The 288,358-nt window shown below is 42.6% G+C and overlaps 1 protein-coding gene across 1 annotated transcript; it reads left to right on the forward strand.

The window, feature by feature from the left end:
- Positions 1-12,699: 12,699 nt before the first annotated feature.
- Positions 12,700-150,579, forward strand: LOC310682045 (uncharacterized protein; the record flags this gene model as incomplete). Its single annotated transcript, XM_083450290.1, has 18 exons — positions 12,700-12,786; positions 14,254-14,320; positions 14,641-14,817; positions 24,444-24,530; positions 28,395-28,478; positions 30,793-30,959; positions 42,275-42,395; positions 63,986-64,152; positions 64,283-64,346; positions 70,434-70,522; positions 74,409-74,530; positions 105,417-105,635; positions 107,042-107,294; positions 111,821-111,984; positions 114,987-115,146; positions 141,204-141,410; positions 147,161-147,297; positions 148,747-150,579. 18 exons carry the CDS (start codon positions 12,700-12,702, stop codon positions 148,748-148,750), a joined length of 2,376 nt encoding a protein of 791 aa, XP_083306416.1. The 3' UTR covers positions 148,751-150,579.
- Between the last annotated feature and the right edge of the window lie 137,779 nt (positions 150,580-288,358).

Raw genomic sequence — 288,358 nt, forward strand, 5'->3', positions numbered from 1 at the left:
TGATGGGAGTTGTAGTTCCAAAACATCTGGAGGGCCGAGTTTGCCTATGCCCTGCTCTACACATAGCAAGTACAGGAGCTACTGGTGTGGACTGCAAACATGGCACAGAAAAGCATTGCCTCTGATTTACTCTCTGAGTTTCTTCACTGAATTGTCTACCTGGGAAAGAAATACAGGAAGCTGCCTTATATTGAGTCAATCGACCTTAGTCTTATCTACACCATGGTGACTTCCAGATGTTGCTGGACTACAACTCCCATCACCCCTGACCAATAGTCCTGCTAGCTGGGGCTGATGGGAACTGGAGTCCAACATTTGAAAGGTGCCATGTTGGCTGCTCCTGGTCTGCAGTAACAGGCAAATGCTCTTGAGGGTTTCAGAGATAAGGCGTTCCCTGCCCTACCTTGAGATTCCAGGGGTTGAAATGTGACCTTTTGCATGCATACCTCTGTCATTATACCTCTCCCCAAACACTATAGTATTAAAAATGCTCCGCAGACAGCATAGTTTAGAGCAGTGATCTCCCGATGTTGGCATTTTCCCAGAAATGTAATTTTCGGCTGGAGGTTTGAGAGGGCAACCATCTTTTGATATATTGCTTTGCTGGAGCAGGTTTTTGTAGCCAACATCCTGAAGAATAGAGTTTCATATACTTGTATACCAATAGGCAAATTGGCCAGTTTAGGTTTCTCACAATTTCTCCTTTTTTCCAGTCTTAAATTCAAGTCTCCGCATTTCCACGAGTCTGCATGAAAAAACAAACTTATCCTGAAAATTCAGAAGCATTTTAGTATAAATTTCCTCTTTTTTGCCTAATTTTTTTTGCCTAATTTACATTTTTGGCCAGAAACAATTTACTTTTGTATGTATGTTTATGCACATTTTACCCGAATTCTTTTTCCTTGCACCCATTACTTGACTAGAGAACTACTTTGCAAAATTCAGAGAAGTGCGAATTCTGAAGGCTGGCTTTTGGTGTGGTTGTATTGTTTCAGAAATGGCAAATTAGGTTGGTCCATCTTTAAATATATCTCCCATCCTTAATCAAGGTTATATATATCAACATTTCCACAAGGCTTATGGGCAAGTGGCATGTATTGCTCTGGATTTCAGTGGGAATTCTGAATTATGACTCAAGTGGGGGGACCCCTGTCTTTTCAGTTGCAGTTTGTCATAACGGGAGAAAGCAACATCTAGCAAATTGCTGCTACCCACAGGAGGCACTTGGCTAATTTCAATTATGCCCCAGATGACTGTAATGTTTTATGTTTCCTTCCAGTGAGAATGGATGGAAATAATTGCAGTATAAGATGTTTCAGTTATATGTATCCAGGCTTTCTCAATTAATTAAACATTATAATGTAAAGTGGACTTTTCCCCCTGCTAACAGTAACTGTGTATGAAATTGCCAGATGCCTTTTATGGTTCTAATTAGTGCCATGCAAAAACTGCCACAGCAGCATGTGGACAGCGCCATTAGGAAACCCAGTTTACTTGTGGGCTCCCGGTGCTGATGGCAAGACCCCAGCCATTTCCCTCCCCTGGCCATTCAGTGCGTGCAGCAGCCAAATGCAAACTAGTCATTGCAATGTGTGTGTATTGATATATACAGTCAATGTCAACTAGGATATAGAGTAAAATAACTGGGAGTAATGAGAATGTATAAACAAATAGTCTATGTTGTTTCATACTGACACATATATGACACTAATCCAGGAGCCAATGCCAGAGGCAAGGGGAGTATGTTATGAACTACTTGAGGTATTCCTTCTGGGACTGCTCATATGGTATGATTTCTGTCTCATTGCTTTCAGACAGACTGATCTATTACCAACAGTAGCTGTGTTTGTGGAGGTAGATGTGGAAAGAGGAGACCAGTGCAGAAGATTAAGCTTCTCCTACCAGGATTTCTCTCCCTCCCCCCTTCAGATTTGTTTAATCGAAGGCCATTATGAAATAGGAGAATAAAGTCTTGGTGTATTGCACAAAATTTGGTAACCCAGAAAGATTGAGAGAGATCTCAATTGCTCTTTTAAAAATATAATGGCCAGCAGCAATGTGATTTTAATGCCCTCATCCTAAACATTCGGTTGTGAATTGTAAAATGCATGATTTCAGACTTCTAGCCATACTTAGAAGTTGAAGCTTAATTAAATTACAATAATTATATTTGATTTCAAATCTGTTTGGACAGGATCTAGTTAATTTTCCATATGGAACTTTGTTTTTTAAACAACAATAAATAATTTAATGCATACAATAATATATGAACACCATGTTACAAGATGTGAAATTCTACTTACGGCATATGTGCATGGGAAAACCATATTGTTGTTTTTTAACAGTTCCTTTTCCTCCTGGAGTTTTATAGTTCTGGATTATATTCATGGTGTGTTCCAGTTTTAGATGTGAGCTTGACTTTATGTTCCAGATATGGAGCAGACTCACTGGTAGCCTTAGGCAAGTCACCATTTCTCAGAGTTGGTTCCTCATCTTTTAAATTGCATTGAGAATGATCTGAAAGGATGAATGAGAAAAAGACTGAAAAACTGTGTGCAGTAATAGTAATAATGATAAAGAAGATATATTTACACTTTTGCTATTAATAGCAATAGAAAACTACTCTTAATTCCTTTGCTAGTTCCATTTGCAATTTCACCAACATACAAATTCTAAGAAGGAAATCCTTGACTAAGACTGCAAGCATATAAATGAATTATCTGAACTTTATATCCCACCCCCCCGAAATCTGAGGGAAACATTTGAACTGTTGAGAGAATGAGAAATGCGGAGAGGGGTAGCCAAGGTATAATTCCAGTGCACTTGTTCATTGTACCCATGGTTTGCACAATGTGCTCATTTTGTCCAATTTTTATTCTAGCACAGCTTTTCCCCATCCTGGGTACACTCCAGATATTCTGAACCACTACTCCCATCATCACTAGCCAGCCTGGCTATGGTCAGGGATGCCGGAGTTGTAGCCCAACAATTTCCAAGAAACCTGGATTGAGGAAGGGTGCTCTAGTACAGAGTTTAGTCATTACTGTTAACCAAATTGGCAGTGGCGAAGATACTGAACGATGTATCAGGAAGTGCCCAATTTAAATCTTCCATCCGCCATGAACTCACAACTTAAGCTCTTTCTGCCTCAGTCCTCCTTCCCCACATCTGCAGCATGGGGGAATAATATCGCCTTACCTAACAGGGCTGTTGTAATATGAATGCATGTGAACACTTGTAAGTGCCATATAGATGTTTGCTATTATTGTGCTGTCCAGCTGTCATACTTGGAGTAGACTTATTGAAATCCATGAAGATAGGAACTATGCCAATTAGTTGCATATACTACTACTACTACTACTACTACTACTAACCAATATAATATAGAGCCCAAAAATCACCATTCTCCTAATGATTTGCAGTGTCATATTGAAGTTAGCACTTCTGAGAAGCTTTGCAATTGCTGTCCATGTGGCACAGCCTCTCTGTTGTTTGATTTTCAAACTGCCACCGATTGATTAGTGTGCATCATGCACCAGTCTTGGGTCTCATCAGGAGTGTAGCAAGGGCACCTTCAGACAGTCTGTTTATTGAACATCCATCCTGATTTATTTGCACACAGGTTATTCAGCACCTGCTGTTCCTTGAGTATCCACCCTGATCTGTTTGTGCAGAGATTATGGCTTCTTGTCAATCATTACCCTACACTTTCTAACACATTCCCCATCACTTTCCTTACTGCAAACAGTCGACATTTTGGGAGGAAATAGTTTTGTTGTGCAAGAACTCTAGAATGCTTTAATCCACTTTAATCATGCAAACCTTAATTTGCCGGAGGAATGTCATGGATCGCTGTCCCAAAGTTGTTTCCCACTCAAAATTGCTGTCTTGGTGTTTTGATAGTCATTCATCCACATGCATGTTATATTCACAGTCATAGCACTGTGTGGGACAGCAGTGCAGGAGGTATGGAGCAGGCATAGGCAAACTCGGGCCTTCCAGAAGTTTTGGGACTACAACTGCCATCATCCCTGACCACTGGTCCTGTTAGTTAGGGATGATGATGATGATGATGATATATTATTTATACCCTGCCCATCTGGCTGGGTTTCCCCAGCCACTCTGGGCGGCTTCCAACAGAATATTAAAATAGAATAGTCTATTAATGGGAGTTGTAAACCCAAAACATCTGGAGGGCTGAGTTTGCCTATGCCTGGTATGGAGAGTAGTGTGGGCATTTGGGGGGTGGGGTGGGGGTGGAATCCAAGAGCCAAAGCAGCAGGGCAACTTTGAGTCTTAACTAAGAATGCACATTGACCAGGCCTAAATTATGGCTACCACTGCATATGCATCTGCTCTGGGAGATTTTTACTCTTCTCTCCACCCTCAAAAGAAAAAAAGAAAAAAAGGGGGGAGCATGCTACTTCTTATGGCAAATCATAAATACTTTTTCTTTGAGTCCCCTAAGTTTTACTATATTTTATTCTGTTTTTTTCCTGAAATGCTATTGGCCTGTGACAACTGGCCAAGTTACAGGGAACCAGGCAGAGGGCCTTCTTGGTAGTGGCGCCCTCCCTGTGGAACACCCTCCCACCAGATGTCAAAGAGAACAACAACTACCAGACTTTTAGAAGACATCTAAAGGTAGCCCTGTTTAGGGAAGCTTTTAATGTTTGATGTATTACAGTATTTTAATATTTTTTTGGAAGCCGCCCAGAGTGGCTGGGGAAGCCCAGCCAGATGGGCGGGGTATAAATAATAAATTATTATTATTATTATTATTATTATTATTATTATTATTATTAGCAAATCCATTCAATGAGGGAATAGCTTTCCAAGGAACACAAGCCCAAAGCACCATTGCATGTGCAGAACTAGTTGTGAAGCACTTTGCCTCTTGGTTTCTGTGTTTCCAGAAAATCCAGTGCACACCATATGCTGAAAATCCACTTTCTAATGGTAATGCAAGTGGATGCCACTTGCTGTGCCTGTCAGTGTTGCCACATATTCCTTGGTATTCCCTATCGTGCCAACTTTCACTCTTGCTTAACTATTCCCCTCCTGATGAGATTGTGCTCCCACCCCAAGAACCAAGAAATGGCACTATCTCAGCTACGGCTTTGTTAGGACTGCTTGGAAGAAAGACACCCCCCCCTCCCTAGTATTGTTGCTGCCTTTGGCGATATCTTTCTGAAGTATTCTCTGCAAACAGAACTGCTTAACTTAAATTAGGACGAGGTCAAATGTGTGCAAGCTGAATGATCATTTATTTATCTAGGCTTTTTTGGTGTATGTTTTCTCTTGCAGGCAGAAGGACTTCTTTGTTTCTGTTTGTGCATCTCTGAGCAGGGGGGAAAGCCATGGATAAGGAGGTAAGTGATTTCATTTCAGGGGGATATTTAAGATAATGTTGCTCCGTAATATTTTTTTGCTTCATAATATTATTCATAAGAGTGACAGGGAGGAAGCAGGCAGGCAGGCAGTTCCCCTTTTTCTGTTACTGACAAGTGAAGGGGATGATTAACGAGAGTTGTAGACAATGTACTAGTAATAGAGAGAGGGGGGCCCATAGAAGTTAAACAAAAGTGCCTTCAAGAATTTAGAGTATTCCCAGGGATCTATAGTAGAACCTCATTGTGCCTGTCTACTGTTTCTATTTTTGATTAGATTTATAAACACAGCACCACATATTTTCATGTGGCTTTGTAGCCCAGGGGCAGAACGAGATTGACTGCACTGAAACTGTGAGGCTTGTGAATTTCGGGCAAGGGACGGAGTGAAATAAGTAGTGTAATTGTTTTTGTGGAGTGACCGTGGGACCTCCTCTGTTCTGAATTACACATGGTTCAACCCTTTGACCTAACCAACCTCGGCAGAGCCTGGTAGATCTCCTAAAGCTGTGCTGAAAGGTCCTATCAGTGACATGTTGGAACATTATCTGTCATGCGAGATGTGTGCCAACAACCATATTAAACTACATTAATTACTACCGAGGCCCACATTTGTGACAGTCTCAACTTCGCTTACCCCCATCGTCATGTTGCTTATTGTTCAAAAAGGACGTACAAATGGGCCGTTTGTTGAATCGGAATACGGCGACAGTGTTTTATTTTAAATTGCACTTTTGGAGAACATTCATATTGGTTGTGCCCTTGTTCTTTTACACCAGTGATGATTTTTGTGATGGGGTGGGGGAGGGGGAAGAAAAATGTCAGTAATAGGTTAAAGAACTCTCAGGATAAGAACAGCAGTAGCATAGAAAGAGTTACATATTCTATTGCTTGCATTTTTTTGTGCATCAGAAGTTTGGTGTTTTTTTAAGTGAGAAAAAGGTATAATAATTTTACAATGAACATGCTAATTCATTATGACTGTTTCTTTAAAAGTTTTTTTATGCCAGTTTCCTTAGAACAAGAACTCAGTTTAATTACTTAGAATATTCATTGTGTCTGATAATTTATATACGTATGTGAATGTGTGTACCCACATCCTAGCAGGGCAATGCATTAAAGATATCCAGCGTAAGTATATAAGGTGAAAACCTTAGCTTGAAATAGGTTTAATTTGGAGAAGTGATTTTATGATGAAGCTTAATTGTTTAACACTACACTGTATACAGGAATGTATAGGTCCGCTAAATCTAGGCATATATGTATTATATTCTGTGCTATGGGACCACAAACATTTTTTCAAAAAGGATTTAGCTGTAGCTCTTTTGTCATATAAACTTTTTAAAAACAAAACTGATGTTGCCTTTTATTTTCCGCTTGAGATGGTGCTAGCAAGTCAGCTGCAAAAAAGAAAACAGCAAAACTACATTTGACCCCACCAAGTGTCATTCTCATTAGCAGTAAACAGTTTGCTCTTCTTAAAGCAGGTAGGTGCAAATTGCAAGCTGTTTCACTCTGGCTGTTATTCCTTAAATAGATGGAGTAATAAGGCGAGGATTGGCAGGTTGGTGGGAGGTTCTGTCCCCACCTGCATACAGGAAAGTCTTAATACTGTTGGACCAGGAAAATGCAGGAATTAAAATACAGCAGTTGATGTACCGATACAATTGAGCTGGTTTAACAGAAGGGATATGCGCGGTGTTGTAAGATATTGTCCATATTTATCTAGGGTGAGTTCTGGAAGCAGAGCTCTGTTTTATGTTTAAAGGCGAATGCTCTCACTGAAGTGAATGAAAACAGAAGCCAACATACCTGTTCCTGTTTACCATCATTACACTCCTTAGAGCATTTCAGGCATTATTAAGTTCCTGGAATCCTACCAGATTGACAATATATTTTCCAGCTACCACAGCTCTTTTGGCTGTATTCAGACAAGATCCCAAAGGCGAGGAAGACTGTGGGGCCGGGGGAGGAGGAGGAGGAGGAGGGAGTCCACGGATGAATCTGCTGAGCTAGTTTGCTGATGCTTCAAACAGTTGTTCATTTTAAGGACACCTCATTTAATTTCATGGAAGAGACACAGCATGCCAGCCTGTGTCTCAATCTAAGGTATGCATTTCCTAAAAGGAACTAAAACTCTGTCATTCCAAAGGCACTCTTCTTTTTGACTCCCAGCCTGCATAGGGACTGCTGTCTGGAAGTGGTAACTTTAACTTTAACTCTAAGCCTGCTGATGAGGTCTGTCTGTATGATCTTTGCCAAGCAGATAAGGGTAGGGAGACAGCTCAGAGCACAGCTTGTTTACAGCGGGACAGGAGAAAACAGCAAGACACAAATGTGGGCTGACGTTTTCATGAAGCACAATGGGTTGATCACAGATTCAATCTGACTGCCCTGAACTGAGCGATGATCCGTACAGTATGCAAAATTCACTTTCTGGCTGGTCTGTGCCCACCAGCTTCGCAGCAGCTTTTGCAGAACCCCTGAGCCATGGCTTTGAGTGGAACCAGAACTGAACACAGCTTTGTTGTACCCAATTCCTTCTGACAACAATCACATTCTTTTAAAAACTTCATAGGTTTTAGTTGTCACTGGTTATAAATGAGGATTGTTGTTGTTGTTGCTGCTGCTGCTGCAGCTGCAATACTGGCTGTGTTCGCACATAGACATTGTTACCGTGTTCCAGAATCAGTTTTACGAAAGCATTCCATTCGTTTCAGTGACACAAGATCCCCAACAGAAATGACATTGGGTTGCTTTGCTGATTAAACTGTGCAGAGATGGCCTCGTCCTTCGAAAGGATTTCTCTCTCCTTTTTAAAAAACAATTTCTAAGTCATCATCACATTCAACTTACGAGTATTTAACACAGTGAGTGGGAAAGATGTCAGAGTGCCCCCTTAAAAATATGCGCTGTTAATTTAAGGAGGGAGAAAATGGAAATCATCATTACATTTAAAAAAGACTTGAAAAGCATCATACAGCTGCATTAGACCTATAAGACCCAGAGAAATGGGTCACTGAGTCAACAACCTCTCTGCAGCAAGCACATGCGTGTGTTTTTGTGTGTGCTTTCTTAAAGGATAATTTTTTAAATTGTTGAATCAAATTGCTGGGAGGGGGCAAGAGTAATATCAAGCCCTCTGCTTCTCCTGCCACCATATTTCTCTTCCTTCTTCCCACCAGATGTAAAATCCACAGTATACTACAAGCAAAGAGCAGAAGAAAACAAAAGTGTTCCACACCAAACAGATAGTTTCAGGTGATTCAGTCAGCAGTGCAAATTTAAAAAAAGGAAAGCGTGGGAAGATTTCACCAAATATTCTTGAAGGTGGGATGAAATTCTGAAATAGAACTCCCTGTGACTTTAATTTAGATTTCTTCAACATGAACACTGCCACCAATTCTCTTGGAATGCCATTAAATCTTCCTAGTAGCTTAGCAGAATTGGCTTAGGTTTGAGATTGACACGAACACCGAGGATCAAACCAACTGTTAACTAAGATTGTTTGTTAAGGGGATATTTTGTACATAAGGAAATGCTGATATGTACATTGGGGGCTTAGATAGATAGACAGACAGATTACTACGGTCAAAGACCAGCTCGCATTGGGATCTTAAGTGTGCTTGATTAGCCCTTCCAAAGACTCAAGAGATACTGTTGCAGACACCAGGTTCCAAGTGGCTTTTGCAACAAGCTGTATCCCAAATTCACTCATCACCTAGTCCAGCCATTGGATACATTCTGCCTCTGCCACACAAGCTCAACTGGCTATATTTCTAGATGCTTAAAACCTGCTTATCTAACCTCCTTCTGGCAAGATCTTTGCACAGAACCTTTGCACACAATCACTGGCTCTTTTCTTTCGAGCTTCACCAGCTAAGTACTGTTTTTTTGTTTTTTATAAAATTATTGTTACAAAATTGTACACACATAGATGATAAAATATGACATGACTAACCAAAAATGGGTCACTAGGGGTGTAGAAAAGTACCAAACATATTATTTCATAGTACATAACGATGAGGTGGTTACAGTAAACCAGTAAAATGAATTCTTCAATAAATCAACTTGGAAAACAGAGTAATAAGAGAGAGCCAATGAGTAGCGCCTGCTTTTCTACACCACATTGCAATATTTGTTGTATTCCTCATCCATGTGTTGTTACATTTGTATATTTAATAAAAACATACCATACAGTGTAAAAAAATTCTCCCCCCCCCTTTCCCTTGCCATCTTCAATTTTTGCGACAGCTTTCCCCTTATGGCCGTTTACCAGAATATATTATACCAGTGATCCATATTCATTAACCACAAGGTTTTTCCAAGCTCTGGCCATTACCTTTCTAGCTGCTGTTGATGAATATGTTATTAATTCCTTACTTCTTAATTGGTCCATGTCTGAAGTATATAAATTAAGGCTAACCCCAGAGTTTTGGGGATTGTCCGAGCTGTAATCTGAGATACCTCTTTAAAAGCTTCCTTCCAAAATTGTTCAACTTGAAGACATTCCCACCACATATGTTGGTATGTGCCTATAATTTGGCATCCTCTCCAACATAACAGAGAGCTATTGGGTTTTCTATAAGATAAGTACCTTGGTGCTAAATACCACTCTGTGCACAATTTTTAGTAAACAATTCCTAGTAGTTGCTGAGATTTATATGGTGCTTTTGTCCATACATTGTTCCATTTATCCTCTTCAATGTTTATATCCCAAATTAATTCCCACCAGCTTTTTATATTACAGTCTGGGGGCTAAAACTTTTGCCTATTCCCCCCATGATCTAGTGCCCCACCAAGCTCATTCTGCCCCCGGCAGCCCCCACCTGCCTCCCTTCTTACTTATATCCAGTTTAAAGGATGGCACTGGCTGCCAGCAAATGGAGCTAAGCTAGTTGGCTCTGCCTTTCATTTGTTGTAGCGCCATCTACTGTTGGTCTTCCAGCCTTCTTCCCTACCAGTCACAATCAGCACCAGCCCCTGTTAATCCTGCTCCTCCAGTGCCTGAGGCCTATTCCATTGTCCCACCAGCAGCTATTAATTCCTTTTAAAACAACAACAACCCAGATACCTTATTTATGTGTCTCCTACATGGCACTGAATTTGTCTCTTCCTGGTTGCTTCACCTCTGGAGAATGTCTCAGCCTTTGAGGAAGCTCAAATGCCAAAGATATTTAAAAGTCTCATGCTGTAAATCTAGGCTAATGTTCAGTGTGATATGTAAGGCATTAAGAATGCAAGTCAAGTATCAGTATTAGTTAATTGTATTTGAATAGGTTCTTTATGACAGATCATAACTGTGAAATGCAATGAAACAGAGTCTATTTGTATAAAAATTAGCAGTATCCTGAACTTTTATTTTTTTAAAGCAGGGATTTAAAGCCATGTAAACAAAATTTGGCAACTGAAGCTGATTTAAGACATTAAATGCCACAAGGTTAATGACACCCCCAAAGCATTTGGAAATATTAATCTTTCTTTTTCTTTCTTTTTTTTTGGAATGACTAAAATAATCAGAGAAGCCAACTATTTTTCTCTGTCTCTTATTTGCTTTATTGAATACTTATTTAGTGTTCATTAAAGAAAATGTATGTCTTAACCTGCCTCTACTATAATTTACTATCACTTGGATTATAGTTTAATTATTTTGACAGAGTATTATTTGTGACTCTGACATACATCATTTTATGCTTTCTCTCTCTACCATTCAGAGAGAAAGACAGAAAATGATAAATGATAATAAATATTTTAATTGTTCCATTCATGCCGGCAATTTTGAGGATGCATAGGATGTCGTTTTGTCACAATCTGACATTGAAAAATAAGCACTGCACTGAAAAGTATAATAGCCCTAGCAGTTTGTGAGTTAAACTTTTCTATTTAGTTACAAACATCATACAATTTATTCTGGAGTGAACTCAGGAGTGCTCTGATGGTGTTTCCTGCTTGGCAGGGGGTTGGACTCGATGACCCTTGTGGTCTCTTCCAACTCTATGATTCTATGATTCTATTCTATGAAATTTGTAATGTGTCTGTGGAGTGGACAGTTTGCAAAGCCTGTCTACATAAAATAGATCATTGGTGGGGAGATGGAGGGGAAGGGTCTGTTGGCAGCTCTTGGGTAAGAAAACCGCCATGGATCGTCTTTCCTGAATGTGCCACCCTCTACTTTACTGCTGTTGATGCTGCCCATTTGTTTTCTCTCTTCCTCTTGTCCCAAGCTGCCCAGAAAATGAGGGCAGGGAACTCTTAGCTGCTGCCTGACAGGGGCAGGAGTCAGGAGCATGTCAACAATAAATCACATGAGTAAGTGAAGTTAACTCTTTATTAGAAGAAACAAGGGCTGCTCAGACCTAATGGGCATAGCAACTCTTCTCGGTTGATCTTGCTTCTATGAGCCAGTTGTGGAGACTAAATGTTCCTCTCTTCTCACAGCAGCCCAAGTCTCCTCCCCCAGGTACTTCCTAAGCAATCTGAGACTGGACCGGTGCACTTGTCTATGTTCCTCCTTCTTCATACCGCTTCTGGTTCTGGGAGACCAGTAGGAAGGGGAGCTTGTCGCAGCAGGAGGGGGAGATGCCCTGGCTTCTTCATTTGCTTGACACATCTTTGCTTTTTGCCCCCCCCCCGCTTCCGCTTCCGCTTCTGATTCTGGACTTCTCTGCCACGGAATCTTCCTGCTCACCAAACCCTGTTATCGCTTAGCTTCCAACACTTCCTTCTCAGTCTTCTCTCTCTTCTGCCTCTGACCACTCATGGTCATCCCACCACCAATCCCTGGGCTCTGAGCCTTCTTCCCTTGGGTGTTCCCCAGCTGTAGCCTCCCACCATCCCGCTGCGTCCAACCAGTCCATGCCATCGCCCCTCCATCTCCTTGCTCCCATCTAGCAGGGAAGCAAGCAACATCAGCAAGGAGCAGGAAGAAGGCCAGAGAGCTCATTGGGCTGACAGTGGACTCTCTGTTGAGACATGGGTTTTGGCAGGTGCTTGAAGCTGCCCACCCCTGATGCTGGCCTTTAGTTTGTTGGATAAATATGAAATTTCCAACTTGCTACCATCTATGATTGCCACCTTTAAGCTAGTAAATTATCCATGCAGCTCAGTGAATCAAGATAAGGAGGACCCGTGGAATCTCTTTGCACCTTCCTTCTTTCCTTATAAGGTACTAGCAGCTTTGTACTCAGTATTGCTCAAGAAGTCTAAGAAACAGAGAATCAGTGCAGTTTTGAAAGGCTCATTCCACCATCGAAATGATTCGAAATGGGGATGATGGGGCTTGTACTGTGGCCAACATATTTTCCAGCTGATGGAGAAGTTTGAGATGACTCCTATGTCTGACAGAATCTCTCAGCTCTCACCTTGGGGAGATGAAGATGGCATAGAAGAGGACTGGGTGAGCAAGAGATTCGAGACACCTCACTCCTGCTTTCAGCTCACCACTAGTTGGAACGCACATTCTCTGCTCACTACACAAATGCCTTAAAATGCAGTGAACGTGTGTCCAAAACACTTCCAGCGCTCTATAGAATTGATGACGATTTTTGCTCTGAGTGTTGACCTGCTACTGCCATTCTGAACACCTATAAAGCCCTTCAGAATGTTCAAACTGAATCACATACATTACCCTAGCAATCTGTGCAAGAACTCTATAAGGTAGGCCAGTAACATCATCCCTATATTTTCAGGTTGAGACATGGTGGCTGTCTGAAAGTTCTCAAGTGAATTCTTTGGTTCAGGACTATTCTTCAGGGTAGCCCACTTTTGGTACTCACATACTTATTATTTAGAAAGTTTTGCACGCATAAGTTTGCCCCAGCTTTTGAAACTTTGTCCTGAAACAATTTAAGTGTGTGTATTTAATGCATGATTTAAGACGAAGCTAGCTTTTGGGCTCCAAGTACTAGTGATGACAGCAGGCCCGTTTGCTTAAACTCAGATTTCCCCCAGTCATATATTAAGCAGAGGTGGAGGTACACTCTTGAGAGCAAAAATGATACAGAGGTGAATGTTCCTGCGCCCTCTGCCCTTGGGATTGCATGTATGTATTGAATAGTCCCTAGACAGATGGGTGACTATAAATGATGAAAGCCAAACAAACTCATCCATCCTCACAGCTTCTCTCTAAGACACTTTCCTTCCAGCTGGGCTCACTTTTGATAGTGGAGAGCAGCAGGGCTGGTGGTTGAGAAAGAGAAATGGCATTATTGGATACACTGTGCAGAAGTCAGCCACGAGCAGAGGGAGGCTTGCCCAGTCTCATCTGCACACTGTTTTATATGCCATTGGAGCTGCTTCTAAGTACAGTTTGAGCATTTGCAATAAATCTGGTCCTCTAGATAAGTCTTGTCCTCTGGTTTTTCATTGTTTGGGGTAAAGTGACCAAAAAACCAGCATGTTGGTTGCTTTTTCTTTTGCTAATTTTTACAAACACTGTGAGGACGCAAGTGATAACCATCTTTGGCACTGGCAACAGGAATCTGAAGAAATAAAAATGCATTTACCATTATAAACAGCACTTGATGCTGTTTCCCCCCCCCATACCCAGTTCAGTTCACCGAATAGTGAATCCAAGGTCAAATTTTCCTTTGATGAAGAGTCTTTGTCTTAATTATAATACAAAATAATACAAAAGGAAGTATTTTAATGTGACCTTCATTTGGCATTTGTCTTAACTTTCCTTCTCCTGTTTTTATTTAATTCTTCCACTCTGTTGTTCAATTAGTGTTTGACCCCTTAGCGGAGATGTAAATTAAATGACATTTCAATGCCATCCCATATTTAAAATACTGTGTTAGTTGTGGATCATAAAGGGTAATCTTCGTTCTTAAGCTAATTTATTCATTTAACAATTTCCCTCCAGAAGTTCCAGCAGAAGGCTCTGAAACAAACTAAGCAGAAGAAATCCAAGTCGGCTGAATTTCTGATGGGTGAGCCTTGCTTGATGAGTTATTGCTCATAATTTGTGTAAGGATTAATTAACTAATTACAGACAAATGGCTGTGGGCAAAATTTTGCTCTTGCTTGTCAGGGTGCAATTTGTAATTATTTTAATCATTTATTCTCCCCCCCCCTCTCCTTTTTATATAAAGAGTTAATTTTAACCTAATTCTGTTTTGGTGCCGTTTGATGCTGATAACTCTCAAGTCTTTCAGTAAAAGGAATTATTAGAAGGAATTTTCTGCTTGTCACTGTTTCGGGCGCTCCTCTGACCTTGCTGCTTCTCCCCCCCCCCTTTGCTTCCCAATAGGAAAAGACGGGAGAGTTGCAGCAGAAGGCATTGCAAATCCAGCTTTTCACATCAGCAGCACAGATCTTTCAGCATATCAGGCTTCAGAGGAGGAAGTTATTAGACGTGACAAGCCGGGTAGCACCCTTGCAGCTCACCAAGAAAAACTCAGGCTGCAAGCCCAAGCTGAACCAAGAGGTGAGCTTTCACTCTTGATCACCATCAGGTTGAGTGACAGTGGTTATGCTCTTGATCTAACCTGTGCCTTCCATGGTGTGTACGAGACATTCCATCCTGATGCGTTCCAATAGAAACCTGGGATGCTCAAACTGGGAGGGCAAAATGATTGCTGAAAACATCTGACATATACACGTTTGAAGATCTTTCTTCCCTCTCCTCCTTTTATATTCACATCCTGTTCATAATTATTAGGGAAATGCATGGTGATCAGTGCCAGAATAAGCTTCATTGAAAAGTGCCCTCTTCTGTCTTGCCTTAATATTTATGTTGCCTTAAAACTAAGACAGCACTGAATTCAAGAATGCTGGCTCCAAGATTAGAGGGAAGGCTTTTTCACTAGGCAACAACCACGTATAATCCTTTCCCAGCTATCACCTGAATGCTGACTGTCAACCAATATTTCCCCCTTAATTTATTCTGTTCTTTTTACCTGTGTGTCTACAAAAGCTTATCACCAGTCATCTACTATAGTAATAGAAAGCCAACCATCTTTTTTTCAATTACAGTCATACCTCGTGTTATGTTTGCTTCATGTTGTGGCTTTTCAGGTTACGAACACGGCAAAGCCGGAAGGGTTTACTTCCGGGTTTGCCGTGCGCGTGCATGCAGAAGCAATCTGCGCACTATGCGCAGAACCACTCTATCATGCTTTGCACATGTGCACTAGTGGCACTCTACTTATGGACTTTTCAGGGTGGGATCACATCCGAAGGTAGAGGTACCACTGTATAGTTTACTAAATTTCAATATTTTTAACATATACAATCAAAACACCGTTTCATCGTTTCTCTTATTTTTATCAACTTCCCACTGCATTTTCCATGGAGTTTTTTGCTTCTCCCCTTCTGCTGCACTCTTATCTATTAAATCATAACCACAGTGTTATAATCCAAGAAAGCCAACAATCTTTTGTTGTTGTGACCACAGTGACTTCTCCTTTAGTATGAGGCCCTTGCATTTAAGTTTCCAAGTTTCATGCTTAGCATTGTCCTACCTCTGTAATTTTGGCTTGCCATACGTCAGGAAAATTCCTGACATGTCCTGGTTCCTGGGTGTAAAAATGGAGTCATGGGGGAATTTTGCTGGAACGGCAATATGTCAGGGAAAACCCAGATGTATGGCAATGCAAGGAAAAAGCAGCAGAAACAGCTCAAAAAGCTTAAAATCACTATTTTGGGGGTAGGTTTCTCCCCCCAAAGCTCAGCATTTTGTGTTTTTTCCTAAAAAAAAACCTCAACAACTTTGCGGGTGTCAGGAATTTTACTTTTTGAAATAAGGCAACCCTACTGTTATTGCCATATTGTTTGCGTGTTCATTTCTTTAGTCTTACCTTCTTCTGTTAAGGAACAGCTTGCATAGGGTTCACAGGTGGTCTCCATCCTGGTACTGATCAAACCCAGACCCACTTAGCGGCAGCACAGTGGCTGGATCACCTGCCCTTAGGCCAAGGGTGGGAAACCTGTGGCCGCCCAGGTGTTGCTGGACTTCATTTCCCATCATCCCTAGTCAGCAGGCCATCTGTCAAAGCTGATGGGAGTCCAACCAGACCCAGAGGGCCACGAGTTTCCCCCATCTCTGCTTCCAGCCATGCTCTGAATTTCAGCATGCCCGATGAGATTTGTGAATTAATATGTCCATTTCATAGGGAGAACCACCTGGAAAAAGTTGCATAATAGCATTGAATTGACAAGTACTATATTCCACCCCACCTCCCGCACGTTTCCTGATTTGACTTGCATTCTAAGAATTAATTTGTTTCGAAATGATGTATTTTTAAAACTAGAAAAATTCCCACAGAGAAGCAGAGCACTAGAAATTGTTAGTTTATCTAGTTCTGCATAGTCCATTAATTTCATCCTCCATTCTTCAACCGTCGGTAACTCTTCTTGCTTCCATTTTTGGGCCAATAATATTCTTGCTGCTGTTATTGCATATAAAAAGAGCTTACATTCCTTGCTATTTATATCACTCCCTACAATGCCTAGTAAAAATGCTTCTGGTTCTTTACAAATGTATATTTCAACATTTTCTTATCTCATTATATATCATCTCCCAGAGGTTTTTCACCTTTTTACATTCCCACCACATATGGTAAAATGTTCCTTCTTTTTCTTTACATTTCCAACATTTATTACTGACTTTATACAGGTACTATATTCCACCCCGCCTGCCGCAGGGTTCCTGATTTGACTTGCATTCTAAGAATTAATTTGTTTTGAAATGATGCATTTTTAAAACTAGAAAAATTCCCATGGGGAAGTAGAGCACTAGAAAATGAAGGTGCTAGACAAGTGAACCCAATGCAATTTTGCTTCCGGGGGGAGCAGTGATTGAGTGAGAGTGGTGGAGGGCACCAAGTGCATTGCTGGCACCAAATATATTGCTCTGCTTTCCTTTGAACCACATCAGGGAGGATGAGAGGGGGGAGGATCTCATTGTCTGGGCAGCCCAGGACCTCCACACACACTGCCCAGGCTCGGGGCCCAGGCAGGTCACTTTGGTGCCGCTAATGCAGCAGTTTGTCTTAAGCCCTGGAGGTGCAATCCATTGTCTCTCAAGACAGACAGATGCCAGCAACAATTCCTGGGGAAGCCTATGTTCAGTTGTAGTCTTAGCCATTTCACCTCTATCATCTTCTCTGCTGAGTGAGAGAAGCCACCCCAGTTTCTGATTTGATCCCGGAATGTCCCACTTTTCCTTAGGACATCCCTATTTTCATTGGAGAAATGTTGGAGGGTATGGAGTTATCCGACCTCTGAACTGTCTGAAGGCAATCCTGTGTAGGGAAGGTTTTTAAAAAATGTTTTTATATATGTTGGAAGCCGCCCAGAGTGGCTGGGGCAACCCAGTAAGATGTGTGGGGTATAAATAGTAAAATTATTATTATGGAATGGGACGTTCCTATTTTCATTGGAGAAATGTTGGAAGGTATGAGATCCAGACACCCCCATCAATATGATACTGTGTTACAGTCAGGCCTCTCCCCACAGTTCCGGCACCTATCAGGTGGGCACCATTGCCATTACAGTGGTGCCTCGGGTTACAGACGCTTCAGGTTACAGACTCCGCTAACTCAGAAATAATGCTTCAGGTTAAGAACTTTGCTTCAGGATGAGAACAGAAATCGTGCTCCGGCAGCACAGCAGCAGCAGGAGGCCCCATTAGCTAAAGTGGTGCTTCAGGTTAAGAACAGTTTCAGGTTAAGTACAGACCTCCGGAACGTATTAAGTACTTAACCCGAGGCACCACTGTATAAGAGAACAATGGAGGTGTTCATGGTGAGTTCCGGCACCACTTTTTCTAGAAAAATAGCACTGGTTACAGGGATTCCTTGCCCTTAAGCATGTCTCAGGTTCTGTCTGGTTCCTTATGGATTGAAATTCCAGTAGTTAAAACGGCTGAATCAAAACCGCATTATTGAATGGTGCTTATTAACAGGCTCAGTTCACACCAGCAAGTGTTTTCTGAGCCATTCAACACACAGCATTTCCCCAGGAAAGCCAGCAGGTCTCACACTGGCACAATGCCCTCTGCTGCCTGCAGTAAAAAAGAATTGCCAACAAAACGACACTGTGCGTGCAGCATCACATGTGCAAACAGGAGCAGATGCAGTCAGTTTTCCAAGGAGAGGAAAGGGAGGGGAGAAGCAGGGATAGGGAAGGAACGTTCAAACCATCCTAGACAGACGGGAATTGAATCTGCTTAATGCTCATGAACATTATCCGGGACCTGTCAGCAGTGACAGTTTTAAAGCAGAGCTAAATGTGGAGATAGGCACATAGCACTGAGACAGTACCACTCCCAGTTGCATCTGGGGAATAACCTGTCTAAAAGCTGCCTCACACCATGAAATATACTCGGAGTTGTGTGTGGATTTCATGCTCTTTATTCAGCTCATAGTAGTGAGGAATGAATGTTCCCCCCAAAATATCTGCTTTATATACATTATTTACACAATGGGCCGCACGTGATTGGCTAATTCCGGAATTCTCCTGTAGGCCAATCAGGTTGTGGATTCACTTCTATCTGGAGCTGGATTGGGTGGCTCCTGCGGATCAATCACACTGCTGCGTTGTTCTAGACCAATAATACTGCTGCGTTCTGAATCCTATTGTTCTAGGACCAATCAGACTGCTGCATTTTGGATCCTATTGTTCTAGGACCAACCAGACTGCTGCCTTTTGTATCCTATTCAGCTCAGTACACAACACACCAGAATGTGCCTGCCTCTGGAAAACCAGCAGGCCAGGTAAAAAGTGAGGTGCAAAGCCTTCTTCTGCCTGATACACAAGCCTTCCAAGCAGAGGAATTATGAGGCATTAGGTGCATTCAACAAAGTGATTTCCCTCCTTGCACAAATTCACTGCTCTATTCCCAGGTTATATGAGGGAAGTCAATTAGCCTTTGCACACCTACAAACACTGGATGTTGGGTGCATAAGCCCTCTCAAGTGTTATGGCCATGCATGGATGTCTAATGGGACAGGCATGCCTAGTGGGCAAGCGGAGCCAATGTGGTGTGGTGCTTATAGCGTTGGGCTGGGAGACCAGAGTTCAAATCTCTACTTGGCCATGAAGGTCACCAGGTGACTTTGGGTCAGTCACTGTCTCTCAGCCTAACCTACCTTGCAGGGATGTTGTGGGGATTAAATAAGGAGGGCCGGAACCATATACATCACCTTGAGCTCCTTGGGGAGAAAGGTGGGATGTAAATACAATAAATAAGCAAATAAATAAATTGGATCAATTGGTATCTGGATTGGAATGTGGTTATTGTTATGCTTCTCCCAACACAATGGAATGGTTTTATTGAGATTCTTCTTCTTCTTCTTCTTCTTCTTCTTCTTCTTCTTCTTCTTTTCTTCTTCTTCCACAAATCAGAACTTAAATCTTATATGCTTAAAACTTGAGGAATTTCCATGCAGGTGCATGGGGGACGCGGGTGGCACTGTGGGTTAAACCACACAGCCTAGGACTTGCCGATCAGAAGGTCGGTGGTTCGAATCCCCGTGACGGGGTGAGCTCCCGTTGCTCAGTCCCTGTTCCTGCCAACCTAGCAGTTCGAAAGCACGTCAAAGTGCAAGTAGATAAATAGGTACCACTCTGGCAGGAAGGTAAACGGTGTTTCCGTGCGCTGCTCTGGTTCGCCAGAAGCAGCTTTGTCATGCTGGCCACATGACCCGGAAGCTGTACGCCAGCTCCCTCGGCCAATAAAGCGAGATGAGCGCCGGAACCCCAGAGTCGGTCACGACTGGACTTAATGGTCAGGGGTCCTTTACTTTACTCTACTATGGAAGGAGGATCTTTGCCAGATCAGTGTGTGAGCTGATTGGACTAACTACAGTAAGGCATCAATCCTAACCCCACTTACCTGGAGTAAGCCCTATTGAATTAGGGCTTGCTGGATTGTCCTGTAAGATGGAAAGCCGTCTTGGAAATATTATTGATGAAAGCAACTCCTGCCTTTCATGGAAATTGTCTTAAGAAGTTTTCACAGTCTTTCTCAACAGCTTGCTCCATGCAAACTGAAAAGCTTAGCTCATTGATCCTTAGACCTTGTCAAGAGTAACACCAGAGAAAACTAGCCCTGTTTCATGTATTCAGCCATCATGTAAGAGGAGATACCATATCCAAGAAGAAGCAGTTTATATAATTTTCCCTAATAAATCACCTCAGAAGACCATTATAAAACTTTTAAGTTTCTTCTCAATCACAAAGGGTTTTTAACAGAACCCAGAACAAAACTGCTTGGGTTTTTTTAGCACATTTTAGGTCAAGGCTCTGGTTTTCTTTCTTCCAAGCCAACGAGAAGTACAGGAAGCACCAAATAGCTCAGGTCTAAATCAAAGAAAATGTTTGCAAGTGTTCCTAAAGCTGCTTCTGTGTAATGTTAATGCTGTATTAGCATTTAGCTTAACTGCCTGATTGTATGTGTTGTGTAAAGAAGCAGAACACAAATTTCTCAGAGGACCTCTTCATTTGCATGTTATATGCTTTCGCATATTTCCAAAAGCAAGTGAGTAATTAGTTCCCAATCTATTCATGAATTCACATAATTAGCAAAATGCTTTTGGTGCTTGCTTAATAGAGATGTTAGTGTATTTAAAAAATTTAAGGAAACAAACAACAAATCAAAATGGCTTCATTTGCTGAGCCATTTCTTGGGTTCCATAGCATTTCCTCAAAGAAAGTAGACCTTTGGCAATCAACATATAATCAATAGTTGTTTGTTTGCTTTTTTAATGTAGGTGTTTCTAGGTCTGGTCTGAAAGCTGTCCTCTCTCAACCCAAATTTATCTTATGGTTACTCAGCAAGAAGGCAAAGGTGCTTTGCACATACTCAGAGGGTTTTTCCCCCCTCCACATGTTGGAGGAGAAAAAGAGGTTCTGGTGCTGAGCAACTGCTCTAATAAAACCATCTGACAAACAGTTTAAAGCTTCCCTAAAATGTGTGGTGCCCAGGAGTCTTCTCAGTCCCTGCCTGAAACACAATCCTAAGTCATATACCTAAGTCATACCTGTGAGGTATGAGTGTCACCAAAAATGGCTTTCTCCATTATCAAGGCTCCAAGTTTCAATTGATATAAGCAAGCACTGCTCGTAGGAACGTCCTAGTTAAATGGTTACTTCCCAAGTCAACACCCTTCTGTTCCCCCTGAACACAGTGTTGCTGGTGTTGATATAACTATCCCAAACATAAACTAAATCAATAAAGAGCCAGTGTGGTGTAGTGGTTAAGAGCGGTAGTCTCGTAATCTGGGGAACCGGGTTCGCATCTCCGCTCCTCCACATGCAGCAGCTGGGTGACCTTGGGCTAGTCACACTTCTCTGAAGTCTCTCAGCCCCACTCACCTCACAGAGTGTTTGTTGTGGGGAAGGAAGGGAAAGGAGAATGTTAACCGCTTTGAGACTCCTGAAGGGGAGTGAAAGGCGGGATATCAAATCCAAACTCTCTTTCTTCTTCTAAACGCTGGGTAATGCATGCTAAAATGTATTCTGCTTTACTTTATTTCATTTATCCTCTTATACCAAAAGTCTCATGGTGACTTACAATAAAACAAACACTACAAATGAAATGCAACAGATGTTTTAAAAATATATATTATGTCAACAGTAGCTAAGACACTCCAATGATCATATAATAATTCTCAATATATTAATCAAATCTATGTCTGGCTAGCTACCAGAATAACCAGAAACTGACATAGGAAGATGCCTTACTCTGAGTGAGACCCATTGGTTCATCTACCTCAGAATTGTCTACACCGACTGACAGTGGCTCTTCAGGGAGGGAGAGACAGGGAGTCTCTCTCAACCCTTCTTTGAGATGTTGGGGATTGAACTTGCGACCCTCTGTATGCCAAGCGGATGTTCTGTCACTGAGCCCATGACTCAGTAGAATAATGCAAGAAGAGTGATGAAGACTTCCTTTGAGTTTCAGTGAGGCAAGACACGAGGTTTTGTCTAATTTTGCATTGCATCTAATATCTTGTGAGAAAGCACATAACTGATGTTGAATATGGATTCTGCTGCCCATTGCACCCCAGTACAACCAGTGAAATGATTTAGAAGCCCTTGAATGTATAAATAGACATCCTGCACATGGATCTGGTGAGATGTGCTCAGGAGCAGTTTTCCAGATGAACATGTGGTGCTGGATAAGGAAGAAGAAGTGCAAAAGAATGGTGCTCACATGGTTCTTGGTGCTGAACAAAGAAACCCAATGCTATTGCCTATATTTCATTTTAATTCAGATTGTTACCTTTTTAAAAAAACCACTATAGGTTGAAAAGCATACTATAGTTCAACATGATTGGCTGAGGATGGATCCTAGGCCTGTTTCTTATGCAGCATTTGCAAGTCCATGTATAGGGATGGAGAACTCATCCATAGATATGCATTCACCATTTTCTCTTTTAACACCCAAGTGAATTATTCTGCCAACCTCTGAAAAAGAGCATGTTCTCACAGTGCTTTGTGCTAGAGGAAAACAATTACACTGAATAAGGTAGACTAGCTCTGTTATTGCGGTACATAAGACTTTGATTACATACTGCCAAGATTCATACCAGCCTAGTAGTTGTTGACAGATAAAGTAACAAAAATGAAACTCATTTATTTTTTCTTTATTGAGACCTCAAGGTAAAGCAAATTTTCAGGTCTTGTACTTACTGCATGGAAAGAACAGAGCCTGACAGTCAAAGTGTGCTGGTCCAGAATTCTAAATTAAACCTAGTTTCATATCAGAGTTTCATTTAGTCTCTGAAAAGGAGCTGCTGCCTGGATTACTTTTTTTTAAAAAAAGATCTAAAACAAATATACTGTGGATTGCTGCAGTATGCCTTGGATATGTTATCCCTGTCACATGTTTGATTCTTGGAATCCCCCACCCCCTTAAAAGTATAATTGCAGTGTAGTGTATTTTGGGGGTGTTTTCTGCAAAGCAATGCATGTATTCGTGACAACAACACACAAAAATGCGGTATTTTATGCTTTGCATAAATATTTATTAGGCAAATTTGCTTTACAAACAATGTGCACATAAGGAAATACGGACACTAAACTCTTCCATGAGAATTTATTTACTTATTTAAAGATTGCAAACTGATGTGGAAATGTGGAGAACTGAATTTAAGATTGGAAAAATTAGAAATGGAGGGCAACCGACACCGGATTTGCCCATCCCTGTTCTACACAAATGGAGGTTCCTGCACGGATGTCAGCACTGAAAGCTGCTAGGAGTTAAGTACAAATATGACCTGTCACAATCCCTTCTTAATGGCCAGTATCCCTGTGTACCAGTGGTGGCCCCTCTCCGTGACTGGATCAGGTGCAGCTCTCCACTTGCGCCGCTAAAAACCCCTCTGGGCACAAGGAGCCCTCTTGCAGGACTAGAGTATGGAAGCCCATAAAGATAATATTGTGTGCCAGCAGCTGTATTTCCTTTTATCAATTTCATTAGCTCCTGCAGCACTTTGTATGGCTAGCTATGGAAATTGAAACTGCTAAATGAGTACTTTTATTTCATCAAAATCATTCTGTGGATGCTGAGCCCAAGTTAATACAATTGCTGTTCAGATTAATGAGGCAGCGTTTGCAGCATCTCCTCTGTAATTAAACACTTCCATGGCTGGCAATAGCATTAAAGATGCACCAGATGTTGAAAGCTCAGTGGTGAAACTTAAAACTGTTAAAATTGAAGGGGGTCACCTGTGAAACACAATCTCCTTAACAGTCACTTTCAGAGCCCATCTCAAGAATAATTTTGGTTTAGGATTAGGTTTTAGGTAGCTTGCTTGTTTCTTTCTTTCTTTTTATCAACCTATCATCTACATTTGAGAATTTTCTCATTAGGTTCTGAGGAAAAGTAACATAAACTGAACTTGTTTCCAAAATTACCTTTTCTGACCTTTCCCTAGATGATAATTATGAAACCAGTCAGCTTAGAAGACTTGTTTTTTAAGAAATCTTATAAAGTAGTAGCAGAAATGTCCCTCTTGTGTGCCGGTGTCAAATTTCAAAATTAACATTTTGGTTCATGTGCTTCTAATAATCACTGACCCTTACTTCATGTACTTTCCACAGGAAATGAATGCGGCAGAAATTACTTTGACCCTCTGATGGATGAGGAAATAAACCCAAGGCAGTGTGGGATGGAGGTCAGCAAAGAAGGTGAGGTGGAATTAAGTATGTAATTTTTGTGTCAGAATATTCTTTCCCATTCATGGAAATGAGGTGACAAAGATCACAAATTCGGTTCCATTTAAATATCCAGCTTACAATTTAAATTATAAGTATTAGCCGCTCTAAATGTGATGGAAAGCCTTGGTAGTCTTTGATGAAGGACAGTGTGTTAGCGGGCAGATACAAGCAACTCAGTGTGGCCTGGCATTTTACTTACAGGTTGTGTTTAAAACTGAGTTTCATGAGTGCAGGTATAGAGTGGGAAAACACCCACCTAAGCATATGAATTAATTAAAAAATGTTTAAAATACCCGGTCAAGACTAGCATAGCAAATTGTATAATTTCTGCAGGCCTGGCTTTGAATAACGCTACTGCAGAACTAAATTATTTTGACTGTGTGGGTTCACAATCAGGATTTTGTTGAGAAAAGACAACAATCAAGTATTTTCCTAGATTTTCAATCTCATGATGGGGGATGTTATATAGAATAAGTGTCTTAATTTTTCTCTTTTGGAAATTTCCTTTTGTAATCCAGGTTTGGTTAGATACATTAAAATAAAAATGTTGCCCTTTAAAAAAAGACAACAGTGTGAATGAGAGACAAATATGATCACACAGGGGAAGTACGTGAAAGACACCTTGAAAACAAGCACAATGTACATCATCTTAAATTAAACTGGCATAAAATACGCCAAATCCAAACTTCATTCAGTAGCAGGGATACTGTCGGCGGAAATGACCTAAACCTGCCAGACAAACTGCCAGAGGGAAAACAAGCCTTTATCACCCTTTTGCCAGTGTAATTTCAGCTAGGTTGCCAGGTCACATGACTCAGCGGAATGGAGTTAGGATCCAGCATATGTCCTGCCCCGGCCAATCACTGACCAATCACTCTCCAAGAATGCCCATTTCCCAGTGTGTGTTCTGCCATTCCTGGCTCAGCTGGCTTTCCCCAGCTCAGCTGGGATAAGGTAGTTACGCTGAGCTGGGGTTGAGGGCTTATACTGGTGTAGCCTAGATGACATTGGAAACTGCTGGTTGAGCCAGAGATCTGCCACATCCTAACTTGCTCATTCTGGAGGATCTAGGGTTGGATTGTACCACTAGATTGAATTGCTACCTATATGAGGAAACTGAAAGAAAATCTCTTCCCATTCCAAACTCAATAACTCACTTCTACGGTCAACCAAACGACACACAATTAAGATGGATAATGCAAAAAGTGGGTGTGAAACATATGGACTTCCATCATTGACTGTCTTGTTGGAGGCCCAACCTTGTTATAGAGGTACTACTTCTTGATTTCTACCAGTTGCTGCCCTTATACAATAGACTTCCCCGTTGCCAGTCTTCAAATCCATCAGTCAAGGATGTGCCTGTTAACTTATATGCAGACAGACAAGCACACAGTATTTCCATTCCTTGGGCATATAATAAAGGGTGATGTGAAACAGAAGGAACAAAATGGCCAGTGTTTTCAAGTTAACATACATAGAGGCTTAGGCTAATTTGTTCTTGTGAACAGGTTCCACATGATCTTTCCTTGCTATTCCAAGACACAATTCAATTATCAATTTAAATCCAGCTGAACCATATCTCTACCAGCTTAGCAGAGAGCAAGAAATGCCACCCTAAAGATGTTCAGAACTTGCCAAGGGCGGGAATATCCCTTGTTGTGGTATAACTCAAGGCCACCACTGTATGTGCCCTTGATATCTGAATGTGACAGATGGATCTTTGAAAGCCATGATCTTCCCTCGCAGTGAAGCAAGCCATATGGTTCAAAGGTCTGCCAGTCTATCTTGCCATAAAATGTGCAAATACACAGAGACTTAATACAATAAACACCCTAAATCTTGCAGGAATGTTATCAAAGACCCATTCAAATATTATCAACTCGGTGTCCGCAGCCTGTTGGAATGGGAGACTGAACAACGTAAGATGAATATTAAACATTCCCTTGGGTTGTTATGTGGAACAGACAAAAGCCCTTAGAAAAGTCCGTCCAATTTGTTCCTTTTGTTTGACTTAATATATTAGGTCTCCCTGTGTCTCGGGGAGCCATATCTAAATGGCTGTCTTTTTGAATTTCTCTTACCATGTCTCTGGCACAACTGTCACTTGAAAGCCATGTGAAAGTCCAATTTACTAAGGGTATGTCAGCCACGGCAGGCAGCCCCAGGTTGGTTAAGATCTACAGAACCACAGCACAAGACTGAGCTTTTCTTTATTCCAGACATAATTACTTTGATCAGCATGAGGCCACAGATTGGAAAAGAGAGCTTTGCATAAGACGTGTCCAGAAGACACAGTTTTATTTTTGAAAAGCCCAATTTATGATACATGTTTCCTCCTTCCATCACCCCGGCTTCTCTTCTCCCTCTCCTCCTCTCTCCTCCCTCCCTGTGGAAGTTTAAACATGTGAAAAGATATGCAAGGGGTAGTTTAGCCTTTTTAACCTTGGTGTTTCTTTTTAAAATGTATCCTTTGCTCATAACCCATTTATATATTGCACTGCTTCTGGGATGTAGCAATCAAAAAGCCAAATGGGAATCCCCCAGGGAGTCAAGTCTATAGCAGATCTTACTCTCAGAAGTGGAGAGGTTAGCCTATTCATCTCCACCCAGTTCTGCCCAAGAAAGGAAACGGCAAGGTGACCAGATGAAGAAGCCCCTCATATCAGGGGAAGCCAATCTGGAGCTGTCCGGATGTTGTTCCACTGGATGGCATTAAACCCTGCTGGCACGGCCAATCATCGAAGATGATGGTTGCCCAGCAACATTGGGAGAGCACCACATTGGCTACCCTTACCTTATACCTAACATTTAGAAAACTCCCACATCTGGCTTGCTTCTGGGTCTGATCAACTAGTAAACCTGACCCTGTCACCTCCACCTTACTCCCAGCTGTGCAGGAGCTTGGTCTAATGACCATGATGATGACAATAATAAGAATTTTATTATTTATACCCATCTGGCTGGGTTGCCTAAGCCACTCTGGATGGCTTCCAACACATATAAAAACATAATAAAAGATTAAACATTAAAAACTTCCTGATACAAGGCTGCCTTCAGATGTCTTCTAAAGGTTGTGTAGCTTTTAATCTCCTTGACATCTGATGGGAGGGCATTCCACAGGGAGGGCACCACTACCAAGAAGGCCCTCTAGTTGGTTCCCTGTAACTTCTTCTTGCAGTAAGGGAACCGCGAGAAGGCCCTCAGAGCTGGATTTCAGTGTCCAGGCTGAACAATGGGGGTGGAGATGCTCCTTCAGGTATACAGGTTGTTTAGGGCTTTAAAGGTCAGCACCAAAACTTGAATTGTACTGGGACCCAGTGTAGATTCTCTAGGACTGGTGTTATATGGTCCCAGCGGCCACTCCAAGTCACCAGTTTAGTTGCCGCATTCTGGATTAGCTGTAGTTTCTGAGTCAACTTCAAAAGTAGCCCCACATAGAGTGCATTGCAGTAGTCCAGGCTGGTCTGAGAGAAAAAAGGTTTTCTGTGACTTTAAATGCTCTGCTTCTTAAGGGATTACTGATTCCTGCCCTACTCCATCTCCCAGCAATAGACTGTTATTGAGAGCTGGCCATTCTGTCTCACTTCCAATATTGTTGTTGCCCTTCCCAGCCATGTGGAAGTTGCTGGTGTCCAGGAGAGTTGTTAAAGGTGTAACTCTAGCTACACTTACAACAAGGGAACAAGCTCCAGTGAACACAGTGAGACTTAAATCTCAGAAACCACGCATAAGCTTGCACTCTAAATGCTTATTACGTGCCATGTTATATACGCACTTAAAGAGTTTTTGAAATTATCCAGACTTATCTGACTTCCATTACTTCTCTTGTTTTAGTGCCTGTGAAGTTGGATGAAAAACTCCTCTATGACAAACTGATGACTCTTCTAGATGAAGAGAATAGAATTCTGGTGTCACATGGTAAACGTCTTTCATTCACATATTTGAACTGTGTTTGCTTTTTGGCTCATTCATGTATAATAAAGGACTAAGAGTTGGTTCACAACTTCCCGACCATCATTTGGTTTCTCTTGCTGATGTAGGAAGAAGTTATGGTCCTATAGATGTTGCAGACCTTTAACTCCCATTAGTCCTGCCATGGTGGCTGGAGCTGAAGGGAACTAAAGTACAAAAAGATCTGGAGGGCCACAGGCTCCCCATCTTTGCTCTGTCCAACTACTCTGCATTTGATACCTGAGAGGTGAAGTGTGAATGGTCCCTGCCAAAAAGAACTGTGTGCTTGAGATGCTCCAAAAATTTGGTCTGTAATGGTCCAACTTCAACAGCAAATAATGCCTTGCTGTTGTAGTCAACAAGAAATGAACATATGTGTGTGAGACCAAGCCCTATGACTAGGTGAATTTTCATGATTTCTACATAGAAATCATTAATGATAGATAGGTCACAAAATAATTGCAAGCAGGCACATGAATCCATATTTACAAGCTATCCAACAAATGCATTAGTCCCCTAAACCATACTGAAAACTAAGACAATGTAATACTGCCTTAAAGCCAAAGGTCAAGCAATTTTTTGTGTGTTTTGCTTTTTTGCCAGCCTCTTAATTTTGCACTCTCAGACAATTCCCTGTTTTAAAAAATCATAAAATTATCTGCCACCACTCAAAATTATCACTTAATACGGAATATTTAATATTTTATTTCTGCCCTCTAGGCATCTGTCCTATATTACCAATATATCCATTTACCAGTCGTGTATAGCACAAAATAATGTTCAAAGTACAAGCCTATACATGTGTAATCAAAAGTAAATTTCACTGAGTTCAGTGGAAATTACTCCCAGGTAAGGGGCTACAGGACAACAGTCTTAAGTGCATAGGCAGTTACAGAGTGTATACATTTGGAGGAAAATTAGTGCAGCAGACAAAACTGGTTTATTCACGAGAAATCAGAACACTTGGAATTCAAAATATATCAGATTAAACATCTACATATCCTTTGGTGGTAGGGTTTCAGCGTAGCTTTGGTACTCAGAAATCGCTGAACAATGTTAACTGGGCAAAAGTTAAAATGTATATAAGATGTAGATATTGGAGTCAGTTCTGTGTCTGAACATATGGAAGGCAAAAAACTTAGATGTGACATTTTCCCACAAAGTGGGGGGGGGGGGAGTAGACAAATCTAAAAACATGGATTTCTCTTCATGTAACCCAGATGAAGCGAGATGTGAACAAACTGGTTGCTGTCATCTTTTAGTGATCCTAATATGGGAAAATGAGCAAAAGAATCCTCTTGATTATTTGTGACTTAAAACTTCTGTAAGTATCAGAACAAAAGTCATGGTATGATTTGCAGAAGGGTATGTAGTGTTGTAATCCAAGCGTCCTGCAAAATGCAAGCATATGCTTGTAACAGTGAGAAGAATCAATATATATTAATGCTGGGATGAAACAAGACTATTTTGTTTCATTTCTACTTTTGCTATTGCCCAAAAGGACTTCAATTTTTGCCTATTGTTTTGGTCCAAGCACAGGACTTTAATGACCTTGCAGACAAAAATTCTGCATCAGCCTGCATTTAAAGGTGAACCAAGTAATATGTACAAAGAAATACCAGGGTAAAGTGTGCATATAAAGTTATCTATTGGTGAAAACAGTGCTTTTTTCTAACAAAATGTTTAGAGGTACTCTCAGTATCCTACTCATATTGAAATATTGCCCCTCAATGAGGCCAAACTTAGATTCACAAAATGTTTATGGGTATGTATACCCCTGCGTCCGTCCCCCCCTGAAAAAAAGCACTGGGTGAAAATAACATACAGAAATGAATTCTGTTAGGGGAAATTGTATACAAAAATGTGTATGTTGATGTGGAATGCGGAGAGTCAAATTTAAGATTGGGAAAAAAGAGAAACAGAGAGAAACTGAAATTGACAGATTCGCTCATCCATCGCTGAAAGGCATGCTGAAACTTCATTGTTCCACTCCACATGTTTATGTGCCCTTTTCTTAAGAGTCTTTGCTGGTTGCTTGGAGGTTTGAGTCAAATGACTGTGCCAGACATGATACTAATGAGTCAACGCGGCAAGGCGTTACCATTCTTTTTGCTGCACCACTGTATACATCCATAACATTCCTACAGCAACATTTTAGAATCAAACTTGTTTTGTCGTGTATTGCAGCTTGTTGGATCTGAACAGTATCTCAGAACTATAAATTGCAAGGGAGAGAATTCCTCCTGGTAAAAAGAATCTACTGCATTCTTTCTTTTTCTAGAAAAACCAGATGAAGACGCTTTAGATTCTGCGTGGCCTTCTGGCTTTACCAAGACAAGTAGACTTTGTGAGGAAGGCGACGAGGAAGAGACTCGCCCTTACATTGAGCAGTTTGAGAAGAGTGTTCAGGATGAGATGATTCTCCTTGACAACTTTCCACGGAAACAGGTGAGCCTCAAGTACCAACACCCCTAAGGGAGAGTACACCCAAAGGGCTCTTAAACATGCTCTGTGGTGATGGGAAAATGACCATCTTTTGGCGGAGAACCAAGGAGGATGGGCTGGATGAGAGCCAATAAACTGAAACAGACAGAAAAGACAGAGGTGCCGTTTGCAGGGGTTCCCCCCCTTGAAAAATCAGGTTGGGATCATGGAATTGCTCTGGACAGGAAAAGCATGGAGGAATGGGGCACCCAGTTATGGTGGTCATGGCTAGGGGAAAGTCTGACAAAGATGAGTCATGTAGCAGAGGGAGAAGGGGAGAGGTGAGGTCATAGCAATGAAGCCAACCCACCACTGTGTCCTCTCTGCTGCCTCACTCTTGGTTACTGGCAGTGGCGTCCCCATTTCGAAGCCAGTTAAGCAACACTGTTCCATTCTTCTCTTGCCCTACCAGCTGCTACTGAGAGGGGCTGCTTTATCAATGAACAAGGGCTCTGTGAGCTATACAATTCTGAGCTCCAAGAGAGGTTTGGTTATTAAGGGTTTAGGTGATTGCAATGTTTAACTGATGCATTTAAAATTTTTACACTGTAATACTGCATGCTTTAAAGATGCTTATATCGTTTTATCGCTTGATGCTTGCCATCCTGCGCTCCTTTAGGAGGAAAGAAGAGAGGAACATTTGTTGTTGTTGTTGTTTAGTCGTTTAGTCGTGTCCAGTGTGGTGTAGTGGTTAAGAGCGGTAGTCACGTAATCTGGGTAACCGGGTTCGCGTCTCCGCTCCTCCACATGCAGCTGCTGGGTGACCTTGGGCCAGTCACAGTCTCTCAGCCCCACTCACCTCACAGAGTGTTTGTTGTGGGGGAGGAAGGGAAAGGAGAATGTTAGCCGCTTTGAGACTCCTGAAAGGGAGTGAAAGGCGGGATATCAAATCCAAACTCTTCTTCTTCTTCTTCTTCCAACTCTTCGTGACCCCATGGGCCAGAGCACATCAGGCACTTTTGACTTCCATGCTGTTCAAACTCATGCTGGTAGCTTCAAGAACACTGTCCAACCATCTCATCCTCTGTCGCCCCCTTCTCCTTGTGCCCTCCATCTTTCCCAACATCAGGGTCTTTTCCAGGGAGTCTTCTCTTCTCATGAGGTGGCCAAAGTATTGGAGCCTCAGCTTCAGGATCTGTCCTTCCAGTGAGCACTCAGGGCTGATTTCCTTCAGAATGGATAGATTTGATCTTCTTGCAGTCCAAGGGACTCTCAAGAGTCTCCCCCAACACCATAATTCAAAAGCATCAATTCTTCGGCAATCAGCCTTCTTTATGATCCAGAGTAACATTTAATAATAAGTAAAATAAAATAAACAAATGTCTATAATTGTGAGTTGCCTGGGGGACCTTGTATAGGCATCACATAAAATCATATAACAACAACAGAACAACAATATAATAATGTTGTGAAGATAAAATTCTGTCCCTTAAATAGATCACTAAAAATCTTTAAACTTTTCAAGAGCATCATCATGCTATGAAAAATAATAATTCTTTTTATGTCATGAGATATACGCGGGTTTGATTTAAATTTTTTTTAAAAAAATGCAGCCGTCAGTAAAAGCTAATTTTTACCACAAAGTCCCATGCCGTAGCCTATCACAATAGGCATTTGAATGTTTATGAAGTCTCATCTGTAACCATTGAATACCTTTCCTTAACTGGCAAGGGAGGGTTTGAATCCACATGTAATAGAACATATAGAATTTAATTAGCTCTTAATAGTCGCAAGTGGAAGAGATAATTATTTAATTGGGTTTTTACCTTTTTATGGTAGTCTTAATTGATTTGTCACTTGCCTTCAGGTACTGACTCAAAGGTATTACGTTACTTAACATGATACCTTGGGGGTTTCTACCTCCTACCCCAATTGTCTGTAATCTTCTCCACTTGGACAAAGCACTACCACTTAAAATAGAAAGATATGCGAAGATAGAACAATCTAAAAATAAGCTAGTGGTAAAATATATAGCGCTCTGGTTTCGACAGTGGGAAACACCAGAGATGCATAATGTTAGCGCCTTTATCTCTCCCTGAACCAAACAATTTTGCCTCTACAGTGGTATTCAAAGATCCTCAAACTCTTTTATATTCAGATAACCAGATAGTCAGGCAGATATATCTTCTGTGTTTTGTTTTGTAGTTTTGAGAAGATCATGTATTCCACCAGCCCTTTGATATAGTTTTCTCTCTGAATTCATTTTCAAAACCCTGCCTTTTTATTCACAAATATCATACAAATAAAACAGACATAAATAAACATCAACAAATATGTATTTATGTGAAAAATAATACTTCTAATTATGCTTTCATGCCATTAATGAGTTTGACATCATGATTTGACAGTGTAGTTATTGAGAAGTTCTGTTCAATTCAATGAGACTTAAGCCCAGGTATGTTTGCAACCTAAGACTACACTCTAATCCTAATTACCTGGGTTTAAGGCCACAGAATTGCCAAATGTCTAAGTAGACATGGTGTGAGGTATCCACCATTTTTCTGTCCATTTTGGTTTAACTCAGAGCTTATCTACACTTCCTCTTATCATAGGATCATAGAATTGTAGAGTTGGAAAGGACCCTAAGAAGTCATCTTGTACAACCCCTTGCAATGCAGGAATCTCAACTAAAATAATAATAATAATAATAATAAACAACTTATTAAATTTGGATACCGCCCTGTACCTGCAGGTCTAAGGGCGGTTCACAGGATAAAATCATGATATAAAAACACAGAATACATAATTAATATCAAAACAAGAACAACCCAATAACACCTCCCAGGACAGATCTCTACTTAAAAACCTCCAATGAAGGAGAGTCCACAGCCTTGTCCTGCTGCTTTCTCCAAGGAAAGATCACTCTTTAGTGTTCAAGCAGGCAAAATGGCAATTCAGGTTTTCTGTGGATTGACCTTTGCTCTGATAAAGAGTGGGCTTTCCCTGGCAAAGGTGTAGGGCAAGCAGAAAACCACTTTTTATTGCGAATTTATTAAAAAAAGAATTGGAATAAAGAGGGGGGACCCATCAGCTCACATTAATAATAATAAAATGGTCATCAGCACATCCATCTTAGTTTCCACTTATGGCTTGACATATTCTTGCCAAATGTCCAAACCAAATTGAGTTTCTAAAAAGTACATTAAAATGTAGTAAGGGTTCTACATTTTAAGGAGGTGGTGGGTGTTTATCCTTCCAGGCTCAGAGTAAATTCTCTTGGTGACCACAAAGGCTCACAAAATCCATTTCTGTTATCCTTCCATTAACCCCCATACTACAGGAATATAATTTCAACATAGACGAAGATCCTCAGACATCAAGGGTTTCACCAATTTAAAATTAATATGGACAACAGCTTCAGACCACAAAGAAAAAAATAAATGCATATGCTCACATCTTATGCCTCAGCAGTCATTTTCAACATCATATCTCTAGCATCTATCTGTATTAGACAATGCCTTCCTATAAAGACACTGCAGAGTTCAATATGCAGTACCCAAAGCATGCTTTTATTAATATTAATGCTGTTAATATTACTATATGGAAGACATGGAGATTTCCTCAGAAAGTTTCCTCCTAAGTGTTGACAAGCAACATAACAATGATGCAGAACATCATATATATAAAACAGTCTGCATGTTGTATTCTAGTGAATATTCTGACTACTTAAATTGCTTTCTCGTGAGGGAAATATTAGTATTTTTAAACTACTTGCATCTTCTTTATCTTGTCCAACCCTGAAACGATCAGTGTTATATTACAATTTACATAACTGAATTTGGGATTAGTTGAAGAGGACTGATAGAAATGTGTACATGCTGATTTTCTTTTTCTGAAGAAGGAAGTGTGTTTTTTTTGTAAATTCTTAAGATCATGCAATAGCTATACTATATGTACCACAAAGATTCCATTGAAATCAATGTAAGGTTGTTCCCAGGGCAAATAGCAGCTGTGGGGGTTTAATCAGGATAACGGTACATATACAGTAAGGGTTAAAACCTTCCCAATGTGCCAGTCTCAGTTCTGGTCTACCCACCCTGCCCTAGACACAGTTACTATTTCAGTTAAAAACTAGACACATTAACTGCACACACACAATTAGCATAATGTCCAATTTGGGTGTGTAAGAAAACTGGCCCAAAGACATGCATATTATAGGTGGAATGGAAGATAGCCTTTTAAAATTATGTCATTGTCTTTATGAAAATGTGCAAAAAATGGTTATACTAAGAAGATATGCTTATTAAAATTCTAAAAGTTCAAATGTTCTTTTGTATAGGGTTTAAAACATAAAGGCATTTTTCAGTACACAGAGGAGTTCAGAAGGAGGCTTCCTAAAATCTTTCAAAGGTATGTATTAGTAACAGAAGTCTTTACCCCTTCCATTGCTTTCTACCTGAGAATCTTACTATATACACCAGTGCTATTAACGTAAAGCCTTTGCTAGCAACTGTCAAGTATAGGAATTGCCCTCTCAGTTCTGGTAGCTCAATGATAAGAATTAACGGAGCATTTGGTAAATTTATAGTCCTTTTATTACCGCATTATGTTGCAAGCACAGACAGGCAACCCTTCACAAGGATATCAGTTGCTTACTCTGACATCTCCCCACTTCCACTCCCCAGCGTGCCAACGGGAAGTCCCCCCCCCCCCCCGGTGTCTCCTTTGTTCTCTGACATGCTTGGACCTCCAAGTTTGGGGGGAGGGAGTCGTTCTCCCCCGCTCTCTATTGATGTATCGCCCAGCTGCTCCCTCCCTTCTGGTTGCTTAGCTACTATCTCATAGCTGGGTGGCTCCTCTCTCAACTGAGCAGCTTCTGTGTCTGCCTGTCTCTCTGCTTCTGGAAATGCTGGAAGCAGGGGCGGGTGGGCGAATATTTGCCCACCCGCCCCTGCTAGGAGCTGATCTCCCTGTGATTGCATTCCCCCAACTTCCAATCCAGCCCAGCCCCTGACATCAACCCTGACTTTAGTATTTAATTTTTGTTAAAAATGGAGTGCAGTTGACCGTGGCTTAAACCATGAGATACTGTAATGCTGGTTCCTATGGCCCCTAGTGCAGGACAGTAAGGCTTGGTGTGGTGGTGCAGAGCTGTGGGGTCCACCTCCCATCTCTGGGTGACACTGCAGCTTGTCTGGATGGGGATGGGACCATGGCGAAGCTGAAGCTGTGTTGGGGTTCCACAGACATATTGGCAGAACCAATCAAACACTCCCTCTGGTCCATCCATGCAGTCTCTGGGCAGCCTTGACTCCAACACAGCCCTGCCCCATCTCCATCCTGATTATCTGCTATGTAACTGGTACCAGGGTTGTGGCTCTACTGGTATAGGGGCGGCTGCTGATACTGAGGAATATAGAAGGTGTGACATGGCTTGCTTCTTTGAAAGATTAGGGTTTTCATTATTAAACATACCACTTGCTTTAGGGGCTTTGTTCTGTATTACAGTGTCAAAAGCCTCATCTTTCCCACCTAAACTAGCATGCTGCAGTATACTCATCTCTCTCCTGTACTTGCGGTGCTTAATGAATTGGAGAGCACAATCCAATTAGGAATGGGACAAGGTTTCTTAGGGTAAGGCATTAGTCTCCAGATGATTCTGTGATTGTGAATTCAGCTAGAACAACATAGCAGCAGCAGCGTCTCATTTAGAGAAATCTAAATGGCTGGGTTCATTTTTTGCATTCCTTACAGGCCTTAGATACTTTTGTGTTCAAAATTAGAAAAAGTCTTCTACTATGTTTCAGAACAGTAGGTCACCTCACCTCCTTTATCTAGCCTACATAATTGCTGTATTGGTTACCTTGGACAAGATAGAGCAACTTAACAAAACAATTAATAGCAATGGTTGCCTTTTTATATAAAATAAGCAGAGTCTAGTACCACAGAGCTGGTTAGCTTTCTTCGCTCTTTACCAGAGAGATGAGTGGAAGACCATCTGGATTCCTGGGCTGTCCCCTCCTTTATTTTTGCCACTCAGTGCTCTAGCATGGTGCTCTTAGCTGTGCAAATAGTACTATAGTGACACCTACTGATGAGAAAGCCAGTTCTGCAACTTAGCTAACCTTCAGCAAACAAAAAGTGGGGAGGCAAATACTTAAATCCAAATCTGCATCATCATAACCCTCACTTAACCTACAGCTGAAAGATAACCCTATAATCTCCTGACCCTGTAATCTCCATTTTCTTTCCAATAATAGAATTGGGAAAATTTGAGAAGATAGCCAAAATGTATTACTACGGCAATTCAAAATGTGTATGAGGTTTCATCGGTAGGAAAAGAGGCTAAATTGATTGCTACTCACCAGAATTCAACTTCTGGCTATGTGAAAGAAAAAGGAGAAAAATGTTGCACCCCTAAAAGAGATCAAACAGTGTAATGAAAACTGTTTACCTTCATAATTGTGTATTAGCTGCTAATAAAGGCAATAGATACAGTAGTTTAAAAGTAATAAAAGCCACAACAAAGTGTATTTAATTTTAAATTGAATTGCAAGCAAATGGGTGTCCTAATGAACCCCTGTGTCAATGTAGCTCTAACCAAATTAAGTGAAATAATTTCCATCATGAGGAAACTAAATAAGTACAAAGTTTCAAACAGACCATTCTTCCTAGGAAAAGAGATTTTCTCTTTTAAATAGTAAAGTTCACAATACAAGTTGACTCAATTCCACTTTTAGGGCAAATTAGGTTAAGCTTTGTCTAACCTTCAGGTCAAGCGAGAAAGGGATGCCGAAAAATCCTGAGGTGTTTATTTAGGACTGTGTTTCCCATACTCCTGATGGCTGAAGCATTTTCTCTCTCCATCCCCTGCAATTAAAATTTGAGGCACACTTTACTATTACATTTGTAAATGCTTACTTTTAGAATATGTACTTGTGATATACCAGGCAGCTTCTTCTGAGGTCATGCTTCATCTAACCTAGAGGTTAGATTACTGCAATATATTAAACGTGGGGCTGCCTCTGAAGACATTTTGGAAACTTCAACTGGTACAGAATTCAGTGGCCAGGTTGCTCATCGGGGTAAGGCAATTTGAGCATAGAATGCCAAACCTGGCCCAACCACACTGGCTGCCAATTAGTTTACAGGCCCAGTTAAAAGTGATGGTTTTGATCTATAAAGCTATAAATGGTTCAGGACCACAATCCCTCAAGGACTGCCTCTCCCCATATGAACTGACCCAGACCCTGCGATAATCATCTGAAGCCCTTCTTCATGTGCTCTATCTGTGAAAGATGGAGGGTGGCAACATGAGAATGGGCCTTTTCTGCCTGGCGCCATCATTATACATTTTTAGCAAAAACTTTCCTCTACAGCCAGGCCACAGACTGATTTTAGGAAACACAGATACTTTGCTTGTCTTGTGGCAGCTTTAGGGAAGCTTTGAATCCCTCCTAAAAGAATAAAGACACAACAGTCTTATTCATAAGTAACAAAAAGTAGTTTTACTTTAGGCTTAAAGTTACAAATATGTAAAAACAGGTTTACCCCATATGGGAGATAACCAGTGCAGTCCAAGTGAAGCAGGAAGCAGGTAGGATGAAAAAGAAGGAAGGTGACTTGGCTTTTACCAGGTCTGGAAAGGTCATGCCCACCTACTAGTCACACGCAAAAGGAAGGATGCTCCAGCCAGGTGTAACAGGAACTGGATGGACCAACATTCCCCATGCATGTTCACTCTAGGCAAACAGGAAATGTTGTACTTGACTGCTCCAGATGATTACATCCCACACCCCTCTTGTTTGATCTTAGTGACTGATATCCAGAGGTAAACAGCTCCAGAACATGGAGGGTTCATTTCAGAATCCTTTCAAATATTCTTAACCTCCTCCTCTAAGCCCCCTCCTCCACCACCACCATACATCAAGTATCTATGACGTGAGAAGAAGTGCTTCATGGTTGAAGCTACTTCTTCTCAATGGAAGTGGATTGTCACACTCTAGTTCAGCTGTGAAGATAGTTGGCCTGTTTCTACGCACATGTGGGTGGTATCTCCATTCATGCTGTGCTGTTGTTCCAGCACCAGTTCACTGGTGGCTTCTCTTTCCAAGTTGTGATGGTGCTGTAGCACCAGTTCACTGGTGGTTTCTCTGTCCATGCTCTGCTGTCGCTCCAGCACCAATTTCCTGCTCTGTCTGGTGTACAAGCCCGTTTTGGCTCCCTGGGTCCTATGAGCGAAACCTCATGGCCATGGGCCAGTAAATATATGCTTAAAGTGCTTGCTGGATTGTGGCCCATTGTGTTTTTGGCATCAGTCTAGACTGACAAAGGGAAGTTGTGTCATTACCACAGTTATCCCATTTTATTCCTTCTCCACTTGTCAAAAGCTAAATATCCATCTGCCCTGAGCAGCGATACTCCCTTCACTGCTGCGTTCTTTGTAACGTATTTAAGCAATGCATTAAAATGCATGTAGGTTTCAAGGGTCAACACTTTCTTTAATTTATGCATTTTATTAAATTTCCTACCCTCACTTTCCCTTTGCCGCTGAAGCATGGAAGAAAGTCGGGTGTTGAAAGCAACACCGTATGAAGGGACTGCAGCCAAGTCTAGTAACCTTGCAGGACTGAATAATGGATCTAATGGAGCAGCAGGTCTTTGCTGGGAGGTGAGTCGTGTGTGTGCTCTTTTTCCTAATGTGAATTGCAAACTGACTAGATCAATTATATTGACTCCCTCCTATGAAATCCCTTCCCTTCCCATTTTTTAAAAATAAACGTATTAGTTTTTCATCAGGCTTAAACGTATGCATCCCAGCAGATGCAACTGTATGCTTAAATGGAATGTCTAAAAGCATTAACGATGAATCATTTGGGCAAGGCTGGAGTTCTTCAAAACACTTCCTCGGCACTGGCCAAGCAAAGTCTTTCTGGGGGAGATGAGGGGAGGCGGCATTGCCACCATGTAAATGAGACAAGCTTGAGATATGATGAATCTCCTATCTCCTTTTCCTACTCAACTGACACTCGCTTTGAGGGAAGGTTGTAAATGCAAGAGAGATTGTGGTATAATTCCTCAGACTGGCGTTTTTGCCCCCCAGTCACTATTCGATTATCTTCCAAATTGCTGTGTTTCAGAGAGATAAAGATTTTTTATGGCTTGCTGACTTGAAACAACTAGGAGAGCCAGAAAGAGAGAAGGCTAACTGGCCATGCATAGTAATTCCATTGGTAAATGACAAAATCTTTGTTTGTATGACATTTCCAAAATTACTACAGAAGATGAATCTGAAATATAAAATGTCACATTTGGCATGCAAAACTATCAAAATATATTTCAGTATAAAATTCATAGAGGCGTTTAATTTAGAATGTGTTTAATAACTCAGACTGCCTGCATCAGTAATCCTGCCTTGAGGTTTTAGAAAGATTGTCTTATTTCTTCATTCACATGATGTTAATTTTTCTCATGTGTGTGTGTATATCTTTATATATATATATATATAGAAAAAATATTAAGGTTAAATCTCCATTGTTAATTACATTTTTTTTCTCATTTAAATGAAAATAATTGTCATTCAGATTAGTTTGTTAAGTACGGTTTGTGTTGAGAAAAACAAAACAAAAAACCCAGAAGAGGTTTAACTGCTTCAAGTGTTTATTTAACTGCTTAATTTAAACTCCACAAGCTTTCTATCTATATGGAAATATGTTGTCTCTTCCAATATAAATCCAAGGTCAGATTAAGAAAAAAAAAAAAAAAGGAGGGAGATTATTGGTCACTATGGGCTTGGATCATGAGGCTTTGAAACACTTTGGCAAGGAAGCATATTAAAATAATATGCTGCGTACTATGAGGCACCTTCTCTCACAATTGGTTGCTTTACCTTGAAATGTGCAAGTAAAGGTAAAGGGACCCTTGACTGTTAGGGCCAGTCACAGACGACTCTGCAGTTGCGGCGCTCATCTCGCTTTATTGGCCGAGGGAGCCGGCGTACAGCTTCCGGGTCATGTGGCCAGCCAGAGCAGCGCACGGAAATGCCGTTTACCTTCCTGCCAGAGCGGTACCTATTTATCTCCCTGCACTTTGAGGTGCTTTCGAACTGCTAGGTTGGCAGGAGCAGGGACCGAGCAACAGGAGTTCACCCCGTCGCAGGGATTCAAACTGCTAACCTTCTGATCAGCAAGTCCTAGGCTCTGTGGTTTAACCCACAGCGCCACCCGCATCCCATTGAAATGTGCAAGGAAACGCTCCAAATCACTACTGTGGTGATTTGTGGAGCAGTCCTAACCCCAGCTGCTACCCAGTGAACTTAATAGTGGAGCGGCTGCCACACTGAGCCTCCTGGTTCATGTGCAGAAGGCAGATTGCTACACCTGCCATTGTAGTTGGTTGCCACCATGTGATGGCATAACATCAGCTCAGGATCCAATGGGTCCTGGATTGGCCCAGGCCCTCCCCTTCCTCCTCTTGAATGTCCGGCATGAAGGCAGGCAGCAGGTTGCAGGTAACCTACTGGAGGCACACCTGCCTGCTGCCTATTCAAAGGGAATGCAGTGTGTGAGAAATTCAATGTGACCACAGGGCTTTCTTGAAACTCCCCCCACTTCTAGCCATCATAGCTGTAGAACAAATTGCGAAAAGCAGCCAGCAGTATGTCCCCGTGTCAGGAAAAATGTGCTATTGCCCATTGCTTGTGGGTAGCGGAGAAATCCAGATGTGATGATATCATTTCACCCTCCCCCAACTGCATGTTATCAGGGAGGGGTGGCACAGTGGTTTACAAACCTGACCCCATAACACAAACCTCGGACCATAATCAACGCACAAATCCTCTGTAAGATTAAGGTGCCTTTTGACCCAACTCTTTAATTTCAGGATCAGTGAAATGATTGTGTAAGAGACAGGTCAACATCGTTTCGTTTTAGGAGATGGAATTTGTAGTTCTACAGAAAAACACCACGGTGTATGAATGGTCCAAAGCGGTGAACTAGGAAATACAACAAATCATCTAGAATTCCTAACCTGTGAAGGCAGAGTTTGCTGACTGTTCAAACGCTCACAAGAAGATGTGGTGGCTTCAAGTGGGGAGGGCTTGAACTTGCACACACAAGTCTTCAACATCCCTACATGCACTGGGCACATGCATTTGAATTTCCCAGAAGATCTGAAGGGCATTCATAAGCATGTGCAGCTCATTGCTCATATAAAACCTGGTAAGGCCATGGCAAGAGCAGGCACGGCCTTGACTGGAACCAGATTGCTTTCGATTATATGCTCTTACTATTGCAAGCCAAGTGTGTTCCTCTTCTAACACCCATCTATTCTTCCATTAGATTGACTGGTCTCAAAAACCTCAGCCCATTCAGATCCAGCTGAAATGCTTACGTGGTGTTAAAGACAAAGTGCCACAAGGCAGCTACGTTCTCAAGGTTTCCCTCCGCGGACAGCTTGGTGGTAAAGTGCTTGACTGGTCTAAAGCAGAGGGTCAGCAGTGGGCTGGAACCACACTGCCCGTCAGACACCATGGGAACTTCTATGATGTGGAGATCTGTTTTGACCAAAGTGTACACACAGTAAGCAAAGTTTCTTCAATATGCTCTCTTTTGCTTTGATGGTTGAGCATTTAGAAAAGAAAACACACACTCAGTGATTTCTCCTTTGGGCTACATATATGTACAGTGGTACCTCAGGTTACATACGCTTCAGGTTACATACGCTTCAGGTTACAGACTCTGCTAACCCAGATATATTACCTTGGGTTAAGAACTTTGCTTCAGGATGAGAACAGAAATTGCACGCTAGCGGTGCAGCGGCAGCAGGAGGCCCCATCAGCTAAAGTGGTGCTTCAGGTTAAGAACAGTTTCAGGTTAAGAACAGACCTCCAGAACGAATTAAGTTCTTAACCCGAGGTACCACTGTATATTGAATACATTCCTTTATGTTCCTGTTAAAGGTACAGTTTAGGTACGTGCAGGCTCATCTTTCCTGCCCCATTCACCCCAATGCAACCTCCTCCACTCGTTTGAAAAATGCCAAATGATATAATGTACTATATCATGCAGCATTGTCAGCCGAGTTTAGATTTCGTCTGCATTTTTCTTATCTATGCAGCTTGTCAGCTATGTAATTCGATTTGGGTAAAGTAGCTTTAGAATAATAAATGAACGAGTGGGTGTATATAAACACATGAATGCTCAAATCCTTGTCTGAGTTTTGAGCTTCATTGACCCCCATTTGCTAAAAAAGCAGCATTTGGATTATTTTGGAATAAGCCCAAGCACACTTGAGGCTCTGTTTTGCGCCTGAAGTGTACATAGATATTCCGATCCCCGTTGCATGCTGCGTGGGGCAGAATTGTTATGTGTCATTTGCTCTGGCGGCATTGAGACAAATGTCTGCAACTGGTTGAATCATTTGATTTGGAAGAAATTTGTCTGATAAGCATGAGCTTCCTCACTGCTCCTGAATGATTTTGATTCCTGCGATCGCTTGTGCGATTGCTGTGGTATTTAAAGCCATATATAGTGCTTTAGTGAATAAATTCATGGCTAGGGAATATGTGACCCTCCAGATTTTGTTGGACTACAACTTCTATCATGCCTGACCATTGTCCCTGATGTTGTAGTCCAACAACATTTGGAAGGTCAGTGGTTCCTCACATCTGGAATAACCTTTGCTTGTTGGTTGATTGGAGAGGAGAACAGCCACTGTGACCTGATGCATGGATACATTTTATGATTTTGTGCCATAAGACCTGTACCCATCCTTTGAAGGATTAATGACATTTACTCACACGTCCTGTCAGATATGAAGGACACATGCATGCATCTTCCATTGCATTTCATTTAAAAATGCATGCAAGCAGTGATCAGGTCCAGATTGGGCCCTGCATATCTTTTGAATGGAAATATGCTGGAAACATGCACACAATGGTGCTACTCATACTTCATAATATTTATATCCAGTGCTATTTTTCTAGAAAAAGAGGTGTCAGAACTCACCACAAACGCCTCCCTTGTTCTCTTATAATGGCAATGGCATCCATATGAGATGTGCCGGAACTGAGTTCCAGTGAGTTCCGGGCTGAAAACAACAACCCTGTTACGTCTACAGTGGTACCTTGGGTTACAGACACTTCAGGTTACAGACGTTTCAGGTTACAGACTCCGCTAACCCATAAATAGTACCTTGGGTTAAGAACTTTGCTTCAGGATGAGAACAGAAATTGCACCTAAAACAGCGACTGTTGCACTCACTTATAGAAAAAAGCTCCTTTGTTTAGGATGGAGTAAAGGTGTCCAGTCAAGGCCCAGCCTGATATATCTATATATAACCCACAACCAGTATGAGGAGCAGACTGTGATGTCAGCTTCACTCAGTAGTATATCTCTGGTGAAACCGCCACTGCTCCTGAGTCCCTCTGCCAGTGACTTCCTCCAGCGACCGTTGCTGGCAGAGGGACTCAGGAGTGGTGGCAGTTTCACCAGTGATATATCCCACTCTGCCATCATACTGCATAGAGGGAGGAAAAAGCTGCATCAACGAGACACCCATACAGCTTGTTCCTCCATCTGCATCTTTAAACTGCTTGACTGAGGACTGTGTGGTTGCTGCTCCCATCAGCTGATGAAATATACTCAGAGTCGTAAAGTGATTTCATGCTCTTTATTCAGCTCATAGTGGTGAGGAGGAATGAATGAAAGTCCCCTCAAAGTATCTGCTTTATATACATTATTTACACAATGGGCTGCACATGATTGGCTAATTCCGGAATTCTACTGTAAGCCAATCAGGTTGTGGATTCACTTATATCTGGAGCATGATTGGGTGGTTCCTGCCAACCAATCATACTGCTGCATTGTTCTAGGACCAGTCAGACTGCTGCATTCTGAATCCTATTGTTCTAGGACCAATCAGACTGCTGCCTTTTGGATCCTATTGTTCTAGGACCAATCAGACTGCTGCAGTTTGGATCCTATTCAACTCAGTACATAACAGCTGAGTTGATTCCCCAGCACTGGGGATGGCTCTGCCGGGGATGGGGAGCCCTCTCTCGCCCCAGCTGAGCCGTACAAACAAGCTGCATTGTCCCAGCCTACTAAGCACTGGGGTGAAACAGCCTCAGCTCCCATGGTGAGAGATGCGGTTATTTCACCCGGTGCCTCACAGGCTGAGGCCAATGAAGCTTGTTTTTTCAACATATCACCAGACCGCAATGTTTGGCTGGTGGTATACCGCGATGTTGAAAGATGATATTTCCCAGCCCTAGTCCAGTCCTAGCATCCAATAAAATGTGGGGAAGTTTCAGGGTGTGTGTTCAGTACAGTGGTACCTTGGGTTACATACGCTTCAGGTTACATACGCTTCAGGTTACAGACTCCGCTAACCCCAAAATAGTACCTCAGGTTAAGAACTTTGCTTCAGGATGAGAACAGAAATCAAATGGCGGCGGCGTGGCGGCAGAGGGAGGCCCAATTAGCTAAAGTGGTGCTTCAAGTTAAGAACAGTTTCAGGTTAAGAACAGACCTCCGGAATGAATTAAGTACTTAACCCAAGGTACCACTGTATAGGATAGACTGAGCAAGTGCAAAAAGAAACTGAGCAGGAAGAGCAAACAGTCCCACATCTATGACCTTTTGAGGTCATTTCCTGAAACCATTTCCTGAAGCCATAGGACATGCTGCTAGGGATATTGGTACCCAAACATTTCCAAAGCAGGATTCTCAGAGTGCTATTGGGACACGGGTGGCACTGTGGGTTAAAGCCTCAGCGCCTAGGACTTGCCGATCGAAAGGTCGGCGGTTCGAATCCCCGCGGCGGGGTGTGCTCCCATCGCTCGGTCCCAGCGCCTGCCAACCTAGCAGTTCGAAAGCACCTTCGGGTGCAAGTAGATAAATAGGGACCACTTACTAGCGGGAAGGTAAACGGCGTTCCGTGTGCTGCGCTGGCTCGCCAGATGCAGCTTGTCACGCTGGCCACGTGACCCGGAGGTGTCTGCGGACAGCGCTGGCTCCCGGCCTCTAGAGTGAGATGAGCGCACAACCCTAGAGTCTGGCAAGACTGGCCCGAATGGGCAGGGGTACCTTTACCTTTACCTTAAGACCTACTGGAATTAATGGGATAGTCTTATGATCATCATTTGCTTTTCTGGCCTCAGTGTAATAACAGTTTTATAGCTTTAGTGCATGTAAATTTTGTTTTCATCATTTCCCTGCGAAAAGTATTGTATTCTTTCTATTTATTTATTTATTTATTTATTTATTTACATTTATAGGCCACAGTGTTTGGTGCAATCTATACTAGGCAGTTTGCGTATCCTGAAAACACAATGCAATTCAAAACAAATCTAGGCAACTTAAATAACAGCAGCACACAATTATTTAAAAAAGAAAGGCCAGTTAAAAATAAATAAAACAGCAGTATAGATCCCAGCTGCTAAAAAAAAAAGAGCTATACATTCTAAAACAGCTCTCTAATTTAAGCTCATCAAATAAAGGTCTAAATTAAGAAAAGCAGCTTAAAATAAATAGGTTTTTAAAAACTGCTTAAAGATTTTGCTGAGTTTTGTTCTTCCTGAGCCTTTTTGCTGTGCTTCAGATGTGTAATCTTCACCTGTGTGATTTCTCTGCTTTTTCAACTTTTGCTGAAATAATTAAATTACGGTAAAAGAGTGGATTACTCTACACACCGTAAGTGTAGGATACCAAAACTATTGTGCATTTTGTAGCTATGATCCCTGTAAAATAGTGGGGTTGGGGCCACTTGGCTTGGTTTTCAGCTGTGAGCAAAATGCACCCTACGAATGTTCAGAAGCAATTTCCTCTCTGAAAGGTTCCAGGGAAGACTAGTTGGCTATCGTAGATATCCCTGGTTTCGTAGATATGCCTGGTAGAGACCCCATTAAGCTAAGATTATTCGATGGGTAATGGAGGCTAGGAGAGCCTATGAGCATGCAATCTGCTTTGGGGAATAAATACTGGGGATAAAGGAATTTGTCAACTGTGATTTTTCTGTTTCTATTTTTTTCAGTCTTAAGTTCAGTTCTCCACATTTCCAGATCAGTTTCATAAATGTGTGTGTGTGTGTCCGTCCTTATAAACGTTCAGCAGCATTTTAGTATGCATTTCTTCTCATCCAGCCATTTTTATTTGCACTTTTGCCTAATATGCACAATTTTGCAATTTCTCCTAACATGATGAACATTTGTATGTTACTTTAGTTAATGTGTGTATTTTATGCATATAGGCGGAGACCATTTTGTGCATGTCCAATTGGTAAAGGTAAAGGTAAAGGGACCCCTGGCCATTAGGTCCAGTCATGGCCGACTCTGGGGTTGCGGCGCTCATCTTGCTTTATTGGCCGAGGGAGCCGGTGTACAGCTTCCGGGTCATGTGGCCAGCATGACTAAGCTGCTTCTGGCGAACCAGAGCAGCGCACGGAAACACCGTTTACCTTCCCGCTGGAGTGGTACCTATTTAACTACTTGCACTTTGACATGCTTTCGAACTGCTAGGTTGGCAGGAGCAGGGACTGAGCAATGGGAGCTCAACCCGTCGCAGGGATTCGAACCGCTGACCTTCTGGTCGGCAAGTCCTAGGCTCTGTGGTTTAACCCACAGTGCCACCTGCGTCCCTTTTATGTCCAATTGGTACAAGACCACTAATGCATGTACTGTTTTGGCTCCGGGAGGTTTTAAAAATGGGGGGAGTAACAGGATGTTGCGGGCTTATGCGCACTCCACCGATATGCTTGGGGGCCAGGAATGCAACCCTGTGCCAACAGGGAGTTCCTCATAGCTTCATGTTTTTGTACACTTTTTTCCCCATTGGAGGAATGCATTGCTAAATTTGAAAAAGTGTGGCTCTCCAAGGACAGCTGCATTTTGGTTCATGTATTGTTTTCAGAAGTACAAATTAGGCAAGTTCACATTAAAATGTGAACTGAACTGAATTTCTCATCCATCTCTAATATTCAGATTTATTTATTTAAAATTTATATACTACCCTTCATCCAAAATCAACGTACACCTCCCCCTCCTGTTACTAAATCACAACAATAAAGGAACTTCAGGGAAAACATTCATGTGACAAAGAATCTCATATACTTTGACTCTTAAATAGCAAATTCTTTGGGACAAGGACGTACCTTTTGCCTGTGTCGTTCTGTAAAGAGCCCTCAAAATTGATGGTGCCGTATAGATAAGAAATAAAAATAAAGCATAAAAGCAATCCTTAGACTAGATAGGAGACATGGGTAGTCTGTACCTAAAGATATATGTGTGTATATTCCAAAATGTATTTGGGACGCCTGTTCTTGGTGGATTAAAGTTGGTTTCCAGTTTAAAATCATATTGCCAAGTTACGATTGACCCTTAGAAATGAAGTTCACATGAGCAAATTGGAGTTTAGTTTTTCCCTTCTTTAAAATGTTGTCCAGCAAGTGCAGAAAGACTGAGATAGGTGAAACGCAGTGCTTGTTCCTTGGGATTTGTTACAGGAGAAAATACCAGACAGCTAATGTGAAGGGTAGAGTTTTGTTTTCATTGGCTATAATGCAGAAACTGGGGTACAAGACAAATAAGGCGAAAAATAAAACATGCATGCCTGATGTTGAAAGACAGCATGCTTGTAACTAATACATTAGAGATATTGTTCCAGAGCGCTACATCCTTCCAAAAATAATAGTTCTCTCATGTCGACAAAGTTAGTGTCGGCATGGGTTACCTGCTGCATACAGAAAGTGCTGGTCATGTAAGCTAGAACTGCCTGGGGGCTAGTCTGACTTGAACGTCCGACCTTTTCCCCAAAATATTTTTTGTTCATTAATCAGTGCTTCTTGCCTAAGCTTGTTAGTTTCCTTTCCTTCTCCCTCTCCCTTTCACCATCCCCTTGGCTTAAATTGTCAGGTTCTCTTAACTCTTGAGTGATAGCAGCGAGGTTTCGTTTGAATGGTTTCCTGTAATCCTCTACAAAGGCATGACGGTTGGCTGTCTTTAAAGTAAAATGTCGGGTGTACATACATGTACAGCAGCACATAGCATAAGTGGTTTGGGAGGAAAACTTGATTTGTAGTTGATCACGAAAGCTTGCAAGAGAGGATCAGTTGGATTGGGAACTTGGGGGGCAACTGTGGTGGTGTAAGCTTCCCAGGAGTGGGGGGATCAGAACTCAGTTTCTTCTCCCATGAGATTAATGCTTTTGAACGCATGTGGATTCCTCCTTGGTCATACAACCTGTGGTTTTATATGGCCACACAAGGGACTCAGCTACAGTCAGTGGCGTAGCGTGGGTTGTCAGCACCCGGGGCAAGGCAAGTAATTTGCGCCCCCTAACCCAGGGCAAGGCAAGTAATTTGTGCCCCCCCCCCTGCTGCACTGTCCCTCCCCCAGATAGTCTCTCGCTCTCTCTCCGCACCGCACCGCACGCCTGGCACCCTCCCCTCCACAGTGGGCGGCAACCCGGAGGCTCGGATCGGATTTGCACAGCCAGCACTGCAGTGAGAGAGAGTGAGTGAGCTAGGCAGGGGCAGAGAGCTGCGAGTGTGAGCGCCCCCCCCAGATGTTGCGCCCGGTGCGGCCTGCCCCCCCTGCAACCCCCACACCACGCCACTGGCTACAGTAGTCAAGAAACAACATTTTGAATGCAACACCAGATGGTGCAAGAGAGCAAAATAAAATTATAAGTGATTTTCCATAGCGTTTTTTCTTCTGTTTTAACGATGTAATTTCTGACTCATTTATAGCATGTTTTTCTCCCTGTGTGTAGCTCCGCCCAAGGTGTACATGCCTGTGATGAATTGTTGTGGCAGTTCACTTCCTGGGAGGGGGTTTATGAAGACCCAATCATGGGGGAAGGGGGAAGCGAGAGACTGTTCTCATATGGTTTTAGATCTCATGCTAATGGAAAAAGATTTTTTAAAAAATCCAATGGAAGAGGGTGTGTCTCCCAATTCCAGTCACCTTACAGCATTATAGCTCTTTCATAGGTGGATGTTCTATGGTTTACCATACCCATTCATCCTTTCTCAAACTTAGCAAAAGTTCCCAGACAGCTATAAACATAGCAACAACTACCCAACAGTAGATACCCATGACAACCACTCCAAAATGTACAGTTGTCTAAAATCAGGCATAGGCAAACTCGGCCCTCCAGATGTTTTGGGACCACAATTCCCATCATCTCTGACCTCTGGTCCTGTTAGCTAGGGATGATGGGAGTTGTAGTCCCAAAACATCTGGAGGGCTGAGTTTGCCTATGCCTGAGTTTAAAATAGCCGAAGTGATTGCCATTCTTTTGGGAGCTTGTTTTAGCTATTCCAGCGTCTATCTTGGAAGTGGTAATGTCACAGAAGAGCCTGCTAATTGGCCATATTCTAGTAAATGGAAATCCAATTCAATGCACTGTTGCATACTGTGAAGTCAGTTAAATTAACAATATATATATCCATATATATATATGTTGTGGGTTTGGTTCATAAGCAGCACAGCTTTACTAATAATGCAGGGCACTGTTATTAGACTTGGTTGGATTGATTATCATAAACTAAACAAGTCTGAAATATATTTATTCATTCTGATTATGGGCCTAACATTTGGTTTAACACCAAGAAGTGATTATTATGCTTGTTAGTTAACTGACGGCTCTTTTTTGGGGTGGGGGGGGGTAGTGTATATTTACTGATTCATAAAGTTCTTAGTCACCTGTCCTAAAAATAGCCTAAGGAGGCATACAACATTTTTTAAATAAAAAAATCCAATATCCAATATATAGCCAATAAAAATGCAAAATAACAATAAAACGCAGTTATGTTATTAGTAATATTGTATTTAGTGTAGTGGATAGGTGGCAAATTCTATAATATACACTGTGGTCCATAATATACATCAAGGTGCCAATTTTTAATAGCTTATTTTTGGGCCAAGAAGAATAGAAGGTGTATCACAGACAATGGCAGCTGTCCATTGCTATCTTCTCTTTGAAAACCTATAACATGTTCACAGCACAGGCCATTTCATATGCCTATAAAGTTCGCAGCCACTGATGGGAAGGGATTTATATATATTTAGATTTTTTAAAAGTATATCACCAGAGTTAATATTAATGTGCCAATATGGCAAGGTAGCAGTGCTCTAAGTGCAGCAGTGCACCATTTTTGCTTTACTTAAGGGAAATCCAGGGCGAATAAAACGGCAACTTTTCAAACATGACATTTAATCCATGCATGTAAATCAAACTGTGGGAGGAATCTATTATTCATTATTAAAAGGGCACCATATTTTTATTATACTGAAAATGAAACCCAAATGCTGTGAAAAATTTAGAGGCTTCTCTTGAAGTTTCAAGACACTTATCATCCAGTCATTGAGCTGGTGCTGGCACTCATTTTAAATTATAGCTACCAAAAGAATAAAGTTTTTGGCCTAGGAAGGAGTTGGAGAGAAGCCTGATCAATTTCACTGCGAAAGGTAAATTTATTTTTTTGAATGTAAGGCTCTTTAAATCCACATCACGGCACAGGTCCTCGGTTATGCTCAGAATTAGATCAGTATGAGAAATATAGTTCAAATCCATGTCATTATTAGTCACACCCACAATTTCCCCCCGAAAGTACTCTGTGAAAGCTACATATATCAGAAACTGATTAACATGACCCAAGGTATTAATTCTTAAAATATGATGAGACCAACATTTCCTGAGCCTCTATTTTCTCTGTGTCAGCATCTAACTAGGAGCTAAGATGCTTTTAATAGCAGCACAATGGAGTCTTATTAGTTAAGCTAGAGGTTTTTTTTAGTATTATTATTCATATTCCAGCACTATACTATAACACAGCTTACACAAAATGGGTGAAGGAAATGTTTAGTGCAACTGAAACGAAGCGTTTGAAATGTAAAGAAAAGATAGGAAGGACTTTTAAAAGTCAGAAATACTTAGTCTGCAATCCTGGACTCACTTACCTTGGAGTAAGCCCCATTAAACTCAGAAGGATTTACCTCTGAGTAGACATGCATAGGATTCAGTTGTAAAGACTGCTTTTCTCCTGAATATAACCATTTGCGGGTGGAGTGATGAGCAGTTTCACATTTTGTTCTGGTGAAGGTCAATATTACTCCTGACAGACTAGAGTTTATTTAGGAAATCTATAAAATTACATGAAGCAAAAATATTTACCTCTACTTCAAGCTTTGGTTTTTTTCAATATTCACAATGTCATGAGTATTAAGTAGAATTCGGTTCTCCCTTTTGCATTTTCTTCAGCGTCGAAAAATGACTCTACTTTTTGGCAAGAAATTCAGGTCTCAAGAAAACATTGCCCCCAGTTACCCTCAGTGATGTCACATGGCCAAAGCAGACATCACATAGTGTTGTGATGTCATTCTTCTCATTATTCATCCCCTCTCTCAGATTCTAATCCTTAGCAGCAGGTACAAAGCATCTGAAGAACATAATAACTTACAATAACTAGCCTCTTTGACCAAATATACCTAAGCCAGAGAACGTATTTATCAATAATAATCTGTTCACTGCATAACCTCTGAATGGGTGGGACCATTCATATCACTAATCCAAGAAATAGCATCCAAAGAAATATAGAAGTAGATGATTAATAGACCTGAGTTCTCAACCTTTGAGAGATCTTCAAACTTTTAACATATTGCATATGTAACTCATGCTCTAGTTAGAAATAAAAACATACTTTGATCTTTGTTCTTTTCCCACTTGTTCCTGTCTCCTCCTTTCCAGTGAGGCCAGGCTAGCACCTAGATATAAAAGTTCAGGAGAAACCGAGGCCAGTGATATGAAGGCCATAATGCAGTCAGGGTTAACAATAGCCATGCCTTGCAATGCTACTCCCTGCTGGTCATAGAAGAGAGACAAAAATATTGGCAGCAGATGTTTTGAGGGCAAGGCAATTGCCACCAGATGTGGAGGCTAAAGCACACAGGATGCAACAATTATTTTCCTTTATCTAAAAAAGGCAAGGGGTTATATTTTTATGGTGCTCTTGCCCATTTCCATTGCACTGCCTGTAAGATTACAACAAATTCTGCTTTAATGACCCAATACTTTGTGAGAATAAAGCATGTTGGGACCTATGAAGCATTTGCCCCCACTGCTGAGAAGAGGGTTGGCTCTTATGCCATGATGGTCTTGAGAATGTTTCTGCACCTGCAGCTGTGTCAGAGTTGAACTAGATGTGACGTGGGAGAGTCTTCTGGAACAAGGGAGGGTTGTAGTGTTGAAGTAAGGGTAGCGAAATTGTAGCTAAGAAGCTCAAATCATATATATGATGGACACTCTTCTTTGGAAATCAAACCAATGTCCAGACTTTAACATTCAAAAACTTTACTTGCAGATGAATTGATGAATTGAAACATAATATTTACAGTCAATATTTATTTGATCAAACTGTGGGAGGCAGTGGAAGACAGGAATGCCTGGCGTGCTCTGGTCCATGGGGTCACAAAGAGTCAGACACGACTAAACGACAACAAACAACAATTTACAGTCATACACTTACCCAAGGGTGGGCTTACAGTCTCTTCTTCTAACCTCAAAACTTCCAAACAACTGTATTTTCCTCCCTTTTCAGAGCCTTCTGTATCTCAATTAGGCCATACCTTGCAGCTCCTATGAGAGATTTCCACTTTCACCTTCTCCTGCAGTTTTGCTCTCTTTCTTCCAAGCAGAGAAGAAGCACTCCAACACTCCATTCCACTTAGCAGTGTTCACAGTGGATTATAAAACAAAGCCATCTTGCTTCACATAAAATGGAGTCTCTCCTTCACTAGATACCTCCCAAGTGACCAACGTTAGCGAGTCAAATGAGAACTACTAGAGAACTCTCTGGGATTCAGTTACCAACCAATCAAATTTCAACACATAGTAATGCGTACAAGCATTTACAATTTCAGTGAATTAAATTACCATACTGAATATGTACCTCAGTCAGCTTTGTGTGTAGAAGGTCTCAGATTTCACCTCTGGTGCTGGAAGAAAGCAGTGGGAAGGCCCCTACCTAAAACCCCAAAAAACTGCCACCAAGCTTTCCTTCCATCTTATATGCATAGATATATTTAGTGAATTGAATTCATGTTTGATTTCACCCATGCTTACTTCTTTTTCCTTTGCCTTTTTATTCCATTTAAGTCTTATTCTTTAGCATTTCCCTCATGCAATAAGGTCTGGACAGAACTTTGTTTGATAATCCCTTAGTGCTATGTTCATGGAAATTATAGCTAGCTCATCTTGTTTGTTTGCGTTCCTTTGCACTTGACTTACAAAGAATATGGTCCCACAAAGATGATTTTTAGAGGCATTAAAATGAAGATTTTATTGACATGGAACAATTGGCCACCAATTCAGTAATATTGAAATTTGATTGTATTGTTATGCTATATAGTTTTGGGACTTGGTAGATGCTGATCTAATTGTATGGCAGATGTTCAAAAAAAATCACATCATTATGTGTGCTGGGGCTTTGTCATTTTGGGACTGTAAAAATAATGGGCTTTGTGCAGTACTCTCTGAAGTTCAGCTCCTTGGGGGGGGGGGGGGAGAAAGAAAACAAAGAAAAAAAGTATAGATTTATCTCTCTTTTAGCCACAAAAAACCCAAGAGCAAGTTGGACTTCTTGGTGGCACACTTTATAGAAAAATCCCCAAACTGAACCTGCTAATTTGAAATATTCAAATAGACCTCATTTTCTCTCTTGAGCATTTCCATGTTGTAATGCGGTGGCATATGGGGAAGTAAAATATATTATGACAACAAAATTAATATAAAGCTGTTGATTTTGGAAATAGTATCAAGAGATGATTCTTAGCTCAATATCTTTTAATTCAATTAAACGCAGCGCTATTCAGTACAACGCAAGGAAGGAATTGCATGTCTTTATTCTCAGTTGCTGGTGCATAATTTGAGGAGACTTTTGAACATGAATAAATGGAGCATAAACTGGGATTTGGGGTTAAAAAAAATACTTCAGGCTAATTTAATCCAGGTTTCTGTAACTACATAGGAGAAGTTAGTAAAACAGACAAGAAAGATGAACTAGGGGAGAGAGGATAGTTCTGAGTGGTGGAGCACGTGCTTAGAATGAGCCCACTACCTCTCCTTATCTCCTTACTCCCAGAAATATAAGGAAATATATTTGCTAACTTTATTTGAGAAGAGGGAATGTGCAATCCACTCCTCCGTTGAAATCAATGAAGAAGCGCATGCCGGGTTTAAATGGAACTTGTTGCACGCATGAGTCTGGGACCCAAGCAGCCAAATGCCTTGATAAGGGGCATATTCTGTCAGTAATTTGATAACTAATGTTTTTAACTTCCCCATGGGTTATTTATTGAAAAATGGTAAATCTGGTTTAAATGAAACTCGATCCTGTCAATGGCTTAGGAGCAGCTGCTACAGGGTTATGGCATTGTTCAGCGGGTGCTTCTGTTTCATCTTAAGCGTTCACAAACCATTCATGTAAAGTAAGCCTATACACAGGAGTGACACTGTGTATACACTTTGAAAAGAAAGGAACCTTGAAATGTTGTTCTCCCCTGTTATCAGTGCTTAGTTGCATTCCCCCCCCCCCAGCTGAAGCAATGCAAGTATAACCATTTGATTATCTGAAAATGCTGTTTCTGCTGCTCTGTCAAATGGCTGGAATCCAAAGATCAAGGAGGGAACTTCAATGTGTAGCAGGTACCTAGGGGTTGGGTAGATTAGCCTCCACCAAGGGTGCAGATCTGAGGGCGGGGGGATGGGAAAAAATTGTGCTTCTCCACTCTGGCTTGAAGTGGCTAGGAGCCTGTCTGCAATCTCCCCGGGCCACTCCTCTGCTGTTCTGGCGCCAACATCTCCTTGCCAAGGGCACAAGGTGTTGGGATACTGCCAGGGAGACAAAGGCCATCTCCATGCCCCACGCTGTCTCCGGACGATCCATCGACCTCTGGTAGAAGCGCAGTATCAATCAATTAGCGACAAAAGCCTCGGAAATAGCATGCCACATTCCAAGACTAGTGCACGCCCTTTCAGCAGAGTTCGCACAGCGAAAGATGCACTCAGGAGAGCATTATTTACAACTTTATTCAGCGTTGATCAGAACAAAGAAAAAACATGACTGCCTGCTTCGATGTCTCAGGCGCAGAGAGAGAAACAGAAACATCCTGTGAACAGGAAATACGCAGGCTGTGACACAACAACCTGCTCCCTTTTTAAGGTGGAACGGAAATATCCTAACACAAGGGAGCCTAGTGACAGAAGGAAGCCAGCAGTACAGTGGTACCTCTGGATACGAACTTAATTTGTTCCGGGGGTCCGTTCTTACCCTGAAACATTCACATCCAGAGGCGCCTGTTCTGCACATGCACGCACAGCAGTAGCCCACTTCTGAGTATGCGCGTGCGGCGGAAACCTTTCTGTTACTTCCGGGTTTGCCGTGTGCGTAGCCCATATCCAGAGGTGTTCGCAACTAGAGGTACCACTGTAATCAAACTAAGCACGTTGGAGTTAACTCTTTATTTGCAACCCTCCCCCCCCGAATCTGCACAGGAGTGTCAAGCCTAAGGAGTACAGCAGCTCACCTCTGGCAGGTCTTGCCCCCAAAGTACAGTTGCTGAGAGTAAAGGTCCCCACCTCCCCACAGAAATCTACGTACCTGCCTCTCCAGGGTTTTCCCCAAGCAGTCTGAGACTGCTCCTGCATGAAGCTCACCTCTTCCACCCTCTGCATGCCTCTTCTGATTCTGGGAGACTAAGGAGGAGAGGAGCTTGTCACAGCAGGACAGGGAGACACATGTGCTTCTTCACCAGCCAGACTCATCTCTGCCTTTTGCCCCCCCTCCTTCTGATTCTGGATTAGCCCTTGCCACAGGCTTCCCACACTCACTAAGCCCTGTTACCTCCTCAGGTTCCAACACATCCTCTTCTCAGTCTTCTCCCTCTGACCACTCATTGTCATCCCACCACCAGAAGGCTCTGAGCCTTCTTCCCCTGGGGGTTCCCCTGCTGGTTCCTCCCACAATTCCTCTGCATCCAACCAGTCCATGATACCTAGGTACACCTCTGTCAATGTGCTGTAGCTTAGTGGTAGCACACCTGTTTTGCATGCAGGGGGCCCTAGATTTAATCCCCCGCATCTTCAATGTTACCATTCTGAAGCCCTGGAGAACTGCTGTCAGTCAATGTAGACATTATTGAGCTAGAACAGGCTACCTCAACCTCGCCCCTCCAGATGTTTTGGCCTAAAACTCCCATGATCCCTAGCTAGCAGGACCAGTGGTCAGGGATGATGGGAATTTTAGTCTCAAAACATCTAGAGGACCGAGGTTGAGGAAGCCTGCGCTAGATGGACCTAGGGTGTAAGACAGCTTCTTTTTTCAATGCCATTAAGCCACACACTTCCATGCCCCTTGCATATGTGGACAGTTTCTTGAAAGGGAAGGCAATAAGCAGCTCCTGCTTTCACCAAGCACTTTGAAGCTGCTGTTTTAGGTTCTTTTGAGTGAAAGAGGCAGGGGGGAGGGAAGAAAAGCAACATACTGTGCCATTTAGAGGTGAAACAAAATGTCTGTTCATCAGTATTGTTATCCAATGATTTCTGATAACTGCCCTGTCAATATTTTTAGACATTTCTGCAATATCCACAATTGAAAACATTCAGAAATAATGAATAATTATACCAAGAACAAACTTAGTTGGTCTCTAAGGACCTTTTTTAATTTTTTAAACATATTTCTTTCAGAAATAAAATAGAATTAAAACGGTCTAATGATGGCCCCTTCCAAAGAACCTGCTGATTGAAAATTCATCCTGATTTGTTTACAGGGAGGCTGGGTGATGCTAGCTGTTTAGTGAGCATCCAACTCAATTCGTCCGTGGGCAGTTAGACAATGTTGTGTCCAGCAAGTGTTATCCTACACTATTCAGTGCAGTTTCCCATCACTTATGGCAAAAATCTGAATCTTTTTGGGGGGGAAGTGGGTTTGTTGCACAAGAGCTCCCAATCAACTCAAATTGCATGGCCTGAATTTACTGGCGTCTGATGGAATCCTACCTGGAAACAGCATCAGTTTGGAAGGTCCTAGAGAATGTTTTCAGGATTTGCTTTAGAAGAGCTTGCTTACATTTACCCTCTCAGATTTATGCCTGATGTTGTTTGCAAAACCTTTCTTAAACTATGCTGGCATTCTTCCAAATAGGCATATCGTTGATCCTTCCTCTTTCCAATAGGAGGTTCCAGCCAGAAAGGATGGGAAGCCTGGAGAGATACTTCTGTTTGAACTCTTTCTCCTTCGTGGGACCAATACTTGCATCGACCGAGTTGTGGGCTGGGGAGCATTTCCTTTGTGTAATAATAATTTGGACACAGTGGATGGGAAGTTTAAATGTCCCTTCCTCAGAGGCCACTACAACTCTAAAATTGATAGGTTCCAAAAAATTGAAAAATGGATTTCTTCTGACTTGGATCACTGGCTGTGTAACCTCTATTTCCAGGTTGGTAGGAAACAGCATTCGTAATCTGCATCCACCCTTACAGCAACTCTATCTACCTATTTGCTATAATATAGCTTTAATGTTATTTTAAGGTTGAAAAGCGACATTCATGTGAAACAGTTTCCTTCTTACAGCAATGATGGAAGGGATATGCTTTAGCAGTGCACCTTGAGGGAAGCCCATCTTCCTCAGCCTTTACACCAGGGGCAGGCAACTTGTTCAGAAACCAAAGCCCTGTTGAAAATATGTTGTGGCTACATTAGGCTGTAATGCAGTATTTAAAACTGTAAGACTTGAAAATTGCTTTCATACTTGAACTTCAAAGTCAGTTTTAAAGGACCCATCGAGGCTTGTGGCTGTGGGGGAATAATTGGATCGTTGGATTCGCAAATTGACGGACAGTTGTGTCTTTAAATTATTGCACTGCACACTGAGAGCATTTAGAACAGGAATTATGTGAATTAAGAAGAAACTAATGACTGGCGGACCCCTGCAGTGGGCGTTTCCACAGAATTGTAGATCAACCTTTTTGATTGAAAGTTTGAGAATATTAGAAGGATAATTTTGCATATGGCTGACCTATTCATATAACAGGGTTTTCTCTTATCAGATAATTAAACTACCGCGGTATTCAGATGAGCAGAACAAATATGAGGCAGCCCTACAGCTTTCTTCAGACCTTGCATATTCAAGCATTGCTGAGAAGGATAGAGTCTTGAAGAAGGAAACAACAGGCGGACTACAAGATAATGGACTAAAAAGTTCATGCCTACCACATTGCCATTCAATATGTTCTTTTGCCTCACTTCAAGGTTAGATACTCTTTGTTTTTTGTTTTTAAATAAACTAATATCCCTCAGGAAACAGGAAACATATCAGGTATCCTTTATTGTGAGGGACACTTCACCTTGGTTTTCATATTTTAAAAATTGTCTTCCACCACCAGTTAATGTTGGGTGTTAGAAAGTTTGACTGACTCCAGCTTTTCACTTATTTAGTGCTCAGAGAGTAAGGAAGCCATGGATAATTGTCTGCACTATAAAGGCAGTTATAATTCAGTCTTTCCTTTTCCATGGATAGCTCCTCAGCCATGCAAAGAAGGGCACCACATCTGTGGTGGTAGAAAGCACCATTTTCAGTTGAGTGACAAGCTCCATCCAAGTGGTAAGATGATCAAGGATGGGAATGGGGAACCTGATGTCCTTTAGATGGTCCAACTACCACCAACCCAGCCAGTGCAGGCAGTGGCTGGTGAAAGCAACATCTGGAGAGCACCAGATTCCCTTTCTTGATTGAGGTCCGCCTTCCCCAACCTGGTTCCTTCCAGGGACTACAACTTCCCTCAGCCTCCACCAGCATAGTCAATGGTCAGGGATGATGGGAGTTGTAGTCCAAAACATCTGGAGGACATCAGGTTGGGGAAATCATTGGACATGGAGGCCATGATGTGTCCATGGATTTGAGAGGGTGGGAGGAATTGCCACCATAAAATACCCAAAGTCAGTTTCAGTAGGCATCAGGGTCTTCCTGCTTTATTATGTCTACATTAGCCCATAAATGCCCTAGTTTTGAAACTCATGTACTTATGCTGTATGATATTTGTTTAAGTGTCAGCTCTCAACCTCCCATCTGTCAGATTCTGAATGCTCATGCTCAGAGTGTACTCCAAGCACACCAGGAACAAGACAGTGCTAGTCGGAAATGAGGTTGTGTGTGTGAGAGAGGGGGTTCTTGCTGTTTTCTACTCTAACCCAGGAGCTGGCTTTCAAAGACCTTTAATCAGTATATTTTCCCAGTTAGATATATAATCCTTCCCTGAAAGTACATGTGCATGTATTGCATATGTCATGCTATGCCGTGTAAATGTGCAGATATAGATGCACAGCACTGTAAGATAATTCTGCGACTGACATCCATGTGCAGTTGTGCATAACAAAAGGTAAGATGTGCTGAACGCTGAAGCCTTACATCCCCCAGCTTGCAACCACTGACACAACAGAAATCCTCCAGAATAATTTTCTTTATCATTTGTATTTATTTATTTACTTGGAGCCTTCTTTAAAGATATTATTAGCTGTTAATATCTCCCTGTGGGTTTGTTTTCTAATATATATCAGTGCCGTGCTACAGTATGCTGTTTCTGCTGGTGATATGTTGCTAAGAGATTTAATAATGGGCAAACAAACACAACATGTGGTAATCCATTTCAAATTAAAAGTTTATTAAACACCAGCTTGATGACTTTCTGGCTATTTACAATTAAAGGAGCAAACCTTAGGGAACTGGGGCCCACGTGACGAAATGTACAGCGTTGCCATTTCCAACAGAACAAATGCATTTATGATCTGCAGCAAGCTGTTGCCCATTGATAGATCTTACAAATACTGTCTTTAATCTACTAGGACACAACATAAAACTTTGCTAATGCTGAGATGCAAGTCAGAAAATGTAAGAAAAGTCTCTTGCAAATGAGGAGGCTGCTTATAGTCTTTAACTAAATTCTCTGAGGTGTTAGAACTGTCCAGTTCTTTTTTTCTAAAAAAGTTTAGGGGTACTCTCATTTTCCTACTCATATTGAAATACTGCTGCTCAATGAGGCCAAACTTAGATTCACAAAATGTTTAGGGGTATGCATGTCCCTGCATCCCCCCAGAAAAAAAGCACTGGAACAGTCTTATAAGAGACTAATCACTATATAATTTGCTTCATAATGTTGGCGGAAAACATATTTTGATACCTACGTAATCTTATTTTTATGCTGCCTTTCCACAGTTCAAACCATGCTCAAGGAGGCTTACAATGTGAAAAAAGTACATAACAAAATAGTCATAAACAATAAATAAAACATCAGAAAGCAATCATGTTTAAAGAGAAGTGAAGCAGATCATTCAGGAAAATGATTTTTTTAAATAAAAAAAAAACCAGGGTAATGTTTAACGTAAGGAGTGGGGTGGTGATTATTCATTTCTTATCAAGACACAACACAATCTGAAGGCAGCCTTTTTGTGAAATTCAACATAGGCCCCAGACTAGATTCTAATAGCAGGTGTCTTAGTTGTGAAAAAGACATTGACAGCTCATTCACACTTGAAAGTTGGCAGTGGGGTGTGTGTGTGTGGAGAGAGATTCTATTGCTGAAAAGTAATGTGGTGTTTTGCAAGGAGGAAGATGTTCGAATAATCCACTTTGCGTGTGATCTCAAGTCTGAGCACCTTTTGATCTCTGATTCAAATTCCGTCAGGTGATGCATTTATCATAACATGAGTAACGCCATTGTCAGATGCATCTCCCTGTTGTTCTTTCCTGTTGAAATCTGAAAGCATGTCTATCCAATTAAACTGCAAGCAAGTAGCAGGGAAAATAGAGAACCAACACAAAAGCAAGGAGGTGATTTAGCAGAAGCTGATTTCTCTCACTAACAGACACAAATCCAGCCTAACAATTTATGCTGGAGAAATATATGTCATTAGGTTGAGTGTGACATGTGTAGAAAATAGGAGCGGACACAGTTTTGGTCAGTTTCTATTTGGTACAGGTTGTCTCTCTCTTTTTTTTCAGTCTGAGGGGTTATGAACACTTACCTTTTGCTCTGTACTTTTTATTTCCTGGTCCCTTTTTCTCTCCCTTGCTACTTTGGAGCAAACAGCAATTTAGGTTTTCTGCAGCGGGTTTTCATGGGGAAAGTGGTGGTGCAACCCCCCCCCAAAGCGTTTGGAACTGGACCTGTAAACCCCAGATGTGTGCCTAGAAATGAGGGATGCAAGGGTGGATGAATTCAGCTCTCCACGTTTCTGCAGCAATTTGCGGATTTTAGTGATTAAAATCCTCAGGAATTTCCCTCCAGCCTTTTAGTGCAAATTTCTCCCAATAAACACATTTTTGCATACAGTTTTGACTAATGTGCACATTTTATGAGCAGTTTCTCCCAATTTAATGAATCGGTTATTTTCACTGATGTCTAATATTTGCATTTTTGTAAATGTTGGAGAACTGCATTGCAAAATTTGGATAAGTCTGAATTACTAGTCATTATGCTGCATATGGCAAGTGTAGAAGGTAAGAGTCGACCAGTTTGTCAATTTCAGTTTCTTCCAGGTTCTCATTTTTCTAACCTGAAACTCAGTGTGCCACATTTCTGCATCAGTTTGCAATATCTGTCAGCATTTTACTGCACATTTCTACTAATATACAAATTTTCAATGCAATTTGTATGCAATTTCACTAATTCATGCAAGAATGGACACATTTTTTTGGGTGGAGAACCACATCACACCATTGGGAGACATGCTAATTTCAAAGGCTATCCGTGTTGTGGGTTCGCATATTGCTTGAGGATGCATGTATTAGGTAGATGTGTCCTTAAACGCAGGTTGAACCTAATTTCCCTCCCATCCCTTGCTTTTTTTTGTTGCAAGGACCTGCTAATGTGGAAGTTCTGTCATTTTAAAATGATAATAGAAACAAAACAATAACGGTAAAAATATTTTTTTATTGTTTATACCCCACCCATCTAGTTTGGTTTCCTCAGCCACTCTGTGTGGCTTCTAGCACATATAAAACATAATAAAACATTAAATGTTAAAAACCTCCCTATACAGGGCTGCCTTTCAATGTCTTCGAAAGGTTATTTAGTTCCTCATTTCCTTGACATCTGATGGGAGGGTGTTCCACAGGGTGGGTGCCACTACTGAGAAGGCCCTCTGGCTGGTTCCCTGTAACCTCACTTCTCCCAGTGAAGGCCCTCGGAGCCATAGCTGTCAACTTTTCCCTTTTCTTGCAAGGAATCCTATTTGGAATAAGGGAATTTCCCTTAAAAAAAAAGGGAAACATTGACAGCTATGCTCGGAGCTGGACTTCAGTGTCCAGGCTGGAATGTGTCTTGGATTTCAGAACTGACAGAAATAGAAGGGTAACATTTGTTATTGTGCAGAAATACCATCATGCATGCTGAAAATGGGAGAAGGAAGTGGAAGGTGTGAGAGGAGTGACTATGGGAAAGGGAAGACAAACACAGCAGAGATAAAACCTTCCATCAAGCTCCGCCCACGAAGATCCATGGAAACTATGGAAGCTAATCACATACACAGAAACACTGGATCTGAACAACCCTTTTGTGGGATAAAGCCCCCATGTGGAAACTTCCTATGACTTGTCATTGTTTTTTGAGCAAACAAACCAGCCAAAGTGTTCCATTTTAAGGGAAGCACATGCTTCCCATTGCAAATTAAAGCAATGCATTCACATCCATGTGTACACACACCTCATTCGCTTTAGCTGGACCACGCCATGGCTCATCTTTCTCCGGTGTCGTCGTTTTTAATATACCCCATTTGGTTTCAGTGAACAACATTCTCATCTACTGGAGGGGTAGTAAAAAGCTTTAAACAGTTGTGCGGGTCTTTTAATGGTAAATTTGTTTTGACAGAGCTGTTTTGCAAGGGCCTGGGCCATCCCGAAGTGATGGTGGCTGACAGTGCTTTGCTGTTCTCGGAGCGAGGAAACATGTGGAAGGAATTGTTCTTTTACATTTCACAGCTTGTTATTTCCTCCGCAGGGCGACCTTTGACCTCTCCGAGAGATTCTGACACCCATAAGGGAAGTATTCCCACTGTTGAAAAGGAAGTGGGAAAGCAGTTTAATGGTGCAGAAGGTTGGGAACGGTGCGTGTCAAAAGAAACTCGGACGAAAAGAAAGGACCAGCTCTTGAAATGTTTCCAGCAGGTCAGAGCTTTTATCGCTCCGGATAATTTGCTAACACTTTGAAAATAGATTTGCTTTGCATATGTCTTTCGATTACGAAAACACACATCTCCACACCCCCAACGATACCGTCTGTCAATTATTTCACTAGGCAGGCGAAGCCACGGACAAGTTTAAATCAAATGTGAAGGATCAAACAGAGCCCTGCAGAAAAGGTACAGAAAAGACGTGCCGCTCTCTAAAACACTGTGTGTGTGTGTGTGTGTGTCTAGGCTCAATGTGTTTGCAATTACAAGGTGTGTGTGGAGTGTACTGACAACATCAGATTAGAGGTGGTGTTTCTACGACATTTTTACACCCCTTTGCATTTTATTTGGCGGTTTATATTTGCTGATCATGATGTCTCCCGCTCTCCCCTTTCTCTCCTCACACCAGTATTATTAGCAGCATCTCTTTGCTAACAGAGGTCTCCTTCCCCAAATGGCTTGCCTTATTCATCATGATCTTAAAATCATTTTGCAGCTCAGGTGAATGGAATAAACTCTCATCTTCCAGCAGCCATGAGAAAATACTTTTTCAAACTATTGTGCTGTTTCTGTGTGTGTGGATCAGAACACAAATTTGCAGGTTACACCACCTAATCCATAAACTGACCCACCCCTTTAGGCCTGTCCTGTACTTATGAGGAGTGGTCTGAGGGCTTCCTTCTGCTAACCTTTTACAGCTGCTTAGAGCAGCTAATTCTTCCTCCGTGGCTTTAAAAAAAAAAAAATGCTCCCAGGAAGTGACACTCCACATTATGATGTATGGTTACTTAAAGGGAGCATTTTTTTAAAAGTTTCTTTTAATTGTGCAACCATGGTGGATTTACTAGCGATTCCAAGTAGCTGTAAAATGTAGAAAGAAAGAAAGAAAGAAAGAAAGAAAGAAAGAAAGAAAGAAAGAAAGGCACAACTCAGACCTCCTTGTAATTTTTTTGGGAAGTAAGTGAGTGAGGGAAATGAGGGTAAAATCCAGTGGCTTTTTGAGGATCCCGCCCAAAAAAACCATTCACCCACAAATGGAACAAGACAGAGCTGGTTTTATGCACATACAGTGGTATCTCGGATTAAGTACTTAATTGTTCCAGAGGTCTGTTCTTAACCTGAAACTGTTCTTAACCCTAAGCACCACTTTAGCTAATGGGGCCTCCTGCCGCCACCGCACAATTTCTGTTCTCATCCTGAAGCAGAGTTCTTAACCCGAGGTACTATTTCTGGGTTAGCGGAGTCTGTAACCTGAAGCGCATGTAACCTGAAGCATATGTAACCCAAGGTACCACTGTACGTGAAATTAGCATGGGACTGAAATAGGTTGACAACTGATCCACTCCGTACTCCACTGAGCCACCAGACATGGCTTGTGGGCTTCGTTCAGGACGTTGGGTCACACTGCTGGTTCTGGGATGGATCTCGTGTTCAATGGGAGCTAAGAGGGGAGTGTGAAACTTGTATCAGCTGGAAAGGCCCTAGGAGAGATGACATTTATGCTCACTAGCTGACTTATGAAGCAATTGCTGTGGCAATGCAGCAGGCTTTTCCTTATTCCACTTCCCATTCTATACAACTTCAAGGGGGCTATGGCTTCCAGCATGCAGCATACTTCTCTGTGTCTGCTGTATATATAGGATGTAAACGTAATTACTTGATAAAACGCCAGAAGCTGCTCCTATCAATAATTCCTTATAGGCAGTGTTTCAAAGGGGTCAGTGACATTTGCTGAAATAAAGGAGTTTGTGTCCTCCATTTCCCCATGCCTAGATAGATTGTGCATGGGTCGGGTCTTGGGTTCGGGCAGATAATATCATTTTATTTATGTCGCGAAAGAAATTGGTGTCTTGTCATTTCAGTTGCTCTAGCCTGTTTTCTAGAAACTGTTCTCTAATAAGAGCCCGGTGTACACATCACATAACAAAATCCCCACCACAGGAAACAACCCCAGCAGCAGCAACAATTATTGTTATTATTTTAAAATGTGTGTGTCACCTTGAGCTCCTAGGCGAATTGCAACATACAAAATAGGAAATACAATAAAAACAATCCATAAACAAAATTACATAAGAACAGCAGTGGTTCGTCTGGTGCCTTCATTATATATTTTTAGATGCCAGGCGAAAAAGTTCTTCAGGTAAGAATGGAGCCACCATAAAGCAGTGCCCCAACTCCCAACTCCCAACTTGGATAGCTGTTCTAGAAGGATACCATGGGTCAGTTGTATCAAAAGACACTGAGATGTCCAGGAGAACCAATAAAATGTCACTCCATTGTCTCCCATCATACCTCAAGATGCAGTCCCTTGGCTGCATTCTGGAATGTATTCAGAGGACTGTACCATGCCCTTTTACCTGATAATCTGAAATCTGCTTTTAATCTAGTAAAATCAGTGGGTTTAAGAAAATGCAGGAGGCCAAAGAATGTAATGATTTTGGAGCTGACTTACTAAAATAATTACAACAAAGTGGCAATGTTGGATCTTTTCCCCCCATTGTTTTTCTAAGAAAGCAGAAATATTTATGTTTGGGTATGGTTTATAATTGTCCCTAGACTTGTCAGTGGGATTTTCATTTTAATTACAATTTCTAGTGCAGCTGTTCTACTCCTTCCATCATCTCATAGTTGATAGGGCATCTAATTAGCACTTTATAGCATTTTGCGGTCAATTATAAAATGTTATAAAAAAGAGAGAATGCAGTTTAGCAGAGATGAAATGTGCAATTCTCGTTTTTGTTTTCATGGGGCTAATTTGCTGAGTAGTAGTGTGTATATGAGAGGGAATTTTTACATAGAATTTTATAAGCTACATTTCCTCTCTAGCAACTATGAAAAACTCCTATGATAAAAAAAAGTAGTCTGGAGCCGTTAGATGTCTTTCTGATTGCTTGCCCTATTAAAATCTTCTTAAAGTAATAGATAGGTTTAATTCCTCAAGCCAAAGAAAAATTATAGCATCTTAAGTATTTTCCACATTTATTATACTGATGTGCCTGTAGAAAGAACAGAAAGAAAAATCCAAGAAAGAAGCAAAATCTCTTGTATTGCAAGTTTTAAATGTACCAAGCTAAGGTTTACTTAATTAGAACCTCCAGGCAATAAAGGAAGCCTTTTTTAAATTCTGTGAATCTTAATATGCTAAATAATGCAAAGCTTCAACTCTTCAAGCATGAGACACACATCTGGCCGCTTAACATTTAAATTACGTTGGGGGGGGGGAGGGGAAGAGAAATCCCTTCCACTTCTGAGGTAATTTTCTTGAAGAAAAGAATGGGAAATGTATTACAACAAAATTTAATTTCATTTCAGATTTTCATTGTGTTTAATTGCACAGCATATTTTTTTTAGAGCATCTCTCTTTTTTATTTATGACACATTTTCTTTTCTCCTCCTGTAATTTTTTTATTGATCTTTAATTTAAGCAGCTCCTCACAGTTTATGGCTGCTGAAGAAGTACATTGTGTTTTACCAGGAAATCTATCTAGAGTTAAAAGTAATGAGCTCAGTGATACAGAAAATAAAGGGAAGAATACAAGCTCAAAAAAACCCTCCACCAACCAAAGCACAACCGCCCACAGGAAAATCATTCAGCAACAGTATATTCAATTTGTTTTCCTCTCCAACGTCTCACTCAGGCATACCAATCCTTTCTTTCCCTTTCCCCCCTTCATCTCCAGGCTCTCTGTATTTTGTTGAAACTCATATGAGAAATTTAGGGTTACTCAATGAATATGGATCAAACCACCCTATCATGCTGGTGCCACAAATACATTTTTAAAAAACATGTATTTGTGGTTGGGAGAGTGATGGAGAAAACACAATGAAAAGTTTGGGATGAACAAATGATTAAAGGGAAGATGTACAACAGCCACTGCAAAACAAATCAGGATGAATTCAGATCAATGCTGGTTGTCATATAATGTCCCTGCAAACAAATGAGAATGAATGTTCAGTAAAGACGATAGTCTAACCTTCACACAAGCATTGTGCAAGCAAATCAGATTATTTATTTATTGCATTTGTACCCCACCTTTTCCTCAAAAGAGCTCAAGGTGGCATACGTGGAGTGGCTGGGGCAACAAATATTATTTTTGTCCTCCTCAGTGAATCCCCACAGCTACCCTGTGAGGTAGGTTAGACTGAGAGACAGTAAGTGGCCAAAGGTCACCCAATAAGCTTCATGTCAAGTGGAGATTTGAACCCTGGTTTCCCAGGTCCTAGTCCAACACTCTAACCAGTACACCACACTGGCTCAATAAATAGGTCATCTGGAACCGTGGTCCCTCCCTCCCTCTCTCTACTCTGTTGCTAGAGAGGCAGAAGCACACAGCAATGGTTACTAACCATGGAAGCTATGGTCTACCTCACTGTCCGAGACATTATGCCATTGGCCTGATCCAGCAGACTCGTCTTAGGTTCTTAAGTTCTCTAAGACCTAGCTTTTTAATTAATATTTTACAGACTGGCCTAATTTTCTTTGAAGAAGGAAGGAAGTGTTATGGTGGCACAACAGCACAGGTGATGGAGAGGTTTCCCTCCTGTCAGCTGCCGCCACCACCAGTGTAGTCCAGCAATGGTTGCTCAGTTTCTAAAACAGGAAAAACAAAGCAGGGGACAGGAAACTCTCAAACAAAAAGGCCCCTTTTCCTGGTTATGACCTGTAGGTTTGCCTTTAAGAACTTGGGAGCCTCCTTTAGAAGTCTTTATTGAGGTAACCTGATGGTGAACAGTAATGGTGGGTGACTACTAGGCCTTTTCTGTTGTGTGGTCTCAGTTATGGAAAACTCTCCTCAAGGAAGCTCACCCACCCAAGATGTTTCACTACCTAAGGCAAACCAGTAACTGGCACCCCCCCCCTTCCAAATCAAGGTGTTAGTGCCTGTTACCCATCCAATGATTCTGTCACTTGAGGCAATAAATCAATAAATATGACACAGTGGAAATATGGCAATAATAGATTAAATGATTAACAATTGGCCATCCTTTCACGATACCCATGATTCTCAGATGTGCACTAAGAGAAGAAGAATAAGAGTTTGGATTTGATATCCCGCCTTTCACTCCCCTTCAGGAGTCTCAAAGCGGCTAACATTCTCCTTTCCCTTCCTCCCCCACAACAAACACTCTGTGAGGTGAGTGGGGCTGAGAGACTTCAGAGAAGTGTGACTAGCCCAAGGTCACCCAGCAGCTGCATGTGGAGGAGCGGAGACGCGAACCCGGTTCCCCAGATTATGAGACTACCACTCTTAACCACTACACCACACTGGCTGCTTATGATCTGCACTGAAAGCATCTGCCTAGTGCTGGATTTACGTATAAGCTAAACAAGGTATAGCTTGGGGCCCCACTCCCTTGGGGCCCCAAAAAAATTTAAAGAAAAAAAAGACTGGATATACATGAATAAAAAAATCATTTTAAGTTTGAGCTTAATAATTATTTCACTATTAATATACTTCTTAATTGTATCTCACTATTAATATACTTCTTAATTGTATTTCAGTTCAACAATTACTTTGATAAAATACATATTTTGTTATGTGCAAATGGCTTTAGATACCTATTAGGTCCATAAATTACCACATAGCATATATTCAACACAAAAAACAGTACAATTTGTTGCTGACAAAGGACAACTGGACATATAGAGGGTCCCATTACCTTCAGTAGCTTAGGGCCTCATCAAATCCGGCCCTGCATCTGCCCTGGGTTCGGTGGGGTAAGGAGAGGGCTAGCCTGCACAGCCTTGCCATTCCCCTCATGTGTATTTTGAATGCATGAGAGGGGAGTTATCTGAGTTCTACTTATTCATCATCAGCAATGTCATGGGCACCAGAAACAAAACAGAAGAGAAACGAAACAGAACAGACACATGAATTTTACTACTGAAATTTGGGTCCCTTGCTAACCCTATGCCTTTGAATAAGTATTTCATGCAACAGTTGGTTAAGTGCTGCATGTTTCTTCCCAAAACAAACAACCAGCAAACAAACAAGCAAGCAAGCACATAATTTTGATGGGTTTAATACCTGAATCTGTTTTCTTGCATTTGTTTCAACTCATGGACACCAGGCGATAGTAGGCCACTGTGCCTGTATTTTTGTTGTTGTTACTAGTTTCAGCTTGTGAACATTATAAGCAAGATATTGAGATTTATACAGGCGGCATACTTGAGGCTGAAGATATAAATATTAAATTATTTAAAATTTGCTAATATGATTATGGAAACAAGTATATTTTCAGTCATTTGAATTACATATTTGTTGTAATGCTTAGGAAATGAGCCATATCCAATCAACTCTGATTCATCTGAAAAGAATTGTGATCTGGTCCCAGTGAAGGAAGCTCATGGTATATATAGCAAGGTAAGGATCTATCTATCTATCATCTATCTATCTATCATCTATCTATCTATCTATCTATCTATCTATCTATCTATCTATCTATCATCTATCTATCTATCTATCTATCTATCATCTATCTATCCATCTCTCTATCTATCTATCATCTATATCTAATCTACAATTGCCTTATAAATTGCAGTTATTTCAAAAGGCATCCTGAACTTGCAGTGGAGGGGTTTTTTTTGTGCATCTGGAGGAAAACTGCTGACATTTTGTGAACTCAGCAATGCCAGTAAAACTTTTTTATGGCTCAGAACACACCTTTTCCCCGCTCTGCCAAAGACTTTGGCTAAATAAATCCCTTAACAGCTCACCAATACCTGCCAATCTTTGAAGTGGTAATTAGCTGGTTATTTTCTTTGCTGAACTTTTATGGTTTATTGGGTATTCTCACTTCTGTTTCTACCTGCTCCCTTCAAAAGGGTGTTTGGGTTTTAGAGTCCATCATATGATGATAGTGAAACTGAGCAATTCTCTTCTGGAAAAGGACCAACCCATCAAAAACCATTTTTAAATTCTTTTACTTTTTGCATCCCCCCCCCCCCCTCTCTGGATGCATCCCCATCTCTGGAATTTCATCACTAAACAAATACTTGTAGGCATGGTTTTCCTTCTCCTCCTCTTTTTTGGCAATCACTCATAGTCAAGTAAGATTGTCTTCCATAAACATGGTCTTAACAATGAGTCTGTACATGACTGTGGAGGCCAATACTGGATCCACATGTCCTTCCACAGTGGGGACATAGGTTTCCGGGTGAGAGTTGATCACAGTGAGGGTTTCCAAAATGTGCCTTCCTCTTAGCTCATTTCTCCTTTTTACCCTGAGTTCATGCTTCTTTCAAGTCTGTAGGCATAGTAAGGTAAAGGTAAAGGGACCCCTGACCATTAGGTCCAGTCGTGGCCGACTCTGGGGTTGCGGCGCTCATCTCGCTTTATTGGCTGAGGGAGCTGGTGTCCAGCTTCCAGGTCATGTGGCCAGCATGACTAAGCCGTTTCTGGCGAACCAGCACAGCGCACGGAAACGCCGTTTACCTTCCCTCCGGAGTGGTACCTATTTATCTACTTGCACTTTGATGTGCTTTTGAACTGCTAGGTTGGCAGTCGCAGGGACCGAGCAACAGGAGCTCACCCCATTGCAGGGATTCGAACAGCCAACCTTCTGATCGGCAAGTCCTAGCTCTGTGGTTTAACCCACAGCATCACGGTACCAAGCACCTAATATTTAATATGCTACCAGATCAAACACAAGGTGCTAGGGATGACCTGTAAAGTCCTATAAAGCTTGGGAAGTTAATATTTGAAGGGCTATCTTCATAAGAACATAAGACTGTCATGCTGGATCAAGTCAACGGCCCATTTCGTCCAAATCTTGAGAAGCCTCCATGCAGAACCTGATAAAAACGCCCCCTTCTTCTCTATTAGGAAAGTTCCATCCAATACAAACCAACCTATTGCTTGTACGAGCAATAAACCCATTATTTATGATAAAGCAGTATTACTTCATAGTTCCAGAGCAATAGTTGTAAGTGGATGTATACCACATTATTTTTCTTCTGTTAGCTGCTCCAGGAATATGATTGAAGGGTGGTATAAACTTGAAATGAATTAATAAGTTGGTCTAAGTTAACTTATTAAATTTGGATTGTTTATATTGGCATTTGTTAGATACCTCCAGCATTTGGAGAGAAAGCTTCATAAATAAGTATGCACATAGCTAAGCAGTTAAGTGGTGTTTATTTCAATGGGGTTTAAGTGCACCTCATTTTCCCTCTGAGTCATGTCCACTGTACTTTTAAAACAAAACCCAGAAAACAAAAGCACCCTTGCTGGAGGAAAATGTAAGAAGTTACATTTGGAGAAGGAGAGATGTTCAGAGCCTTCTAAGGGACTTCCATGCCTCAGCCTAATTACTGCTATTTTTGTTCTTCTGATGTTTTGTTGGCCTAAAGAGCAATACAGTGACATCTTATTTGATGTTGTTCAGAGCATTGCGCTGTGTGTAATTAAGTTATTAACGTATTGTTATTAAAGGGCACAAAGTGCTTATGCCCATGCGATCATTGTGAGAAAGTAAAAGCTTCCTGGAGCCACACCCTCATGCCTTTGACATAAGATCTGGTTCTGAGTCATGTGCATGATCAAACACAACCCAGTGAAGTTCACGTATAATCCGTTTTAATGCCTTTTCGCTTTGCATCTTGAACGCTGTAATTCTGACTCATAAGCTTGCAGAGAGTGTGTCAACGCTTTGCTCAGGCAACTAGTTTTGAAATCTCAGACTGCTTGTAGACCGGCATGTGCAACACCATGCTGCATTCAGATGACTTCGCCAAAACCTCTGATTGCCGCAGGCTCACACGCTCCCTCCCATAGGCGCCAAATCCCTGGGGCCCCGGATGCCTGAGCACCCACCAAATTCTCCATGAAGGGGCTGGGCACCCACAAAATGTCAGTGCTAGGGCCATGCACGCTGCATGGCACCCATGACCCTGGGCACCCACAGTTGCGATACCAAGTTGGCACTCCTCTTCCCTCTTCCCCTCCCCTCTTCCTCTGTCTACAAGGGAAGATACAGGATGAGGTACATCCACTTCTAACCGGAGGCAAACCATAGTTTGCTGTTGCATCTGAACGTAGTAAACTATGGCTCACCAAAACTGTCGGATTATCATGAGAATTCGTTGTTGTTGTTTAGTCATGTCCGACTCTTCATGACCCCATGGACCAGAGCACACCAGGATTAGGATGTGTCATTAACTAGAAGTCCTGTTTCCCTTGTATGTGGATGATATCCCATTCAAGAGGCAAAAAGGGGCAGTAGTAACTTGGTATACCTAAAACAGGAGTGAGGCTACAAAACCAAGAGTACCTGACAGAGGATCCCACTTTCCTATTTACATACCGTCCAGCAGTGGTAGCTTGCATGGGCGTAGCCAGAATTCGGGGGGGGGGGAGGACTTTTTCGGGGGGGGAACTGATGTGATTGGTCAGTTAAGTATTTCTATTGTTCTACTTGATCTAAGGGGGGCAGCTATTCCCATGGTAGGTTGCGGTGGGAGGGGGGAGCAGAGGCCTTGGCTTGCTTCAAGTTGGGAGAATGCTGTGTTTGTTAGGGCAGAGATGGGGTGAGTTGGGATGGGGGCAGCCCCACAGGTGCACCTGCAAGGGTGCCTCTCCCTAACCAAAGCTCCCCTGGCCTCACTTCTGCCTCACCCCATCCACATGGCAGGAAATGCAGCACCGCTGCTGCTGAGAGAACATGGCTGCCTCCACTCCCTGCTCCCAAATGAGCCACCACTGTTGTCTAGAACCAATCCCCAAACATTGCTGGACTACAGCTCCAAGCAACCCTGAGCATTGCCCATGCTGGCTGGGGGATGATGGTCTTGCAGTTCAAGAATATTAAGACATCATTAACCAACTCCAGGGTTGCAGGTGGTTGCGCTGTGGCCTAGATCAATGCCTAATTGTCTCAGTAATTATGTTATATGCCAGTCGTTTCGCAGAGAAAAATCACTGTGCAAAGCCACTTTGTAACCTATCTGCTCTAAAGATAGATTGCCCGGGATGAACATTTAGGGTTTTATTCCCCATTTCTTAAGCCAATCCTTGGACCAAGTGACAAATTGGGTGCCCTTACAAAGACAAAGATGAAAGTGTGTGAGTCAATGCTAACCAAATTCCTTTGCTATTTGTGTGTTAAAACAGTGGTGCTGCACTGCAGAGTTCGCTAGATTATTTCAAATATATAAAGCAGTTCCCAAACAAGGTTCAAACAGGAGTTGTAAAATCTCTAGTGCATTGTTTTGGCCACTTAATCTCCCTTATTTATGACTGTTATTTTTAGACGAGCCAGAATGATCCGAGCAACGTGTGTGGCCAAGGAAGTCCTGGGATCGGACTAGATGAACCAGCTTTCCGTGTAACATCTTATCTGGAGGAGTTAGAGAAACACAGATTCTCCGTATGGTGAGCAAACTGATTTTTCAGTTTGTTTTTGGTTTACTCCTGTAGAACTATGCAAAACATGTTGTCCCCCCCCCTTTAGGTCAGGGTGGGGCGGGGGCAATAGAAGCAAAACTATCTAAGGAAACATGACAGTTGAAATAAGTGGTGATTTAGTACTGGGGCTGTTCATTATTTCTGGAATCAGAAAATACATTTCATTTCTTCTGTTGCTGGAAGTGATGCCGTTTGAATCAGCCGTAAAAATGAGTTCCTGGCCATTTGTGGTTATTAAAGACCCCTGGGCATTTATTTTTAAAAGAGTAGCTGCACAAGTAGCTGCTCTAACCACAAGATTCTTGCCAAATCCTTATTTTATATTCTGCCAGCCTTAGTGTTTTGCCTGGAGTTTTCAGTTAGACAAAACATGCTGCCTGCCCTCTCTTCCTCTCTCGCCCTCTTTCCTCCTGGCATCAGAGTGCCTGTTCCACCTTATGAGAAGCATCTTACAAGAACTCCTAGTCTCTTCAAAGCTAACAATTTGTGCAGAAACATTTCCTAGACACTTTTTTTTCTTAAGAGAGAGAGTGAAAGAGAGGAAAGGACCACTATGAGTAGGTGATGACATGCGTAATAATGCCTGCGTAATAAGGCATGCATATCTATTTCCCCAACCCAAGCCCACGTTGCAAATTTCAAAACAGAAGTGACTGAAGTGGCAAAATGCTGCCTGCCCCTTTTTCTGCCTGATTTATTAGACATGAGGTACATGCTCGCCTTGGCAGTTATGATTTCAAACAAGCCCCACTGGCCCCATGTGGAGCACTTAAGAGCACAATTAAGGCTATTGCTTTCGGAATCTGATTATGAAATGATGAGCGGGCAGGAAGAAGTTTAATAAGGAAGTAGGAGTGGGCGAATCTGTCAATTCCTGTTTCTCGTTTTGTTCCAATCTTAAATTCAGATCTCCACATTTCTACATCATTTGTGATTTTTATCATAAAAAGATTCTGCAGTATTTTAGTGCAAATTTCTCTTGATATACATAATTTCCCTAATATTTATTTATTTAGGCAAATCTGTTTCCCCTGATAGAATGCACTTTTATAGACACGACTTGCCTGGAAAACTGCATTGCAAAATTCGGTGTGAATGTCAAAGGATGGCTTTGTTTCAGTTTGCGCATTGAAAGTGCTAATTATGTACCTTCACCTTTAAATTCGAATTGAATCAAATCTCTGTTCCATCCCTTATGAGAAAGGATTGATCTTTGCAAATAATATTTGTTTGATAAACAAATATTATTATTTCTTATTTATGTGATTCACCCTGCCCTGCCCAGCTCTACCCCTCTCTTACTTGCTCTACCCTAAATCCCACTGCTTGTCTATTGACTATTGGCCCACCTTAGATTCGCCAGCTGCCAGGAAGGTTGCTATCAATGGGAACTTGTAACGGTTCTTGGGATTGCTTGTGTGTAAATTGCCTTTACTCGTGGCTGTCTTGCATGGTTGAACCCTTTCTGACAGAGGAGCCTCTATCTCGTGGCTGCCTCAGTCGCTGGCAGAATCCGTCAGTGGGCGTTTCTTAAACCTTCTCCAACATAAGAACTCCTTTACTCCCAGTCTCCTCCCTCTCTCCCTGCGCGACAACTTTCTGCGCAATGTGGGAGCTGGCAAGGGAGCACTGGTTCCTTCTCCGCTTGTCTCTTGCGCAGAGTCCTGGAGCCACCTCTCCGCTTCCTCTATCTCCTCCCCTTCTCCACTGGTGCTACGCTGATTTTCTTCCCCAGCTTGTGGGCTACCCCTCCTTCTGCTGGAAGCTTCTCTGTCATCATCCTGGAGCCTTCTCAGCTCCTCCTCCCCATCCTCCGATGGCAGTTCCCTAACAGAACTCTACTCAGTGGCCCACCCATAGCCTGCCCCAGCTGAGTGGCTTCTTGAGTTGTCACTCAGAGCTGTTGTTTGTAGAGCAGGGAGTTTCCAGTTCTAGCCCTAGCGGAAAAGCAGGGACCAGTGGCTTTGTGGGGAGGGAATGATAGCTTAGTGACAGAGCAGTGTGCGTGTCACATGTGGAAAGCCCCAGGTTTGGTCCCTGGCATCTCCAGTTACCAAAAGTTTGAGCAGCATGTGATAGCCAAATGATTCTCTGTCAAAGACCTTGGAGAGCTACTGCCATCCAGAGTAGATATTGGTGGGCTATATCAGGGTTCCTCAAACTTGGCTTTCCAGCTTTTTTGGACTACAATTCCCACCATCCCTAGCTTGCAGGACCAGTGGTCAAGGATGATGGGAACTGTAGTGCAATAACATCTCTGCACCCTAGAGGCAGAGGCTTAGCAAATTGATGTGTTGCTCTACAAAAATTCCATGCAATGCTGGGTAGCAATGAGATCAACAAAGGGTATGCTCTAAGCTGTCTGTTGTTTATCTTCTTCATTTCTCTGCTCCCGCACTATCTCCCCAACTTGTCTCTGAAGGGCTGCTCCCTTTCTCTGATCCCAGACCTTCCTCTACCAGTTCTTTAACAATATATTATGTTAGATGATTAGAGACAAAAATAAAAATAAAAATAATGGGGCTCTAGGTCTAGGAGCTTTTTAGGTTTCCATGAACATCAGAGTTTTAGATACTCTGAGATGCAATCTGAGCAATTTCCTTGATCTTTTACTGGAGCTGGTAAATCATTTATTGGGGTAGCCTTTTTACAAAATCCTGCTTTTAAAAAAAACCCCATAAAGTCTATTTATCATAAAATGCTGTACTACCAGCCATCTTCAAAGTGATACATGTACTGCATTAATTATCAGCTAACAATGGCCTTGAAAATGGTTTGGGCTTTTTCAGTATCCTGGCGCCCCATTATCTTTGCCTTGTAAAAAAAATAAAATTGAAAATAACATAAAATTGGAATACAGGAGCCAAGAAGTGTGTATTTTAAGACAGGATTTTCCTGAAACTTTTTTTTTAAGTGATTGCAAAAAAATACTACTCTTATCACTGCCAATATTTGTCTCCATAATGCTATAATTCATAGCATACTTCAATAATATGTGAAGCCCTAAGTGGACAAGCCTTGAAATCTTTATAAAATGAGTCTGCAAACCCCAAAGGACATACAGGGCCCAATCTATTGCTCACTTACTTCAGGGGCACATTGAGCTGGATCTGAAGATGAGCTCAGTGGAGTTCAGGGCCGGTACAACCATGAGGTAGGTGAAGCAACCACCTTGGGTGGCAGGAACCACAGGGGCAGCAGATTCCGGTGTAGATATTTACTCCCCCCTTGTTCCTGGTGTCATTCTTCACACCCCTTTTTGTCCCTAACAGTGAGGAGGGGCACCATTTTGTGGTTTGCCTCAGGTACCAAAATGTCTTGGGCTGCCCCTGGTGGAGTTCTACTTGCAGAGAAGAAGGTCCCTCTGCAGCCCCCTGAAAAAGTGCACCAGATGACTGAGGAACTTTCCAGAACAGTGCAGGAGGTGGCTGTGGACAGTGGCAGAGGAAGGGGGTGCGGGTCGCCCCGGGTGTCATCACTGAGGGGGGGTGACAAAATGACAAAAATATGAGTTAAAAAATAATAATTGGGCTCACGAAACTTTTTAGTTCAGTCAACAAACATAACGAAACGCAGCTGGCATTGGGCGCCACACCACGGGGGCTGGCAGTTACCTCAGGGCCTGCAATGTACCTGAGCCACACGTCTCTCCTGGGAGTGACGTAGTGGCTTGGGCGCCTGCAGGTTCCGCAGTGTGGGACTTGCGTCTGCCCTCCGCCTCTCCAGCTGCCCTACAGCTGAGGAAGAGGCGGCGGAGAGGCTCCATGCAGTGCGCCCCGCCCCTGGCTGCAGGATGCATGGGCCGCACCTGGCACCCAAGTGTCTAGCTATGCCGCTGGCTGTGGAGGAGGCTGCAGGGGAGTGGGGAACTAGTGGAAATTGCCGAACTATCCCTATCCTCCAGTTCCCTCCATGAGCAGAAGCCCTTATGCTCATGTGGGGGACAAGAGTCTTTGGTGCCCAGAAAGCATTTCGTTTGATGACTGCAGAAAACTCTCACCACCTCAGTTTTTTTGCCTAGCAGAAACTCAATTCTTTCCCCATTCTCGGTGATTACAGTATAAAAAGGTAAAAATACAGTTCAGCTATGATTGTCCCCTATATTTTCCCAGATTTTGAATTTTGTTCAGTTGTGTTTCTCTTGTATGCTGCCTGTGGCCAATGGGAATTGTCAGCTTGCAGCTCTGTAGCAGGTTGTGGGGGCAGCAAAACTTACCTGACCTCCCATCACTGGTGCAAGAGGACAGTGAGGTCTGCACAGTGCAAATGCATATATGGCACCTCCTACGGCAAATAGAAGGGGAAGAAATGGAGGCAGTGAGAGATTTTACTTTCTTGGGCTCCATGATCACTGCAGATGGTGACAGCAGTCACGAAATTAAAAGACACCTGCTTCTTGGGAGAAAAGCAATGGCAAACCTAGACAGCATCTTAAAAAGCAGAGACATCACCTTGCCAACAAAGGTCCGTATAGTAAAAGCCATGGTTTTCCCAGTAGTGATGTATAGAAGTGAGAGCTGGACCATAAAGAAGGCTGATTGCCGAAGAATTGATGCTTTTGAATTATGGTGCTGGAGGAGGCTCTTGAGAGTCCCATGGACTGCAAGAAGATCAAACCTATCCATTCTGAAGGAAATCAGCCCTGAGTGCTCACTGGAAGGACAGATCCTGAAGCTGAGGCTCCAATACTTTGGCCATCTCATGAGAAGAGAAGACTCCCTGGAAAAGACCCTGATGCTGGGAAAGATGGAGGGCACAAGGAGAAGGGGACGACAGAGGACGAGATGGTTGGACAGTGTTCTCGAAGCTACAAACATGAGTTTGACCAAACTGCGGGAGGCAGTGGAAGACAGGAGTGCCTGGCGTGCTCTGGTCCATGGGGTCACGAAGAGTTGGACATGACTAAATGACTAAACAACAAGATGGGTGCATTTGCACTGTGCCAACCTTGCTGCAGTCTTACCCCTCTCCCTCTCAATAAGCCACAGTGACGTTAGTGATGGTTAGCTCTGCCGCCTGCTACTGCCACAACCTCCAGAGGGGTGCCAGGTTGGGGAGGCTGGATTAGCCACTGTCAGTGGCGCAGTTCCATTAAACCCTAATGTACTCGGCAGTGTATGAAATCAGTCTTAAAACTGGCACTGAAATCACAGTGCTTAAAAACCATCAGGTTTATTTCCACCTGCTTACCATAGGGGACACATGAATCTGAGAGCTTGAAGGAAAGCAAGAGTTAATTGTAAGCGCTGCAGTGCCGTGGTGACATTGTTTTTAGCAAAAACAATAAACTTTCATTTTTTATAACACACAAGTGATTTGACATTGAAATAAATGCAGATGCTTCTTTGCACAGTGTATTCCCTGTTGTGCTTTCTTAAACACCTTCACATATGGTTTGCCTCATTCTTGTGAAACTGCTTGTTGTTTATGTCATACAAACAGAACAGATTGATTTTACACTGAGTAAGTAGGGAGCAGAATGAATTATCCATTGGAAGCAAATGATTGCCTGTGTGTTCAAAATATTTGAAATTAATCTTGGCTGCTTGAAAAAAAAATTCTTAGGATTCTTCCTGAGATCTATTTTACATTTTATTTAGGCTATGTGATGTTTTGTTTTCTTCTTTAAAAGGGGGAAAGTTTCAGTGTTTCAGCTTCACTTCTGGCCAAATTGTTACCATTTCTACAGATGTCCGAATCGTAGGTAAAACTGCCTGAACAAGAATAAGCAGTCAGATTTAGTTTTGGTCTTGTGTAAATGCCTGTAAAGCATGTCACGCTCTTAAAGAACCCTTTTTCCTGGCTGTACCTTTGACTCCCATACAAAATTCATTCATTTTTTCATTCATTCACTTATAACAAATTCTTCCCTTGCCTTAATTTTGCTCCTCACCTCCGTATGCATGTAAACTTTATAGATGATCTCATACACAGGATAATAAATTAAGGTAGTTTTGTCAGCTTAGGTTTGTAGGATAGTGATAATGGTGATGATCACTTTTCCCCCTGGCATGCATACCTAAATTTTCTTTTCCAGAAACTGCCTACATAGGGCATGTGCCCTGTTCCTTATCTGCTTTATGAAGCTCTCACATGTAAAACACATTTTGATAAAAGAGAATTTTTTTAAAGAGAAAAAAGGGTGGAAAATAGTGTTTCCCATTGAAAAGGGCCTTATACCACAACTCCTTTCTGCCCTTAACATTCCATAAACAAATGGGATTTTTTTTGTTTTTGTTTACACCAGTTAATGAAGATATTCATGTCTATTGGAGTATTAACATACTCCAGACAGAGGTGCCTAAACTAGGTTCATAACATTATGAACCTGGTTTAGTTTATGAGTTGAGTTTCTGCCATATGAACCTGGTTTATGCGCCTCTTTTTAAATAATACGCCTCAATGGACCTGTATATTCTCCTTCCTCTCCTTCTCCTTCTCCTTCTCCTTCTCCTTCTCCTTCAATAAACAAATAAGGGACACCCCCATGTATTCCATTGAAATGAATACTCTGAGTAGAGGTGGTCTTGGTGAGAACACAATCAAACTCAGTCTGAGTTTCTTACCAAGGCAGTTGGGGAGATGAGGAGTGAGATGACAAAAATTTATAGAACTGACTATCTGTAATCCAACATTACACAACAGATAAGGTTTCAGATATCTTGCAACTGGGAGAGATGGAGGGAGAGTGATTCTGCTGTGCAGATGCCATATATATAATTTATATGATGAAAGGACACATTTACCAAAGTGAAAGGAGATCCACAATTTTCAAATGAACAATAAAGCAGTTAAGTGGCATATTTTAGTTGTGGTTCATTTTCATGGCTGAAACTATTGCTTAGGTGCATTTCAAGGAAACAAACAAATGGAACTAAGTGCCATAATTATTGTTCATGCTTCTTGCTTTAATATGTACACAAAGCATACTGGGAAATAACTTGGTACCTAAAACTTTCTGCAATTCATTCTTCCCCTTGGTGGCTATCCCCCATTCAAATTTTAAGAAAGAAATATATACACTGAGTCAACCTCAAACCACAGTTGAAGTATTGGTGAACATTCTCCAGAGCTACCTAGACTCTCATTCCATATCAGCTGTGGACATTCTTAGGGGCCCTGGGTATGGGGAAGGTAATTATTCAGCCATTGCTTTGAGACCCTATGGATTTAAGGGGAGGGTTGTTCCTCAAGTGCATCTATGTGACCATGGAAGAAGGAGCTGGCTTAGAGATGGCAGTATCTGTCCTTAGGATGCCCCAAATGCACAGTCTGTTTTGCCAGTATGACAACAGATCATTTTGTTTACCAAAGCTAGTTCTCTGCAGTTTGTTCATGAATAACTATCCAAATCCAATGGCTTGTATCCCTGAAGGTTGACTTCACTCTCAGATCCACCAGTTAGCCACATCCCTTAGTGGTACACAGCATGACCAATGGCAGATCAAGCCTGTAGGAAGCTGCCATATACCAAGTCAGACCATTGGTCCACCTAGTGCAGTATAGTCTACACGACTGGTGGCAGCTCTCCAGGGTTTCAGGCAGTGTCCTCACAAAGCCCTACCTGAAGATGCTGGGGATTGAACCTGGGACCTTCATGCAAAGCAGATGCTCTACCACTGAGCTATGGCCCTTCGCCAATTTCCTGAAGTCAGTGGATGGGACTGTAACCATCTTTAGGTGCATGGGATGGGATTAGACCTCACAAGTCCCATGCAAGTAAGTGAATCGTTATAATGAATAAATTGCTGCGTATCATCCTCAGCTTTTCATCCCCAAATTGGCAACAACTATCTGTTTCAAAGGCCCGCTGAGAGGATGGTTGACATGAGGGTTGTGATGCATTTCATGTGAAACTAAATAAGTGATGCAAATAAACAATAAGGAACAAGAAAAATCATGTTAAGCCCAACATTTCCCTTTTAAGAGAACTACAAAACAAAAGTGCTGTAAGGAGCTTCTGGCTCTTATTAAGGGGTACAAGATTAAGCTACAGCACTGCAAATATTTGGGGAATATTAATTTGCATGTGAGTCAGAGTTGTAGCTCAGAGTCTATTCATTATGAAGAAATCCCATTTACTGTAATAGGATTATTCCAGAGGATATGCTAGTACCTGTAGAATCATGGAACAACAGAGATGAAAGAGGCTTCAAAGTCATTTATTCCAGCTTGAGGGAGGTTTCTATTAGTACAAACATTCCTATCGGTTCAATATCATCCAGATGTTCTGTAATGTCCCATTTCACCCAGGTTAGTATGAGCTGTAAGAAGAGAGACCACAAGGAGCATGGGGCTGATATCACCGCTTGACAGCAGATCACACAGTTTGTATGCAGATGGCTCCTGGCATCTCTATTCAAAAAGAACACAGGTAGTAGAATTGGCCAGGCTGTCCACATGAGATCTTGGAGACCTGCAGAGAAGACAGCTAGATGAACCAATGGCCTGATTCAGTATAAGAGAATTTCAGATATTCATGAATGCTAGAAGTGCCTCCAGGACAAGTGTCTTAGAATTCACTTCCCACCAACCACCCAGACAATAGCCAATGGTCAGTTCAAGCAAGCAAGCAAACATTCAAATGCTACAATGGAAGGTGAGAAGATCCCCAGAATCATCAAAGAGAACCCCTTCTTCATCTTTAATATGGCAGTGTGTTGGCAAAGAATAGGGACCCATCAAGCTGTGCTCCCCCACCTCCCCTTGTGATGCAGCTGCCAGTTAACCAGAAGGTTGGTGGTTCGAGCCCACCCAGGGACAGCTGTGGACAGGATTCCTACATTGCAGGGTGTTGGACCAGAGGACCCCTGGGGTAGGGATCCAGCTCTACCATTCTATGATTCTACGGGATGTGCTTTTGTACATTATCATTAGTACATCCCATACAACACCATCAGCACTCAGAGCCATCTAAATAATCCTGCAGGATCAAGAAACACCTTAGGGGCTTCTAGCTTATATTGGTTGTACACCATCCCTACAGGATGATGGGCATTTCCTGAGACCAGTTGCTCCGGGCTGTGGGTCCTGTGGGTTGGATATGGAACATCCACCTGATCAGAGTTGTGGACCCCCAGGAGGGGAGGGGCTTCCCTACAACCCTTAATTGTATGTCATGGGTAAAGGGGCAATAATGTATCATGTCCCTCACCCTGGGCAGGGGGATTGGCTCTTGAAGTGCAGGTCAACGGATTTCCTTTACATTAGCTACCCATCCCATATTGTTATTTCCCCCTCTGCAGTTCCTAAATGTGCCCCAAGTTCAACCCATACCTCACTCTTTTCGTCTTTATTCCAGTTCTGGTCCAAAACTGATCTTGGAACACCTGACTACTTTGGGGTTAGCAGGGAGCAGGAAATTTTGTTGTTGTTTTTGGTCTTTGCAGATCATCTTGAAATGGCTCTGGCAGGCAGAAGAGAAACTGGGAAGAGGGGAAGAGGATAGGCAAATGGATTATACGTACAGGATGTGTTTAAAGGCCTGCTTGTTCAATTGTGAATAAAACTATACTTTATCTGTCTCTTGATTTAACAGGAAGCCCTGCAAACTGGGAATTTGCAGCAGTTGTTCACGAATGTTACAGAGGTGTGAATTACATTCTCTAGCTGAGCTTTAAAGAGACGAGGGAGCGCACTGGTGTGATTTAGGCAGGCGGCCGGTCAGGGGGCGGAGGAGGCTCCTAGTGCTCATTCCTAGATCTTGCCCACTTTTGATTTTTAGTTTTCCACTGAGGTATAATGATTGAAAACACTCTGTGCAGTTTGCTTTTGCAGGATTTAGCTTGGCCACGTGAGAGACAAAATCCTCTGGTTCAATCATCCTTGCTTGCAGCATGCCTGAGTGCTGTTTTTTAAAAGTTATTTTTTCTCTGAGAAACAGCCGCTTCCCCCTTTAACTTTCCAATCAAAGTGTAAAAAACTAATGTCTCCCTATCAGATATACTGTACATGGTGGAGTATTTTTTATAGAGCTTTAAATTAGCCTCTGATGTTTATCCTAGGCATTGCTTGCCTGTAAAGCCAGTCCCCTTTGAAATTCCCTTTACATTAAGGAAGTGCAAGCACCTTGAGCAGCTATGTATACCATATGAGATGGAGATGGTTCCCTAATTTTATTTGTTTTGGCCCTCAACTCAAAATGTACTGTCTGAGTGTTCTGTTGTGTTTTGGCACTGTTGTTTTTTTTCCTGATTGAAGTGTCCAGATTCAAAATCTTCTAATTTGAAGAAGCATACTACCAAATGGCTTTAAAAAACCAAAACCTTTTAATACAGACTAAGAAAATAGGATGTTTGTATTGTAGTACAGTGGTACCTCGGGTTACAGATGCTTCAGGTTACAGGTGCTTCAGGTTACAGACTCCGCTAACCCAGGAATAGTACCTCTGGTTGAGAACTTTGCTTCAGGATGACAACAGAAATCGCGTGGCGGCAGCACAGTGGCAGCAGGAGGCCCCATTAGCTAAAGTGGTACCTCAGGTTAAGAACAGTTTCAGGTTAAGAAGGGACCTCCAGAACGAATTAAGTTCTTAACCCGAGGTACCACTGTAATGACACTGGACAGAAACTAAAAGGAACTAGATGATAAAGTTCAAGTGTGGACCCTGAGACATTGACCAAGTCCACACATAATGCTAAGCCATGTTTTATTAAACTATGGTTTATTAAACATTATGTGCTAACCTTGCCAATGCAGCTTGACTATAGCTTGTTTACTGCCCTCAAACGATGATCGGAAGCCATGGTTTGTTCAGAGACGGATTTAGAGCAGCACGACTGGTTCTGCTGACCTGAGCACAAAACCTAGGGGGTGCCGCAGGGCAAAACAACTATGACGTAGTGAATTGAGCAGAACAGAAAGCAAGAGGCTGGATGAGGGTGCCAAACTTTGGCCTCACACAGGGTGCTGCTGAAATTTGAAAGACCAACGTTCATCCCTGGTTTGTTGTTGGCTAGTGAACCTTGACTTGACTTAACTATTGCATGTTGTTATGTGTGAACTCAGTGCCTTTCCTTAACCATAGTTTGTTTCTCTACCCAATCCCAGATGCATTCAGGCTTCCTCTTCCCCTTTCCCACCACACAGTCCACTACTGTTAGGAAGGCTCCTTATGAATATGGTTAAAATAGGCAAAGGTTTCCTGTGTAGGTCTTGACTAATCTGAACAAAACCAAGAAACACAGCTTAAAATCATGGGGACAGGGAGATGAGGAAAGGGAAGGGAATTAGGTAAAGCTGAAAAAGTTTGGCTCCTGCAGCAATTCAGAGGGTTGGAGCATCGGGGGGGGGGGGGAGTAGAGGTGGAGCTGTCCAGTGAATACAAAACCCAAGGGAATGAACAAAGTGGAGACCAAAGGTCACAGCTATAGGGGAAAGACTTTCTGGTGGGCATGATATATAATACAGAAGATGATCTCATTAAGGACAGGGCTGGAAAAAGTGGGCATTACCTGAAAAAGGATTCAGGTGATGAGTTGCACTTGTTCTACCCCGCCCTTCTAGTGCATTCACGTTACTCAGGGTAGCTTACGGTGATTAAAATCTAAGCAATCCCACAAAAGGAATACAGCAGCAGCTTAAAAATAGAAACCGGCTCAGCAGGTAAAAGCATTTTAAAATGTGCTGTCCACTTGATGGAGTTTCAGATGTGAATTGTGGCTCCTTTGCAGATGGATCCTATGATTCAGTGCTCCAGGGGGAAGACACATCCCAGAAATGACTCTGGGAGTTGTAAGGGAGATATTGAATATCGGTTAAAAGTGTTGAATATGGGACTGGAGGACCAGGTTTATACAACAGCCCATCCCCACTGCTACCTATGCAAAGCCTATGCACAACAGCCATTCCATTTCTTGCTTGAGATGCTCATACAGAATCTTTGCCTATGAGGTGCATGGTACCCACATGAGACCTGACATTTCCTCAATTCATCCCACCCGTTTATGGAAGAACATTACTTTCAACTAAGAATGCATATTTATTCTTTTTTTCTTAACCTCTGCTTCAGTGCATTCATGACAAGATCGTATGGGTATGTAGTTGCGTTTTAACAGTTTTTTAATTTCAGTTGTTGCTTGAAGCACTGTGCTGGAAATTAGACACTTTTAGTACTTCAATTATTGTTGATTTATTCCTCGTTCTTGTAGATACAGTGAATGTAGTTACTCAAGGAAGGTTATCTAATTTTGAATGCCAAGCACCAAATCTCAGTGTACATCTTGGCAACAGCAAGAAAGACTTATTGACTTGAAATTTGTCATGCCAGCATGAGTGCCTTGTAGCATTTTCGTTTACTGCTTTGCATTAAATGGGAGAAGACAGGAAAGAAAAAAAGCCATTTCTTTTCCAGTCTGACACTGGACTTATCCGGGGTGCTAAATTATGTCAAGTCTTGGTTCCCAAATGGTGACCTTTGCTGAGCCCTATCTCGCCTGAGGTGAGCAGGATCTCCAGGGATCTTTCTTGAGGTGAATATGATATTTCTCTTTGTCTTTTACTTTACCTCCTTGGGTTAAATGGATTTGAATTTAGCTCAAGTTCAAGCCTCCCTAAAAGGAAAGCAGCTTGTTTTTCACTCTGAATTAGTTCACAGAAGTTTTCATTACACTAAAGGACACCCATCCTTTGGCACATGATTACATACATAACCATCACTGCAGCTTCCTGTCACTCAGCTGTCATAAAGAGCTCTGGGCTTGGGCAGGTCCATGCTACGAACTGTCCAGCTGTGTGATGTAACCTGCCTAAATAGTTTCCCCCAATCCTAGTTTCTGTATGTCCTTTTCTTCCCCATCCTATCTCCAGGTCACAGAGGACTGATATTACACTAAACGGTGATATGTGTGTCAGCATGGATGAATCCCCCAATTTTGGATTCCCTCAGTTTCCTCTATTCCCCCAGTCCTTTCCACATCAGTCTCCCCCCTTTAAGTCCTCATGAAAATTAATCAGCAAATTCTCATGATAAACATAAGCTTGTATGCAATTCCTCCCAACATAGTGTATTTTTTAATGTTCTTTTCACCAATATATGCATTTCTACGCACACTTTGCCCTAGTATATGCATTTTTTTGGTACACACATCTTGGCTGGAGGGCTGCGTTGCAAAATTAAGAGAAGCGCAGCTTTTGAAAGATGGATGTGTTTTTGCCCACACATTGTTTTAGTCCACATTCACACTGCACATTTAAAGCACTATGATACCACTTTAAACAGTCATGGCCTTCCCTCAAAGAATTCTGGGAGCTGCCATTTATTAAGCATGGTGAGAGTTTTTAGGAGACCCCCACATTCCCCTCACAGAGCTACAGTTCCCAGAATTCCCTGAGAAGAGGGATTGACCATTAAACCACTATTGGAATTGCAGCTCTGTAAGGGAATTGTGGCATCTCTTAACAACTCTCAGAACGCTTAACCACTGCAGCTCCCATAATTCTTTGAGGGAAGGCATGACAGTTTAAAGTGGTATCATAGTGCTTTAAATGTACATTCATACCTTGGTTTACAAACGCTGCGGGTTGTGCGTTTTTGGGTTGCAGACTGTGCCGAACCTGGAAGAACCGGAATGGGTTACTTCTGGGTTTTGGCACTCGTGCATGTGCAGAACCACAAAACGACATCACGTGCATGTGCAGAAGCATCGAATTGCATCATGCACATGCACTGCGGGTTACGAATGCTGTGGGTTGAGAACGTGCCTCCCGCACGGATCATGTTCACAACCCAAGGTATGACTGTATCGTGTGAATGCGGCATCAGAAAATGTGAATTAGAAAGGGCTGCCTCTGAATGTGAACTGGAACAATTTCCCCCTCATCCTCATATATGTGGCAGAAAAATATATGTGCACATGTACCAAGCCACCTAAATGAACATCTCTCATTTGAGGGACATTTATTGCGCTCATCATCCTGAACATATTCCAATGTCTGTTTCCTAGCAGCGCATTTGTTTTCAATGACCTACCAAAAAGCATCCTACAGCTTTTCTAAATCACCCCCCAACCTCCAAATCTGGCTTCTTTGTATATGCCACATGTTTTTCATTAGCTTTTTTACTGTTTCCCCCTTCCCTTTCTGTAATAGCTGACACAAATTTTTCAATTGCCTGGGAAACAACAGCAACAACAACAACAACCCTGTAAGCTGTTGCAGGACACTATTAATAGGTTTGCCTCCAACTGAATTATATATGGGTGGCATGGCACATGTTTAGTCTTTCATCCTTATCTGTTTGATCATTACTTCCAATCTGCTGTGTGAGAAATGTGACTGGCATGTTGTCTGGAGTAAATAGATGCTGCAGGTTGAGATCATTTATGCATGGCTTGAATTTTGATGAAATTTTATACTGCCTTCTGGGCTAAATATTTAACCTAAGCAATTGTCCCAATAATTTGGATGAATCAAGCCTTTTGAGATGGAAATTTTACCTTTCATTATCTCCCGTGCTGTTTACTATAAAACCTTCTGTGAGTGATAGGGAGCAAATTAAAAAAAAAACACCACCTAAATTTGTTTTGGGTACTTTCCTCTCTCTTTTAGTTCTATGAGTTATGAAAAATGAAGTCAAGCGGAAGTATGGAATGGAAGGCTGCTCACTGGTTACTGTTGAAACAGAGGTCTCCAGCTGTTTTTGACTGCAACTCCCATCATCCCTAGCTAGCACAACCAGTGGGAATTGTAGTTCAAAACAGCTGAAGACCCAAGTTTTGGAAACCCTGCTCTACATGAAACATTCCCCACAAGGAAAGGCAGGCTAGAACATTTTGTCCTGACGTGCTTGCTTTCTGTTTGCAAGGGTGTTGGTTAGTGGGAGAACATTAGAATGTTATAATCCCCAGCCTGAAGTAGGGTCTCATTTCCACTTCATTCTGCTGCATGTACAGACCCAACCTCAGAGAATGGTGCTCCAGTTCTACACCAAATGAATTTGACCCAGAACACTCTCCCATGGCTATATATTGCAGAGAAAACCAGGAAACAAACAGACTCTTGTGTCCACCATTCCCAAATGCCTTAGTGACGATGCTCTGATAGGTTTCTGGTGGATATTAAATCCCTGAGGAAACATTTTTTGAAAACCACTGTCTTAAATGGGATTTCAATGTCCATTGCAATTCTTATCTGATCCATCCTCATGGTAACCCTGTGAGATAGTTCATTATCTGCCCCATTCTCTTGCCGAAGAAGTCAAGGACAGGCCTGGATCTGAGCCACAGTTTCTCATGCTTTCTCTCAGCAACACTCTGTCAATTATGCTCTCTTTTCCAAGCTGTTCTCTACATTTATGCAAGCTCACAATTGGTTCTGCATGCAAATTGGGATTTACATAAGAAGCAAAGCCCCTTTTACATGTGTCGACACACAAAATATCAGACACAGACGTGCATGCAGGTCATTGATTTTTTCACCTACCATTCACTGCTAGAGATGCTTTTTGGAATTCGTGGGCATAGTTGCTTTGCTATTTAATTAATTGGCAGTGTGTCTGCTTCTTTCCTTTCCTTTCTTTTTTTTTAATAGGAAGTCTTTACGCCAGAAGCAATGTTTGAGATACTGGGAACATAAGCAATTAGCAAATTATGGTATGTTTAAATGAAAATAGTTTCCTGGCCTAGTACAATGAAGAAGGCTTGCAGCCATGTTGTTTCTTCATTAAACAAAATGACAAGGTAGCAATAAGTATCTCCTATAGTATAGACAAAATTAATGACACAGCAATCATATGATAAATCATCGCAGTTGGTGTGTTCTGCAGCAGAAAAACACAGTTTTGTGTCCCCATCACACAACCACATATTGAATTTCACAGCAGGTGTGAAGCAAATCAATGTCGGCATTGACTACAATTAGAGTGACTTTTCTTTTTTAAAGCATTACTAAAAGGAATCCTAAAAGATTCCTTTTATGAGTGTGGGGTTGGGGGGGGGGGAGAAATACATTCACTATAGAATATTTTAAAAAAACTTTTTCATTTCTCACCACTTTATGGAATAGGCAGTGCTCCTTGCTTATTCTGGTATTCTTATTTATTCATTCATTCTGGGGACACTTTTATTAGGAAAAAATGTGGAGTAGTTGCTCCAGGCAGCAGATTCCAAAAGGGACGCAATTTTCCTGCCCCAACCTCTCCCATTTTAAAAATGAGCAGAAGCCTGTGGAAGGTTTTATTTCGGCTTTTCACTTCTGGTATTATTGTTGTTGTTATTGCAGGCAACTCCTTCCTGGCCCCCACGCATCAACAGAACATGCATAAACCTAGCCCACCCCATTACGCCCCCAACCACTTCCATAAACCCCAGCCCCATTCTGCCCCATTTTCCGGTTACTTCAGGGTCTGCGGTGATGAGCGTGTCTGTGGTCGTCAATCGGATGCACGTAAAATGGTCTCTGCTTGTATTAGTAATAGTAAAAAAAAGATAAAGGACCCCTGGACGGTTAAGTCCAGTCAAAGGCGACTATGGGGTTGCGGCGCTCATCTTGCTTTCAGGCTGAGGGAGCCAGCGTTTGTCCACAGACAGTTTTCCGAGTCATGCTTCCAGTGTGACTAAACCGCTACTGGTGCACGGAGGTCCGTGATGAGTGCCAGAGCACATGGAAACGCCGTTTGCCTAGTAGTAGTAGTAAACAAAGTGGTAAACTTACCTAGGGCTCCTCACAGCACCAGGTCAAAGCATTTAAAGCAGGCTTCTTCAAACTCAGCCCTCCATATGTTTTTGGCCTACAACTCCCATGATCCCTAGCTAGCAGGACCAATGGTCAGGGATGATGGGAATTGTAGTCTCAAAACATCTGGAGGGCTGAGGTTCAGGAAGCCTGATTTAAAGCATGAGGACGGGCAAGACAGGTGTAGACCCTGACAGAGTGCTGGTCCACAGCAACTGCACAAGGATGTCAGTTGCTGATAATAGCCCGGAGCAGCTGGCAGGGACTGTTGGCAGTGCACACATGGCCTTTTCGCATCAGCTTACCAGGAAAGGGAAAGGAACATGGCAGGGAGGTCAGTGCTGGGCAGCTGCACTGGCAGACCCAATATTGTGTGCCCTCTGACACATCCATATAGCGCTAACCTTTTTGCTGCCCCTCCCTCTCTGTCCAAGAGCAGCGATTCTGGCGTGGTGCTTAGATTTCCATCCTCCACTATGTGCAAGTTTGGTATTAATCAGTGCTCGTAAGATTAACTTTCCTTTATATTTGTTAACTGTGATTATTCTGAGGGAGACAGCATGCCCAATCGATCATTAGTCATTTTTAGGATACTGTTCTGCCGGACTCTTTCTCCCTGTGTGAATTTTTATGTCCATTAAAACATGTCTATATGTAACTTTATTGTTTCTGACACCTAAATGTGTAGAATTTATTCTTATGAGCTGGAAGCGGTCGTTCAGCTCTGACATTTTAAGTATGACAATAATCCAAGTAATTGTCACTCATTCACTTAACTGGAGACATGTTTACTTCCTGAGAGAACTAATTAGAGTACAGTGTTACTATCTTTTAATTGCAAAAAGTGTTTGCTTTTGTTTTCAGTTTTGCATTATGCCACTGTTCTTCACAGCTCACGAACCTTAAAGAATCTTTTCGTAAATGACACTCTACTGCCACCTTCTTTGTCCCTAGAACTCTTTGATATCTGGTGGAATCTCAGTATTCAAGCATCGTTCATCCAATTAGCTGAGCTTCCTCTGTTTGCCAGCTAGTCTGAGATGTTTGAAAAATTCAGTCTTTCCGAATTCTTATATGAAATGACCTCATCTGCACTGCTTGCATTAAACTGTGGATCAGAACTTCAACATCCACTGGATGTCACACTTCTCCAAATGTTGTGATGCAGTTGTTGTCAGTTTAAATATATCAAAATATGCATTTAAGTAAAAATGATGAGAGAAAAACACACATTTAGATGATATTGTGGGAGAAAACAAATATAAATACATATTTTTGAGGATTTTTTAAAATATAAAATGGCTGAATAATGAAGACCAGAATTTTGAGTAAAAGGATGCAAAAAGTGATATTGACTAGAAATAGGTACACAGTATCCACTCATCCCAGATCTAGTCTCACTGCAACATCACTCTGTGGAAGCAGTATCATAGCTCTCCTAGACAGTATCCAATGTATACTTACTCAGTAAATCCCATTAAACTTTTCTAAGTAAATAGCACAGGCTGCTGAAATTCCTGATGTTTCATACATTGCTCACACCCAATGCAGGATTTGGGGGTTTGTTTTTTTCTGTTGGTCTTAATATGTTTTAGTGATGTGCCACTCAAATTATTATTTTTTTACATCCTGAAACAGAGTCTTTCATAAATCATTCAATGGGACTATGACTATTAGAGTCCAGAACTGTGGAAATAATGACACTTTGTTTATTACCACATTTTTTGGTTCCATCGTTCTTTCAAGGGAACAGTAATGTTTAAGTCCTAAATGACTTAGGCCCCAAATACCTGAAATACCTCCTTACTTTCAGACCCCCTTGCGTATTAAGATAGGCAGAGGGGCTCTGTTGGTAGTTCCTACAGCCACAGAAGCTTGGTGTGTGTGTGTGTGTGTGTGTGTGTGTGTGTGCAATCCAGGGCTAGGTGAAGATGAGGTGGGCCCCTGCCAGGAGCACAGGCAAGGGGGGGGGCACAAAATTGGCTAAGAATATGTCTATAAATAAAAATATCAAGGTGAAGTGCATGAAGAATTGAATGGGTGGAGGGGGGTTGGAGGAGAGGCAGAAAGAGCTAATTTGTTCATGGTTAGGGGGTGCAATCTGGACGGTTCTGCCAGGGGTGCAAGATCACCTAGAGACAGCTACAGCTCTGATGCAATCTGGGAGAGTGGCAGCCTGTAAATTGTGGAACACCCTCCCTACAGAGGTGTGTCTGGCATCTTCATCACACAGTTTTCAGCAAATACAGAAGGCACAGCTCTTTACCCTGGCTTTTGGCACTTTTAAGATTTACACTTTTAGGTCCCACCTTATATCAGTGATTGTATGTTGTTCTAAATTGTTTTAACATTGTGTTTTAATTGTTGCCACCTGCCCTGGGACCTTAGGTTGAAGGTAAATAAGAATCATGGTAATACCCTGGATTTTCCCCAAAACTGCTGTGTGGTCAAGCTAGTGAGAGGCCCAAAGTTATCCAATGAGCTTTGTAGTTGAGGAGGGATTTGAAACCGAGTCTCTACAGATCCAGTTCAATTCTCTGTCCACTGCATGGAACTGGTTGCTGGAAGCTGGTGAATCTGCCCCTTGCAGGAACCTCTTGACAATACATGCTCCTTGAAAGCATTTCATGAGAACGCAAACACACTCCTGAAATGCAAGATTAATATCTCGTAATCAGGCTCGGTTCTCCAACCTCAAGGAAGGTATTTTCCCAAACAAACTATGAGAGCAGCCGGCATTTATTTCACTGAAACTTGTGTGGGTGTACTGCTTGAAGAGATGGGCTGCTGGAGTGATTATTTTTACAGCCCTCTAACTCACTCTACACTTCCTCCCTACTATTAAGAGGTCAGCAATTTGGAGACAATATGAAAAGCACATGGAAAGATTCCAGCAAGCATAAATGGGTTTGTTTCAGTTTCTGTGGAACAAGCCCTTTAAAATAAAAAAAAGAGCACGAGTAACTTGATTAAAGGCAATTGGCACATCAAAGCATGGAAGATACAGTGAATACACTATTAAACATCATGAATTAAGTTTCCTTTGTATCATTATGCATATCTAAGCTGCTTGGCTCTAGCTAATTCAATGAGGAGTCAAATGTCCTGATTTCGTTCCAAAAGCGGCCAACGAACCATCGCTAGGATAGATCCTAATGCACTAACAGGGCAATGCAATCCTATGCATGTTTATTCAGACGTAAAGCCCACAGTGATTAATGGGCTTTACCACCTAGTAAGTTTGTTTAGGACTAGAGTATTACTGATTTTTAATATATAACTTTAAAGAGGAGGAAATAGGAGTGCTGGCTTCCCGTACCTGGCACCCTCCAAGATGTTACTGGATTGTGGCTCCATCTGCCCTCCTGACCATTAGCCATGCGGTCTAGACCTGATGGCAACTGGAGTTGCAGATGGAGGAAGCAGTCAGTTTCTCTAAGTTTCTCATTTTTTCCAGATTTAAGTCCAGTCCTCTACATTTGCAGATCAGTTTGCAGATCATTTTAAAGAAGGTCTCATGAAAATGAATTAGCATTTTACTGTGAATTTCTCCTAAGGCACACGTTTACCCCTAATATAATGCATTTCAGTTTCATGAATATATGCGTATTTATGCATACTTTCCCTTAGTATAAGCCTTATTTGGTGCACATTACTGGCTGGAGAACTGCATTACAAAATATTTTTTTTTTTAAAAAATAATATTTTAAATAAAATTTTCAAATTTTACCAATTCTTTAGAAATACAATCCGAACAAATCTCTCATATCTGTTGACCCTTCCAAGGTGCTCTTTTATCCCCTTATAAAGCTGCTATGTTACTTACATTTTATCCATTACAGTTGTACCTTGGTTCCCAAATGCCTTGGTACTCAAACAACTTGGAACCCAAACATGGCAAACCCAGAAGTAAGTGTTCCGGTTTGCGAACTTTCTTCGGAAGCCAAACGTGCTCTGTTTTGAGTGCCATGCTTCCATTTTGAGTGTTATGCTGTCTGTTTTTGCTATGTGTTTTGCGTTTTTGTTTTTGCAGCTCTTTTCATTTTGTTTTTGTGACTATGTAACCCAGTTCAGTCACTGATTGACTGATTGATTGATTGATTGAGTGAATGCAGTACCTTGTTTACTGCTTTCATTTTATGGATCTCATTAGATAGTAAAATTCATGTTATATTGCTGATTTAGGGGCTGTTTTTAAAAGTCTGGAACAGATTAATCCATTTTGCATTACTTTCTATGGGAAAGCGCGCCTTGGTTTTGGAACGCTTTGGTTTTGAAACGGACTTCCGGAACGGATTAAGTTTGAGAACCAAGGTACCACTGCCTAGACATTAATTCTAAATTATTAAACTATAAATTCTCATTTCTTGCTATACTTCAAACGTTTGCATACGTTTTAACATAACCATGATATTTTTTTTTCAATTATTCCACAAAATATTTCCATTCTTCAAGAATTTTGTTCTCGTTTTGTTCTCTAATTTTCACAGTTAGTCCAGTTATCTCAGCATACACCATCGTGCATTACAAAATTCAAAGAAGTGCCAATTTCAAGCGGGAACTGTGCTTTCGTTTGAGTATTGTTTCAAAAGGCACAAATTTAGGCAGTTTCAGCTTTAAATGCAAACTGAATTGCATCTCTGTCCCCATTTCTAGTTAGGAGTCCAAAGGCAGAGCAGGAGGTTGGGAAAGGCTCTATCGGTGTATCATAATTCATAGGATTCATTCAACAGTTCTTGCCTTATTTTCCTGCAATGATTGTTCCTAGGGCAATCTGAACCTATTCTTTCCAGGTCCCTCCACTTTTCTCCTTTGCGCTGGGAAATTTGGTGTCGCATTTGACCTCCAATAAATGCCACGAGGAACTCTTGACATGTGCAGTGGTACATTTCATGACCGCCACACACAGAAGGATGTATAAATCACCAAGGGAGTGTCCCCCCCCCTCATTCCTCTGTCTTTCTTCTTCCACTTCAAGAATGTGCTGAATCAAAAGCTCTGCAAGGAAAGAAAAAGTGTTCTATAGCTTTGCTGAATGAAAATGGAATGTATATTGACAGCAAAATAAAAATAAAATATGGTGCCCTTCCTTTTTTTAAAAAAAGGAATGCATTTTAGAAAGAAAGAAAAAAGGCTCTGGGAACCAAGTCTGAAGGGCAAGGGCAAAAAGTTTTTGTAAGCTCCTTAGAATCACATTCATAGCTGAGTTTCCCTTTCATTATTTTCTTTTTGAAAGAAATATTTCAAAAAACAAATAAACTCAAAAACCTCCTCTTTTATAGGAAATTATAGCCCAGTTTGCATGATGGTGTCTTAACAAATAGATATAAGAAATATCAACTCCAATATTAATAATATTACTTAATTTGTACTATTTTAGAGTGTCATCTACATGGTCACATGTAGATGATTAATACAAGACTGCTGTATACCATAACCATAAAATATTTCCATGAAATAATGAACAGATTGATATTTCTTGCATTTGCCACTGCTACAATATGATAACATTTCCAGAAGATAGAAGAGAATGTTCCCATAATCTGCCTATGTGCTTCCAGGCCCAATTCAAGGAGGTGATGTTTGAAGTCAAATCCAGTTGAGTTCAAACTAGCACTTAATGTGATTATAGACTAGACTGTAGGGGACTTGCTCTTTGCCACACACCAATCAGAACTCAGCTTCAGAAAACCATGCCAGGTAAAGAGGTGATTGCATCTGATACCAGATGTCCCATCTGGGCAGGAAGATCTGAAGAAATGTTTTCCTAGATTGGTCATTGATGCCAGGGTCATATAAATGCAGTTAGAGGCACTAAAATGGAAATGGGGAATTTTTGAACTACATTTCCCATCATCCCTGACAAGCCAAAGAGGGTGACTGGGATTAGAATTCAGCAACATCTGGAAGGCAAATGATTCTATATATCTTTCGAAGGGAGAATACAACAAGTGGGATCTGCAACAAATATTGCAGTTAGGGGTGGGGGAGAGATTTGATTCGGTTCACATTTAAGGTCAAATTTATGAAAGCCACACTTTCCAGCCCCAAAACACAGCCATCCTTTGAAATTATCTGAATTTTGTGTTTACAAAAATTCACATTCTAGCTAAAATGAACATATTAATGAAAACAGCATACCCAAATGTGTTATGTTGGGAGCAATTGCTTGCAAAAATATGTACCATAGCCCAAACACAAAAATGCATTTATTAGGGGAAATTTGCACTGAAACACTGATGAATTTTCATGGGTGGGTGGGGGGTTTAAGAATAAAATTTGCAAATTGCTGTGGAAATGTGGAGAATCGAATTTAAGACTGAAAAAATGAGAAACTGGCAGAACCAAAATGGGCAGATCCTTTCATCCCTCAGCCACCTGAATTCGCTAATGAAACAAGCAGGAACTGCAATCAAATGTTGCATTCTGGAGTACTGGGGGTCGGGATTCCAGCCACTCCTCTCTCTCCTCTCTGCGCTGCGTTTTCTGTTTTTCCCCAGTCAGCATTACATGGCCATTGTGCATATACAGTGCAGAGTCAGCTGTTTAGGAGGGACCCCCAATAGATTTCCCCAAATCCTTCTTGTTCTTCTGCAAATTGTGGGCTTCCTCCAAGGCCACTGATACCTCCCTCTTGTGTACTGAGGTGGGGCATTCTGGCTACATGATCAAAAAGGACTCATAGTCTGAGAACTGGAAACAGACTATGGAAATGGTGATGCTATTCATTTCTAAACTACCTGGGTAATATTGTACAAAGTTCTGGGCTTTGAGGCTTTCTTTGTAAGGAAGCAACTCCCCAAGAGCAGTCGAGCAAGCTTATGCATTGTCTGAATACTATAAATACAGCCAGTATCTATTGTGTCATATCACAAGCAAACAAAAAGAACACTGCATAAAGGCTTACACAGTTTCCTCCCTCTTCGCCTTTAATGCAGGAGACCTGATTTCTGTAAACAACCCCCTAAAGGTACTCTCTACCAATCACAGCCCACTGCAAAATAGATAAGGTTCTCATTATGTATCCACCATGTCTTGATCGTAATTTCTATCATGGGTGACATTCTGGTCCAGTTCTATCAGGTACATTCTGTGTGAGTCCTTTAGAATACTGTGATAAAACCCTGCTGAATATAGGATCATTTTGCCTTAGGGAAAGAGAGGGAGAGAGAGATTGTGTGTCAAAGTGCGCACAGTTCAAGGTGGATTTCTCATCAGATTTTGCAGTGCTGGGACATGTTAAAAAGAATTTTTTCAAAAAATCAGAGTGGTTCAAAAGGAATTAAATCTAGTTTTCAATGGCTGGATTTTCTTCAGAGCCATCAGCCCAAATTACAGTCTGAAAGAGTTGACTAACTACAATAGCTCGCTATAAAATGGAGAAGAAAAACTTAACGCTGGCATTCCATGATGCATTTTAGTTTACTGAAATTTTTCCAAGCCCATTTATCTTCCTCTTACCAATTGAAATTTCCCTGCTAAAGAGATACATTGAAAAGAGTTTTAAGTATAGCAAAATCTGTCATTATTCAATTGATTCTTAATAACATTTGTATCTCCTCTGATAGAGGCTCCCTCTTTACTTATTTAATGCTTCTTAATAAAATAGCACTATTGTCTCTATTTTGAGAGACACGTCACAAGAAACATGGATAAGATTTGCATTTAAAAGCTACCAAAATTTGGTCAAATAAATTATTCCCCCTGAACATTTGTTTCTCCCACCTACCAACAGCAAAATATTATGTTATATTAACCAGTGTTAAAGTATCTGACTATGGTTACAGTTCAATACAAGTAAAAGATAATGCCATGGACTCTAGGTTCTTCGACATTTCTCCAGTATTTGAACACCAAATCATTTAAATGTACTTGCAAAGGTGCCTGGTTTTGATTTCAAGGCTGCTAATTAGGCAGAACCAAACTCATTGAGTATTCTGTTCCAATATTTAATTGCATTCACTATTTTTTTATTTTTATTTTACAAACTTTACAATCTAAACTTTACGCTTAAAAATGAGAGCTGCTGTAGCACAGTGGCCTGGAAAGTGAGCTAAGAAATGCCAGTTCAAATCTTTCATCAGCCACCAACTCATGGGGTGACTTGAAGCAAGTCAGTTTCTCAGCCTTAGCCCCTCAGTTGCAACAGAGTATTGACAATGGTGACCTATCTGATAAGGTTGTTGTGAGAATTTATCTGAGATAATATTTATCTGTTTGCTTGTTTTATTATCTGTTAAAGGAATATATATGCTGCCTTTCATTTCAAGAAGAAATACCACAAACCGCAAACAGCAAAATAGCAAGTAAAACTGAATTAGGGGCTGCCACACAAACTGCAGCATGATGGCATCCGTACAGTTTTATTATATAGTAAGCTATATTAAAAATGCTGTCGAAATATATGCAGTCTCCAGAGTTGGAAGCAATCTTTCAACAGCCGTCTCTTAAGTTCCAGATAGGATAGCAGAGAGATAATTCTTTAGTAGGTGAGCAGCCTGCTGCATATCCACAATTCAGGAGAACTTATTGAAGAACCTAGGCAGAAACTGCCAAAAAGAACATAGGAAGCAGGGGATAAGATTACGCTACACAAGCAATGTGGCTATATTACAGTAGAAAGGGGAATGTTGACAGTAGCAAGACTTGCTAACTTCAGTGGGTTCTTCTGCCTTTGTTGTCACGTAAATAAAATAAGTATTTTATTTATTTGGTTAACTTTTTAAAAACATTTATTCAAAAGTTACAATGCAGCATTCTCAATGAATATATCCCCAAATATGTATTTTTAAAAATGCTTTCTTTTTTCCATCTCTGGAAGTTAACAAAGGTGACCAGAATTCTGGCTGTCATGGCCTAGCTAGCTATCCCAGTGATGTTTTCTTCACAGAATTGTTCTACTTTTGCTGTAAAGTTCCAACTAATACTGAGGGGATCTTTCATGACAAGCAATTCCAGAGTCTCTTCCCCGGTGCCCTGCAAGCAAAGATGTGCTTTTCCTTCACGTTGCAGCTGGTGTTTGAGTGAATAATCATTTCAGGATTTCAAACAGTATTTAGTCTGGAGGAAGATGGAAATTCCCCGCCCCCCTCTAGATAAAGCAAATGTCCTTGGGGAGATAGTCTGTGTCAAGGTAGGGAAGGTACAACATACCATATTCAAGGGATTCTCAGAGCAGAAGCAAGTCTGCTTATTGTTGTTCTTTCCCCTTCTTTTCTACAGAATGTTTTGCCGTAATTTTTTTTAAAAAATGAAAACGGGGAAATTCTGTAGATGGTTTACCCCCCTAGGATATTTCATTTTGTGTGTGTCTGGTTGCCTTAAATTGGAAATGTGTTTATTGCTTTGTTGCATCTACAAGCCTCTTTCCTAGTACTCGGTACTACTTTAATTCCCTAAATAATATGTTTACCATTAGAGGTGTTTCCTGATCAAGGTAAAACCATCTGGCCACTTAAGTGTGTTGCATCCAACCTTCTTGCATCCAATATCTGGTGGGCTCAGTCTTAAAGAGAATTCAAAGAAACCAAAAAAGGAGAGAATTTTAAATGGATTCTATAGCTGGTGAGTTTTTGTGCTGTGTGCGTGCACACACATACGCACATTGATACATGGTTCACTGCATCCTACAGCATTCAAACATGGGGGTGCAAATGTTTCAGTCTGCCATCTTTATTCAAAACGACACTCAACACCAAAACATCAAAGAAGACAGTCACCTTCACCTCATGCTGAGTCGGGTGGCAATATTTCAAGCGGCGTTCAGGTTGGTGCAGTTGCGACTCATCACACCAAATTGGGCAACAGTGTCTTCAGGACCATCCAAATTGGAGCAGGCTGGCCCCATGATGCCAAATTTAGTGAAGGCCTTCCAAACGGTGTAACAATAGCTTCAGTGGCTTCCAAATCAGAACACATTGGACCTGGCATGCCAAAAGTCATGCCAAAGTCACATTTTGGTCTGCCATCTTTATTCAAAATGGCACCCGTGATTCAAACACTCCCACTGCAGAAACCCTTGTGCTAATTTTGGCAGCAATATCTTGAGAGGCAGCTGAATCTATCAAAAATGGACAAAGCACTTTTTGAAATATATAGTAGAAGATTATACCAGGTTTTCTCCAAAGTTGGTAGGGAAATATATTTTTATTTAGACAGGCCTTCAAATCAGACCATAAGCTGATTTGAAAACGTGTTGCAATTGGTTTCTACTGCCTGTTTTATTGTTTTCAATTATGCTTTACCTGACTTGTTTTTATTGTTTTTTTACTTGTATTTTTATTGCTTTTTGAGGGAACTCCCTGGGAGGGTATGCTGACGGACTCCTGGGTGCTGAAAACTGCCCTTTCCACCTGTACAGGCCTGCCTGCTAAGAAAGAAAATCACTTGTTCTCTTGGAAAGGGAGAGAAAATTGGTTCAGTCTGCATTTTAATGAGAACCTACCTATTTTGCACTTCCACCCAAAAATTCATGAACAATGGCTTTTAATTCAGTCTATGACTGATTTCATCACTGTTCTATGAAAATCAAGAGAGTTGTCAGCCATCACTAGTATCTGATGTATGTTTCATGGACATCAATAAACTTCTAGCTTCTCCAGTCTTTCATTTTAGAAAAGGGGCGTAAAGAAGAGCTAGCATCATATGCCTGCAATTGCACCTTGGAAATGTTTCAGCTACAATAAATAAATAAATAAATCTCCATTTTAGGTCCACAGGTGCAAGCATCCCTCCCCCACCATGTTCTCAGTTGTTCCTGTATAATTCCACTTTAAGATAATTGAGTTGCCCAAGTGTAACTGAGGGCAGAATTTCTCCTTCAGGATCTTTAACAGAGTTGATGAAATATGAGCTAGAAATAACACAGCTTGAGTTTTAGATTCCATGCTGAGTTTACATGCCTAGCATTTAGGGCGGGGTGTGGGGGGGAGATATATACTCATAAATTGAGAAAATGCACTCTGGAACTCATTGGGATTCGGTATATATTGTGCTCCGTGATATCAGTTTTACAGGCAATGTTTCCCCCCCCCCCCCAAAGTCCATTTGCACTTGAAGCATTCTTTGGTGGCTTGACTCTTCTGTTTTTCAGCTCAGCTTGATTTGCATTCTAACAGAGCATCTTTAGGGTCAGATCCTTCAGCATTTTTCAAATCAACAGATGTAAGCCTTTTTAAGAAATTGGGCATAGTCTATGTCATAGCAATCTCTAGGTCACAATCAGCAATCTGCCTTGGGCATCATGCATTCCTGATACCCAGCAGCGGTTCAGGAGTCTAACCACAGTGCTCTGGATCAAATGAAGTTTCCCAACACTTCTCAAAGACAACTCAATACACAATACATTACAGCACAGAGGGACGCGGGTGGTGCTATGGTCTAAACCACTGAGCCTCTTGGGCTTGCCGATGGGAAGGTTGGTGGTTCAAATCAACCTGCAACAGAGTGAGCTCCCGTTGCTCTATCCCAGCTCCTGCCAACCTAGCAGTTCGAAAGCATGTCAAAGTGCAAGTAGATAAATAGGTACCACTGTGGCAGGAAGGTAAACGGCGTTTCCATGAGCTCTGGCTTTCATCACATTGTCCTGTTGCACCAGAAGCGGTTTAGTCATGCTGGCCACATGACCCAGAAAGCTGTCTGCGGACAAGCACCAGCTCCCTCGGCCTGAAAGTGAGATGAGCGTAGCGACCCCATTGTCACCTTTGACTGGACTTACCCATCCAGGCGTCCTTCACCTTTACCTTTTACATGCAACTAAGGCATGCTGTGGCAGATATGACATATCAAGGGATGGACAAAGTACCCACAGCAGCCTAAGCCATACAAAGGCACCCCAGCCACAATGGCCACCTGAACCTATACCTGTTACCACCTTGCTTCATCCAGGTAAACAGCAGTGACCCCATTATCAAGAGGATGAGTCTGGGCTACTTCTATGTGCCCTTAGAAGTCCCCTCTTCCTGCATCTGGTGCTTCCCTTTAACTCCCCCACCTCCTTCCTCTATCATCTGACAGCTGCTGTTCTCTGGCCCATCCAGTGGTAGTGCAGGATCAGTTCCTCTCCTGACCAGCCAGCATGCACTGGTGATGCTATCTTAGGTCAGCCATAGCTAGGCTACTTGATGGGAGTGGTGCTCATTTTCCAAGCTTGCGTTGGCAGTATTCACCCCGTGATACGTGAGAAGCCCTCTGTTACGAACCAAAGTCAGAAGGGACAGAGCACACTATTGTTCTTCTTTTTAGAGGGAAAGATTTGTGCATGTCAAGAAATTGGGTTAAATAAATAGGGATCACTGGTTATTGCGTGTCTTCATAGGATACTTTTAAAAGCAGTAACAACAGCAGCAGCAGCAGCATTCCCCGCATGCTTCAATAGCAAGACCTTTAGGCTTTTTGAATGTTCAAAGTACAGCACCAATATAAAAATAATGCTACAAGTGTGTTGACATCCTGCTTGGCGGCCTGAGCTGCTTAGTCATTTTAATCAATGGAGATATGCACAACAGTTAGAAGTTTCCAAAGGTCAAAGAAGCGACTGTCTTTTCAGCTTTGAATCAGCAAAGATTTTCCAGTTTCTTGCAGACATAATGCCAAGCTTGCATCTGTGCGCCTGCCTTTTTTCTTTGCTTTGAAGAAGCAGAGTAATTAACTAAAGGGCAGATCACACCACATTGAGCAGTAAATGATTGCACAGTGCAACTTCCTTTCTGCTTTCTCTCTCCTATGACAGCCAGTTTCAGAGCAGCTCTCAGGCTGGTTTATATATAAAAATGGGCCAATGAGCATCATAGAACCATTAAACACTTAACTCATTGATTGTGAAACAAAAATCTATACAATAGCGCTGCCACAATTATTCCCTTCTGAAATGGGCCTTATTGCTAATACAGAGAACAAATAAGCTATGTAATTAAAGAGATCCTGAACTCTTCCAAAAGGTTTTTTTGTGTGCTTTTGCATCATTATCAGCATTAATTAATTTGTTTCGGGGTTTTAAAACTGTGGTGGCTTAATTTTTAACCAACGGCAAATTTTGTTGTAAGAGCGCCACTTAAAACCTTTAAAAGATCAAACAACAGCTGACTAGTCAAAGCTTCCCAATGTTATCTCTCGTTTTATGATGGAGAATCTTCTATCGACTGCTTTTTATAAGTGCCCTTTTATAACTGGCTTGCATTTGTGAAATCCTCATTCATTTATTTCATTACTACCATTAATTATAATTTTGAATGTTAGTTTTGGAGACATGAAGCTCTGTATGCATTGATGGGGCCTCCTGCTCCCCTCTTCAATAGCAAGCAGCATGGCTCTTCTCACCTCCCTTCAGCTGCTTCAGACCACGAAAGAACAAACTGTATGGGCAAGGTGGCCGTGAGGTCAACATGATGCAAGTGCACCAACAGGAACACCGGATTGGCTCTGTTCAGCACACTTGCCCCATGCAACCTTGCTGCCACCTCTCCTTCCCCTTCTCGGTCCCAGTCTACAGCAGCATTGCAGCCAGATGGAGGTCAGGTGAGCAGCATAGCCTCATCATACCAGTTCCTTTGCCTCTTGATGGTTTCCTTCTGTCCTTCTGCATACTGCTAAGTGTCACACAATGCATTTTCAGGCTTAGACGGTTTGGTTACATACCCACTCATTCCTCACCCACTGCCATCCTTGGCAGCCACCTTTGTGAGTCACCTAAGAACAGGCAAAGGGAGTCTCAGATGCAGAGTTTACCTTCCATGTAGGCGAGACCCTTGACACCTCTCTTTCTGTAATTAGCAACTGCTTGTTCTGTTCTGTGCCCTAAATACACCTGAATACAATTGAGCAGACTACTTCAAATACAAAGCAGTGTTGGATTGTCAAATAGGTAGAGTTGGCACTGGCCTATGGGCCCCACGCCATTTAGGGGCTCCACAACAACAGATCAAAATAATATTGATTTGATCTTGAAAGAAAATTACAATTAAGCTTTCTTAGTTCAATGTTATCTCACTAGAGTGTGTGCACAAGCCCACCTCACACACTCCCGAGATTTCGACTGCCTACGGGCCCTCCACAGGGTTTAATCCAGCACTGATACAAAGTATATAAGGCATTGACAAACAATGTGCACATTCATATTTATGGTAAGAGTCCATTGTGTTTGACTATGTTCATTGCATTGTCTTTCCTATCTCTGCCATTGCAGCTGCCATCCTGCGGTTGAAACCAGAGTGTCCACAAGCATCACAAAGCACCTCTACTTTGGTGTATATGCCATCATTTCTGAACTTGGAAGGGGACACTGGTATTCCTGGGATCTGTGGTCTATTATGCTGCTAGTAGTTTTGCTCTGGTTTGCCCGACTGTATCTTCATTATTTCAGCCAGTGGGTCTTACTTCACGCTATTTCAGTTCCTGTCACGAAGTAAGTATGGAAATGAAGTTATGCTTTGGAAAACACAGCACTATGCTACATAATGCCACAAAAAGAGAGGCCCAATAATGTTTGCATCACCTTTGGGTCTATAGGCAACAAGCCACACTCTTACTTACTTCCCATTCACTTGGTTAATTGTGAAGATTGGAATGGTGGTGTGGACTATCTGTGAAAGCTGACAGCAGAAGTATCTTACAGGCATCTCATTCAGTCTCTGTCTTCTTCCCACGCTACTGAAAGGAAGACTTGCCAATAGGCAAAGAGCTTAAAACCAAGCCCTTATGGTCTGTTCTGAAATACACATTCAGGCAGCAAATCCTATACTTGATGTTTTGATATCTTTCACAGTTCTGGATTTTTTCTCCCTTTGGTCATGACTTTTGGTAAGTGTCATGACCTTTGGGCCAGACTCTCCTAATTCAGGGGATGAGACCAGGTATTTGAAATGAGAATGGGAATTGCCCTCTGGTCCAGCCCTAGGTGTAAAAGCAAAAGTACTAGTACCTCTGCAGCCTGAGGAAGTCCTCTGACTCCAGCTTAGAAGCGCTAGTGGAACCACAGTCTCCCCCACTATGTCAGAATCAATGACTGCTAAAGTAGCTGGGTCCCTTTAGTTCCTTTCATGGAAGATAAATCTGGCTACTGAGATAAAGCTGCAGCTCCTACTTAAAGTTCAGTTTGACATTGACTGCTGCTGAAGCAGTATTTCAACTCTGCAGTCTAAGACTTGCATGGAGCTGTCCAGGGTTTCCACTGAAACCTTGCAGGGTCACAACATACCACTGCTCAAAACAGAACAATAGGACCTCAGCTCCCATAGATCAGAATGTCTTGATGTCAAGGCTTGGGAGATAAATTTACTCACTCTGCTAAGAGAGGGGTGAAAGATGTGCCTTCTGAAAGAGCACTAGATACCTACATGGCCCCCACTGATTTCCAGGACATTTTTTCTGAGTGTGCCTTAAGAGGCATGTGTGTGTGTTAACCCCCCCCCCCCAAATTATGTTCAGTTATGATTGCATAACAAATCCAGAGTTCTATCTGTGTTCTTCCACCTATAAGAGGTTCTTTGTTCCTGAGGATGCATGGAGTGAAAACACAGAGATGTGATTTCTGTAACATTCCCATTCTCCTGTGTCACTTTCAATGTCATTCTGAAGCTCCCCCAGCCCTCATAAGCAGATAAGAGGCCTGCAGAGGGAGAAATCACATTCCCCTTCCACTCTGCTGGATCAAAGCAACCTTTCATCACTGGAGAGGCACAATGAGATACATCTTTCGGCTACTTTCTTATTAAAATGCACAACATGAATAATTGTGTAAGTGATGTATACCCATCAAGTAGGATAACCTACCTGTCTCCCGAACCCTCTGCTCCCTCTTTTATTTTCTAGATTCCAGTTCTATCCTCATACGGTGGATTTGTGCTACCAGAACTCTTTGGTACGCACTAGTGAAGAGTTGGCCATGATTGTGGTGGGACCTTTGACCTTGAACACAGTGATGCTTCTTATGGTTCTGATGAGATGGGGCTGTCAGCTGTTGTTTGGCTCATTCCCTTCTTACTTGTCAAAGCTGATCATTGCTTGGGGACTGTGGACAATGCTAGACCCTTTGGCAGTGTTTGTAGTGGATGCCTTCCTGGGGGTAAGTCACTTAAAATAACTTTGATATGAGTCCTTGATGTAAAAGTTTGTTTTCTTCAATGACTCATCAAATGATATGAAATTCCACCCCTGGCGACAGCATACAAAAGTCGTCTTCTTTTTCCCTAAAAAATTAGAAAATTTTATGTTATTAATCACAGTTTTGATGGTAAGACATATGATATCCCTTCTCCCCACTGCTCCCCAATAAATAAAACTAAAACCAAAAGCATAGATTTTTTAAAAAAACTTTAAATTGAAATGCTCCGACGACTGCAGCAACCTTAGAGATGACGGCAATATCACAGGAAAGCTAAGGAATATTTTTAAAGAAGTGAACTAAAAATAATGTAGTATAACTTCTGTCTCCTGACCCCCTCCCCAAAGCAATAGCTGCATGGTATAAAATGTGTAGGAAAAAATGTGGGGCTTTTTGTTTTTAATAAAAACTTTGACGGTTGTGATGCCAAACCTTTGCTCTCATTCATGTCTACAACTTTTTCAGGCATTATATTGGTACTGCCTTTTTGCAAGTGGGGAAGTAAGGTTCTATGCACAATGCCACTGGATGGTTGTATGGAGGGCCCCATTGTGCTATTTATCCCCTCTCTTTTAAGGGAGAAGGAGCATAGAAGTGGGCACTAATTGCATGAGGTTGTGGGTGCATCTGCTCCTCTACTATGCAAAAAGGAGGCGTTCTAAGGCAATATGTGAACTGAAGCAAAAGTAGCCCTTTCCAATGCTTTCAGGAGGAAGAGAATTGGCCAGTGGAATGGACCAAGCTTGGATGGTTTTAGCCCTAATTCACACATTACTCATGTGCAAAGCACTCACAGTTTCAAGCTGTATCAAGGCTGCTCTTTTCACATGCACAACCATTGTTGTCCTAGACACTGGTGCCCTTTTGGAATCGGTATAGTGGGAGGCAAGGAGACCAACAGTAAGTGGAGGCAGCTAATTCTAGTTTGGTCCCCATCCTCCTCCCTGCTCAGTTTTAAAAGGGCAGCCCTGAGACTAAGAAGGAGGAAGCTGACTTGCAGTCTCACCCCCTAGTCTGGTTTCAAGTAAGAAGGCAGGCAGGTGGAGGTTGGCTTAGCGCAGGCTGAGGTTGGTGGGGCCGTGGTCCAGTCACCTTAATGGACCAGCCTCCATGGGCACCAGCACTTCCTTCCAAAGACTGCAAGTTGTTCGTTTATTTGCATCTTACTTCACAAAGTGGCATGAAGTATGAAGTCCATTAAAAAACCAATAAAACAATAAAATGGTCACCTAAAACAGGCATGGAATGTCCATGCCTTCCATATAGAATGAACACTAAGAGCCACCAAAAGCCTGACCATCAGCACTGTCCAAATGTCCAGGAGGATAAAATATGTATCTGCATGATGGCACTTGGAAGATGCCAAAGCAGGCCTTTCTAGGGAGAGTATTCCACATGGAAAGGGCTACCATGGAAAAGACCCCTTCTCTTGTTGAGCATGGTTGTCTGTCTGGGGACACCAGCCTTTGTGCAAACAGTTGCTCATGCACAGATGCTCCACATGACTGGAACATCTAACCATGGCTATTTTTGAATATCTGCTGGCACAAAGGAGTTTGCATGTACTAGCAGCTACTCAAAGGGCAGAACTAGCACAGTAGTTTGGGGTCAGGGGTGGGATGTGAGCGCAGACCTGCTCCAACTTGAAACTGGGTGTATTCCTCATGCAGGTAATGTATGAATATTGCTTTCAGGATAGGCAAGGAATCGGAAACAAAAATTTGTTTTATTAACTTTTTTGGGGGGTGTCAGATTTTCCCCAGGATTCTCAGCTCAGCTTGCCAGTTGCCTCCCTGCACTAACTGCCTGGGGTCTGTGGTGGAGCCTTAGCAATGCACATTTTAAACTGGGCAGTCAGGACAAAGCAGCAGCATCCTATACCCTGGGAACCAGGTTTCACTAGCAGATTCTTGAACTGCTAAGACCTACACATGTTGGTAATAAGCGCCATCAAAAACCCCCAAAATATTCTTTGCCGAATTACTCGGGGAAATACTGGGCCACATCTTTTCAAATTGCTGTTGATGTCAACAGACCAGGTTTCTCCCTATAGATATTGTATTTGCTAGAACATGCATTAAACACTTAGCAGAACATCAGAGCCCCTGCTTCTGGTTAAAGAAAATGATGAGATGAATTTGGATAAATTGCCATCCTCTGCAGCAAGTTCAGGCAGAAACAGATCTGAGCATTGAACGTCTGTGACCACTTCTAATTTGACTTTGATAAGAGAAGTTATGAAAAATACATCATGCTCTGCGTTGAAAATTGCCAATATTTTCCACCAAAGCTACCCGCACAAGGAACGCATTTGACTGAATGGCACGCAAAAGGGGCATATCCCATTTCAGAATGAAACCGAATCCCTTACATGTGTTTTCCATATTTGTACTTGCAATTTTGCTTCCCGCCGTTGGCATTCCTTCAGCTGCTATTTCAGATTTACTTGCCAATCAATTTATTTTAGATCAAGCATTTTAAAATGTTATGTTGTGGTAATGTGACATGAGTTATTTTAATGATCTAATATCTTTTTTAAAAATTCTAAGTGGACTTAGCGCTTATGAAAGTTGACAGATTGATAGCCCTGGAAAATAGGGACCCATGTTGACTCACTTTCATTTTTAAAAAATTATTATTAAAGGGGAAAGTACAGATCACTTGACAGTGCACTCAAAAAAGAAAACAAAGAAAAGCAATGACATGTGATAATAAACAGTGTGAAGCAGAAACCCTTTCCTGCAAATATCTGACGTTCTGTTTCCTCCATAAATAATTAGGCGCCAATGTGATTATATAATATTGCTTGGCTTTATTCTGTATATTCTGTTTTATAGATTATGTTGGAAAGCATTCTGGGACTGTTATGTAAAATCAACGGTGGCCCATAAATAATAAAATGAAGAGAATGGTTGGTTTTGAAAATGCAGGCCCTCCAAACAGGGACAAGGCAAAACTTGGCAGGTCAGGAATACACCTAAGATAGAATCTAGTGGTTCAGAGGCTGAGCCTGACAGAATCTGTACTGGCTTTTTAGGAGGACTGGGGCAAAAGTTCTCAAATCAGTACAGTGGTACCTCTGGATGCGAACGGGATCTGTTCTAGAGCCCTGTTCGCATCATGAGTAGAACACAACCCGCTTCTGCTCAAGTCACGATTCGCCGCGTCTGTGCATGCTGCGCATTCTGAGCATCAGTGCATGCGTGAGTGGCGAAACCCGGAAGTAACCCATTCCTTTACTTCCGGGTCACCACGGGACGCAACCTGAAAAGATTCAACCTGAAGCAAACATAACAAGAGGTATGACTGTATTTGCAGTGGTTAAAGAGAGGGTGAAATTGCTCCCCGCCCCCCTTTTGTATGTTTGCAGTGTGATTTGTGACACTCTCCCAGGAGTGTCTCTCCCCAGGTGGGGTGGAGCTGCAGTAACAGCCTCTCAGCAAGGGTGTCGCTGCTGCTTACAGGGAGGGGGAGGCGCAAACTCAGGGTGCACTTCTGGAGCCAACTGTGTACTCCTGTCTGTGCACCTGGACACACCTGCAAGCCACTCCTGCAGTCACTGCAACTCCTCTGGCCTCCATTTGGCTGCTATTGACATTTCCCCTCCTGAGTGCCATGCAGCGATGCTACATCACATTGGCGTGTCATTCTGGGGGTATTCGGGGACAGTGGAATGGCACATGCCAGCAAAACGAGGCTAAATCGCCCGACAACACTGAAAATCACTGAAAGGGCCCTTCTTTTCATGTTCGGTAAAGTGGCCCACAGGGGTGAGATGGGGTTGTTTGGGCCATTGCGTGGACAGGCGGAGTCCACAGATCCTGAGCGGTCCCCCCCCCGTCATGTGGAATAACGGCTCAAGACAACGTGCTATGGGATTAAATTGGCCACAACTTTATTAAATTTCAAATGTGGGTAGACCTTGGCTCAGGTAAGATCCTCCCTCTATTGTGTGGGCAGGTAATCCCTTCCCTACCTGGCCTGGTCTCCTTGGCAACACTTCCCCCAGGTGGGATTGGACAACTGACTGAGGTAGGCGGAGACCTCCAGGTATCCCACCTGAGGGAAGGCAAAGCCAAGCCTATGCTGTTGGGCCGCTCCAGATCTAGGGCTGCGCGCGTCCACACAAAGGCCGCCCCCCATTTTAAGCGGGGAGCGGTCATTGTATTGGTTTTCAGACAGAATATAGTTTCTTTTCAAGTCAGACCATTGAAACACTGAGTGGTCGAGCTCATAGCAATTGCACAACTTCTCTGTCCTAAATATGGACATCTCCTCCAGCAACAGGTGAGAGAAACCACCTACCACAGTGTCATGTTGCTTTAGTGGTTGCTGTCAAACTTTAACTATCCCTGTGAACCACCATGCACAATGAAGTAGAAATGATAACACCACCATTACCATTGATTGATTGATTGATTGATTGATTGACTGACCTTCTTACTATTCTCTCTCTCTCTCTCTGTCTGTGTGTGTGTGTGTCTCAGCGTCTTCACTATGCTCCAGGCAAACCCATAGCTGACTGTGCCAAGATGTACTGGCTTTTTTTAAGAATAGAAGAATCTGGCATTCTGGGCATATTGATTACCCTACTGCTTTACACAATGCTGTTTCTCATTTCGTCTACATCCCTGTACCTGTATTTAATGAGGTAAGCTCTTCTTTCTTTTTCACTATTTCAAAATGTAAGATTCTTCCCTCTGTACCCAAATGGCCTGCCACGATTTCATCAAACAAAATGCCACAAGATGCCGGATTTGGTGTAGCAAATGTACGGAGAGAGAGAGAGCTTCTTAAACTTGCTTTAAGATCAAATTCAGGCCTGCAAACAGCTATTTACCTGGAGTGAGTAAGAATAACAACCACAATGTGCTTTCCCCTCCTGGTCCATTTCAGGCTACTGATGGCCTGCAGGAGGTCTGTGAAACATGTTGTGGACTAATACTTTTTGGGGCTAATTTAGGGGACTATCCAAACCCCAGTCATCAGCCAACTGGGGCAGAAGGTGGGGGCCAGGATAATTGCTGAACCACCTTGGAACTGGGGTAGCAGTCAGGCCCACTGACATCATGCAATGGTACAGGGACTAGCTCAATATCCAGTAGACCTCTACCCAGTTCCAGAATGCCACATTTCATGATCATGCTAGCGGCACTTCCACCTGCCTGCAAATTTAGTAGACAGAAGGGGAAACTCTGCACTAGTGGATCACTCTGCCCAATCCACCTCTCCTCCACCTCAGTGCAAGGGGGCAGGTTGGATTTATAGACTGCTGGACACAGAACTAGTTACGAAAACTATTTGGGTTGTACCTGGCTAAGTCACATTCAGAGTAGACTCACTGAAATCAACTGACTAGTTGCATCCACTGATTTCAGGGGATCTTCTCTGTGTATGACTCAACTGGATACAACCCTTTGTCCATTTGTATGCATGAAATGCAAACAGAGCCCAGATAGCGAATCAACCGTGATCCAGTTGTAAACCAACGGGGATAATATCAGTGCAATTGATGTTTAAGGCCTGTTCGCCAAAGCTTACGGCAAGTGATTTGGTGCCTAGATTTTGATCATAAATAACAGTCCTAAGTTGTCCTTAGAAGGCTAATCCACTCTATTAGGTTCTCATTGACCTGAACTTCCTTTTTTAAGGTGGGTGTGGAACTGTGCATGGTTTAACATTACATGAATGTTTCTCTCTCTTTCTCTTCATTGAAAGTAGAAGTAGGCTGGGGAAAATCAAGAGTGGAACCCTTGCACAGATCAGCTCTGGTGAAAAAAAAATGAAGCCAATGCTAATATAAACAGAAACGTGTGTTCTAGCTAAACAATATGAATATATTTTTTTAGACTGGCAAATGAGATTGCTAGAGATGGATAGTTTGCACACAAGTAAATCATTTCTGTCTTTATATTATCAGAAGCGCCGTTGTATCAAGCGGGGCGGGGGGAGGGAATACGCAATTTAAAACCCTACAAAGGGAATTCAAATCTTCTACATTCCTGCAAGCTGTACACAAGTCCAATGTACTGGTAGTCTAGTTAATTAGTTTTTGAGATGTTAATGCCTTCTTAATCATTGACTTAATAGTTTCGAATGGCTTCATAAGTTTTAGCTGCTGTCGTTTATTACTCAGGAAAATTAATTTAAATTAAAACATTTGTAAGGCAGATTTTTATGAGAATATTATGAACATCTTCATTGTCTGGGGAACAGGTGTGGGATCATCAAAGATTCTTTCCCTTCTGGATCAATCTTTGCATAATGTTTTACAATAAAGGGGAAAAGGTACTTCATTGGGACAATGCATCTTTTAAAATTCTTCATAACAAAATAATAAACCAAAGCATGCATGACAAAACTGGTTACATTACAGAAGCTTTCCCAAGCATTTCGCTCCGTGGAAGATACAAAGCACACAATATAATTATACCTGGATTTTTAAAAAGAAACACTTTTGTTTTATTGTGCACGGAAATGTCTATTGATAAATGCATTTCTGAGTGGCTACGGAAGTATCTTGTTGCACATTAAGATATTTAGGCTTAATGTGCACATAGACATTTCTGTATGCATCAACTTTGCATCTTTTGCCCATTTACACTTCAACACAAATCTCACTGAAATGCTTTTTATACATGAAATTAACTCAGGACTTGCAAACTTTACCTGTTTTGGATGGCAAATAACCAACTGTGGAACTGATCCGTCAAAACTACTTCTGTTGATTATTTACCAGATTTGCCTCCCACAGGCTAGAATGAAGCTGATAATTAAGGCTGCAATCCTATGTGTAGTTTCTCGGGAGAAAGTTCCATTGAACTCAATGGAAATTACATCCAAGTATCTATATACAAAATTGTGCCATAAGATAATTAGAGCAAAGCCAAGATCCTTCCAAGAGTTTAGTTCCTCTACAGGTCTAGCTAACCTTGACAAAGGTTAGCTGCAAATCAATTAGGATATCAAGGATCAAATGGAGGAGAATGAAAGACATATGCAGATATGGTTCAACCTAATGAAAAGGGTTCAACATTTCTGCTTCCAACCATAATGATGTAAGTGAGTGAGTGAATGAATGAATGAATACATATATCTGCCTGACTTAGGAACTTTAGTCATGTTTCCCCACTCCAGTTATCAGGGAATGGGGATCCAGTTCTCTGCATGACTTATTGACTCTCCTTACAACTAGAAAAATAACAAAAAAAATCAGATTTGGCATTTGTATAATTTTGATGTGATTCATTCCACAGAGATGATAGGTTTTAGCTAATGATGGCATCAGGCAGAACTCACTGGGGAGACCATTTTCCAATCTGGGAGCCACAACTAAAAAGGCTCCCTGAGAGATTTTGTGAGTTATCATCCCAGTCCTTCCCAGAGACAAGGACACCATCATAAGCTTCATGAGTGGTTTTGTTGGTCATACATTTTTTTAAAAAATGAATTTAAATAAATGGAATGAGAAATATAATAATATGGGAGCTAGGTATTTCTCTTCTTTTGTTTGATGTGGTTCCTACTTCAGCGTACCTGTTTAAACTATAATATTTCCATTGTAATATTGCTTCCTTATTTTCTTTTTTATTTGTCTAGATTTTGGCAGTATAGCTTTTACAGTAGTGAAGGGTTCTTTTTTCTGCATTTCAGGATGCACAATGAAGGCTGGTTATTGGATATATTCAAAAGGATTCAGAGTGATGAGGCAACTTTATTTGTTCCATTTGACTTGGAAATCTCCAACCAAGAGTTGAGCTACATTGTGAAAAAGGCAGAACAGTGGAGAGGAATCAATGGTGAAAAACGAAAAGTGAGTAGAATAATATACCATCAGAGCTTTGCCACATGTTGGTTCAGGGGTATCTTTAACTTCTTTTATTAAAAAGTTGATTCATATTTGAATGATATAGGGATGTTTGAGGAATTCATTTGTTAATTCTGGTATGAATTGGCCTGCTCCACATACCGATCCCGATCCACCACATTTACTTGAATGTAATGCACATCTTTTGTGGCCAAACTACATTGCAAAAATTAGGATGCACATTAGATTTGATGGTGCCAGCAAATACTTTTTTGGTTTCAAGGTTTTGAAAGTTGAAGTGCACATTAGATTTGATGGCATATTAGATTTGCATAAATACAGTAGTATATCATATAAGTTCAGAAACTGGGTTTATAAATTAGTCAGTGAAATGTCCAGTATTAAGACCAGCTGCATTAAAAGGCATGATGAGGAGAGGCTGACGACTGAACTGACTCTGGGATCTGGTCAGGGAGAATCACCTAAAGGCATTTATCAGGACATGGGAGAGGAAACTGCCTGAAGGTGGCCACTTCACAGTCCACTTACTATAAATCAACACACACTTACCTGGTAGTAAGTCTAACTCACCTTTGTTGGACTTTTATCTGAGATGCACTGGGCCACAACGTTAAAGTAGTTAAGTGAACGTGTGAAAGGTTTCAGTTTTCAGGAAATCCCCTAAACATGTAGACCAGCCCAGAAATTTGTTGGTGGGTTAGGTGGGGCAGTGGCATTTCCATTATTTGGCTGGTTAATACAGAGGCAGTGGGAGTGAAAAACTAGTAAATGTGGGGATTCTGTCTAATAAAATAGCACTGTAGCTAAAAGGATGCAAAGTCTGTAAAGCTTTAACTGAGAAAGATCAGCAGTTTGTATAAATATATGGCCTCACTTGTCACTGCTATAAACATCTGGTGCTGTTCTAATTATTTTCCAGTTTCTTTCTCAATGAGAGTTTTGACCCTGGAAAACATAATAAAAAGGTGAATGTGTCAATTGAACAAGCAGATCCTGTACACTTCGCCATTTGTGAAGTCATTAGTGCCTGAAATTCTCCTTTGTGAATTTGGGTGCTTAATATTCTCTGGATACTCTCCCAATGCTCAAATATTCGGTGAATATTTTAGTATTTGGAATTTGAAGTCCATTGATATCTGGTTTAAATGTTTAATATCTGACCATCAACATTTGTAGAAATCAGCATTTGTCAGTATTTAGCACTTGGTATGTAACAGGAGATTGTGGTAGTTTTCAAACTTTCTACCTTCAGGGGAAATTTTATCTTTAGGAAATGCTTTCCCCACATATTTGCCTGACAAAGGACTTCACCCTCTTTCAGAATAAACTCAGTATGCACTCAGTTCACCATAAGAGCTTTCTAGGAAAGATCTAGGAGATTACAGGAGATTTCAAGGATGTCCATATTTTTAAGAGAGGAGCAAAATGAAGCCAGGAAAGTCAAGCCCAGTCAGCCAACTTCAGTTTAGATCACAATACAACCACTGGGTTGCATCCAACTATGGATGTTCATTAATTTCAATGGATCTACTCTGAGTAGGACTAGCATTAGCTACAGTTCAGCACCTGTCATCTGAAGGGCAACAAAATCTCCAATAAGAACAATCTTCTCTTATTAAACCAATCATATTAAACCTTATTTCTACTTTGTATGTAATGATAGTTCTGTGAGTGGTATATATTAGTGATGGGCAAACTTACCTTGTCACAATCCAATGTAGCTGGAGTAAGTCAGGGCCCTGCCATCGAAGGTCAGTTGGGAAAAGCCTGCAAAGAAGGCATCATGACTTCCAGGACTCACAACCAAGATGGACATTTGAAAGAAATTCTGTTAGGAAATCCACCTCAGATTAACTTTCCCCAGAACAGAGCACAGCTCTGGAACCTTCTCTAGTCTGAAGGACGAATCTATTTACATCATTACAAATCTATGGACACTGATCTTGACCTTTTCTGTTCCTTCCTTGTGTTTATTTTATTGATTTATATCCCATCCTTCACAGCTTCCCAGGGCAGCTTGATTATTGTGCTCAATAATGCATGACTAGGTCTTATTTGGAAGCAATCCATTGTGTGATGTTCCTGAACAGACACTGTGGAAATCTGTGTTTCTGGAGCATTGGAAAGCACTGAGGTGAAATCAGAAAGCAAAGCTGCATCTGCATCCACCGTGTTCTCCCTTTTGTTCACATTCCTTCTTTGGATCCTTCCTTTCTCTGTACCTTGAGACCCTCCCCTAATACCAATGTAATTCTTGCGGTGCTGAAACAACATCTTGTTTTGGAAATCTTCCATTGCTGTTGCTGCAGCAGCTTGAGCCTCCCATAATAAGGTTCCCAGGGCAGCTTCTTAAGGACAGAAAACCCCTCCCTATTTTGGACATCCTTGTTTACGTACAACACCTTTATTCTCGCACCAAAGTAAACTTCATGAGACACACAAAACACTCCACATCACTGCTGGCATCAGGATGAGGACTTGCCCAGCACCACACAACTTCAATGGCCGCAAACCTTCCTCTTTTGGCCTCAGGAGGAGCCTGCCTTTGATTCTATGCCTCACTTGGCTTGGCGGTTTGGCCTCCTCTGCCCTCTCAAACTTGGGCCCCCTGATAAGGAATATTGATGGTGCTTCGCCCCCTAGAACTGGTGCACCTGTCTACAGGTAACAAAAGAGGTCACTTCCTTCCATGAGAAACAGTGTGCTCTGGAGTGCTGAACCAAGGCTGGTGGATTTTAAACCAACGAAACACCAGTAAGGGGACTGTGGGTGTCGTGGGCACAAGACCAGCTTAATTTATATATGAAATATTGGGATTTGGCTGAGAGTGAGGTGAATAACTGCCCCATCTGAAATAGTTAAAGGTAAAAGGACCCCTGACCATTAGGTCCAGTTGTGACCGACTCTTGGGTTGCGGAGCTCATCTCGCTTTATTGGCCAAGGGGGCGGGCGTACAGCTTCCGGGTCATGTGGCCAGCATGACTAAGCCGCTTCTGACGAACCAGAGCAGCACACGGAAAAGCTGTTTACCTTCCTGCTGGAGGGGTACCTATTTATCTACTTGCACTTGGACGTGCTTTCAAACTGCTAGGTGGGCAGGAGCAGGGACCGAGCAACAGGAGCTCACCCTGTTGCGGGGATTCGAACTGCCGACCTTCTGATCGGCAAGTCCTAGGCTCTGTGGTTTAACCCACAGTGCCACCAGCGTCCCTGAAATAGAGTTAGGCAAGGACTAATCAGTGGAATATGAGCAAGTAATTAGGTAGTTCAGGCTGCAATCCTGTGCACACTTACCTGGAAGTCAGTCCTATTTGATCCGATTGGACTTCTGTATAGGGTTACACGTCATGCCTTGTTGATTTCAGTGGGATTTTACTGTGTCTCCGGATTTTTCTTATCCTTATCTGCTTGCTTCTGATTTTTATTCTCTAGATTTAAAAAAATTGCCTTGTAACGGCATACTTTAAAATATGCTTAATTTCCTTTTATTAAACTGATAAATGCAGCAGTCGTGGATACATTTACAGTATAATGAGAATTTAAGGCTTTTCTATTTCATAATTTTTACATTGTTCAGACAAGCAATTTGTCATTGGCAGAAAGACAGGCATACCATAATTTTCAAAAGTATTTTTAGCCATCCATTAAACAGGAAAAAAGGTCACTTTCTGTAGTCAAGAATCACTCTATTAAAGTAATTTGCCAACATGCAAATGTTGTCACATTCCCATCATTAAGTATTTATCAAAAGGTTTTTTTAAAAAATTTTTAAGAGAATATATATTAATAAATGGGCAGCTAGCAGCTGGAACTGGAAGTCATATTTTGCAACTCTAATGTTTTTTACATCCTTAATTAGATAGCATAAGGTTGATATGATTAGGTCAGGATGAAGTGTTTTTCATTAAACCAAATTTTAGAAGTTGTATTCATGATTCACCCTTGCAATTAAATAATGGGACAATGAATTTTATATCATTGACCTAATTATTCCCCCATGGAAATGTATACATTTAATCAATGTGTGCCTTAGGACCTTCATTAGCAACAATGGGATAATAATATTTTGAAGTACATAGATTGCATGTCTACAAATGTATTTGTGTTCTAATTGTTGGTGAATGAGGTGAATATTGAATGGGATTTCAGTTCGAGACCAAATTCATTTACACTGTAATTGTCGTCATGCCTACTCAGATGTAAGTCCCACTGAGTTCAATGGAACTTAGTCCCAGGTAAGTGTCTGTAGGGTTGCAGTCTCACTGTGATGCATATCATGGGGTAACCCTAGACATATATGACCTTCATTTGTCAGCGTGCCTGAACTGTGGCATTTAATTCCCCATTCATACATAATCATGTCACATGAAAAGTACTGTAGCTAGGTTGTCTACCAGTTCCCAAGGCAGTTACAGGTATCGGCACCTTGAACAGTGATGGGGAAGCTGTGACCCTCCCAATGTTTTTGTTGTTTAGTCGTTTAGTCATGTCTGACTCTTCATGACCCCATGGACCAGAGTCTTCTCTTCTCATGAGGTGGCTGAAGTATTGGAGCCTCAGCTTCAGGATCTGTCCTTCCAGTGAGCACTCAGGGCTGATTTCCTTAAGAATGGATAATTCTGATCTTCTTGCAGTCCATGGGACTCTCAAGAATCTCTTCCAGCACCATAATTCAAAAGCATCCCATTATCCCTAAATACTGGCAAAGTTGGCTGGGGCTGATAAGTGTTGAAGTCCAGCAATATTTGGACGGCCACTGCTGCATACTTGGACAGTGAAGGGAAGGACTGAGGCAGTGGTGCGGTCAGGGTGCTGCAAATGCACTGGTGGCATCAATCCGGTGCCCCTGCTGGCATGTTTGCACCATGCCAAACCTTGCTGCCACCATCTTGACTTCTCCCCATCTCCATTCTCATATGCAGTTGCACCTTGGCTGAAGGGGCTGGATCCTAAGCACTTTTGTTGGAACCGAATCCCATTTGGTTCCACAGAGTTCCTAGTAAGTCTTATATAATTTTCTTGGGAGGAACTTTGTCCAATGAAAACACTGAGATGAACCTGAAAATATCAGTGCCTCAATTCAAAGCACAAGCTCTTCATGTATGCAGAATTTCCAACTCAGTTTCTTTGAAATCCTTGAACGATATGGCTTGAACGTTGCCTCCTCAAAGATAACAGGACAATTGCTCCTGGAAACGAGACTGATTCATGAGACTAGGGCTAATTTTCTAATTCTAAAATGATATTATAGCAAACCATAAAAAAATTAGCCGGCAGTAATTTTTTTGAAAAGAAAATATATTTGTAATTAGGTTGAACACACAAAATTACTTGGGGGCCTATTATCGACACAATTTTTGGCACTTTACACTAATTTGCATTTATTACTCTCAGGCCAACTTGTTAATATGTTAATAAATAAGTCATTAATATATGTTATTTAATTGCCACCTATTTATTCCTCCTCCATAATGCATTAATTACCTGTTAATAGTTAAGGGCAAAATCCTTGCATTGGAAAGGATCTAATGTTGCTTTCCATCCTTCACTTGCAAGAGATATCCTTGTGATAATCAAGTCCAATAAAGTCAATATGGCTTTTCAAGGATTTGGAGAACTTAATAAATGGGTCCTCCAAATCTACGTTGGGCATGTTCCATGCAAGTATCCAGACAGGGTACTGATTTTTCTACTGCATTTTCCCCTCTTTTGCTGCCAATGGTGCACTCCAGCTTTTGTTTAAGAGAGGGAGGGAGGGAGAAAGCACACCAGGCTCCTAGCAGTGATATTTGCAGAGAAAAACTGAAACCCTAAAAATAAAGAATGCAATGCTTTGCCAAGTGCAGTCAATCTTTATTTATGGATTTCACCACTTTGCAAAAAGAAATTAGAAAAGGAATGCCATCACAACTGAATAAAGTATTACAAATAATTTAGAATCAAAAATTAAACCTATGCAAAAATAATGTACAGCAAAAAATATTACCCTTGTTTTAAAAAAATCATTTGGTTATTTTCATTTAATTTTTGCAGCAGCGTAGGAAATGTATTTGCTGAATATGCAACCTTATAGAAAAACTGTATGATTTTCTTGTTAGCTGAACTAGATGGTTTCCCTTTTCAATCATGGAACATAGGTGTGGGGCAAAGGCAGTTTGATCCAAGCAAAGCAAACAAAGGCACACACCAACATGGTGCCAGGCACAATGTAGAGAAGGGTTTGTCTTTTGGGTTCCCTCAAGCATGCTACCATCTTTGCTATATAAACAGTGACTCTCACCTCTTAAAAGTAAGGAAAGGGGGGAGGGGCGAGGAAAAGAAAATGAAAACCATGATTATAAACAATCAGTCACTAATATTAGCTTTCATTTCCCTGTGGCCCAGTAATCAGAAAAAGTGAATACCTTTAAGAGGTGGAAGAGTAGCTTTGAGTGGCACCTGGAATTAACTAGACCGGTGTGGCAAAGATCTCTGCCATTAAATTCTTGGTTCAAAATCTACAAACACTTCTCCTTTTTTTTACATCTGTGTATAAGGGAAAATAGAGATTAGGAGAAGAAAATTAAATGCAGGCTGGACAAAAAACAAGATTCATTTGCCCATAAAACATGTTAGGAAGTTTAAAAAACATTTTAACAGATGTGCACACACAAAGGACTACTTTAATCAATTATCATAATGAAGAATGAATGTTGCCCACCAGTAACCTAATGGAAACAGTCTTGCAGAATGCAGCTGCTGTTTGACTCTGCACAGCCCTATGTTGGTGGCATGATTTCCTATTTTGTGAATAATGAGGAAGGGAACAGAATGAAACATGGCTTAAAATGGCTATATAAAATACTCCAAGCCATGGATTCCTGCATCCCCAGATCAGATGATTGCATGGTAGTATGTCTGTGGAAGAAAAATAAATATGAGAGAGAGAGAGAGGGAGTCAGCAAGCAACAGCTCTCAGGAGCTGCTCACAGCATCCTTCACTTTGCCACATGATATCCAATACAATGTGCAGCCGTTCCACACTACAAACTCTGGCAAAATGAAATGTCATGGTGAAACACAACGAGGTTTTGTTTAGGGGGGGGGGGGAACATTCATGAACTTGATGTCGTTGGAGACATTTTCATTGCTTGCCACTCATTTAAATTTAAGGAAAACTATGACAATGTTAGGAACATTTAGGTTTCTAAAATTTGCTGGTGATCCTTGAAAAAAAAGATACTTGAAAATCCATAATGAGCACATTAATTATGTAGAAGCAGTGATGCAGAAGAACCTAATTAATTGTCGTCTTGTCAGCCTTCTGATTCCCATACCTGGAAGGGAGGTGTTAATTTCCACAATACTTAGGCATATATGCAAACTGTTTCACCAGAGCACTTTGAGTGGTGGCAAAGGAGAAACGCACTCTTCTGTCATTTTCTCTCTCCTCTGCAGTAATTAATGGGACGTTCTGTTGACATGAGCTAATAGCTTTTGATCAGGGCCTGCCTGTCTGTTGGGCAAATGAAAGATTTGTTCCAGTGGTGGAGGCAGCAAGCATACCTGGGAGAACAAGTAGCCGTTGCCAATGCTGATGCCAAAGGCAGCCAAGCCCAAAGAAGGGGAGACCCATTGATTGCATCTACTGGTCAACAATTATATGCTAAATTGTTCCCCCCTATTTCTGGGTTAGAAGATGAGGCATTGTGCATACTCAGATCAAGGTGATAAAAGGATAGGGCGCTGGTGGGACATGGATCTAGGGAAAAATTGGAAGGGGGCAATATATGCTACTGAAGGATGAATAGGTATGAAAGAAAACATTAGTGCAAAGTTACAACAGGAACAGCATGCCAGTAAACTACTCAGTGTCAGGCTTCAGGGAATCTGATCCCTCCCACGGTGGGCAGCCAAGAAGTCGATAACAAGAAGAGTTCTTACCAAGTCCTTTATTCAATATTCACAGATAGAGGCTTTGAAAAGTGCCTCTCCATTGCAGTAATGGCATTGCTCCGAGTAATCTCCTCCACCACTTGGCTGCCTAAGGCCCTTTGTCTGTTTGCTTTCTGCTCTCTCACTGGTCCTAGAAGAAGGGAGGAGTCTGGAATGCTTTCTAATGATAACGTGTCAGCCAGCTGTTCTGGCTCTGCTGCTTCCCCCTCCTCTCTCTCCCTTATCTCCCAGCTTTGTCCTTATTCTGTCTCAGAGTCATGACCTTCTGCAAACCACTGTTGTAATTATACTATCTTCCTCTTCTCGGGAAGGTTCAATAGGAGGGGGCGACGGCCTCCACCATTCCTCTTCAGTCCAGTCCCTGACACACAGGATGCTTCACCTATTTGGCCCCATGAGGTGTGACTTGTACCCAGTGGCTACTCATTCCATTCCATTTCTCAAGGTTGAATTAGATATGTATGACAGAAGGAAACCTGAGGGAGATGACATGCATAGAAACACGACATATTAAAGGTTTTGATCATGCCCCCTTCATGCTGGAATATAAGGGTTCAGGCGATCCCTGAGCTAAGTTGTTCAGGGCTTTGTAAATCAATACAGGACCCTTGAACCTGGCTTGGTAGCAGATGGGCAGCCAGTGCAGCTGTTTTAACAATGGTGTCTCATATTCTTGATCAGAAACTCCCATTGGAAATCTGGTTTCAGCATTCTGCACCAGCTGGAGCTTCCGAACCAAGCCAAAGGGCAGCCCCACATAGAGTGTGTTACAGTAATCTAGCTTGGACTAACCAATGCATGGACTACAGCCCTACAGCAGGGCTGCCCCAAAACATTTTAGCACCTGAGGTGAACCACAAAATGGCACCCCCTCCATGCCAAAGAAGAAGGAATGAGTGAAGTTCTACGTCAGGCACAAGGGAGCAATAAAGATTGACATCAGGATCTGCTGTCATTGTGGATCCTGGTGCCTGAAGCAGTTGTCTCACCTTGACTCATGAGTGGGCCAGCCCTGGACTACAGTGGTCAGGCTATCCCTCGCTAGGAATGGTCATAGATAGCAAACCAGGCAAAGTTGGTAAAAGGCACTCCTGGCCATAGAGGACACTTTGGCCCCTATTGATAAAGTATCCAAGAGTGCCCGCAAACTCTGCCCTTGCTGCTTCAAAGGGAGTGCAATCAGAACAGGTGACTTGCCAATTTCCCAAACATGGGAACCACCTACCCAAAGAGCCTCCATCTCCCCAGGAATAAAACACAAGTTTATTGGTTCTCATCCAGTCCACCACTGCATCCAAGCACCAGTTCTCATAGGTCAGGAATTTGATTTTGAGTATCTTCTTCACGATGAGCTACTGTTCTTCCCAGGCTTTAAGATGTGCTAATAAAGTCCTGCTCTGAATTTCAGCACTTACTGACTTTAGGTTGATTTTAAAAAGGAACAGGCCTTTTAGTGTGTGAGCTCCAGAATGATGGAATTCCCTTTTCCCAGAGTGTTGGATAGCATGCTCTTGTTCTTTTTCTTTTTCCTTCCTTGTTTAAGAAAGGAAAACACATATGTTTAGGCTGTGGGTGTACCAGCACCCAACAGCTTGACCTGAGAGTGAATCCAGCCTTTCATGTGCTTTGAAAGTTAAGATAGCTGTGCCAGCAGGACGATTCTGCCAGCATATTTTCCTACTGGGATTTATGGAGTAGGGATGAAGTAGAAGAATCCCTATGATCCATACTAGTAAAAGAGGTTGCCAGCATCACCACACTAATAGCATCTTCTTCACTTTCCAGAATATTGAATGGGAAGGAGAGATGCCTGCTTGCTTCTCCATCATAAGCTCTAAGACACATTCCCCCCCTACCCCCCGTTGGGAAAGGGATGGGATATAAAGGCCAGTGGAAGTGGAACTGAAGTAGGGAGCCCACTCAGAGTAAACTACATATGTCTTGATTCTGCTCACAAGAATTACAGCAGGGCTGCTCAAATTAGTTTAGGCACACTTTTGGAAAAACATACCCCTTTTATATTTATGTCTAGCCTTTGTGAGCTTGACGTATGTTGTTAGTGTTAATTTTGTGGATTTCAGCACTGCTATCCTAATAGCTTTTCTGAACTGTTTAGCCACCTTGAGACTCGTTAGTTGAATGGTGGTCTAGAAATAAATAAATGGGTTTCTGGTCTTGTATGAAGACCACTTGTGATCATGGACAAACCTTGAAAATCCACATTGAAAAACATTTAGTCACAATTCTTCTTTAGTCACATTTTTTTCAGGTGTGCCTGCCATCAGATGCTTGGAAGAAATAGCTCAATGAAAATCAGGGTTTTGCTGCTTGTTGTCAAGGCTATAGAAAACAATCCATTGCATTTGCTCTCAGGGTGGGGCACTGAACGCATTTCATCCAATATCATCTTACTTACATTAATATTTGATTCATAGGCATCCTGTCCACAGAGATTAATTAGCAAGCAGGTCTGAAGTGTGCAAGTGAAAATATGATAATTAGTTTTCTGACAATGCTAACATTTCAACACTTCAGATTGCGTGATGGTTTTGCATTTAAGGAAAGCAAGCAAATCCCTCCCCAAGCAGACTTCTGTTGGTTTGACATATACAGTGGTACCTCGGTTTACCAACTTAATCCATTCTGGAAGTCTGTTCTTAAACCGAAACTGTTCTTAAACCAAGGTGTGCTTCCCCTAATGAGGCCTCCCACTGCCGGTGCCCTTCCACCGTTCGGATTCCATTCTTAGACTGAGGTAAAGTTTACAAACTTGGACACTACTTCCGGTTTTGCAGAGTTTGTAAACCGAATCGTTCGTAAACAGGGCTGTTCTTAAACTGAGGTACCACTGTATACATGGAGGCTCAGCCTGGCAGGGACACCTCCTAGGCAAGCCCCATTGAAGAAGAAGAAATGCTCCTCAGTAATTGTGCTCATAGTCAATAATAACTTTCTTAGCTCTAATAATGTTCTTCTTTAAGGCTGCAACCCTGTGCATATCTACATGGGAATAAGACCACTGAACATGGTGAGACTTACTTCCAAGTAAACTTGCTTAGGGATCATGTAATATTATAATTCCGTATATTATTTTCTCTCCTTTCTGTACTAATCTCCAGTAAACAGGGAAATCCCTCAGGATATTTTCTGTTTTAAACAAAATATTGCTGGAACTTTAGACTCTAAGTATAAAAATAGCTAGTCTCCCACTTTTAATAGATGCAACTTTTGGAATTGATTGTTCTTGCAACTGAAAAGCCAGTCCAGGGTCCATTAGGTCAATGGTTCAAGTATTACATCATGGACTATTATAATTTCATATATTACATTGTTTCCCTTCTGTGTGACAAAACCACCAATGAACAATTATTAAATCCCTTAGGATATTTTGTTCCTATTTGTTTTACCAATGTTTTAAACACTTTGGAATCCTTATATAAAGATAGCTAATGCATATGCACATGCCAATCTATCATTAAGAATGCTTGGAATCATGCCTTGCCTGCCTTTTCAGAACCTGAGTTGGTAACAGAACAACCAGAATCTCTTAAATTTGATCAAAGACCCAAAGAGAAGGATATTGTGGGTCTTAAGAATTCCACCACGTTCTTTGAAAGACAATTGGTACTAGAACAACTTGTTATTTATTTCCATTAATGAATCACATCCTGGAAATCTCAAAGTGACACACACACACATGTTCAAATGTAATTCAGATAAATTTGAGATTAAAAAATCTCGCTAAAGGCTTGATGAAAAAAAGAAGGTACTCAATAGTTGTCAAAAAGGCAATCTAGATGGAACTTATTTGATCTGTAATGGGAGGGACTTCCAAAGGTACGATTCCTACATTGTAGAAACAGGGTTTCTGAAAAGATGCTACCTGCAAGAGTGTGGTGTTTAGCTGAACCATTAGAAACAAGACTGTAAAAAGAGGAATATTTAGCTCCCTCTGAGTTATAGCTATTTCCTGATGAGGTTGAGGACAACTGTTCATCTCCTTTAAAATGTTTCTGGCCGTAATACAGGATGGCATCATAAACAGATTGAGCAAGCTGCAAAGTAAATTATTTGAGACTTTGGAACAGGCAACTCTAAAATCCAGTGAATCCCAAATTCTTGAATTTAAACAGATTTAGGGCCGTTGAAGTAAATCAGAATGCATACTAGCATTCCAGGCAAATGGAGTTATGGATTAGGCTGTCAGAAGCTTTGGAAAATATTAGCCATGTACAAAGCAGCATTAGTGATATACACAGCAGCATTTAACTGAAAGATCTGGAGCACATTCTAAGTTTTCAGATAGCTAGATGTTTCGATAAACAGAAATGCTGATTACCTGAGATGGGAGAAATAGAGATTGATGGGCGGCAAAAACCGAATTCAGATAATGAGTAGACATCCAAGATCAAGATTTGCATAAAAGAATAATTTGTAAAAAAGTGAAATATTCATTTGAAGTGAAAGGCATGAGGAAGTCTCTTCGTTTGCAAAAATAAAGACAGCTCCAGGAATGTGTATTGTCCATAAGAATGAGTGAATCTGTCAGTTTCAATTGCTCTAAGTTTTTCATTTTTCTAATCTTAAATTCAGTTCTCCACATTTCACAGTTTGTGATTTTTTTAACAGTTCTCATTTTTAAACAATGTGTGAATTTCTTTTAATGCACACATTTTATATGCAATTTTACATATGTACACACAGCAATTTCACCTGATATAATGCATCTCTGTTATTTTCACCAATGTATGCATTTTTAATGGATATCTTACTCCGGCATATGCATTTTTGCACCTATTACCGTATTTTTCGCCCTATTGGACGCACCGGCCCATAGGACGCACCTAGTTTTCAGGGGGGGAAATCAGGGAAAAAAATATTATTTCCCCCCCGCAGCTCTGGGAGCAGCGGACAGGCTTCACGCAGCCTGTGCGCTACTCCAAGACCTTCTCCCTGCTTTTGTGGGAGGTGACGGAATTCCCCCACCTCCCGCAAAAGCCCACAGGAGCCGTGCGCGATTCCTACGGGCTTTTCGACCAGGAGGGAAAAGGGACTGAAATGGCCAGTCAGTCCCTTCTCCCTCCTCGGGGAAAAGCCTCCAAGAGCAGCGCGCTCTTCAAAGGGTTCGTGGCTCCTGCTGGCTTTTCTACGAGGTGGGGGAATTCCCCCACCTCCTAGAAAAGGCAGCAGAAGCCAGGGAGCCCCTTTAAAGAGTGTGCGGCTTTTGCCTCCTTTTGCGGGAGGTGGGGGAATTCCCCCATCTCCCGCAAAAGCCCACAGGAGGGAGAAGGGACGGACTCAGCCAGTCCGTCCCTTCTCCCTCCTCGGGGAAAAGCCCCCAAGAGCAGCGCGCTCTTCAAAGGGTTCGTGGCTCCTGCTGCCTTTTCTACGAGGTGGGGGAATTCCCCCACCTCCTAGAAAAGGCAGCAGAAGCCAGGGAGCCCCTTTAAAGAGTGTGCGGCTTTTGCCTCCTTTTGCGGGAGGTGGGGGAATTCCCCCATCTCCCGCAAAAGCCCACAGGAGGGAGAAGGGACGGACTCAGCCAGTCCGTCCCTTCTCCCTCCTCGGGGGAAAAGTCCCCAAGAGCAGCTCGCTCTTCAAAGGGTTCGTGGCTTCTGCTGCCTTTTCTACGAGGTGGGGGAATTCCCCCACCTCCTAGAAAAGGCAGCAGAAGCCAGGGAGCCCCTTTAAAGAGTGTGCTGCTTTTGCCTCCTTTTGCGGGAGGTGGGGGAATTCCCCCATCTCCCGCAAAAGCCCACAGGAGGGAGAAGGGACGGACTCAGCCAGTCCGTCCCTTCTCCCTCCTCGGGGAAAAGCCCCCAAGAGCAGCTCGCTCTTCAAAGGGTTCGTGGCTCCTGCTGCCTTTTCTACGAGGTGGGGGAATTCCCCCACCTCCTAGAAAAGGCAGCAGAAGACGCGGAGCCCCTGTAAAGAGCGTGCGGCTTTTGCCTGCTTTTGCGGGAGGTGGGGGAAATCCCCCATCTCCCGCAAAAGCCCACAGGAGGGTTGGAGAGTAGAGGGAAGGCATCGCGCGCCTTCCTGCTGCCCCCCATCCTCTGGGGCTGGCAATGGGGGAAGCGCTGCTTTCCCCCCCGCCAGCCTCAAAGCCGGGTCGGAGAGTAGCAGGAAGGCGTCGCGTTCCTTCCCGCTGCCCCCCATCCTCTGGGGCTGGCAATGGGGGAAGCGCTGCTTTCCCCCCGCCAGCCTCCAACCCGGGTTGGAGAGTAGCGGGAAGGCGTCGCGCGCCTTCCTGCTGCCCCCCATCCTCTGGGGCTGGCAATGGGGGAAGCGCTGCTTTCCCCCCGCCAGCCTCAAAGCCGAGTCGGAGAGTAGCAGGAAGGCGTCGCGCGCCTTCCTGCTGCCCCCCATCCTCTGGGGCTGGCAATGGGGGAAGCGCTGCTTTCCCCCCCCGCCAGCCTCAAAGCCGAGTCGGAGAGTAGCAGGAAGGCGTCGCGCGCCTTCCTGCTGCCCCCCATCCTCTGGGGCTGGCAATGGGGGAAGCGCTGCTTTCCCCCCGCCAGCCTCCAACCCGGGTTGGAGAGTAGCGGGATGGTGTCGCGCGCCTTCCTGCTGCCCCCCATCCTCTGGGGCTGGCAATGGGGGAAGCGCTTCTTTCCCCCCCCCAGCCTCAAAGCCGGGTCGGAGAGTAGCAGGAAGGCGTCGCGCGCCTTCCCGCTGCCCCCCATCCTCTGGGGCTGGCAATGGGGGAAGCGCTGCTTTCCCCCCCGCCAGCCTCAAAGCCGGGTCGGAGAGTAGCAGGAAGGCGTCGCGCGCCTTCCCGCTGCCCCCCATCCTCTGGGGCTGGCAATGGGGGAAGCGCTGCTTTCCCCCCCCCGCCAGCCTCAAAGCCGAGTCGGAGAGTAGCAGGAAGGCGTCGCGCGCCTTCCTGCTGCCCCCCATCCTCTGGGGCTGGCAATGGGGGAAGCGCTGCTTTCCCCCCCGCCAGCCTCCAACCCGGGTTGGAGAGTAGCGGGAAGGCGTCGCGCGCCTTCCTGCTGCCCCCCATCCTCTGGGGCTGGCAATGGGGGAAGCGCTGCTTTCCCCCCCGCCAGCCTCCAACCCGGGTTGGAGAGTAGCGGGAAGGCGTCGCCGCCTTCCTGCTGCCCCCCATCCTCTGGGGCTGGCAATGGGGGAAGCGCTGCTTCCCCCCCCCGCCAGCCTCCAACCCGGGTTGGAGAGTAGCAGGAAGGCGTCGCGCGCCTTCCCGCTGCCCCCCATCCTCTGGGGCTGGCGATGGAGGAGGCGCTGCTTTCCCCCACCGCCAGCCTCAAAGAGCAGACTCTCCTGGCTTCAGCGGAAGCAACGCAAAGCCTCCGGAGCGCAGGCTTCGGAGGCTTCGCGTTGCTATCGCTGAAGCCAATGAGCCTGCATTCGCCCCATAAGACGCACACACATTTCCCCTTCATTTTTGGAGGGGGAAAAGTGCGTCTTATAGGGCGAAAAATACGGTACTTGGATCAAGAGCTGCTTTGCAAAATTTGGAGAAGTGCGGATTTCAAAGGAGAGCTGTCTTTCCGTTTACACAATGTTTCAGAAAGTGTGAATTAGGCAGTTTGGCCCTTAAATGCAAATTAAATCAAATGTCTCCCCCATCCCACTTTGATTTCCACTCTGAATTATAATCCTTCATACAAAGATGAGAGTATGAAACAAAAAGAGGGGGGCACTTTGTAATAATGAAAAGTCACATTAGAATTTTAACTTCCAGTTTCAACCTTATCTTTTAGCCTGCTTAACCATTGCATTAGACTGCATTTGTTCTTCTGACAATTTTACCGTGACAATATTTCAGAGGAAATTACCTGGGTAAGCAAGCTCCCATATTTGCATTGAAACAAGCAAGGAGAATACACAGTGTAAGATCTCATTCAGGAGCATTATTCAGATTAGTGACTACATTCCACACGTCTAACCTTGCAGCTGTCCAAAGGGTTAGGTGGGCTTAACATGAGTCTGCAGGTTTTGTCTGTGGTCTGGTTTTAATGAACCTTGAAAAAGTTGCCTGAGGTTGGTAGGTCCCCTGACAAATATTAAACAGCTGGAATAAACAAGCTGTTCTACTCAAATGCATAAAACACCCCACATTTTGTTCTGCAAGAAAAATAAAACAAGCAAATGGGTGATACACAGTATTCTGACAGGCTTGGCAGTAAATTCAAAGTAGAACTCTTGCCTTTCCAGGGCAGGAAAACTTTCACTCAAAGCTCATCAGCTTCATTTAAATGAATGAATGAATTGAATTGGTACCGTTCCCACTTAATTTACCTTGTTCCTAGACAGTTTAATAAGGGCATTAGACTGTGGCAAGTGGAGTGCAGTTGCCTCAGAAGTAAGTCCATTGTGTTTAATGAGGCTTCCTCCTTAGCTAAGTGCGCCTAGACTGGCAGCCTTAGCCTGCATCCCTGAACATTATTAATATAGAGTAAATCTCACTGGGCACTGTGGGGTCCACCTCGGTGCAAACATGCCTAGAACAAACATGCCTCAAGGGTCATCTAGTCCAACCCCCTGCGATGCAGGCATCTCAGCTAAAGCATCCATGACAGATGGCCATCCAACCTCTGCTTACAAACCTCCAAGGAAGTAGAATCCACAACCTCCTGAGGAAGACCGATCCACTGTCGAACAGCTCTTGTCAGAAAGTTCTTCATGAGGTTTTGTCGGAATCTCCTTTCTTGTAACTTGAAGCCATTGGTTCAAGTCCTACCCCCCCAGAGCAGGAGAAATCAAGCTTGCTCCAACTTCCATAGGACAGCCCTGCAAATGAGATTTGGTGAGCTTTATGGAAGGCCTTAAAGTTGATTCAGAACTGTGGGCCACCCGCTTTCTTCTTGTCCAGGCTGTTAAATGCTTGTAGTCAACTGGTTACATCTGGATTCTACCACAGTTCCAAAACTGGGTAAGGAATGTGCATATATCAGGCATCCCCAAACTCAGCCCTCCAGTTGTTTTGGGACTACAACTCCCACCATCCCTTGCTAACAGGACCAGTAGTCAGGGATGATGGGAATTGTAGTTCCAAAACAGCTAGGGGGCTGAGTTTGGGGATGCCTGGTATACATTATATGTGTGTATGTATGTACCTGTTACCCTTATATTGTGCCATTCCTCCAAAGAGCTCAAGGCAGAATACATTCTGCCTTCGCCTTCTCATCTTATTCCCCAAAACAACCCTATGAAGTTGGTCAGGCTGAGGCCCAAGGCCTTTCCAGCCTTCGCATTCTAACCACTATGCCAAACTTGCTGCCACAAAAAGCTTTATGAGAAGGAATGGAAAGAACCATTTCAGAAACAATTGTGTGAATCAGATATCCATGAGCATTGTCCCGCACATGTGATGCCGGTGTTTGAGAAGACAAAATGGTGAAGCTGAGGGGGAGGTGCAAGTGGAAGCCTTTTTCTCCCCCCCCCAAAAAACGGTTTCCCCTTGAGCTTTGGGTCCTCAGTTTGTTCCTATCTGTTCCCTCGATTCCCCCCTATTATCTGCCACAATACAGCCCCCTTCCTGAACACATGCCATTGATCAAGGGTCTTGTTAGCAAGCCCAGCAACTAGTGCGGTGTGCATACTTGTAAATTACCCCAGGAGTTAATTAAGGCCTAGTTTCCCCATCACTGTAGCCTCCACAGCACTTGAACCCATGGAGTTTGTGAATGTTTCGTATAAGACTCTCGAACAATTAACACTTGAAGTTATGCCTTTTGCCTTCTTTAGCTCCGCGGCTATGGTTCGGTTCTCCAGTGGATGCCCAGATGCAAACGTTAACAGTTACATTGGATTATGTTACTAGCATCACACCTAGGGGTGAAAGACCCTCATAAATCCTCACTCCTGCAAGCCTGAGATTGATTAAAAGGATCTGTCTTGAAGTGATTTTCAGTTCCTTCCTGAATTTGCTAGCCCCTTTCCAAAATCAAGCCAATGTACCAACAACCGCTTTAATAGGACACCTCGAATAAACGGTACAAGCAGGAGAAGCTGTGCATGAATAGTGATCTGCTAAAAGAATATTATTCAAATTCATGCAACTGGGAAGGAAAGATATTCATCAGTAAGAGTTTAAAAAAACTTTGCTTTTATGACCCCATCACTGCAACATATCTAACGGCATTTTTGCTTGTACCAATTGCAGGTAATGTACAGGCCAAGGAAATAAGCATGTATACAGGCAACTCCTGGTTTAGACATGACTGATTGATGCGCTGACGCACACACATGCATGGTGCCAAACCTCAAAGTGACCCCCCAAAGTCATTAAAACACCACTAAGTCTTCACTGAAAGGGTGGGATGGGGGCACAACAGAGGTGGGGTGGAACACTTTTCATGGGCTGTGCCAACAGGCACAGGGTCTAGAATGTAAGGTAAAGGTAAAGGGACCCCTGACCATTAGGTCCAGTCGTGACCGACACTGGGGTTGCAGCGCTCATCTCGCTTTATTGACCGAGGGAGACGGCGTACAGCTTCTAGGTCATGTGGCCAGCATGACTAAGCCACTTCTGGCAAACCAGAGCAGCACACGGAAACACCGTTTACCTTCCTGCCGGAGCGGTACCTATTTATCTACTTGCACTTTGACGTGCTTTTGAACTGCTAGGTTGGCAGGAGCAGGGACTGAGCAACAGGAGCTCACCCTGTTGTGGGGATTCGAACCGCTAACCTTCTGATCAGCAAGTCCTGGGCTCTGTGGTTTAACCCACAGCGCTACCCACGTCCCATGGTGGAGAATGTAACCCCTGTGCAAAACAAGGATCGCCTGTATTTGTTGTCATTGGTGCAGCTAGGGCTATTTTAGCCATGCTATGGCCCCTGCCATACCTGTGTGGGACAGGTAAATATTCAACTAGGCCAAAGCAGATTTGCAGGCACTAGGTTTTCAGGGATTGCAACGTGCCATGCAGCTATTGAGCCCTGAAGATCAGGTGATCATCCATGTGGGCAGAAACAGCTCACCTGCCATCGTTGTGACAGCAGGTGATTGACAGATGGAGGTTTTATATTGGATGCTTATTTAAGAATGGTTATTTTTAGAAGTGTCCTTTGATTTCATATATTTTAACATACAGAAACTTTGAGTTAGAAGTGAAAACTTGCATGCAAGGAAAAAACTGGTACTGACTAAAAGAAATAGCTTCAAAACAGAGCGCCTTGTGAGCAAGACAATTTCAAGGAATTCCATTTTGCTTTTGAGAGGGTTATATATCTCACAGAACATTGATCCACAGGCAAAAGGTCCACGCCTTCCCTCGCATTGCAGTTGATCTCCCACATTTTAATTAATCCTGCAAAATGAAATTGCTCTTTTCTACAGGAAATGGCTGCTGTTCTTCCTTCTTTTTCTAATCTCCCCCTCTTTATGTTCAAAGCCAGGTGTCCAAATAGCATGGCCAAGGAAAGACCTGTGATGAATCAGCTCTGAAAACCGCAAGATGACACATTGCGAGGCCATTTCCCCCCAATAGCTAGCACCCACAATGTCCTGACATTGATTGAACCATTGTAGCTGAGTTCATGCAGTAGAGCCACTGGGTTGATAATGCTTTCGATGGGGAGCAGAGGCATACAGAGATGTATTTGCCCTCTGAATTCTTGTTGGTTGCTGTTGCTGTTCATCTCCAATTTTTCAAATGAATTTTAAATGTTACCCATTGGATAAATGCTGTTCCGCCACAGCGGGTCCTGAGTTTGTGAATCTTGATTAAGAAAGAATTAAGAAAGAATGCTCAAAAGAGGCACAGGCAAACTCAGTCCTCCAGATGTTTTGGGACTACAACTCCCATCATCCCTAACTAACAGGACCAGTGGTCAGGGATGATGGGAGTTGTAGTCCCAAAACATATGGAGGGCCGAGTTTGCCTATGCCTGCTCCAAAATTACATTGTAATGATGAGTGGAGGAGGCACACACCTATCAGTGGTGTCACTGCTGCCTTGCAGAATGGGGATGGACGAGTCGAAACAGCATTACCTGTTAGGAAGCAGCCTTACACTATATCAGTTTATTGCCCATCTAGCGTAATATTGTCTTCTCCAATTGGCAGCAGTTCTCCGGGGTCTTAGCAAAGACCTTTCCTATTGCCTCCTGCCTGATCCTTTTGAGCTGTAGATGTCTCATTCATAATCCACCCCTAATTTCCCAGTTGTGCATGGATCGACCCGAGTTATTCAGCTCTTCGTTCGGCATTCACTTCCAGTGCTTGAACCGGAGCCTTAGAATGCAAACCAGCATTGCTCGCCTTTTGAGTCGAGAGGGAGGGGTGCGGTGTGACGGGCACCTGCCGAGCTAAGGATTGGAGATGAATAGAGCCCATATTGATTTGGGTATAATGGAGTGTATAAGAAAAATGGACCAGTTTTGTCTCAGGTATTTTCCTGGGGTATTAAATTGGTGGATTAGTTGCAAACAGCAGTCCTGATAAAGTCTCCTGTCCATCTTGATGGTTGGGCCTTTCTATTAAAATGACACATAAATAACCTATTATGTCCCCCACCCTCGGAAATTCAAATGCACCTGTCAACTTGATAAAGTGCTTGCCTGGAGGGAAGCATTGTTTACATTTTCACTCCATTCTTCCAAAAAAATAAATTAATTAAAAAAGGGGGTGGATTCTAATTATTTTTCCTACTGTAAATTAATGCTGACTATGATGCTTAGCAACTCTCTTTATTGTTATATCTTTGGGAAAGTTACATAATAGAACTGATCCATCATGTATTATGCAACAAGCATTTTATGACAGGCTTCCTTGGGATCTTATTTTGCCACTCTTCATAAATAATCACTTTTGTTTCCTTCTTGCCCAGCAGCTGGAGGAGACTCTGTTGGCTGGTGGCTCAGAATGGGTTTTGTTTGCAGTGGGAAATGGAATTCACAGACATTTACCAGCCAGCGATCTTTTGCTGTCTTGTATAGAGTCATTACTGAAAGTGCACTCCACTAATAAAGGGCATTGCTCTAACAGGCAGTTGGTTAGAATAATGCTAGAACAGTTATGTGTGTGTGTTTCCCTGCAAATCAAGCATATTGAATACAGAGATAACATTTTCTCCCCTCCAGCATATATTGGAGATAGCAGTTGCAAAGTGGATAAAGCAGTTTAGACTCAGAAAGCACAAACAGACTCACCTCATTCACAAAACCTAAAGGTACTCTTGCGGCAAATTTTGCTGTCTGTATTAGCACAAATGGGCATATCACTATGGCTTCACTTAGGAGGCTAAAAGGAAGCCAGGGTCTTCACAAAAGGATATTCCATACCCTCCAACATTTCTCCAATGAAAATAGGGATTTCCTATTCTATTATTATTATTATTATTATTATTATTATTATTATTATTACCCCACTCATCTGACTAGTTTGCCCCAGCCACTCTAAGTGGCTTCCAACACATATAAAAACATAATTAAACATTAAACATTTTTTTAAAACTTCCCTATACAGGGCTGCCTTCAGATGTCTTCTAAAGGTTGCATAGTTACTTATCTCCTTGGCTTGGGGGTTGCATCCATACTCTCCAACATGAAAATAGGGACATCCTACCATAGCCTCGAATATGAGCTCCCGTTGCTCGGTCCCAGCTCCTGCCAACCTAGCAGTTCGAAAGCACATAAAAGTGCAAGTAGATAAAGAGGTACCACTCCGGTGGGAAGGTAAACGGCGTTTCCGTGTGCTGCTCTGGTTCGCCAGAAGCGGCTTAGTCATGCTGGCCGCATGACCCGGAAGCTGTACGCCGGCTCCCTCGGCCAATAAAGCGAGATGAGCGCTGCAACCCCAGAGTCGTCCACGACTGGACCTAATGGTCAGGGGTCCCTTTACCTTTACCTTTACCTTTACCTTTACCATACCCCCGAATAATTTTCCAATGAAAATAGGGACGTCTTAAGGAAAAGTGAGACATTCCAAGATCAAATCAGAAACTGAGACAGCTTCTGTAACTCAGGGACCGTCCCTGGAAAATAAGGACACTTGGAGGGTCTAATATTCCTGGTTTATGGATGGTTTCTTAATAGCCTGAAAATCTTACTTCTTGGTTTTTTAGAATGTGGCATTGATCAAAACTGGTAGGGCAGGGAAACATTTGGGCTCAGTGTGAATTTGGACACAGGTCAAGGCCAAGAAAATGGATGGAGAGGCAACATGGCTTCTGCAAGTCCTGCCTAATTTTTTTTTTTTAGAGTTCTTTGAGAGTGCATGGATAAGGGTGAGCCCATCAACATGGTGTACTTAGACTTTCAGAAAGGTTTTGAGACAGTCTCCCACCAAATATTGTGAGTAACCTTAGCAGTCACTGGATAAGGGGAGAGGGTAAGTGGCAAAAGAATGGGAAATAGAATAGGAATAAAAGGTCAGTTCTAACAGTGCAGTGGTGTAAGAAGTGGGATTCCTCAAGGATCACTCTTAGAAATCGTACTTTTTAACTTGTTCATAAATAACCTGGTGTTGGGGTGGAGGGGTGAGCAATGAAGTGGGATGCAGGAAAATTCAGGACAGACAAAAGGAAATGTTTCTTCACACAGCACATAGTTAAAGTACGGAACTGAGTACACAAATTGCAAAAGCTCATTTGCCGTGCATCACGCGCCACCCACGTTTCATAATTTTAGGCCCTCATTAGTGAGGTTGTACTTCTGATCCTTGGGAATGTGACTGAAACTTTTAAAGTTACGAATAAATAAATATTATCAAATAAGCACACTTTTTCATTTGCCTGTGGCTAAACCTGAGAGCTGGGAACCTGGAGAGAAATTTCCTGCAGAAAAATTGTGCCGTTTCTCAGATATATGTGTGCTGTTTGCATGAGTAGCTATCTGTAGTGAGTAGAAGGGATTCAAACACTGAACTCTTGCTTGGGTTTGATAAAGGTATCTGGCAATACACAATTTATTTATTTCACACAGGGAAATGTTTTCCCTGCCCTTCAAATAAGTTCCCAAGGTGACTAAGTCAAGCGAATCCAGAATATGTCGCATCAGGAAGCTCATTTGCTCAAAGCCACCATGTTCTGCTTTTTATGCTTCACTTCCAGTTCTTGAATGTTTTTTCAGAAGCCAAACATCCAACGCAGTTTCCGCTTGAGTGCGGGAAGCTCTTGCAGCCAATCAGAAGCTGCGCCTTGGTTTTTGAACAGTTTTGGGAGTCGAACGGACTCCTGGAATGGATTAAATTCGAGAACCAAGATTCCACTGTAAGTGGATCTTGGCTTTGAGACCAAGTGGAGCAACAATGGAGAAGGGGCGTGTGGCCAGAGAACACTATTCTGCCACCATTTGGTAGCTTCCCCTTGGTTTAAACCTTGATTGAACACCTTGGTTTAAAAGGTCATATGGCGTGTGTGGAAATTTCAGGTGGTCTGGAAAGAATCTAGTAAACTAGGACAAAGAGCACTTGAAGGCTTCCCACCAAAACTCTCTCTTGGAATGGACAAGGGAACCCACTTTCTACTCTGCCATAGGAGCTTCTGAAACTGCTAAATGCTCTCCTGTATTTAGCATGCATGGAATGAAATCTCCCAATCTTTTATGTACAGTGGTACCTCAGGTTAAGTACTTAATTCGTTCCGGAGGGCCGTTCTTAACCTGAAACTGTTCTTAACCTGAAGCACCACTTTAGCTAATGAGGCCTCCTGCTGCTGCCGCACTGCCAGAGCACGATTTCTGTTCTCATCCTGAAGCAAAGTTCTTAACCCGAGGTACTATTTCTGGGTTAGCGGAGTCTGTAACCTGAAGCGTATGTAACCTGAGGTACCACTGTATTCCCTAAATGACTCCCCCCCCATCATGAAGGAAACAATGACTACCAAAATGTTGTTGGTGTGGGAAAATGCATCACATTTGGGAGCTGAAATTTAAATCCATGTGAGGCTTGCTAAAGAATGTGGGCAGGTTGACATTTACGATCCTTTCTCTCACCTCTTCCCTCACAAATTGGCACAGAGCTGAGAAGAGAAGATTTGCACTAGAAAGCCCCATTCGAGTGTTATCTTGGTGTTCATTCCTTGTAATATTTTGCAATTATAACAACTTAAATCAACTGCAAGTGCATTCACATCAGGCTTAATTTCAGGCTGAACTGCTGCAGAGCAATTAAAAGCATCATGCTTCTGTTTTAATTAAACAACCCTGTGAAATATTCAGCGTTTTGAACCTGTTCTGGCCTGCCTCTTATCACCGAATTATTGCCCTTAATTTGTTTTTCTGCTGAAAGATGGATTTCACTTTAGGATTACGGGATGCTGTACTGTCATTTTGTGGTCTCTTGTCAGCTCTTGTGAATCTAGATCATAGCTGTCTTCAGTGCCTCTGACATGTCCTATATGCACTGTCTCTTGACTAGTCTGTCTCAGCAGATTTATGAAGCCACATTTGGCCTATGAGGAGATGAATGGACGTTTTTGATTAACTTCACGACAGAGATTTCAGATGACAGCAGAGTCTTCTGCTTGGCACTTACTTCAGGTTATTCAGGGCACATTAGAGATAAAGCATTCTACTCCTTAACAGATATGCATTCTGAATTATTCAATACTAAATGGACATATCACTTTAAAGATATTCCGAAAGACACATCTCTCAGTTTACAGTGGATTTCATACTCCTGTTTAGAAAAGGAAGCTTGTTTGAAATGAATAGTTGTGCCCTTTCTGGGAAATAAATATTTTCTTCTTCTTCCTACCTATTCTGCATTCTGTAGCCGCAAGGATATTCACAATGTAAGCCTATGCAGTTCTGCTAAGTAAATCCTATTGAGTTCAATGGGGCTTGCTCTTATGCAGGAATGTGTGGGATCTCAACCTATGGGCTACACAGTTAAAGCAGTACCATACTACTTAAAACATTCATGGCTTCTCCCAAAGAATCAATCCGCTTCTGGTGAGGGAACTGGTGAGGAAATGTGGCCTGAGGAGAGGAAGCATTGTTGGGAAGGGGGTGTGGCTTGGGGAGAGTCACATGTGACAGATAGATAGGCCATAGGGTCTTGTATTTGGCCCTCATGCCTGAGGCTCCCTACCCCTCCTCTAGGCAAACTACTCTTACCCTTCCATCTCCAATATAGAGATAATACCGTATTGGCCCAAATAGAAGCTGCACCTGAATATAAGCCACTCCAATTCTTACTGCTCCTGGCTGCATACTGGGGGGGGGGGGAGCCGCGCTGTGTTGCTGGGGGCCTTTCCCCTTCCTTGCTCTCTCCCTTCCCAGCCTTGGGGGGAGAGGATGGGGGACTACACACGGGGCTGCCACTGCTTTGCCATGCTCCTGTTGCTGTTTGCCCCATGCTCCTGGTTGCATACCGTAAGGTCGCGAATATAAGCCACACTTTAACTTTTCATGGTTGGAATGTGGGGGGAAAGTGAGACTTATATTCAGGCCAATATGGCAATACTAGGTTGCTTCCGAGGGTTGTTGTAAAGAGTGCAACAACAGAATGCTCAGTAATATCATTAAATATAACTGAGTGGGCAAAATGGATATCCCAAAATGCACTTCAAGTGAAATGTATATTTAGAAACCGGAGCTTCAAGGTTATATTTTTAACCACAATTTCCAGGAATCTGAAACATTATCACTAACAGATTTGTATGCATCATGTCTTCAAAATCCAGCTATCAGAGCAAAGTGGGCAATTTTCGTTCTTATGCTTGGTACTTTGAGAAATAAAGTTTGGCAGCCTTAGAAACCGAGATCCTGCAAGTTTTCTGATTACTCATATGCAAAGCTGATTATGAGATTTACAGCTTTGCTAAAATTATCACATTTCAATTCCCCGCTGTAATGTATTTCAGCATTAAAACACAGCTAGGCAACTTGTATTAACTTCAAAAATAAATAAAGAAATATATAAATGAGATGCCTGACTCCAGTCAATCTATAATGTTTGCTAATGTCGTATATCACATTTATTTATTTGCCTTGACAGGCATGTATACTTTGCAATTTCAAGTATAATGAATATGATTAATTTTGCCTGTGGTATGTCTTTTGTAGGATGAATCTTATTGATCCCGAGTTTCTTTTAAAAATTAAGTTAATTTGAATAAGGTAAAGTAGCTGAATAGGGACCAAGCTCATGGCAGAAATGAAATAACCATATGATCTCTCCTTCACTAGGTCATTGTCTGTGATTATATCTGGAAAGACCATGCCAATAAGTCTGATGTCTCCAGTACTGGCCTCCAGCTCCCAAATGAAATCTTGAAATCTATCGGAAGCTCAGGAGCGGTCACTGTTCATGTATCTATATACACAGTTCATCTTGGGGGCTTCCAAGAACTGTACAGGCACTTCCTTAGACTGCCTAGTGGTGCTATTGTAGAGGTAAGTCCCAACATTCTGGTTTTTAATGTGATGTAATTGTTACAGCCAAATGACCATATGCCACTGTACAGTGTATTCAGGATCATTCTGCACTGGTCACTTGAAAGCATACTACACAAATCAGTCTCCGTAGTAAAGAATTCATATACCGCCCTATACCCGGCACTCTCAGGGTGGTTCACAGAATAAAATCAAGATATAAAACCAGAAAAAACGTATTAAAAAATAAATGTTAGGGGACCTTTTGGAGCAGATCTGGGAGAAAGAGAATTGTTGCTGTGTTAGGAGAAATACGGTCATCTTCTGCTTGATGTCACTCATTGTGTGTTTGTGCTCCTACCACACATATAGTAAGAAAGTTGTCTATTCATTATTATTTTCTATTTATCGTCTGCGTGAACAATTTCAGTTTGGGATTAGGATGGAGCAATGTGTTCCGTAGGGAAATGTGTTCTTTTGAGGGGGCATCTGAATTCTGGGAGAGAGAGGGAGGGAAGAGGTGAGGAATATATAGTGGTGTGTGCTTGAGAAAAGGGGGGAGGGATGAAGAAGAAGAAGAAGAAGAAGAAGAAGAAGAAGAAGAAGAAGAAGAAGAAGAAGAAGAAGAGTTTGGATTTGATATGCCGCCTTTCACTCCCTTTAAGGAGTCTCAAAGTGGCTAACATTCTCCTTTCCCTTCCTCCCCCACAACAAACACTCTGTGAGGTGAGTGGGGCTGAGAGACTTCAAAGAAGTGTGACTAGCCCAAGGTCACCCAGCAGCTGCATGTGGAGGAGCGGAGACGCGAACCCGGTTCCCCAGATTACGAGACTACCGCTCTTAACCACTACACCACACTGAGGGAGGAAGCTACATGCATGTGCTGGAAGGAAGTTGCAAACCCAGTTTCCCATGGATTGGCAGTGGCCTTCTGGGGTTTTAGCCTCTCTCAGCATTGAAGCAAGCACTTTCTGCATGCAAAATTGCCACCTCCCTAAAAACAAGTCATTGTTTCATTCATAGTTCTTCCTCTTTAAATTGTCCTTTGAGTTTTAGCATTTTAAATGCATTTAGAAGCCATGCACAGAGCATTTAATACTGGTGATACATTGTGATAACACAAATATGGCGATTTTTGTTTCGTTTTGTTATTATCTTGGCTTCTGCTGCCTTCAGTTGATTTCTTATTAAGAGGGCAACGATAAGCCACTTTTAACTCAAGACGAAATCAGTTTCTTATTAAAGGGTAAGTAAAGCTTAACGTTGCACAGAAACTTTTTTCTTTCTTTTTTGGGACAGCCTGCTTTTTATCTGGTTTTTTAAAAAGCAAAACAAAACCACCCTTAAGATGGAATCACTCTAAACACAGAGAAGATGAAAGGGAGATCTTCCCTACCCTCCACAATTGCTTGAAATGAAGCAAGCGGTAATAAGATCAGACAGTCTGGGTAACTAGCCTATTACTTCATGAAGCCGTTTACATCCATCCATATGCTGCACATGATGCTTAAGCTCTTGTGTCTGCCTTGGAAAGTGAATAAAATCATCTGGGCTTATTTGGAATGCAAGATCAGATACGGTATGCTGAGTGACACTTAAAAAGAATGAAGCGGTAACTGTAGCTTATTTTCCGAAACAATCTTGACACTAATGCTAAATTATAGCTTGGAATCATCTAGCATTTTTACCTTTATGAGGAAAGGCTTTTTACATATTTAACATAATTCTAGGGAAAATATAGTGGCATTATGTATAAAGATATGTATACTGTAACCAAAGGGCATGTATATTCCCCAGTAGAACACTTTCCGCAATGTTATTGCCATTTGGTGTCATTTCCTAACAAATATAAAATACGATCGGTAAACAAACTAGACTTTAGATTTAAGCTGACAGCTGTTCCTTCAGAAGCAATATTCAGATATTTAATCTAAGGAACGCCGAATGTGTTGTGGCTGTTTGAGAAAACTGTACTTTTATAAAAATGAAGGGCTGCACAGTTTGGCGCATTGTTCTTGGAACTGGTAAAGACATATCAAACAGCTCTCAAATCGCTTACACATTTGTGGCTGGTGAGTGCTTCCTGGGGAAATAAACAGATTACCTAATGCTTTATTTTGAAAGCAATTCACGGTATTTAGATTTGAACTCTTACTCCGAGTACCACGAATGAGATAACCCATGAACAAGGCCATTGATTATACTGAAATGTTGTACGTAGTGAAAGCAAGCCCAAATGTGTTGGTGGTTACGTTTGCTCACATGCAGTGGAGCCCCAAGTTAAATGCTTTCTGCACCAGAAGACTGCACATTCATGGGAGGGAGGGAGGACTTCTACTGCAATCCAAATCAGAGAACATCAGGGATGATTCGATAGCCTAATGCAGGAGCTAATTGGCCCTTACTTGGATCAATTCATTGACATATGAATAGCTGAAATCTTCACAGAGAGGATACCTTGAACAATTTCAAGGCATAAATGCAAATGATATGTAAGTCTGTAAGTCATAAATGAAGAGCTATGGACCCAGTAAAGGTGAGACATCACCTTCTGATGAAAGTCAGATGACATTGAAGATGGCCACAAGTATGCACTAGCTGTGATATTCAGGGATGGCCACACATCTGTATTTTGGGGCTTGTAGCATTTCTGACCAAGATGGATGACCCTTGTTCCGAAAAGCATGGTCAAAATTAAATTAAAGCGTTCAAGAAAGCTTAGATACATGGTGTCACTTTCAGTAGACACTAGTCTGCAGTATTTTTTTTTAATGCCTGAATCACCAAGGTGCCACAAACTGCTTCAGGAGTCCCTGCTTCAACTCATGCAGCCATATAGAGAGGGAGTGTGTGTTCACTTTACCTCAGACAAGCCAAAATCCTTCTGATGCACTCTACTTCTGCTCGGCATTCAGGATTCACTCCAACCAAATGCACACACCTAATTTAAATCAGCTCCAAATCTCTGGGACTAGAGATCTATGAAGGGCCTCTCCAATAGACTATTATTCACAGCCCAATCATCCACTGACATTGTTGTGGTTAAACCAGGGCTGACTTATAATGATGAATTATGAAGTCTCTCATTCACAGTGATGCAGAGAGCAGAAAGGTGAGACACATACACCTTTTGGCAAGGAAGTTGTAGTATTTGTTTTAAAAATTCAGATGATGTCTCACGTAGGGTTTCACCTCCCTGTCTCCTCCCTGGTACTGTGGGAAAGGGTTTGATACGTAGAAACAACTGGACTAAAGACATGTCTGCATGGCAATTTTGAAGACAGGTGGGATGCTCATCTAATAGTAATCCAAATCGCTGAAGCCTCTTTTGGCTTAAACTATACTGTGCTTCATGGGCACTACCTAGGGAAGACGGGGGGGGGGGCAAGGACCCCCCCAAAAAAAACAAATTCAAGGAGTTGGATGGGCCCCCTCAAAATTCTGTGGCGGCCATGCACACACAGCACATGGTGGTACTCAATTCACATGCGTATGCCGCAGGGCTCGCACACAACACATGCTGACTTCACACAGTCCCGGCACCCTTGATTGTGGAGGCAAGGTGGCATGCTTGCTGTTGTTTCTAGCTGTTTGGAACAGTTCCTAGCTGTCAAATAAGAAAGCAAACCTTTTAAAAAGTTAGTCCTTGGTACCTTCTTATGAGGTGGCATAAGGGCTGCCTTATGTATGCCTTCTTGCTTCAGGCCTGGCTGCTATCAGACAACCTGGCCACCACCACAACCAGCAAACAAGTGTTCAACATGACCCCAAAATTGATGGGGCAGAGTCATGTGTCGTCCCTCCCAGAGAGGTTGTTGGAGGAAAACAAAACAGGCTGCCCACTTGGTTTTGGTGACACAATGTGTTGTGACATCTGTTCATTCGTAACAACTTGAAATGTAGCTGATTCTTGTACACTTTGTGCATTTTTCAACATGTGTGCATGCAAGTTAACATATGCAAAAGTAACTGCTACATTTATTTTTCTACTTAAAACTTCTGCTCTAATGTTTATATTTGGGAAATACAAAATGGATGCACTTCTGAAGCGATTTCATTCCATTTGATAAATGGCTCCTGAGTGAGGAGGAGCCTCGACTTGATGCTATGTCTGTTCCAGAAAGCAAACATAAATTGTGATAGTAAAAATCAATGTGCCAGGATATTTAATTCCAAATGGGCCTTTTACGGATGAGGAGAAAACTTTGCTTAGACTTTGTGGTTCATTCCAAGTTTGCTCCAGCATATATCCACAATCCACATTCTTAATGTTTAAATGCTTCAAATATTTATTTAGCATATCTTATTGCTGATTCAAGTTTGTTTTTGTTTTTTTTTAGAAAAAGCAAAAAAAAAAAAAAAAGAAGTCAAAGATAATTACCAAGGCAATATTAGCTCAGCTTACCTAAACAAAAATATAACCTTTTGAAAAAGTACCTTGCAGCTACATAGATTGACAAAAACACATCAATTATAATTTTTACTCACTTTTATAATTACACTGTGAAGTGAACTTTTGGGCGAAGTTGATTAATTAAAAGGTTACTGCCATTGAGTCACTTTCAGAAGCAATGACTTGGCCTTTAATTAATTCAGTATTGAGACTATGTCCAATATTTATGTATATGTTTGTTTATATTTGTATACATGCTACAGTTTATTATATGCAAATTTGTTAACAGCTTATAAAATGTGAAGTGATTACTATTATTATAGTTCTTAACATTTAATATGTGAGTTATATATTATTATTAAGTTAATTAAATTAAATATAATTAGTAAGTAATATATAATTATGAATTTTGAAGATCAGTCTCTGCATGAATAATTTTTTTGACACCAATTGATTTCAATGCAGCATTAAGTACAAGCTTATTCTCATTTAATTTTTTTAAAGAGATGTGGTAGAGTTTCTGAATTTGCTGAATCTATTAAGAGATCTAGCCCATGTCATCAACTCCAACACAGTTTGTTCATTTCTTCCATCAGAATGGTGCATTCACCTTAATTGCTCATTGTCTTATATGTCCAGTCTCTACACCTGTTTGACCATCCATGAAAGATCACTCCCGTTTGCTTATCTTTATATAGGTAATGAGGACACCAATTGTGTTTGTCTTGACATACCCCATCAGTCACTCTCCAGCAAAGCCTGTAGCCTTAAATGATCCTTGATGTAGATTCTAGGTGATCCTAGATGCAGCATGACAATGGGTCACGGCAATATTATTCTATATTTGAATCACTCATCTGCGATATTTTTCCTACATCCAGTGTATTCCCAAAGCCAGTAGCTTCCCCCCCTTTATTTCATATACTTTTCTTACTCACTTCCCAACAGTATCCTACAGAAAGAAAATAGCTGAGCATGAGAAATGCAGTTCTATTCTACTATATTTATTTCTTAGAGCTGAAGCAAAACCTAGGTGGATTCACCTTTCATGTGGAATTAAGCCTTCATTTGCCACTGTACATGTTATTAGTGACTCTCTCTGTACGCACACTCCCTCTATAGTGTTTTGGCAGGGCTGTTAAAAAAATTGCTACAAAACACAGGAGCAGAATTCAACCATGAAACCCAAATTGTACATTAGAAGGGAATCTGGGTTATTGCCATGACAGTACCAAATTTCACACACAAAAGAGCTGCTAATCTGTAATTTAAACAAATAAATAAACTGTGCCCAGAGTCTGCTTACTTTTGTTTCTTTTAACTTGATATCGCACTGGACTGTGCCACAACCAATGAGCCTGCACACTGTATTTTTCAGGCATTTGGTGACATTAGTGGAATAAATTTCATACGCAATGAAGGGGGTGCATTCGTTCAGGAGCACATAAGTGAAACGGATAATGCACTGGGAATTTCTTCTGAGAACAAGCTAAGGGAAAGAAGAAAAGAATACAGGTATTACTTTCAGTGACTGCCGCTCTCTTGTAAACATGGAACAGAGTGCATCAAAAGCGATAGCAAAAGCCCTCTGTAAGAAAAGTCCTCCTCCTGTTTTGACAAACTATCTGGTTTATGAACAAAAGCATCTACAGCCCTGTCATTCATGGTGGCCACAGTGGAAGGGGAGGAGGGCCGGATGATGGGTCCAATCCAGACCTGATGACTTTGAGGTTGGCTTAGCATCCAGTGGTGGCTTTAAATCCATGGCCAGGGAACATATGTGAAATTTGTAAACACCATGACCAAAGCTGGATTATGTGGAATATGCTGTATTCTGCAGAACACAGGAAGTTGCCTTATATAGAGTCAGACCAGTGGTCCTTCTAACTAGGTATCTAGCAGGGCTCTCCAGGTTCCAGACAGGTCTTTCTTGGAGATACAATGGATCAAACTTGGGGCTGCAAAACAAGTATTCTACCACTGGCTATGACCCTCCTAGAGTAAGACTCCAGCTAAAATGACCTCCTGCACTAGCTGTGATATATGAGAGCACCTCCATTGCAAAACATGTCAATACAGCTACCTGTGATTTATAGCATTCTCCAAAGATGGAGCCTACAGTCTCTTCATTTTTTAAGGATCTACAACAGATATGTGAGGGTCTGAGATAAATGAGATAAATGGAATTGTAATACAGAGTTAGAACTTTATTCACAGTACTACACAGGGACCTTGTGGCTCCTCTAGTACAACACCCTAATCAATGTAGAATCTTACAGCGATCCATGGCATATAGATGTCCATCTTAGGGATAAGGAAGCAATTCAGTTCAGCTCACATCTTATTGTGAATTTACCTAATCTGCACTTTCCCAAACAGCTATCATCTGAAATTTGCACTTCTCAATATTTGTGTGCACCTCTCCAGTCAAAAAACATGTACGAGATGCATGTTTTCCAAGCGTTTTCCCCAACCTAATGTATTTTTTCCCTACGTTATTTTCACTAATGTATGCATTTTAATGTGCACGAATGTGTTAAATATGGGGGAAACGCTTACAAAATGGGCCTATTAGGCAAATTGCACGCAAAAACGTGTCTGTTAGGAAATGTGCACTAAAATACTTACGATCTTTTGTAAGGACTTTTTAAAAACCGATGTGGAAACGTTGCAAGTGGAATTCAGTTGGAAAAATGAGAAACAGAGAAGCTAAAATGGGCCAACTGGCCTGACCGTAGTGTACTCACTCCTTAAATGCTTCCAGCAAAGCAGCGCTCACTCTTGGCAGTCCAGCAGGGAATTATGTGAAGGGTGTCTGTACACTCCACACACAGAGAGCCAAAACAACTGGAAATTATAGGGTAAATTTTACTAGTGAAAATGTTAAAAGAACTGTAAATTGGTGGGACAATGGTGGTTGGCAACTGTTATGGTCTAAACAACTCATTTCCTTTCCATTTTTAGGTGAACCTGTTGTCTTCAGTAGCTAATTAATCAAGAAGAGCGCTTCAAATGCATCTTGATTCATATGACAATCTTCATCGCAGTCTACTAATACTTTTTTTTTTTTACTGTGTACATTTATTATTGTATTGTATGATGCAGAAGGTGGTGCCCTCCAAACTTGTGACTGACTGCAGTCCAGATTTGGAGTGCTTTCTTATTGTGTTTTTATTGCAAGGGCTTTCCCCCTATTTTAGAATTCATTATATTGACCCTTGGAACCACAGAATGTACTTCAAATTTATTTCAGGGTTTTCCACAATGTACATGGGGAGCTGTTAAGCCTCAAAACACATGACAGAATGGTTTGGTTCTGAAAAGTAAGCATGCAAGCAAACAAATGTGGCAACTGCCAGGAAATCTTCCCAGATCCTCAGTAATAGGAGTAAGCTGATTATTTTGCCCAGAAAAAGAAATAGAAGGGAATAATGTGAAAATGTCTGTGAACTTGTATTTTGGCAAAACATTTCAATGTTTGCTTTAAGAACTTGACCTTGGAGGTTATTTTAAAAAGCATTGCATTTTGGATTTAGTTGCTGGATTTTAACTTAAACTTAACCAAAATAAGCACCCACCTGTGGGCTAAACCACAGAGCCTAGGACTTGTCGATCAGAAGGTCGGCAGTTCGAATCCCTGCGACGGGGTGAGCTCCCGTTGTTTGGTCCCAGCTCCTGCTAACCTAGCAGTTTGAAAGCACAAAGTGCAAGTAGATAAATAGGTACCGCTCCAGCAGGAAGGTAAACAGTGTTTCCATGTGCTGCTCTGGTTCGCCAGAAGCAGCTTAGTCATGCTGGCCACATGACCTGGAAGCTGTCTGCGGACAAACGCCAGCTCCCTCGGCCAATAAAGCGAGATGAGCGCCGCAACCACAGAATCGGTCACGACTGGACCTGATGGTCAGCGGTCCCTTTACCTTTACCTTTTAGATGAGGCTGAGCTAGATGGTTCTCTGGTCTGACTTCATAGGGTCCTACTGCATGAGTGAATTCCCTCTCCAGCCCCTGCAGCTGCCCCCCTTGGTATGCCCCCCCCAAGTGGGAAGTGAGTATGGTATCTGTGAACCCAAGAACGATGAGTTCTTCCAAAAGTTACTTAAATTCTGCTGCAGCTTGACCATTCTTCTTCTCCCCCCACATGATAAAAGAAGCATCGCTGTATCCTAAGGTACTGTCAGCCATGGGATTTGGACACCTAGGAATGTCGGGTGTTGGAGGCACAAGTCCAGAGTGATGGGTAAGGAGCCTGGAGACAGATGCTGAGTAGATTAGCAGGAGTCTTAGGCGGGGCTTGGAAAGTCATGGTCTTGGTGAGTCATGGTTTGGCTTTCTAGGATGTGCGAAGCAGGTTGGAGAGAGACTGGGAAACACTCAACAAAGCTGAAAGCTTGGAAAGTGTATGGAGAACATCATGGACAAGGTTGTTGCCCAAGTAATGACCCAGGTCAGATCAAGTCAGGGAGGAATCAAGTGGCTGCCTAGATGAGTGCAGCTATATCAGAGCATGGTAGGATAATCCAAATGTTCCAGCTTTTTCCAGGGGGCGTGTCCCATGCGACTGGCACAAACACAAATCAGAAAGCTCCTTCGTCTAGTCCCTGTTGCTCCTGGAAAAAAGGAGCTCAATTCAGTGGGAAGAAAGGGCATTCGGATCATTGGAAGAATCTTTTAAATGGGAGCAGGGACCTCCCCCAAATCCTTGGAATGACTGTTTCATAGTGAACACAATCCAGAGATTCGTCAAGTCCTTACCTTACCCTATTAATTCCCATGAATGAGTAAAAATTACAAACCACACTTTGTAGTTTTGCAGTATTTTTTGGGGGGGCGGGGAGCGTATCTAGTTCAACTCATATAGATTTAGTTCTGTGTTATTGTTTCCTAAATCCTGCATGAATCCCATGGAGGTGAGGTGGTATGTGATAAGATACGAACAAAATAGAATTTGGCTCGTAACTTGTACAGATTGTATTCTCCTCTGTAGTTATTAGCAACCTCATCCATATCACTTAGTTATAGTCACATAGTAATTGCCTGCCTATGGTGGCATTCCTTTTTACAATTTCCTCCTGTATAACTGAATATATGTAGTCATTACTGAAAAGTGTAAATAAAGAACCCTTTTAGTGCCATAGTTTCCCTAGGTACCCACTGTGCTCTTATTGTCTACAACATACTCCCGCATCTGTAGTTCTGGTCTATTATAGGATAAAGTCATAAGTATGAATTAAAAATTAAAATGCTTGTTGTAGACTGGAGAGCAAGGTCTATTAAAACATTTCCAGGAGAAAAGCTCCCACTGCACCTAGATGGATGGCAGTGAGCACCAGTTAAAGCAAGTGGATGAAAAATTAGAGATTTTCATCATTCGGTTAAATATAGTGCTAAGTGGTATGTGCTAGCATTAAAAGCAAATTACTTACCACTTCACCAATCACAGCATGGGAGCGTTCTATTGGAAGCAGTATTTTTCAGGAATGCTAAGGCATTGGTTTTATTAAATAAATCAGCTGGTTACACTGATGGAGCGAGCTGAAGGAGTAGCAGGATGGAAAAGATGTATGCGGATTATAATCTAAGAGGGAGAGAGGGAAGGAGAAGGAAATACCTAATTAATTGGTGCTCAGCCAATTAAGTGTCATTATACCTATTTCACTCTCAGCAACGCAACCCCTAGACACCAACAATGGTGTGTAATGTCTACCTTTTTGTGTTTTCATCAAGAGTTTTGATATTGTGCTTGATCTGCAAGTCCCAAACCACACATTTTTTGTTTAGATGCGATCCACACATCCGTGAGCACAATTGTAATTTATGAGCAGGCGGCTGAGGAAGAAGATCATCATCTGTGTGCTCACCAAATATGAGGTCAGCATGATCAGCATTGACAGCAAATATCAACTTTGGAGATAGGGAGAGGGCAAAATAGAGTCTGGTTTGAGTCCTCCCCCGCTCTAAGCCCACCCAAAATTGACCAGGCACAGACAAAACTGACACAGCCAGCCGTCTACTAGTAGGAGATGTACTCACAAACCTGATCCAGTAAGGCAGGGATACCATTTCAACAAAGGAGCGCAAGATTTCAAGCAGGGTTGAAAGGCTGACTCATACAAAAGTAAGCTATATTCACTAGGACTGTGCCTCAGATTGTCTGAATCCTGAACCTCATAGGACTAGTTTGGTGGGATCTCAGCTTGGGCCAAGTTGGGTTGCCTAGAGTGAACTTGGATTGTCAGGGAGTAAGGTGTCAGGTGGGAAGACTTCATTTCTTGTTTTGCCAGTGCACAGGGCACACACTGGAGAAACAGATCCCAGCAGGATTGAATCCTCTGCTTACCAGCTGATTAGGGTTAAAAAAAAGCCTAATTAAATATTAATCCCACCCCCAAATTGATTCAGGGCCAGATCCAGGCTGTCAGGTGTTCCTTGGGGGAGGGGGGTGCAGGGCTGTGCACATTCCTAATATTTAATTACCATTTTGCATGGTGGAATTTTAACCACCCCAAACTGCCATACCTCTTAAGCCAGGTTTGTGTGGGTCCATTCTCCATCACTACCAGGCTTTATCCCTACCAGGCTCCATCCCTACCAGGGTGCTCCAACCCTCTTAGGAGCAATGCTCAACACACACACACACCACCATCACCATCACATATCTGTCTGTGTCTGTCTAAAGCTTCTCAGAAGAATGCTCTCTCTCAGTGTGTGAGACCAAGAACCCAATATGGGGCTGTGTGGATAGGAGCTGTTTTTTTCTCAATGCAACAGAGGTAGGAAGTGTTATAAGCGTCTCTCATATCAGCTAATAGTTGACATCCAGTGTGCAATTGTTTTGGGGTTGCCTGAATTTAAGATTTTTCTCATATATATATATATAGAGAGAGAGAGAGAGAGAGAGAGAGTTCTGCAATCCTTGGGGTTCCTACAAGTCTGCTGATCTGTGGGTGGTACTATTTCAATCACATATGAATCCATGCTCAGAGAATGTAGTTGCTTTTCATATATAAAAGTGTATATGGGAAAGATTCCATGGGGTAGACATTTTATACAACACTGCTTTAGACAACCATGTATATAGGAAGGGAGAAAATTGTATTTGTTATTGTTATTATGTAGTGTAGCCATTCCTCGTCCTTCCTTCCTTCCTTCCTTCCTTCCTTCCTTCCTTCCTTTCTTTCTTTCTCTTTCTTTCTCGAAGACTCATGTCTGGTTATGCCAATCCTGTGACTTACACTAATAGGAAATAATGACACAAGGCTGACTTAACAAGACATAATAGGCTACCTTAAAAGATCGTTCAATAGGAATGTGCACAAACCTGGCTACTTGTTAAGGAAGCATTTGATGTCCCTTCCCTGCATTGTCTTAACTACTGTCGTACTCGTGCACATAGCTGCTTCTTACGTGGAAAGGATGATAGAGCCATTCTAGCCATTTCTCACACAACCTAAGAAGATCAAAAACAGATTTCTGACCATTTGCAGGATGTTAACACTTGCAACCAGAGAACTTTTTGTTCTGAGGGAACAGATACCAAGTACTTTTTTTAAAAAAACACACACAACTTAATCAATACTATTATTATTATAGTAGAATTATTACCCTCCCCCTTACCAGGAGGTCCTTGACTGGGTTACAACAACTTAAAATTAGAAAGGAGTTAAGACATTGATGCTTCTCAGAGCGGCTTACAACAATGAAAATACAATTTGGTGAAAAAACACTATAAAACCTGGTAATGTTATGCCTCCTATTATGCAAGGATTCCCCAACTGCGAATGGTCCAGGACAGAAATGGGGAACCCCAGACCCTGTAGGACAACCTTAGTTCTCTTCAGACCCTCTATATCCTTCTGGACCAGTGGTGGCTGGTGTCCATTGGGACAGAAGGTAAGGAGACCAACAGTAGATGGAGGCGGAGCTAATAAGACGCAGAGCCACCTTCTGACTGGTAGGAAGAAAGAAGGTGGGCAGGTGAGGGCTATCTGAGAGTGGGTTGAGGTTTGTGAGCCCTAATGGCCTTCACTGCTTTGGACTTTCCACAGGCCAGAGGCGGTTTTAGAGTGTTTGGATTTGATATCCCGCCTTTCACTCCCCTTAAGGAGTCTCAAAGCAGCTAACAATCTCCTTTCCCTTCCTCCCCACAACAAACACTCTGTGAAGTAAGTGAGGCTGAGAGACTTCAGAGAAGTGTGACTAGCCCAAGGTCACCCAGCAGCTGCATGTGAAGGAGTGGGGAAGCGAACCTGGTTCACCAGATTACAAGTCCACCGCTCTTAACCACTACACCACGCTGGTTTTAGGGTTGCATTACCGGTTTGTTTTGGCTTCACTGGTGCCATGCTGCAAGGGACGCCACAACAATGCTGTAGAACAGAGTACAAGAGGCAGGGGTGCCAAATTTTAGCCCAAAGTCCACCACTGCAAAGGTCACCTACCTTCTTGAGCCACACCTGCTTTGCATACCTGCTCACTACCCACCCCTCCACCCTACATGTCCTCATAGTAGGAATTCCTGAAGAGGACTAAGGTTGTCCGTTAACAGGTACCTTGCGAATCTTCACCTGGCGCTTTCTAAATGAGGATTTCATTGAGCTTTTATGAAGCCTGAGGAGGAAAATGGCTTTTGTGGAAATCTTCAAACTAGACCAGGAGCACCAGATGAGGGACTACATTGTCTGGTACAATGTGATTGAATTTAAATTCATTCTCCTAATACTGAAATGGGAGCTTGTGTGTCATTAGGCTGTTACAATGGTAATAGTTTGGATTTCCTTTTATCGTCTTTATGGGGATGACACAGATTTATTTTCCCTCATCTGCAAACTCAGTTGTGCAATTTCAAAACTGACATGGCGCTTATCAGAAGTTAATAATTGGCTAGCACAAACCATTTGTTTGATAACACGGAACTGTTCGTTTTGGGTTTCGAGAAGCTAATAGGCACAGCTCTTTCTCTGACATTTGATTTTAATGGTTGTATTGTTGCTCCTGTCTCTGCAGTTAAACGTCTTGGTTGTTTTGCTTGACTCCAGGTTTTCTCTAAAGAAACACAATTTTAACTCCTCGGCTGCTGGCACAGTGCATTGCCTTTGTACTTCGTTCATGTGATGTTCTGTTAAATATTCCCAGCATAGAAAAACATTGATTTGCGATTCCAGATCAATGGCATGGGAAACCATTCAAGCCACTGGGAAACCATTCAAGGGATTCCTGTATAATTCATGACACAATGCTATGTAGCCAGGCATAACTGACTGTGTGATGATGTCATTCAGAGCAAGGAATAACAATTTAATATAATTTAAAAAAATTGAAAAAGAAATATATTATTTTTCAGAACTGCCCAAACTGTTAAAAAAAATAGTGGGATTTTCTTGGTTCAGTCCCAGTGATAACCAGTGCTATTTTTCCAGGGCTGGAACTCATGGAACTTTGAAGTGTCAGGCATAGCTCTAATGGCTTTAGCCCAAACGTAGCAGAGTTTTCCTGCACAGCGAAGAAGCTAGTTGAGGTGGAAATGACTAGTCAGCTAGACTCAGAATAACTATTTACAGGATTTATTAAAAAGGGAAAAGAAACCAGCAGAGTTTCTGCATACAAAACAAAGCAAAATAAATCCTTTCTTTCTCTCTCTCTCTTAACCATACACAGCACTTCTACTCCTAACACACCTCACACACCAAACTGTGCTAGCATTCCTAGATAACAGAGTTGAGTGCTGGTCGTTAACCAATCAGAGTCAGTAGTTCCTAGGTCAAGCAGACCTTGGCTTTCTGCCAAGAGTAAATTGACACTGCCTTGAGTTAATTGTGTGAAGCCAGAATCTGTAAGTTTCCATGAGAATCAATTAACAGAAACTGAACACCCCCTCACAGATTCTGCTGGACAGTTAACATCAAATAACACCTATGTAGGAGATTATTTTTCCAGCAAACCTAAACTCTTGCACATTTGCTTGTTCTTTATCTTTGCCAATGGTTTAGTTAATACATCTGCTACATTTTCTTCACTTGATACATAAGTACATGTGATTATATTGTCTTGTACACAGCAACGCACATTTTGGTATTTTACAGAGATATGTTTGGAACGTGATTTGAAACCCTCTGTTTTACTTAAGGTTATACAAGCCTGATTATCAATGTAAACTTGTACTGGTTCTCCACAATTTACATTTAAATCTGCTAACAAATGCTTGAAATAAATCACCTCGTTGCACAATTCACTCAATGCGGCGTTCTCGGATTCCGTTGATGACACACTTACAATGTCTTGCTTGCGTGACCGCCAGCTGATTAAAGCTCCACCGACCATTATGACTAGTCCTGTGACAGATTTTCTATCTGGCAAATTTCCCCAGTCACTATCACAATAGCAAACCAACATTTCATCCTCTGAAGAATTTAATTGTAACATATAGCCAATTGTCTGTTTGAGGTATCTTAGAACTTGTTTTACCCCTTTCCAGGCATTTAGTGTGGGTTTTGAGACCAATCTACTTAATATGCCTACTGCATAGCTAATATCAGGTCGGGACCACTGTGCTAGATACAATAAACTTCCAATTACAGAATGATATACATCAGGATGTTCAAATTCAGGACTCTCATCTGTATGAAGTGTTTTTATGAACCCTGGATCCATAGGCACCACTGCCCCTTTGCAATCCTGCATCCCGTATGTAGTCAGTAGTTGTTTAACTTTGTTCTGCTGACTAATTAGGCAGCTGCCATCTTGGGCCCAGCACACTTCCAACCCTAGATATGTCCTAACCGGGCCTAAGTCTTTCATTTTACCAGAGGTTTAAGTTTGTACACCCACCTGCAGCCTACAATCTTTGCCCCCTCAGGCGCTGCTACTGGTGTAAATACCTTGTGCTCATTCAGAGAGGACATCTCTTCCTCCATTGCCTGCTTCCAGAGCTCTGCCTCCTCTTTTGGTAACTTTAACACCTCCTGGAAACTCTTGGGCTCTGCAATTACACTAAACACATTTGCAGTATCCGGAGAAAAACGCACCGGAGGCACTCCTTTGTTTTGTCTTTTAGATCTTCTGGGAGAAAATTTTTCTTCTGACCCACTTTCCTCCTCAGAACTATGACCTCTCTTTTGTTGCTTAGCGACTGGTCTCTGGCTAATTCCACTTTCTTGAGAGCTCTTATCTGAACTTTCCTCCCCCTCAGACTCTGATTCTCTATGTTTACCTTCAGAGTCATGAAGCTCCTGAGAAGGTTCAAACCAAACCTCAGTATTGGCATGTAGCCTCTCCCAGCCACTATGTTCACAAAAACTGGCATTCCTGGAGATCACAATGCCATTTGTCCCTTCAGCAAAGCGGAAACCTTTTCCCAGCTCCTGGTAACCCACAAACACTAACTGTTTGGTCTTAGGATCTCCCTTCTTTCTCATTTGTTTTGGAATTAATACCCAGGCTTTTGATCCAAACACATGCAAATGGTCAATTTTGGGTTTTTTGTGAAACAATTTAAAGTACGGAGTTGTACCTATTGTTTGATGAAAGAGCCTATTTTGGAGATAACACGCGGTGAGCATGCTCTCCCCCCAATAAGACATGGGCAAATCAGCATCCTCAAGCATGGCAAACATCATATCTTGTAAAGATCTATGTTTTCGCTCTGCAACGCCATTCTCCTCTGGGGAAAAAGCATTCGTTTTTCTATGCCCAATGCCACGCTTTTGTAACCAATCTCTAAAAGCATTTGACATAAATTCGCCACCTCTGTCTGTCTGAATCCTTTTGAGTTTAATGGACAGAAATCTTTCCACAGATGCCACCCAGCCTTTAAACTTAGTGAACACGTCACCCTTATTCTTCATGGGAAAAACCCAAGAGTAACGCGTGGCGTCATCCACAATTGTTAATGAAAAACGCGATCCACCCCTGCTTACAGGAAATGGACCAATTACGTCCATGTGAACCAGCTGTAGCGGTGACTCACTAACTCTTTCACTTCTGGGGTAAGAGACTCTGTGGGTTTTAACCTTTTTACAAACATTACAATCAAGGTACTTGTTACAACTCTTTAAATCACCCCCATCAGCCAATTCAGACATTTTTAGTACACTTTTCCAGCCAGCATGCCCCATTTTCCTATGCAATAAGTGCACACAGTTGTCATGTATAGCTTTGTTATTCACTGCAGGCTGAGATTTACTGACTACTGCTGCAACTTGAGATCCTGCTTTAAGCCAAAACAAGCCTCCCTCTGACTTAGCAGTGCCTAAAATCTCACCAGCCTTCTTAATAATGCAACTGTCTCCTTCAAAATACACTTTAAACCCAGCTTTTAGCAAACAATCTACAGACATCAGATTGCTCCGTAATGAAGGTACACAAAGTACATTTTGCAGGCATTCACGAAGACAAGGAACAAAAACTGCACCCCCCGAAATTACTTCGGAAGTACTTCCGTCTGCTAGAGCCACCTGGCTGCGCTGTGCTGAGTTCTTGGAAACAAACAATTCATCTGAATTTACGATGTGCCGAGACGCTCCCGAATCGACCACCCAGACAGCTTGTTTCTCATCAGCAATCTTGACCTCTGCGGTCACCAGCTGAGCCGACTGTTTTCGTTTGAAGAATTTCTTTTTACACTGCTGCTGCTGCTGCTGCTGATCTCGTCTCTGCTCCTGCACCGGCCACTGAGACTTGACCAACTCCGGACATTGTTGTTTTAGATGCGCTGAAGACCCACATCGGAAACAACGCCTAACAGCAAACGCTGACTCCTCACCGGTACGCTGCTTTTGCGTCACCTCTGGCACGGCATGAGAACTCCTTCCAAACCGCCCGCCTGTAGAAGCCTCTGCAGCAAACGACCTTTCTTGCCTCTTCTGCCATTCTTCAATCAAACGCCCAGTGACATAACTGACTGATAAATCACACTCCTGTAAACCTTCTAGAGACAAAACTAAATTATCCCAGCTTTCCGGGAGAGAACTCAAAATAATAGCCACCTTCTCCTGCTGGTCTAATGCACAGTCTCTTTCCTGTAGCGCAGTAAACTTTAACTGTAAACTGTGTAGGTGTTCCTGCATTGTAACCCCAGGCTGTAACATTGCCTTGTACAATGCCTTGCGAATGAACAGCTTGGAAACCGCTGTCTCACGCACATGGAGTTCTTTAAGTGCTTGCCACACACCTCTAGCTGTCTTGATTCCCCTCACATACGGCAACTGGGAATCTTCCAGCCCCAAGACAATTGTGGCCCTTGCTCTTTGGTCTTTATCAAGGTCTTCATCATCAGGCTTCACAGGAAACTTACTCACCACTTGCCAGAGACGATCCCTCTGCAGCACTGCCTGCATGCGTTCCGACCACAGCAAGTAATTGGAGTCATTCAGACGCTCAAAAGCCATCTGAACTGGTTGTGAGGTCATCTTGAGAGCGATGTCCCTGGAACCCGGAACCAGCTACTCACGACCACCGAGAGAGAAAACAGGAACCACAGCAACCAGCATTCACACGCTGCGTCTGTTGTCCTTGTGTCCACTGCGTCACCAGCTCACAACAGTCAGGAACCAGCCAGTGTCACCAACAGGAACAACTTCTGGAACTACTGGAACCAACACCGTTGATGCTGACACCACCACAACTCAGGCTGGCAGCACAATACCCATAACCTCATGGAACTTTGAAGTGTCAGGCATAGCTCTAATGGCTTTAGCCCAAACGTAGCAGAGTTTTCCTGCACAGCGAAGAAGCTAGTTGAGGTGGAAATGACTAGTCAGCTAGACTCAGAATAACTATTTACAGGATTTATTAAAAAGGGAAAAGAAACCAGCAGAGTTTCTGCATACAAAACAAAGCAAAATAAATCCTTTCTTTCTCTCTCTCTCTTAACCATACACAGCACTTCTACTCCTAACACACCTCACACACCAAACTGTGCTAGCATTCCTAGATAACAGAGTTGAGTGCTGGTCGTTAACCAATCAGAGTCAGTAGTTCCTAGGTCAAGCAGACCTTGGCTTTCTGCCAAGAGTAAATTGACACTGCCTTGAGTTAATTGTGTGAAGCCAGAATCTGTAAGTTTCCATGAGAATCAATTAACAGAAACTGAACAGGAACTCACCACGAACACCTCCCTTGTTCTCTTATAATGTCCGTGGCACCCACCTGAGAGGTGCTGGAACTGAGTGCTGGTGAATTCCGGCTGTGTGTCGGAAGAGATGGAAGCAGACCCAGCTTAGCTGAAGTTTTTATTTTCTGTATTAATGCTGTATCAAAAGGTGAGACAAGAATCAGTAAAAGAATACATCTTCCATTCAGTGATACAGAATTTATATACATACACAGGGCAGCTTCTCACATCTTACACTGCACTCTTATAAAGGTCTACTCGGTGGTAAATTTCATTCAGTTCAACAGATGAACAGGTTAAATATGAGAAGGACTGCAGCCTAAATTCCAGCTATTAAAGACAGTGGGCTCTGCATTTATTTCAAATATTTCATTCCACTGAAAGCTATTGTTAGTCATGTTCTTCCTTCACACACTTTTGTGTCATTGCTCAAGTCGTCTTTGCGCAACAGCTTGCTCTTTTCTCTCTCTCGCCAAACAAGACTTTCTTTTGTAGAATGCTCACCTCGTCATAAATGGCCATAGAGCAATTATGCATAATATGCTGCTAGCTGCAAGATACTAAACCTGATTAAACAATAATAATTCAGTGCAATGTACCATTTTCTGACATCCAAGTTAATGTGCATAAGGCAGACAAACCATTGTTCTGTTGTAATGTTTTAGACCACGACTGACAGCAATTTATACAGAAACAGGCAACTGAAATAGGGCAAACGGATAATAGTAAAGAGAGATTAGTTTAGGATGGACATTAAGGGATTGTCTTGTCCCTATATAAACAAAAAATTTAATATAATTCTGTTGTCACTTCCTTTCTGCATATTTATTGGCTCAGCTTTGGAGTCTTCCAAGTGGAAAAACGTTCTAATAATCTTTCTCCTTCTTTGAAAGTAATTAAGACTGAATAAATAGTGTTCTATATTTACCACTATGCAGTTAAACATGCTTACGATCATGCCAAGTGAATTAGTTAAGGCTTCAGTGTTTTATGGCTACCATTTTGTTCACAATTGGAGTGTTCCACTCCCGCAATGTCTCCTGATGAGAAGGCCATCCTAATCTTGGGTTAATCCCCTATGCTGTTTTATTTTGAGACTGAGAGAAAATTCCAGTAACAAGCAATCAAACAGCAATTTGGATTAGAATTTCCTTTTCCACATTTTAGAGAAAAAAGGACACAGTACTTGCTTTTGCCACTCTCTATTTCCCTTAAATTGGATTTTATTATTGTTTAATGCATTTCTAACCCACCCTATTGCTTTCGCAAGGCAGTTTACAGATTATATAAATATAAAAAACACTGAAACCATCAAAACACAATTGACATCATTTTCAGTAAAATGCAATTTCAAAGTGAAAATAACAGCAGCAAGATTAAAAGCCAGCACTGGGGATCCGAATAAAATATGAAATACAATTGAAAATTGAAAACTTCCAGCATATTTCCCCCCAGCGCAGATAAGGACTAAAAAAAAAAGAAGAAGAAGTTACAAAAATTATTTTAAAACCTACCAATAAAAAGGCATGTTGATTGCTCCACCCACTTTTGTCTCTGTCCCCACCCACTGTGGGTAGGTGGGTCCCGGAAGGTTCCCCCGCTTTGCAATAGAACATAAATTCAATCTGGGCATTTTGAATAGGATTTAAATTAGCACATGAGATGGGGAAAGTATGTATGAGTCCTTTAGCTCTGCACCTCCCTCCCTGTCAGGCTCCCCCATGTGTTCCAGAGTGAGTATCTGAAGTGGGGGGAAAACTTCAAGTACTCATGGAAGTGCCCACATATCTCGGAACGTTGATTTTCCAGGGTTTCAAAAATGTGCAGGCATCTCCATTAGACAAAGAGGTATTCCTTTGTAGCCAATAGGTCTGCAACATGCAGAGGTCAACAGTGATGAGGATGGGGTAAGCAGAACTAGTGTGCTCATGCATACTCCTCACTCATCACATGTAGCTTTAAGCCCTATTCAGAATACCTAAACTGGGCTACAGGCTCTCTCTCTCTCTCTCTCTCTCTCTCTCTCTCTCTCTCACACACACACACCCCAGTGTACCATTTGAGAGGCAGCTGCTCAGGATGGGTGAGAAATCTGATTTAGTTCACATTTAAAGGCAAATCTATAAAAATTGCAGATTCCAAAACAATGGGAGAGCTGAAACACAGCTGCCCTTTGAAATTTACAGTGCAGTTCTCCAACCACAACCAGTGTTTACAAAAATGCATCTATGAGGTATAAGCGTGTGCAAAAACGAACGTATTTGTGAAAATACAGCCCGTTAAGAGAAATTGCTTGCAAAAATTTGCACATTAGTCAAAATGGCATACACAAATGTCTCTATTAGGAGGAGTTTGCACTAAAATGCTAAAGAATGTTCATGTTTTAATCCGCAAAGTGCTGAAGAAATGTAGAGAGCTGAATTTGAGATTGGAAAAAATGAGAAACTGAAAAAAAAATGAAACTGACAGATTCTTCCATCCCTACTAGCTGCAAACGATTTTGAGGACTGTACTTATATTATCAGCGTGTTTTTGCACACCTGTTTATCACATTCACACTTTATCAGAAGTATAATGTGCCTTTAGAGTCTTTATACACATTTTATGGTCACCATGGAGACCCCTGAAAATTACTGTTCTCATCCTGATCATTAATGCAGGTTTTGCCACATCATACTGGGTCTTCCCTCATTGGTGAGCCTAAATCAAGAGACAATTGACAAGAATTATTGGTGGAAATCCCAAGATAATAACCAGATATGATTTGCTTATTTGAAAAGACATGATGTCAGATATTATCAGTGCATGAGAGAGTCCTATTATGTCATGTCTTTGGAAATCCATATGGACCTTTTAAAATTCATTGGTTTATCAATGCCATGTATATTGTCTCTGTACCAGTTTGCTGATTTTGCTACATACACAAAAAGCTTATATTATAGAAAAATGATTAACTCCGTGAGTAATCGCCAGCTACAGGTAAATAATGCAGATGGATAGTTTCATTAAGGAATCAACATGGGGTCATTAGAAGGTTCTGGTCTCTGCCCCCGATCTTGTAGAAAATATAGTTCTCTAAGCCACCATTGTGAAGGGGCGATAAAATATCACAAGTAGACTCACATTAAGCTGGATAATATGCAGGCTGCTTGATTTGTATTGAATATGTGTCTGGTGGCTGAAACCCACTGTAATGAACTTGCCCACAAATCACAGCTTAATGGGAATCTACTTATACATATTGCTTAATTAAAAGTTGTGAGCTTATTAACATGTGTCTTTGGCACTGAGCTTTGGGGATGTAATCTCTGTGCAAATAAGACTAGGTTGTAAAAGTTTTATAGATTGACAATGATATTAAATTCCACACCCCAATAAGCCGTTATTTTCCCAAAGAACGGTTCAAAATCTGTAAATGTACACAGTTCCGGTGTGTTGGTTGACTAGTTTCTGTAGTACATAGGACCCAGGGTCATGTATGACTCAGAAATCAACGTTACCCAGTTTTGCTGCACCTTTGCTTGGTACTCAGGCTGCAATCCTATCCCTGCTTCCCTGAGAGTAAGGTCCATTGAACACAGTAGGACCTACTTCTTTAAGCAGAGGCTTGACAACCATATGTCAGGAGTGCTCTGATGGTGTTTCCTGCTTGGCAGGGGGTTGGACTCGATGGCCCTTGTGGTCTATTCCAACTCTATGATTCTATGATTCTATGATTCTATGATTCTATGATTCTACTTCTGAGTAAGGATTTATAGGATTGCTCTGCTCTTGTCCATTACTTTACACTGCATTTGGTAATTCTGCTGGAAGTCTCATCGTAGTATCCACTAGTAGCAACAGCAGTGAGCATTTTCATAAAACCTTATTTTCCCAAGTTTATAACAAAACTTAAAATGGAGGGGGGGTGAATATATGTGTTTTCAAGTCTGCTTTTACGGGTTATGAAGACGAAATTTCGGTTTTCCTTTGCGTGGGAGGGGAGTATAAACAGAAACAGTTGGCTCCAGAGGACACTGAATGATGATTTAGTCTTCATTGAAACCCATAGGACAAGTTAGTCCCATTCCTACAAGAGGTAGTCAAGTCATGATCAAGGTGTCTGCCCTTCCAGGTAAGTAGTTATGTCCACCGACTTGAATGGGTTAAAAGGGGTTTAGGTGAATTGATGGGCAGCCAGGCTATCAATGGCTATGCATTGCCTCCAGCATCGGAGGCAAGATCCCTCTGAATATCAGTTGCTTGGAACCACAAGTGGTCGTTGCACTCAGGTCCTGCTTGCAGGCTTCTCGTAAGTATCTGATTGGTCACTGTGAGAACAGGATGGTGGACAAGATAAATCTTTCACCTGATCCAGCAGGGCTCTTCTTATGATCTTATGACTTAAATAAGTTTTGTCTTATTTAAAGACTAAAGGGTGACTAACTTCCTCTGGATCCACGCCTTCCTATCAGGACAATTTGGAATGACTCATATTTGGGCAACAGATTGGTTTCAGCAGATGTTACAATTTTACAGATGTGGTTCAAACACTTTGTACTCTTGAGATTGATGTTTCCAGTGGCTGTGTCAATTAAGGAATTCCATCTCTTCGAAGCTCTCCAGAGTCCACGCCGAAGCATCTTTTGAAAGCACAGTATGGCCTTACTGTTTCTATTGGCATTGCAAAATCTGGGTGAGATCAGTGGCTGCTTGAATTTACAGGACAATTCTAATTCGGTTAATGTCACTGCACACAGGTTGTACATTGGCAATAAAGGTATTATTATTATTATTATTACATTTACACAGAAGTAAGCCTCGTCGAGCTCAATTCTGAAATGCGAGCTTTCTAGGAACTACAGCCATAACCTGCTTATATGTTACTCTGACGCTATTTTAATGGATTTATCTTGCTCTTTTTCATTTGTGATCCACCATAAGCCTCATGAACATGTGATACTCCTAAGGAGTGACAAAGCAGCCCTCTTGCTTTTCATGGCATGGTATTTCTTCAGCCGTTTCCCCTTGTTGGGCGTAAAGCATATTATGGGCCAATATGGGGAACCTGATGCTGGGGAACTCAACTCTCATCAGCTCCAGAGAGCATGACCAGGAATGATGTAACATCTGGAGGGCCACTGGTTGCCCATCCCAGGGAGCTGATACAACCACCCATTCCTACTCTTTGGAACTCACCCTGCATGTAGGAGTGAAACCAACAGGAGGATACCATGGTAATAGTATCAAATGCCATTGAGACATCCAAGAGAATCAACAGGATTGCTTGCACATGCACGCACACACACACACATCATTATCTAGAAGCACGTCATCTATCAGGGCAAACAAGGCCCAGTCTTTGTGCAATCTACCTTTCCCACTTCTTTTAACATCTATAGATCACACTACTTCTCAAATATTTAGTGCAAAACACCCAATGGTCCCATTTTAAGTGAGACATCCTGGAATCAGAAGCCAATCATGGCTTTTGTTTGCATCCTGGAATGTCCCGTTTTTTGGTCCGGCACTCTGGTGCGAAACCTCACAGCAAAGCACCGGATGAAAAGATGCTCATTCTGGCATGAGTCAGTCTCTGCTGACATCCCAATTTTGGGTGCAAAAATATTGGAGGGTATGTTAGTGTGCTTTTAAAACCAAAGGGTGGGGGAGATGTAGTTTACAGAGATGTAGGAAGCTGAGTAAAAATATCACTGATAGCTTGAGAGAGAAAGAAAGAAAGAAAGAAAGAAAGAAAGAAAGAAAGAAAGAAAGAGAAATTGTCCTTAATATTTTTCTTTTGTTTTAACTTTGAAGGTTGTGGCTTGTCATTCCTTTTCCAGCATCTCCCATCCTTGCAGCAGCTGGATTCATTCTTAAGATGGGAGCTTCTTTAGCCAGACAGATGTAGCACTCATCAGAAGTTAATTTGCAGGGATATTCACATATGCAAATCATGTCACAATCCTGAAATGCAACCACGTAATGAGTGGAAAATATTATACCCATAAATCATACGACCACAATCAACAACATTTCCATTGAGCCAGGAGAAATTTGACAGTCTTTATAACTTCTGCCGCTTTTAGCCAGTGAAAACCTCTGCGTTTTTGGAGGCTGTGTTACACTGGTGATCTTAAAAAAACTCCTCAAGTCTGGCATAATGAGTCCTCAAGTGCATTATAACTTACCAGTAATTACATTTCAACATTTCTGCTTTCAGCAGTTGCTGTTTTATTCATAAACATTTAAACACTGCATCAGGTATAAAATAAGAATGTTGGCAACAACAAGGCTTAATTTCATTAACTATTAGGTAAACTCCGTCTTGCTTCTTCAAATAATCCTTGGTTTGAATGCTAAAGATGTAATGAACTTCACGGTTCATAGCATCTGACATTGCTTAATTAATGGGTGCATTTATAGTACATAGGCCTTGGTAATTGATTTATATGCATGATTTGCCCATACAGCTGTTAGTTCCTGTAGGAAAGACATAATTCAAATGTAGACATATTTTCTAGATATGAGGAAGACAGACAACAACAACAGCAACCAAGTGCTTTCAACCTGACAAACTCCTTTCAAAAGCATGCTAGACAATTAATAGCATAGAGAAACAGTGACTATCACGGGGGGAGGGGAAAACCATCTGAATCATCCATGTACTGGTTTTAAGTTACTGCAGAAAATTCATCTCAAATAGAAGCCGTTTCATCATTGAAGCAAAGATAATTCGCTTTATAGAGCCAAAATTATACTGAGACCATTAGCACCCACAGCACAGATAAATATAACCCGAATCCCAACTACTTATATCGAATGTGGGTCACAAAAATTAAATTTATTTCTCTATCACAGTTATTTATTTATTAAATTTGTATACTGCCCTTCATCCAAAGATCAGAAGGCAGTTCGCAACATTTAAATTTAGTGATAGGCCAAAGGATCCCCAAGCTAAGTTAAAACTAACACCTCAAAATGTAACTTGCATGTGTACATCCATTTTTCAACACTTGATTCAGTGATTCAGTGTCAGAAGTAAATGACGCCATGGATATGAAAAAAACGAACCAAAGACACCAGTTAAATCAACAGTAAGTATGTTAGTTCCTGAAAGGCAACCCATGAAATTTAAGCTGTGGATTGCACACCGTTCAGGGAATTCAATAGATCCTACCGGTTACATGTTTGAAATCCCAAATTGTGTGTGTGTTGAAAAGTTGATTCCTAAAAATAATGGGAATCAGAGTGGGAGGAGGTCATCTGTGACTTTTTTTAAAAAAAAAGGATGGAGAAGAAAAACAGCTGCTTCTGGATTAACCATTATGGCTGAGCTAATACTACACAGTTCCTGGTTCTTTCTAGGTTCTACCTAGTAATCACTTGCTGGATAACAACCAGCAATTGCATGAGACATAATCCCTTCACAGAACCTTTTCCTCTCCTCAGACACCTGACACTGTTAAACTTATTTTGAAGCTGCTTAAAGGAAGCATTCGCTTGTTGGGGGCTAGAGGAATCAGCTATCAAAGCACTTACAACACAGACAGTTTGATGGCATTCGCAACGTTGGTTCAGTTTCCTGATGCTCCCAGGCAGTACTTAAGCCTTTCCCTTGCTAACGCCTTTGCTTGCTACAGCTGCGTTTTGAATGCTTTCATTAATCAGTCTGTTAGCAACAATAAATTGTCACCTTCCATACTTTCATGAGAGCTTCTGCATTGAACTCTCCCTGGGAGATACAGCATGGTAAAGGAGACAGTTTGTGGATAGTATTTCCATTACAAGCTACAATCTGGTTCCTGTCTTGTTTTCTTCATGTGTGGGTCTACCACACATGCTCTTTCTGCTGATTGTAAATTGTCCACAAGTTATCTGACTCCTTCAGTTCTAGGGGAAGGGCCATGGCTCAGTGTTAGAGAGAAGACTTTTCCAGGCATCTCCAAGTAAACTGGGAAATATGATTGTCTGAAACCCCGGAGAGCCATTGCCAGTCAGTGTAGGCAAAGCTGAGGTAAATGGTCTCACCACAAGGCCGCTTCCTATCTTCCTATTGTGCGGGGAGTAAATCAAAAATAAATGAATGAAGAATTCCCTTGGGCAGCAACATTCTATCACTCTCAGAGAGAACTGTCCAGAAAAAAACAACATGGCTGCTCCCAAACAAACACTTGCTCTGCTCTAGCCTTGGCCAAGCCTGTACCCTCCAGATGTTCCCACTAGCCTCAGCCAGCAGAGCAATGGGAGTTGTGGTCCATTGACATCTGGAGGGCACCAGCTTGGTGTACTCTATTCAAAGCACTTATGAGGGAAAAATTAACCCGCAGAGATATTGTTAAGCAAATACTCCTAATTAGGTTTTGCTTACAGCGATATGGATCTGTATTCTCCAATTCTCAATGACTTTATACTTGTCCTTCCTCACAAAGGCAGGACACCCTTTATGAAATATTAGATTTCAGGCCCCTTTATATTTTCTGGCTGCTCATCTGTCCCCAAAACAATTTATAGCCAGTGATGACCAGAAATGTCTTCATCTTCTTCTTCTTTGTCTGTTTAAATCTCTCTTCTAACTTTACGCCTTCCCTCTGCCCTTAATGGATGAGAAGTTATGAAAGTGTCTCTGTGTTTGGGGGGAATCTGGTTCTATTCTTTTGTTCCCTTCATAGCTGAAATAAATTTAATTGCTTTGGACCCATGGGGCAAGGTGGGCAACAAACACTGAAATTGTCCTGTTTCGTTTCCATTTCCCAAGCGTTTGTGTTGTGCCTTCTTTACAGAGCAGCCGTTCTGGCATTTTCCTTTGGGATCCTCCACATTGTCATTCAGGGCTTCTGCATCAAGTAAACTGGTTTCTAGGGAAGAATTCTTCTGCCCTGTAAAGGAATTACAGCTAATGCTGTATACAGCATATTTAAAAACTATTAAAAGGCAATCATATTAGTAATCCTACAGATGATTAAAAAGCCATTTTCTAACATTCTTACTGGAGGGTCCTTTAAAAAAAATAATTGCAGCAATCAGTCACAGCTACCTTTTGCTTATTTGTTGTGTCATTCGTATACTCTGAGTACAAGTCGCAGGATGCTCTCTCACAAATTTTTGGAATGTATGCATGTGACTGTTTCAAAGAACAAGGAAAACGTCTTAGAATTAAATAGTATTGGATAATTGTTTATTGTTCTGCTCTTTTTATAATGATTCACTCCAGAGGTTTTCAACCTTTTTGAGCCCACGGCTCCCTTGACCAACTACATTCTTTCTGTGACACCCCTGTGGGGCTCAGGAGCCCAGTTATGTCTCCCCTTGCCTGCAGAGCTGGCAGTCTCTCACCCATCTTCAAACAACCTCCTTTGTGGTGTGTTCCCTCAGCCTCCTCTCCTGTTCCCTCTCATTGGGAGTCCTCTGGGCAGCCACTGCTACTGCCCCAATCTATGAGATGCCCTGCCCCCCACCCCAAAGAGTGGTGCCTCACAAGCCTTTGAGAGGCAGAGATGTGTGATAGGGCATCAGAGGAGGGAGGGGAGGAAAGAGAGACGGAGGCCAATGTTGCCTGCAGCACCCCTGACCTTCATTCAAGGCACCCCAGGGTGCCATGACACACTGGGTGAAAGCCACTGATTTCCTCCATTTGTGATTCTATTGCTTGCTTTTCATTTTTTTTTTATTTCTGAGCCAGTCTAGGAACACTTGGGTTTGAAAGTGTGTGTGTGTGTGTGTGTGTGCCTTTACCAAAGGTGTCATGGGCTTTGAAGACACTCAAACCCAGGGCACAAGGGAGAAACATGCTAAGAGGAAGGCACACTTGGCAAATCCACACCGTAATCAACTCCCACCTGGGAACCAATGTCCCCACTGTGGAAGGATGTGTGGGTCCAGAATTGGCCTCCGCAGTCACTCACAGACTCATTGTTAAAACCGTGTTTATGGAAGACAATCTTACTCAGCTACGAGTGATCGCCAAAGAAGAAGAAGAAGTGTGTGTGTGTGTGTGTGTGAGAGAGAGAGAGAGAGAGAGAGAGAGAGAGAGAGACTAAAATGCAGAAATGAAGAGTAAGGGCATTAATGAAGTTGAACATTTACCTGAAAGTTAGGTAGCTTCAAAAAGTCAAACTTAGAAATGAAAAGCACACAGAATAATATCAGCGGTATTAATTTACATATAAAATCTCCAAATCTGACCTTTAAAAATTAATTCATTTGAATTTTGAACTTTAATAACTTTGTTTTGCCCTTCCATAATGAGGGGTTTTAGAATACAAAACAAATTGGTTTTTTTGTTACAGTATTTTATGTACATTTGCTCTGAGCCGCTCTGAATATGACTGTTGAAGACGAGGTTTGCAGCAGATGCAGCAGTCCATCAGGAGCTGTGATCTACAGGAACTCTATAAAGTCGGCTCAAAACAAATCATCTTTGAAACATCAGCCTACAGTTAGATATTTTATACAGCGCTGTATATGATAATAGAACAAATGAATTTAAGCTGCCAGGTGAATTCTGAGGACTGCATGTAACCTTGTGAGGGACTGTGCAGAACAATTAAACAAGAACTTGCTTAGCAAAACAAGCAAATAAGACTGCATTTCCTTAGATCTAAGGAAGATTCCTACACCCTCCTGTTCTAGGTGTGGGATCTCGAGCAGAGATTCTCAACTTCTGCATTCTGTGCTTTGTCCAGGCCCCAATTGTCAACAGAGAAGAATGCAACTTACAGATGGCCAAGAGATTTTCATGGGACTAGAATTCATGGCCTGAGTTCATTGATGGTGGCCTAGGAAGAAAATAAGAGACAGATTAGCTGTAGTCCTTTATCTTTCTGGAAAGATAGCAGTGTGGTAAGATACCCATGCACTCTGATCCAACAGGAGGAAAACCCTGAAAATCACTACTCAGGCTCTACAGAGGAACATGCAGCGTCCCTGTTAGAATCTCTGCCACAGTGCACTCCACACCCATACAACTCTTCTAGGGGTGGGAGGATTGAATCTAGAAAATTATGCATCTGAGGAAACCTCCAAATCTGTTCTGGAGGGCTGGGGGAGCCTGCTAAAATCTTTATCCCAGCTGGTACCTCCCTCGAATTTGGAATGATTTTATGCACGTGCCTTTGTTGTTTTGAACCATTTTTGTTTAGAATTGTTTTTAGGTCTATAAATGCTTAGTCAGAGATTCCGACTAAACGTCAGGAAGAACTTCTGATAGTAAGAACTGTTTGGCAGTGCAACAAACCTTGGGAGGTTGCGGGATCTCCTTTCTTTGAGGTTTTTAAAGCAGAGGATGGGTGGCCATTTGTCATGGATGCTTTAGCTGAGATTCCTACATTACAGGAGATAGGACTAGATGACCCTTGGGGTCCCTTCCAACTCTACAATTCTATGAGTCTATGATATATGCAATTGCCTCCACTCTTTTCATATATGCAACTGTTTTATATATGTGATTATGCTGTAAATTGCTTCAGGATGCCCCATGAGAACAAAAATGAAATTCATCATCATCATCATCATCATGAGTTTGGCCTCTTTGGTGGGTTTTTTTTTTTAAGCACCAGATAAGTTTCTCTTACCAAGTCCAGAAGACTTCCTTAACCTTAAAAGAAGAAGAGGAGTTTGGATTTAATATCCCGCCTTTCACTCCCCTTCAGGAGTCTCAAAGCGGCTAACATTCTCCTTTCCCTTCCTCCCCCACAACGAACACTCTGTGAGGTGAGTGGGGCTGAGAGACTTCAGAAAAGTGTGACTGGCCCAAGGTCACCCAGCAGCTGCATGTGGAGGAGCGGGGAATCGAACCCGGTTCACCAGATTACGAGACTACAGCTCTTAAACACTACAACACACTGGCTCTCAAGGTATCAATTCAAGCTAGGCATTGCATGCTATGCTCCCATGCGCTGGTCAGCCTTGTTTCTGCATACAAGAATTCTGTAGGTATCTGCTGAAGTTTTGAGTGATCATGTATAATGGAAACAGTAGCCCTGGCCCTCCTATGATTTCATTTCCCAAGCTAGATAATTTTACCCCTCCTCCTCCTCCTCCTCCTCTCCTGTGTTATTCCTAAAGAAGAGGCATGCCCTTGATAATCACATCACAAATATGAAACCATGATTGCTACAATTAAAGTAAAACACAGAAAGAGAGAAATGAGTAACGAAACAGCAATAACATGCCGAGCAAATGGTATTTATCCAGTCAAAGAGCTCCCACGTATCTGAGAAGGAGCAGAAGACTGTAATGAGCAGCCTGGTGCTAAACATCACATAGAGTTGAGTTTTTGCCATTACAGTAGCAATATTATTACGGCTTTATTTTTTAATTTCAAACATGAACATATTTCTCAATCTTTTCTAAAAATGACCTTTGGGAATAACAGAAGTCTAGCAATTTTCTTATTTATCGTGCTGCATCAGCTTATGCTTCCAATTAAGAAGAAACTATATTGGAGAATGTGAGGGAGCTCTTCCAAGGCACCTTGTTTAGATGCCTTATTAAAGTCTCTAGAAAGGAGAAAATCAAAAGCTCAGGCCATGATATGACTTGCGGTGCTATCGCTGGAGTATAAGTACCAGGGCCTTCCATTTGATAGAACAACTTTGTGTTGTGTTTTCCCAGGCAACTTGACTTCCTTTGGTTCTGCTTTTGAATTTGACGTCTCGGTCAACATTTAAGGCTAGCATCCTTGAGAGCTTCCGGATAGCAGATGGGAGCTTGTTAATGTAGCAACAGCAAGGAAAGGTGAACACGACTAGTTAAAAATTTGCAGCCAAGTACTGAGACTGCGACAGGGATTCACTCCTTCAGCCTGAATATCACCATGCCTATCAGTTAGAGGTAGATGAACTTAACTGATTTCAGTTTATCCTTTTTCTAATCTTAAGTTTGGTCCACCATGTATCTACATCAGTTTGCCTTTTTTTTTTTTAAGAAAAAAGTCCTTGTGAAAATTCATTAACATTTTTGTGCCCAACTTACGTATTTTTGAATGCAAGTTTCCCCTAATCAATAAAATTGTGTATATTATTTTCACTATATGCTTTCTTAGGCATGCTTTCTCCTAATACATGCATCTTTGGCTGGGGAACTGTATTGCAAAATTCAGAGAAGTGCATGTTTTGGGGAGTGCAATGAGGTAAGTTTGCATTAAAGGGTGAAATGAGCCAAAATTCTCCTCCAACCCTTCTGTTAGCTAACAGTGAGGAATCTCAGACAACTGGTTCAGTTACAGTATCAGTTGTCTTCAGTTCAGTATCCTGCTTCTTCTCATTGGCTCTAAGCATCTGAGCTCACTCTCATTTGTCTTCTTGAAGATACCTTTCCTGCCCATGTGTTCACTTACCTAGGAGTAAGTCTCATTGAATCCAGTGGGACTTATTTCACAGCAGACATGGATAGAATTACATGGTTAGGTAATTCTGGGGCTGTGATAATCACACACACAAAATTGTGGAGAATATGACTTGCCATTGTGAAAAAGAGGATGTTGGATTTAGATGGGCCTAAATCTGGCAAGACTCTTCTTATATTCCTAATATTTTGAGAACATTATGGACAGCGGTCTTCTTTTTCAAGGATGCATTTGGACAAGCAACTGAAAAACATCAGAAATAGTATCAGAAATATGGTCTCTGATGAGAAAAATGCCATATTTCTGCTCATTTGTGGTTGCAGATCCATAAGATGTCCTTGAGATCTACTGAGTTCATTGTGATTTCAGGCAAATTCCCTGGAAGGAAAGCAAACAAACAAAACCCAAAGTTAGGTCCTCCACTGTTGCTTTGCTAATGTGTGTTAAAACCTAATGGTTAAGTTTTGTTAACCCCACAGTGTACCCATTAAAAAGTTCTTGTGTGTCAATTTTTTTTGCAAGGCTCTTCTAAGCCAAATCTGGTTCCAAAATAATACTTTCTGAAGCGGAGACCTTAGCCCTTCCTTGCTGCTCCTGCACCCCTATATCAAAGCAATCATGGCAAATGAAATTATAAGTAGCCCTCTTAAGTATCATGGCACCAGCAGGGCCTGCGAATATTGGAATGAATCTGACCTTTTACATACTAATGTTCCATAGCTGCTAATAATAAAAAAAAGTTTTTTCCCAGAGATGGGAGCTGAAGAAATATTACTAATACTTTAGAAAGATGTATGTTTTCTGCCTGCAATGAAACAAGAAAGGTCAAATTCACTCATCTCTTTTTTTTATTGTCTAACTTCTCACCCCTTTGTTGTACTAATGAAATTTAAGATATCCTTCATGATATAACTGTGAGAAGAAAAGGGGGGGGGGACCTAAATTACCTTCATCTGGCTTCATTCCAGTACGCTATAAATGAGGTAATTGTCCTTGACTATAAAATCTGCATTTTCAAGACTTAATTGCTATCATTACATCTTTTTGTAATTCTATTAATTTAACTGAATGGAGCGTTTGGTTTTATGGTTAAAAATTTGCATTAAGGCATTGTACATCTAAATAGAATTTTAATATTTGCATCAAAACCTCGGTACAGTTATCCCTCAGGATCTACATAATTTCCAAAGAATAAAATAGCAAGCAGGAGTACTTTAGGTCAACAAACTGGTTTTCTTAGGTGAATATTAATAGAATTTGCTATTAGTGGCAGCATGCAGTCATGTGATAAATGTTTTTGTGTTGGTTCCGAGAAATCGTTTGAGCATACCATTCTGGGCTTTTTCTTTTTTTAAAGGGCATAATAATTAGCGGAAAATGCATTACAGAAGCTGAGCTCAGAATTGGGTTGTTGCTTATTTTCCTGCTTAAATTTCAACATATATATAAACGATGCTTCAAAGAAGCCACTGGATTCTGTTTAGGAGGTTCATAGTGCTCAGAAGTAGCCAGGAAGATGAAAATACCATAGTAAACGAGAAGGGTGTTATTTTGTGCTCACCTGCTAGTCAATCCCTGGCTCATTCTGCAAGCTACAAATATAATTCAAGGCTTGTTATTTTCTCTATCTATTATGGAAATGTTTCCCTCATGCTCTTGAATACCCTCTTGGCCATTGCAAAAACATGTGGCTTTTTTCTTAATTGACTTTTCTTTGAATGTGGAACCTTTCTGCAAGATTAACCAAAGTACATTGATGCAGTAAATGCCAGATAATCTTTCACCCAAGCAGCTTCACACTTCTTGCCAACATAAACTTTCCAGGCAAAGAATTGCCCTCCATTTCTTGTGTAGCAACATTAAGTGGCTAAATACAGTTTCACTTGGCCGAACCTGTGTACGATAAGACTGCGAGATATAGTCGTATTTAGTTGTGCTTTAGAACATGGATTCCTGCCCTGTAAACCAAAATGATTAAAAGGAATAATGAGGATTCTGTTATTGTGGGAGGGGGGGATATAATCCCAGATATATAATTTATGAACTCTCCTCTCAAGTTGGGATCAACAGGTGAATGCTTTATGCTAGATTCCTCACCTTGTGAAGTAAAATTGTTGAAGCTATTTCCTGATTTAGTGCTGCTGTTTAGACCTGTTCCATCATTATCTGCTACCCAGAAGGCAGTCACAACTTGTTTTGAATCAAAAGGCCATTAATGGATACCGTTCACATTTTCTCAGTCCTTTGGGGATGCCCCCTCCATCTCCTGCTTTTTATTTTAAGGTTAGGGTTTAGATTTGTTTAATGTAATTTGTGTATTCATAAACTGCCTTAAGCCCAAAAGAAATGGAAACTTTTTTTTTGGTAAATAAATACAAATAATTGTATCTGAAAAGCAAAGTAGTCTATATACTAATACAAAAAATGTGATCATACTGGATCACTTCAACTAACGAATTTCCAAGAAATAAACAAAAATAAAAATGTATGTGCCGCAATCTAGGAAGAAATAGGAATAAGCGTGTCTTGTTGAAATAACAGAGGGTGGGAATAATATGTTTATGATCACACCCATTTACTTAATTAAACTGGAATAGCTACCACTTCCTGGTTCAGTACTCATCATCATTAAAGCAGATTAAAATTCCAACCTCACACATTAAACTGTCCATTTGTCTATCACTTTTTCTTGTAGGGGTATGTGTACTAAGAAGCCTTTTCCTGTGCGTACACCTCCCTAGGTGCATGCTGGAATCAGTGAGAGTTTAATTTGCCCCACAGAATATTTATGAAGAATCTATAACATCGTAGCAGCTTGTTTGGGTGTTGCCAGACTTGTCATTGCTCCACATTTCAGCCAAGGATACGCTGCCATCAGTCTTTTCTCTTAAATTGTATTACCGTATTTTTCTGTGTATAACACGCCCCCATGTATAAGACACCCCCTAATTTTGGGAACACAAAATTAAGATAATTGGGGGATTGCCCAGAGTTGAGCTTTTTTGGGGGGGGTGACCCAGAGTTAGGGGGGATTGCCAAAAATCGCTCACCCGCAAGAAAGATCGAAATGCCGCTAGCATGCGTCACAAAAGGCACCTATCCGCTGTCCCCTCACCGACAAAAGCAGCAAATTGGCTGCCCAATTGCCAAAGTGACAGCCAATCAGCACCAGCCATTGCCGCAGCCACCAATAACAATCTCCAACTCACGGCAGCAACCAATCCCATGTCCTCACAATACACTATCCATGTATAAGATGCCCCCTCCCTTTTAACATTATTTTTTACTTTAAAAAACCCCTAGTATTATACACGGAAAAGTACAGTATTTTTGTTACGGCAGCTCAAAGACACTTACGATATTTTAAGCACATGCAATCTGAAAGACGATTCTGTTTTTAAATAACTACATTAAACCATCCCACCCAATAGCCAAAGGCCTGATGAGAGAGGGATGATTTTGCATCCTTTCAACACTGGATCCTTTAAAGTTCAAGAAGCTTAAGAAGCCTCCACAGGGTTGTTGCAAGTAAATATTACAGGCTATACAACAAGCATCTGTGTATCAAACAGAACCAAGACATTTTTCACTCAAGGCGGATTTTTCAGTTGTATTTGAATTATTTCTCACAATTTCCTTCGTTCGTGGACAGACCCTGCTCCATCTCTTCTCAACCTGAGTGATCCTTTTCTGTGTGTGGTGGGAGCATAGTTCGCAACGAATGTGTTAACCTGAGTGGTTTGAGATGTGTAACCTTTCAAAAATACTAGAAAATGTATTTGCAGCTATCCAGAGTGACAAAGCATCGCTCGCATAACATAACGGCCCTCCAGAAATCTGAGCCTAGGTGTTGAAAAAGTGAAGGCATAATAGCTCTCACTGGAAATGTTATTTCTTTTGGTTACTTGTTCCGTACCAAAATCAACCACTGAAGCTTTGAGAACAAAGTGGGGTTTTTTTACTTTTTAAATATACCCTTATCTGAGAGTTTTGTTGCTTAAATATGTTAATGTGACATATAAATCTGTGTGGGTTCCTGGGCTCCTTTGGGAGAAAGGGTTGGATATAAATAAACTTTAAATAAACAGAACTGACAGTTTTCTTGCTTAAATGTACTAATATTTTACATTTCAACTTTTTTTGCAGGTAGCTTCTCAAGCCCTTGAAATTACTTATGAATGGCCTGTAGTAATCTGCTACAGGAGCCAACCAAAGCTTTCATTTCTTGCCTGTCAAAGTCAGAGAGCTATGAAAAGATGAGCCAAATCAGATTTTGGATGCTCTTTTCCTAGCTTCATTTTAGTAAAATACAATAAAGAAGCATGGGTTCATATTCCTTGTCTTAGGTCTACGTTCCAAGGTCTTTGAATTGCTTCACATCCCAAGTGGCATTTCTATGTTGTCCTTTAAATGCATTTTTCCTGTTTGCAGCTCTTCACTCCTCCGCCTCCCCCTCCCTGTGCCTCTATCCTCCCCAATTCTAGAGCATCCTCTTCTCTGTTTAGTGATTAAAAGGCAATAAAAGATCATGGTCCAAAGATTCTAAAGAGCAAACACGAGCGTCACATATTTCTACTCCTGCCACTTCTGAGGGTTATTTCAGACGGAAGCTTAATATTTCATATTGTCTGTTAGCAACAGGTTCTTGCTGTGTTTTAAGCCTGTTGGGTTTTCGCTGGAAAGGAAAGGAAAACTCCAGACTTAATGCAAAAATACCCCACCCCCCCAAGATCTTACTTTGATGTCAGTAAGGTCAGGCGGATGCTGCGAAACGTCTGCATGCATGAGCATCCTGCACTAAGCACCTGTCTGGAAACAGCCCGAGTCTCGTGTGAAGGCAGAGAGCCAAAGTGGACATCTCCTTATGGAAATGTACACACCCTCCCATATGGAGACAAAATATGTGCACACACACACCCTTTTGCATGGAAATATGCAGGCTCACATGAAGGCACCCAATGAAAGCAGAAGAGAAAGCACAAGTGCCAAGCTGGATATGATGTCTGGAATGGAGAGTCCTTCACCCCTCTGGTAGCATCAAAGGCAAGAATAGGAAGCAGTTTGTATTTTTATAGTCCTTTTCAGTCAGTCATCCGGTTGCAAGACAAGAATCCATGTCTCCGTACAAAGAGGGACGTTGGCTACTCTGAGACCCGCCTCTTCTGTTCCCAACATCCTGAGTGCCAACAGGAAGTCCCAGGAGTCCCACCCCTCTGCCTTCTCTGTTCTAGGATGAGGAGGGACCGATGGGCCTGTGGAGATGGAGGATCCCCCATACTCTCTAGGGAGGTCTCTGCCAAATGCACCCTCACCTCCCCTTCCTCCTCCACTATCTCGTAGCTAGGCAATTCTTCCTCGAATGGTATAGGATCTCTCTCTCTTTCCTCCTGAAACTGCTGTAGGCAAGGGGGGGACAAAACTTCCCCTTCCCCCTCCTCTTTGGAGAGAAGCTGATCAGACTAAGTGCACACTTCCTAGTCTTCCTGTTCCGGCCATTCCCTGACAGATGATATGGCAACCCCATTTTTTGAAATCTGTGCCTGCCCCAATCCCAGAAGGATGCCTTGTGGGAGTCTGATCTATAGAACAAAGGGGGATGCAGCTAAAAGGTTCTGAAATTGTCTAAAACCCCTTCATTATCTTCCTGTAATTTGCCCCTCCCCATGTTTCTCCACCCCTCATCCAAGTTTACTACCAGAACTGATGAAAAAAGCACCCAGGGTGTCATAGCATGGGAAATGAAGTTGTGGGCTCAGCATCACCACTCATCTGTGCGCACAGATTTTGCTTTAGTAATCACCTACCTGTGTGGGCATAACAAATGTTTTATACATGATTAGAACAGATCTGGGTTTAAACCAATAGGTCTCCTGCCATCACATCTAATTTAACATTAGGGACGGATGACTCTGTTGATTCTGGCTTCTCTCAGTTTTCCAAACTTGAGTTCAGCAGGCCACATGTCTGCATCAGTTTGTGATTTTAAAGCAAAGTTCTCATGCAAATGTGCCAGCATGTTAGTGTACATTTCTCTTATTATACACATGTTATGCCATTTTGCTTAATATATGTTTTTTATGCACACTTGTTCCCTGATATATCCATTTTTGTACACGTACCGTATTTTTCGCTCCAAAAGACACACCAGACCATAAGGCGCACCTAGTTTTGGGAGGAGGAAAACAAGAAAAAATTATTCTGAATCCCAGAAGCCAGAACAGCAAGAGGGATCTGGCTTCTGGGATACCGTGTGGCTGTTCTGGCTTCTGGGATAACCGCGACAAGCCTCTTCAGGGCAGCGGGATGAAGGCTCCCCCTGCCCAAAGAGGCTGCGCAGGGCTAAGGCGGAAACTAGGATGGCGCGTCACTGAAGGGGCACTGCACAGTTCTCTCTCTCTGCACAGCGCCTCTCCTTCGCAGGACAGGCACTGTGCAGAGAGGGAGAGCTGCGCAGCGCCTCTTCAGCGAAGCAGGAGGAGGAACAGAAGGGGCTCCGTTCCTCCTCGTGCTTCGCTGAAGGGGCGCTGCGCAGCTCTACCTCTCTGCGCAGCACCATTCGCTCCATAAGACGCACTCACATTTCCCCTTACCTTTTAGGAGGAAAAAAGTGTGTCTAATGGAGCAGAAAATACGGTATTTTGGCTGGAGAACTACATCGCAAAATTTGGATTTTAAAGGATAGCTGCGTTTCATTTTGTGTAGAGAGGAAATGCAAATCAAGCAGATTTATCCACCACCCCAGCTTTGAGTCAGTTCTACTTCCTCTGTTGTAATGTTTGAAGCAACTCTCAGTGTGCAAGGATTTAGGCGTCTGTAGCCTGCCAGTTTAACAAGGTAGAATTGTGGATATTCATGAATCTTTTGAAAAACTTGAATACCGTTGACTATCCACTATGCTACTGAGGAACAATGAAGTGAGACAGACACCAATGTAATGCAAAACATCTGTCAGGTTTAAGAAGACAGTCTCCGTTCAGATGGTATCTTCAGAAAGACATATAAACATGGTGGACTTTGGTATGCAAAAGTGATGAAATGCAATGTAACAACAATCGCTGCTCTTTGTTTAGAGTTCATGTCAGATTTGACACGACTATGAGCAAAATAAATCGGGCTTCCTCGCCTCCTTGCAGATGTTAAGTGTGCGATCAAATGCAGAAAGCAAGAAAATTGCTTCCAAATCTCATCGCACCACAGGAGTAGGAAATCACAAAGTAGCTAGAGCAAAATGTTGATGTTAACTGGCATATATTTTGTTACGAGCGACATGGTTTAAATGCATATCCACTATATTATGTTAGCGTTCCTCTCCATGACTGGAACTTTGGATGACTGAAATCATGTGGTAAGTGCGCATTGTGCGAGAAGCTCCCACTTCATGTCTCTACCTCACTGAGAGGGCTGATGAGATAATGTTCTACATCATCTGCACCCACCACATGATTTCAGTCATCCAAATGTTACACGGAAGGTGCCAGAACTAGCCAGCAATTTTGCTCTTGTTATATAACAATAGCCCCTGCAATGCCAATTTGAAAGGGCAACAAGGGGACTACTTTATTCTAGGTGGCCAAATACTAAGATTTGAGGAGAAATTTGATCCAGTTCTCATCTACAGTGGTACCTCGGGTTAAGAACTTAAATAGTTCTGGAGGTCCGTTCTTAACCTGAAACTGTTCTTAACCTGAAGCACCACTTTAGCTAATGGGGCCTCCTGCTGCCGCCGTTCCACTGGGGCACGATTTCTGTTCTCACCCTGAAGCAAAGTTCTTAACCTGAGGTAATATTTCTGGGTTAGCGGAGTCTGTAACCTGAAGCGTATGTAACCTGAAGTGTATGTAACCCAAGGTACCACTGTATAGGCAAACACACCAAATTTGCACTTTCAGAAGCAATACGCAAAACAAAACAAAACCAACCTTTGAAATTCAGATTGTCATCTAGTTTTCCAGCTAAGAAATGTGTATAAAAGGGCATATACTAGGGTCAAAGTTTAGGGTGGTATTCAGCTTTTTAAAATGTGCAGGCAGAATGGCTTCCACTTGTACAACAGGACTTCTTGTCCCCCTCTACCCCCTGTGCATCCCCTAAGAAAGTGAGCTCTGCTGTGCGACAACACAACCTCTTTTTTTGGCAATTTGAGTCACTACATTTCCTCAACTCATCCTTGTTATACCTTTACCAAGCCCTATTGTTTTGATCTACTTCAGTTGCATTCCCACGGGGCAGAATGTGGCCTCCATGGCTCTGTGGGGGCTTTGTTCTTTTCCTCCTTTTCTGTGGCCATCTCTCTACTGAGAATGCATACCAGAAAAGGAATGGAATGGGAGTATTTATAACCCGGAAAGCTTTTTGTCTCCAGAGACTAAAACAGCAATAATCTCTCTGGCACTCTGGGGGGACTCTTTTCTACCTCCTTGGGCCCAGGATCTCTGGGTAGCCTTCACAGACCATTGTAGGCCCACCAGCTCACGGTTTCATGGAAGATGAAATAATGGCAGAAGCACTGCATTTCAGCTTCCAGGCAACCTCACGTTCCTCAGCTGTTTTAGTGCCTTCTCTGTAAGTCTGTTGGATGAAGTATCTCTGCCAACTGAGTTTCATGGGCTATAAGAGTTGAACTGTACACTATATAGGAGAACGTGATTCTACAGAATGGAGGGTAGGGCGGAAGGTTTGCTATTGTTCCGCTCTTGCTACTGGAACACTCACAGCTGCTTGATTGTGGCAGCTGCCACTATTTCCATTCCAATCCTCGTATATAATCATCTTTATCATTTCCCGCCTCCTCATTGCATAGTCATTATTGTGAATGAAATAGCTGTTTTTATTGTACTGGTGGTGTTTTTTTGTTTTTTGTTTTTGCAACAGTTTAAAAGTATCACATTCTGCTATACAAGCTAAAATGGAGCTGTGGTTCAGCACCTGCAGATGAGTTCATTTCAAATTCAAATTTCAGATTTATTTATTTTTAAAGGACAAAACTGAAATGCTTTTACTTGTTTGTTTACTGTTGTTGTTGTTACTAAGGTCAGTGTTTGTATATCACCCTTTTTCTTAAGGGAACCAGAGTCAGTCTGCAAAACAAAACAACATACCACCATTTACAACTGTTTTGAGGTCTTTACCCACTTTGAGGTCTTTTCTTACAATCAAGCAGTATTTAAATATTATGAAATAAGCAATAAATAAATACAACAAATGTAAAATCATCTACAAAAAAAGTAAACCAGTATAGTGCACCAGAACATTACCACACTGCTGGACTCAAATCAAATTTATCTCCCTGCAGGCCATGTTCATAAATTCACTGACACCTAAAAGTGAACAACGGTGAGGGGGGTGGACCATAATTCCATGCTGACTAAAAAGATTGTTCAAATTATTATATCTATAACTATATCTATATCATCTATATCTACAGTGGTACCTCGCAAGACGAAAAACTCGCAAGACGAAAGAGTTTTTTGTTTTTTGAGTTGCTTTGCAAGACGAATTTCCCTATGGGCTTGCTTCGCAAGACGAAAACGTCTTGCGCCTTTTTCTTAAAACCGTCAATGCATTTCCTATGGGAAACCGTGCTTCGCAAGACGAAAAATTCACAAGACGAAAAAACTCGCAGAACGAATTAATTTCGTCTTGCGAGGCACCACTGTATATCTGTCTATATATCTATAAGTTTCTTCATCTTTCTGTCTATGCATTACTATATTTATAACTGTATTCATCATAAATTAAGGGGACAAAATCCCCCACAAAGAGTCCAATAGGGAAATAGAGCATTGTGGAATGTTGAGTGCCAATAGGAAAGGAAAAATGGAAAACACATGCTGAGATGTTTAGAACCCTGAACATGACCACTTCTGTTAGAAAAAGAATACACTTGGAACATTTTGTGGCAGATCTTCTAAGTATGGCTTTGTTGGTTCCAGGGGTGCCAACTTGAATAAAATATTTTGTGTTTAACGGTTCTGAATCATGCTGTCTCCTTCAGAGTCTGCTGAATCATAAATGCAAATCCACAGACACTGGGGCCAGCTATCATTTCACTCCTATACACCTTAAAAGTCCACAGTTGCCTTCTGCTTCTAGCCAGCACACAGATCTTCTACTAAAAGAGAATTAATAAATGATTATGCTTTAAAATTGAATATTGCGAGAAAGTTGGTTTAGTTACTATTCCCCGCCTCCACTGGCCTCTGTTTAGTGCTGATCAATTCCCCTAATTCTCCCACTGCCATAAACTACACTCCTTGGCGCTGTATTTTTTGAAAGGAAACTGCTTACAATAGCCATTTACAACTGTATTCTCTTTAATTAGTCAGCGCTATGCTGTAGGCGCAGCTCCATTTGCTTTCAAGATTTGAGAATGTTAATAGTACAGTAGATCATTTTAATTATTATTGGGTTAATGCTGTGTCTCAAAGACCACCGCATGCAAACCCCATGGAAATGGCCTGAAGTGACCCAAAGGTTGTGTTGTATCGTAAAAGCTATAGTCCCGTTGCTTCAGTTTAAGGTTTACCTTCTTCAAATGTTACGATCTGCTTTCTCCCCGTAGACCCCAAAATAAAGAGGTAAGGCAATTCCGTGGAGTTAACAGAGGGCCACAACTTTATTGAAGGCAGCTCTTGTATTTGTGAATGTAATAATTAATCCATTTATTTTAAATCTCAGTGCCCCAATGAAGGGAAAGAATGGGAGGCATGAACTACTTACTATACAGCTCATTCAGAAACACCAGCACAAAAAGCAATTGCACCTTGGCTCAGAAATGAGGATCAGATCAACCCCAGTTCCTCTTGACCACACCTTCTAGGGTCTCCTGAGTTAGTCATGTCTTTTTCTTCCATGCCCAGCCCCTTTAGCAATTGGGGGGGGGGCAAGAGTTAAAGAACAGACTTCTAGGGAGTCCCATTCCCCCACTAGTCCTGGATAACTAATTTAAAGAACCAGTCCCACCATTTAATGATGCCTCAAGGTGTTCATTGAAATCTCCTCTACCATCTTTTACCTCCGGTAATCTTGTCACTAGCGGCCAATCTGAGTTACATTTGTGATTTCATAACTGCTTGCCATGCCCCAACACCATGTGAAACATGTCTCCCACCCACCACAAAGCTTCCTGAATTTCCCACAATGCCTCAGAGTGACGCTTTGCCAGCGGCACTCCAGTACATTGTAGGAAGTGTAAATGGCAACTCAGAGCTCATTTAAGCGATGCGATGCTGTTGCCTAATACCTTCATTCACCACCAGCTTGGCCCCCTGCAGAGAAGAAGGCTCAGCCAAGAGCATTATGAAGATGGTTCTGGTGCTAGACCTGACTTAAAGCATTTTCAGTGTCACAGTCCAGGTCAAGCCTGCAGCTTCTTCTCTTTTTCACCAGTTGTGTGTAGAGGTCCCCAAGACACCCCCCAATAAAATACAAGTGACACATTATTTTTGTTTAAGGTTTTTGGCATAATTTTGGCCACAACTTTATTAAATTGCAAGCAATGTGAGTGGTTGCTTAGGCATTGGTTGCGACTATCTGACCCCGCACGGGGACAGTCGGACATTCGCACGCCTGCGAAGTCAGAAAAGGGTAAGACACCCGAGAAGAGAGACGGGACTGGGAACCATGCCTCACCTCTCCCCAAATGCTCCCAGGGGCTCTTGCGCGGCCCTAGCCCCTTGACAGGGTTCGGACAAAAGCATGGCGAGCCCCTGGGTTCCTTTAACAGAAAACCCTTGCAGCAGCAGCACTTTTGGAGGGGCAGGCACAGCCAAATCCATACCCCTCCACCAACCAATTCCCTAACCAATGCCTAACCGCAACCTTACAAGTTGCGACGATTTGCTACGCGGTAGGCAAAAACCAAATGGCACCAGCCAATCAGCCAAATGGACAAAATTCCTACTGAGCCCCTGCCCCAAAAGCAGACGACCCCATGACAGGCATAGCAAGGTCAAGCGAACAGCCTAAAATAGGGAGGGAGGGAGGGTGATCCGATGCACACAGCGAAAAGAGGAACCTCAACACTGCCTGCAGGGCATTTAAAGACTAGGACTGTCAATCAAAAAATGGCAACATATAATTCTCCCCAGCAACAACCAGCCCTATGCTAATGGTGGCCAAACTCTTTCCCGCCCAGCAACAGCGGGGTGTCTTGCTAGCCCCCACTGCAACACCTGCTCTCCATGAAAGAGAACAAGCTATATAGGTTTAGGGCACATTCTGCAGTTTGTATTGCTGGAGTCGCATTTTGAGCCCTCACTTCCAATTCTTCCCCACCACCCCACATGAGCTCCCAGCGTTTATCCAGTACTTTCAAGCGTCCACATCACTTCCTGTATATTATCTCAGGCCTCCTTGCAACAACCCCATCATATATTTCACTATGATGGCCCCCCAACAGTTGATGGGAGAACTAAGACTAAAAAGAGATCAAAAGGCCACCAACGTGCCTTTGTGAGATTTGAACTGCGAACTTTCTCACATACAACTTGCAAGGTTAGCTGCGTTGGCTCTCAAAATGGCATGGGTTGCAAAAAAATTAATTTTATTCCGCAGAATTCTTTTTAAAAATGAAGGATTTCCCTCTGTCTGTGCCTTCGGTCAATGCAGAAACTTGAATCAATGAAACCATAAAAGGATGTCAATGTGTGAGAGAAGGGAGAAATTGATGACAGTCTGAGCAAAAGTTATATATTTTTTACTCCCTTTGGTGATGAGTGGGGGCTGAGGGGAAAGGGGAGTGTTGTACAGCCATTCTGCTCAGCTCTAGGCTCATTAGTACCCAGCAAGTTTCTCCTCTAAATGACAAAGAGTTTCACTGTCACCAAAGAGAAATTGCTGCTGACCTTAGACCCCTTTTTGGAAAGTAAAATAATGGAGCGCAGGAGCAGGGTTTGATATTTGACCGAATCCTACACAATTATCATGCATGTGTATATAATAAAATTAATTCTGTGTCTCTGCCTTGTAGCCTGGGGCAAGCGACGTACAATCAGTTTTGTATGTATAATAGATCACAGAGTTGTTCATGAATAATACAAATGCACTGAGCAGATACTGGTGAGTGAGGATGTTTGTCTTTGCTTGGAATCGAAGTGAACATGTAATATTGTGATAATATATATTTGATGAATTCAGGTCTGACTTGCCTTTGCCATAGCCTGCTAATTCCTCGACAAGGGTTGCCACAATAATTGAGTTTCCAATAACATTATGATTATTTCCACATGATAATTTAATTGTGGATATTTTTTTAATATTGTAATATTGTAGATTTGTGATTATTATGCATTTGCATGCAGATCTTGGTGGTGACTCGGAGAACATCCCTACATTTATAACTTAATTTCCCATATTATTGCATATATTTTGGGGGGACAAACTCATTAATGCATACTAAAAAAAGAGAGGTCTTTTTCGTCATTCTGCTTTTATTATAAATGTCTGAAATCCTTGCTCATTTTTTAGACTAGACTGTCGTAAGTAAACAAAAGGCAATCCTAATTCGTTGTTGGATTTGTTTAATGTAATAATGTAATTATCAAACATGGCAGATTTGTCTAATGTAATTGGGAGGCAATCAGGCACAAAAATTTTCTTTATAGGAAACCAAACTTATGAGCCACCAACTTTATCCTGTGTGTGTTTTGTTTCCTCTGTGTGCAAACTCCTTCCTCACTAAGGCCCATTCAAAACCATTTAAGATAATCAAATTCCTATGCCAGGTATAGAGACCAAGAGCTACGTATCTGATAAGGCAAATGGATGGAAAGGTAACATTACGGGGCAACATTTAAATCTGAGACCGTGCAGCACTTAACAATTGGGCTCATGTCTATTGGTCTATCAGCCAGAAATTACTTTGAAGAACTGAGAGCAACTTGTTCACAAATGATGGAGGACCCAACATTTTCAGACAGGTTTTGCCAGCCAGTTCATTTCCATATGTACAATCTAATCCTCCCCACCACCCAGAGTCTTCACATCTTTGACTTTGCTGCCCCTTTGGATCCCAATCCCACTACTGCCCCCTTCCAAAGAGAGCCAGTGTGGTGTAGTGATTAAGAGCGGTAGACTCATAATCTGGGGAACCGGGTTCGCGTCTCCGCTCCTCCACATGCAGCTGCTGGGTGACCTTGGGCTAGTCACACTTCTTGGAAGTCAAATCCAAACTCCTCTTCTTCTTCTCTTACCCATCCGTCCCCTTACTCCTCTCCTCTACAGTCTCTCTTCCTTACATGCATGTTTTTCCCCACAGCATCCCTTTCTCTTTAACCCCGCCTTTCATGAACTCAGTGCCTTCACTACCTTTCTGTCCTCTACCTTTCTGGCCTCTGCATCTACTTCTCGTCCTTCTCTCAGGGTAGTGCCAGGGCTGCTGTCCTTCTAGAAACAGTGCTACAGCATCATGCACTAGAAAAAGCTCAGGCAGGGTGCCGATAATGCCAAGGCTGCCGATTCAGTCCCCATCCTGGCCACTTGCATATTCCTGCATTGCAGGGGGTTGGATAGATGAACTTTGGGGTCAATTCTACAATTTTATAATTCCAGGATTCTCTGAATTATGCTATCATTATCACTTTCAACCAGGGATCGTCTCCACTTAATGGTACCTTTTCCTTTGTCTCTGCTGTAGTCCGGGCTCATCCTAAACCCTTGGACAATGCCATGTCTGCTAATAAGCTTGTCCCCACCATGTTTGGAAGAAGTGTGCCCATCTCTCCTCCAGGATCAAGGGGTGGCATTTTTCCTTGGCTGCTCTGCAGCCAATAACTGGGAGCACTGCATTACCCTGTTCAAGGGTGATGCCACCTGACAACTGCAGCTTCTTTGGGCAAGCCCAACCGCATGCTCTTGAGCAACATGGGATTAGCCAGTTGCCCTTGAGGGGGCTGAGTAGGATTATTAGTTTTTTGGGCCCCTGGATTAGGCAATTTTTCACCTGCTCCATACATCTATGAATTTGGGGTACATCATGTGGGCCTATTTTTAATATGACATATGTAATGTTTAATATATTACTTTAATATCGTTGAAGTCAGAAATGCGCTTGGCCCTACTTCTTCCAGTTCTCTTCCCTTACGCTGCTGCTTCCTTCATGCATCAAAACGGATGGACAATAGAGTTCTGTTCAGCAACAAGCACGCTGAAGAGACTTTTCTGAGGAGAAACTCTTGTGCGCTTGCCCTTTCAAGTGTACTTGGCAAAACCCGTTCCATTTTCATCACCCACAAAGGATATGGAGAATTGTGGAAGGCTATTTTCACTTAACCCTGAATTTCCCCTTTGAGGAGATTTGAAAGGGTGCTCTAAAACCCCTCCAAAAAAACCCTTGTTAATATGTGTAGGCAGTTCCCTTCCCTTTTCCCCTTCCACACTGCATGACTGCCAGCCCAGATATGAAAAGCTGCTGAAGACATTTGAGTTACAGGTGTTCTGTAAGTACAAGCAGATCTGTTGTGACATTAAACCTTCTTGAGGGTTTTTTTTTTTAAAGTTAGCTAACCCACTTGCTTCAGGACACAGGAAATGCTTATGGGCAAAGATGCTCCCTCAGTGACATGCAGCAGTGGAGTGTGAGGTGGCCAATGGCTCTCAGATAGTGAACTTTGGCGTAAGAATAGAGGTATTCTAAGCATGACTGGACCTGTTTTGATATGTGAAATTTTGGAGGGTGCACCATGCCCTCCAGCTTCCCTGCCTCTTGGCTCCCCGTCTTCAGGTGTCTTCAGGCTATCCAGCCTTCAACCTCCTTTCCTGACCAGCAACAGCCCTACCTTGCCTGTTGTTTCCAACAGCTTACAGTTCTGCCTGGCTTGGATCATGTGTAAGGAATTCTCACCAACCAGGCTTGTATTTCTCAAAATGACCTGTTTGTCAATATTCTATAGCAGTCGCTTGTGAATCACAAATCTACAAAATTGAAATTACAGTCCCATTCTGCCACTGAACCACCTTATATCCATAGTCAGAACAGTATTACTGAGATAATGTGCATGTAGTATTTTGAAAGCTAAAAAGCATTGTTTGTTTATTATCAGCAGTATTGGTAGTAGTATTACTTCTGAAAACAATACTCTGAGCGGGAGGGATCAACTTAATGGGATTCCAGTTTGGAGAGGTAAAACCCAATATTAAGACTTGTAAGGCTACCTCCCTTCACTGTAGATTCACTTCTATTTAGGTTGCTTCATCAGTGCACAAGGGGTAAATTCAACTGTGCTCCAGAAGTGTACAAGTATTTTCTCCTTCCAGACAAGAGCAAAACAAGAGTTCTGCCCCCATGTTCCCATGTTTGTTTGGTAAGATGAGATTTGAATATATTGACAATGTCATACATCATGATGCCACTGGAAGGAGTAACCATACTGGTGATATTTGGGAGGAAATAATTCAAATGTTATTACAGATCCTTGCCCAGTGAAAGAGTTTGGTGGGGGGGAATCCTTTCCCATTCCTTGCTAAGAGCGGAACATATTAATAAAGGAGGGGAAGGAGAGAGCGGGAGAGAGAGAGCAGGGGGAGAGGGAGAGAGCAAGACTATTTCCATTAGCTCAAGTGGGATTTCCACCCACTTTTTTTTCTAAAGCAACAGTCTCCTATTCAGCAAATTGCTTTTGTCACCAAGAGTCATTGCATTAGCTCTTTGGGATATGGCAATTTGGGGGTGGGGTCAGCTGTTCAAAGGGGAAAAGAAGGTCAAAAATTTCACTAGGCCAGCACAACCGCCTTGTGTGAGTCTAATGACTTATTTGGATCCCAGTCAATACATCTTATATGTCTTTAAAGTAACTCTAGGGGGCTGGGTGTGTCCCTCTCTGGCCAACAGAACCCTTTTATTTTGGCAGTAGGGACAATCCCTTAGGAAAGAACCTGTTTGTGCTTATAGATCATTCTTGCTGGATTGGGACTTGCGTAGACATTTTAATACATACGGCAAAACCGCTGAAAGCATGAAACACAATTTAATTCAAGAGCTAACTTAACAAACAAACAAACTGCCCAATCAGCAGTCCTGTTGAAGAAAATAACACTACTGAAGAAGATGTAAGTGATTTCAATTTTTTAAAAAATGGGCAAAACAAAACAACATAGCTGTTGCTGCAGAAAGGATGATTTACACCCTAGAACAATCTTCTGTTCCTCATGGATTGTTCTTCCAGATTTGATCCAACACATGCAAAAGGATAGTGCACTGGGAAGATGGAAAGCCCATTCCCACATATCTGAGGGAAGGTAGCCCATTTAGGAGAAAGAAAACTCTTCCACTGCCTTGCAGGACATCTTCAGGAAGGCTAAGGAGTATACCCTATACAAATCCAAAATGGGGTCCCTAAGATGTTTGAATGGCATCTTGTATGCCTCCTTCTGGCAAATCCTACAGCCAAGCTAGTGCCAAACATATTGCTCCACTTTCCTTTGGACCACATCAGCAAGGCCAAGGTCTTGCTATCTGAGCAACCCAGAACCTTCATGCCCACTGCCCAGGTTTGCCCACTGGGAGGTCACTTTAGTGCTGCTAACACAGCAGTGTGACTTCACCCCTGGAGGTGCACTCCACTATCTTTCAAGACAGATGGATGCCAATAATGGAGAGCCTGTGTGGTGTAGTGGTTAAGAGTGGTGGCCTCGTAATCTGGTGAACCGGGTTTGCTTCCCCACTCCTCCACATGCAGCTGCTGGGTGACCTTGGGCCAGTCACACTTCTCTGAAGTCTCTCAGCCTCACTCACCTCACAGAGTGTTTGTTGTGGTGGAGGCAGAGAATGGAGTTTGTTAACCTCTTTGAGACTCCTTAAGGGGAGTGAAAGGTCTAAAGGTCTATCAGGTCTAAACTCTTCTTCTTCTTCTTCTTCTTCTTCTTCTTCTTCTTCTTCTTCTTCTTCTAATATTTTCTGACTGCCTTTCCTTATGTGGCCAAGTCAATACCATCTGCACACAACAAGAAGGCATCAGCCAGCTTGGGGGAACATAGGGTTGCCTCCAACTAACCTTGATGAGAAATCTGGTTGGGCCAGTTCAGACATATGCTGGGCTACCTGCGTATGATGGCCCACAACTGAACTTGCCAGCCAGATCAAAGCCATTTTGAGTTTCTATGGAGACAGCATTTGAGTTGGCACTTCGATATGAGAATGCACCAAATTCTTATAGTGGTAATGGCTAAAAAAAAGAAAAAAGAATAAAGTCACTCACCAGCACAGGAATCTGGAGCCATTGCTTAGGGACCACCAATGTGCAGGCATTGGTTGACATAAAATGTACCTTCATCTAAGTCTGACTCAGCGGTAAGACAGTTCCAAGCATTCCCAGTGTTCACGTGGGTAATGCAACATGTTTGAGCCAGATCCAAGTGGTAGTTATGTGTATGTGTTTGAAGAGTGTTTAACATTTGAAGTTTCTTGTCAATTTGTTGGGAAATTCCCAAATGAAAACACGGGATTCCTTGAAAAGCAACAACAATGGTAGCCTCTCTGTTGTGTATCCCCATTGTCTATCAGGGACGGAGGAGAAATTTTTCATTTAAAGATGAATCTGTGAAAATTGCATTTTATGAAACATAGCCAACCTTTGAAGCTCATATGTCTCTGAATTTTGCAATGCGGGTGGCCAACCAAGTAATAGATGCAAAGACGCATATAACAGGGTAACATGTGTATTTTTATAGTGAGAATAATGTACAAAACATGTTATGTTAGGCAGATATTGTATGCAAAATGTATATATTAGGCAAAATTGCTTACAAAAATGTGTATATTAGGAGAAATTTGCACCTTAAAGTCTTTGAATTTTCATGAGCAAACTGATGTGAAAATGTGGAGAAATGAAGATTGAAATAAAAATAAGAAACTGAGCAAAACAATTTGGCATATTTGTCCATCACAGATAGGACAGAAAGTAGATCATGATCGATTGATAGATCACTGGGTGATTTGCAGTAGATCAACAATTGTTTAACAATGACAACAACAAGACTTTCCCCACCTAAAGTAGGGTGCTGAAATGTAGAGAGCAAACCTGGACTATTTTGTGGAAGGACCAGGAGCCCGTTTCAGTGCTGATGTTGAAAATGACTCCCTAGGCTCAAGGGCACGCTGTCCTTTAATTCTTATGGCGTGTCCTTTGCACTAGGCTCTGATTCAGGTTCTTGGGTTTCTTGCAAAAAACGAAGTAGATCCAACAAACCTGATGTCTGTCCACTTCTGCGTTATAGTATTATGCTAGAGAAATAAGCAGACAAAAACAAAACACCCCAACCACATAAAATGAATGGCACAGCTCTGGAGCTGTGTCTCTAATTACTGGTTATCAATCATTGTCAGTTAATTATCATTAAAGCTGCTTTTTAAAACATTTCCCTCCTGAGAGCCAGGCATTTTGTGACCTTCACTTGATTTTTTTAAAAAAATAAAAAACCCTAGTTACTTTCCTTGCTCTGTTTGGAATTTGTGTGTGAAGAAGAGAGAGGGAGACAGGGAGACATCAGACAGTGCTGGTCCTTTAAACCAGCAATTGCAACGAGAAGCATTACGACTTCCAGTACAAAATATTCACATTGATATGTTCAGTTGCTTCTTTGAACGAAGCCTCTCTCTGATCATCTTTGGCAACTGAAGGCAGTCAGAAGTTTTAAGGGGCACATTTTTTGAGGGGCCAGTTGCCCTGCCTAGAAGGAGCACTGGAGATTTGTATGGAAGAGCACCCACACATACAGGGCTCGTGTCTAAAGCTACATCACAGCTTTCGTAAGCATACAGTATGCAACACTTGCTGCTCTAGTGCTTCACCAGTCTGCTGCTAAATTCAAGGCTTCTATCATCTTAGCTGGGATGCTGGTGGCGCTGTGGGTTAAACCACAGAGCCTAGGACTTGCCGATCAGAAGGTCAGTGGTTCGAATCCCCGCGACGGGGTGAGCTCCCATTGCTCGGTCCCTGCTCCTGCCAACCTAGCAGTTCGAAAGCACTGTCAAAGTGCAAGTAGATAAATACGTACCGCTCCAGCGGGAAGGTAAACGGCGTTTCCGTGCGCTGCTCTGGTTCGCATGAGTGGCTTAGTCATGCTGGCCACATGACCCAGAAGCTGTACGCCGGCTCCCTCGGCCAATAAAGCGAGATGAGCGCCGCAACCCCAGAGTCGGCCATGACTGGACTTAATGGTCAAGGGTCCCTTTACCTTTACTTTATCATCTTTGCTAGTTATGTTTCCCTCCAGCTCCGCCACTCTCGAAAGCAGGCTAGTAGCTGCCAGTCATTAAAAGTTGGTAACCAAAGCACCTTCAGCTATCAGTCATATAAAAGTCTAGAGGTGGTTGTGTTTTTGATTGACAAAACTGCTGTAGGTTCAAAGGCGCTTTAACCACATCCAGAGAGGTGACAGTCTGCAAGTGCAAGGTCACTTTCTGTCCCTCCATCATCCAAAAATGTACAGCCAGTTTCATCACAAATTCTTACATGGAGAGGGGGATTGTGAGGCCATAAGTAGAGCAGAATGGGAAGTGTATAGCTAAATTGACTGAGATCTTCCTTCGAGGTGGAAATACTACTACTACTACTACTACTACTACTAATAATAATAATAATAATTTATTCTTTTTACCCCACCCATCTGGCTGGGCTTCCCCAGCCACTTTGGGCGGCTTCCAACAAAATATTAAAATACAGTAATGCATCAAACAGTAAAAGCTTCCCTAAACAGGGCTGTCTTCAGATGTCTTCTAAAAGTCTGGTAGTTGTTGTTCTCTTTGACATCTGGTGGGAGGGCGTTCCACAGAGTGGGTGCCACTACAGAGAAGGCCCTCTGCCTGGTTCCCTGTAACTTGGCTTCTCACAAGGGCCAGAGGGCCCAGAGGGTAAAATGATGGGGGTGGAGACGCTCCTTCAGGTAATATTATTATTATTGCTGCCTCCAACTGCAGAGGCAGAGCATAGCCACCATGGCTTTGATAGTCCTCCATTTTTAAACCATGGTTGGTGGCCATCACTGCCTCCTGTGGGACCAGGTTCCATACTTTATGCATTGCATGAAGAAGGAATCTCTATGCTGAGTTATCACCCTCTTTTTAAAAAACTGGATCACTTAAGTTGCATCATGACACCATCACGTATCCATAGATTCCCCACCATCTTCACCCCAGACAATATCTTTCCCAGCAGAGAAAAATGTATACAATGACATCATACTCGCAAGTTACTAAACTAGCAAAAGGCACAACCAGCCCACAATAAAAAAGGATAACTCATCTTTTTTCTTTTTTTTTTAAAAAAGGCAGCTAAGGAGAAAACCGACCCTACTTCTCATTTACATATGGTGACATTTTACAGAAATATTGTAACATTAGCAGTGGCGTAATGAAATTCTGCCTATCAGCCATGGAAGGAATAATGTTACTGTAAAGGTAACCTGTTCGCAGTTTGTTATCAAGAAAATATTCATGCCAGGAAGCATACATTTTGGAAGGAGCATTAAGACTGTGCCTGTGTGTGTATGTGTTTCCCCCTTCTCCTTTTAATTCCCCCCCCCCAGGGCTATCCATCTTCCCCTACAGATTTACTGCATGATCACTCCTTTTACATGCTAATTATGTGCAGGTCTGGTGAATTTGTTAGTGGTGACACTTCAGAGACCCTGTGGGACTGCAACTCATTATGTAGCAATGTCCAGATATATCAGATATTATTAGCTGTCATTAATCTGCTGTGGAAACATAGAGCGCTCAACCTGAGAGGGACCAGGAAATAGAGTACAAATGAAGTCTGGTGTGGCCTTGGCTCCCAAAAGGTCAAAGGGCAAAACAGTGGGAGGGAGAGGCAGAGCCCTTTAAAGATCCCTTTGTGATCTAGCCTTATCAAAGAAAACCTCGAGGGAAATCCATAGAAGCACCGCTTAAGGAGGTGATGGGTGGAAATCTGTGGAGATCTGTAAAGAAATGCTGACAAAAAGATCATAGGGGCACAGGCTGCTGGGAACTTAGTTATGCATACTTGCTTGTTTTTGTTTTTTTAATTCTGTCAATTTGGGGCATTATTCAATTAAACTACTATGCTAGCCATTGACTTTTAGCTCTGCAACGCAGCTTCCCTGCCCTCTCCTCTCCCTGTGTGTCCCCACACCTCCCCTAAATCTGCTCCAGAGGGTCGGGGAAAACCCCAAAGCAAATTTAGGGGGCACAGGGGGTTGCACGGGAAGAGGAGAAGGTGGGAAAGTTACATTGCACAGCTAAAAGTCACTGCACTAGTGGAACTGTTAAGGCAAATACCACCCTTTATCTGTTTTGTATTGATAATTCTTTTACTGTTTTATGATATATATATATATATATATATATATATATATATATATGCTTTCGTAGATTTTCACGGGTACAGGAATGCAGGTTTTGGTGTCCTCGGGTGTCTTCCCGTGTAAAAGTTGGGGTGTCTAGGCGTCGAAACGTCGCCTAGACACCCCAACTTTTACACGGGAAGACACCCGAGGACACCAAAACCTGCATATATATATATATATATATATATTTCAGATCGACTCTTCGTCATGTCCAAAGTAAAAGCAGGGTATAATACTCAAAACACAGTCATGTCAAAACAACCACAAGAAGCCTCTTGACGACAAGAGCAGGGGAAACAGACACACTTAAAATGGATGGAAAATTGGGAGTAAATAACTGTGAATGATTATTACAAAGTAAAAGGCAAAAAGAAACCCAATTGTAAACACCATCTTTAAAGCACAGAATAGGATGCAGCTTCCAGTCCAAAAGGTAACTAAAACAAATGCCCTGTCAATGCTATTGTAACAGTAAGCTATTTACAGTTTATCTCTGTTGTCTTTGTGTTTATAAGGTGATAAGGTGGCATGGTAACCCAGAGTTAAGACACGGTTCAAAGGTCTGCTTCCAGGACTTTATTCAGAATTATATTGGGCAGTGATTCTTCAGTATTTCAAGGAGAGCATATCTTATGGTGCTAATTGTAGATTCCTGGGATCTTCTGCATGCAAACCAGTTGCCCTCTTCAGTCCTTCTTGCATTTGCCCAAGGGCTACATGGCTCTCCAGAACTGATCCATTCACTTTGTTATGGTCAGGGAAAGCTTGTCCGATCAGCTTGGTAGAATGTGGCCAAACACCCCAACACACCAAGTAGGCATTCGACACGAGCTGCTAATAAAAATGCTCACAGATGTTGGGAATTACCCTATTCTCTGAGACTTCTTTTTCAGCCTGAAAATAATCTAAGCAACCTTTTGGCATGGGTATCTGGCACATTAATTAAGCCGGGTTCTCCTCCCACCTCAGACCTTGTGTTGAAACTTTGATTAACCACTCTTGCATTTAACAACTACAGCCATTAGGTAAGCATGTCTGCCTCGCAGGTGTGCAGTCCCTCAGTTGCTACGTTCAAAATTCTGGCATTAATCAAAGCTAATGTCGCCCGCCGATGCCAGAACACATGCCCATCTTCAATCACGAGCAATGGGGGAAAGCAATTCTGCCGTGATGTATTACTGATTTTCTACGGCATGATGCTGAATTGCAGAATCTGGAGTTTAGGATATAATCCAGCCCCTTTGCATTTGGGTGTACGTGTGTGTTGTTTTCCTGGTGGCATGAAACCAAATAAATGTCCTTTCCACAAGGACTGGCAGTATTCCTTTTGCCATGGAATATTTGCAGGATTAATTTGAAAAATAAACATTCCCCAGTTCAATGCCACAATGCACATTTTCGCACTTGGACGACTCACATTCTTATATATCCCAATTCCAGGGGGGAAATAAACTAAGGCAGCAACAATATACATACATATTTTGGGGTAACCTCAGCCTCAGCTGGGCAAAGTGATACTTGCTTTCTTGGTTTAATAAAATGATTTGTAGAATACTGTTGAGCTATTGCTCTGAAATGGAACGAGTAAAGATTGGTGATTAGATTGATCACAAGATCTTGGTATCTGGAGGCATATACCGTATTTTTCGCACCATTGGGCGCACCGGACCATAGGGCGCACCCAGTTTTAAGGGGGGGAAAATCAAGAAAAAAATATTTTCCCCCCCCCAAGCCCCAAAGAGCAGCGTACAGGCTGCACACAACCTCTCCCTGCCAGAGGGGTTGTGCAGCTATGGAACAAGCCAAAGCAGCAAGCGGGATGGATCCCGCTCGCTGTTTTGCCTTCCCCCTCAGCCCCGTGCAGCCTCTACCTCCTGGGAGAGGCTCCGTGGGGCTAAAGAAGCCATAGCCCCGTGCAGCCTCTCCTTGCCGGAGGGGTTGCACGCAGCTATGGAAGAAGGCAAGGCAGCGAGTGGGATCCATCCCGCTCGCTGTTTTGCCTTCCCCTTCAGCCCCGTGCAGCCTCTCCTTGCCGGGAGAGGCTCCGTGGGGCTAAAGAATCCATAGCCCCGTGCAGCCTCTCCTTGCAGAGGGGCTGCGCGCAGCTATGGAAGAAGGCAAGGCAGCGAGTGGGATCCATCCCGCTCGCTGTTTTGCCTTCCCCTTTAGCCCCGTGCAGCCTCTCTCTCCTGGGAGAGGCTCCGTGGGGCTAAAGAATCCGTAGCCCCGTGCAGCCTCTCCTTGCCGGAGGGGTTGCACGCAGCTATGGAAGAAGGCAAGGCAGCGAGTGGGATCCATCCCGCTCGCTGTTTTGCCTTCCCCTTTAACCCCGTGCAGCCTCTCCTTGCCGGGAGAGGCTGCGTGGGGCTAAAGAATCCATAGCCCCGTGCAGCCTCTCCTTGCAGAGGGGTTGCGCGCGGCTATGGGAGAAGGCAAGGCAGCAAGCGGGATGGATCCCGCTCGCTGTTCTGCCTTCCCCTTTAGCCCCGCGCAGCCTCTCTCTCCCGGGGGAGGCTGCGTGGGGCTAAAGACTCCATAGCCCCGTGCAGCCTCTCCTTGCCGGAGGGGTTGCGCACAGCTATGGGAGAAGGCAAGGCAGTGAGCAGGATGGATCCCGCTCGCTGTTCTGCCTTCCCCTTTAGCCCCGTGCAGCCTCTCTCTCCTGGGAGAGGCTGCGTGGGGCTAAAGACTCCATAGCCCTGTGCAGCCTCTCCTTGCCGGAGGGGTTGCGCGCGGCTATGGGAGAAGGCAAAGGCAGCGAGTGGGATCCATCCCGCTCGCTGTTTTGCCTTCCCCTTCAGCCCCGTGCAGCCTCTCCTTGCCGGGAGAGGCTCCGTGGGGCTAAAGAATCCATAGCCCCGTGCAGCCTCTCCTTGCAGAGGGGTTGCGCGCGGCTATGGGAGAAGGCAAAGGCAGCGAGTGGGATCCATCCCGCTCGCTGTTTTGCCTTCCCCTTCAGCCCCGTGCAGCCTCTCCTTGCCGGGAGAGGCTCCGTGGGGCTAAAGAATCCATAGCCCCGTGCAGCCTCTCCTTGCAGAGGGGCTGCGTGCAGCTATGGAAGAAGGCAAGGCAGCGAGTGGGATGGATCCCGCTCGCTGTTTTGCCTTCCCCTTCAGCCCCGTGCAGCCTCTCCTTGCCGGGAGAGGCTCCGTGGGGCTAAAGAATCCATAGCCCCGTGCAGCCTCTCCTTGCAGAGGGGTTGCGCGCGGCTATGGGAGAAGGCAAAGGCAGCGAGTGGGATCCATCCCGCTCGCTGTTTTGCCTTCCCCTTCAGCCCCGTGCAGCCTCTCCTTGCCGGGAGAGGCTCCGTGGGGCTAAAGAATCCATAGCCCCGTGCAGCCTCTCCTTGCAGAGGGGTTGCGCGCGGCTATGGGAGAAGGCAAAGGCAGCGAGTGGGATCCATTCCGCTCGCTGTTTTGCCTTCCCCTTCAGCCCCGTGCAGCCTCTCCTTGCCGGGAGACGCTGCGCAGGGCTAAAGAAGCCATAGCCCCGTGCAGCCTCTCCTTGCCGGAGGGGTTGCGCGCGGCTATGGCACAAGCCTGCATTCGCTCCATAGGACGCACACACATTTCCCCTCAATTTTTGGAGGGGAAAAACTGCGTCCAATAGAGCGAAAAATACGGTAAATAAACAATATGAGACCCCAAAAAATCATACTGTGTACTATGCTACATCCAATGTTAGTCCTACTCAGAGAAGACCCATTGAAATAAATGGCCATAACGAACGTAGATGCACTAATTTGAATGGGTCTACTGTGAGCAGAACTGTTGGATACAGCTAGGGACGGAAGGCTCTCCATTTTGATTCTCTCGGTTTCTCATTTTTCCAATCTTCAATTCAGTTCTCCACATTTCTGCAGCAATTTGCTTGGGGGGCGGGATCTTCATGAAATTTCTCCAGCATTTTAGTGCTAATTTCTCCTAGTGAGCAGCACCTCTGACTAATGTGCACATTTCTGTAGGCAAGTCATCCTAATATAACACATTTTTTGTATGTTATTTTCTCTTACATCCTCACAAAGCTCAGATAAAGGTGGAAGCTTCCGTTTTCCAGCCAAAGCACTCTTACTATAAGATGTAAGCCACATTGGCTTTATTTGGCGTTTAAATGTTGAAAAATAAATCAACAAATCAAAGCCACTGGTTCCTAAGCCTTTTCATTCCCACAGAAGCAAAAGCGTCAAGGATTCTGATCATATTTGCTGGATTCCCTTCCCTTCTGGATGTAGTATGAATAAGCGAGCACTGGCAATTTCTGCTCCCATTTCTGGTTTCACTCGACTTCTCCAACATCCCTACTCATACACATGCAGAGACAGCTTGTATTTGCATTTAGCATAATGTGTGAACTTGCCTACAATCATTGTGGGGGTTTCTCTCCATGCTTTGAGTGGCAGGAAGAAATTCACAGATTGCTCCAAACCAAGTTTCTCTCTCTTTTTTTACTTTACTGAATTTTCAGCGCTCCCCACCCTCAAAGGAAGTGGGAACGAGTGAGGCTGCCAACAGCTCCACATCCCTGTGACCTAAACACTAAACATCAGTGGCTCATTATGAGTAATTCTAGGTGTTGTTTATGCATTGATGAAGCTTTGGCCTCCTCACTCTTTCCTTTGGAAAGCTGACAGAAATCAGGCCAATTGAGTAATTGCTATAATGCTCTTTCCCCTCATGAAATCGGCACTGAATCTTCCTTTGTTGGCACCGCCGTCTTATACACAGAGTTTTCCTAATGCCAAGTGAGCTGCATTTTGCCAGCATCTTCGAGTGGAAGCACGAGGCTGGGTGCAGGAAGAGGAGGAAACAAAATGTTGTATTAATTGAATGCGCACACACACCATACTGAAAGAAGCCTAATTGGAATGGCTGCACTCCCTACTAAATATTCAAAACTTTCAATCTCGTCAAAGTAATGGAATAAAGCTAACTTTACATTTGCCTCTTTGTCCGCCTCCCTTTCAAGCACACTTTAGCTTTATCCTCACCTACTACTTTCCAAGCCAATGAATTGTAAAAGTCCCCTGATGTAGCCATGCAAAACATCAACCTTTACTTCAACGCCATCTTCATCCTCTGGTGCATGAAATTAAATGGCTACTGAAGTTAAGTGAGGAATGAATCAGGCTCTGTAGGATGTAGGAAATGTAAGTCCAAGAAGGTGTGTGTGTGTGTGTGTGTGTGTGTGTGTGAACACACACTGAAGGAAAAAATTCCTTCACAAGCCCTTTCAGAAAATGATAAAGGGTTGGGCAGTTATGAGCTAAAGGTAAAGGTAAAGGGACCCCTGGCCATTAGGTCCAGTCGTGACCGACTCTGGGGTTGCGCGCTCATCTCGCTCTATAGGCCGAGGGAGCCGGCGTTAGTCCGCAGACAAACATATTTATTTACTTGCACTTTGACGTGCTTTCGAACTGCTAGGTTGGCAGGAGCAGGGACCAAGCAATGGGAGCTCACCCTGTCGCGGGGATTCGAACCGCCGACCTTCTGATCGGCAAGTCCTAGGCTCTGTGGTTTAACCCACAGCTCCACCCGCGTCCCTAGTTATGAGCTACATATGCTTTTATAAATTATAACTATTTTTAGGGGATATTCTACTTACAAGTAACCCTCGTGGGTTGGGAAATATCCACCACAAGCAAGAACTTGCACATGAATTGCAGTGAGAGATAGAAGCCAATGGTGGTATTCCACGTAACTAAGTTAGGGCTATTAATTTCAGTGGTTCTACTCTGAGCAAAACTTAAGTGAACAGCAGTTCAGTGTGAGTACAGGGCTGGCCCACCCATGAGGCAAGAGGTGGCAAGATCCACAAGGGTAGGATATCCCAGCATAGATCTTTATTCCGGTTTGCCTCACATGTCAAAATGTCTTGGGCCGGCCTTGTTTCAGTGTCACAGAGAATTGGGAAGTTTAGGATTAAGTTATAGAAAATGCCCACAATGTTTAAGTTTGATCTTTTTGTTGTTGTTTCACCCTGAGACCCCAAAGTTCCTTCCTGCCATCCATCCTCTCTATTCCTTCCTAAATTGGTAATCCTAAATAAATAAATAAGTTGAATACAGTGAAACCACCAGAGACAACAAACTATTTTTATTATAACATATGCGTCCTATCTAATGTAATTAGAAGTTTCTATATGAACTGGTAAAATAGAGTAAATATTTTAAAAAATATAGTAAATATCTTAAGACGTTTCCACATAACCATGTTCGTTTTCCACATGTCTCAATAAACCCTAACTGGTTATCAGAACAGATGAGGACAAATGATATTAGGACAAGATTTCAAATCTGATTAGGCTAGACCTGGAATAATTTATTCCTTTTTTCCTTTTTTTGTGTGTCTGTGATTCCATTATAATAACCAGAAGGCAGGGAGGAGCCTTTGGCAAGAGGTTTCAAAGGCATTTCTCTTATGCACATAAAATAAATGTTTATGCTAATTCAGAAATTGGTCCGCACCTATAATTTCTTTCTATAACCAAGACAAAGCTTTGGGCAAAATTTCCAACAGAATCAGTTTTGGCTGCAGAGTTGTGGTTTCAATAAAAAGTCATAAAAAGAATTTCCATGCGTAATTTTTTTATAGAGGAGTATCTGAAGGCAAGTTGCATGTAAGGTTACGGGCAGATTTTAAGTCTATGGTAAAAAGGCTCCATTGCAAGAAAAAAAAGTATAGCTAAAAGCAATAAACAATCACAAGGGCAAATATATTTGTGTGGCTTCTATAACAATGTCCCCCACACCTGTGACTGGCCATTTTGTCCTCCTGAATGGCTTGCCAGTGCAGTTAGCGGAGGCACCACTGGAAAGCTAAAAGGGGAGAGATGGGAATGAACTGTATTTTGGGAAGGCGCAACATTTCAACTTGGAGATTGGTTACCAAATGTCCTTCATGTACCTAAGAACTGCCTAGGAAGGGACCTTGTTCTGTTTTGTTCTGTGCAGGGATAGGGGGTATGCAGTTTGCCTTTAAAACTGAATTTAAATTCAATTCCAAAGCAGTTTAAGGACAGAAACACAGCCATCCTTCAAAATCCACACTATATCCAAATGTTGCAATGCCCTTCTCCAACCCACCAATGATTAGAGAAATGCATAGATTAAGGGGGAGTGTGCGTAAAAGTGAATGTACTTGTGAAGATAACATAGAAAAATGCATTATACTGGGAGAAATTGCTTGAAAAAATGCGTACATTGCTCGGAACTGCACACAAAAAGATTAGGAGAAATTTGCACAAAAATGCTGAAATTTTTTCATGTGCTTTTAAATAACAACAACAACAACAACAACAATAATTTATACCCCACCCATCAGGTACAAATTCCCACAAAAACGTGGAGAACCAAATTTAAGATGGAAAACATTGACAAATTGAGAGAACGAAAATTCATAGATCCTTCCATCCTTGAAAACGCAATTATCTTTCCAACATAAGCATCTGTTACAGAAGTACCCACAGCTAATCACAGATCCATTTGCATGTCTACCAACCAACGGCAAAGAATGCCGTATTGGATAGATCTTGAAGTATGGGAAGAATAATCAATGCAGCCATATTTTCAGCAGCTTTTTATTGTATGTTTCCTGCCTTGGACCTTTGGGAGGAAGGGTGGGATATAAATATAATAAACAGATTAATCGATAATGTGCCAGCTACAAAGGGAGCACTCCTATTGCAAGAGCCTCTGAGCCAAGTGGGTTAGGATCCGGGGGGATCTCTGGCTGAGCCAGAAGATTCCTGATGCAGCCAGGCTGTGGCAGCTTAATTCCCTCATCCTTGGCTCAGTGTCATATAATGCTGGCATATCTCCACTGTCCCAGAGTCAAGAAGAAGAAGAAGAAGAAGAAGAAGAAGAAGAAGAAGAAGAAGAAGGGGAGTTTGGATTTGATATCCCGCTTTATCACTACCCGAAGGAGTCTCAAAGTGGTTAACATTCTCCTTTCCCTTCCTCCCCCACAACAAACACTCTGTGAGGCGAGTGGGGCTGAGAGACTTCAAAGAAGTGTGACTGGCCCAAGCTCACCCAGCAGCTGCATGTGGAGGAGCGGGGAATCGAACCCGGTTCACCAGATTACGAGTCCACCACTCTTAACCACTATACCACACTGGCTCACCCACAGCTCTAAAGTTGGTGCCAAGCCTTGACAATGGGTCATTTCTTGGTGCTGTAAATCCAGTGCTATTTCAAAGGGTTTTCCTCTGCTAGGCTTAGGCTGGCCCTGCCGGCAGTAACTTCACTCCTGAAAGGAATTTAGATCTGGTGTAACTTTTATGCTGGTTTAAGCTATGTCGCCTTGCTTTATGCCACATTCTTGTCTATAGGTTTAATCCCTAAGTGATGGTACAGAACATCAGGAAGCATGAACACATTTTCAAAGGATTGGGACCAACAAAAACAACAACCCCTCATTATGCAAGCAATCAACTGTCTTCAGCTCATGTTTCTTTCCTTACACATTTCCAACAAGTGGCGTCCATTTTGCTAACATGGCCACAACCGAAGAACTATAGCTGAACAGAACTGAAGGAAAGCGAGGAAGGAATTAGGAGCCTGAAAGAAAAATACAAATGAAATACAGACATGATGGTCCCAAGAGATGGGCCAACTATGAGCATATATCCATACACATTAGCACCATTTGGTAAACGCCCACTAGTTAGAAATAAATATATTTTAAAAGCTAATTCACAGGGGACACCAAATATTTTTGTTCTCCATCTAAGTTAGAGCCGTGTATTCCATTACAGTTCAGGGCCTGAACCAAACTGCTTGCAGAAGCAAAGGCTCCAAGCCATTCATGAAGTGGTTTGAACTGTCAGATACCCTTTGCAAAGCCCAAATGAGTGCTTAGCAAAAGCATTTTAATCTTAAACATTGTTATCTAAGCTGACACTTACCATACTTTGCTGAGCAAAAAAAAATGGCTTTCTAAAATTTTCCACACAATTTATGGGTGGCTGTTCTGCTGAAGAGGGAAGAGTGATGAAATTATTCAGCAGTTTTCTCCCTCAGAAAACTCTTTTCTGGGTAGTTTTCGATCATTTAATGTTGAACGAAACACTTATCGTTATTTCACATTGGTGGGCAAAGGAAGCAGTAGGTTAAGAGAGGAGTACTGGAAGGAAGAGAGTCAAAGCCTATTGGTTTCCTCAACAATATTGAAATAATGTGAAATGTGAAATGAAACGGATTTATCAAAACCACATTGGCAGCTGCACTTGCATCTCAAGAAGTGGAGGCTACACAAAGGCCTACTAATTAGGGTTGTGCACCAGACTCAGCTGAGTCATAAGTCCAGAACTGAATTGGACCTATATGGGGGGAGGGAGCTCTGGCCATCATTCAAGTTGGAGGGGGGAAGCCCCACATCACTGAAGGTCAGGTTAGATGGCTAGAAGGAGAGACAGGCATCGGGCACAAAACCACAAAAAGGTTGGAAGGGACCCACCTGACCAGCTGCATCTTCCGGGGAGAAGGTAGGAAGTCCTGCCCAGTCCCTCCTTTTGCTTGCCTGATTCCACATCTCCTGAATGTGGTCTTCCCAATCCAGGGGCCTCGTATCAGGACCCCAGGGTGAATCAGCAGGGGTTGTGCCTCTGCTCAGCCCTATCAATTACTTCCTTACGCTGTTTGATCTGATGGACACTTTCTCCCTCTTTTTTCTGAATGTCCTCCCTTTCGAACCAATACTTAAATTATTCACTTTCCTTTTACATATCCAATGAGGCAGATGCTCCATTTACAGTTTGTTCTTTCCTAAGACATTTCAGAGCTTTGGGCCATTGCTTTCTTTAATCTTCTATTTGAATAGTTGTAATGACTTTGGTGGCAGGGAAATAGGAATCAGTGACTACATTTATCTTAAATAACTGTTATCACTTTTCTTGATGATCCTGGAATGTTCCAATACTGTGTGATCCCCTTAATGTAATCTGTATAGACAAGACTTCAGTTGTCATTTTGTCTGAGAAAAGATCACAGCCCTTTTGGATTATATGAAGTGAGAACACAGCTTGTCAAAGGGAAGAAAGCAAATATCACTTTGAAGAGACTTAAAAATAAGATGTCTCTAACTGAAACTGACAAAACAAGAAGATGTCTGTCCTGTTAACCATTTCAGTCCTAAAAAAAACCAAAACTCTAAGGTTTCCTGTCAAAGAAACATGTGGTCACTATGATCCATTTGTGGGCACACCCCAGAGAATGAATTGAGACACAACTGTTTGAGTGAACTAGGGCAACAATTTATTAGCTACTTATAAAACGATCTACAACTAAACACAACTGGGCTGATTTTTTTTTTACTCCCAACATAACTAGCTTCTAAGTAGGGTAAGCCATCCAGGCTACTGCATCTGGGAAAATTGGTCAGTACCTCAGAGGCCACATGTTTAGAGGTGTTGTGAGAGGCCTTTCTGATCTACTCCTTTCCTCAGGTCCCACGAGGAACCTATACCCTACCTCGCCCCTGGATCCCATTGACCTGAAACACAAAAATCTCAAATTTCCCATCACTTCCATGTGCACACCAGATCTGTACATATCACTGTCTTTCTCTGCCCAACCCTGCCCATAGCAACCAAACAAAGTCTATTTGTAGTGGCAGTCTGGCCTTTAGCTGCCAGTAACAAGTTTTGCCATCCAGCCACACAGAGTAGAGAAATTATTAGAGTCAATTCTATGTTCAGGCAAAGATATATACACTCAACCCTAAAGCTGCCATGTGTGCCATATCTCAGGGAGGGGGCACCGCAAAAATGGGGAGAGTGGGCTGCAGGAGTTGAGTAGCACAGGCCTTTCTAGTCCTGCCACCTCAACCCAACTCTGGCATAACATGCATCCTCACACCAAATTGTCATACCTTTGCATGCTCTGGAGATGCTCAGAAATTTGCCTTTGACCTCACTATGGCAGGCAGCAGAGGACTCACTTTTGTATTTATTTTAATTGGGTAAAAATCTGATTTTTTTATAGACGTGAGATAAACCAGGATATCCGAAACTTGGGTCTGCAGCTGCTTTGGCATGACAATTCTCACCATCCCTGACCACTGGCCCTGCTAGCTAGGGAAGATGGGAGTTGTAGTTCAAAAACAGCTGGAAACTCAAATTTGGAAACCCTGAAATAAAACACTATAAAGCAAGCTGAGTTTCCACGTTTTAAAAAGTGCTGCTTTAATTAAAGAGAATATGCACTTATCCTGAAAACCCACTCCTCTCAATGAGTATGAGCAACTGGACAATTATTCAGCATTCCATGTTCTTCTAGTTCCATCTTATTCCACAAATTCCACATCCCAGTTTCTTAAATTCCAAAGAACAATATGGAAGGGTCATAGCTTAGGCTTACAGCATCTGATCTCCATACAGAGAGTCCTGGGCTCAATCTTCAGCACCTCCAGGTAAGGTAGAGTTGGAAAAACTAAGTTGCCTGAAACCCTGGAGAGCCACGGCAGCCAACATGGCAATATTGAGCTATAAGACTTCCTAGGTTCCTCTGTTGAGCTTAAATAAGAAGGTGTAGGCATTCCAAGTACGTTTGCCTTATTAAGTCAGTGACAACAACTTGCCAGACACATTTAGGACAGCCATGTGGATCTGATCCAGAACTCTGCCAGTGATCTGATAGGCACATGGATCTCCATAGTGTGTAGGGTTCCCTGTTATTTTCAATGACAGAAGCAGCAGCGTAAGTGCCTCTCTTTGTAGAGCAAAGCGATACATTTCAGGAAAGTCTGAACATGAAGAATTGCTGTTTAGCTCCTAAACATGAAACACAGGGTCAGGGTACCTGTCTCCTATCAATACCTTGCTATGAGGAACGGAGTTTTCTGAATGTATAGTTGGAGGACAATTAAAATGCCAGAGATACTAATAGAAGTTAAGGGATGGAAGTCACCCAATCTCCTAGTCAATGCCCTTAATTCAATGTTATTCCTTTAACAAACTGTGCTGTCTGTTCTCATTAAATTGTTCAATTTGGCACAGGCAAGTTACAGTGCCCTTGAAACCATGCAAGAAGTGCTTTTCATATGCCACTTGACAGTAGCTACATTAAGAGGTTTTGCTTTGGTTTTTTTGGCATAATGGAATTGCTGTTAGTACCTTTCCTTCTGATGTTCCTTCCTGCCTTCAAAAGTCCTGTTGTCTTGTTATTTTAGCTTTATTTGTGCGTTTGCGTGAAGACAATTAATTTTGTTCTGTTTCAAAATTATCTGAATCTTTGGCATGGTGTCTTTCGGATGACACAAATGAGACCTCTTTATTCGAACACCATGGACAAAATAAATGTATTACGCCTAGATTCCAAATCACAAAACTCAGGTGTTCTCAGAGTTCATGTTCTCTTTTTTCACTTAATTCTAACATCTCACCTCCACAATTCTTCCCATTTATATGACAACGCAAGTGAGGTAAGTGCTGCTGTGCTCATGTCCTCCTTGTCCTCCTCCCATTGGCACTTGGTTGTCTATTTTGACTGACTAAGATGCTGGGCTAGATGAGCCTTTGATCTGATCTTGAGTTCTGAGGTTTGGGAATGAACAAGTTTCCTAAAGTTTCACATTTTGTTCAGAAACAGGTTGCAACTATGGTTGGAAGTGAAATGCAATTCTCCTAGCATTTAAAGGTGAAGCTGCTTGATTCTCACTTCCTGAGCAATTGTTGTTTAGTCGTTTACTCGTGTCCGACTCTTCGTGACCCCATGGACCAGAGCACGCCAAGCACTCCTGTCTTCCACTGCCTCACGCAGTTTGGTCAAACTCATGCTGGTAGCTTCCAGAACACTGTCCAACCATCTCGTCCTCTGTCGTCCCCTTCTCCTTGTGCCCTCCATCTTTCCCAACATCAGGGTCTTTTCCAGGGAGTCTTCTCTTCTCATGAGGTGGCCAAAGTATTGGAGCCTCAGCTTCACGATCTGTCCTTCCAGTGAGCACTCAGGGCTTATTTCCTTAAGAATGGATAGGTTTGATCTTCTTGCAGTGGGACTCTCAAGAGTCTCCTCCAACACCATAATCCAAAAGCATCAATTCTTCGGCGATCAGCCTTCCTTATGGTCCAGCTCTCACTTCCATACATCACTGCTGGGAAACCCATGGCTTTAACTATATGGACCTTTGTTGGCAAGGTGATGTCTCTGCACGGAAACCTAAACTCAGTTGTCCTTCAAGAGTCATAGTTCTCCAAATTTTGCAATACAGTTCCACAGCTGTATGGTGGGGTGAAAAATGTTAGCCCCTACACCCACCTCAAAAAGGTAGGGAAAGTATGTCAAGAAGCAGCAAGAGGAATAAATGGACAATAAAAATATAAAAACACACAATGTAGGGTAGATATTTTTCTGCATGGTTCAAATGTGCTGATTTTGAGGCAGATATTGAAATTGAAGACCATTCAATACAGCTCTAATTATATAATTACTAAATACAATTCTTGTTATGAGATACACTGTATGAGTCAGGAGGACACCAAGTAATTCAAAAGTGTCATTGACTACTTTTCGCTGAAAGGGTGATTCCAATTTAGCCACAAAATCTTTCAACTGCAGTACAGTTTCCTTGTGGACCAGAGGAAAAAAATCTCATTTACTTTGGGAAAGACGCTACACACTAAAAGTAGCAAGCCATGCAGCTTTGAGAGGCAATCTACTCTGGGCATTCTCCATAATAATGAATGTATATCATTCTCTAATTAGCCCCATTAAAATAATTAGAGATTCCCATGTCATCTTCATCAAAGGCAGCATTTGAAATAAGAAGAGAGAAAGAAAGAGAGCCCACACAAGTGACCTGAGTAGTTTGGGGGCTCATGATACCACAGGAAGGGTGGGAATGTCACTCATGATGAAGATTAATTATCATCATTTGATCAAGATTGATTTCCATAGCATGATGTGGTTTTCTTTGATCACCTTTGCCTGGTGAGAAATGCACCTTCTTTAACAGCCGGCAGGTTGGGAAAGGTGAGAAATGTTCCTCTTGGGTGGGGTTTGATAATAATTTCCCTGCACCAAAAAAGCTGCTTGCAATAGAATGTTTTTCTTTAAAAAAAACAGTTGCAGTCAATATGCATGTAATAGATGCTAGGTTAAGCAAATGGTTTTAGGCCCCAGGGGCCAAATGTTTTCCTCTGTGTGGCCCTTGAGACTGTCCCCAGGCCATGCTGCTGCCTTCTCCAGGACTGCTCTGCTCATTCTGGGTTGCTTTTGTCTGGCTGGAATGTATTCTTGAACCTTAATAATGTCTCTTGCTTGCTCGCTTGGATGGGTGGATGGATGGAAGGAAGGAAGGGTGTGTTTGCAGCAATCCTTGGCTCTTCTGTGACTAGATATAGCCTGCTGGAAAGGAAAGAGCTCCATACTTTTGCTCCTGCCTCAACCAACCACCAGCACACAACCCCTAGAGTAAATGGCCCTTTCGGCTGAAGAAACACCACAATGCATTTGCTCGTGATGAAGACAGTTGATCAGGACCGAGTTTTCTATGCTAGCTATGTTGAAATGAGTCCCACTACTTCCAGTAGCTATGAAAGTGGATTAAGAATCAGGAGATCATTGTTTCAAATCTATTTTCTGTCCTGAGGCAGAAAATAAGGTAGCCTGAGGCAAACCTACTTCCTCATCAACCTACCCTACAAGGCCACTACCACCACTTTTTCCAAATACAAAAGTCTATCCTCTAAGTGTGCGGTGAAAGAATGGAGAGAGGGTCACTAGACTCCAGTAAAGTGGTCTTGGCAAGCTCCTTATTTCACACGGTTTATATTTTATTTCACAAATTCCTAGAGGTAAGGCCTCTCATGGAAGTATACGCAAAATGGGGGGAAGGAGGGTTGTGGGGGGTTCCAAATTGGATTACGCAGGCTTTACAAAAGCAGTGCATCACACCCTCCAAACTATTAATGTGCAATCAAGAATCAAAGGAGGAAACCAATAGAGCATGGCTGTCACCAGTTGTCATTTTGATGATCAATTCACACCTCCAGCACAATAAGATCAACCCTGCAAGTGCACTAATGACCCCCAATCCCTAAAATGGCCAGAGGATTAGGAGAAGGATAATGTGTTGTAAAGGTGCTAATGAAAAGGAGGGTGGATGATGTGGAGGGAGATGGTCTTGTTTCCCCGGAGGTGGCTACGGTCAGGGTGAAATGAAACTTCCTGCCTTGTTACTCCAATGAGTCCTGGCTCCCAGTTGTTACTTGCCTTCAATACAAATTGCCTTTGATGCTGTCGTTTCAGTTGGGTTAATGTTGGCAAGCCAACAGAGCAAGGGAACAGCACTAGGCAGTGCACACACTGTTGTACAAGTATATGGCCAATACTATGCTATTAAGTGTCTCTTTTTGGTCTTTTCCTTCTCCATGTAGCAGACTCCTATAGGGATTCTGTACATTCGTCAAGAGTGGATCCTGTAAACAATAGCCTGTTTTTGCACATGGGCCATTGTTATCGGAATGTGTAAAATTGTGCAATTGTGTAAAAAGTTTCAAAAGCACTGCCTTCTTTCAACCAGCCTTTCACATAGGGACACTGTTTCAGCAGTTTCTCCTGCAACACGATGCTACTGAGAGTCAGCATTTGCTGTGAAATTCTCCCTTCTGTACATCTCTTAATTCTGTGTGAAGCCTAGAAACCTCACCTGCTTCCCCAACGCGCACACACAAATCCCTTTCACCGCCTTTCTTGGTATTACGGTAGAAAATATATGGAGTAATTTTTTTCTGTGTTTCTGAAGCCTGTTCAGATTTCAATTATCCTGTTGTAACATCGGTGAAAAGTCACTAAGAATGTCTGAACTGGGTGTACCTTAAGACACTAGCATCCATTTTCTACATTAAAGGGTTTCTCCAATGCATGACACACACACACACACACACACACACACACGGAGAGGAAGTCTGCTTTATGCATCTCTTTGAGTCCTGAAACATTGGCTTGTTTTCTTTCACGCTTGCCAGATTGCCGAGGAAAGTTAGGACGAGCACTGTTGTCTCTGAGGTCACCTTGCTATTAAGACTTCAAATAGCAGAGCGCTAATGTATGCACACATGCAGAGACTACTTTAACCCTCCGCATCACACTGCCACTAAATCGATTCATTGGCTTCTAATAAAACAACACAAAACTGGAGAGCTGCTCTCCCTCCCACCCGCCCAGCTGCAATGGGGTGGAGCGGGAACATATGCCTGCACGAAGAAAGGGGTGGAGAGGGGAGGGCAAGGAACTCTCTCGAGTGACCAAACAAAGCAGAAGAAAAATGTCTTTGGCAAGGCATGGAATGACTTAAGCACTCCATTGTATTGGCTATGAATGAGCCATCATTGTACATGCCTAGTGCGAGGGGATGCTCTGTGTCCTTGATTAGCCACCTGATTAACCAGATTACATGGGGGAAGCCATGAAGGTAAATAAGGCCGGCCTTCTGTCACTTCCTCCCTCGGGCTAGGAAAACAAGGTGCCTGGAGCCTGCCCCATTGTCACCAGCTGAAAGAGGGACAAAGCTCAGCATAAACGCTGCAGTTGCAAATGACAATAAGTCTCAGGCGGGGAGCCCGCTTGCCTCAAATAGCGTGAAAATCTCTATCTGGTCAGCCCCACAGCAGCGTACGAAAACCTTTTGCCAAAAAGGGCCCTGTACCCTCTCCTTGCTTCACTGTTGTTATTGTGTTGTTGTCGAAGGCACAGATCAAGGCCTGCTCGGTGAACTATGCTCATTGAGAGTACAGGCCGAGACATATCTGTCAACATATTAACCTCCCTTCTGCCATTTTTCTCCGTCAGTCGGTTTCCCCTGGCTTTGAATCTTGCTCTTGGAGACAAATTATCTTTCACAGCTAATTGGTTTATAAACAACCCACCAACCGTACACTGACTTGACTAAAAGACTAAAAGTGTTTTCTTTTCTTTTTTTAAAGTGTTCCACGAAGAGAAGTCTTTGTCACAGGCTAACCCAGCACGCCAAATGGCAATGTTAGATTGGATTCTAAGGTGAAAAAAGTCATTCTGTGAATGGAAGGGCCTTTGTTCGAGAGGAGACTCCCCCTAATGTTGAGAATAGTAATTTAATCCACTGAAATTGTAAATGGGTGTATGCATTATTATGTGTTTAAATATAATTGGTTGATAACTGAATTCTAGAGAGTTCTCTAGTAGTTTTCATGTGATTGGCTAATGGTCAAATGGGAGGTATCTAGTGAGGGAGAGACTCTATTTTATGTGATGCAAGATTACTGTGTTTTATAATCCACTGTGAATACTGCTAAGTGGAATAGAGTGTCGGAGTGCTTCTCCTGCTTAGAAGAAAGAGAGCAAAACTGAAGGAGAAGATGAAAGTGGAAATCTCTCATAGGAGCTGCAATGTTTGGCCTAATTGAGATACAGAAGGCTGAGTGTTGAGCTCAGGAAAGAGAGGAAAATACAGTTGTTTGGAAATTAGAAGTTTGTGAATATTAAAGTCTGGACATTGGATTAATTTCTTAAGAAGAATGTCATTCTCTCATATATATATTCATATATATATATATATATGAGATTTGATCTTCCAAGCTGCATTTTTCCTACCCTAACTTCAATGCCTAAGACCAAATATGGCCCTCTAGGCATCTCTGTACAGCCCTCAGATCTTTCTCTCTCCTCAGGATACACACCAAACCAGTCCTGTTCCACATCCTTCTCCAGTGCTTTTGCCTGGTTAGAAGGTATCTTTGAACACATGTCTCTTGCTTGCCTGGATGGAGGGTATGGAGGGAGGGATGCAGGAACACACCTGAATTTTGCATAGCTGGAATGTAGGCAGAGGTAACAGTCGCAGCTATTGCTCTACCCAATTCTTACACCTGGCCCATGAGGGAATATAGGGAAAAACCAACTCATGGTGGCTTACAATAAAAATAGAACAAAATACGGTAGAACTTACCTCTGTTCCAGTTTGCACTTTCCAAAACATATCACAAATTGAAACATAGCTAGCCTTCATGAACGTATCTGAATTTTGTAATGCAGTTCTCCAGCCAAACGGTGTTTCCAAAAATGACTATATTATGGGAAAGAGTGCAAAAATGGGAATATATTAGTGAAAAAATAAAAATGCATTATATTAAGGGAAATGGCTTGGGAAAGGTGTACATTAGACAAAACTGCATTGAAAATTGTACTTACTGGGAGAAATCTGTCCTAAAATGCTGGTGAATTTTCATGAGGATTTTATTTTTTTTATTTTATTTCTTTAAAAAGGGGAATTGCTGTGGTGGCAATGTAGAGAACTGACTTTAAAATTGGAGAAATGAGAAGCTGAGAGAACCAAAATTGACAGATCCTTCCGTCCCTAGCTGCTGCTTAAGTTTTTCATTGCCTTGCAGCTATTGGACACAACAGAGCATCTTTCCAGGCCAAGCATTGACAACCTTGGCATAGCTGTTGATGCTATAGCTCTGGAAAGTTTCATCTATGAAAAAGATGCTTTGCCACCCCACAGGTTGCCTGTTAAATCTGTATTGTCAGGAATGCTCTAAGTAATACTAAAGCTGACACGGTGCAAGCAAAGAGCTGACAGCTTCACTCCAGTTACAGCTGATTAAAGGCTGCTAAGGCCTGAGGGCCTGTCTCGAAAAGAAGAGGACCAGGCAGAATTCTGCCAGAGCACTTCCAGCTTGCATATTTTACCTAGGATGATGTGGAAGAGCTCCAGGTGCTACACTGGGTAATCACCTGTATAGCCACCCTTGGAACAAATGAACAGGGAGGCACAAATGAGGCTTCCAAAATGCTCATTAAAACCAATTGTTTTCTCACAAAATGTAAAATAACAATAACAATAATAGGAATCTGCTTACAAATCGAATGGCATTTATTGGAGATTAAGATCATTTCACAATTAAAACTAAACTTATGAAACCCACACCTTCCAACACAATATGAAAATTGAAAGATAGCTATCCTTCACAATTTGCACTTCTTCTTTTTATTATTATTATTATTATTATTATTATTATTATTATTATTATTATTATTATTATGTTATTCTTTGTACCCTGCCACTCTGGGCAGCTTCCAGCATATACGAAAACATAATAAAACAGGATGCAGTTTTCCAACTAATGTTAATAAAAATGCATAGATTAGGAGAAAGTGTGCAAAAATGAATATATTAATGGAACATTAAAAATGCAGGATATGGGGTGAAATTGCTTGCAAACATGCGCACATTTATCGTAGCCACATACAAAATTTTGTTGATTAGGGGTGATTTGAACTAAAATCCCAAAGGATTTTCATGAAGATTTTGGTTCTTGGTTTGTTTGTTTTTTTAAAAAAATGATGATGGTGATTATGATGATAACTGGAAATTGCTGCAGAAATGTGGAGATCTGAGTTCAAGATGAGAAACGGAGGGAGCAGAAACTGACTTATCTTTCCATCCTTAGTAATGAACAATAACACGTTTGAAACCAAAGAGCAAGAACATATGGACACTTCACTCTTCAATGCAAGGCATTCAAGCAAAAGGAAAATGACAGCATCTGTGAAAGAATATGCTATACACACAATTTTGTGCATTGGAGTCATTTGTGCATCACTAAAAATGTTTGCATTTGGTAAATAGGAATTCTGTCTGACTTCTTTGCTTATCAATATGAGAATATTGTTTGAACAATATGAGAAAAGGTGAGGTGTAATATTTTAGATATGAATAAATAAACACACATGGAGTCCTTTTCCTGACTGCTCAGCTGAGCTTGCTCCCAGGTATGTGTATGTACCATTGTGGTCTAATTATATATCTCACCTGTCTTCCAAGGAATTGGGGCTCCACAACCACTCTCCCATTTTATCCTCTCAACAAACCTGTTGAAATCTATTAGGTTAAGTGGTAGTCACTGGCCCAAGTTCACTTAACAGTCCTAATCTGACACTCTAACCCAGACTTTCCCAACCCAGTTGCCTCGAGATGCCAATAGGCTCCCAACCTCTATGGGCACAAGATACCATAGTCAATGGTCAGAGATGGCGGGAGTCATGGGCCAACAGCATGTGGAGATCCCCAAATTGGGGAAGTATAGCACGCATCCCTAAGTCTTAAACGACCCTGGCCCTTACTAGTGGGGACGCAGGTGGCGCTTTGGGTTAAACCACAGAGCCTAGGACTTGCTGATCAGAAGGTCGGCGGTTCAAATCCCCGCAACGGGGTGAGCTTCCGTTGCTTGGTCCCTGCTCCTGTCAACCTAGCAGTTCAAAAGCACGTCAAAGCGCAAGTAGATAAATAGGTAGCGCTCCGGCGGGAAGGTAAATGGTGTTTCGTGCACTGCTCTGGTTCGCCAGAAACAGCTTAGTCATGCTGGCCACATGACCCAGAAGCTGTACGCCAGCTCCCTCGGCCAATAAAGTGAGATGAGCGCTGCAACCGCAGAGTCGGTCATGACTGGACCTAATGTCCAGGGGTCCCTTTTAGCAGGCATCCCTAAGTTTTAAACTACCCTGGCCCTTACTAGTGTGGGCCAATGAGGAAGAAAAAGTTAACTCAAGTGACTAGGTGATTCAGAAAACCAACTATATTGGTACTAGATGTCCGTTTTCTGAAGGACCCTTCTTTCTTTGACAGCGTTTTAATGATAAGCCTGAGATGTATTTTTCTGCATCTTTACTGACAAAAAGTTGCTGTTCCCAATTCGCACAATCGCTCCTGGGGATTGGGTAGGTCTAATTCATACATGCATATTTGATTTTGGAAAATCCCTGTGAAGTGACCTGCCCACGAATGATAGATGTTAACTTCAAGAGCACAAGCCAAGAGCACAAATAGAGCTTTCTTCCCCCCTGCCCTGCATGCCCCCCAGTCCACTCTAGAACAGGAGTGGCCAATTTCCAGGAGACTGCGATCTACTTACAGAGTTAAAAACTGGAAGTAATCTACCCCCGTTTTATTGGGGTTCAGGTGAAAGTTGCAGAGCTTTTTGTGAGAGGGGAAGTGCCATGTTTTATTGGACTACTGGAGGATAGTTTCAGTTTTGGGGGGTTCGGGGAAAAATAAAGGGGGAAGGGGATTAGTTGCTCACTGAAAGATCACTGTGGAAGCAATCTGCCTCACAGCAAAAACTCCGTCTTCTGTTTCAGAGGTGCTCTTAGGCAAAAACAAAGGAAAAGGAGCCCGCGATCGACCTGTTGGACGCCCTGCTCTAGAAGATCAGGATCAGAATAACCCTCAGAACAGTATTGGATGGGGGAAGAGAATAGACAAGCAGAAAGTCACCACTGCACATAATAGATTAGCCATTGTTACATCTAAACAGCAGTTTGCGCAGGCATGCAAACTTGGGTAATAAATTACCACAGTTATTTTTAAGAAACTTTCCTGAAATAATTAAAGTTTTTCCCCCCATTAATGTAACCAGGAGCTTTCCATTAAACTACACAGGCACAGTTCTCATCTCCTAAATTTCAGTTCTAGTTTATTAGTGCCAGAGGGCAGATTTTCAAAACTACTGATTAAAACGAGAGTGAGAATATTTTGGCTTAGCACTAATACTTTTGAAAACATTTACCGAAATAGTAACTTGTGGGTTGAAATCGAGAACTTAAAGCAGGAGTACAGCACGTCAAAAGGAGAAAATGTCTGTGGTGCCTCTGTGTTGAGTAATCCAACGCTATGTGTTTAAAATGTTGCTCCGAAGCTTTGTATAAAAGGTGATTTCTTTTTTAATTAATCTTAGATAATGCTGCCCTAGCCACTTTGATTTACATAATTGGAAATCAGACTTTGAAACACCCTTGAGGAACACTTACCAGATATGCAGCTACCTGCAAATGAAAAGTGTAAAGCGGGTGAGGATGGGCAGAGGATTAAAAACTTGCTCTTCCTTTGGAAAATCCTTCAGTGACTAACCAAGTTTTTGTATTTTACTCAAGCCGATCAACAAGACGTTTTATAATCCCTGTACCCACATCTAGACTGCAAAAGAAAACAATTTGATGTAGAATTCCACACCAGATTATAACACTAGAAGCAATGGAAAGGCAGACTTCTAATATCTGGCTGGGATAAAAACAAAAATGTGTAGTCATCTGCAAGGAGTTTGCACTAGTCCAATATAATTTTTGACTTGTTCTCTTTGTCCCCCATGATATATTGGTAGGTATATATTTGGAAAAAGAAGCTTAAATCTCCCTTGAAGCCATGGAAATAGATATGGGTGTACATATATGTACATATATGTGTGTACATATATATCTGAATGTGCATGTGTACACACACACACACTTTTAATTTACGTGCAAAGTACTTCTTGCACAGCAATTATGGAAAGGTAGTATAAAAATAAATTGCCCTGACCCATGCAGAAGATTATCGACATATATGGTGATGTGCCGAGTGCTACTGTATAATGTTTTTTTAATCAAAGGAAAGAGAGAATGATCAAAGGTGCAACACTATAGTCCAGGCACGGGGAATATTTTGGCACTTCAGACATAGGAGCCAACTTCTAGGGGCCATGGGGGCTTTGCTACCCCAATAAAATATTTGAGGTGGCTGCCCCCCCCCAGTTGATGGGCACTGCCATTCAAATGATGTGTGTGTACCACGTCATGTGATCGATTATGTGGGGTGGGGCTCACCTGGGCCCCCACAATATTTTATTAAAGTTGGCACCCCTGCCTCCAGATGTTGCTGAACTACAAACTTCACCGTCTCTAGCAAGCATGGCCACGGGCAAAGTTCTGCAGCATTTGACGAGTCAAAGCTTCCCTATGCCTGCTGTATTCAGTGACTCTGGCTGAGGGGCTATAGGACGCAAGGAAGCCCTCCTCCCAATACAGTGGTAGCTCAGGTTACAGATGCTTCAGGTTGCAGACACTTCAGGTTACAGACTCTGCTAACCCAGAAATAGTACCTTTGCTTCAGGATGAGAACAGAAATTGTGCTCCGGCAGCGTGGCAGCAGCAGGAGGCCCCATTAGCTAAAGTGCTGCTTCAGGTTAAGAACAGTTTCAGGTTAAGAACGGACCTCCAGAATGAATTAAGTTCTTAACCTGAGGTACCACTGTACTGGCAGAATGTGAGATACACTGCTCCCACGTTAGATCTGCTGGTGCAATCGTACAGCTACATTGGCCTATTTCTGCTAGTGTAGAAGCCAAAATGGAGTGAGATGTGGGTAAGACAGTTGAGGAACAAAATATTTAAGCCAAACCTTATTCACATTGTGAAACTGAGGGGTCCCCCAACAGCCGCAGGACTTCTACCAACCTAGTAGATGGAAGAAGAAGAAGAAAAAAATCACTGTTCTCCATTGCTTCGCATCCTACTGTAAAGAACAGATAAATAGAATTGATACATAGCCCAATTGAGTGAAATTAAGCAATTTTGTCAGATTAAGACTGCAATGTTAAACACACTTGCTAGGCAGTAAGCCCCATTGAACACAGTGGGTTTACTTCTAAGTAAACATGCACAGAATTGTGCTGCATGAGATGAAAGGCAACACAAAGAGGATTCTTCAGTAGAATTTCAAGCTTTTATTGAATTTTGGAATATTAAGCATAGCATTATACTTGGGTTTCAATATAGCAAATGTTGACTTTTATTCATTTATTTTGGAGTTCAAGTCATTACAGTGGGGGTGGTCCCTGTAGGACCAATTTTGTAAGTTGTTGCTTTGGTGAATCATGGGATCAGGCTATTTGTGAGGTGAGAAGGACTGTGGTAAAAGCATATACAAAAAGTTTCACATTCAGCCCCCTTTCCTTTCTAAAACAGTGGTCAATTGCAAATGACACTCTTCCATTGGAAGACGTACACTATTTGAAGCACTGTTTCCCCCAAGTCCAAGGTAAAGATATTGAATCATAAGATTTCCCCAGAGTGGCTTGGGAAACCCAGCCAGATGGGTGGGGTACAAATAATAAAATTATTATTAAATTATTATTATTAAGAAGCAGATCAATAGCCTTATAGCTGCCCAGCAACAGCTGCTTACCTAGACAGCAGATCCAGCAGGTAATCAACTGGTCACAGTCACCCCACTATCTTGAGATGCATTTTTCTATTTAAATTACAGTGTTCACTCCTCTCCCCCCAAAATTGTGCAGGCATGGCCAAACATGGCCCTCTAGATATTTTGGGACTACAACTCCCATCATCCCTAGCTAACAGGACCAGTGGTCAGGGATGATGGGAATTGTAGTCCCAAAACATCTGGAGGGCCACGTTTGGCCATGCCTGAGTTCTAGTGTATGCAAATTTTGGGAGCACTAGACTAGATGGTCTGAAGTGCAAGGCAATTTCCTAGGAAATTAGTAGGAACGATTCAATATGATTAGGGTTTCCATCCTATACCAACTTTCCTGGGAGCAAGCCCCAGTGAACTGAATGGAATCTACTTTTGAGTAGACATGTATAGCACAGCATTGCAAGTGTAGTTTTTCATGGGTGATTAATTAAACAAGAGTGCTTCCTCCGTTCAAGAACAGATCAAGAGTGGTTCAGCCATTCAAGAGCATTCATGAAATAAGAACACTCCCTCTCTCCTCTGCCCCCAATGCCTGAGTTCACATGGTATGTTTGGCAGTAGCTTGGCACACATTTACTTTTCTACTCATCTCCTTTGCCTATAATCTAGATTTATGGTACGTCTACCCTTTTCCTTCATCTGCAAGGTCCTGGGACATTCAGGTAGCCAATCTGCCCTTAAAATATGTCTCTGAGGAAATGGTGCTAATTAGTATTGGAATTTACAGCCTTCCATTTTATTGACTTGTCCTACTTTCTTCAATAATTAAGTAATGAGTAAAGTAATGAGCTATGTTAGTCAGTCATGCTGTTCAATTAAACAGCAAATCAATTATTGAAAATAGTTTTGGACAGTTCTTATGTTGTAATGATGTGTTTGACAGTGTGTAGGTCTGCCTATTATTTTATATGGCTGGATTCATCCCCGACGTGTCAGAAAGAGCCAATGCATCTCCCATCTCTTGAGCCTGCCAGTTCCTTTTAATGTCTGCATATAACAAGGAAAGCCACACATAAAATCAAAGCTTAAAATACTTCTGATTATTTCAAATGATCACTGAAAGCAGGCCTATGCAACTTGTGGGCCGCCACACCACCTGTGCTGTGGCCTGCTTGATAACTGCCATGTTTTTTGCAGAACTTGATTTATGGAAGGGAAAGGAGTGCCCTTAGGAGAATTCACAACTCCTACCGCTCTCTGACTTGCCCCAATTTCAGCTTCATCATCTTCTCCAAACAGTGGCTAAGAGGACTGTAGCAGGAAATTAGGAGAGTGGGGATTCTCTACCATCTTATAATAAAACACTGGACCCTGGTTTTATTTATTTATATTCCACCTTTTTCTCCAAGGATCTGAAAGTTCTTTCCCTCCTCATTTAATTCTGACAACAACACTGTAAGGTAGGTTAGGCTGAGAGGCAGTGACTGGCCCAAGCTCACCCAGTGAGCTTCATTGCTGGGGGGAGGGATTTGAACCCTGAGTTCCCAGGTAGTAGTCCAACAGTCTAACCACTACACCACCGTACATAATCTGCACTCAGTTTGATGAGTCGCAAGCTATGTAGCCCCAAATTTGAATGCCTCCATGCAGTATGACCTATGGGGTATATAACTGGTCCATGGGGTCACGAAGAGTCGGACACGACTAAACGACTAAACAACAACAACAACATATAACTGGCTGGTCGTCTTCTTCTTTCCCCTTCTCTTCCTCTTTCAATTCATCATCATCATCATCATCATCATCATATTTCAAGAGGATTTATAGGAAGAGAGTCCGTAGAACACATGAATTCTACAAATGGATCCCCATCATGCCAGAAGAAATGTCTACAGCAAAAGGGGGAAAGGAGTTTGCTCCTCACCTGGAGTACTGTGTCCAGTTCTGGGCACCACAGTTCAAGAAGTACACTGACAAACTAGAATGTGTCCAGAGGAGGGCAACCAAAAGGCCTGGAAACGATGCCTTATGAGGAACGGCTAAGGGAGCCGGGCATGTTTAGCCTGGAGAAGAGGAGGTTAAGGGGTGATATGATAGCCATGTTCAAATATATAAAAGGATGTCACATAGAGGAGGGAGAAAGGTTGTTTTCTGCTGCTCCAGAGAAGCAGACACGGAGCAATGGATCCAAACTACAAGAAAGAAGATTCCACCTAAACATTAGGAAGAACTTCCTGACAGTAAGAGCTGTTTGACAGTGGAATTTGCTGCCAAGGAGTGTGGTGGAGTCTCCTTCTTTGGAGGTCTTTAAGCAGAGGCTTGACAACCATATGTCAGGAGTGCTCTGATGGTGTTTCCTGCTTGGCAGGGGGTTGGACTCGATGGCCCTTCTGGTCTCTTCCAACTCTATGATTCTATGATCTAGTTTGGCTGGATTTGGCGAAGTGGCCAGCGTCTCAGTTGAGTACATTCCTAAACACACTGGAGATTACTTCTGAGTAAACACATTCAGAATTGCTCTGCTCAGAAATGCTTTAGGATTTTTTAAAATTCAGTCAGCAGGAAGGGACCTCCCAACTAAGCCTGTAATGGCCCTAAGGTCACCCATTGAGTTTTATAGCTGCAAAGAGATTTGAACCCCACCCTCTCATGTTTTGTGTTTTAACTATTACACCACACTAGCCCTTCTTCTTAATTAAACTAAAGTTGGAGCTCAGAGAGAAAGACATTCAAATCCGTATGCATCTCTGACATCCACATGTCTAGATTTTAAGAATTAGTGGGGTCAGGATGTCTCTCCATAGCTGCAACATTAATGGGCAGTTGCATATACTTCTGTGTATTGATTCCTGTGATTATGGGCAACTGTATTAGAAGTCATGCGTGTGAGCCCAGATGGCCACTGGAGAGCAAATATCAATATCAATTTTATTGAGATCTCCTAGTCCTTGTCCACAAAAAATATTTTAATGCAGGGAATTAGAAACATAAAGGAACATATGAATAAAGAAAATGACTGTAGAAACATTTAATAATTCCAGATGCATGCCTAGGTACTTGGACATCTGGTAGTGTGGCTTTTGCACTTTGCCAGTTAAACCTAAAGAAAAAAACCAAAATTAAAATGATGCAATAGAAGATAACAGGGTTGGCTGATGACAGTGGAAGATCTTCCCCAGGCTGGGTCTTACTGAGTTTTGCAGATACCTTTAGTTAGATGCCTTGGCCTGGCTCCCACATTTGTGAAGATTCATCCAGACAGAACCTTCTGCCATGGTGCATGACCATTGGACGTCATGAGGAGGTGCTGCGCCCATCCACAACATGACGGTGATGTGAATTAGAAACACTCTGAGCATGAATCAGAACAAGACCTAGAACTGGGTGCAGAACACAAAGATCACTTTAAGACAGGAGTAGCCCATGGGGTGCCCTCCAGATGTGATGAGACTACAACTCCCATCATTCCTGTCCATTGACCATGCTGGCTAGGAATGATGGGCATTGTAGTCCAACAACATCTGGAGGGCACCATCTTGACTACCCCAGACTTATGGTATTTGCTAGTGGATCCCATGAAAAAAGGCCACAACTAGTTGCAAGCTTGTCCTTACTTAGACACCTAATTCATGTCTTCACAAGCTCGTTGTCATGTGGAATATAAAATGGGAATTGGGCTTCTAAGACACACAGCAGGAAATCCCATTGTAGGTGTTCCACAGCTTAGGAATGCCAGTCACTTCTTTCAAATCAGAACGAATGAGACATGCCGTTGCTACACAAACAGCAAGCCAAAACAAATCAAAGACAATTCAGAAAAGAAAGGCAACATCCCGTTTTGATTTCCAAACAGTTCTAATTCAGCATTTGTGCTCTTAGAGGAGCATACGCAAAGAATGCAAACATGCCCATATGAATTAAATTACAATTTACATATGAATTACATTAGAAATACGAGCCACACTAAAGAGATAATTAGTGTTATCCTGGGTTACATGAAGGCTAGTAAAATTAAATAAGAACAATTTCAAAGCCATGTTTGGTTTTGCCTTTTCAACAAAGCTGGTTTAATCAGGGATAATGGATGAAAAATACACTACATATAAAAACGATGAGCAACATATTGTAGAGTATTAAATGCTGTTGCTGAGATAGCCATCATATCTATGTGTGAGAGAAAAAGGGAATGTAAGTAGAGCAGTTAATGTTCATAACAACCGACCATTGTGCACATTCATCAGGCCTCATGGAGAATGCAGACAGAGTCATTTCATGAATTGTGCACATTTCTTGGGCAATATACATAATCCCCAAGAGGACTTGGAGAATGTTCATAAAGCAACTGAATTTTGTATGTTGACTAAATAAGATTTAAAGGAGCATTAATTTGTGATTCAAGCTGACCAGAAGAGCAACAAAATGGGTTAAACTACAAACAGGAAGCTTTTGATTAGCAATGGAGAGGCCTTTGCTTCATGGCGTTTACTTGTGAATAGACTTTATTGCAAGATCTTGGCTGTGTGTGTGTGTGAAAACAAAGGGGAAGGGGGCAGGAGATCTGTACCGCCGGACATCCACGGTTCCCCTTCAGCAGCAGCAGCGGCAGGCAGCAGCCCGGAGCCAGCCTGGTAGAGCAGTTGAGAGCCAGTGTGGTGTAGTGGTTTAGAGCGATAGACTCGTAATCTAGGGAACTGGGTTCGTGTCTCCGCTCCTCCACATGCAGCTGCTGGGTGACCTGGGGCTAGTCACACTTCTCTGAAGTCTCTCAGCCCCACTCACCTCACAGAGTGTTTGTTGTGAGGGAGGAAGGCAAAGGAGAATGTTAGCCTCTTTGAGACTCCTTCGGGTAGTGATAAAGCGGGATATCAAATCCAAACTCCTCCTCCTCTTCTTCTTCTTCTTCTTCTTCTTCTTCTTCTTCTTCTTCTTCTTCTCTGGCTAGCTTCAGGAGCTGCTCGCTGCTCGCTGCCATGGCGCCCGCCATTTTTCCTCACCAGAACACATATGATGTGTTGCGCACAAGACACATCATATGGGGACTTATGGCGAGGAAAAATGGCGGGCCCCATGGCAGCGAGCAGCTCCTGAAGCCAGCTATAGCCAACTGTGCTACCAGGCTGGCTCTGGGCTGCTGAGGCTGCTGCTGCCATGTTTCCCAGGGACAGATTTGCAAATCTGGGGACTGTCCCAGGGAACCGGGGACATCTGATAACCCTACTCTAGAAAAGAAGCAACATAGGCTCCTCCCATGAAAATGCTACAGACTTTCATTGTGTGAATTCTGTCCCTCTGCCTTTATCTTTCAAATTTTTAGCAGCAATCTGCTGGGCAGAACCAGTCCAATTTTGCTGCCCAGGGTGATGGTGGAAATGGCGTTCCCACCCAATCCCATATAGATAAGCCGATTGACTAGCAGTCAAATCTCACTTCAGTACTGGCAATGAGGCAATACATTTGAGGCCATCCTTGCTGTTGAGACAAAGGGAATCTAAGGAAATCCCCGAAGGTTAAGAAAAAATGGGAAAATTCAGCTATTTTTCCAATGCGTATGAGGTAATAGTTGGGCTTTTCCCAGCCCTCAGGGAATTTCCATAAATCTTAAAAAAAAATAAAAAAATGTTTTCCTCTAAATCTTTGTTGTTTGACCCAGATAGCTTTACCACCTGACCTCAAAAATACCCAATCCCCACCCCCGGTGTCATTGAGTGGCAAGTGTACCTGAGAAAGATACCCGGTGACATAGGAATTATGTTTCTCTTCCATCACCTTCACACCAGCATATATTAATTTCTCCAGGTATGTGTACGTTTAAATTTAAATGGTCTCTGGCTAAATTTTATCTCCTGTAAATTTTATTTTGTCTACTTCACATTTTTCTCTTGGGTTGTTTCATATGGTTCATGTTTTAATCATAAGCTGCCTTGAGGGTCTTTGATAGAAAGACAAGAAATAAATACCTTTGTAAGTAAATAAGAATTTACACGTTACTACAGTCTGACAGGAAACCATTAAACTGGGAAGAGGAACCTGTTGTCCTCCAGAGGTCATTGAACTACAACTCCCATAATCCCATCGGCCATGTTGGCTGGGGCTGATTGGAATTAGAGTCCAACAATATCCAGTAATGTCCCCATTCCTGCCTTAAACAGACAAATGGAATAAGCTCCTCATTGAGAGCACACCCTGAGTTGCCACCCATGGTTTGATCCTGAGCCTTGCTGGCCTGTTTGTTTGGCCATAACTGCCAGGGGCCCAGAAAACAGTTTCTTAGAGTCATCCATACTGAGAGCAACGTTTAAATGCCACCCACCTAAAGGCAGCATACCTGTATGACACAGCCTCAGCCAGCTTTTCTGCAGAGCTATGGTTTATGAGCGCCCAGGCTAATGAGTTAAAACTCTGGTGACCATAAAACTGAAATATAATTGTGACATTAAAGATGCCTATATTCGAACTTAATTATTAATTAATTTAATGAGAGGAATAGGAGGGTGGTATAAAACTGCTAATTAAACGGCTCTGTAAAACTGCAGACAGCAGAGGATTTACCCAGTGATGAATCCCACAACAGCATTTCAGCTATATCAATATTCTGCTAATATACTGTATGCAAGAGGTCCTTGGTAATATGCTGCTCACAGTTAAACCAATCAGGCAGGCATCTAGAGCGAATGAAAATGAAGGGCACAAAAAATCCCCAATGACATCCGCCTTGAAGACTTTCCCAACGCCTCTCTCCCCCCCCCCCGTTTGCAGCATTTGCTGAAATTGGTTAAATAAAGTTTGAAGTGCAAGGTTTTATTTTATTGTGTTTTATTTTATAATGAACACAACCTTGCCCTTGCAGATGTAAATGCATCGACAGATGTACCCAACATAGACCTTACTGCTTTTTAGCATCAGTATTTCTACACACATACACAAACACACACGTCAGTGCTGTTGTAGACACATGGCAACACACAGCAACAGAGACGGTAAGTGCCTGTGCTTAAAATATTGCTCACATGGGATATCATAGTAGCTGTGCAACATGGGAGTTGCGAACTCGCACAAGATCACGGCTCCCCCTTCAGTGAAGAGAAGACTAACAAGTTGCAACACTTTTCACAGAAGAGAACAGAAACAGTAATGCTGTGTGAGATTCAGGCTGCATACATACCACATATTTAAAGTGCGTGCGTGCGTGCGTGCGTGCGCACACACACACAGAATCCTGGCTACTGCAGTTTGCTAACGGTGCTGAAAATTGCAGCTCTCTGAAGGGTAAACTAAGATCCCATTATCCTATCATCTTTTCTCCACCACCTCCATCTCTATCCCCTTTACAAGTCAATGGAGGCATCTCCACTGTTTCCCCAAAATCCACTGGGGTGTGGTTGCTGCATTTACACCAACACCAATTACCCTGTTGTACCCACTCCAAAGTGTTAAAGTCTACCATTATGGCAGAACCACATAAGCTATCATTCTGAAAATTGGTGGGCTTCATACCCTCAGATGGGGTGACCATGCTTACAAATTGCACCCATTTCTTGCAGAAAAGCCCCCCTGGGATTAATCTGCCTCTGATTTGGCAGGTTCAATCTACCTTGGAGGGACTCCCCTGCCTGCAAAGTTCAACCACTTTGGCCAAAAGTTATAGCCATCTTTTTGCTTCCTCGTTACAGTGAATGGGGAATATTGCATACAAAGCAGTTCTGAACCTGGAGCAGAGATTGAAGTGGTGAGAGCACAAAGTGATTCAGAAACAGATTGGATTTCTTTAAAATGCACAGATATAAGGCCTATGCAATCTCTTAATATATACATTGATTTCCAAGCTGATGGCTGTACATACCCCGCCTTCGGGTACTAAACACCCGAGTGAACAGGAACATTTTCAGATGGTAATAGGGAACGAGACACATCTCGCCAGGGAGGGAGTTCCATAATTCCTACCTCCTCAGGTATTTTATTTAAGGGTTGTGCCTAGCAAGGGCATGAGTTAACAGGTGAGAGGAAGAGGGCTCCCATTCTGCAGCTCTCAGCCAAGGGTGAACAGTTGGAGAGTGGGATGGCAGGGACACAGAATGATGGCCAAATAATGTCTGAAACTGTCCAAGGGAGACAACGGATGTGCAGGGCTAGTTCCTTGGGTGGCTGCTCTTAGGTGGATACTGGATAGGGGTAGCATTTTGGGATGGTGTGGGGTATCTGGGTCAGAATTCTGGAGCCTCTGCCCCACTGAGGATAGGAAAAGGAACAACAACTGGGATATAATTGTTAATGATATTATTGTATTTAATATACAGTAGTACTTCGGGTTAAGAACTTAATTCTTTCTGGGGGTCCATTCTTAACCTGAAACTGTTCTTAACCTGAGGTACCACTTTAGCTAATGGGGCCTCCCACTGCCACCGTTGTGCGACTTCTGTTCTCATCCTGAAGCAAAGTTCTTAAACCAAGGTACTATTTCTGGGTTAGTGGAGCCTGTAACCTGAAGCGTCTGTAACCTGAAGCATCTGTAACCCGAGGTACCACTATATAATTTTAGTATACTGGATGTAGTTCATCTTTTATATTGTGTTCTGTATTTTATATTGTTTTTGTATGGCGTATTTTTGTATTGTGAGCTACTCTGAGTATTATTGCAACAGGAAAGCACAGTGTGAATATAAAATCGAACCTTTGAAATGTAATCAAGTGTTATCTTGATAAGTTTGAGAAAGGTGCCATGACATAAAGAGAAATGTGAAATCCTGGATATCACTCAGTTTCAATCCACAAAGTATTCAAAGGGTTACAGATCAGGGGTTGTATCCAATGTACCACTAAGTAACTTGTTCCATCGGCGCAAGAATCCATGCACAAGGGAACCTGTCCCCTCCTCCCCCTGTGCATCTGCTAAAACCATCCTGGGGTAGCCCCAGTCCCTCAGAGCAGATGTGGTGCTCCAGGTGGTGGAAATGTTGTAGATACTAGGAGAGGATATATTGATTTAATAGTATCCTTCCTAACTCACGCTTGTGAGTCAGCAGCAGAGTGCATTCCCCAATATATAGCAGGAAGCTAGTTGGTAGATTCGTTTGAATCTCTTTACTTAAGCAATCCAATCTGGTTTTGCAATCCACACTGAGAGCCCGTGTAGTGTAGTGGTTAAGAGTGGTAGACTCATAATCTGGTGAACCAGGTTTGCATCTCCGCTCCTCCACATGCAGCTGCTGGGTGACCTTGGGCTAGTCACACTTCTCTGAAGTCTCTCAGCCCCACTCACCTCACAGAGTGTTTGTTGTGGGGGAGGGAGGGAAAGGAGAATGTTAGCTGCTTTGAGACTCCTTAGGGTAGTGATAAAGCGGGGTATCAAATCCAAACTCTTCTTCTTCTTCTTCTTCTTCTTTTGTCTAGATTGGGTTCTGTTCCTGGTAAGTCCCCTTTTATCCCTCCTAAAAAGAATAAAGACACAACCATCTTCTTTTAAAAGTGTAACATTCAGTTCGCAGTTGGATCCCTGATGGCAGGCTTTAGCTTAGAGTTACAGTAGAGGGTTTGAGTTCATCCCATATGGGAATGAGCCCATGTTCTGGTGGCTGAGAGCCAGCAGACAGCAAAGTACATCAGTATCAGGAGAGGATGGCCTCAAGAGAGAAGAAGGCTGCATAACCAGACCCTTTTATGGGGTCTCCCAGGGTCACGCCCACCTACCTGGTCACACGCAGGGAGAGGAAGCTCCAGACCAGGTGTGACAGGAAGTCCTCCTGGCTGTGGAGTAACATGCCCTTGCATGTGCACTCTGGGCAAACAGGAAGTGTTGTACTTGATTGCTTATGTTACTTCCCACACGGGTGGGCATGGAAGTACATGGAAGTTCCAAGTGTAAATGCTTGTGCAGGCCACTTGATATCAGGATTTGGAATAACTAAATTCCTTAAACATCACTATTAAGTTTCTGGTTCCTACATCACGCAGCCCGCTTTCATGAGTAGATGCCCTTCTGTAGCTTTAGGATCAACTCAGAGGTATGGTGAAACAATGGGATGCGGGTGGCGCTGTGGTCTAAACCACTGAACCTCTTGGGCTTGCCGATCAGAAGGTCGGCGGTCCGAATCCCCGCGATGGAGTGAGCTCCCGTTGCTCTGTCCCAGCTCCTGCCAACCTAGCAGTTCAAAAGCATGCCAGTACAAGTAAATAAATAGGTACCACTGTGGTGGGAAGGTAAACGGCATTTCCGTGCGCTCTGGTTTCCGTCACAGTGTCCTGTTGCGCCAGAAGCAGCTTAGTCATGCTGGCCACATGACCTGGAAAGCTGTCTGTGGACAAACACCAGCTCCCTTGGCCTGAAAGCGAGATGAGTGCCACAGCCCCATAGTTGCTTTTGACTGGACTTGACCGCCCAGGGGTCCTTTACTCTTTTACCTTTACCTATGGCGAAACAGAGCAAAAAATCCCCCCTGAGATTAAATGCAAGCAATCCTTTCCGTTTGTGATGGTTGAGTTTTATTTACTTTTAAATTTAGCATCTGCTTTTTGATAAGCTTCCAACAACATGCTCCAAGCGTGTGTGACATTTCACTGCAGCAGCAGGGAGCTCTTGCCCCTCATTATATAGATGAATGTATGCTTGGGGGACAACATCACTATTTAACCTAATTTAGATGAAAATGTCAAAACAATGTATTCAGAAGACTACTTCACCTGAACTGTAGTGAAGTCTTAGTGACCATCAGAGATTTGAAGAAAAAAGGAAGGAGACTTTTCTAAGAGGAGACGACAATCAGAATATACCCACTGAGAAAAATCACATTGCTTCCAATCTCCATTGGCCGCCAATATTTCACTACCACTCAGGTGAAGTGCCCTTGCCAATAAATTCCTTTGACATCCTCAACTAAATGAGGAGAACATTCCAACAAATCATAAGAAAAAGCCTCTGTGGTTCACCTAGCTATTAAGGACCGTTGCTTCCTGTACATACGCAATTGCTTAATCTGGCCTGTTACATTTCAAAAAACAGTCCTTATTAGGGCTGAGATGAACATGCCAAATTCCTCCTTCCTCAAAATATTTATTTATTTATTGTGAAGGACAATTGTTAATCAATCCATACTCAGGTAATGGAAGCAACTGGATTTGGGTGGGGGGGATTTTGGTCTTTAGTTTTGTCCCACAACAGTTTTGTGCCATTTTTTTACATTCCATCTTGCTGAGTTCCTCAGAAAAGATCAGATACATCTACAGAATCATTTAGGTACCCAGAAATATATACTTAGGATGTGAAGCACAAAGTGGGAACTTCCACACTTAAAGGATTTCAGTAAAGGATTTGCACTAAGCATTTTTTTCTTGGTAAAAGGTACCCCTGCCCGTACGGGACAGTCTTGACAGACTCTAGGGTTGTGCGCCCATCTCACTCAAGAGGCCGGGGGCCAGCGCTGTCTGGAGACACTTCCAGGTCACGTGGCCAGCATGACAAAGCCGCATCTGGCGAGCCAGAGCCACACACAGAAACAGCGTTTACCTTCCCGCTAGTAAGCGGTCCCTATTTATCTACTTGCACCCGAGAGTGCTTTCGAACTGCTAGGTTGGCAGGCGCTGGAACCAAACAACGGGAGTGCACCCCGCCGCGGGGATTCGAACCGCCGACCTTTCGGTCGGCAAGCCCTAGGCGCTGAGGCTTTTACCCACAGCACCACCCGCGTCCCTTTTTTTTTTTCTTGGAGCTTCCTGTTAGTTCGCTATCTGTAATAATATATATTGGAAATATTACAAAATGTCACATTAATATTTAAGTTCATTAAAAAGAATAAACAAATCACTGTTCCATTTCATACAGAATCCAGTGTCTGCTCCACATATTAAACTACTTGCAGGAAGTAGTAGCTCATATAATTTTGGCTATTATGAATCAGCCCCGGAATTATTCCCCAAACAAATATTTTCATCTTGAACTAAATGTTCAAATTATGGATATGCAGAGAGTGGGATGAAATCTGTTCCACATTTGAGCTCTTGTGTTCTTCATTATTCCACATTTTGGGAGTTACTGCTCCCAACCAGAGTCCAGAGATTGGGAAGCATACTTCTGCGTCTCATGTATGGAAACTACCCAACAAACCATAAAAAATATTTGCCCTGATCTGGTGATGATTTGAGACTATAGGAGCTCCGCAGCTGCCCCAAAGGCAAGTGCTTCTCCATATAGTGGGACAATTAAGTGGCAAGTATACTCACATATGAAGGAGCTCTAGTGTGCGTTGGGCTCTAGATCAGAAACAGAGCCTGGAAAGTTTATTGTCAGAAGGAACTAGCTAGAGTTCAAGTTCAGCGTGTCCAAAAAGGAACTAATTCCAATTCACATTGATTCCTTTAAAAAACAAAGATTCACATTTGGTCCATATCCAATTCAAGTTCATCCATTGATCCTTGGCTATATATATAGAGAGAGAGTGTGCTTTTTTCCTTAAAAAATGTTTAGGGGTACTCTCATTTTCCTACTCATATTGAAATACTGCAAAACTTAGATTCACAAAATGGTTTGGGGTATGTGTATCCCTGCATCCCCCCAGAAAAAAGCACTGCATATATATAGAAATAAAATATATCAGAATACTACAACTGCTGTGCTGGGGGGAAAAATGTACTTAAGGAAACTAAGGGAAAAAATCAGCCTCAATGGAATGTGAATTGTTAGATTATTTCCCCCATCAATGCAAAGAGTTTTTAAAAAACCTATGAATTTGAAAATGAACTAGAAATTGTTTAAAATTCTATACCAAAATGAATTCACCTTTCACCCAGCAGTTATGACAACTACTTTCAGTTTGTTAACCTGCACTAGTTCAGTTCGGGTCCTGGATCAAAGCAATGTTGTATTTCTGAAAATGACAAAAGGTTGAGCTTTGCAATGCTGAGATAACCTTTATTTCAAGACTTTCATTTATAAACACGGCCATTCTTTAAGAGCTTCTGTCTTCTAATTAATCACGACAGGAAATACAGAAATAAACACACCCCAAGAAAGGAATAAAAGGAAAGAAAGTAATCCGAGAAAATGGATGTGTCATTTTATCCTTCCTTCAGAGTTGCAGGCCCTCGCCCTCGCTGCCCATTCCTTCTAATCAGATCTGCTTAATTTTTGTTTACAAAGATTTGACTCACTTAGCTTGAGAACTTCTCTTACACCAAAGACAGGGAGGCGGCCATCCCTTCATCCAAATCTATCGCATGCAGAATAGCAAATGGATTTCAGCTACTAAAGCAAACTGCCATGACCTTTGTGGATATTTTGCTGCAGGGAACATTAGCAGATCATTCAGAATGATGTCACCAAGGAAGGTTTTTAGTCTGGTATCCCTTCATGCTTGGCATGTGCTTGGAAAAAAATACAATGTGAGGCTTTTCGTCTGTTCAAAGTCACAAACAGCACGGGCACTATAAATAGCAAGTGTGTCAGTGTTTCTTCTCCCCGAAACTCCAAAAAGTGTTAATCTTTTCCTTGGACTGTCATCTCTGATTTATTTCTAAAGGGAACTAAGATAAAGAAAACTGCTAGACATGTTGACGTTGTTCTATGCCAAGCTATATAACTAAAGTAATTGCTTTTCCATGAGTTCTGCGGGGCCGCCTCATGAATAGGAACAGAACAAAACTAATACCAGAAAGCATCATTAGAAAGTTTTCTAATGTTGTCCACAGTGAATGTTGTTTCAGTGAATTGTGTTACCTAATACTAGGCATTTCCTTCCAAGCAGGATCACTCATATATAATAATATATAATAATAATAATTTATTATTTACACCCCACCCATCTGGCTGGGTTTCCCCAGCCACTCTGGGCAACTTCCACTGAATATTAAAAACAATATAGCATCAGACATTAAAAACTTCTCTAAACAGGGCCGCCTTCAGTTGTCTTTTAAAAGTAAAATAGTTGGTTATTGCCTTGACATCTGCTGGGAGGGTGTTCCACAGGGCAGACACCACTACTGAGAAGGCCCTCTGCCTGGTTCCCTGTAACCTCACTTCTTGCAGCAAGGGAATCGCCAGAAGGCCCTTGGCGCTGGACCTCAGTGGATGGATGATGGGGTTGGAGACACTCCTTCAGGTATACAAGACTGAGGCTGTTTAGGGCTTTAAAGGTCAGCACCAACACTTTGAATTGTGCTCAGAAACGTACTGGGAGCCAAGGAATATCTTTCAGGACCAGTGTTATATGGTCCCGGCGGCCGCTCCCAGTCACCAGTCTAGCTGCCGCATTCTGGATTAGTTGTAGTTTCCGAGTCACCTTCAAAGTTAGCCCCACGTAGAGCACATTGCAGTAGTCCAAGCGGGAGATAACTAGAGCATGCACCACTCTGACGAGACAGTCTATGGGCAGGTAGGGTGCATGTACCCAGACTAGTACAATTCAGATCCAACATTTGAATCTCTGAATGAGGTGGATCGGACAACACCTTTATCTAGTGCTGCTATGAAGGGTGGGGTTGGGGAAAGATAACAGGCGTTCCAGAAAAACGAATATATTTGCAACCACCTTAACCAGAAAAATTGGCAGGGGTTGGGGAGGCGGGTGTTGTAATTTCACATTTGAGGTGTTGTCCCCACCATACATTTCTTTCCCACTGTTTAAAATTTAGCATTGTTGGTGGTATATCGATCAAAAAAAGCTGCAGTTCCATAATGGAACAGGTACTGCAGTGTAAAAGGGACTTTAACCAGGAAAACTAACAAAATAATCCCCATGCAGGGGTGTTGACTTGGAGGGCCCCAGATGTTGGGTGCCCAGTAGCAGCCACAATGTAACATGACATCTTTCAGTTTCTACTGGAAGTCATGTTGGAGGAATGAAAGGGCCTTGGACGTCCCTTCTGAGGCCTCACGGGACTTCAGAGGTCACATCCAATGTCTCATGACACCTTAAACATGACTTCCGGTTTCTAGAGGAAGTCATGTCAGAGGCCTGGCAGGAAGAAACTGGAAGTCGTGTTGGAGCCCCGCAGTGTGGGTGTCCAAGACACCCAGGGCCCCCTATAGTTGGTGCCAGGGTCCCCATGTCCAAATGCAGCCCTAGTGTGTTAAATCATAAATTAAAACATGGCAAAAAGCTTTTTCTGCCTTTTACTTCCGCTTCCTCTTCTTCTTTGACTAATTGGTAACAAACACCCTTATATCTTAAAGGTAAAGGTAAAGGGACCCCTGACTGTTAGGTCCAGTCGCGGATGACTCTGGGGTTGTGGCATTCATCTTGCTTTACTGGCCGAGGGAGCCGGCGTTTGTCTGCCGACAGCTTCCGGGTCATGTGGCCAGCATGGCTAAGCCGCTTCCGGCGAACCAGAGCAGTGCACAGAAATGCTGTTTACCTTCCTGCCAGAGTGGTACCTATTTATCTACTTGCACTGTGACGTGCTTCCAAACTGCTAGGTTGGCAGGAGCAGGGACCAAGCAACGGGAGCTCACCCCATCATGGGGATTCGAACCGCCGTACAGCCTTGAGAGGATGAATACTGTCCTATATTTTTTAAGGTCACTTTTCCTCCCAAGTACCACAGTTCCTTGCTCTCTCCTCCCATATTTACTCCCTACGTCTGCTGGTTTGGGGGGGTCACAAATACATTTTAAAGTCAAGGAAAGCACAGTGTGTTGAATTGTAATAATAATGATAGTAAAACATGGCTCTTTCTTTTTTTGCATTGCCTATTTCTTCTGTGTTTTTTAGCCTCTTCAATGTAGCTACTGGCTTAATGAATCCCTTTTCTAAAAAGAAAGCCCCTGTGCCTATGAGATTATCACTGTAAAATTTGTCATTCTCCTTGTGCTTAAAGTACATGATTAAAGCAGTGGCCCCGCTGAGGGAAATGATTCTAGCTCACAACTAGAAAGGATCAATCCGTGTTTGCTGAAGTCAGACTGGTTTAGTAGACACTGCTGTTCTGGGACGCTGCCAGACCCCTAAGAAATGTGCATGAGCTTTGAAACTCCAAGCTAGTCTTGCACAGAGCACAGCAAGGGCCCCAGAAAAGGCTTATCAACCTCTAATGTACATTTTAAAGATGCAACAGCTGTGCAGAAAATATAGAGCAAATACATATGCACGATATACAGAGCAAATACTTATTACAAATTGCTCTATTCCAATGTTGGAAGAGAGCAGGGTGGTTTTTATTTTGGTTACTGGGCAATGGCATTCGTGGCAGAATTAAACAAAGGGCTGTAATGGTTGACACTCTTCTCCAATGAACATCTGAAGCAAATGAACGAATCTCCTTCATCAAGACATGGAATAGAAAGTGAGGAATGCCCCATTTTGTGCTTGAAAATATCTCCATGTATAGGGTTGCCGTATTTCAAAAAATTGGAAATCCAGACAGAAAAGGATCTCTCTCTTAAATTCCAGCTCTAGAAATGTTAAATAGCACAGAGATTCGGATTTACTTTTCCAAAGCCCAGGCAACTCACAGTCTTCCATAACCTGGGGAACTATCTCTTAGAAAACAAGGATTAATAACCATGTAGTCTAACAAATGGGGATGATTTGAATGAGAAATTCCAGAGAATTGCCTTTTAAAACCAATGAAGCCAAATGTCACAAACTATAAAGAATTTTATTTGGGAAATAAAAGGAGCAGAGGGAAGGAAGGGAAAGGGAAGGCAAAGAAGCCACACACCGAGAGACTTGCAAATTAAAGCGGAAAGTCAATCAAACTTTATGTAATTGCATCAATGCGTATGACCTGGGTTTCAGCGAATGGGCAGAGTCCCACGCAGAAAAGAAGCTTATATATTGATTGATTGATTGATTGATTACATTTATATGTCATCTTTGTGCCAAGGCACCCACAGTGGTTGACAATGTTAAAGCAAACAAACTTTAAATTCTAAAGCAAACAAACTATTAAAAAGGCAAAGTTGGACAGGGCAAGGGGAGGGGTTGAACGGGTGCTGGTGTAATGTGAACACATGGGTTAAATTACACACTGCTTTTGCTCACTTCTTGAAGAGTATGTCCCCCATGTCTGGATGTGCTGAGATGAGGATGCCAAGTGTGTTGGGTTGCTATAGCAACTCCGGTGAGGTTTAGCGTATGACTTGCTGACTTATTCACCCTCCTATTAGTTCAGGAAATATGTCTGTGTGTGGAGATGGATATAATGGTCTTCAGCTGTGGTGTCCAGAACTGGACACAGTATGCCACGTGTGGTCTGACCAACCTGAGTTTGAAACCCAGAATATCTGCCTGTTCAGGAGCTCCACAGAAGTGCCAAATTGCAGACACTCAAGAGGCACTGTTCACTTAATAGAGGTTTCGTTACAGGTAGTCAAAGCAAACAGAGGCTTTTCTCTCAAGCAGGTGCATTACAACCCCCCTGAGATATACAATGAAGAGCAGCAGTGCTTTTTTCTGGGAGGGGAATGGTGGGGGAACTCACCACAAAGTTTGCCAATTTGTTTATTTATGGTGGGCCCAGTCACAGTGCCACACCCCCCGCACTGGGCAGTGGCTCAATATAAGTTATAATTAATAAAGTGGGAGCGGGTGGCGCTGTGGTCTAAAACATGGAGCCTCTTGGGCTTGCAGATCAGAAGGTTGGCAGTTCGAATCCATGCAACGGGGTGAGCTCCCGTTGCTCTGTCCCAGCTCCTGCCAACCTAGCAATTCAAAAGCACACCAGTGCAAGTAGATAAACAGGTACCACTGTGGCGGGAAGGTAAATGATGTTTTTGTGTTCTGTGGCACTCACCACAGTGTCCTGTCACACCAGAATCAGTTTAGTCATGCCGGCCACATGACCCAGTAAGCTGTCTGTGGACAAATGCCAGCTCCCTCGGCCTGAAAGCGGAAATGAGCGCTGCACCCCATAGTCACCTTTGACTGGACTTAACCGTCCAGGGGTCCTTTACCTATGATTAATAAACTAAAGCAGACAATGGTCTGGATTATAAATAACCACAGTTTTATTGCTTACAGATATAGATGGAATTTTGGCTCAGGCATTAGGTGTATATCCCATTCCAGCCTTGCCAGACAAAAAAATATTATTTAATTTTAAAAAGGTAAGGGAACCCTGTTCTCCTCAGTTCCTGCTCAAAAAACCCCCTGAAGAGCAGTTTCTGTGTGCGTAATAAACAGATCTTTAAGCTATTGCCATTAGAGTCCAGTGCCAGGGAATGACTGAACTATATAATGACACTATCCACATAGTTGATTTTAACACTCAGTTTCTCAGCTGTCTCTCAGGCCATTTCCCATAAATTCTGCATTCTGTAACTATCAGTGGAATGGTTCAGAAGTGCCAGTCAACTGATTACATCTGCCATACAGTGGAGGGCAGACGCACTGACTGATTTTATGTTTTGGTAATTATTCTGCAAACTTTTAATGGGGCAGGGGGTTGCAGGCTGTTCATGTGAAATGGTTCTCTGTGCAAGTTAAGCAGTTTTTACAACAACAACAACCCCTGGTTATTCCCACAGGTTATGCTGGAGGAGTCAAAACTACTTTTATTTTGTATTTTATTATGTATTTTGTGCTTTGATTATTTTTCTTGTGTATTTTATGCTTTGTATACTGTAACTTTGTTGTGAGCAGCTCTGAGACTGACCGGTATAGGGCGGTATACAAATAATAATAATAATAATAATAATAATAATAATAATAATAATAGCAGCTGCTTTACACAAACAACCTGCCACATGGAGCTGCTGCCTTCTTCATGTGCTTCCAAACTGCAACCATGATGCTGCTCACATGCACCATTTGCCCCTAATTAGGGTGTGATATCCATGGGGGCCCATTCACACATGCAAGCAATCAAGTGATGAAAATGCATGTCTGAATGAGTCCTTGCCTTATGTAGCAGTCCTGAATCTCTGACTTAGACTGGGCCGGGCAGATGTAAAGGAGAACTGGGCTTCTGCTCCTTTCATAGTTTTAAAGAAGAAATGTCAATGTGTGTAGCTTGTCACACTACCTATACCTGTTGACATTGTCTCATCTGAATGAATACCTGGAAGTCTTCTTCTTCTTCTTCTTCTTCTTTGGCGATCACTTGTAGCCGAGTAAGATTGTCTTCCATGAACACGGTTTTAACAGTGAATCCATAAGTGACTGTGGAGGCCAATTCTGGATCCACACATCCTCCACAGTGGGGACATAGGTTTCCAGGTGGGAGTTGATTATGGTGTGGATTTGCCAAGCATGCCTTCCTCTTTGCACATTTCTCATTATCGTCCTGAGTTCAAGCATCTTCAAAGTCCATGGAACCTTTGGTAAAGGCTGTTCTCCAACTGAGTGCTTTGCAGGCCAGTGTTTCCCAGTTGTTGGTGTTTATACTACATTTTTAAACATTTGCATTGAGAGAGTCTTTAAACCTCTTTTGTTGACCACCAGCATTGCACTTTCCATTTTTAAGGTTGAAATAGAGTCGTAACTTTGGAAGACGATAATCAGGCATCTGCACAACATGACCAGTCCAACGAAGGAAGTAAGACCTAATAGTTCATTATGACTGGTAGATCTCATATTACACCAATTTGTTGTTAGGGACTTCATAGTTGCATCTGGGTCCAGCTCAAAACCCTGACTTTGATATATATTGCCCTATATGACTTGGGTCCTGGATACCTGAAATATCATCTACTCCCATGCAAACTAGTGTGGTAGGTCTTTTAAGCCATTCCACCACCCTCAGCAGTTTTGTTGGGCACTGGTGTGCAAGAAGGCCTTCTCTGTGGTGGCACCTAGGCTTTAGAACTCCCTGCCTTTACATGCGCATCTTGTGCCAACACTGTATATGTGTCAAAGACATGCTGAAGCATGCCTTTTTATCTAAAACCAGTGCTAACAGCATGACAGGAAATGAAGCCGTCATCGGGGGTAGCAATGGAACTGATGATTCACCGTGCTAGAGAAGAAACAATTTTCAAAACAAAATTTTAGTTTCTTCTCCCATTAGATTCACAAAATGTTTAGGGATATGTGTACCCCTGCGTACCCCCAGGAAAAAGCACTGCCTAAAACTCTGATGAATTCTTGATTTGCCCACCTATGTAAACATAATAGTCTGTGATTTTGATTACAGTCATACCTTGGTTGATGAACGGAAACTGTTCTGCAAGTCTGTTCGACTTCCAAAAATGTTCAAAAATCAAGATGTGGCTTCTGATTGGCTGCAGGAGCTTCCTGCACTAAATTGGAAGCCACAGAAGTTCAGGTTCCCAAGAACATTTGCAAACCGAAACACTCACTTCTGGGTTTGCGGTGTTTGGGAGCCTAAATGTTCGAGTCTCAAGACGTTCATCAACCAAGGTACGACTGTATTTGAATTCTTTGAGGCTACTTTTCCCAATTAATAAACTTTTGTTTGCTTGTTATTTTGCAACCTGCCCTGGGTAATACATGTATGTGATCAACACACACACACATGACAGCTTGCTTGTGTGAATGGACCACCACAGATATCGCATCGCATGCATGAACCAACTCTTGGCAATTTCCCCCTGAAAACATTGCTTATATTTCTGAGTAAGTATAGCTTGGGCCATGCTGCTAAGCTCCAGTTTCCCTCTAATATATTGCAGCGTTAATTTTGGCTGGTGGCTTCGTGTCACTCTGTGCTTTACGGAACCATCCTGAGTACATTAATCCCACATAAAAAATAAATGACTTCTATGAGAAAGCACTTTTATAGTCGGGTGTGTTAGTACTAGCAGCTGGAGCGTGAAACAGTCAGAATACTTGTGTGCCAACTTTGCATAAACAAACCATTTCTCGATGCTTCCGCTAATATTATTTGGCTTCTGAGTTCTTGCCAGTTGCGTGTTCAATGGCACTGATGTTCAGCTTAGTGAAGGCTCTTTCACTATGAAAGAAGTGGGGCTGGGGTGGGGGGAGGGCTAAACTGTTTAGGGATAGATACACCTTTTATACTTCCCAACAGCAGGAAATAAAGGAACGGAACAAAGCAGCAATTACAAAGGTTCCTCTCACCTAAGACACAGGCACTTCACTTTCGATCCTTGGCAAACAAAATATTAAAAGCCGAACAGTTTTAAAAAAGAAAGTCAGATATATATAAAAAGATCTTCCCATTTTCTCCCACCCACCCCCAAACATATAACATTCACCCCTAATGTATTTTCTGAAAGCCGCCCAAGTAAAACTATTTATTTTAACTAAAGTAATCAAGATTAATGTCAGCAGTTATGACACACGCTGTTTGCTAAAGAACACATAGAACAATTGCTCAAGGCAAGCTTCATTAAGAAATCAGATAAAATTAGTAAAACTGATTATATTTCAAAACTCAGCAGCGGCAGCAGCAGCGGCAGCTCAAATTGCCATTCAGGAGGCTCCAATTAACACAATTGGTCTTGTTCACAATCAGCTTTTGTAATCTCATTAGCCTATTATATTTTAATCATTGGGATAACTGCACGACCAAACTTAACTTTCCTTTTGGTGCTTTTGCACTGATGGAAAAGAGTGAAACACACAATGTGCACAGGGTTTTCTCTTTTCCTTTTTCAGAAGATGATGTGATCAGGAGGCGACCCGGTTTACATATTATTGCCATGCGTGCAGAAGCCCTGGTCCCAGGACTCTGGGTGTGGCAGGACTCCACTAACAGCAGGCATCTAATTTGGCACTAATTGAGGAGGGATTCATTGGATGGCTGACACTGCAGCAGCAGCTGAATTAGAGATACGGTTTGGGAAGACAAGAAAGCAACGCGCACTCCATAGACACGCAGACATACACCTATGCGGTGCCACTCCACGGTACAAAGCCTTGTTGCGGAGGTATTGTCCCTTGTTATAACACAAAGCTTTGTGTCCTTTAGGTATCTGGCAGTCTGCAGTACCTTATGGTACCCGTGTTTCCTTGATATTGAGCACCGCTTGCTGCAATGAGATTATGTTCTATTGATGGGAACTGGGGTGTAACGCAGCCATCCACAGAAAGCAATAGGTTGTCCTATTTTCCCGCTGCAAAACACTATGTATTTTTATGAACTGCCTCTATCTTGCACACCAGGAATGCTTCTGTGGCTAAAGCTATAATAGGATTTTCCTAAATGATATAGAAATACAAATATCCTGACGGAGCATTTCGCTGCCTCTCTCCCTCTCTCCATTTATTTAAGCAAGGCAGGATTTTCCTCCCATCTTTTGAAAGGCCGTTTTCAATTTCCTATTTTCCCTTATGAGCACTTCCTGCAAAGGTGTCAATATGCACTAATTGTGTTCTGCTTGGCTCACCGGCAAATCAAAGCAGCAAAGAGAGTAGGCCAATATGCATTCAAATCCCTTTACTTGCCGGCATCAATCTCAGCTGGAAAGGAGACGCAAAAGCAAATATCTATATGCTGGGAAAATCAGGATTTCTTCCTGTGACCTCAAACAGAACTAATGTAAACTGTATTTGTTTGAGGTTGGTTGTTTTTTTTTTTTTTAAAAAAAAAACTTTCTGAAATGATTACAATGCAGCTTCTTGCAGCCAATATCCTGGGAGTATTTTGCTTCAGAGAACATAACAAGAAATAATACCACAATACAAGCAGAAGAGTAGATATTATAATCACATTAGGAGGTTGCTCAAGCAGACCTTGCTAGCACCAAAGCAAATCCAGCAGTTCAGTTAGGCCAAAGAGCAGAAAATATGCTCACTGATGCTCTACATCTCAAACCATAGCAAATCAGAACCAATAATTCAGCTATTTAATAGGGGCAGAGCAACAGTCCAGGTCAATCTTTCTCTCTCTCTCTCTCTCTCTCTCTGTGTGTGTGTTTGTGTGTGTGTAGTGGTGTAAACTTCACCCATCAAAACACCCTTCTCTGATCATGTTGGATGGGTTGCATGTCTCCATCCCCTCCGTGCATTTGGGTCACAGCTTTTCCCACATGCCTCCAGCTGTTTTTGGACTACAATTCCCATCATCCTTGACCACTGGTCTTGCTAGTGAGGGATGATGGGAGTTGTAGTCCAAAAACAGCTGGAGGCCCAAAGTTGGGGAACACTGTTGTATAGTACCAATGTGGTACATGCTGGTTTTTGAGATGCAGGGAAACAATTTCAAGTTTTTGCTCAATCCTGAAGCCAGAAGCAGATCAAGGACTGGGGGCCCCTTGTTGAAGGCTACCGTCTTTAACTCCCCCCCCCCCCCAAATGCAGCACCTCCAGAAGTTCCATTGTTCCAGAGCATTGTGGGTAAAAGAAAAAAGCATGGTGGCTGCCATATTTTTGTGGCCGTGGCCATTTTTTACCCACAATGCCCCAGAATGGCTGGATTTTTAAGACACTTAATTTTGAGAAAACTAAGATAGTAGACATAACCATGGCAGCCTGACGAAGCAGCTCCGGCTGGTGTCAATGTCCGTGGCATACCTCACCACTGGCAGTGGTTCCTGAAGCTATCTGATAATGCCAGCTGGTGGTGCCTAGTCTACACAAATATGGAAGAGCAGATATCCCCCATTCCATGCCTTTATTTTCCATAAATTTGTTTGGCTCTGCATTCCTGAATCCTAGCTTAATTTGGAAAAGGTCTAAACATTGCTAAAATCGTATCTGGACTTGCAGTTCACTCAGCTTTGTGTCAGCTTTCTGAAGCGATGAACTCTTACAGATTGCTTCAGGGCCACAGCCAGCGACATAGCAATTCATTCAATTAATGTGAATTTCCTGCTCACTTTTTACTGAGGTGCATGTGCACATTGATTGGGTGTGTATGGGGCAGAGAAACAGCCGCTCCTCCAGTCATAAGTATACCCAATTGGTTGATGCATTTTCCATCAAACCAGCTTCTATCCAATTTGAAAACCTAAGTCACATTAACTTCTCAGTTAAGGTGCGGTGTGTACATTTGAAGAATGAGCTTGCTGCGTTTCAAGGTGCAAATGTGTACATAGCTTAACTGTTAGACACTGACACATCTAGTGTAAGGCCGGAGACTGAGTTTACCTGTTTCCCTTTATATATGGCAACAAGTAGTATAGAACTGTAGAGTTGGAAGTGGACCATCTGTAATGCAGGATTCTCAACTAGATCATACATGACAGATGGCCATCCAGTGGCGGAGGAAGGGGACCATAGCTGACAGCCTTCCCTTTTTTTGCGGGAAATCCCATTATTCCAGTGCCGTTTCCCACTGCTTCCTGCTGCTATCCCGGATTGTTAGATATCCCGTAGACAGTCCCTGGGACAGGTGAGGCTGCTGATCCCTTATTTTCAAATCTGAAAGTCGACAGCTATGAAGGGGACACGGGGGGGGGGTGCAGTCTGCCCTGGGTGTCATCACTGAGGGGGCGTGACAAAATGAGTTTTTTTTAAATTGGGCTCACAAAACTTTTTAGGAGTGACGTGGTGGGTTAGGCGCCTGCAGGTTCTGCACTACCTGAAACAGCAGTGTAGGACTTGTGCTTGCCTATTGCCTCTCCCTCAGCCGCCCTACAGCTGAGGGGGAGGCGGTGGAGAGGCTCCAAGCATCGAAGAGGCTCGCCCTGCCCCCATGGGTGGATCACCCTGCCCCTGGCTGCAGGACACTCCCTCGCACCAGGTACCCGAGCGCCTAGCTACTCCTATGTGGCCATCCAACCTCTGCTTAATAGTCTCCAAGGAACGAGAGTCTACCACCTCTCATGATAGGGCCAGTGTGGTGTAGTGGTTAAGAGCGGTGGACTTGTAATCTGGTGAACCGGGTTTGGTTCCCCGCTCCTCCACATGCAGCTGCTGGGTGGCCTTGGGCTAGTCACACTTCTCTGAAGTCTCTCAGCCCCACTCACCTCACAGAGTGTTTGTTGTGGGGGAGGAAGGGAAAGGAGAATGTTAGCCGCTTTGAGACTCCTTCAGGTAGTGATAAAGCGGGATATCAAATCCAAACTCTTCTTCAAACTCTTCTTGTGGGAGCGTGTTCCACTGTCGAACAGCTCTTAACATCAAAAACAGCAGCAGAAACAAAGTTGCCAAACCATCTGGTAATTACATCCTCCAGTCAAGTTGGGAACCTGCTTTAGAGTACGCCTAGCTAACTGGTTATTTCAGCTTTGTCTTTCAGAGTTAGAAATCTTTTCTAATCTCACCTACATGCTGCTAAATCTACATCAATTTGGTCTTAAGGTTTCCCAAGGGACGTTTGAGGATCCTGGCAAGAGTTTTCCATTCCCCCGCTCTCCCCATTGTGCTTCCCTAAGTGGCAGCGTCCTCTGAATTTACATTTTGTAAAATCACCGGCAGATTATCCTCAAAAAGATCAGACAATACATATCATAGGGGAATAAGCAGCGGCAGTGGGGGCAACGCAGCACACCTTGGGATCCCATGGCCCCAGTCCTAGCATTCAGCTGGTGTTCCCCAGTTAAGCACCATCAATAGTAATACCTAATAGCATTCTCTAAGCTCAGCCAGGGAAAGAAAATGGGGTTGTTATCTATCAAAGCACATTTTAGTTTTTGACAAGTAAAAAGCAGCATGGGGAATGCAGCAAGGCTGCAATGAAAGCCTAAAAGAAAACTCATATAACATCTGGTGTCATTTATCCCCTGTTGGCCTTTCATAGTGCGATATGATGAGCTTGTTCTGATTTAAGATCAGATGATCTGGTTTGGAAGAGGGGAGAAAGTGTGGTGGGTGGTGGCGGAGGGGGGGGGGAGAGGGATGCAGTCAGTCTGGCAGCAAATGGGGGATACAAAATCTGCTCAAATAATTGGAAACACGACAGATTTTCCTTAACCGATGCCAGTGGCGTCTTACTTTATCCATCTCTCTCAGCTGAATTTGTTAAGTGCATTATCTTATTGGTTTTAAAGTTTTCATCTCACTTATTTGCAGGGGGAAAACGTGAACAAATCAGTCATGATGGATTGCCTAATTTTCCTGGGCTGAATAAACCCAGTTTTATAAGACTGTTGATTCCTGGGTTATTAGTTAATAGAAACATTTATCAATTTCTATACCACCACCACCCTCTCTCTCTCTCACACACACAAACCTCACAAAAATACTACACACACACACAACCAAACAACGCAAAATCAATGATTGCATTAGAAACCTTCCTTTAGTTTTCCACATAATAATCAGCATTGGATATTCTTATGGGTAATTGCATCGTTCTAGGGAGGCTTGAATAAAATTGGTTTCTCTTTCCTTCTTTTGTTATTCGCCCCCCCCTTTCCTGTACAAATACAAAACCCAGTCAAAGTGAAAGGATATCATTAGATCAGCAATTACACAGAATGGCCTTTGATCAGGACAGGGTGGGGGGCACAGGAAGGGAAAGACCACTTCCTACATGGCAAGAATGGTGCTAGTGTGTCTATTACTAGTTACTTGAACTGAATGAGGTGTTAGACCTTGTAACCCTAGCTGCTATTGATACTGAACACAGAACAATTAGAATTGCTTACTAATTCAGAGGCAGGGGGAGACTTTGGAGTGGGGTATGTGCGATTGATAGCTTTTCTTTTAATTAGTTTGGCCAAATTCCTTACCTTTCTGTTGGGTGACCCCTTGTAATGGGACTTGTAATGGGAAATGATGCAAGACCTCTCCTAAAGGTGACACCTTCTCTACACAGTGCATACAACTTATTAAGATGTCTGTCTTACTGTGGTTTATATATATTTTCCATCTCTCTCTCTCTCTCTCTCTCTCACACACACACAGTGGGTAGTGCTGTGGTCTAAACCACTGAGCCTCTTGGGCTTACTGATCAGAAGGTCGGTGGTTCGAATCCCCTTGATGAAGTGAGCTCCCATTGCTCTGTCCTAGCTTCTGCCAACCTAGAAGTTCGAAAGCATGCCAGTGCAAGTAGATAAACAGATACCGCTGTGATGGGAAGGTAGACGGCGTTTCCATGCACTCTGGCTTCTGTCATGGTATTCCGTTATGTCAGAAGCAGTTTAGACATGCTGGCCATATGACCCGGAAAGCTGTCTGTGAACAAACGGCGGCTCCCTCAGCCTGAAAGCAAGATGAGCGTCACAGCCCCATAGTCACCTTTGACTGGGCTTAACGTCCAGGGGTCCTTTACCTTTTTCCTGCAAACCCTGACCTTTCTTCTCACTAAAACATGCATGCCGATCTAAAAAGAGAGAGGGATGGAGAGAAGTGAAACACTTGGAACAAAAGGGAGGAGGGAATAAACCAAAGGGCAATAATTTCAGGGCACACAAGACGAAGGAAATGGGCAATGGATGAAGAAAGAGAACAGGGACAGGGAGTATAATATTTGTTAACGTCAGGAGGAAAAGTGAAGGTGTAAATCTCCACCAGAGTTAAGCAAAGTTGTCTGTGTATTGGGTCTTGAACATTTCAAGTTCAGGATATGCCAAGATCTGTTTGATACATGATGACACGACTGATATCAACAGAACCACAAGGGAGGCCATTTCAGACAAACCACTTATCGCACAACTTTCTCTCACATGACAGCCTTCATGCGGCCCCTTGCGCAGCAGGTTGCAACTCTGAGCTGGGTCTCACTAGCCGAGGAACAACAAGTATACTTATCATAAAGGATGCAAAAGTTATGGTCCACCAGACTGAACACACCCATACCTGTGACTCAGAAACAACAAAGAGGGTTCTGGCATCCTACAGAGTAACAGATATACTGTGGTAAATATGGACAAATTAGTCTATTTTTAGTCTGAATCACTTTTGCTTATGTTCACCCATAAGTCACTTCCATCTGCTTATGCATTAATCAGTGTTTGTTTTAATCCTTTGAAAAACATTCATTGAAATATATATTTAAATACATATTTTTAAACATGCTGGGTGTTAGAGTAAAACTATTGAAATCAATGTGTCTACTCTAAATTGAATACCACACATTTTGTCCCCAAATTGAACTCTTTCAAAAGCACACTTTAAAGTGTATATTGAGGTATATTTTTCAGTCCACAACTGCATTTGGGACGTACGAAAGAGGCATATTATAGTCTGGAAGTTCATCTGGGCAGAAGCAGCTCTTGGGCACTCATTATGCTAGCTTCTTGAAAGGTGGGTCTCTGTTGCTTACCAGGAAGGGAAATAGAGGTGAGGGGTGACAGGGAGGTCAGTATGGTGCAAACACACCAGCAGGAGTGTCAGACTGGCTCTGCTGGTGTGTTTGCACTGCGCCTATCTCTTGACAAGCACCTCACCTGCCAGGAAGCTAGCATAGCATCTCTGCCCCATACTGTGAATTGCTTCTGAGTCTGGCAGGTGCAAATCAAATCAGTGTATCCTGGAATTCACAAAAGTACAATTCTGCAAGTGCCTTTTATATTCACATAAACTGTTGTGGATTAGACTCCACTTCATCAGATGCATGGTGTGTGCTCCTCAGGTGGCAGATGTGTATGTACACATGCGTATTTGCTGTGTGGGTATGTATGGATGCACACACTAACTTGGTGCACATGCACAGGCTAAGAAACTATGATCTTTATTCCAAAATGCTAAGGAGGTTAAAAATTCTTTCTGAAAACTAAGTGGGCTGGACAAAATTAGAAAGAGTCCCCGTCTTCAGTTAGAGAAGGAAATAGGCACCCTAGGAGTCTCATTCAAACAAGTTTCAGTGCTTTACCAACAGAATTATAATGCTGTTTTTATGTGATTTGTAATCCATATTATTTTCTAGGTATTATACTGGAGTATTGTATTTTCATTCCTCTTTCTTCAAAGTTTATATTATTTTTTCTGCAGGAAAATGAAAGAATAATTTTATGTATCATTAGACCAATCAAGTCATTTCTATTACAACAGCGGATCTGCAATCTTTATCTGATCGTACTTTACACCACACCACCCCGATCCACAGGGTTGCTAAAGTGAAAATCTGAACCTAAATTAGATTAACAAATTACAAGGTACAGGGAGGGGAAAAGGTAGTAAGTGAGGTCAAATGGCAATGAAACAAAGAGGGGGGGGGAATATATCATACTGGCATGCAGTTGTTACAGAACACCTGGACTGCATAAGCAGCTATTTGTAGAGTTGTTTGTGTGAAGAGCCCATTCACCCTCACCCAGAGACCACTTTGAAAAACGCTGCAGAAGATTCTAATTTTCTCTCTGTCCTTAATCATGAACTTAGTGTTTATCCATTGTCAAGCATTTATCTCACTCTTCTGGCATAGAAGCCTTCCTGGTGGTAGAAAGGGCTGCTTTGCCCTGTGATGTAATAGGCGTGCGCACAAACACACACACACACACACACACACACACACACACACACACCCTTCAGTAAAATCTGAGAACAACCTGAGGGTATGCAATAATGGTCCTGAAAAATTTCAGTAGGATCCTAGGGATATGGGAGAAATTAGATTCAACTTGCACTTAAAGGCAAGCCCACCTAATTCACTCTTTCTGAAACACATCTGCTCTTTGAAATCTGCAGTTCTCCAAATTTTGCCGGGCAGCTTTCCAGACAAGTAATGTGTTCAGAATTAATATATTGGGGTAAAGTGTGCATAAATTGTATATATTAGTGAGAATAATATAAAAAAAAATGTGGTATATTAAGGAAAATTGCTTTACAAGAATGTGTATATGAGGAAAAAATTGCACCCCAATACTGGTGGATTTCAAGAGAACTGCTCTCTCTCTCTCTCTCTCGGAAACGGATGTGGAAATGTGAAGAACTGAATTTAAGGCTGGATCTAGACACATCAAAAAATGTTTCAGGAAAATGAGTTGTAAACCTCATAATGGGAAATCACGTTGCCGAAAGATGGAATTCTACAGCGCCACCTGGTGTCACAGTGTTACAATGCATTTAAAATGCTTTTTTAAACAACAACAACAACTAAAAAAACTAATGTAGCCAGGTCCCTAGGAAAAGGATAAACTGAGAGAAACCAGAATTGACAGATCTGTCCACATGCCTAGACATTCTTTAAAATTCCTCAAATGTTTTCTTCTGGAAGAAACTCCCAACTTTGCAGCATATTTTTTAATGGGACAAGGACTTTTCAGATTTGTTGGAGTGAGAGATGCAAAAATATCACCTTTCCTGCAAGTAATAAGTTATGGCAACAGAATTTAAGAAGATCTTCATTGTCACCCTAATCTAGCAAAAGTTTATCCTAATTATGCCCAACTGAAAGCAGACGGTCTTGAGTAAGCTATGGACAATTTGTTTTTATTGGTTTCAGTGGGATTCAGCCACGAGTAAACTTTATTTGGTGATGGGTAAGAAATTAAGTTTGTGTTTTAATGAGAGTCTACTTTTTTGCACTTCTCGAAACAATGTGCAAACAGAAACACAGTAGTTCTTCAAATGATTTTGAAGAATTTTGCAATGGAGCATAGGCTTTCTAGTCATTCATGGAACCTCAGCAAGAATGGCTTATGGTCAGGGATGAGAGGAGTTGTAGTCCAGCAACTTCTGGAAGGTCTCAGGTTATCCACCCCTGGTTCATAAGGAAAGTGGATATGAGGTGATATGTACATATGTAAATTATGAGAATAATTTCGCAGCCACAAAATTAAAAGACGCCTGCTTCTTGGGAGAAAAGCAATGACAAACCTAGACAGCATCTTAAAAAGTAGAAACATCACCTTGCCAACAAATGTCTGTATAGTAAAAGCTATGGTTTTCCCTGTAGTGATGTATGGAAGTGAGAGCTGGACCATAAAGAAGGCTGATTGCTGAAGAATTGATGCTTTTGAATTATGGTGCTGGAGGAGACTCTTGAGAGGCCCATGGACTGCAAGAAGATCAAACCTATCCATTCTTAAGGAAATCAGCCCTGAGTGCTCACTGGAAGGACAGATCGTGAAGCTGAGGCTCCGATACTTTGGCCACCTCATGAGAAGAGAAGACTCCCTGGAAAAGACCCTGATGTTGGGAAAGATGGAGGGCACAAGGAGAAAGGGACGATAGAGGATGAGATGGCTGGATAGTGTTCTCGAAGCTACCAGCATGTGTTTGACCAAACTACGGGAGGCGGTGGAAGACAGACGTGCCTGGCGTGCTCTGGTCCATGGGGTCACAAAGAGTCGGACACGACTAAACGACTAAACAACAACAACAAATTATGAGAGAAACATCACGATGGCAAAACAACATAACCGAGCAGCTCCTTCATGATCTCAAGATTTGCAAGTTACAGAAAAGAATCTCCATTAACTCTTAAAAGATATGCAATCTTTTAGCAGACACAATCCATCATGGAAATACAACTTATTTTATCGTTAATGATTATTTATTTTATTTACACTTGTTAACAAATAACTGCATTGACATTGTTTATGGGGAATCTTTTGGCTTTCGTGTTCAGAAATGAATAGAATTTGCATTAAAATTTGGATTTATCTGCAAAGCAATACATTCTACAGCCTAACTGTTTTCTTTTGGACTTCATTTTAAGAAAAACCACTAAATGGGCCTAAATGCTGTGATGTGAAATGTTGAGGGCAGCTTGTGTTTAAAATGACCTGAACACCACATGGATGTTGCTTCCACACACAAAATGGCTACCCATACACAATGATGTCCAGTGGCCATTTGATGTGGCGGCCACACCTGGATAACCATGAAAAGCTCCCCTGATTAGCCACAATTTAGGAATCACAAGCATGTCCATAACTCATTTCTTGCTCTTTGCAGTGCTTTCGTAAGTTCCAGGTAAATGACTTTAACCTCAGTTTCAACAAGATATTTCCTTCAGAACAAAAATGAAGGGAGCATAAAAAAAATAAAAAAATCTTTATGCAAGTAGACTTTGCTGTTGAATCTTATCTTTTGTTAGTTCAAAGGTTTCTGAAGATATAAATTCTTCTCAACTGCCCTGAGGTGGTGGGAATGTAAATTGAATACTTTACAATTTGTAGACTGTTCCTGCAGTAATGTGCATCTCCTCCGTGAGCGAGTGTTTGGGGATTTTTCAATTACTGCAGTCGGAAAACTCTGAGATATTCTTTAGGGCAGAAAAAGCTCCTTCTCAAAGTTGAGTCACTGATGTTCAAATTAGCTGCCAAAGGCACTATAATGATCTGTGCTCCAGATTTTACTAAACAGGGGGAGGGGGGGATTGGCCTATTTCATCACAGGAAGGAGGGACCTTTTCCACCATCACTGAAACTATCCTAACCTTTAGCTTCTATTTCAGAAGAATGAGATAAATTACCATCAATACATAAGACACTGGTCAGGTCCATGATTAAGGGCATAAATAGATGTTTTGAAACAGAGGAGGTTGTCACCAAACCACGTCAAATTCCTCTGTCTTTGAAACGTCTAGTATACCTGAAGGAGCATCTCCACCCCCATCGTTCAGCCCAGACACTGAGATCCAGCGCCGAGGGCCTTCAGGCGGTTCCCTCACAGCGAGAAGTGAGGTTACAGGGAACCAGGCAGAGGGCCTTCTTGGTAGTGGCACCCACCCTGTGGAATGCCCTCCCTTCAGATGTGAAGGAAATAAGCAGCTAACTTATCTTTAAAAGACATCTGAAGGCAGCCCTGTTTAGGGAAGTTTTCAATATTTAATGCTGCATTGTTTTTAACACTTGATTGGGAGCCGCCCAGAGTGGCTGAGGAAACACAGCCAGATGGGCAGGGAATGAATGAATGAATGAATGAATAAATAAATAAATAAATACTACAATGCTGGTACTTACCTTTATGAAATGGCATCACTGCACAATGCATCTTGTTGCCCTAGTCCACATCACCAGGGCATGTGGCATAATGATGTCAGGAGGACACAAAGTAATAAATAAATTAGTTGTATTGCATATTATGTAGTGGCAGAGGAGAACCTAACAAGGCTGCCATTTTTGCAGTGGCCCTGTGACTTCCCTATGACATAGTTCCTGTCTTAAAAATACAAGAGGAAATGCTAGCATAACAGAGCCATCTCATGTTTGGCCACCAGGTTTCAGCAACCAGACACTACTGTTCACAACAAGCCATGAGCTCACTGGGTGAATAATATGTCGTAAAAGGTAGTAGTTCTGAAATTATGCCGAACACAGCGTCATTTTCTTTAAAATGCTACGATCAAGTGGAATGCACAGAAGACTATGAGAGCGATCAGAAATAATGCCAGCTGCTACAGTTTAATGCTTTTAAACCAGTGCAATTGAAATCTTATTGCTTACATTTGAGGATTGAGGTCAATAGCCAATATAATTTAATAGCTAATGAATTTCCAATAAGCAGAAGACCTCGGTGATTCATAAATACAGTTAAAGCCACATTCTCTGAACTTTAGTTATCAAAAATGCCTACTTCTCTTGCATCTTCATGTGATTCTCACAGGTAGAACAAATATGGATAAATATGAATGTTCTTGGTGGAGTCACTGAAGATGCCAAGCATAAGAACCTAACAAAAGCCCTGCAGGATTAGACCAGCATCTCATATCCCCAGGTGGCTAACCAGATGTTTCTGGGAAGCTCCACGATGGTGATGAGCACAATAGCCCCCTTTCACCATTTGTGTCCAATTATGCTGTCTCTGATTCAGGAGGTAGCATGCAACCATCATGCCTAGTAGTCATTGGTAGCCTTTTCCTTTATTTATCTGATTTCCTATGAATTTATCTGATCTCCTTTTAGAGCCATCTTAAGCTGGCGGCCATCTCCAAGTTCTGTGGTCAGCAAATTCCATAGTATAACTTGCACTGCCTGAGTACTTCCTTTCATTTGTCCAGAAACTCCTATCATTCAGCTCAGCGGCACCCATAGCAGAAGGGAACACTAAAATCTTATTAAGAGTGGGCCAATAATACAGGAGCTGGAGAGCTGGGGCAAATTTCAAAAGGCACCTCATCAAGACATAGGGAGGGAGCTAGTTTGCAACCAATTACAGTGGTACCTTGGTAGTTGAACAGCTTGGCTCCTGAACAAATTGGCTTCCGGTTTGTGAACGTTTTCTGGAAGCTGAACGTCCAACACGGCTTCCGATTGAGTGCAGGAAGCTCCTACAGCCAATCGGAAGCCACGCCTTGGTTTTCAAACCATCTGGGGAGTTGAATGGACTCCCAGAATGGGTTAAATTTGAGAACCAATGTACCACTGTACAAATACATTGGAGGATCTGTTTGGTCTTCGGCTCATTATCCATTTAATTGCTTCAGGCACCAATGGGGATAAGCGAAAGCGAAGCAAAGAGGCAACACTGTGCTGAGACCTGAATACTACAGAGAGCAGTCGGGTTTCACAATATGGAACCTTCAATCTTTGAAATCACTTTAAGCAATTCGCTAGAACGTTTTGAATGACTTAAGAACATCACTATCAGTTATTGTGGTTTATGCAGGATGATATGATTAGAGTTACCCAGAGTACCATCATGTAATATTAGCTCAATTTATTCAAGGCACCCATTTGTAGATCAGTTGTTGGATGAGTAGCACAAGTGAAAGATGCCAAGCATTTGACAAGAAGTGATTAATCAAAGGGCATTTCCATACCTATAACTAAGTGTGCATTGTCCACAGTGATGCACACACTACAAGTGTTGGGTACCGGACCAAAGGTCTGCATACTTTGCTTTCAAGTGTGATACTCCATTCACCTCAGCCAATAGTACAGAAGGCAGAGCTAAGTACTATGTCTGACATGGTGTCCTCCAGACAAGATGTCTCTTGTCATCTTCCTTCTCTCTCACCTAGCCCTATTGCAATATGTAGTTCACTTGTTTCCTGATGTGATTTCATCACTTTTTCTACATCCCAGTCGCCCAACTGATGTAAGGGATCCATCTGAAAGCACATTGCACTTTAGTGCTGGTGTCATCAGCACCCTACGCCTTGTGACAACACAGTGTGCGTACTTTCTTGTTCAGCACACATAGTGCATACTTTACACTCCAGTTTGGATGCAGGTCTGTATTTGCATGGCAACTTCATGTGCGTATGGATGCTAAGGCAGCTCTTGAAAACAGAGTAACAGAGAAAATGTCTCACTTGATTTACACCTGCAAACAAATACGGTCTCTGCATTATCCATTTCTGTTGAGACTAGGCCAAGAGATTAAAATCCTGGTAAAGTACGTAAAAAAATTAGTAATAATCCTGAGTAACAATTCTGGTTATAGGTGGCAACAAAGAAAACATCTCTCCAGAATGGTTTATTGATATCTGATTTCAATCTTTTTCGTGTGGTTTTTACTGTACGGTTTAATGTACTTTGGTTGTAACCCACTTTGATATATTTTTATGAAATAGCAGTATAAAAATATGTTTATGAATGAATAAATAGAAATTGGTACTTCTACTGCTCCCTAGCACCTGCCTTCTGAATCCATCACATGACTTTGCCTAATGGTAGGGCCGGCAAAAAAAATAAGTGGAGGATGGGCTGGTCGGGTGGGGTAATAATAATAATAATAATAATAATAATAATATTAATAATTTATTATTTATACCCCACCCATCTGGCTGAGTTTCCCCAGCCACTCTGGGCGGCTCCCAATCAAGTGTTAAAAACAATACAGCATTAGATATTAAAAACTTCCCTAAACAGGGCTGCCTTCAGATGTCTTTTAAAGATAGGATAGCTGCATATTTCCTTCACATCTGAAGAGAGGGTGCTCCACAGGGTGGGCGCCACTACCGAGAAGGCCCTCTGTCTGGTTCCCTGTAACCTCATTTCTCGCAATGAGGGAACCACCAGAAGGCCCTCGGTGCTGGATCTCTGTGTCCGGGCTGAACGATGGGGGTGGAGACACTCCTTCAGGTATAAAGGACCAAGGCCGTTTAGGGCTTTAAAGGTCAGCACCAACACTTTGAATTGTGCTCGGAAACATACTGGGAGCCAAATGCAGATCTTTGGACCGGTGTTATGTGGTCCTGGCGGCCACTCCCAGTCACCAGTCTAGCTGCCGCATTCTGGATCAATTGCAGTTTCCGGGTCACCTTCAAAGGTAGCACCACGTAGTTGAAGTCATGAGTCAGAAGAGATGTGAGAATAGAGGGTGAACTGGGTGTAAGCTTGTGGAGAGGGCTGATGTGAGAGGTGGAAGATTCAACAATGCAACAATATCTGAATGGGAATATGCATTTTTATTTTTATTTCTATCCCCCAAGCCTTTGGGCTGCTACGGACTTTACATCTAAATAAGATGACAATAACAAAAACTCCTGGTGCTTGCACAATGTTTTCAAACCTGCAAAGTGCCTGCAATATCTACTGCAACGTTCAAAGTGCATTCGTCATCTCATTGCAACCCATCACAACAGCCCTGTAAGGTAGGAGAGTGAGTTTTAGTCCCTGCATTGTGCAGATGGAGGTGGGGGACTCAGAGACTTATGGATAAGCAAAGGTGACCTAACTGTTGACAGATGAGGTTCAAACTGAGCTCTTCTTGCTTCCTGGCTCCTGGCCACAATGTTATACTAGCACCCATAAATGAATGAGGCAACGGTCCAAAATGTGGTGCTCTATGTAATTTCCCCTTTCTGGTGTGTTTCTTTCCTCGTATCGAGAATTATTTAGTCACAGGAATTACCTGCCTTAATCCAGGACAGGATTAGGCCACTTTGATCATGCATTACTTTCCTACCGTGCAGGCACCAATTTTTGTTAACACTGAGCAGTCAAGATTACCGAAGTGCTGAGTTACCCGGTTTCCTGTGCCTGTCAGTATTTCTCCTTGCCAGCTCCTTGCTTCGCAAAGATGACATAAGCAGTAGCCCTGGCAACCATCCCGGGGTTCTGGAGCTCGGTTCCAGCTGAAAGCCAATTGCAGTCACCCTGCATATTTCCAGTGTATATCAGACAGACATAGGCTCGGCTTTAATCTAGTTAGCACCAATGAGGCAGTTTTCAAACGTTTCGGCAAATCGAATCATCCCTAAGGACCACAAGTTAGAGGAGCAGGGGAGGGGTGGGGGAAGCGGGGAGGGAAAGGATAACCATCTAAGGTAGCATTAAAGGCAATCGCTCTGGTGTGTGTTTCTCTTTACCTGACTGTCAGCAAGCCTGTTCAGCTAACACACTCCCTTCTTTCTTTCCCTCCCAGCAAGCTCCTCCCACCTCTCTGCTCTCTGAGCATAGCCAGCAATGGACAGCGACAAATGGAACAGCTCATCTATCTGAGGAAAGAAGCCTCTTTGATGGTTCCCCAGTGGATGTAATTGTGCTCATTACTGCCCATTTACATTTCATCACTCGATTATCACAAATGCCTCATTACTGTTGATAAGGGTTTGCCATCGAGCTGCTTGCTAACTATTTATTTCGGAGCCGCCACTGTCATCAGGCAGGCCCCGTTGGCAGAGCGTGGAGATGGAGGATGGAAGGGGGGGTGAGGAAAGGGGGGAGGTAAAAGGGGTCTCCGATCAGATTTTATTAAAGGCTGCGATTTAAATCGATATTTAATAAAGTGGCTCTGCCACGTAACGCAAGCAATTCCCCCGTGCGGGCCTTTATCATGAATGCGAGGGGTCCCCACACAGCTTGCTCGCATAACTCAATTGGGCTTTGTGCACCAGGCTGGCACCTGTGTCTGTGAGCACGGCACCTCAGAGGTAATAGGTTTATGAGCGGATGAACAGAGCTGAGGGGGCCTAAATGGATTAACTAGGTGTTTGCAAGCCTGGCGATGAATACATCAGGAGGAGGATTGTAAATAAATCTAGCCCGTTTAAGACAATATGGAGTGTAGGCAGACACCACGCATGTCCTGAGCCTCACAGGGGCAAAACACTGCTTGGCTCTGGCCATTTAAGCCCACCCAATATACTGGGAGAAGTTATAAGGCCAGCAAGGCCCAACAAGCGTGTAGGTGCCAGGTAGCATTGGGGCTGGCTGCCATTGCTTTTGTCACTGCTGAACGAAGGGGGGAAGAGACGGGGAGGAGGACTATCAGCAGCGGATGACGTGGTGGAGTGGCAGGACTTACATACCAGGCCTCCAACAACTGAGTTGTTTACTGGGAGGGAGAGGGGGAGGGGTGAGGTGGCAGGGAGGTCAGCATGGAGGAAATGCCCCAGCAGGAGTTCTGCAGGTGGATTTGCACCATGCCAACCTCCCCACATTCTCACTGCTCCGCCTCCTGGTGAGCAGCAGCAACGCAGCAGCCAGGAGGTCAGGGAAGTGCTACCACCCCAGCATGCCATTTGCTCCTGGGGACAATGTGCCCAAAATTATGGCTGGTCTGCGTGTTTCTTGCAAAGGAGTTCCATCCCTATAAAGGCAACGTGTCAAGAGATATGAGCACACAAAAGGGTTGTCCAAAGGTCAGAGGGAAAGCGAAAGATATGGCAGTTCCCAAATGGGCTTAAAGGGCTGGATGCCAAAGTGCTGACAATGGGTACTAGGTGCAATGTAACACACACACAATTACCAGGTCAGTTGTGTAACCATGAGGTCTCAAGCAAAGCTTGATTAATATATCTGCTACATTTTAGTTACGGCATGCACCTGATCATAACTATATTTAAAACACTTTTTCTGACAAGCTTATAAATATTTTTACCATCACCAGTACCCTTCTTCCTGAGCTGCTAGCTTTCTATGCAAGGAACACATATTTATGACAACCATCACAGTTGTCTTATCTCTGACTCAACACATCACTGACCCACAGTGGGTAGGGTGGCACTCGATCTGACTTTTGCAACAGAGTGGGCAGGAGATGGTATGGAATTTTTTTTTGGGGGGGGGAGGGTGTGATAAGCCCATTGTCACAGTCAGACCATTTCCTGGTGAGATTTGAAATGATGGTGACAGTAACCTCCTGCAGGAACAATTAAGCCTTGGAGACGAATGAGATCTGAAAGATTCCAGAATGCTCTGGAGGGTTTCCAGATTGACAGGGCTGGTGGTCCTGATGAGGCCCTGATCTCATTATGGGATGATGCGATGGAATGGCCCATAGACCCAATCACTCCTAAATGCCCTCTGCAGCACTGCAGAGCTCAGGAAGCCCCGCAACCCGGTTCCCTAGGGAGCTTTTGGCGATGAATCAGGTTGAATGATGGCTAGTGCATAAGTGGCACAAGCCGGATTATTATAATAGGATGTGTGATCTTAGAAGCATGATTCGTCATTACTGCAGCTTGTAACCTGGCTTGTGTATAACAGTGCAGAAAAGCAGCATGCAAATTAGAAATGAATAATTGCAAAGTGAACGTGATCAAACACAGGAGGGAGCACATAATTGGGCTGAAATCATCATCATCATCATCATCATCATCATCATCCTTATACCCCGCCCATCTTAAGCTGCTTCGAACAAAAAACAAAGAGGGGTGGAATAAAACATTAAAAGCTTCCCAAAACAGGACTGCCTTCAGCTGCCTACACAAATGTATATAGCTGTTTAACTCCTTGGCAGTGAAGGAAGGAGGAGAGGCATATATGCATTTTCTTCCACCGCACCTTCACAGAAGCGCCCATCAGCACTTTTCGGTGTTGTGATAGGTCTATTGAAATCTAGCTTGGGTGGAGGTATGCCACAAAGTTTGCCAGCCTGTTGTAAAATATCTGCAAAGCAGTTTGGGAATAAAATTGCTCAGGATAGCTCAGATACTGCAGCTGATGCTCACTGTCTAGATTTGGGTTCTATACGTGGGGTCAGTTTCGCATGCTGAGGTGTGACTGTGACTGGCGGCCCCTTTCCCCAGCTTCAGCTTTTCTGGAAAAATATAGCCCAGCTGCAGTTATTTGGATGCAGTAAAGCTTGAGATTTTATTGGCGCAATTCAGTGTATGTAGGGCAGCCCTTGAAGACAGAGTATCCAACTCTTCATGCTGGTTTAATGTTTAGTTGCACTGTATTTTGTATATTTTATTATCAGGGGAGTTTGTTATTAGTGGAAATTATTGCCTTGTAGAGGAAGTGGGGTGTCATTTTTCAAATAAGATAAAAATAACGACCATGTGGAAATAGCAGGAAGCACAATATGCAGTCACTTGGCTTTTCAGCTGAGTGTCTGGCCAGTCACATCGCTCTGGTTCGTACAAAATTCCACAAGGCCTCTTACCTGCCTGCAGTCTATTGCAATTAACTCAAAACAGCCAAATCAAAACTCAGACATGTCGTAAGCCAGAGGTGGCCAACTCCCAAGAGACGGAGATTTACTCACAGAGTTAAAAACTGGCAGTGATCTACCCCTTGGGAGTTCGGGTCAAACTTGTTGAGCTTCTTTTTATGGGCTGCAGGGCTAAAATGTTTAGCTTTTTTTAGGGGAGCCGAAGTTCTTGTGCTTCTTTGGGGGGAGCCAGTGATCTACCACAGATGTCCAGCGATCTACTGGTAGATCACGATCTACCTGTTGGGCGTGCCTGTCGTAAGCTATTCAAATTAAGGGCATGTTGAAGTAGGCAAAAAGATGGTGGGGGTGCCAGAGGCCACTTGAGGTGCACCTAAAAAAAGAAAAATCCTACTCGGCCCCCAAAGGCACAGTGTCCCAAGGGCATGATGCTGCAAAAGAGGAAGAGGAGGTCTTGGGAGGCAACATGGCCTTTTATATCACACAGTTGCCCCCATGCTGATTGGTCCAAGCAAACTCCGGGTTCTTCCCCTCCCACCAGAGCCTTCAGGTGGAGAAAATTCAGAGAAACAGTAACAGTGCGTTCTTCTAAGGAGCCCAGTTCTTGTTCACTTCATGCTATCTTCTGATCAAAAGGACTGAAAAAACTGTTGCCTGTGCACTGTAACTGGATTTCTGTAACCCCGAGCAATTCTGCATTTGGACTGCAGTGGCTATTTGTGGCTGATTATCGCGTCTCCTATGGAAATATTTCCCAACTTCAATAGTCTTTAGCAATCATGTTTGCCCTGATGCTGCACATTTGAGACTGAGCAAACCTGTGTTTTAACATACCAAGGAAGTAGCAGTGTGATTTGTTTCTTCTTAATGCTCTTTCTAATGCCGCGTGTGCAGTGCTGAAATCTGTACTCAAGATGTATAGGGAAATTACATCAGATTTATTTACAGGGAGTCGTTTATGTTGAACTAGCAGGTTTCTAGTGTGTCAGCAATTCTCCGTTGCATTTGTTTGTTCGTGGGATATCAGGCAAAGAGTACAACCCTATTAAACCTGTACATTACATTTTGCAGAATGGCAATGCTTTCGTCGTTGTTGTTCGGCAAAATGAAAAAGGGAGAGAAAATCCTTTACCACTAAACATTCCCAATGGCAAGGTGTAAGTGGGCAGTCAGCGCTAGAGACAAAACAAGTTCTTGTTTGACTTCTTACATCACTTTCCATCTCGAAGCAATTGTGCATCTTCCATGATTATATGTTGTTGTCGTTTAGTCATTTAGTCGTGTCCGACTCTTCGTGACCCCATGGACAAGCGCACGCCAGGCACTCCTGTCTTCCACTGCCTCCCGCAGTTTGGTCAGGCTCATGCTGGTAGACAGTGAGTTAGTTAGTTGGTTGGTTGGGAAAAGGCAGTTGGGAAAGCGGTTGGCAGACAGATGGAAATAGAGAGACAGTTAGTGCAGTGGGTTCCTGTGTGAGGGGAGGTAGAAGAGTTAGAGACAGGATAAAATAAGACTAAGAGGGAAAGGGGTAACAGCGTTTGAATGCATTTAAAGTTTATTTGTGTTTGCAATAAACTGCAATCTTCATTGTTAACTTAAGAACCTGACTGAGGCTAAGTGATTTACCAGGGAGGACCTGGTTGGTGGCAGCAGATTAGTGGTGTACGGGTCAATAGTTTGTGAGACGACCAGGGACTCCATACGAATGCCACAACGGCCATCCTCCAAGCTTTTGAAAGCAGTGGAACAGTCTATCTTAACGCTGGAGAGGGTTTGCAGGGAAGGAAATAGTATTTCAGATGTCTGGGACCTAAGTCATCCAGTGCTTTAGACAGCTAGTCCCAAATATCTGAAAGACCTCCCCCTAGCAAATAAAAGGGAATGTACTTTTCATGTGCAAAGGGGGACGCTTAAAAAGTTTTGTTTTCATGTTCATTTTTTTTTTATTTTTACGATTACAGCTGAGGCTGAGAGCTCTGTATCACTCCAATGGGAACACATGTTCAAAATGTAATACTTGGGAGGAGAGGGGAGAACTGTGGAAAATACGAAGGCAGACCTCACTCCCCCACTGACCCCCACCAACATTTCATCAGACTTGCAGCACAATCTTATGCACATCTATTCTGAGTTCAATGGATTCAACTCCATAATAGCTTGGCATGGCTTAGCAGCCTGTGATGGACCAGGAGAAGGAGGAAGAGGAAGAAGAAAGAGCAAATGGGGCGCAGGAAGTCTGGCACCCAGAGATGGAGGAGAGAGGTCCTCTCCTTGTGACTCTGGGTGTCGGAGACGGAGAAGCAGAGCTGCTGGCTCTCTCCTCCACCTTCCTAGTATAGCACCGATCCTCACTAGGGAAGGGAGAGGACTTCGAGCAGCCAGAGAAAAGGGCTGAATCAAAGGATGAGTTGGTAGAGCTGGAAGCAGAGGGGCAGGACCTATTCTTGTAGCTCCAAGCACCATCTTTGTAGATGGAACCAGATGCAAAAATCCAGATCAGGCAGACATGTGCATGCAGCAGACATCTAGGGTGAGTGAGTCCTGAGTGAGCCTGCTCCACCACACCTTTAAAAGTGTGTATTTTGTGAATACTTTGAATAATCTTTATATACACAATTGTCAGACAGAGAACTGGAAGCTCTTCTCATTCCTTTTCCTTATTTCTCATTTTATTTTTATTTTCTATGACTTCTAATTTTCGGGGTTTTTATCCCTGCTAACTCTATCTATATGTTTTGTTTTGGAGTTAATGAAACAGGAAGGTGATGAGTATAAGATGAAGGGCCTGCATGAAGGGGCAGGGTAGGGTGAATCTCCCCAGGTGTGAGGCTGAGGGAAGAGGGGAAAGAGGGTGAGAGCTGGGAGGGCTCACACTCCTTTGCATGGAATAAGGGTTAAGATACAACAGAGAACTTTGTATCTTCTCCTTCTCCTTCTCCTCTCTTCTTTTGCTTCTTCTCTTCTTTTATATCTTCCCTCTCTCTTTTGTTTTTATTTAGATTGGTTTGGCTTTTATTGTGTTCTATGTCGAAAACTTCCCATTAAAAAATGGATTATAACAGCTTGGTGGGAGGACGTGTCAACTGTCAATACATCTCTGTAGCTTCTCTTCAGTTATGAGCCTCTTGGTTTGCTCCTCTACTTTGGGATCTTGATTTCTGGACCCTGTGCTTGCTTGCTCAGACTGTACCGCTACCAGCCTGATTGAAGACATCTCCCTTACTTGCAAGAAAGAGTTGCCATCATTGTGTTAGGGCAGGGAGCCTCCATGAGGCTGAAGCCACCATTTCACATGGCTTCATATTTCTTTCTTTTTTATTAAAAAACTTGCATCTCATTATTCTCATGTCTGAAAAAGAGTGGGTTGGAATTATCTAGGCTTAAAATAACCATGTGTTTTTGGTATTATCCGTGCCAATTGCTGAAGCCATTTGGAATCTTAAACCCCGTATGGAATAAATAGTTGTGTCAACATGGAGATCACTTGCCAACATATATGCTGTGAATTGTATGTGTTAACATGATAATTGCTTCCATACATAGGAGTAGTTGAGCCAAAGCAGCAGAATATGAGAAAAGAAACCTGCAGGGAGACCAAGCTCTGTTAACATTGGAAGCCATCTTATATTGAGTCAGACCACCATTGCTCCACCTGGCACAGTGATCTCCACACACTTACCGGCAGTGGTTTCGGACAGGAGACATTTCGCTTCCTAAATGGAGATATCAGGGATTGAACCCTCCTGCATACCAAGCAGATGTTCTACCACTGAACTGCAGCTTATTTTGCCAATGCTCGGGATGGAAGGATAAATAATAGGAAATAAGACTCACTGCCTTTTAATGCACTCTGCAATGTGTGCAAGGCAATGGGGGCCAGTCTGCTAGGATGATTGAGACATTGCACCACCAACCTCAGCCAATCCTCAGCCAGTCCCCACCTCCCTGTCGCTTTAGGTCAGTCAGGGGGTGGCTCTGCCTCCGCCTACTGCTGATCTCCCTACTTTCCTCTGAATGGGCACCAGCCACTACTGGTGTACACAGAATCGAGGCTTCTCACAAAGCTGTTCAGGCCAAAGCTCTACAGCTTTTCTCCTGCATGACCTTTCTAAAGTTGCTGGTGTATATCGTCTCCTGCAAGTCACCATTTACCTCCTGCAGCAGCACAAATTATTTATACAAAATGTTCTCCCAGCATTGCAGAGCATCATTCCTATGTACATTCTGGTTTTCCTTTTTAAAGGGATGGCTGGCAATGCTGCTGAACTCAAGAGTGGTGGCTTGCTGAGCTACAAAGGGAGGAAGAAAAGCCAGGGGAGCTGCTGATATCTCCTTGTTTCTCTGTGATTCTGATCATGGCATCACTCAGCTACCTGAGCGAAGGAGTAGCATCAAGAGATTCTGCTAATTGTTGGTGTTTCGTGCCCACTAATACTCCATCACAATAAGCAATATTTGAAAATTCGGATGGAACTGAAGCCACAACAAATGCCAAGGTAGTGGCCAAAAGGTTATATAAATTACAGAGGGTGACACAACTTGTTTTCCTGACTTTCCCTTTTTATGGAAATCATGGCCAGGCGATGTACTTTAAGAGGTAATTCTTTTCACCAAATCATGATGCCTGGTCCAGAAGTCTATTTAGCAACACAAATGGACAGTTTCTTACAGATGGTAAAGCTGCCTAATAAAATTTGGCAAAACCTAGAGGTGAAAGCTTCAGAGGTATGAATCACAGGAATTATATCCCTAATCCAAAGAGAGATGCAATATTGAAAATTGGACTCTCTTTCCCTCTTACAAGCTCAAATTCTCCCTCTTTGTGAATGAAATAGATAGCTAAATTTGAGAAGGGTCACTAATGGCTAACAAAACCTGTTCCAGATATCAGATCTGACTTGCAGGCTGTCATCAGCCACTCTGAAAGCTCTAATTTTGATTGCCCTTTTCTCAGACTTTCCCAGCTCTACAATATCCTTTTTGAGGTGAGCCAACTAGAACTGGTTGCACCATAGATTTGTATAGTGGCATTATGATATCAGCAGTTTTCAATTCCTTCCCTAATGATTCCTCCTTAGGCACTTGATCATTGGCTGTCCCTGAATTAATCCTTTGCTCACATCACATTCAGTCCCCACTCTCCTCCAGAGGGAATCAAGAGTATTTGTCACCATGCAGAATTCGTCCCATTCCTGGAGCCATCTTAAGAGCTGGCCTGATGCCAGCTCTACGTTTTATTGATTTGAGGAATGAGTGAAAATGAGAACAGTAACTGTAAGGTTGAAACGGCAAAGGAACAAACCTAGCGAGTAAGAGAATCACTTCCCCATTGTCCCGTTAGAGCAACAGAACAAATATTGCAGGAAGTATGGAACGTTTCCTTCCTGGGCTAGTTTCTGCTTGATATGTTTACTAGCAAGAGTACCAAAAATATGGCCCCCTAAGTGTTCCTTATAGTACCCCACTGTGGTACCTCTGCTCCAAAGCCAGTCATAATCAAATCAATCAATCCAATATACACAAGCCCTTTTTCCTTCACACATCATCCCAAAGTGCCTCACAGAACAGAACAAAAACATAAACTATAAAATAAATTATACCCAGCACTGTAAATAGGCCATAATGTGAAAGGAACAAAGAGAATCTCAGTGTAATAAGAAAGGCAAAACTCTGAGTCCAACTCAAGCCCCAAACTACTGAATGGCAAACAATTCATATCCTAATTTGAAATTGGCTTTGAAATTGGTTCAGGTTAGGTGACAGACCGTGGTTTCAAATATTTATTAATGTATGTTCCACCCCATTTTTTTTTTTTAAAGGAATGGGCTTGAACTGTAGTGTTTTTTGTTCAGGGAATCCAATATACCTTTGCAAATATGCTCTTGTTATGGAATACTAATGCAATAGTTAGAGGTAACAAATAACGAATTGGTTTTAAATTCAAGCCAGAAAAACAGAAGTGTGCATGTTCAAAGTGTTTGCAATTACTGCAGCATAATGTGGACAGATAAATGTTGTGCTCTGCTGGAATTTCTTTTTCCATACTTGAACTCAGGTCTCTAGGATTCTTGTGCTGTAGGAAACAATCCCCAGGAGACTGGTTAAAAAAGCACAGCCATGACATCATTCATTTCTGAAATCAGGCCCCTCAACAAGAACCATTTGAACACAGCTGGTGTAGTGTTGTAGTAGTAGTCCAGTCGTGGCCAACTCTGGGGTTGCGGCGCTCATCTTGCTTTATTGGCCGAGGGAGGTGGCATACAGCTTCCAGGTCATGTGGCCACCTTGACTAAACTGCTTCTGGTGAGCCAGGGCAGCGCACAGAAATGCCGTTTACCTTCCCGCCGGAGCGGTACCTATTTATCTACTTGCACTTTGACTTTCTTTTGAACTGCTAAGTTGGCAGGAGCTGGGACCGAGCAACAGGAGCTCACCCCATCGTGGGGATTCGAATCACCAACCTTCTGATCGGCAAGCCTTAGGCTCTGTGGTTTAACCCACAGCGCCACCTGCATCCCCCATGTTCATATATAAGTTCATTCTAACAATAATGGTAATGATAATAATATTTATACCACGCCCATCTGGCTGGGTTTCCCCAGCCACTCTGGGAGGCTTCCAACAAAAGATTAAAAATACATTAAAACATCAGTCATTAAAACTTCTCTAAACAGGGCTGCCTTCAGATGTCTTCTAAAAGTCAGATACAGTGGTACCTCGCAAGACGAATGCCTCACAAGACGAAAAACACGCAAGACGAAATAGTTTTTTGTTTTTTGAGTTGCTTCGCAAGACGAATTTCCCTATGGGCTTGCTTCGCAAGACGAAAACGTCTTGCGCCTTTTTCTTAAAACCGTCAATGCATTCCTATGGGAAACCGTCAATGCATTTCCTATGGGAAACCGTGCTTCGCAAGACGAAAAATTCACAAGATGAAAAAACTCGCAGAACGAATTAATTTCGTCTTGCGAGGCACCACTGTAGTTGTTTATTTCCTTCACTTCTGATGGGAGGGCGTTCCACAGGGTGGGCGCCACTACCGAGAAGGCCCTCTGCCTGTTTCCCTGCAACCTCATTTCTTGCAGCAAGGGAATCGCCAGAAGGCCCTTGGCCTGGATGAATGGATTGTGTAAAAGGATCCAAAGTGATTTATTTATTAAAACACTGTGCATGTAAGAGGGCACCTTACTGCATGAAATGTTAGGCAGGTCCCAGGCCCAAAACCATTCCCACAATGCATCTGTGGAAAGCATGCAGCGCAGCAACTAGCTCTGTGTTTCCTCTGTGTCGAGAAAAACTGTGTTGCAATAGATGGGACTCTTTTAGTCATGCTGACTTAACATCCCCATCAACTTCCGCAGGCCACAGTTTCCAGCCTGCATCTTCCTGCCAGCTCCCACATCCATTTGAAATGCAGCATTGTCCAACATTTTAATGGAGCAATCTGGCAGTGAAAGAAAGCACAGACTCAAAGCCATCAACTAAACAAAAAACAGAGATATACACAAAGGGAAGAAAGAAAGCAAACATGTCTATGACTGAATAAAGAGCCAAACTTCTGATAGGTCTTCCAATCCACAAGCTGGTGCCAACCATCCCTGGGCAGAAAATTAGCCAACGGGAAATTCAAAATGTTGAAAGTCTTCCACATTGCCGCTCCTCCGTGCCCAGGAAGCAGAACTAATATAAACAACAAACATCATAACCCCAGTCCACCATTTGGAGTCTAAAGTATTAATAAGCATGCCTGTCTAGTTTCATTCATATATATATATATATATATATATCCTATGTTTCCACAGCAATAACCATGCATTTATTACTGTCCTCCAATGATTGACGTGGCTGAGTTCATTCTGAAATTTTGGAAATATTCTGCAATATGTGCTGTGACGTTAGGCTTTCAGTTCACCAGATGTATATTTCTGTGGCAGGGCCAAAAGTGGCTTGCACAATTGTAGCCATAAGCCTTATGGCTTAGAAAGCTCCCGATTGTTCTTTGCAAGGGAGGCTTGCTAACAGTGCCAATCAGTTTAGCAAGCCTCCAGGGATCAGCTATGCTATACAGAGGTCTCCATCAGGGCGGGGCTTGCTGGAAGTGCCGGCATCTCTTTGCATCGCTGGTGATGCAATGGATCGTCCTTTGGAGGTGCAGCTTAAGCTACGCCCACCAAGGAATTCTGTTTTGTTTTGGCTCACCGTTGTGACATCAGGTGGTTGGCAAGTGGGAGGCTCCTCTGACCTGTCAGAGAGGCCTGCTATAAGGGCTAGTGAGCTTCAGGTCAAAAAATGAAAAATAGCATCCTAAAAATTATGAAGCTGACCAAAATAGGTTAAGGAGTCTAAGGTCACATTCACACCATACATTTATCCTTCTTTAATGGCCATGGCTTCCCCCAAAGAATCCTGGGTCAATAAAGCAAACTTTAAAATATCACCTCTCTGAATTTTACTAATATGCTCTCTAAACAGATGCGGCATATATATGCTTGTCAGAAATGCTGCTTTAAGGCTCATGAGCACCACAACCCACTTTTCAGATTGACCTTGAGGCTGATTTGTACAGTGGTACCTCAGGTTAAGAACTTAATTCATTCTGGAGGTCCGTTCTTAACCTGAAACTGTTCTTAACCTGAGGTACCACTTTAGTTAATGGGGCCTCTCGCTGTTGCCGCGCTGCCAGAGAATGATTTCTGTTCTCATCCTGAAGCAAAGTTCTTAACCCGAGGTACTATTTCTGGGTTAGCGGAGTCTGTAACCTGAAGCGCCTGTAACCTGAATCGTCTGTAACCCGAGGTACCACTGTACTTGCCTTTGAAAGCCCTTTGTGCAAGAGTTAACTTTCACAAGTGATGTTCATGGACTTCTAAGATTATATTGTCTGAACCAAGGCTGCAATCCTCTGCACTCTTAGCAGGGAGAGGATGTCTCAGTGGGGCATGTTTCTTGCACTGTAGGCCCCTGAGACGGCTTTCACCAACTCCTTTCCCCTCCCACCAGATGTTGTGAGACTACAACTCCCATCATCCTTCTCCACTGGCCATGCCGGCTGGGGCTAATGGGACTTGCAGTCCAAAACAATCTGGGCTGGGGAAGGCTGCCCAAAGTGCCTGTCTGTCAGGGTAGAAACAGGCTAGCTCCTCTATGAAACAAATTATTCAGTACCAGAGAGTGAGACAGAACAGAGAAGAAAAGCGCAGAAGGGAGATTCAATGCCAGCCGTACTCTGGCATGCTGACAGCTTCCTTTATTTGGCATCTCATAGCATTGTTGTACATGGGGTGTAACCTTCAACCCGTTTGCAGAATAGATCTTATCTCTGCCTTTGGCTCTTTCAGTAGAGGACTCTCCCTTCCTGCCTGGTGGATCTCCCAGGGGCTGTCAGAGATGGCTCTGGCTGGAAACAGATGGACACAGGTGGTACCACCAGCTGCAAGCGCTTCGGCTCCTGTTGGCTCTGCTTATTAGAACACACACTGTATATTTAATACATTGTGCCTCGTTGTGCTGAGGCTGGCAAAGTTGGAGAGGGAGGCGAGTGTTATTTCGGTGCTATGGTCTGCTTTCCTGTGAAGGAAAGGGAAGATAAGGGCTTCTCCTTGTTAGGAGTAATAAGAAGCCGGGAATCAGGGTGGAAATGCGGTTGTTCAGGCTGGGGAGGGGGAGACACACAAGCCAGCTGCCCTTAATTACAGCAAAGTCACATTTTGGGCCCTAGGACGTAGCTAGGTCCAATCTTTGTCGCAGAACACTGAGTGCTGCGGCGTAAAACTTCAAGGTGGAATGTTAAGGGGCTGCATTTTTTGCTTCAGTGATACGGGAAATGAGCTGAAACTCTCCCCACATCCTCAGCAGTCCCAAAACAGAATCGCATTTGGAGATCTGAGGGTGATAAGGCAGTTAGCTTGACTCTGCTCTGTGATTCTTCAATGGTGAGGCGGGTGGGAGAATGTGCCTTCTTGGACCTGGAAATGGGGACTGCCCGAAAAGGAGACATTTCCAGGTGCTTTTGTACTGATTGATGGTGCTGGGAGTCAACAGGGCAACTCTTGCCTTCTGAAGCTTGCTGTGGGAGTCCCAACTCTTTCCCACCCCTCTTTCTATTTTCTCCAAGTCTCCTGCATGAGAGGAAACACACAGGCAGGGCAGTACACAGCCCTCTCCTTTCCTTCTTGTTACAGGATTTGCCTTTATTTATTTGGTCCCGTGTACAAATCACTTCCCATAACATAAAAGGTAAAGGTACCCCTGACCATTAGGTCCAGTCGCGGACGACTCTGGGGTTGTGTGCTCATCTCGCTCTATAGGCCAAGGGAGCTGGCGTTTGTCTGCAGACAGCTTCCGGGTCATGTGGCCAGCATGCCTAAGCTGCTTCTGGCAAAACCAGAGCAACACACGGAAACGCCGTTTACCTTCCCGCCGGAGTGGTACCTATTTATCTACTTGCACTTGACGTGCTTTTGAACTGCTAGGTGGGCAGGAGCAGGGACTGAGCAACGGGTGCTCACCCCATCGCAGGGATTTGAACTGCTGACCTTCTAATCAGCAAGCCCTAGGCTTTGTGGTTTAGACCACAGCACCACCTGTGTCCCTTCCCATAACATACCTCAAAGCAATTTCACAGCAAAAAAAAAAAACCAACAAACCCTGTGGCTTAGTAAGGCTTGTTTAGGCAAAAATGTAGAACGGTTTCTTCATTAGTTTAGGAATGGCCACATGCTTCACTTCAAGAACGGCAGAGCAAGTGTTAATGAGCTTATGGGATAGGATGGGTTTGTTGCAATTGGGGCCTCATCTAGTAGAAGCTACTACAACACCAGAAACTCCCATCATGCTCCAGTCTCAGTTATTCCTCCTACCTTGGTTCTCCTGTTTCTTACAACAAGGATGGAGAGACTGTAGCACTCCTGGATTGTGACTCCCATTATCCTCGACCATTGGCCATGGGGCTGAGGGCAGTTGGACTGCAGCAACATATGGAGGGCCACAAGCTGCCCATCGCCATTGAATGAGTAGGGATGTCAGAGAATTCTGACAAAAATGGAAAGCTCTTGCTGTAGGGAAGTCTACCCTTGCTGGTAGAGTCTGTGAAATAGGTCAGATTGTTCCAGACTGATTAGCTGAGAAGACCAGTTGAGAAGACCAAAGCTGGCTATCCCTGATGTACACTCATACATAAAGTACAAACTGTTTGTCTACTAATTTGCATGTACTTTTTATCATCAACTAAATACTACCCCCCAGGCCATGAAAATACTATCACCCAGTTATTAACCAAAACCTCAGTTATGATCATGATCAGCTACTTATTTTATCATCAGTAGGTCAGATACAGGGTTATAGAAAAAGAAAGGTGATAAACTTAGAACTGTACATTCAAATCGTTGGGTCATATAATCTTTAGGCTGGCATTCCCCAACTGATGGAAGTTGTAGTTCCAAAACATATGAAGGGCACCATTTTGGGGAAGGTTCTGTAGGCTGAAGGTTTCCAATGAGACAATTAACATTTCCTGAATTTAAACCAAATCGTTCTGCAGCACACAGCTTGATTACTAGATGTAATCAAAGACAGGCCTGCTGTTTTGGACCAGCTTTTTCCAGTCGGCATAAAAACTGTTGTTACCCATTCTAACTTTGCCTTGTTTTCATCTGTTTCACAGGCTAAAAAAAGGAAGAAAGCTCATCATCAAGAGAAGGAGGAAAGGCAACATTTACTGTGGACCTAGCTTCATGTCATGAACTTTGGAAAAGAGAGATGTAGATTTTTTGCTCAACAATTTTGGTGGAGCTCAACAACTTTGCGGGTATCAGGAATTTTACTTTTTGAAATATGGCAACCCTAATATAGACAAATCCGTCTCTTTCTTGTCTGTGTCACTCATGCATTCTGTTGTGTTCTGTTCCCACATTAATCCCTTAAATCTGCATGAAAATGAATGTTTAAATACACATTTGTGAATAATAATTTATGAATGTATTTTCTCCCAAAATATCCATTTCTACATTTCTTTTGATACTTTAAAAAAACTATGTCAGAATATTCAGCAAATGCGACATCTGATGGGTAACTGAGTTCTAATTATACTGGTCTGAGATGTACAGACCAGGTCCGCTTGCATCAGAATCTGCAAAGTTCTAATTTCTCAAGCATCCCTAGTAATATCAGGGGTTAACTGTGCCATGCAAAACTGACTCAGATTTTAATCTGATACAGAGATGAGGGACTGTAATGCTCACCTCTTCTTTTGAAATGAGCATTATGAGCCTCCAAAGGTTGGATCTAATGTCAGATACAACAAACTTTGCAGGCACTGCTAATAACAATCAAGAGTGTGGAGCAATCAGATCTTCTACATGCATGTATGAACCAGCCCTTCATTTTGCTATTAACAGATCTTCTCTTAAGGAGAACAGCATGTCTAGTCATTCTGGTTTTACAGTCTTCCATGAGTCCATGGGAATAAGCAGACTTGAAAACGCAGAGTCTTTACATTTATGAGAAGATACAAAATCTCAATTTATTTTCCCTTCTCCCCCCACCCTTAAACTAAAGAAACAGCTTTGTCAGTTGATTCTCGAGATAATTGTGGTGCGATTGCAAAGCACCTTCTAGCTTGGCACGGCACTGGAACGTGCTCCGTGAGTTAGATTAGTATGCTTCCATGGTTGTTTGCTGGCTGCTAGGGCAATTATCTCGCTTTAATTTAGGTCACTAATGATATTATAAGCTGGTTTGATGATAATGTAATTTCTTTTGATGTTGTTGTTACTAGATCTGCCAGTGGGTTTTGGTTTTCGATACCATCCTCCGAAGGAAGGGAAGCAAGATGAAAGGGTGAAAAGAGGAGGGGGAAAGTTAGTTCCATTCCGTGCTTCTCTGTTATTTGGAAGGAGTGCCTATTTTGGAGCAGAATACTGACCAGACCCTCCAAGTACCCCCATTTTCCAGAGACAGTCCTGGATTTACAGAAGCCATCCTGGTTTCCAATCTGATCCTAGAATGTCCCACTTTTCCATAAAGGGTAAAGGTAAAGGGACCCCTGACCATTAGGTCCAGTCGTGGCCGACTCTGGGGTTGCAGCGCTCATCTCGCTTTATTGGCTGAGGGAGCCGGCGTACAGCTTCCGAGTCATGTGGCCAGCATGACTAAGCCGCTTCTAGAGAACCAGAGCAGCGCATGGAAACGCCATTTGCCTTCCCGCCGGAGCGGTACCTATTTATCTACTTGCACGTTGACGTGCTTTCGAACTGCTAGGTTGGCAGGAGCAGGGACCGAGCAGCGGGAGTTCACCCTGTCGCAGGGATTCGAACCACTGACCTTCTGATCAGCAAGTCCTAGGCTCTGTGGTTTAACCCACAGCGCCACCTGTGTCCCCACTTTTCCTTAGGGCATCCCTATTTTCATCGGAGAAATGTTGGTGGGTATGTCCTGTTGCCAACAGGATTTCTACCTTGCGACTGTGCTCATCAGTCAGAACGACCACTGAAATCTGGGAGATCGGACGGCAAGTCTCGATTTCCTGTTGGGTTTGAAATCATTCCCAACAAGCTATGACAACAACCGGGCCTTCACTTCAACTTCCTTTACAAAGGTTGAAGTCTAATTTATAAGATAGATCATTCACATCAGTGATTCTGTCTTTGACATTTTTTTCAGCAGCAGCTGGTGTCTGAGAGTCTTGTATGGTACTCCATGCACATTCCTGTTAACATACACAAGTGCCACATGCCCCCTTTTTAAGATAAGTTGTTTTCAGCTTAATATATAGCAGGGCTGCAAGCTTTCAGAAGTTCACTAGGCTGGTTTGCAGCACGACCCTGTGCATCTTTATGCAGAAGTAAATAAGCCTATGTTTAGCGGGGCTTACATTCTAGAATGTATGCCCAGGATGACAGCCCAAATTTACTAATTGGTGGCATCCAAATTTCAGTCAGAGAGCTAAAGGCATGTTTCTTTTTTATACTTATTTGGTTCCACAGCTACATATGACCAACAAGATATTTCAATAAGATATCCTTCCTTTTATTTAACAATGTTTTGCGACTTTTATCAGCAATCCTGTGCTGGATACTGTACACAGTTTTCTGAAATGTGGGCTTTTCATGGATTTCTACAGATTTCTACCACCACCCCATTTTTTTGTAGGGCAGGATGTGGTTCAATGCCACTGAATATGGATCTGGGGAAAGAATTTCAACAAAAAGTAGAGGAACGTCTCAGACGCTAACATTAAAACATCTGAGCTCTGAAGTGAGGGAAACTGGGTTACTAAAATGGATAAACAGCACAAGCAGAGGAATTCTAACCCCTGATTGGCTGCACTGAAGCAGTGGTTCTGACCTTCCTCCTGACTCTGCTGGCCTTGACCAATGAGGAGTCTCCACCACAGAGGTTCTTACTGCACAGAAGCCAGTGCAAAGCCCTAAACTGAGGCATTATGGAGATATGGAGTGGATATGGAGGTGCTGGAGCTAGGCTGGGCAAGGATCCATTGAATCCTAAATACGGATGTAAGGAGGAAGCATATTCTATTCCACCCAGTATTAGTAGCATGTGGCACTGCTTCTCTTCCACTGCATTTCACCTTCTGCCAAAAAACTACATTATTTGTCTCACTGCCCAGTGTTGTGAAATTATGTAAACTACGTAATTATGTAATTTACATAATGAATTCTGTTGTCACTGTCTTATTCCACCCCATTCATTTCAGCGCAAAGGAAACACGATGCAAATGGGTGTGTGTTTGTAATCAGTTACATATTGCTTCCAGACTGAAAGCAACAACAGTGAATGCCAATTGTATTTTCTGAGTTGAATTGTGTTCCAGACATGGGATGAATAAGTGAACGTTGGCAATTCCCGTTTCCATTTTCACTGGACTTCTCTGGCATCCCCAGTGCTTTCCATGATTCTATGATGAGCTGGACCTGGAAGATCCTGTTAGAGAAGAAAGCGCAGGCGCTTCCTTTCCCCCTCCCTGTGACCTTCTGTGGTGGGTGAGATCCACAAGTGCCATTATACTTGTGGATCTCTGGACCAGACTGCTGGTATTTAGATCTCTTTTTGTTGTAGCTTGGGTGACTGATAAGCATTTTTAGCCATTAAATGGAGAATGTCTGTGGGATGCACAGAATGTCCTTTTCTTCATCTCTCCCTCCCTCTCCCCGATTTGAGTGGTTCCGAGGTGATGGATGATTGGGCTTTGGAATACTTGATAAATGGCTTGATTATTTTAACAATTAAATATGTAATGAATATTTGGAAAGGTTCCACACAATTCTCATTTTCAGCATGGTTAAATATGGGCTTGCATAATTAATTTTCAAGAATGAGAAAGAAAAGTGGAGGAACGGTGAACAGATATGGGATATTTTATTAAATGCCATTCATGGGAAACTCATTAATATACACAGTGAGGATAATAATAATCTCACATAGATGTGAGGGCAATGGTGGTTATTTGCTTGTCAAACCATTCAGCTCAGCTAGATGGTTCCATAATGTAATGTCTATGTGAAGTCCCACAAATCGAATGCTTTGTGCACATTCTGAAAGATGTAATGAAAAACTTAAGCTCTCTGCCATGCATGTTCAGAAGGCTGAGGACAATAAGGGTAGAGTTTTAATTGTTCTGGTTGAAAGAAGGATGTATTTTATTCTATGCAGGAAAGGAATATTGCAGGTTATGAGATCATTTCATGTCTTTTGAATTTGGGGACATATTATAGAATAGGTTTCAGATGGAAAAACTGCCAAAGAGTTTCAGACTTGGTGTAAATTGTATTAGTTTCTCGTTTGGATCAGTTTCTCATTTTTCCAATCCTAAATTCAGTTCTCCACATTGCCAGAGCAGCTTGTGGGTTGTTTCTTTAAATAAATTAATTTTTAAAACCTTCATGAAAATTTCTTAGCATTTCAACATGAATTTCTTCTAATATACACATTATTGTATGCACTCTTAACTAATATGCACATTTTGCAAGCATTTTCCCCTAATATAATGCATTTCGTATGTCATTTTCACCAATACATGCCATTTTATGCACATTTCCCCCCTTCCCCAACACATGCATTTTTGTACACTGTTTGGTTGGACAACTGCATAGCAAAAACTGAAAATGTCACAAAAACTGCAAATTTCAAGGACAATTGTGTTTCTGGTGACATATCTGTCTGAGAAGTGTGATTTTGGTAGTTTCTCGTGAAAACAAAGCAAACAAAACCAAATTCCTCCCCGTCCCTAATTGGCATACACATGACTAAAAAAAAAACCAACCTCTGTCTTGAAAATGCATATTTCAACAAAAAAATTTAGATCAGCACTACTCAGAAAAAAGTCCCACTAATCTTACTCTCCTATTAAAGATATCACTTGTTTATATCTTCCTCGGAATGTGGGATGAAGAGAGAGGGAAGGGGTGGGATTTGCCTGCACAGTGCTGCTGTCCTGCACCCCCTTGCCCACATTTGGTGGAAGGTGTGAAATAGCCTGTGTGCATGATAACTGCAGGCATGTATTCTCCAGCACTATGAACAGAACCCATTCCTCAGGCTAAAAGTACAAACAGATCCTTTGCATGTTCAGATTGTACACATTACACTTTTCGATCACACATGTGTGTGTGAGAGACGGAGTGGATACAATCCCACCTCTGTTGGCATGTTTAGAGAAATGTGTGAAAAGAGCTTAAGCGTACACAGGAGTGCAGATGTCCAAAGTGACAATAACCGCTAGGATGTGATGACTTGGAAAAAGCTGCATCTCTCCTAGTGGAAGATATATGCCAAGGAATCAATGGAAAGGAGGTATTCTTTTCAAAATAAGATGCTCATATTAGTTGGTCCCCCTGTGTCAAGGTCACACGTTTGCCCAAGGCTGCACAGGTAAGGCCAGAAGGACTAGATTATCAGATCAAGTTTCATGTCTGGAGGACTAAATGCATTCAATATTTAACTTTCCTTTCTATCCATAGCCTCCTAAATCCTCAGAGGATTTAGAAATCACTCAAGTCTCCTTCTTAAGTCCTTTCTGAATCTCTCTAAGAAACAGAAAAGGCCTAAAAAAAATCCCTCTTCAATCTTATGTTTCCGTTTCTACAGAATAATAATAATAAGGAATATCAGCAGAAATGTTTAAGGAGGCAAAGATCTTCTGCTCTCTTTGCCAAGTAACGAGTAACAACCCCTGGCGCAGTAAACCTAAGGAAGCATCCACATAATCGTCTGGGATTCACAAACGTTGTAAATGTGAATGTCCTGTCCTGAAGACACTTTCCATAATGCATCTTCATGTAAAGTCTTGACAGCAAAAGAGGGTCAAACTAGATGTTACATTAATTGCATCATTGCATCTAATATGTAGGGTCGCTCTGGCTTTCTTTTCTTTTTAAATTGCTTCAGCTAGGAGGATGTTTAATGACAGGGATTGCAGCAATGTGGAGGGGACAAATTTAACCGCTTCCTCCTCTGCTGCTGCCTTTTGGAAAATCCCTCATTTGTTTTGGTGTCCATGTAGGTAGCACCTTCAAATGAGTGGTTTTCATCAGGATGCAAGCAGAGTAGGAAATGGATTAATTCCAATAACTGCAACCAACCTCCTTCTGAATGCAATGTCCTCCCCCCCCAAAAAAACCCCTGCTTATTAAATGTAAAGATGCACTTAGCATCATGTCTAATTTGGCTCTGTCAACTATTCTATACATCAGAGCCTCTCAGTAGCACCTCTGAAATTTGTTTTTGTTTTTTGGTCATTTGACACGAGGGATGAGGGACTTTGGGTCCACCAGATGTTGTTGGACTTCAACTCCTATAAGCCCCAGCTAACAGGGCTAACTGTCAGGGATGATGAGAGGCCTAGTTCAGCGACCACAGGCAAGACCAACCCAAGACATTTTGGCACCTGAGGCAAGCCACAAAATGGCACTCACACACCCCACCCAGGAACGAGTGAAGCTCTATATTGGGAACAAGGATGTTCATGTGAGGGGGGCATCAAATCAACCTCATAGTTTTTATTAAAGGATTTTCTGAGTTAACAAGGACATGAATCTGTTTTCAATTCATAGAGTCCTTTTGACAGGTCAGTTGAAGTGGGAATGACAGGCTGTCATGGGGGGCTGCTCTGAATCACACCAGGCAAATGCAGACCCCCAGGGCCCAACCATTTCCTCCCTAAGGGTGGGAAGAGAACAGCAGCACCTGTAGAGGCAGCATTGTGGGGGACTGCCAAGGAGGCAGTAGATCTGTCCCCCAAGGATCACTCTGTAACCATTGCTGTCACCACGGCAACAGGCGATGCATCCCTTGGAGGTCGGATCAGCTACCCTGGAGATCCTACCACCCGAAGTGATCGCCTCATGGGTGGGCAGGACCTGAAAATGTGTCCTCACTCTTATTTTACATGCATCTGTAATACCACCACTCTAACTGGAACCAGAGAAAGCATAAGTCCTTATATTAGTCATATGCAAAACCAGAATAAGTTTATATGAGCCAATAAAAGATAGCTTTGACATAGACAGTTATTAGTTTGTCCAAACCTAAGCTGTAGCATTGGTCTGGGCTATTCCTTCATCAGGGCTATGGCTTCAGGTTCTTGCCCCAAGGAGCAGGTGCTCTAGCCTAACCTAACTTAAAATATTGGAAAGCTACAGAATGAACTCCATCTCCGGATGAGCTTCCCTGGCTAATTATTAGCGACCATAAACTCTGTTTTTTTATGTTGGATGAAGGGCCAACACATATACAGGAAACTGAGATCACATCCATGCTACCCAGAATGAGAAAGTACACCACAGCAAAGTGTCTACTGACATATACTCCCAGATTACTCAGATAAATGAGCCAAGCCACACCCTGCGGGTTTTCATCTACATATAATCTACATATTATCACAAAATTTGACTAGAAGACAGCTAAAAACTAAAGAAAAGGTCCAACTTGCCCTCTTGGACATAACAGCTATGAGTTTTCCTTAATTACTGTATGAATATAATAATAATGGATTGTTTTGCGTCTTACCACAGAAGACGGTTCTTTCAGATCTGCATGGAGATGAGGCCTGTATCAAAAAACAAAGCAAAACCCCACACGGATGTTAAAGGTGCACCTACCTGTTCCGTACAGAAACAGAATTTGGCCATGCTGGGCTGTCAATCTGTTACTTTACCCTCCCTTCCATGCGCCCTGCAGACACTTCAGAGAATAAACTATTTGAAACAGAAGGCGAGGCCTTAAATATTAAACATGGAGGGGGAGAAATCATGTGGAGAAAGCTGTCTGCAACTTTGCTGAAGCTATACTGCATGCTACTTTAAAGGAGAGGGTAGGGAGAGTCTTGCCGGGACGCGGGTGGCGCTGTGGGTAAAACCTCAGCGCCTAGGACTTGCCAATCGTATGGTTGACGGTTCGAATCCCTGCGGCGGGGTGAGCTCCCGTCGTTCGGTCCCAGCTCCTGCCCAGCTAGCAGTTCGAAAGCACCCTTAAGTGCAAGTAGATAAATAGGTACCGCTTACTAGCAGGAAGGTAAACGGCGTTTCCGTGTGCTGCGCTGGTGCAGGCTCACCAGAGCAGCTTCGTCACACTGGCCACATGACCCGGAAGTGTCTTTGGACAGAGTTTGGATTTGGATTTGATATCCTGCCTTTCACTCCCTTTAAGGAGTCTCAAAGCGGCTAACATTCTCCTTTCCCTTCCTCCCCCACAACAAACACTCTGTGAAGTGAGTGGGGCTGAGAGACTTCAAAGAAGTGTGACTGGCCCAAGGTCACCCAACAGCTGCATGTGGAGGAACGGAGACGCGAACCCAGTTACCTAGATTACGAGACTACCACTCTTAACCACTACACCACACTGGCTGTGTAACAGCGCTGGCCCCCGGCCTCTTAAGCAAGATGGGCGTGCAACCCCAGAGTCAGTCACGACTGGCCCGTACGGGCAGGGGTACCTTTACCTTTACCTTAGGGAGAGTCTCATTGGAAGCAACTTTCCCTGTGCATGGAATATGTTTGAAGAATCTTGAAATCTTGATAGTGTAGGCTAAGCTTGTGGTTTTCATTCTCTCTCTCCCTCTCTTTTTAAAAAAAAGAATGCAAGTGTCCAACATTGACATAAGGAGAACTGACCCATAAAGTAATTAGAGGAAGAATTTGCCCTTTCCTCCACCTTTCCATCTCAAAGCCAGAAGAGAATGAAAGGTGAGCTTTGTTTACTTCCTGATCTATCTAATTTCTGTAACAAGGACCATCCCAGACTCCCCAGTTTTGCCGCAGCTGCTAGAAGCCCAACTCAGGAGACTGCCCCAGGCACCGCAGCACCTTCTCAGGATGGCTTGGCCCTAATGGATTAGCTTTTCCCTGCACAGGTGGCGGACTAAACTTTTTACACTTATTACGAGGGCACTGGTGTCAGAAGCAGTGGAAACAGAGGCCAGTGCTCCCTTCTCGCATTTCTTTCCACATGGATGCTTTGGTAGCTGCCTCATTTAGTCCTGCTGCAGTCAGAAACACGGGCTTATGCTGGTCCTCAGGAAGGATGTCAGGAGCATTGGAAGCTGCCATTGGCCCATTTTGCTCAGTATAGTATTGTCTACACTGACTGGTAGCAGTTCTCCAGGGGTTCAGGGAGGAAACTCCTAGCTGGGAGATGCTGGGAAGTGAGCATGGGACCTTCTTCCCATAGAGAGCCAGTGTGGTGTAGTGGTTAAGAGCGGTAGTCACGTAATCTGGGTAACCGGGTTCGCGTCTCCGCTCCTCCACATGCAGCTGCTGGGTGACCTTGGGCCAGTCACAGTCTCTCAGCCCCACTCACCTCACAGAGTGTTTGTTGTGGGGGAGGAAGGGAAAGGAGAATGTTAGCCGCTTTGAGACTCCTTAAAGGGAGTGAAAGGCGGGATATCAAATCCAAACTCTTCTTCTTCTTCTTCTTCATGCAAAGTAGATAATCTACCACTATTTTCTTCTCTATTCGGAGTTTGATACTTCAATAGATCATTCTTCAAGGAGGCAGTGATGACAGTGAAGTTGTTCTTAATTACTCAAAGTCCTCAGAATAAGGCGGAATGTCAGTCAAAATAAATTTACAGCAAGGGCCTATAACTTAGCTGTAGAGTACATGATTTGTTTGCAAGTGGTTTGAGGTTCAACCTCTGGCAATCCCAGTTAAAAGGATTCAGTAGTGGGGGAAAGCTTCTGCTCCGGAGCAGACAAAATAGATGGATAAACAGCCTGGGCTGGTATAAGGCAGTTTCTTCTATTCCTAAATCTCCACACCTCCATGAGCTGATCTTCCAGTTCATGGATAGAACTGAGGAGTCACCCCTACACTGACATGGTCACCAAATGCTTCCATCGTTAGCTAGGGATGTAACCAGCATCACTTCTTGGCCTGTCCCATGTTTGTCGCATGCAGCACTGTTTCCATTGTGCTGCAATTTGTCTTCCTTTAAAAATGACATGATTTGTCTAGCTCTCCACTGTGGAGAAAATACATAGCTTATGTAATTTATGCCACTAATTGACTACATTATACTGTCATTTACTCTCTGCCTTGTGGGACATCTTAGGAGGCTTAGGAGTAAACCCTACACAAATCTGGAGTGGAGTCCCTAAGACGTCTTGTACGCCTTCTTCCAGCAACTCCTGCAGCCAAGCTGGTGCCCAATGCATTGCTCTGCTTTCCTTTGGTCCACATCAGTGAGGCTGAGAGTGGGGTCTTGTCATTTGGGCAGCCCAATATCTCCATGCCTGGAGAGGTCACTTTGGTGCTGCTAATGCAGCAAAAACAACACAGATGGCAGCAGTTACAAGTTACCAGTCTCTGCAGCCACAACAGGCGCTGTGATTCTCCAGCGGTTTGACTTCACTCACCAGAGGCACACTCCAATGTCTCTCGAGACAGATCAATGCCAGCAACAACATCATTGTGTTTTTCTGCCTCATTCACTTCAGTGTGAAGGAAACGCAATGCAAAAGGGTAGTACTGTTTGTGGAATGAAAGCAAGGAAAACTGTGCATACTGATCACATTCAGTGGATCGGGATGAATAAGTGAATATTCACAATTTCTTCTCCTGTTTCCATCTTCACTAGAACTCTCTGACATGCCTGTCATTAGCTGTAGCAGTTGAATACAGTGTCAGGTGTGTCAGAAGCTTTGGTTCTATTGTTTTTCTATTTCTCTAGTGAAATGATTCTTGGAATCAGAGGACACTAAGTTCTCAAAGAAGTCATAGTATTGAATACATATCAACCCACGATTTTGTCAGTAATTAACAGTTTTTGTACCCGTGCGGTGCTTTCTGGCTTCCATCATGCTTACTTGTGCTTTAAACTGAGGCAGAAATATAAGAATATGTAAGATAAATCCAATTATCCAGATAATGTAGTTTCATATTAAGGCAATCCAAAATAAACACCCCTCCTATTCATATGCATATCAGATTATTCCAGTGTTCACCAAGCCACTCTAATACATAAAGTTTTGCTATTAAAATGAAAACCATGAAGCTTTCTGAATCTCCCTGGCTAAACTTGTCCCATAAACTAATTAAAGCCTTGCTTCCATCTGTATACTTCATATTGTATGTTCTCTTATGACAGATATTTGCAATATCTTTCCTATTAACATTCAAAAATATTCATCTTCAATAATTAAAGTATAAATTAAAAATAATTCCTCATCTTGCTTAACTATGCAGAGGGTAATAAAGCAGAATGTCCAATTCACAGGCCTTTTTTTCTTATTTATACTTTATTAAAGTTTTTCTTTACATGTATTTTAATGATTGCTGATTTAGCCCTTATTAACGCAGAGCAGTGCATTATGGGTCCTTTATGGTGAGAATGACAAGCTGCAGGAAAGTCTAAGTAGGAAAGCTGTCTTCTCTTCCAGGTCGGAGGATGAAATTAAGGAGACCACAACAGGCAGAGCCACAAAGAGGGGGTCACTGCTGGATCAGGCCCAGAGCCAACAGGGGGCTCAGACTCTGAGCTTCCATTTTAAAAAAAGTAAGTCTCCAACATTTTTTGAATGAAAGCTATGAAGCAAAATGTGGAGGCAAACTTCAAATCAATTGTTTTCTGAGATATATGAGCCTGCTTCCAACTTTCAGAGATTTTAGCCAATGAATGGGCAGAGCTGTGATCAATGAGAAATTTAGAGTTGCATAAGACGAAATGAAGACACATAAATGACCCATAAATTAAAGGTGAAACTTTCTGGTTCATCCTGAAGTTGGTTTTCTTCTTGGTGCCTGTGTCACTCTTCATTTCCCCCCAGATTCAGACAATGAAGAGGGATTGCCTGGTCCATTTCGAAGCTGTTTTTAGTCTTCCTAGTACAGAAGCTATTGTTGCCCAGACAAAATGATGAAAAAACTTGGAGCACTATTCAACTACATTGTTGCTCTAGAAGACACCACAACTATGGTCTCTAGCACAATGGGTCTATTCCCCTCTCCCCACTGCAACCCTCCTGCAACCCTCCTGCCCCCTCTCCAAATTTGCTTTGCGGGGTCAGGAGAACCCCCAGAACAGCACACAGCGGGCAGAGAAGAAGGGAGATTTTTCCTTCACGAAAGCAGGAAAGCTTGTGCTGACAGAACAATCTCCTTAGTGCTACATCTCTGGCGGAGAACTTGTGGCCCTCCAGATGTGGTTGGACTTCAGCTCCCATATATCTCTGATCACTGACCATGCCAGTGTACCAAGTTTTGTACCAAGTGTACTTTTTGACTCCATAACTGTATAATAATTAGAGCATGGTGCTGATAATGCCAAGGTTGCACGTTCAATCCCCTATAGGACAGCTGCATATTCCTGCATTGCAGGGGGTTGGACTAGATGACGCTCACGGTCCCTTCCAACTCTACAAAAAAGGTGCAAATTAGGCTGGTTCTTTAAAAATGTGGATTGAGCAAAACTCTCCTTCAGGCTCAAATGGGATGGCTTTCATTCCCAATGCAGTAAAAAGAGAGCCTTCAAACAAACAAGGGGTCTGGTGTTATTTCATCAGTGAATCCATAGTTGCAGAAAGTGTGTGTTCTCCTCAGCATGTGGAAACTCTCCCATCATATCAGAGGAAAGAATCCTGAAGATTTCCTTCTATCATGGAATCCTTTCCTGACTTATACCATGCAAACAAATAAAGTATTTCCTCGTAATTCTCAAAATGTAGTTCTGCGCGGTAAAAGAATACCCAACTTTTTAATCTACAGTAGAGATGCTTGACACATCAGGGCTGATGCTGAGTTAGTAATATAGAGACACAGCATTGGAAAATTAGACGCTGAAGCGTATTTCAGAACAATCTAAAATACAGTAATGGGTTTATTTAAATGTAGCCTCTGTTCATTTTTTATTTTACATTACATTGTTATTGTAAATTGTTCTGCGACTGGAAATGAATCAAAATATAATTATGGAAAAGAGAAAAGGCAATCTTTGCTCATCTTGTGAAAGATGCCCTGAGTCTGACACAAGTTGTTTAGAACTCACAACAGCTGCACCTAGATCACTCATCTGCCCTGAGTTACTAATGCAAGGCTGAAGTGAGTCAGATTGCCCAAATAGCAGAAATGAGCTTGATCAAAAAGCCAGCGGAACATCTCCCTTTCTTTTTATTAGCTTTTGGGCAGGGCCTTATTGCGATGCAAATGTACAGATAAATATTTTTTACGAGATCTCATAGTCTGTTCCGCCAAGTGTGTGGCATACGCTCCTTCCACATTTAGCATATTCTATTGTCCATAGCAAATGAAAACAAAACGATACCTTGAGGATTAAAATTATGCACTACACTTTCCTGGAGCGGTGTGATATTTAACTTGCGTAATCTACCACGATGTTTTTGAGTTTCGTGCTACTTTGTTGATTTTGTACACCAGGGGTGGGAAACCTTTGGGGATTGAGGGGGTAGTTTGATGCTGATGAAAAGGTGTTTGGAAATTCCAGTAGTGGGAAGTGGCAGACCATAAAGTGGGTGAGGCCAGACTGGCACACAATCATATATCTATGACACAAACATGCATGTGCATGCAGACACAAAGCCTTTTCATGTGGCAGTACTGGCCTATCTTTAATTCTTAATAATGCCATTCAAGTGTCACCTTCCATTTTCTTCATGGGTGGTTTTTGTCTCTGCAAAGCACACTCCTTTATCTCTGGAAAAATAGAAGTACAGTCGTACCTTGGTGTCAGGGAACTGCCATCAGTGCCAGAGGGAGAGAGCAAAATCCAGAGGGATTCCAGAGAGCGTCCCGGGAGTGGGAGAGGCAGCCCATCTTCTGGGGAAGAGAATCAGCGTAGCACCAGTGGAGAAGGGGGGCAGATGGGGGAAGCGGCGAGGCGGTCCCATGACTCCTTGCTGGGGACCAGCGGGGAGAGTAGGGGTCCTCGGCTGCCTACGCCCTCCTTGCGCAGAAGGCTTTCGCGCAGAGAGAGTAGGAGAAGACTAGGCATCAAAGAGCTTCTTTGCTGGAAGAAGTTTAAGAAACGCCCACTGACGGATTCTGCCAGCGATTGAGACAGCCACGGGTGAGTGGCTGTCCGGACAGAAAAGGTTCACTCAGGCAACCCAGCCAGGCGTTTTGCAGTGGCTTACGCACGAGCAACCCCTAGAACCATTACACTTGGATCCCAAACGCCTTGGTACTTGGACGTTTTGGCTCCTGAACACCGCAAAGTGATTGTTCTGGTTTGCGAACATTCTTTGGAACCCAAACATCCGATGGAGCTTCCACGGCTTCTGATTGGCTGCAGGAGCTTCCTGCAGCCAATCAGAGGCCGCGCTTGGGTTTCTGAACATTTTCGAAGTTGAATGGACTTCTGGAACAGATTCTCTTTGACTTCCAAGGTACGACTTGGTCCTGAGCTTGTTCCTGCAGGAAGGATATTCCTGCTAAACCTGACTAAAACAGGTTGCATGCATATACAGATGTGGCTATATATGCACCCTAAGTTTTCTTTTTAATCACATGTACCATTTCTGCTTATGTTAATTTAGTTTGTCTAAAGAACTTCAATGTTTTTTAGAACTTTCAAAAAAGTAGCTGTGCTTGGTATACATTTGCTTGTGTAAACTCTGGCTTGCTGCAGCTGGGAGCCTATTTGAAATTCAAAGCCATATGCATTCATTGACTCAGATTGCCATATTTCCCATGCTATTGTTATCTACTTTGGCACGTAGCTGCACTGCGGTATGTCAATTTCTAGTCAATTTGTTGTCATTGTCACGAGAGCTTGAAGGTTTCGGTGACATCTCCAAAGCTGATTAATTGATCTTCATCAGGTGGAAGCTTAAATGAACACTGTTCTCATTAGAAGTGGATTGCTGATTCTTTTTCAGTGTCACCCACAAGTAGCAAAGCCTATGGAGACGGGCTTGCAGGGGTTTTGTTTGTGTGTCAATACCCACTGTCCTCTTCTGGTTTCACAGCTGAGGACACATCTGCACCAAACATTTAAAGTGCCCTTGCACCATTTTAGCAACCTTAATACCATTTTTAGGTGACCCCTGTTCCCTGGGAATTGGACTTGATTGTTTAACCACTCTGAGAAGTATAGCTCTGTAAGAGGAATAGGGGTCTCCTAATAACTCTCAGTAGGGACGCGGGTGGCGCTGTGGGTTAAACCACAGAGCCTAGGACTTGCTGATCAGAAGGTCGGCGGTTCAAATCCCCGCAACGGGGTGAGCTCCCGTTGCTCGGTCCCTGCTCCTGCCAACCTAGCAGTTTGAAAGCACGTCAAAGTGCAAGTAGATAAATAGGTATCGCTCCGGCGGGAAGGTAAACGGTGTTTCCGTGCGCCGCTCTGGTTCGCCACATGACCCAGAAGCTGTACGCCAGCCCCCTTGGCCAATAAAGCGAGATGAGCGCCGCAACCCCAGAGTCCGTCACGAGTGGACCTAATGGTCAGGGGCCCATAACCTTTAATAACTCTCAGTGCCCTTAACAAACTACAGTTCCCAGGATTCTTTGCAGGAAGCCATGACTATTTGAAGTGGTATGATACTGCGTAGTGCAGATGGGGTATGGAACATTTGTGTGGTGAGTAAAACTGCACCTGTCTCATTTCTATTTGTTATGTAGCTCTTAGTCGCATCTAATGGTGCTCCAACCCTGTAGATCAGGCATAGGCAAACTTGGCCCTCCAGATGTTTTGGGACTACAATTCCTATCATCCCTGACCACTGGTCCTGTAGATCTTGAACAGTACAAAAACAAAAAACGAAAAACTGGTGGGATTATGACCCAGGAAGTCTCGATTATAATTTGTTTCATGTGTCTACAATTTATGGAACAACTGCTAAAACTTTAGCCACTGCAATTGGCCGGATTGCTGCAAAAACTCTGGTAGGAAGGGGGCTCTTGATGTTAATGTTTACATTCAGCCCATGAGAACCGAAGTCTGAAGCAAATTTCTTCCCTGATCTTGCTATGCTTAATGACTTCCTCTCCCCAATTACTGAGGAAATCATTAGAAGTAGAAAGTGTGCAAATCTTTCATCGTGCCTTTTTAAACACAAGGGAGGTCACCCAGTGGTAAGTTGAGAAAAGATCAGTTGTTCCAAAGTTTTCATAAGACTTATTATCCTACAATTACTTCCATATCGCTGGACTTGACTTCCTACATTCATTCTCCAGCAGGCATGTCGCCGGGATGCATGCTCCTCCAGGAAACTTCACAAAGATGTGGAGATTTTCACAGACCTGTCAACTGGAGGAGGAAAGACTTGGTTTGTAAAGAACAAATCAGCACCAGAATTCTAGAGAGCCAGTATGGAATAGAGAGTAAAGTGTCAGGCTTGGTGGACTCATATTCAAATCCCCAAGATCATTGGATGGTCTTACATCATTCACCTTATATCAGCTAAACCTACCTCTCAGGTGTGTTGTGCGATAAAAAGTGGGAAAGAGAACTCCTTGGGCGAAGGGTAGGATATAAAAATATAACACCAAGAAGTTTAAAGGCATATTTCATTCAATGATGAGCTTCTCCTCATTCCATTTCCCACCCCCATTTGATTCATGTTCTGTATAATTTGGGACTCATGCACAGAGTTAATGCATGCAATAATTATAATTCTCCCTTACTGCATTATATTTAAAGGTGTAAGCTTCTCAATCTGCCTCCTTTAGGCAAATTACCCCTGAGAGAGCTTCTACATTACAGATGGAGTGAGTGTGATCCCATTAATTGAGCCAGGAAAGAGAGCATTTGAATCGCAGACTCCAGAGCATAGCAAAAACCCTTATCTCATTAAAAGAGGAGCTAAAGAGACTTTCCTATAGGGCCGCAACCTTGGCTGTCCCTTTGAACTGCACGCTGAGTCAGAAAGGTGAGTGATGAATAGATTTATCTGCCTCTTGAGGCACTTGGGTGGAGTTCCTTTGAGAACACCTACCTGGCTGTACTCGCCACCCGGGTGGAATCTTCCCCACAGAAGCAGATACTCAAGAAGGCATCTGGGACAGCCGTAGAAAATGAACCTGGAAGAAGATAACCGTTCCATAAGCTATCAATGTAGGTTTAAATGATTCAGATAGGTACTTATCGCCAAGTTAATCTTGTAAAATGCCCAGGTTTCTTTTTGTTGGAGAGATGTCATGTAACGCAGGGGTGGGCAACCTATGTGGTCCTCCAGATGTCGTTGGATTCAAACTCCCAGGGGTGGTGGGTTTTGTTGCAGTCCAACTTCCGGGCCAAAGATTCCTCATCACTGAACCAAAACACTACCTTTTCAGCATCAGGTTATGGTTATTCAGTGAACCACTGCCAGTTGCAGGCATGCCATATATGCAGGGCCACATGGGAACTATGGAACATCACACACACACCAGGTCGCTGCAGTGTGGGGCAGAACCCGGCATGCCTAGTCTGTAGATAAGTGGGTGTATGTTGTGATGTCTGTGGGGTGGGGGGAACCCTCAGAAATTCTGCTGTTTCCCCCCTCGT

The sequence above is a fragment of the Podarcis tiliguerta genome (assembly GCF_965153285.1).
Source record: "Podarcis tiliguerta genome assembly, chromosome: 7".
Classification (NCBI taxonomy): Eukaryota; Metazoa; Chordata; class Lepidosauria; order Squamata; family Lacertidae; genus Podarcis; species Podarcis tiliguerta.